This window comes from Anas platyrhynchos, chromosome 24, assembly GCF_047663525.1.
Source record: "Anas platyrhynchos isolate ZD024472 breed Pekin duck chromosome 24, IASCAAS_PekinDuck_T2T, whole genome shotgun sequence".
In the NCBI taxonomy this organism is placed as follows: Eukaryota; Metazoa; Chordata; class Aves; order Anseriformes; family Anatidae; genus Anas; species Anas platyrhynchos.
This window is the reverse complement of record NC_092610.1, coordinates 4,935,016-5,222,702: the sequence shown is the minus strand read 5'-3', so window position 1 is coordinate 5,222,702 and position 287,687 is coordinate 4,935,016. Positions and strand designations below refer to the sequence as shown.

At 46.1% G+C, this 287,687-nt stretch overlaps 5 long non-coding RNA genes across 7 annotated transcripts; 3 read left to right on the top strand and 2 right to left on the bottom strand.

The window, feature by feature from the left end:
* Nucleotides 1–87,705: 87,705 nt before the first annotated feature.
* LOC110351955 (uncharacterized) lies at nt 87,706–258,872 on the top strand. Of its 2 annotated transcripts, XR_011804792.1 has the most exons (9): nt 87,706–87,907; nt 100,020–100,759; nt 102,073–102,490; nt 241,509–241,600; nt 250,258–250,319; nt 250,623–251,155; nt 251,699–251,833; nt 257,119–257,230; nt 258,448–258,872. It is a non-coding gene; the product is annotated as an uncharacterized lncRNA (long non-coding RNA). The 2 variants fall into 2 exon arrangements; XR_001187912.5 differs by lacking the exons at nt 102,073–102,490; nt 241,509–241,600; nt 250,258–250,319; ... (2 more) ...; nt 257,119–257,230; nt 258,448–258,872 and adding an exon at nt 104,801–105,837.
* Nucleotides 175,417–180,550, bottom strand: LOC110351956 (uncharacterized). The gene is made up of 3 exons (XR_002400173.4): nt 180,360–180,550; nt 179,585–179,692; nt 175,417–179,439 (listed from the first exon to the last, which is right to left on the bottom strand). It is a non-coding gene; the product is annotated as an uncharacterized lncRNA (long non-coding RNA).
* Nucleotides 180,666–185,081, top strand: LOC119713680 (uncharacterized). Of its 2 annotated transcripts, XR_011804834.1 has the most exons (3): nt 180,672–181,144; nt 181,655–181,858; nt 182,257–185,081. It is a non-coding gene; the product is annotated as an uncharacterized lncRNA (long non-coding RNA). The 2 variants fall into 2 exon arrangements; XR_005260884.2 differs by having other exon boundaries at nt 180,666–181,858.
* Nucleotides 223,217–226,076, top strand: LOC139999400 (uncharacterized). Its single transcript, XR_011804843.1, has 2 exons — nt 223,217–223,557; nt 225,321–226,076. It is a non-coding gene; the product is annotated as an uncharacterized lncRNA (long non-coding RNA).
* Nucleotides 225,841–233,009, bottom strand: LOC119713643 (uncharacterized). The gene is made up of 3 exons (XR_005260858.2): nt 232,775–233,009; nt 228,755–228,899; nt 225,841–225,978 (listed from the first exon to the last, which is right to left on the bottom strand). It is a non-coding gene; the product is annotated as an uncharacterized lncRNA (long non-coding RNA).
* Nucleotides 258,873–287,687: the final 28,815 nt, after the last annotated feature.

Below are 287,687 nucleotides of genomic sequence, written 5' to 3'. Positions count from 1 at the left end.
CTCTGTAGTTAGAAGACAGAGAGAGATGCACACCTTAGGTGGAGGAGAGTTGCCCTTCTGGAGATGCTGAGCTCTGTGCTGGTTACAGAAGGAGCCCACACAGCTCACTTAAACTACACAGCCCAGCGTTCAGCCAGCTCATGTGTGGTGAGCTGGAGACCTGGCTGTGTACAAATGTTTACCTCTGGGGAAAAAGGGTGAAAGAGGAACATTTGCAGCAAGAGGATTAGTGGAAAGAGATGCCATTTGTTGGAACAAATGTAGATAAGATATTTCTGCTCTACAGCTACTATTATAGAAATAACTGTGCACTCTCGCTCCTGCCAGCTTGTCTTTGTGATCACATATGAAATGATCAAAGCAATGCTCCCACATTTCAGGTGGAAAATCGTGAAGGCAATCAGCACGTGCTCAGTGAATCAGATGTGTCCTGGATGCATCAAGAACCCAGTGTGCGCTTGGTCTGGGTACGAGCAGTGGTCAGGATTTGTGGGTGTCAGGCAGCCTGGTTGGGGCTTCTGTGCAGCTGGACACAGGAAGACTCAGACAAAGGTCACATTTCTTTCATTTCTTTTTCCACTCAAACAGTTTTATAAAAGGTTGGCCACTTGATGAATTTAAATGTAGGACAAGATGTTGTGAAATAATTTAATATCCTCATATCCTAAAAGACCTTTAATAATTTGGTCTTCAAGGGACCACTTTTACTGATTGCTGAGCCCATCATTAATCTGTCCTTTTTTTTATTTTTCATCACTCTTCTAGAAGAGAATATTCTTGCAGTGTTTAGTGGGTATATATTCTTATTTAAGCTGTCTTCCAGATTAAAGTTCTACAGGAGAAATTCTTCACGTTAGTTGTGATATATTACAAGATAAAGTAAAATAAAGCAAAAATTCCAACTTGGAGAGTGTAGATTTTCCAGTCAGGCTTGAAAATCTGCTCCACTTGTGTGCATTTCCAAAATATATCACTGCAGTGCCAATCATCTAAAGCAAGAGGGGGAAAAATGTCAGCAGAATTCACTAGATGCACAGAGTCATTGAATAGATTCATGGGCAGCCTACTGTAATGGCAAGTTTGCAGGAGCTATCAAAACTCTTTATACATCAAGCTAAAAAATGACAAAGAAGCTGAAAAGAATGATCTGTGCTCTGAACCAAAGGGTGGTTGAGACCACTCCACCAAAAGAAAGATGTAATCTTGTAAAAATATGTAGTTAACCCCACAGTCTTTGTCAGACAGGCATATCTATAGAAGAGCCACAAATCACCATGGAGAGGGATTGATTGATCTGTAGGGCTTTGATAATGTAAATCTGTTTCATTTAAATCCACATTGGACCGTTGAACCTGAGGACACTTAGAAGAGTAACAAAACTGCTGGGTAGACCTGAAATAAACCCAAATGGCCAAACTCAATTAGGAATTCTCAGTCAGAGACAGCCCCATCCGAGAGCATTCAAACACCTGACACGTCCAGGCTGCAAGCTCAGCGTGCAGAGCGGAGCGTGGGGCCCTGCGCAGTTGGGGCTGCACGGCGAGAGGTAGGGAGCTGCCCTGCGGCACCGGTGCTCTGTGGGCAGGAATCTGTGTGCTGCAGGCAACAGGCAGCACTTACTGCAGAATCACAGAATCATCTAGGCTGGAAGAGAGCTCCAAGATCACCTAGTCCAACCTCTGACCTAACACTAACAAGTCCTCCACTAAAACATATCGCTAAGCTCTACATCTAAACGTCTTTTAAAGACCTCCAGGGATGGTGACTTGACCACTTTCCCGGGCAGCCCATCACAATGACTAACAACCCTTTGGGTAAAGAAAGTTCTTCCTCATATCCAACCTAAACCTTCCCTGGTGCAACCTTAGTCCATTCCCCCTCATGCTGTCACCAGGCACGTGGGAGAACAGACCAACCCCCACCTCACTACAGCCTCCTTTAAGGTACGTGGAGAGAGCAATAAGGTCTCCTCTGAGCCTCCTCCAGGCTGAACAAGCCCAGCTCCCTCAGCCGCTCCTCGTAGGACTTGTTCTCCAGACCTCTCACCGGTTTTGTCACCCTTCTCTGGACACGCTCAAGCACCTCCATGTCCTTCTTGTAGCGAGGGGCCCATATATTAGTGATACACGCACGCATAAGAGGATGAGAGTAGATCTCTAGTCGTTCAGGTGCAGAGATGGCACACTCAGCAGATCACTCACTGTGCAGGATATTTGCTACAATAGTCCTTGTTCCTCATCCATCTTAAGCTGAGGACTGATCTTTGTTATGCATTCTCTGGGTTGCTGTGTTTGTTGGAAACCTGTGCTTTTCTTTCCTTTCTCACAGTGTCTTGGTCTGGCCCCTCAGCTTTAACAACGTGTTATTAAAATGATCTGAGTCAGCTGTAGCTGTAATTCCCCTCTCTGGGAGATTCTGTTTGCAAAATATTGTAGCTCAAGTAAAATTTTATCTAAAGCTTTTAAATAACAAAAAAAAATAAAAATGTAGGGGAATAATTCCCAGTGAAAGTTTTCGGGACTTTGCTCCTTAGTCCTGCCATAAGCTACAGACTCTGTACTGGGGCTGGCTGCTCTGTGATACCGTAAGGAAAACTGGGTTGAGTCAGTTCCTACTTACACCCTGAGCCCCTCTTTGTTTCCCACACGGATGCACTGTGCATCTCTGCTGGATGTGCTCTCCTCCCTGTCAAATTTGGATACCTCCTTCTGAGTTTCACCACAGCCTCCAGCAAATCATCATGGCTGTCAGGTTAGTCAGCTAAGAAGAACAACATTTTAAGCTGTCATTTTTGACCCACTGGTTGTAAATACAAGCACGGCTTCATAGAGAGGAGATATAAAGCCTGGATAAGTTATGACCTGCTTCACAGAAGTGCACTAAAGAGGTTAAAGTGAGTAACTTGATAAGAAAAGAAAAATGGTCCTAAGTTTTAAATGACTGAAGGGATTTTCAAAAAATGGAGTAGGAAATATTGCTGAAGAAAGCAGGAAATAACACACCGATACTAAGGACACCTTGTTCAACAAACCTCTGCCTTTTGGATTGACAGAGCTGGGTGTTTAGAGAGACCCGAAGAGCTCAGATTTACAGCAGACACAAACCATGTTAAAAAAATAGCTGAAACATCCTGGAAGGAGGGTTTATTAATGACAGCATTGCTGAAGGTAAGATGGAGATGAGACAAAGATCATGACAAAGATCATTCTTTTGGGCTACTCACTTAACACCGTCTATTGCTAGCTTCATGTCCTCATCTGATTGCTTTCATGGATGCCTGGACAGCAATAACCTCGTTTCTGTCCTCAAAGTCTTCATGTCTGGATCTGCAGGCTGGACTGTGGCAAGAGAAAGTGCAGAGCCATGTGCAGAGTCCAGATCTCAGTGCACTCACAGCTCTGCGTAACAGCAGCTTTCAGGATTTCCAAACTTTTTTTTTTTTTTTTTTTTTACAAGGTAGGACCAAAATCAAACTGGTTCAGAATGATCAGCAAAATAGCTATAAGAAGAATTAAATAATTAAATAAAGAAAACTGAGGATGGGAATTTGAGAAGTTAATTATTTCGAATGTAAGAATACACATTTTATTTTGGAAATGCTGTGTTGATACTTCAGGAGAGCTGCACATTTGGTTACCTTGTGTCCTCGTGGCTATTCTCACACACTCTGGAGCTATCAAAGCCTTGAAGGGAAGAGCCCCTATACCTTGCTAATACAAAGGTATCACAGCAGAGGTTCATCGTGACATATGATGGTGAGAAGAGGGAATGTGATAAGAGAGGACGTTGATAAAAGGGAATGTTTCTGACTGGCGCTGCTCACAGGACAAAGGGTAGGGTGGTACAAAAGACGAAAAAAGGGTAAGACCAGGTCCCAGCCCACCCCGATCTGCATTAACCCAGCTTTTATGGACCTCAGGCTCTGCATTGCTGATGCAGTAAAGAGCATCTTCAGCTTTCTCTCTCCCACACCTTGGTCCCTCCACTTGCTTCTGTCCTTGGTGACTCAGGGTAGTGAAATGGCCCAGCTTATGAAAAAAATAATGAGCAACAAATGCCTTTTGGCAGGGTTTTTTTTTTTTTTTTTGGTGTCAGATTGGTCCTTTGACTGTCAGACTCCTACTCAAAACTGCCACCCCTTGATCCAAATCACACGCTGCTTGTGATTTCACCCAGGAGGACACCTCTTCTTGCTGTAACTCTCCTGAAGCCATGAACTTGCCCTGGAAGGGCCTTCAGCTCAGTGTTCATCAATTCAGAAGTGGCAGGATTAATACGAAGCCACTGGGATGTATCTGCACTTGGATTCACCACTAGACTGAAGTAAATGGCTGCAGGTTTCTCTTGTCAGAATTTGTGCTTGCAAACCCCAGGGTGATCTAAACTAATAAGAAGGAATGAACTCAGAGGAGCCCGGCTCGCTTTGCCAATCAATGCCACTCAGAAGCAAAGGAGGGACAGGAGGCTGGAGTCAGGTTTGCGAGGTGTGCAGTGAGCCTGCTCCTGTGCCAGGAGCTGGATAGCTAACTCGAGTTCCTTTCTGCCACCCAGGGGCTCGTTACCAAGGTAGTGTCACTCCTGGAATCATCTCATAGATGAACAAAGCTTTTGCTGATTGATGCCTGATTTGCTCTGTGTTTATCAGAACTGAAACAGTAATAAAATTGCTTTCATTTGCACCAGGAGGGACTTGGGATGTAAACTGTTTCATGGTTTCAAGGAACCTTTTTACATTCTTCCCAGTAATTATGCCCAGGAGGGTAGAAAGCATTTGAATTGCATAAGACACATGCCATTGTACATGACAATTTATATTTTATAAAGCATTTCATAACCCCTACAGGAAAATAATGCTCAGTCTATATTTGTTTAAGTAGGGAAGCTAGCTAAAAGCCAGCTAAAAGAAACCGAAATATGAAATTCTGTAGTAAAACATAGCAATGGAGAGAGAAAAGAGCTAGACTTTATCTTCCTTTCCACTTCAGAACTGAAGAGTTTTGGTTGCAGAACTAGACCTGGAAAACTGGAGGAAATACATGCAGTGTGGAAGAGAAGTCGTTCCATGAGTCAACAGGGACGCTGAATCCAGCTCCAGTCTTTAACATTTGTGAACAGTTTCCAGGTGTCTGGATTCCCACAGGAGAGCTGCCTTTGCACTTAGAGGTTTGGTGCTGGAGACTGAAGCTCTGTAACTTCTTTTATTTTCAGCAAGACAATTTTCTTATGTGGTTTTGCTTTAGTATTTGTTTGGTGGGAGCTGTAATATCTCAGTTGGTCAGGTCCCAGGTTAGCCTGCCATTGAGGCTGGACAGCTCAAAGAAACGAGTTCAGGGGAGAAGTTGGGTTTGTGGCAACATCACCATCTGCCTTCAGGGCCGTGTCCCTTCGAGCTTGGTGTAGCGGTGGAGAAGGTGCCCTCAGCCTGTCCTCTGGCAGTCAGAGCCAGCGGCACAGCACATCTTTCAGGCCCAGTGCCTTTGTAAGCACTTTGTTGTAAGTAGCTCTCCCTCCCGGACAGAGACAACAGATAATGAACAGTGGAAAGTCACTTAAAGCAGGCACATTTGTGCCAGGCTGCGGAGCTGAATAGATTAGATCATTAGATGCTCTCCTGCGCTGCCCCTTGCTTCTGGGACACCCTTTCTGTCCTGCCTGCTGTTATCTGTTACATGAGATCACACAGACAGTGGGGAGCTCCAGCCGCAGTCCTGACCGGTGTGTCAGCAAGGAGCAAGCAACTCCACAAAATAAGTAGCTGCTCTGGGTCAGATGTTTTTAAAGGTGTTTCTTTAGGGCTTTATTCTTTCTGGTTCAGGCTTTTAGGCTTGTCCCACAGGAGAGCAGAGGAATAACCTTCAGATTCATAAGTCTTTCTCCCCGCTGCTCCCAGCATTGTGTGTTTTCATCTGCCTTTCTGGGCTGACTGGGAAGAGCTCCAGTTTTAAGTATGCACGGTGTTATAGGAAGAGAAAGTGTTTTATTATTAGTTAGGTTGATATTGTGCAATTGGAGACAGAACAACCATTGTGGCAGGACAGATGACATCATTCCTGCTGTCTGATCTGTGCCCTATAATGAATCAGATCCTGGCCTTCCAGAAATCTGCTATCTTTCAGAAATATTGAGGCAATGAAACTAATCAAAAGAAGATTGTCAAGGTTTAAAGAGTTTTCCCCTATTTCATAGTGCAAAAAGTCCTTGGAAATGCTACACAGGCTGTTAAAAAGGCAAAGAAAGTATTTCCTTAGTACTAAAGTACACATCAAAGAACAAATGCTCAATATAGTGTCAAAAATGGTGAAAGTTCACTGTAAATCATTCTCTATAATTCACTTTTTTAACAAGGTGCTGTGTGCTCTGGGGAAAAGGAGCTGTGTATTGTATAATTTCCGACTGAGGAAGGAATCTGTGCTGACATTGGTGATGGCACCCTGTGCAAAGCTGAGATTTGATGGCGATTTAAATTAGGGAAAGATAAAGAAGAAGCTGTGAAAATAACTTGGGCTGTGAACTTTTAGGAAAAAACATGCCATTTTATTATGTAGTTGTACATAATACCATTTCCAGAAGTATTAAGCTCCAAAAATGTATACGGTTGCTTTTACACTCTCCTAAGGCTGTAGCGTGATCACAGAGATTGAGTAAACACCATCTTAAAAGTTCCATAAGTTAGAAGTTACTGCTCTTTGCCTGACTTCCAGTAACTGGTAGCACATTCCTAGTTCCTTGCAAATGCAAAGCAAAATAGTCAGATAAATCATCGTTATGGCTTCACTTTGTGGTCATAAGTGGTTAGAGCCACATGCACAGCCAGTCAGTGTCCTGCTAGCAGTGGTAGAACCTGCACACAGAAAGTAATTAGTTCAGACGCCCTTACTTCTAAATTGGACCTTTGTCATGGTGCAGCTTTTTGGGATGTTACAGGAGCACCCAACAGGACTGTGGCTCTCAGAAGACAAATCAAATTAGACACAGAATCAGCATCATCTGGGTGCCCAGCCGCCTGGAGATCTAACTTCCAACCAAACCAAGGACAAATTATGTCTGGTTCAGAGGTGGACACCTTTGAAACACCAAAAATGCATAGTCAGGAGGTTGGCAGGGCTGGTAGGAGGTATTGGGAAGGTCTGGGTTTAGAAGCACAGGGAGCACTGAGTTAAAAAAAAAAAAAAAAAAAATGCTTTTCCCTATAAGTAGAGTGTGTTAGCAAGTTTGCTTTTTATTTACTTATTTTTTTTTCACTCTTCTGTTGAAAGATGAGGCAATGTAGGTGAAGAATGAAAACACATCTCATTAAAATAACCCTGTTTATAAAAGCAAATGCTGATGTTAAGCGTTACCCGCCCATTACAATTACCTTACTTAGAAAACCAAATGCTGATATTAAGCATTAAAACTAAAAGTGTCTGGTGCAAGAAGAGGTTATCTGTTGTGTCTGTTTAATCATCCCAGAAATTCTAGTGGCAAAAGGGACTGATGTAATCAGATTTAGAGTTTAACTTGCAATCTAATCCAAACGAACCAGGTTTCAGCAGATGGATGACAATATGTGCAGGAGACAGGGAAGAATAAAGCAACTTGATAAAACGAAGATCAAATGTTGCAAAACCTACTTGAGTGAAACCCAACATCTGCCAGCAGAGTGCCTGAGGAATCACAGCACAGGGATCAGAGACAGTTACAGGAACACAGGACAGAAATCAGGCACTGAGGTCACCAGGTAGGCTTGCAGAAACAAGCAGGCAGGTTTGCAGAAGCTGCAGAACACTTTCTGCGTAGGCACGTATGCTGAAATTGTAATACTTGGATCATTGCTGAGCCTGGGAGGGCAGGAGGATGGGGCACCAGAGGCTAGTTCTCACTAGGCTCTTGGCAATTACAGTACTGCCTCCATGGGCTAAGGCCCTCAGGGACACATTGCATGTTTGTTAGCTCCAGAGATCTGAACCAGCCCATCAGCTTTCCCTTTCTCTCACCTGTAGCATTTAGAGGACCTTACTTAACCTTCTCTACCTCTTCTGCGCCTGGCACCCTTCCCATAGCCAGGGTAGTCCCCCTCTTTCCATTCATTTTAGATCCCAATAAGAAGGTTGTGAAGAGAGGGCTAAAGCCTCCATGATCACTCACAGTATGAATAGGAAAGGTAACCCCAAGTTAATTAATGAAGCCTGCAATTGATTGACACCCACTTTCTAACATTTCTTTTGTTCTTGCTATTGCCCAGCAGAGCTGTCTCAGTCACGTTGTGTTCTTAAGATTATTACTTGGAATGCAATTGAAACCGCTGAAGCTTGGGAAATCCTGCTTGCCAAGTGCTTTTTTATTTAAAGGAAAGAGAAAAGAAAAAGAAGGACAAGAGAAAAAGAAGAAAACGTTATAAGCTTAAAAGGAAGCTTAAATAAAACAATGTAGAGAACAAAAGGAAGAGATAATTGGAATTGGGAGGTTTATGGAAATCTTTTTTACCGGCGTTATCAGTGCTCTGCTAAAGGTTTCACACATGCCTCTGAATTTTTCAGGAAGAGAGGGCTCCTCACAGTCGCAGACCCCAGTTTAGGCCTTTGGTACTATTACTGTCCTTGTGTAGGGTATTTTGGGAGCTGTGTGTTTGTTTCCTATCATTGTCTTCCTTCAGAGGTGTCCCTTCAGGGCCAAACTCAACTAGAACATCTGTTCCTAAATCAATTCTTGTGTGGATTTCAGTCATTTCTATTTGAAAAAGATCCAAAATCTTTGGCCTAATAACATCCTAATCTTGCTGAGGGCGTCATGCTGTCACTGCCCACTTCTGGAAGCTGCTGTGTGCTTTGTTCCCAGCGTGTAAGTGGGGACAGCAATCCTTCCTCGGCCTCTTTGGCCTGTTTAGATCGGAAACTCCTTGATGCAAGGATGTTTGTGAATGCACGGCACTTCTCGCAGCATGGACCTGAGCTGACACGGCTCTCGGATGCGCTGCTGTACAATAATTAACAGCATGTGACGGCCTGACTCTGCGTAGGACCTGCTTCTCCTCAGACGAGTGACATGTCAATGGCAGGGAGAGAATATCATCATTACCACAATTGACTTTAACTCAGCTGTCCTCTTAATTGCCACTATTATTAGGAAAATCGACCCTGTCCCAGCTCCTGCAATTCCCTGCCGAAGGAGAAGATCAGTTTGTGTTGTCTGCCGCTGTCCTGGTTGATTTGACAGGAGGTCTCAGAGGTGCAAAGTGTTTCTCAGGCCCACCTACTCTGCCCCAAGCAAACTTACAGCTAAGCAGCACTGTGGTATTTTACAAATTGTGTTTAGCTTTTAATGATTTGCTATAACATGCTTGATTAAAAGCCCGCCTAAATTCCAAACCTAATGAACCTTAAACTTTCACATTAGATACATTAATTATGGTGGTCCCAGTGGCATGCTGGCACAGGAAAGTTATCCTGCCACATTAATATGAAAATGAAGGGTTGCTCTAAGAACTAAATTAAAAAAATAGACAAATAATAAGACTCTTGCTAAAGCTGCCGTGCCTCTGAATTAAGTTACTGTCTTTTGTTTTTTCTTTTTAATTAATCAGATGGCTGCAGCAGTAGCAACATCCCCAAAGGCATTGCTTACAAAGCCAGGGACTGATGGGAAGCAACAGAAATAACCAATGACTTTGCCATTGGTGCTTAGGTGCCATAGCAATGATGAACGTGAGGTGCAAAGACAGATAGATCAATTTGCTATTCATTAATATTACAGTGCGGTGTTCTATTCTGATTTGTGTCTTTTCGATTTATAAGGAAACGCTAATCGGTACGTATAATCAACTTACTGCACAGAGGTAAACACATCGATAGGTGTCAGCGAAGGATGCCATACACTGACAGTTCCGTCAGCAGCAGAACACCTTGGAGGACTCGGATTCCTGGGTAGGGCTTGTCAGTCCCAGGCCTCAGCATCACTCCCTTGTGCCAGTGGGATTAGTTAGAGGATTGCCTATGAACCAGGTTGCTGGAATAGTCTATGCTAAAAAAAATAAAGAAGTGTTTGTCTTCTGTTAGAACTTTCAATGTGAATTTCAACCAGATTGCTGCAGTGATTGCTTGCACTGCTGTCCCCTAAACGTTGCTGTAAGTGAGGGAAACAATGAGCAGTGTGAGAGGTGGGGTAGAAAAAGCATATTCTAAAAATGTTAGCAAAGGAAAACCTTCAATGTCCTCTTTGCTGTATGTCACACCTACTACTGCAGTAAATCCTCCATCAAGGCAAATACGGCCCTCCTAAAATGAATCTCGAGTGAATGAAGAGCTACTTAATGTAGCTGGGAAGAGTCACATCCTCTCCGCCCTGCATTAACTAACTCTGTAGGCTCTTGGCTTTCCACTGCTGCCTGCAGGGTCCGAGCAGAGTTGACAGCTCAGGGCTAAATGGGATGTTACCCTTGCCTTGAACTCACCTGCAGAGAGGCTGGGCCAGCCCTTCCTCATCAAATGCGCCTGGGCTGCTGGAGTTTGCCAGTCTCAAGGGAGACGTTCTGCTGGCCTGGAGGCAGCACTGCTGCAAGTCACCTGAAGAGCCCCTCTCCTCTCTCCTTGCACCTCCAGTGAGTTACAGGTGGCTGGGTGGTGTAAATAGAGCCTTGCCAATTTATGCTGCCTGAAAATCTGATCCTCGCTGCTGAAAGCACATTGACTTTCACAGGCACACTCTTCTGTGGCAAACAAGTGATGGTGAGTGTTTAGAATCCCATTACGGGTTCATTTCGGCACATTCCATACGAAATTGATTACAAATTCCACTGGAGCCAAGCAAAAGACTGTTAATTAGCTAATTATTGCCCAACATACATTCAAAAGGCTCACTCACTTGCTTGAACTTTCACTTCATATTTCACGCATTTTCTGCATCGAAATTCGGCAGCATAATGGGACACACATTGATCCCAAGCTCTCCCTTTCATCGAGGCTGAACAGATGCCCAACTGCCAAGCTAATCTTCTGAAGACGAGGGGGCTGGTGCTTCACCCTTCACTCCTAAGCCTTCTTCAGTCCTTGCCAACCCCTTTTCTCTTCTTGCTTCACTACTGACAAGCGAGGAAATTAAATTTGCATTCGTTTTTCTCTCTCTGTCTCCAACGGCAGCACTCTTTATTAAGTGGTTGAAAACACACCAGTCAATGGAGCTCCTCTTGACTTTTGCCTTTGCTTCTCCAAGGCCCCATTTGTCAATGATGTTGAGTTCCTGTTCCTCCGAGATGAACACGTGTTGCTTATAGGCGGGATTGAGCTGAAGTAAATCTGCATTGCCCTGTGGGATGGAACAATTCTGATTTTACTGCATGTGAAAACCCAGCCTGACAAGGAGACAAAAGCATTCAGCAACTGTCTGAAGCACACTTCATCTTCCAGCATGTCAAAGTTCCACCAGTTCTTCCGTTTCAGATGTTCCTCCAGCCCTGGGCTAGATACCCCCGCTGGAGTCCATCTGCATTTCTTCACAGCTACATCCTCACCTTGGTGCCCATGGACTTTTTGGAGCTGTATGGATCAACACTGGCTGATATTTGGTCCCTGCAGGAGAGCTTTGCTTACCTGGAGATTGTTGGAGGCCACCTCTGCTCCTGGCCATAGAAGAATGTCTCACCACCCCTGATGTCCTCAGGGTTCGCAGCCATTGATTTCCCATTTCTGGGTTACTTTATTTTTGAGGTGTCCTTCAGTTCTGCCATTGATTCACTACCAGGGGCTTTTCACAAAACTTCAGTAGCGCTCAGGGTTGCATCCTCAAACAGTTCAGCTTGGAAGTTTGAACATGCTGGAGATCTTGCTTTGTCAAAAACCGGCCTTGTTCAAAATGCATGAAGGATCATGAAGTTGCAGTGATGCTATTGAATTTTCATTTGAGATATTCTCTATTTTGAAATTCCTGCGTTGGGGAACCTGTACATAAGGATTCACTGATTAAATTGCTATTCGGTGGCCCAGATGCTGTAAATATTCACACATTGCCATGGTGAAGACCTGCCTAGTCTGTTTATACACAAAGGGTGATTTATTCATTAGATAAATATGTAATTTTTTGGTTCCTTTGTTTAAAAATATTTCCACAGTACTGTCAGAACCCACAACAATGGAGGCTGTGATTTATCACTCACATTCTTCTAACCAAAGGGAAGTTTATTAAAAAGATTCAGCAAATGAACCCACGCTTCTATCATTCCCTCTCCAAATGAAATCGAAGCTGAAGCACAGAATGAACTCGATGAGCTCTTTAAAGCACAAAAAGAGAGAGAAAAAAGAAGAAAATAAAAATGAGAGACAGAGAAAAAAGAAACTGGAGAAAAATAACAAAGAAAACATCAGCCAAGTGCAGAGGGAGGTATAGCGAGGGCTATACTGAGGGATGGATACAGCTGAAAGGGGAGTTTTCATCTCAGGTTCCTGTAATAGCCAACATTTGTTGAAAGCAGAGGAGTGCTGACCCCCCCATCTCCTCCCTAACAATTCAGCACGCATTTTAGCGGGAGGTAGCTATAACGCAGAAATGGAGAACAGGCAGAAACCTGCCTGGAAATGATTTGGCTGAGTGAGTGGAAGTTTCCACATAATGCAGGGAGCAGAGAGCTCCTTGGGAGCAGGCACCTCATTCCTCCTGGGCTGCCGAGGGCCCATCCCTTACCCAACACAAGCTGCCCAGGCTGTTCCACCCAGAAAACCCGAGGCCGAAATTGAGCTGCTTTGTCATTTGCACTTGGCAAGCGGTTACAGTGCTTCAATCGCCAGAGGTAAGCACTCAGTAACTGGTGAGCTCAGTTCCCACCTCAGCCTGACGTGGTTCAAGCCCTCCCTCATGCAGTACCTGCACCGTGCAGGAGGCAGGAGGCTGTCCCAAAAACAAGGGCTCTTTGCCCCCCAGCTGAAACTTTGCCACTGATTTCCAGCAATGCCTGGAGGGGCTGAGAGAGGCCAGGGAAGCCATGAGGTGCTGAACCCCCAGGGGACCCAGAGGTGGGCAATCCTCCATCCACATCTCTGTCCTCCTTCGTACTGGGCATGAAATGGTCCTTGGATAAAATCCTGAAGTTGCTTGGGAGGGAGCAGTCCATGCTGTCCCTGCTGTCCACGTCTGCATCCTTGACTGGCATGGCAAGAGTGAAGTGACATGTCTGCCATCCCCCAGGGAAGACGTGGCATTCACGGGTGTCCTTCATTTTAAGCAAGGGGCTGGGGCAGGCCCCCTCTGCACACATCTGCCCAGGCCTCCCCTGCAGACACTTGCATTTCAGGGACAGCGGTGGTGTACAGAGCCAAGGGGGGTGTCAAAAAGGTCTGGGGGCTTGTAATGTTCATCCCTATCTAAAAGGGCTGAGCTGTTACTGTTTCCCACGTCTGAGCAGGAGAGGGGGGTCTTTCTAAGTGGAAACAATAATTCAGTGCTTCATTGACAAGAAAATGACTGCCACTTCCACCAATTCCCAGCTGTGTCCAAAATACATTATGTCAAATAGCTAACAGTGTTCTTATGACGAAATGTGTTTTTGTCTAATACATAGATCATATCTGCTGGCAAAATGAATTCTGTCAAAGTCCCTTGAAGCCCTCTGTCAAATTAAAATATTTTTTCCCCACCTGAAGACAGATCTCTTATTCTGATGGCAAAATTCATTTGATCTGATCCTTTAAGCTTTTCTCCTAGAACATCATCATGTTAAAATTCCAAAGCCACTTCACAGAGGAAAGTAATTTCATCCCCTCTCCCTCCTCACTGCTATTGTTAGAGATCTTTTCTTAAAAAAAGAAAAAAAAAAAAAGAAAAAAAGAAGAAAAAAATACACCAAGAAAATTCAGGCATAATAACGACGATTTTGCTTCTTAGAACAATTTATACAAAAAAAACATGGAAAATTACAAAGCCTTTTTTTTTTTTTTTATATTCCATGTTCAGGGCAGAAGGGTTGAAGAAGAAGAAAATCTCTCAAATAACAGCAGCAACAAGAATGAAATGTGCAATGTATACATATATAAGGCTGATGGACAGAATATGCATTATTTGATGGAGGCGACGTTCAGAAAGATAACAAAGAAACAGTAAATTGTTGCAAGGACAAAATGATCTTTCCCTACCAAATGCAAATGCGGTGATGGGCCTCCTACAGAGTCCGCCTCCAGTCATTCAGTGCTTACACCTGGTTGTCATATGGATGTCACGGTCACTTATATTTCAAATAATCACCTTCACATCCAGCTCTGGATAGGGTTGCTATTCAAATGCACCAGACTGTCAATATTTCAACCCAATGGGAGTTAGAATCCACAGTGAAGGGAGCAGTTCACGTGTTTGTTGGATAAATGTGGAAATGATGCCACATTGTGAAGCCACTCAAGAATAGATTTTAAAAGGTTTAGAACATATTTTAGTATGTTCTCCTTCTGTTTTCCCTTCCCCATGCTTTTTTGCTTGTGAAGATGCCGCTTTTACGTCAGACAGTTTGTACAGGCACATTCTTCTGCTTGGTGGAATATGATTGATAAATGACATCAATTCCTGAAGAGTAAAGTAAAACATGGCACAGCAAACACATTGCACATGTATGTCAATTGTTTTCTGAGCTCTATTCATTCTGAGAGGGTAACAACAGAGGGCTCCTCAGTGAGACACTAAAACATGCAAAGGCTTTGCTTTTGTCAGTACTGTAATGAAAGATAAACTTTGGACTGGGAAATTGTGAGCTGTGGCTGGAATTACCAGATGAGGATGGCAGCACCGAAACTGTTTTGTTGTGTGACACCAACAGAGGTGCTGGGAACCAAAGATTTTGGGAAGTGGCAGGGCTGGGCTGTCCCCAGCTTTTTGTATAATGTTGGGTGACAGGTGAGCAGGACGTACTGGTGGGAGGATTTGGGTGCCAACAGAAGTAGATTTTTTCCTCTGTATTTAAGCAGTTACAAGACAATGTCCTGGTGGTGTTTCACACAGCAGAGACCAAATTCTAGAGCAGTTCCCGTTGAATCAGTGCCCAGCTGCCAAGGTTGGGATTTAGCAAGTGAGTTGAGCCTATCTGAATTGCCCAGAAGTGATGGGTCTTGCTTGCTATTCCCTGTGGTTCCTGGCTTTCCCTCTGTGTAGAGCTAACCAAAGACCAGCACTCCAGGGCTGCCAAGCAGGGAACAGGCCAGCTAAGGAACAAGAAAAGAAAGAAAAAAGTTTTTGCTTTTGGTGCAGAATTAAATGAGCTTAACGTGATTGCCAGACTTCAATCTAATACCAAGACCCGGTTGAAGCTGGGACAGAGCTGCCTCCCCTCTGTGTACACCAGGGGAACAATAAACACAGACATGACAAATGGGGCTGGACAGGTAATGGAGTCCAGGAAGGTGAATGGATCCAAGGAAACCCAGAGCACTGGCAGGTGTGAGCATAAATTTACCCCTCCCATGCTTAAGCCAGGCTCCAGTACGCCAGACAGACACTTACGTTAGCACAATACAGCAGGTCAGCCTTCATCAACCCTGGAGATCATCTGTGTTACCACCAGCTGGAAATTCATCAGTGCCTCTTGTTAAGCTGATGTTACTGTCCCTTCAGCCTCCACATCCCTAGTAGCCGAAAGATAGCATCTAGGGCTGGATATTTGTTGTCTTCAGACTACATGTGGTAAGGAAAGCATCCTGCTTTCTGGGAACTCATCATCTAGGCAGAATGGGAAGGCAAACAGAGTGAAGTTAAACAGAAGGAATTTGAGAGTGGAAATTGATCTGTAGTAGATCTGACCAGGGGAAAAATACCAACCAGATATTTTTGTTATCCATAATTGATAGTCTGTGTAATTCTCTGGGTTACCCAGCAAGTTTGGCAACCTAACTGAAAATTAAACTGTATTGTATTTTGCAATCTATTTATGTGTTCATGTTTTGGTCTCTTACCTAAACATCCCGCCTCATACAGGCCCCAACAAGGGCTTTGTCCTTGACAGTCTGCAAATTTGGTTTTATTTTGTTCGTCTTCACGTTAACACAATGGCTTGAAAATGTTCCCCCTCTAGATTTAACGCATGCATGCATGATCCTTTTGCCGCTCACACGGTGCAGAAACATCCTTTCTGTTAAGGGTGGTGTGGAGAGCGCAGTTGTGAACCTCGCCTCACTGTAGCTGTGCCGTGAATAGGAAGCTCATGTTCTGCAGCGGGCAGGGGAACAATATACACTTATTTAAATAAGCATGCGATAATTGCAGATAATTATGTTCTATATTTGTAGATGGATCAAAATACATTATTAAAAAAATCCTCTCTGCAATTATACACCTACATGTATCAGAGTTTAATAACTGCATTGTAGGAGCTTTGCCAATATACACATGGAGCAAAGTGAGTAGTAAAGTCAGGATGCAAATTAAAAGCTAAACACAAATTCAGCTGAGGCTCTGATAGCGGGGAGGCTACATAAAATGGTTCTTTGGCAAATACTGCTGTTTCCTTCTCAGGATTTCTGTGCACCATGTTGCATGGCACTCTGGCCCTACAGGTACAGCTTGCCTTGTGGTGGAGGCCAGTTTGAGATGAGCTGAAGGTTCAGTTCTGAGGTTTGTCACCAGTTTCCTTAGGGGTACTGCAGCATGCCGATGTACAAGGACCACCTGCTTGTTTACTGCAACTCAGGGTGTATGTATGTATTTATATGTGTATAACTAGGCTGTAGGCCCAGTTAGGTCACTCTCAAGTGTCACGTCATGAGGCAGGGCAGCAAGGTAGAGGCCTGATCCCACCTTTTGCCTGAAGAAAACTAACCAACAGCAAAGCCCATGTGTTGAATGGGCGTGCTTCCACAGGACCAAGTGGCTTTGGCTGTGCTCTGCTGGCAGGACAATGCGCCCAGCAAGAGCTGTAACACAGGCAGGGGGGCGCTGAGACACCCACAGAGTACACACACACGTGGACGGGGACACACATTCCTTTTCGGAAGGAACCCAATTCAATTAATTTGCCATCTGCTGCAATGTTTGAACTCTGTACCTCTCAGACGTCTTTCATCTTTGTGCAAAATGTTTTTTGACTCTTGGGAGGATTATTGTTCTGGGAACTGTTTGTACTACCTCTTGCCTTTGCACAGACAGACAGACAAACACCACCCCTCTTAAAGCAGTCTCGTTTATTCTGCCTCCGCTTAGGAAAGCTTTAGCTTTGTACCTTCGGGCCTTTGCGATATTGCTGTGTACCTTGCGTGATTGGGTTACTGTATTCAAAGGAAAGGATAATTTCATGGCCTGTGAAACCGCATTTCATTGAGTCTCCCTTCCTTCCTTTCTCCGGGATAATGATGCTTTCGTGACTACTTTACACTTCTGTCACAACTCAGTCTGTTACGTATGTTGAGATAAGGCCTCGAGGGCCTACATGGGACCGTGGCCCTGCTGTGCCAGATGTGCTGGCAGGGCATCGCAGTGCCCCATGCTCACGCACTGGCCTCACTTGTGGACATCTGAGGTTCACCTTTCACCCTTTCCTTCCCGTGAGAACAGCTACAGCTTGCCTGGGACTAAATTCAGAAGGGATTTTGTTCCATGCCAGTATCAGTGGCTGGGACAAGTGGGGATACAGAGCCTGCAGTCTGCATCAGCACCCCCACTCGCTGTCCTTAGCACTTCACCCTGTCTGGGCAGAAACATCCCAGAGCAGCCCTGCAGCTTCATATTGCCTCTTTCAGTCCTAACAGCAGACAAGAAGACCCATAGATGTCTGGGTGGCCACGGCAGCAGTGCCTGTGCTGAATGGCTGCAAGCCAACCTGCCTCTCGCAGGAGGTTTTGTGTCCCCGGCTCCCGCAGGAGTGCATGGGGTCACCTCCCGGGGGGGCACACAGGGAACGCAGGGGCGTCTTCACAGGCAGCTCAGAGCAAGGATTTATCCCGGCTGGTTAATACTTTTGTTCCATTTTGTGGGACATCCTGTTAATAAAACATGTAAATCCAGAGAGCTAGGATTTTGTGGGACTTAGAACTGAAAGAAAGGGCTTGTCAGTTTAGACTTTTTTTCCCCTTTTTCTCTCTGCATCCCATTCTATTATGGCAATAATTAGGATGACAGGAGAAATGGCCTGAATCTATTTGAATGACTCTATCCTGAGCAGCAGCCACCACTGTCCCTATCTGATACTTCACAGCCATTGTCAAAGTGTTCTTAACACTGACAGTCACTTCAGGAAAGACGACAAATCTCAAATAACCCTGTCAGTTGCCTTTTTTTTTTTCTTGCACTGAGTTTTCCTTTTGTCTTTTTACTTCTAATCAGCTCGTGTGTAAGCAGCTGTGTGGCTGGGTGACGTGGGATTGGGTTCCTGTGTAAGAACCCAAGCCTGAGGGCCTGTGATGAAGGTACAAAGACAGATTTATTGCTGGCACCACCGGCGGTGGCCATGCACATCCTCAGCAGCCAGGCACAGCAAGCCATGGGAACATTGTGGAAGCAATGGGGAAAGCAAAGTATGGTCTCTCAGAAGCAAGAGTTGGCCTCTAAAAGAGTTTAGGGGCTCTCCATTGCCTCTAAAGGAAGACCAGAAAATTGGCGTTAATAATCCCTCTGTCTCCCACACTTAAGGTATTTGTAAACATTAATAAGATCCCCCCTCAGTCTTCTCTTCTCCAGGCTGAACAGACCCAGGTCTCTCAGCAATTCCTCACAGGGAGGATGCTCCAGGCCCTGTATCATCTTTGTTGCCCTCCACTGGACTCACTTCTCGGTGCCCGGTGTGGCTACCTGCCTGGGTTCTTAGGAGGCCAAATAGTTGTTTTGGGGTGCCATGTGGCGCCTCAACAGCTGGGTTTCACTACTTACTATTTAGGTAGAAAAAAAGGCTGTGGATCTCCCTGGGGGTGAAGGAGTCGAAGGAGGGGGTGACTTGTCAGTCTCTTCCGCCTCTTCGTATTCTGTCCTGCCTTTAGGATACAGCCGAAGCAATTTGTATGTTCTACCAATCCGTTAGCACATAAACAACATTTGCATCTCTCAGAAGGTGCTTTCTCAACTGCTTTAAAGCTGTTTGTTTTTTTTTTCTGTTGTTGTTGTTGTTTTTTGTTGTTGTTGTTGTTGTTTTTTCCATTGGTTTTGATAGGAATTTCAACTTAGAAGTTCCTGGTGGTAGGCCAGCAAAGTCACAGCGTGAACAAATCCTACTCCTCGCTATTCTGGAACCAGATTCCAAATGAGTGTAACAGATATAAACTAGTGCTGTTATCACAGCCATGGAGGGTGGTGGGAAGCTGTAAATTATAGTGGTTTTTAGCTTCTCAGATGGTCCAAAATCAAAATACTGGGTCAGATCAAAAGTCTTTCTCGTTGGTATTCCATCTCTGGCTGCAGGCCAGCGGCGGAGGCATGGGGGAGTGCATGCAGAACAGCACACATGGGGAATAAACCTTCCCTGCTACACTCTCTCAGAGATTCAGGGATTTTCGGCAATGAAGGCTACTTCCAGAGCCTGTGGTGTGGCAGCCAGAAATAATCCAGTTTCATGTAACTTCTCTCTGAAGCAGTCCAAGTGACAGAGGCAGCTTGCAGGCATTCCCTTCTCCCTCGTCCTGAACCCTTTTCTTCCAAAGATAGAGGCGAGAGTAAAAGGTGGCAGTGGGGTTAAGCTACCCCATATGAATCAGTCTGAAAGCTACCTTGGCAGGTTTCTTCTGCCCCTCAGTTTGTGTCAGTGACGCTGGTTTCCTGGGTTCTCTGCTGCTTTCAGCTCTGTGCAGAAGCCTGTGATGTGATTGTGGTCTCACAACCATGGACCAACGGGACTGAATGTCCCCAGGAACGGGGGGCCAAGCCTGGGCTCTGGGTTCTCTTGCAGGGACAGCAGTGTCCAGGGGAGGTTATGGGAATTGGACAGTAAAGAACTTACACTTCTTTCTTCCTCTTTGCCCCTTAGAGAAACTTTATCCCAACTGTGGCTGCTTGTTCATCAGCACTGCCGACAAATGTTCCTGCTTTCTCTTCCCAAGTCACCGCATTATGTGGCAATTACTTACCATGTATTTCTCCTCCCTTTATACATAATCTCATTTTAATGCGCATGTCACAGTTTTAATAAACTGGAGTTCAAAGGATGAGCAATTATACAAATCTTTCATTTCATACATGAAAAGCGTGATTTTAAACTTGTCAGCAAAAAGAAAAAAAAAAAAAGGCATCGCTTTGATTCACTTCTCAGTGCAATTACCTAACGTCTGTCGTGGGTTCCTGCAAAGCACGACTTCAGCTGGTGTAAATCAGCAGAGTGCCTTTGATTTTGGTGTCCGACACCAGTGGAAGATTTGGCTTCCAGGGTGGCTTACTGCAGCTTTTAAGATGAGAAATGAGGTCAGAGTTTATCGGCAGCCAAAATGAAATTGGTGATGGTTGGTGCCCTGCCTTGGTTCAGTCCTGTGGAATTTTTATGCTTTCTAAGCATTTTGTTTACAATTAAAAAGAAAAAAAAAAAGTCTTGCAGAGATGTGGGGAAGAGATTATACCCAGATACACAGAGGTCTGATTCTCTAGGACTCCATGTCCTCTGTTGCTACTCCCAAACTTGTAAAATGAGACAAAAAATACTCTTAATGCAGAACCATAAGGCAAGAACAGAGTCAGGCATTCAGCTCAAAGGGTGAGCTCTAGGCGTCCTCCCGCATGATGAGGAAAGAACCACTGAAGTCAAACCTCAGGCTGGCTGTATGGAAAATGGAAGGTAGTTGGGGTGCTGCAGTTCCTTGGGATGAGCACCCTTCCCTAGCTCCATGCTTCGCAATGCTGAGTCTTGACCCCGCAGTACAAACCATGCAGCTTTCACCTCCAGGGTTGTTCACATGAGCTCAGAGAAACCATCAGTTCTCTGGATGTGCTTCCTCCTGCTGCATGGAACGAGTCATCCAGGCTCTCAGAGTGGAGTGTGCAGCCCCAGCACACGCTGGGGCAACTTTTCTGAGCTCTTTGAAGCAGCACGTTGTATCTGGCCTGTCCTTGGTGGTGGATTTTACGTCGCCTGCAATCCCATTTGCATTAAAGGCAATGCAAAAAAGTGGTGAAAAGTTTCTTTGTGAGTGTTGGGAAGGTCCTTGAGCAATCTGCAGGAGCCTGTTTCACCCTTCCTCGACCTTCTTGGAGCAGAATGAAAGTGACATCCCAGGGGAACAGAATCACAGCAGTGTTAAACACTTCATGGAAAAAAAAAAAAAAAAAAAAAAAAAGACTGCAGTTGATATGTAGAAAACTTCCACAAGATACAAAGCTGTGGAGCTCACTTGGTTAGCATTTGGAAAGTGCTTTGAGATCCTTTGATGAAGAGTGGTGAAGAGTGGTAGTGGAAGTGCAAAGCATCACACATTTTTTGCTAACTTGAGTTCCCTGGGGGTGAAATCCACTATTCTTGCATCCTCTCAAAGGCAATTTTGTGAAATTTCCATCCATGTCCGGGGAAAAGCATCTCTAACGTTGGGACTGCAGCACAGAGCACGGCTCACTTCTCAGAGGCTGGAAAGCAATTGCAGTATTTTTAATTCTAGCACTCTGCTGTTTGTCAAATAGAGCCTTTCACTTGACATAACGAATGGCTGTTCTAAGATGGCTTTACTTTAGCTGGAATAAAAGACTGGAAAAAACCTCCGTGGCAGTATCTGCGAGAGAGCAGGTGGGGAGGTGTGTGGTTGGTACAGCGAGCATCTCCCAGGGCTCCGCGATGGAACTGTTCAGTGTAACCCTTAGTTAAAAAGTAAATTGGCTAAATGGCTCTGCTCACATTATCTCTCTGTAATAATCATTGAGACTGATCCCGTAATGCTCCCCCCTCCTTTTTTGGTTAAGTAAAGGATGTTACTGTAGAGAGATAATTTTCCTGAAATCATTCTAGGGAAGGCTAAAAAAAAAAAAAAATAGAAAAGCACAAACAAACACATAAAAAACAACCCTGTCGAACCTTTTGCATTCACCTGAAGAAACAATATTTGAAATTAATAAAAATTATTACAATCTCATTCTGCATTAAGGGAATTTACAGCCCGATACAGAAAATTAGAGGTGGTGGCACTGATACAGAGTTGTGAAATAAGAATGCTACCTGGAGCTCAGTGCTTTTAATTCTCTTTTGTGTCTTTCTTCCCACTTTGTCCTTGTGTAAATGTGGACAGCGTCAGTCTGGGTGGAAAGTTCTTTCAAACAGGATTTGCATCCAAAATGCATCCAAAGCTGCCTGTGAACAGACACCAAAGCTGGGCTCCCAGGCTGGAAAATGGACACAGTGTGTGTGGTGCTGCTCAAGGCTCTCCTGAAATCGGTAGCACAAGCATATGGCCAGCTCTGGGCTCTCCAGGAGCGACCTCACTGCTGTCTTTCAATATTTGAAGGGGGCTTGTAGAAAAGATGAAGAGCAACTTTTTGTTCAGGTAGATAATGATAGGACAAGGGGGAAAAGATTTAAATTAAAAGAGGGAGATTTGGTGTAGATGTTAGGAGGAAATTCTTCACTTAGAGGGTGGTGCAGGCTTAAATAAAGCACCAAACAGTGCCTGAGCTGCCAACACAGGGAACTACACCCTCCTTTTTGTCTTTATTCCTCCATTTGGCCAGGCAAAACCTCACAATCTGTTTCTTCAGAGCATTAACTCCAATTGTGTGGCCTCACTGCTGTTGGCACGCACAGGAGCGGGCTGCTGACCGGTGTGCTTTTGGGTTCGTGCATGTGGCACAGAGCAGCCCCTGCCTGGTGGCACCAGGAGCATGGCTGGGCTCGCTCTCGGTGTGCTGGTGTGCCACTCCATCTTCTGCTTGAGAAGATAAAGATGGAACGAACAAGTCTGTGAAAGAGGCATGGGTTTGGGCTGCTTCATAAATCAAGGCAGACTGGACTGCATGCTTATTTTCCTTTCCCCAGGCCAAAAGATAATGGATTTCAGTCTCTGACGTTGTCAACTGTTCTTTCTCCTCTCCTTCACACCATCTCCTTAATTCTTGTATTTATTGATGGCTGTGCTAACACAGATATACTCTGGTTTTTGAACTGTGTGGATGGTTGGATGACACTTAAATCAATATCATGTGGCAGTTTTATTTTCCCAGCCTTAGACACAATCTGTCCATTGTGCTAACGCTGTTTGTGACTTAAATGAATGCAAGAATTTATAGGTACATCTTGAAAGTGCTGCTTCCTTTAATCATGCCAGATAAAGGAGTTCTTGCCTTATGCAAAGCAGGAGTGTCATCTGGTTAATGGGAAGATACTTAGCAGATGCAAGCTGCATGAATCCTTCATTTAAACGATTGCATTTACAGCCCTAATCGGACAAAGGAAACTGTGGACCAGAAAGAAATAAAGGCTGCCAAAAAGAAAGAGGAAATGTCTTCCATTGGGTACATGCTGGCAGGATGAGGGCAATTTTCATGGGCTGTAATATGGCAGTGTAATGTTTTATTTGTTTCTTCTGCCACAGCCTGATGCCATGTGGTGGCCTGGCTCTGCAGGGCATCATCAGGTGCTGCAAAGCTCGTGGCGCCAGTTGATCTCTTGGTAAGAGGCAGCAAGGATGTTGAGATTATGGGGTGTGTGTGGCCACGAACTCCACGAATGAGAGCTCTGCAGAAGTGTCACAGCCTCTGGCCCACTGCAGAGTGGGTGCTTTAGCAGAAATTTGGATTAGGCTGCAAAATGAACAGTCTCTGGCTCTGCTGGTGGGGAAATGGCCTTAATGTAGGCTGCTGTCTCATAAACTGCACCATCTCCTGTGCTGAGATAATCATCGGTGTTCCTTCCTAAGAGATTCTGACAAATCCATCAGCAAGGAGACACGGAGGTGCTCAGCCGGTGACGGGGTAAATAGGCCACCCTCTCCTGGGGAAGAGAAATTGTTCTTTCAGCAGCCTTGCAGATTCACTTTTTTTTTTAAGAGCATAGAGAAGGGCTATTTACCAAATGCTAAGTGTCAAAAGGAACATCCGAATTCCCAGGCTGGTTCAATTTTGAAGGGTTTAAAATGAATTTGCAAAAGAACCAGCATGCTGAAATGTTCAGATGATCTTTTTGCGTAAGTGGAAGAAATGGAAGATACCTCGGGTATACCAAAAGCACATTTCTTAGAGCCATTTAAGTAATACTTCGGTATATCCAGTAGTAGACCCACAGGTACAAATAATTCATGAAATACCTAAGAAGAAAAAGTGTTCTATCAGTGTGAGAGTACAATGTAAATGATCATTAGGATATATTCACTATTGTGCTGTCTGATCTCCAAATGAGCCACTTTAAAAACACTGAACCTGTCATCTTCCAGGAAATCAAAAGCTCATTTAAATACCAGGATCCAGCAAAAGCAGTTCAAACAATATACATCTCTTGACAAAAAGAGGCTCGCTCACTCAACGCTAAGGAAACTACACAAAACTACATGAGAACAAAATCCACAATGCGGCATGTGCTCTGTTTGACAAGTGATAATTAACTGCTGACAATATAATTTTAGTTTTGATGCAGACTTGTTTTTCATTAAAAATAATCAGGGAACATTTGCTTGGGGTGGGCCAGCCTTGCTCGAGGCAGGAACGTTCAGAGTTCGGTGCCTGCTGACATATTTGCCTCGTGCCAAACACGCGTCCTGCTGGGGAAGTCAGCGGGTCACATCTTCCTCGTGGAGCTGGGGCTTTTGTATCAAACCTAGGGGCTTTGGATCTGAGGGATCAATGCCCCAGGCAGTGCTCTTGGTAAGGAGGTGCTTTACCTGCCACAGTATGTTTGGAAAATGAAATTTGAAGGATTCAGGACAACTCCCTGAAAAGCAGCCTTTGCATTTGGAGGGGGAAGTAGAGCTCTTTCCAAGAATGATTGTGAGTAACTTGTTTTAGAGTGGACCAGGGTTTTTGTGCTTATCTTAGAGAATTATATGCTGCAGTACAGTGGGGGCAAAATAAGAAAGAGGGAAATTGCTTGAGTTTCCTTTGAGAGTCTTGACACGGCAAGGTTAACAACCGCTGGGTAGGTCAGAGCTCCGGCTTCCAGAGAGGAAAAATCTCAAAGCCCACTCCATGCCTTCAGATGGCTGCAGGTGTCACTGTCCTTCACCTCAGCTTTCATACTGTTAATTCCTCATGGGATGGAGTCTTCCTTTATTCTGTGTGCTTCAAGGTGGGGAACACTAAAGGTAGATCTGTCCCCCCTTCCCAAACCTATTTTTGCTGTTCACAAGGTACCTTTGCTTTAAAAGATATTGTTCTGTTCTTCCAAAGCTTCAGAACAGAATTGTGACATATACAATCTATTCTGCTCATGGTCGATGATGATACTTATTAAAAAAGGAAAAAAAAAAAAGGAATAATGTGAGGTTAGATGCTGTAGGAAGTCAGATTGCCCAGATCACAGAGGCTGTGGCAGAGCCTTGAAGAGAGTTAAGGACTCCTTAACTTTTAGATTTCACCACTAGACACAACTCCTCTCTTCAGGGTTTCCAAATGTGCAATTGTTCTGATAGTAAATTATGATTCTTGGAGGTTAATTTTTAATAAGGCAGTTTATGTTATTTAAACAACGATTATTAAAAACATGCTTGAGGTTTACAATATAATAGGTAATTATCTTCTCCAGAACAGTTAATACAATACAGCACATTCTCCTCTTCAGTGATCAGCTGGTATTTGTTTAGCCTATAATAACACTCTTATTAAAACTAAATTAAATGGACGTAATTTGAGGTATCACAGCAAATCTTGAGAAAAGCAACTCTGACTGAACTGAGTTTCATTCCACACTAGTTATAGCTGCCTTTTATGTTAACATGACTTGACTCAAGACTCTGGGGAGCACCAGGCATCACCTGCAGAGAGCACTCGGAGCTCAGTGTCAGACTTCGAGCTCATGCCCAAGCCTTTGTAATCACCCACCGTCTGTCCAAACAAGCAGCTCTCTGCTTTGGCCATGGTGATGTTTTCCAGCAGTGCAGAAGGTTGTCACCAGCAGCAGGACCTCGATGGACCTCCAACAGAGTACAGTTTTCTCACCTAGCTGGGATGATGGAGCATGACTCTGTTCAGACACACGGAGGCTGCGATGCTGATGCAGTGAGGGTGAAGCGGTGGTAAAACCCTTCTCCCATCCCGTGGCACAGAGCACACACCACACAAGTGGTTGTTAACAAGGGAAAGGGCATGAATTTCCTGCCCCCCCGCTTGTTTGCCCTGTGGGGACCCCTATTAAAAGCTGTCGGTGGAACCGTGCCAGTTTAAACTGGCTGATACGGTATTGCTTTCTCAATCTGAAGTCTTTCTACAGCTTTTTTTTTTTTTTTTTTTCTGCAAGAATATCTCTGTCATGGATGATTTGTAATAGGAGTTTCATTATATGATCACAAAACACTGGGGAATATGTTAATATGGTTCAGCGTGTAATCCAGTATAATATCATTGAAAAGAATTGCATTTTATCTACAACTGAAGCAGCAAATAGGAGCTCCTTCTCTTTCTATATTAATATCCATAGCTGAATTAATACTTCCCTTCCCATAATGTTGTGCAAATTTACCAGAATGTGCATGCTGATTAGTGTAGATACAGCCCCATTTTCCATGAGCAGCACATGCAGGTAAGGGGTTTTGATGCTTAGTGTGTATTTTGAGGAACTGAGGCTCCTGTAAGAATCTCAATCATCTCTCGGGTCCCTCGCATTTGTATGAATCAAAGAGCAGTTGTAACTCACACTGTCATGTTTAGCCTGCTTTTCCCCCAGAATCAAGACATATGTGGTGCTGTTACTTTTCCTTTTGTCAGCTCCTGATGTCTACCCCCATCAGGAACTTTTCGGAGACTAACCACCGTGGAATTTGAGAGAGGTCCTGTAGATAATCAGTGTCTCAAAATGTAATTAGGTTCCCACAATTCTTACAAAAGTTGAGTATGAACAAAATATTCTCCTAGGACACTACACGCACCTCATTTTTTACGCAAGAAGGTGTCTCTGGAGAGGGACACTGATGGGGGGAGAGATGGATAGGAACAAAGGAGTACAGATCAGTAGAAGTCTTAATGTCAACTGCTTCTGGTGTCAACAAAAAAGATGCTGGAAATGTAATAATTCCTTTCTTAGTCCATTAACTGTCACAATAGGATTAGCTCATTTTTGTTCCCTGAGGTTGTGTTCAGATTAGTATAGAAATATACATAAAAAAAACAAACCAAGATGTGGATTACACTGGGATAAGAAAGCCAGGGTTGAGCAAAGATCCTAACCCAGCAGATATCTTGAGAAGTGGATGATATTTCCGAGCTTGTGCTGGAGGGCTGAGCTTTCCTTGAAGATGCTCCTTGATAGGATGAAGTCATGCGCTCTCCTTGCTTAGTCTGCTGTGTGTTAAATTTAAGGTATGCGCCCGCTCTGTGGCTGTTGTGAGCCTCAGGATGGTAAATGAGCCTGCACCGAGTTCCGTACTGAGACAGCTAGACTGCTATCGATCTGCTGGGTGCTAGGACTGGAGTGAAGACATATCCTTTGTCCATAAATGGTGAAACGCTTTGAGATTCTCAGCTGGAAAGCATCCAAGAAAGACTAAAAGGTTTCCTGGGCTTCTTTTTTTGGTACGAGAATTTCTACTCCTTCCTAAACTGCTTCTCGTCTCCCTAATGCAAATCCTATCAATCTGCGAACTGTCCAAAGCAACATTCGGATTGTTCTCTGGTATTGATTCCTCCTTGGTACTGTAACAACTGCAGCAATATATCAGGCGATTGGGGAAGTCTTTATTCTGTCCTTGCTCTAAAGCAGCGGCATGTTTTAAATTTCTCGAATGCTGTGGAAAAAACAGTTTGAATCATAAGCCAAAGATGCTCACTTGACAGATGGATTCCTGGCTGCGTTGCAGTGTTTGAAATGCATTCAAACTCACCAGATTGTATCCTGTTGACTAACAGGTTCCCATTTAGATGCCTTGGGACTAAGAGATATGGAACTTGATATTTAAGGATTGCTTAGCAGAAACAAACCTGCATACATCTGAGTAGCAACAGGCTGGTGATGCTGATTTAAGTTTCTAGCACTTGTAGCATCCTGTTACTGGAAGTTGTGCTGCAAGGTATGAAAGGCAAGACATTTACTGAGGCAGGTCCAGGAAGCAAGAGAACATGATAAAAGCCAGAAGCCAAGACCAGATGAGTGGCTTCTAATTTTTTTAATGCATTTTGAAGAAAAGCCTGGAACTTTGCAAATGTGGGCGACAGGTAAGGGAGGTCAGACCAAAGTCTTTCTGGTAGAACCTAAGGTGTAACATGAAGACAGTGTAATTTGGTTGGGCAGGTCAACTGTGTAGATAGATCTTCTGACACAAGGTGGATAATGTGAATACACAAGGAAGCAAGGAAGGTTTCTTCTGTGTCTCTTTTTATACATGTTGAAGAACATTCTGTTTTTCTTGTGCTTTTTTCTTGTTTAGTTTCTTACTTCTTACACAAAGTCTCTGGAAAGGTTAAAACGGAGCACTGCTCAATCTCAGCATCCTCTGGAAAGTTATAGTTGTGTAGGCTGAGGGCTGAGGATGCACAGAGCAGACAAGAATCAATAACAAAAAGTTAATGAGAACTGAGAATTTTTAGGATTGAAAATCCCAGCCCAGACTGGCATGTAAGCAGCAGTTAATTACGTGTCCCTGTCACCAGCTGCTATTGTAATGGGAATTCTTTCTGGTCAAAGCTACAACTTCCCTATCAAACTTCTAAAACTTTGCCGCTGGCTGAGCCTCCTTAGCTGCCCACAGCAGTCAGACCTCTCCTTCTGTAGGCTCTGCTGGCAGAGGGGATCACAATTCTTCATCTTTCCCATCCTCAAGTCAATAAATATGCCTTGCAGAGTCAGACAGATTACATTTGCTCCTATCCTACTTGGCAAGAAAGAATTTTCCTTCCTAGTAGTGTAGAGATTTATATCTCCAAAGACAACACCAAATGGGGTAGCTCAGCCACGTTCTATAAAAGTTGGTAGAAGATTTTTGAAATGGATGAGGACTCCATTAGAGACCTATGAGGTGGCACAAATATTTATGGGTAGGACATCCTTTTCTTTATAATGCTGTGCTGGATTGTGACATATTCATGCTAATAGCAACTGTCAGTGCTAAATTAATTTGAACAAAGATCAGTGGGAAAGGCACTCCTGAATTGTAGGAAAGAGTGTGTTATCAAAGCAGATAAATCACAAATTAAGTTCTATTTTTCATGCCAAGATCTCCACTGGACTTTGTTTTTGAGCAAAGGCAGATTTTCAAGTCAAGTTTCAGATACCATTCCCATCCATTATTCACGGTGATTCTGAGCCAGGAGTCAGACCGGCTTCACTAAAGGGACGGATCTGTGGCTGCCTCTGAAGTCTGTGAGCATCCCTAAATTCAGGAGCTTGGGGGTAAAACTCTGCTCTTCAGAGCCTTCATTTTCCAAGAACCACTGGAAAAAAAAAATAAAAATAGTCAAAATACTCAAATTGTAATTTGTGGATCTCAAAGCACTTCACAAAGGTCAGTGGTCTTACTCCTTTTCTTAGTCAGTGGGAGTACAGAGGAATTCAGTAGGATGCCCTGCCAGCTGATGGCACAGCTGCAGACAGGGCTTTTGTCCTGGAGCAAAAACAGAGCCAGGGGCTGAAAAGTGCAGGTACCCCCAGCACATGGGGAGGGATCTGGTTCCAGAGCCTCAGTGCCGCCATTCTCAGGTGATGGAGAAGTGGTTATTTCAGTAAGGAAATAACGATGGCAGATTAACAGCCATGTAATTGGCAAATTATATGGGAGTGGATTTAAGAAAAATAGTTTCTGCACCTTCGTCATACAGCTGTATTAATGTTGGTGGCATTCACCCTAAAGAAACCCTCGCATGCATGCTGCAGTTTAGTTTCACAGACTAAAAGCAACCTCGCTCTGCTTGTTTCTCTACAAATGACCTGACATTTTAAGGGAAGGAAATTCACACGCTTAACGATGCAATGAACTGGAAAGAAAAAAAAAATCATTATATCCTAAGGGACAGTTTTGTTGCACCTTATGTTATCCATAACCTCTTCTCAGTACTACCCACAATAATCCTCTTCATCTGTAGCCAGCCCTCTATGATCTCTTAGGGGGTTTTGGTCCCTTATTTAAAATTCTTGGCAGAAGTTATGCAAACATCTGGACTTCCTAAAAGAAACAGCAGGAGATGTACTAGTCAGACAGTTCAGTCTTATTTTATCTGTCTTAACTTCATCAATACGCTTGTTTCTTAGTTCCCTGTTTATATATTAAAGAAAACACCTTCAGGCTCAAGGAGTTAAAGTTATTATTTGGGCTACGATTTTACAGCAAATACCTGAAAAAATAATGATAGCATACTAGGAATGAGAAGGTATCAAGCAGATCAAACAGAAAGCCTTGCAAGTATTGCTATAAATTCCCTATTACTCCTGTGGTGAGGGTGAATTCCTAGAGGTCCATAGTTTTGTTTGGTCAAGAAGCGGAGGGCAATCGAATCGAATACATGAGCACGTCTCTCTCTAAGGCCGAGATACAAGTTAATGCAGAAAGCTTATGCAGGGCACTTCCCATCACTGCAGCATTATGGTAGGAAAAATGGGGCTTGGTTGTCAGTGATTCTAGCTCTGGCACTGAAATCAATCTGAAGGTCTACATACCAGTGAACTATTTTAGTGGAACACAAAAATCCGTGGATAAGATTCTTTTGTTTGATATGTCTCCTTGGTGGAGATTAATCCCATCTGGGGTCCAGCTTTAGCTTGCATGTAGATGGCATCTACATCTAAACTGGTGTTGCAGACTCCTTAATGGGAGATGAGAGTTGCTTTTAACAGGAGGTCTGTTTTAGCAGGCAGGAGCTGTACATTCTTGGTGAAGCTCAGAGCCTCTGTTTGTCCATCTCTGGGGGTCCTGGAGCACCACATAATTCCATACAAACCACTGAATTAAGCTTATATTATCAGTTGAAATTTAGACCACCTGCAGCATCTGCTCCACACTGAAAATGTGGTAAGAAAGTAATTCAGCTGGGAATTTTCGAGATACTTCTTTGGCCCAGAAAAGAGATTGCTGCAAATGGAGCTGGGATGGGACTCCTTAAATGTGATACATCAGAGTCTGCCCTAGCAATCCATTAGGTTTTGTAATCTAATCTCTATATAATTTTAAGATACAGACTTAAAATAGCACACTTTTTGTCTCATATATAATAATAATAATAAAAAAAAGAAAGCTGGCACAGAGTTTGACATCTGTGTTTTAGTGCCTGGATCAGGGTCAGTGGCTCTCTGTGGTGTGGCTGTGCACATCATCTGGCATTGCATCTGGCCAGGAAGGAAGGGGAGCACAGGGCTCCCGTGACAAGAAGACATTTAGGGGTTTGTCCCTGTCCATTAGTGATATCCTACTTGCTTTGTTTTTGGGGAAGAGTTGGGAAAAAAAATGTGTTGCTTGTACATAGGTCTGTATACATTCAGTAGCTTTTATCATTTGGATTCCTCTAACATTTTGTGAAGTTGGGAGGGAAGCATTAGGAGAAGATACCCACTGACAGAAATAAGTGAGATGTGCAGGCTAGGAGAATGTGGATTTTTTTCTTCATACTGTCAAAACCGATTGCCTTTAGTTGGATCAATCCAAGCACACTTCATAACCTGCGCAGAGTTTGTTAGATTCATTCTCTTAGCTTGCTTGTTCAAGCCTGTTATTAATCCCTTCGTCAGTTCAACTCACTGGAAGAAAACACGTTCTTGAAGAGTTTTAGGCTGAAAATAAATGCCTCATTAAGTTAAACATGTTAACCTGAAAACAGTATTTATGTCAAACAGACTAATGGATGCTGTTACTGGGAGCGCTCGACGGAAGTGGCAGGAGCTCGGGCGGCAGCAGGTCCCGCACACCTGCATGCTCACTGTGAGAGGGGTGAGGAAGAGGAGAGCAAGCCCCATCGTGGCTCCTTCTTCACATACGGTTATTTCCCATGGCACAGCAGATGCTGGGCAGCTCTTTGCTGAAGGAGTATTAAGAGAGCACAGGTACCTTGAGTGCTAGGATAGCTTCCCCCAGGGACTGGGGACTACACAAATTTACCCAGTCTCTTCTGGGTGGTCAGGGAAGGTCACCTTGTCATTTTGCAAAAGCAGTCTCACTGGTTTTGCCCTTCCTGAAGCATATGAGCACTCCTTAATGAGGATGCTTCTCACTGCCACATTTTCTTGCGTAATGCTTCCAAGTGGGTTGCTCCCTCCCAGATTTGCACCGAAAAATCCAACTGCAGTGCTGTCACCACCTGCTCTATCAGTACAGTCCTGTGATCTTGGCACTCATGCAGAGAATGCACAGAATACATTTAAGCTGCCTTTATGCAAGGAAATGCAGGAGAGAAATCCAGAGCTCAGCCAGAGTAACTCTGCAGTGCCCGTGTTATCTGGAGCGGAGCAGCGTGGCCTGCAGAGTGCCCTTCTCAGGCTGTTGGCAGTACTGATGAGAAGAGAGCAGCACAGTTCCTTCCCATGGCAGCAGCTTCTGAAGGAATCTCCCTGTGCCTCAGTTTCCCAAGTTGCTTAGTTACGGTGTTCAGAAAGGGACCAAGTGTGTACACCACCCAGTGGAGGGGCTGTGATCCTCCTGGGAACATCTCGGCTTTACCCCTTCAGCTTACAGGTGCCTGGTTGTCACACCACTCCTATACGGCTGGGGCAATCTCTCTCCACATGAATTTGCTCCCACTTATGGGAGGTGAGCACCTCCCAGGCACAGCTCATGGCATTTGTTATGAGTTTTAGGGGTGAAGACAAACCCACCTGTGTTTTCCAGAGGTCAGGAACACTGCGTGGTGTCCCTGGCTGTGCTCCTGAGCAGCTGGCTGAGTGATGCTGAGAAGCCCATTTCAGAGCAGGGAGAAGAGCCGGAACACAAGCCCGAGGTTAGTTGGCACACACGCTACCAGCCGTGCCTTCTCTGGAGCTGGTGAGCCACATCAGTATTCCAGGCTGCAGCTCCTCCCTAACACCAAGCACATTTTCTTAACTGAAGCTGAGATTTGAATGCAGCTCAGAGAAGTCTCGGGTAATTCACCCAAATCGAGATAGCACTAGGCAGGAGGGGATGAAGAGAATGACAGCAGCTATCTCATACTAATGAGCTATTGTCCTTAGAGGTATTTAATTGAAGGCTCGTAGAAAATATGCTTGAAACTTAGTGCATTAAGCTTCATATAGGAAAAATGCAGAGCTGTGAAGTGGTAAAAGGATACATAACATTTTAGTAGGGAGATAGACTGGCCCTGATCCTTCCCCCGAAAGGAATGAATGACTTCACTTTCCCTTCATATCAGAGGGGATGACCCCATAAATTAACAGAGAAGAGGGCTCTGGCACAATGTCATCAAGGTCTCTAAAAATAAGCAAGTAGCCACAAGGCACTTTGTGCTCCCTCCAAGTGATTCAGCCTCTGATCATTCCTCTGCCGCAGCACAGCTCTTCTTGTAAAGGGAAGGAGTCATTAATATGCTTTGCTCTTCCAAGTCCCCACAGAAGCAAATCGACAGAGCCACTTGTCTGAACAAGCTTCAAGCGTCTGGCGTGCATTTCATGAAAATCTGGGTAATTGGACAGCAGTGGTGCCATCCACGCGCGGCTCAGCCCGGCTTCACGCCTGCTGTCTCTCCTGCCCCTCTCAGCAGCTTGGCCTCCGTGTCAGTTCCATCAGCAGGAGCTGTAAGCAAACCACAGCGCTCTGAAAACCTGGCCTCAAGTCAAAGGACAAATTGCTGTTGATTTTATTAGATGGCTCTCTTGACCAATGTGCCAGCCCTCCTCCGTAGCGCTTCTCCCCCTGAACTGTCTTCAGGGCAGGCTGGCCACGGAGGCTGAGAGGCTTTGGAGCAGGCAGCGGGGTCGCACCGACCCGTCTCGAGAGGCAGTGGGGATGTGACTGGCATTGGCCAACTGACGTGCCAAATTTCAGCAAAGTGCAGATAGCACCCAGAGGTATCTCCATATGTCACGGCAGAGATGTCACTGTCTGTACTCATTCTCTGGGAGAAGCCAGGGGCCGTTCTCTGGCCTCGGTCCCATCTGAAATGCCCACGCAGTTCAGCTGTCCCAGTCCGCAAGCTGATGGCCACCCCTGAGCTGCTGGAAAGGGGCCACATTAGGTGGTCCTTACCTGGGCTGAGCTGCAGGAGGAACTGCACTGGGACTGAGTGGCGCAGGGCAGTTTCAGAGGTGCAGAGCCATGCCCCGATACTCCTTATGTGTCTTATGCCTTGAGGTGCCCTCTGATGCCAGGGTTTTGGTCTTTCCAGGAAGCAAAGCGAGAGAACTGGGTTCCTTTTGCTCCTTCTGCTGCCATCAGTGGGATGTCCACCCCACGGACAGGAGTCCTGTTGGTCCCAGTGCACCGGTGAGCGTACACAAATTACTCCTCTCTTGAGACATCTCCTGTGGCCAAAGAGCTGAGCCAGCAGCCAGAGGTGCTGGCAGTCTCCTGCAGGGTTTGTGGGGTAGCCATAAGGCATTTTCCTGAGCTGACAGAGGGACCCAGCAGAGCTGCCTGAAGTGGCTGAACAGGACTTTGTTACCCAGAGAGTTATGCGGCTCTCCGCAGTCAGGAAAAGCAACTCTTTCATCCCACCATGGCTTAATTCACCACTCGCTTTCTGTGTGATTAGTCGTTTAGTGTTTGCTAATATATCTAATTTCCACAGGCTGCAGGTGATGTTTTAACAAAAAAAAAAGAAAAAAAAAAAAAAGATCCTTCCATGCAAAATATCATTTTGAGAAATGAAGTAACTATCTCCAAGGCCTAACTGAATTACACTCTTATCAACTGAAGGGAAATAATCCACTTGAAACATGAAATACAAGCGGAATGAAAAGCCTTTGCAAGTTGCAGAAGAACACAGTGTGCGCCTGAAATAGCAGCCCTGCCTTATCCGTATGGAAAAATACATTTTTCTTGGAATCCCTCCCTTTTTCTCAAGTGCTTACCTTTCCACCTGCCTTTAATATAACAAAAGATAAATAATTCGTCTTCTTGCAAAAGTTCTCGGAACAGGGTTCAGGTAGTTGGGAAGTCAGCAGGACCATCTTCTGCAGACACTGATGAGATTCCTTCTTTGTTTTGGGGGAGAAGAGTTGTGCTCACTGAATTGTGCTTTAGGGTTTAAATTAATTCTCATTATTTGGACTTCCCAGCACAGCTATGTTGATATCCTCAGCCAAGATGCTCTCAAAATACTGCCTTTCTCCATGCCTTTGCTCCTTCTTGTAAATAAAAAGAAGCCTGAAGGAATTGAAATAGGTTTATAAATAAAAGCCACAGTCCACATGGATATCCTTCTGGGAAGGTTAATTCAGGTTTCTGATTAACGACTCCAGTTTCTGTCTCTTCCTCTCTCTTTTCTGCCCAAGACAATCTTTTATCCTTTGTAATGGAGCTATTGAGGACCGTCGGGTTGAATCAGTGGAACAACTCTCCTTAGAGCAAACAGACAGGGAAACTTAGTCCTGCTAATGACTCGAGGCTGGGCAACGATGTGCTGTGGCTAGCCTGCTGGGGCAGAACTGGCAGAGCCCAGCCCCAAAAATGAGGGCTTGTAGCCACTTCTGAGCCCAACATCTCGTGCTCCCAGAGGAAACTCCCCCGTATTTTGCCACACTTCTGCTTCTCACTGATAAGGGCATGCTGCTGTAGCCATTCGTGCTCTGCTCCGTCCCAGTTCAGCTCACAAAACTCCCGCTGTCCTTGTCCATACACATCCTGCTTTTCTTGCCACTTGTCAACATTTTTTTCCATTTCTCTTTGTTTTTAACTATTATGTGTTACCTATAGGAGAGCTGCAGAGGTCTGTGTGACCCAGAGCAGAAGGTATAACCCCTCTCTTTCCTGAGCCAGGGTGCCAGGATCACAGCAGAAGTTTCTCTATCCAGACAGAACACAAGAGCCGGCAGCAAGCCAGTCCAGGTATTATAGCGACCAGGCGGTCGATCTTGAATTAACTATAACTTACAGTGGTTATTATGCCTAGAACAAGCAAACTGAATTCACAGATAAATGAAACTAATTAAACATGCTGCCATAAAATTAAAGCTTTTTGTTTGTTTGTTTGTTTGTTTGGAGGAGGAGGTGGTTTTTGTTGTTGTTGTTCTTTTGTGGCTTTGTTTTTGTTTGGAGATTTTCTTTTGTTCTTTTTCAGTACTGCAGCAAATCTGCAAATAGGTTTGTAAACTGCTGCTGCGTTTTAAAACAATGCTGCGAGCTGCAGCACTGGCTTAGCTTTCAGCCCCAGATGTAACAAATGTCATGGCTGGATTTGTCAAGGGCTCCAGAGATGTGCCAAAGGCTGCACGCTCCAGGCACCCTTGTGCCCAAGTCTGCTCCGTGAGCAAGGCACAATTGGTGCAGCTGATAGGAGTCCTCTGGTATTACACTGATTTGCATGGAGAATCTTCCCCAGCCCAGGTGTAAATAAGGCCCAGTAAGTGCTAGAAAAGAAAAGGGAGAGAAATCATAAGGGTCTGGCCATTGCTTTGTATTTGTTTCTTGTATACCCTGGTGCAAAACCTTCTGACACCTATGTGATGGATGTCAACAGCACCTCTACAGAGAAATTAGTCTGAGCTGGAGGTGTTTGGAGCAAGTATTAGGCGTGGGAGAGAAAGCCCTTTAGTAAAAGATGTTAAAGCAACCTGTTAGAGAACCGAATTCCTGCTAAACATGATGGCAGCACTTCTGTGCAGCCAAGATCGCCGCTCTGTGTCTGAGGTGCGAGGAGGGGACAAATAATTGGGTTTGCACTTTGCAGCAGGGAACAAAGCATTAACCCGTACTAAAATGGAGTCAATATGGAATGCCTCATATTGACGCTGCACAGTTGGGTATAAATGGCATTTACCAGTTGGGTTTTGCTTTTTTTCTCCTCCCATAAACTGCTGCACACACTTTGGGCGTTTGGTACACAGCTTTCTTATTCTGTGTAAATTTATAGCACGTAACTAAGGAGCAGTTCTGAGATCAGTCAGAGTCAAGCCTTCTCCGAGGTAGCTTTAATGAACCGAGGAGCTCCAATGCGCTCAAATGGCAACTGCTGGTGCACCACAAGACATCTGCTAATGAAATTTTAACAGCTGCATCTGGAATCGGAATGACAGATTCCAGGATGCAGCAAATGGAACATGAATGCATCGCGTGCTCGGGACTCCACGGTCAGCTGCAGTTCCCGAGGGCTTTGGAGCTGTAATAAAAAGGGGTGTTTCAGGGTACCTGCCATTCCTGAGGAAACCTCTCAACACAGAACACAGAAGCAGAGGAGTTTGCAAATCAGTGCCGCCTGTTATCCTGGGGATGGAGGGATATGTGCACACACAAAGATCCTGTGTGCAATGCAAACCCGGTTTTCCTGCTCTGAGGAAAAGCCACAGGACAGAGAGATGCCACAGGGACGGCTGTCCAAGGAGATTGCACATCAGGGAAATCAGAACGGATCTCCCAGAAACGAGGAGAGGCTGCCTTGTCAGTACTCACATGCACAATAAATGAACAGAGGGCACGGGGGGAGATTTAAAAAGCTGTAAGCCCATTGACTGCTAATGTTATTAATAGCATCCCTGCCTGATGCCTTTAGGCAGCAAGGAAACACTGCTAAGGGCATTCAGCACTTCAGGAACTGGACATATTTAGGCCATTTAAAACAATCTATTTTGGCACATCTGCTGCAGATGGTCCAGTCGAGGAGGCATTAGTCTGGCGGACTTGAGGAGTGGCTTTGCTTTGTTATCTCTTCAGTTAGTGATAGGTGACCTTGCGTTGGTCCTCAGTGTGGTAGCTTCTTCAACTCTGAAGCAGAATAAAGGATGTTTATCAGCATTTATTAAACCTTCAAGATCTGAGCATCCTCAAGATTTTGTTAATGAATGTCACTGTGAGAAATTCAGCCCCTGCCTCATTCTGGTTTTGCAATTCTGCATTAAGCAACGGGAGCTGACAAGCAGTTAGATACCGAAGACACTGAGGCCAACACAGGGCTATTTGCACCATGCTCTGTTCTCTAACTTGGCTCATGCCTGAAGGCACAAATAAAATTCCCAAATGCTAACAAGCTCACCAGGCCACGTTGTGATGTAGAGATGTAGCCCAACACTGCTTTCAGAAGGCTGATGGTAGCCTTCTTTCAGGGGCTTCCAATAGCCACTCAGTGTCTGCCTTAGGCCAGGGGCACACAGTCCCTGCAGCAGTACAAAAGGTTTGTGTTCACAGCCCTGTGGTTTCTCTCTGCTCTCTGGTAGTTAACAGCTCCCACCCCTCTCCTCAAGATGATGGCAAGGAGCATGTGCAGGAACCTCAGCCTTTTCTGTGTGCTGTGGCTCACCTGCAGGGAGGGATAAGGCCAGCACACAGGCACGGGCATGGCCTGGGTGCTCACAAGCCTTCACTGCACCGACTGCTGTGAGAACCTAACAGAGCTGTGGACACGTCCGAAGCTGAAAGTGCATCCATCAACACCCTTTGGTGCTTCTGCAAGTAATACACTTGCCCTTTCAGAAGTGTGTAATGAGAACTTACGAGAATGGATGTGCTAGTCCTCAGGTTTGGACTAGAGTTCATGTTTTAATTAACAGTATAGGAAATGCAGCATGGTGAGATTTAATGCTCGTCTCCAGATAGGCATTTGTGGTCTGCTCTCCTATTTCATTTCTTTTTGTATTTCATGTAACAAACATGAAGCAGTTTTATCTCGTTTTCAGTTTTCAGCCCAAAGATCTGGAAAAACTGAGAATGACATCATTTCTGCAAGTGGAAAGTGTAATTCTGTAGCAAAAGGTGATCAGAATATTTCTCGGCGATGGTGTCAGACGTTGCCATTACAGTTTAAGCTGGAATTGATTGCTTGGCCATTATTTATATATGAAGTGCCCCACAGGTCTTTGTAGGTAATTCTGCTTGGCCATTATCCCTCACTGCAAACAACCCATGCACTTCCAGTAACCAGCATTTTCTCTCTCAGAGGGTCCCAAACATTGGGGCAGCAGCAGCAGATGCTGCAGGTTTTATTTGTAGGCAGAAATACGACCAGACCAGCCAAGGCTTCAGAGAGCCAGTAAAAGACCAAGACTGGAAGACCTGGAAGGAGAAAAGGTGCAGGTGGTAGAGCTGCGCTGTGCTGTGGTGCCAGTGTCTGCAGGGTTCACACACCGGAGTCCCCGTGCAGCTTTGTGCAGGTGGGGTCAGGTTAGGGGGGTGGCATCCCAGCAGGTCACCTGCTTTTCCCTCCAACTGGGGGGAAATGGGAGGCTGACTGGACTGTTGAGGCTAACCCCAAAATAGTCCGCTCTCCATTTATATTCTGCAGGCAGTAAATCGTACCCAGCTGCTCAACAACATAAACGTTGCCTTTCTGTTCTGCTGCATGTCACTTACTGCCTTGCATAATGCATTTCTCACTCATTTCCATATTCTTCTCCATTGTAGTGATAAGCTAATAAATCTGGGAAATTCGGAAGATGTTTTTTTAAAACCCATTTGCTGACTCCAGCATTATTCAGAAGTATTTTTTTTTTTCAAGAGAGAGACAGCAAATAATTGAACAAATAATTTTCTAGTTCTTCTTATTTAGCATCTTTTGAAGTGGGGGCATTTTTCTGTTCCTTCAAAGTGCTTGTGAACATTCTCATTGACAATTGCATGAGGACACTAAAATAATCACTGAAATCTTACATTTAATGAAAACTTAGTAATCAGTAAAATAAAAATGTCAATAGGATTCTCAATAATATCTCCAAGGAAAATAATAATAATAAATAAATAATAATAAAAAAGCAAAAACATAATAGCCATAAAAAATACATCATTTTCCCATGGTTTTGGAAATGGAAGCACTACTTATTAAAAAAAAAAAAAATCAATAAGCCCAACTAGTATTTCAGCTTCTGATTATCTCATTATGTAGCCATTTTTGTAAGTGCAGAGCAGCAAAGTGCCTTCAGTTAATCATGACCACACAAATATCACCAGATTAGTGTATTTAAAAAAAAATCCAAAAGACTTTTAAGAGCATGAGAGCTAAATGAAGTCATTTCCCTGCCCCACCCTCTGTCCAGCACTTTTGTCTTTCCTTCAGCTGTTTGCCAGGAGCTAGCTCTGCTCTGTGTTGGTTCTGTGGTCTCGATAGAGCTGTCTAACCAGGCAGTTTCTCCTGTTTCATGCACTCTGGACAATCCTGCTGGCCTCGAGCTATGAGTCCCAAAGGTCCCAGGTCTCCCGAAGGATGCCCTGAGGTCTGCCAGATGCTTGTAGGGTCCAGGGGAGCTCACATCATCACACCCAGAATTAGATTCCTACATGTAGGGAAATCAATCATTTTTCTCTATTTCCTGTTGCTTCTTGAAGCAGTAATGACTGCTGGGAATTGAGCACGTTCATCCTTCAAGCAACCTCTCTCATCGGTCTCCTAGAGCCCAGACTCAAAATGACCTTTGTGGAGCCCATCTGAAGGCTTTCCTCTGCGCTTGAATGAATTGGGAGCGTCTTTGGCAACTCCGCCTGAAGGAAATTCAGAGACAACCAAAACCTGAGGTGGAGGTTCTCAGGCACCCGCTGGAAATATGGCCCATGTTCGCATGCGATCTGAGGTGCCAGACAGGATGAATTACTGCTCACAATGCATTAAGGCTTTTTTGTTCCAAGCGATTGTACAGTGGGAGCCACTGGTGGTGCTGATTGAAATTCCTGTAACCATATCAGGGGAGGGAAGCGGGTGCCAGACACATGATCATCCATATGCCCCGCTGAATTTACTCAGAATTGATTAAGTTACGCTGAAGGAGACCTAGAAATCAATCTGTTCAGGCTTGCTTGTAGAAAAATGACACAATGGAGGTGACACAACTTAATTCTATTTTCATCACTCTCTCTCATGCAAGTAGGATGGGCATATTGCATCTCATATGTCTTCTCCCCAGGTAATTATATTTGCAAAGATAATAAGCTGTCATAGGAACAATAGTAAAGTGCTTTTCACCAATCACATGGCTTTCTGGGGCATTTGGGGCAATGTAAGACTTCTCAACTAAACCAAGAAGCGGCTCTTGCAAGGCAAGGAGCTCACATTCTCATTTTGTAGACCGATCGCTCTTCTTAGCAGTTTGGCAGTAGCACTGTTTAAAGTGTTTCAACAGCTGATGTTTCCTGTGATTTTTACAGTGCTGAGCTTTACAGAAGGAGGAGCTGAGAAATGAAGGGCTGCATTTCTGGGATTTGCTGAAATAATATAATTATTGCAAGGTAGATTGATGTAAAACTTTTCAGATAAACTGCATTATCCAGCATTATGTCCTAAAGTAATCATATTGAAGCCTAAATTGTATTCTATTTTATCTCAACCATGCTGAAAACATGCTAGTCATAACAAGGAGGCTGTTCTGTTTGAAAGGCAGGATTTTAAGTCCTATTCCAGGTGAAAACTGCTGGAATAGATAAGAAGCAGATTCTTGATGGAAGAGTCCCACTGCATGGGACCTAAATCATTTTGCGAGATACTATTCCGTGTGTAGACAAAAAGGGAGACTCAGTCCTCTGCAGCCTGGGTCCGAGGAAATCAGTGACAGTTCATCTGAGATAGGAACTCAGGACATGGCTGCAGCAGCACGAAATCAGCTCTCTGGTGTTAGTTCTGCTCAGCAGAACTATGGAAAACCTGGCAGGATTGGGTCTTGCCAGTGCCCTGCTCTGTCGCTGTCGCATCCCGCCCTCTGTTAACACCGCAGGCGCGACCAAAACAGCTCTGCAGAGAATTGATTTTTTGGCAGGACTGTGCAACTCAACTTTCTGTTTTTCCCCTTCTTTTGACCCTAAGCACACGGCTTTCTCTTTCAGGCAATAGCTGGGATTAACTCTGTCCCACTCTGCGGAGTGTTCTTTCTAATCTCTCAGTTTTTTGTATCCGGGCTTGAATTAATTAAACTGCGTTGTCATTTCCATCATGAATTCTCCAAATTTGCAGTCTTTGAAGATCTCTCACCTTTTCCTGCTCATTTTCATTTGCACTCCATTTAAAAACGAACAAGTCCATTGACATTTTTCTGCAGATTTTTTTTTTTTAATCGATTCAGTAAAGATTGGGATCTGAGGTTGAGTTTAGCATCCTGCTGTTTCAGGATTCCTGCTAACCAGTGACTTTGGCAGGTGCTTCCATCAGTGCACAGCGAATGGCTGGGAGTCAGCAAGTTTTGTCCAACTGACGTGCGAACGTCTCATACCTCTTGTTTGCTGCTGCGAACAAAATCTCGCAAGGTGGCAGAGCATTGTCCTCCCTGTGTTTTCTGCCTGTTCTGACTTCATTTGTGGAATTATCCAGTAATTCACTGCAAATAAATTTCATTGGGCTTTCTGCCAATATTTTTCATCAAAAATGACATGAAGACAAATACTGTCATTATTTGTCCAGCTGTGGAGCTACATTTATATTCTCTGCAGGACCAAACCCATTATCAGAGCTAAATAACGCTGATAATAAAAGGGATATCTCTCTGCTGCAGTGCATCCAGTGTCAACACATGCACCTCAGCTATATCAAAACTCTTCTGTGTTGATTTAATAACCCTCCACACCCACTTCGTTCAGATGTAGACTCACTCTATAATCTTCCAATTGAGCATTTTTTCAACACAAAGCAGCCTTTTTTTTTTTAACAAAACAAAAAAAAAAAAAGCAAAAATGTTTCACAACAGCATGTTGAATTTGATGAATTCATATTTCAGGAGGGGAAAATAAATACTCAGGCTGTTTCAATAATACATCAATATCCTGTTCCCAGATTGTCAAAACAAAACATTTTTATTTGTGTTTCAAGTGATTTTTCGTTTAGAAGTATCCTTGTTTTACAATATAAATATTGCTTTAAAACTTTGTAACCAGCTTGGAACATTTCTCTTCCATGAAACAAACTATCTTCATTATCCCAAATGCCTTTTCCTTAACACTCACAGGACCAGCATTTACATTTTCACTTCTGCGCTGTTTAGTAGCAGAAAACAGCCTGGCTGGGCGATGGACTGCAGGATTCCTGGCCGTTTCTTGCAGTTTTTGGGAAGGTCCTCACAAGAACATGTAGGAAATGCAAACTGAGTGCTGCACAGAGACTTGCCTGTGCTTTTCCTTCTTGTTCTGAAGAAGCAGAGAGGTGGCAGGGGATGCCTTGCAGCAGTGATGCTCTGGGAGGAGAGGGAGCTGAACATGAGCTTCTGCAGCGCGTTGTAGAAACTGCTTTGGCTGCTCTGAGGCGCAGATGGGAAAGGCACAAGGCCCTGCAGCCTCCTTGGCGATTCTCTGTACCACGGGACCACGTAAGAACCTCTCCAACTTCTATAATTTACCCCTCTGATTTACAGCTCTGCTCCTTCTCAGCGCTGGCAAGCAGGAAAGAGCAGTAAATCAGTCCGGGACAAGGCTGTCACTCTCCCAGGCCTAGCCAGGGCCTTGTCCTTGTGCCCTTACCCAGGTAACCATTACGTTCCCTGCGGACGTCTTTTCAGGTTAGGGAACTTTGAAAAGTTCATGACATAATGGAAAATTGATAATATATAATCCTCCAAAAATAATCACTTCCATCCAAAACGCCAGTGGACCTGCCTCCACCTTCCCCCCACACATCCACATCCCATTTTCCATAAGGGTAGGGAGGCCAGTCCTGCCTGGTTCTGTGAGGCCAAAGCTGCCTTCCCTGGCTCCGACAGTCAGTCTCTGAGATTAGACTGAGATTAAATATTTTGTGTGTGTTTTAAGGGGAAAGATTAATTGATGTTATTATAGGTTTAATGCTTCAGTCTTAATTTGCATTTTAAAAGGCGTGATCTCATCCACTCTCAGAATACAGCTTTTTGTGTTTACCACTTAGAATTGATTCTGTGTTTGATAGGTTATAATTAAAGTAGGCGCATTAAGGATTTAATAGTGCTTCTTATTGTTAAGGAGGATTAAAAGGGTGTTAGAATTCATACTTTAAATTAATGACTTTGATTAAACGAGAGCACGAGGGGGTCCTGCAGTGCTGACTCCTGCTTTGACCTTGGGGAAGTCACCTGGGCCCAGGACCTGTGCTTGGAGAGCTGCAGTTCCTGGCTAAATAAGCAGGTTTTGCAGATTTGGGTCTAAATCGGGCATCTTGCTCAGTTCTCTCTGTATCACCTGGTGGCAGGGAGATTCCCAGGCTTCTTTTCACAGCCCCAACCCCACTCGATCAGTGGCTTGGCAGGAGTGAGCCAGGTCTCACGTCTTGTAAGTCTGACTACCTTTGGATTGCTCGTGTTGTGCCCATTTGAATAAATCTGCACACATTTCATTTTGAAGGTCCTTGATTGTTATTTACCAGTGGGTTGCACATACATTACAACTGCTGAACGGGGACCTAGGTTTTAGGGTCAGTGTGCTGAAGGTTTCTTGGAGTTTTATGTTGTAAAGTCCAAAGCACACCATCTGACCTGAGTAGCACTGACAGGCAGAAGTTTGTGTTAAGCAGTACCTAAAAGCACTGTTCCATTAAAACAGGGAAAAATTCAACCTTGCTGAATTGAAAGGTAGCTCTGTTTAAAAGATACCATGAAATATTCCCTTGGTCTGTCATTTCTGGCTCATGTTGTATTTTCTGCAGGATTCATCCAGAAATGGTGGCAAATTATAAGCTGTGATGTAGCAGTACACCACTAAAGGGGAAAATTTATCCTAACATTGAGATCACAAAAAAAGGAAACGTTTTAGATCAGCACAACAGCAGTGAAATCTTTCAGTTTGGGAAATGTCAGCCTGTTTCTCTTCATTTAAAAAAGTCTCACTGAAATGCTTCTGGAGTTTCAGTTCAATAACAAACATTCGCTTTCCATCACAGTTTGGGATGGAAACAAAGTATTGAAACAGGAGGATTTGCACTGAATAGGAATCCCATATTTTGCTCAGCTTTAGCCATATGGCTTCTGCTTCATACTCAGAGAATTTGAAATGTGAGATGAGAGAATAATGAATTAGGAGCAGCTATTCTGTACATTGAACAGCAAATGCTCTTCTTTGCCCTGAAAATCCTTTTTTTCCTGGAAATCTAGAGATGAAGAGTGAATGACCTTCACACCATGAGGGTTCAATAGGACTACATGGTGTGGGGGCTGGCTTTCTGTTCATCAATCTCTGTGATGAAATGGAAATCAGTTTAGCAGACGCATTGACTCAGACAGCTTTCCAGAAATCAGCCAAATCCATGCAACACTGAGTCACCTCTTGGTTAGACTGGGGTAAGTCAGGAATCAGCTTCTGAAATCCACCGTGCATCTTTAGGATGGGCCAGAGATGTCCCCTGGGACCTCTGTTGATGCAAGCCAGGGCCTTGCTCAGGTGTGAGCTGGCTCGGGGAACTCGGCTGGGGGCAGAGCTGCCAGATGTGACACAGGGAGGCTTTTTCCCCTGTGCTCCAGCTGCCCCTCTCCATGGGCTGCCAACCTCACACCTTCCAGGAAAAACAATTCCTGAGAATGGGAAAGGGGAAATCTGCTGTTGTTAGTGGTGGCTACACATCCGAGCTGTGCTTTGGGTCAGAAAAACCCGTCTGCTGATAGCCAAGAAATTAATGGCTGGATCATCTCATCAGCAAAGAGCAAATCGCCAGTGCTCTCGCCCCTAGGTCAGCATCTTCGTGGTGCCCGCGCGCTGCTCTGCTGGCTGCTGCAGATTGGTGTGGGACCTGAGAGCTGCGGGAGCAATGCTGATTTACATCAGCTGAAGGCTGTCACGGTCTGACATCCTGCTTCTTTCCTTCGAGGGCCATGGGCTGGATGACCGTCTGTTACTGTCTGCCATTAAATTATTCATCTCCAATAAGGGTTGAATTAAAATTTCATAAGACAGTTGTATAATACTGGAATGCAAGCTAATAGCAGAGACTGCATTTGCTCGGATCTGAAAAGGATGTAGCATGATCCGTTATCTGTAACCACTCTTATTAACTCTGCTGATAATTTTACCATGATCGTTTGGTTTGTGGAGCTGATCTCTTCATTTCTACCTATGAAAAAACAGTTATTTAATTTAATCGGGGCTGTAAGATTTCTCCATGTTTTAGTCACAACCTGAGCTATTTGTCACTCAGCACAGCTGCTTAAGTGGACAAAGAGTCTTATTAAAGTATTTTATAAAAAACAGATATGTTAAAAGCAGAATGCTAAGTGTGGTTATTAATTAACTTATTAAGTGACGGTACAATTAATTTTAGAAATGTATTTGCCTAGTTTTCTGATGCTGAATGTAAATACGTCTCTTCTGCAGAGCTGCTTAACTTTAATTTTGCACCCAATATACCTTCAGCGTTTATTCAAAATGCAGTCATTATTAACTTTGAGATGAAGTATGTTCCTGGAATTGCAAAGAAAAGAAATTCATTTCACCTGCCTCCGCACGCCTTCCCAGCTGGCTTCGTGCAGGCACTGGGTAAGCAGGTCCGGAGCGGGGCAAGCTGCCACCTTGTGAGCAGCACAACTCGGTAGAGGTGAAGCAAACCTAGGAATGATACGTGGGCTGGTGCTGAGGCTGGGTTCAGGCGGTGCTGGTGGGAGCAACTGGCTGGCCAGGGGCAGAGATTTATCCCTACCAAGGGATAACTCAGCTGGGCTGTTTTGATGGTTGGAGTAAAAACCAGCAGCGCGTGCTGGAGCTGGGAGCTGCAAGGTGTCTCATGGAAACAAGCTGTCTGTGCTCCTTCCTAAGCCCTAGGGCACACCAGAACACAGCCACCCTTTAATGAATATTTCTTTCCAGACGCTCCACCTGTGAGGTGCCAGCACGAGAGCCCTCCAGCAGCACGAGCCCTTTGTGGGGCAGATTTATGGCCTTGCTGATGGGGTTGGCACCGAGGCAGCCAAAGCAAGGGCTGTCAACAGCATAAAACTGTTGACTCTGCAATTCTGTTCTACTGCTGTTTGTGAAGAGAGGGGAAAGAGTATCTCAGGCACTATTTCACAGTGCTGTAGACTCATGAGGTAGCAGGTAGGATCATGAGATGGAGTCCTGGTAGACTCCTATGAAAGACTGTGAGAATGGGGGAGCTGTAACGCTGTCTTCTGACAGAAGGACAGCACAGAAAGGGAAACCGAGCACTCAGACCCATGCCGTGAAGGTCTGCTCCATCACTGCATGAAGTGAGGTGGCCCCAGCCTCCATGAAGGAGGTGCAGTTCAAATTTGTCCCTTGCCGTGAGTTTTTACCAGCTTTGCTTTCAATCTAATCATTTTCCCCTGTCCTGTCTGTGTGACCGTGACTCTCAAATCCAACCAATTCTTATTCGGTGATGGGACCATTTCTCCAGCACAAAGCTGAAGCCGCCTTAATCCCGGGGAAGCTGGTGATGAGATGCTGAAAGGAGCCAATGGCACTTTGTTGGCAGCAAGGATAAAACACAGGCTTAGTCAGCCCCTTTAGTCATTTACCCTCCCCCTTGCCGGCTATTAGATGCACTTTGGACTCCGAGGATGAGATTTTTCTAATGAAATTTTAGATGACAAAGAGCTGGGAGTCTGGTTCCGAGGTGGGCATCTCTGCATTACTGCCAGGGAGGAGAAAGGGGGCACCTCCAAGGGGAATTAATCGGGTCAGAGGATGGGATGAGTGTCCTGCTGTGGATGGCTGCAACCCTCCGCTGACTGCAGGGGGGAGCTCAGGACACTGGCTGGGTTGGAGCATCTCCACTCTCAGCAGCTCTCTTAGTTCACACTGCTCACAGCTGAACTGTTCGGGGTATCTGTTGCTGGAAAGGGCTGGGGGCTTCTTCCAGACTAAATCCACTCCAGCTGCAGCAATAGCAGCTTGTGTCCATGGGAGGACAGCAGCCATATTCCTCCTTTCCCATTTCAGACATCCTTGGAGCTTGTGCCAGCTCGTACATGCCTGAGATATTGACATGTGTAGTCTGACCTTGAAAGCAAACCTGAACCCGCACCAAAAGCGATAGTGAGAACCCATAGAAGGGCAGGAAACCTGGAAGAGGTGCACCAGCCTCACGCGGGGCCCTGCGTTGGACTGCAGTGGTGCAAACGTGCACGTGAGCAAAGAAGAGCTGAGAGGTACGTGGGGCAGGGAAGTACACTCAGCATCAGGTTATTTTACAGTGATATTTTTGTTCATTAACTCTCTGATCTTTCCACATGCTGCCATCTGTAGAAAGCACACATTGTACATATGGGATTTTTATTCATGCTGTCGGGGGAGCTGGATTATTTCCAGTTATATCAGCTCCTTCCCGTCAATATTCAGGCAAAAAAATGGCTTTCTATACAACAGTCTTGCTGGAGTTTCAAAATAATATTCCTTTTCCTGTTGTTTTTCTGCATTTCTGTTTCATAAACATTGTTTTTCATCACCCTTATGTTCCCCATCGCTTCTATCATGATCCGCACCATTTACTTCCTTGCTGGAACAAGCGTTGTCAATAGGGCTGGTCAAATAAAGATAAAACCAATTAGGGAGCGAACACCAGGCCAGACTCTGCTGATGTAAATCAGAGCGGGGCCAGCCTGCGGGTGGGCACCAGGGGGGAGGTGGCGCAGCCAGCCCAGCTCTGCTGGACACGGGTTACCCACCACTCACAGCACTTCAAAAGGCCCCGGAGACCTTCTGTAAAGTCCAGATGTAAAAACGAAGTGACCATGTGTTTTGGAGAGAGCCATTACTCATCCAGGAATCAGTCGATTGGGAATTTTGTGGTTCCGTGGGGATGGCACTCCACACTTAAACCATTCTCGGTCTTTACAAAAGGCGCAGTGGAAATATCAGACAGTCTGAGGGTGAGCCTTGTGAGAAGGCGTGTAGCCTACAAGAACTTCCCTGTCTCAGAAATCAGAACAACAATACCCTTTCCTATGTTTAGGGTGTTTAATTCACTGACTTTGCTGCCTTCATTAATGCACTTTCCTAGGGAGAGCCTGGTGGCTTTCACTGCGTGACCTCACGGTCCTGCCACCTAGCATCGAGCAGGGGGTGTCCAGATGGCATCTCATAGCTCTGGGACCTCACAGGAGGGAGCTCATGGACAGGTCCAGGATGGGCTGCTTAAAAGCTCAAGTGTTTGCACCAGGCTCTTTTGCAGAAGGCTGGTCATACCAGACAGGTCTTGAGGGTCTTTACTCCCATCTGTTGATGCCTGTGTACTGATGCTCCTTTTCTCATCCCTCCTGGAGCTGTTACTTCAGTCTCAGCCCTTCTTCTCCTTTCATTTCTATTTCCTCCTTCTGTTTCCAGGTCAGGGAACTGATGTGCCTGGTGCCTGTCTCCTAGCTTGCAGTGCAGGTGTTTTTCTGGTGCATAGGGGGAACACCAGAGAGTGGCTGGGCAGGCTTGGGCTGGACCAGTGGCAGAAGTGTCTGCTGGGGGCTCCACATCTTCTTCCCATCGGTAACCCTCCTCTAAAGACACCAGCAAAGGACAAAATGGCCCTTGTAAACCATCCCACTGCATGGTCCACTCAACTGCCTTGTGTGCCTGCTCTGCTTACTTTGTTGTTTAGCTGGGGAAAACTGGTTGTTGCAGTGCTCCTTGTACGATAGTAAGTCTGCACAGGTCATGTTATCACCACCAGGACGGCAATGAAATGAGCACCAAGGGATGGGATGGCCCATAGGAAAGGTCCCCTGGGCATGTTCTGGTTCTGCTAATTAAGGAGAACTGAGGGGCTGAGGGATACAAATCCTTAGTGCTGGAGCTTTCTACCTGTCTTGTTCATATGGAGAGAACACGGGCTTCTTGTGCCAAGTATTGCAGTGCTAGTGGCTGTGCTTCTTAGCCCCTGGCACAAGCCAAAACTAGTTCTGGGGAGGTTTTTCTCTGGGGTTTGTGTGTTTGCATTTTGTCCCTGCAGCTCCTTCCTCAGCGAAGGAGCTGCAGGGACAAAATGTCCCTTAGCTATTCAACCACCTCGCTTGCTGTACGGAAGCTTGTTCGGTTTGGTAGATAAACAGCCTGTGCCCTCAGCTCCCACTCCTCCATACTGCTCTAGCCAAAAGTGGCCAAGAAAGGTCTCTGAAAAAAGCATGTGGGAACTGTGTGGCTCGTGCAGGTCACTGCTGGGAAGCAAAGAAGCTCCGAAATGATGGCCACAAGCAGCCGCCTCCCTCCGCTGCCTCCCGCTGCTCTGTCCAGGCAATCCCTGCAGAATCCGAACCAAAGAGTTGGATGCTCCTGAAACATCTTACAGCATCAGCACACATAGTGTGCTATCACAGGGAATGGGTTCTGCAGGGTGTCTTCGGGATGAGGCAGGCAGCGAGATGCTCTGGAAGCCTTTGTCTGCTTGGATTTCGTCCTCGTGTCATCAGCATTGCGCTGCTGGGAGAGCAGAGCACTTCTCCCACCTAGCATGGCGTAGAGGAGCAGTAATCTTGACAAAATCTAAATAGAGGTGTCTCTAGTAAACTGTGGGGGAAAACAATGGCCAGGACAGCCTTTGTGGAGTCCATAAATCTAAGTACTGATAAATTACTTCAGAAAGTGCCTTGCACAGACACAGAATCCTAATTCACAAGGGGCAGCTGCTGATAATGACTTCACAGGTTGCTGTTACCGGGGCAGAGCCAGTCTATTTTTCTCTTTTATGGCCATCCGTTTTCAGGAATGCATCCATCAGGAAAAAAAATCCTTTCTAAATGTTGAATTTATTTGATGGCCAGCCAAGTGCCAGTGCCACGTTGGCTGAAGCGTGTGGCTCAGTAGCTAATATATAGTTTAACAAAAGCTTCCTGCTCTGTTTCTTGCTCGGTGCTGGAGCTGACTTGCTGAGCTCCGGACAGCCTGCCATTCATTCATAACACGCTTCTTGGCTCGCAGGGTGATAAATTCCTTGCTGCTCTCTTTCATCCTGGCTCTTCCAAGAAATAGTGGAGAAACTTCTTCGTGCTCGACAGCGGTCCTCTCCAAGATAATTTTAGGTGATTAAACGGTGGATGAGTGGTTGTTTCTGCTGTTCAGACCTTCTGCCACTGCTCTAGATTGTATTCTTCAGACAATATCCCTGGGGACTAGTGAGCAAGTTGGCACCACTGGTGCATTCACTGGCTGCTGGTTTTGTTTAATTAATAGCTCTAGTTTTGGACTGATCTCCACAAAATGAACCTCCAACTTCAGCAAAATGGTGCTTAAAACTCAGGTTAGTTTATTCACCAGCAGAGCGTGGTGTCCAAAAGCACTGAGAAACTCACGGGCCGTTGACCAGCCCGCTCTGCTGGTGCTGTTAATTGGGCAGCGGGTTCAGACACCCCTGCAGCACGGAGCACTAGGGTCGCCCTTTCGGAAGTCAGCCCAGGTTAATGCAGCAATATGAGAGGAATAGCTTTGGCCCAGGGCTGCAGTGGGGTCTTCCCACCCTTTCCTGGTGAGAGAAATTATAAGCCGGACATGCAGCTGTGCCAGCTGAAAGCATCCAAAATTCATGACTCAAACCCTTAAAACTGGCTTTAACAAATAATGAGTTCAATTTTTCTTTTATTTGATTTTTCACTGGTAGTTTTACATTATTCTTTGCATTTTCCTTCCAGTGTCTGGTCATCTGAGCAAGTTCTTTTGCTGATTTGGGTGGACTGCGAGAAGCTTGTCTTCTGTGTGGGAAAGCTGAGGCTTCTATGTATGCAGAGAAATGAGAAACTGGGTCATTATAAGCTTGTAAGAATATAAAGCTTATAAAGCAGCTGACAGTGGTAGATGTTTATCAGGATGATGCTTACAAGATAAATAAAAGCAACAACTGTATTGGATCCACTGACTGACAAAGAACAGACACATTTTCCCTCCTGGGAGATGACACGCGGTGTGTCAGCTTCTGGTTTCATGTCGGCACGGCAGCTTGGCAGCACTGGGGGCAAGGCTGACCTCTGCCTTCCACCTCTCTGAGCAGGGCAGCTTCGTCCTTTGCTTTTGCAAGCCAAAAGATACGTTGGGGTTTGTCTCCTGCTCCCAGTGCTGATTCTCGAGGGAGAAAAGAGTGAGGTGGGCAGAAGAGAAGGGCACAGGCAGGATTGTTGAGCTACGTGCACAGATCCTACTGCTAGATTGGTGCCCAGCCTAGGTAAGGCAGAGCAGGGACCGTGGCTCTCTGCCGTACTGCTCAGCACTTCGTGCCTACACGCAAAACTCTGCTAATCGGCCAAGTAAGTCCTAGGTCTGTGCTCAAGCCAATGTTTTATTAAATCGCAGTTGTACAACAAATGAAATCTCAGCTCAGCGTCAGCCAGAACTGAACGCTGTGTTTCAGAAGGATCAGAACCTCAGGCTGTTTTTATTCTGGTTGTTGTTGCTGCTTCTAAAGTCTTTGAAGCGAAAGGCAGTGACCTGTCATTCTCCTTTTAAAATTCCTTTCCTTCCTGCTGTTCAGTGCGAACACAGGGCTGATTCCTCAAGGCCTCAACATTTCTGAATGATCCTTATTTTGCCTGCAACCACCTCTTCTCTGCCCAAAAAACAGTTACAGGTAAATTAAAGTATTTCTATTGAGTGGGTGGGCAAAGAGAACAAAGATTGTTCAAGAGTTGTAGAAATTGTTAGTTTATTTATTGCTACTGCATCTTGGTGAAGCCAGGTCTACGCTTGGAGCAGTAGGTATGCTTAAATATGTAGTTTTAACATAGTGAATGTATTAGAAGTGTGTTTGTATCTACCATATGGGGCATTGTTTGTTCAGGTCCCACACCACTGGAGCCCGAGGATCATTCTGTTCCATCCATTCTCTGCCTCAGTTCCTTTTCATTAACTCGACCACCACAGGATTAAAAACCCGAGATTTCACAATCATGCTGCTCAGCCTCACAGGGTTTGCCAGCGCAAGAAACTTCTCCTGGAAAGAGCAGAACCTCAGGCTATTTCTGCAAGTTTTGCTAAACACCTTGAAACCTACTGAAACCAGCCTGGCAGAGTCAGCAGGAAGAGCTGACGTTGGGCTTCAAAGAGAATTTCTCCGCGTGGACCTTGCAGGGTGTGCAGAGCTTGCAGGGTAGCAGGGCTTCCCGGCTGGGTGGTGATTTCAGAACATGCTGCAGGCCTGCGGTACAGAGCGCCTGCAATGAATCAAAGCACAGCCGTGATAAATAATTCCTGGCAGCTCCTGTCGGGTGCTCCAAGTTCATGGGATACCCTCAGAATTTTTCATCCCATTGAGATCTGCCATCTGCAATGAGGTTTGTGGTACGCTGCTCCGAGACCAGCCTCTGGAGTTGGATAGCAAAGAGATTAAAGTAAAATGCAAGTTGATCTTGTGCTCAGGTAGGCAGAGCATCTGACCCTATACAGTCTTCAGATACATTATAAATATTAATTTATTCTCGCGTCTTCACTACTACTGATCTCACTGTTCAGGTAAGGGAAATAATGGCAAAAAAAAAAAAAAAGTTTAATTCCATGTGGAAGTGCCCAGAAGGAGGTACACCAAGGATTTCGAGCTGGGCTTGGCAGCTAGCTTGACAGATGTCTGCCATTTCTGGCATGGCTCACTGTGCTGCCAAGCAAGGAGAGGGGGGGATTTTGAAGGACCTAACCAGGGAAACAGGTAACGTGCTCCCACTGCAATTCAGTGGGAGGGAAGAGACCACTGAACGGGACAAGCAAAGCAAACTGGAGCAATCACAGGCAATTTCTGTAAACTCCCAGCCTCTGTCACAGCAACCAGGTTGTGCTCTGAATACCCACTTGATGAAATTAATTTCTTGGTAATTTCTGAACAGGGGGCAGAGGCGTTTTAGCTCTCAGCCATCACTGCCTAAGAGCCCTACAAACATCCTTCACAAATATAGAGGCAGGGAAAAGGAAGAAAGGAAAACAAAGCGTTGGGAGCAAACTGGAGCAGCACTGCCTGGCAGACTGGGGCCTCAGTGCCATTCGTCTACCTGATTTTATAACCCTTCTTAATGACGAGCTGTGATGTTTGATGAAGCCGTGAATCGATCCGAGATGACAGGCTGATAGGGACGTATCAGCTGGAAGATAAACCTCCCTGGCTGGCAGTACTCTCAGCAGGAGGAGCTCTTCCTTTTTCTCCACTCTTTGTGCCCTTGCCAGCTGCAGCTTGGGCTCTGATTTTTTGGAAGTAAAAAGCCCTGATACACACCTGAAAGGAGGTTTCTTGGCAATCTCTGGGCCTTGGAAAGTAGCAGGGCTGCCTTGGAGAGTCAGTGGCTGACATTTTGTGCTTCAGCACAGAGGCTGCAACCTGCTAAGGTGTTGGCATCCGGTGACAGTGAAACGATTTATCACAGGACGAGAGGCATTTAGCATATGGAAGTTTTGGATGAAGAATTATCAAGGCAGTTTGTTTCCATCAGATCAGTGTGCTTTCGTTACAATAAATAATATTGCTGCGAGAGTGTAAGTATTCAGAGCAATCAAACCGCATCTTCAGGAGTTCTCTCCAACAGCATTTGGTATCAGAGACTTTATCTAGTTTTTGCTCTGTTAGTTTGACTCTTCAAAGCGAAATGTACCACCTCTAAATCTCAGAAATATACTTAAGATTACAGAATTTCCAAATTCCATTACTATGAGAAAGGTGATACTAAAGGCAAAGCAAACACAGCATGTTTAATTTATAAGGTACAGTGGAAACAGCAAATGGACTTTGTGGTTATAAATGTGTTAAAATCCTGAAGTTACAGCCTTTATTTTTAGCTGTGGGGGTTGGCCCGTCTCACTTCCACTTGTCTGTGAATTATTTGCCTTGTTGCAGAAAGCGCTAGTGAAAGTCTCAGTTGTATGAACTTGGAAAAGTGTCTGTGGCAGTCTTCTTTTTTTGTAATTCTTCCGAGCTAGAGCACAGCTGACAAATTCTAGGGTGACTCCATGTAAAATGTTGTGCTTAAGAAGTAAAAGCAAGAACCTGGGGAATCAGCCAAGGGGATGGTATCTCCTGAGAGTGCGTGCGGTATGCAGCCAGCCTGCCCGAGCCAAAGCAGAACTGCAGCATTATTCTGCTATAAAAATAAATGACCGAGTATTTTCTCCATGGCTCCAGAGTGTAGTGAGCCCAGCCTGAAATACCCCAGGGGCCCTTCTTGCCAGACACCGCTGAGTGACCCCTCTCTGAAAAGCCGTATTCCTCTGCCGTGGTTGGAGCTGGGCGCTTACGTTAGTTTAGGGCCCTTTTCCAGTTCCACATTTAACTGCTGGTCTGAAACGGTTCTGTCTTGCAGCCACTACAGATATATAGCTGATATTTGGAGAAATGGTAGTGTGTTGTACTGCTATATACTGTCCCGTTTCAACTGCTGATAAATAAACGCGAGGCTGTGCTACATCATTTAAACCCTCATGTTTATGGAGATTGCGAGAGAGAGATTGGTATGCAAAGTCGCAGGCAAATACCTCTCTCTAATTACGTTCCTCCAAATGTATCTCTAGCACACAGTTTTACAATCAGCAGGTTATTAGCTACTTCAGACAGAATTGCTGCCAGTGTTACACGGGCGTTTGTGCTGGGAGACCATCACCCAGGCAGTTCAGTGCTGGGCTGCCAGCGGGGACTGTTACCTGCAGCAGGAATTTGTGCCTTGGGAGGAAGGGAACAGGGAAGGGAAGAGAAGGGGAGAATGCAGATTAATATAGCAGCATGGCTGGAACAGGGAGAGTTGGTAGCAGAAGAAAAGGAAGGATCACGATAGCGTCTTTTTTAATGTCCCTTTCTACATCCGTAATGTGAAAGGTTTTCCTGAATTTGTCCTGTTGCTATTTTAATATTTAATTATAAGTGTCATTGCAATAATAACAACTGCAAGATGGGGGTGTTTGTAGTTGACTTGGTAATAACTCTGTTCTCAGCTAATAAACTGCAATGCTGAATATTCCACCACCGCCTTTTAGAATTTATTTTATCTATGATATGGTTATTGCATCCCATAAACAAGAAGTATCCTCAAGTTACCATTATAATAAAACTGTTACAATGCTCTGCTTTTTATATAGGAATTACAGAATGTGCTTTTGCTTTTGAAAATTTATATATTTAGTTCACAGATTTATATTCAGTTTTGTGTTTTTTTTTCTACATATCCAAGTGCAAAACTTCTGCACTTCGGGTAGAAAACAGCCTGACATCAGTGCGTTGGGCATGATTCATGCTGCCGTGCTGGTCCTGCAGTAGGCAGATAAACGAGGTACGCACAGTACAGGTAGGTAGGTACTTCAGAATCCTTCAGGGAGAAAGCCTTGTTTTAGAGATGATGTAAATTATTATTTTCTGAATAAACAGCAGATTTCCTCCGTCCCAGCATACGCCTTTCCAATGAGTGAAACTGGAGGAAAAGTCGAACATGTCTTATTAATGAGAGTTTGGGCACTGGATGCATTGAATGCTTCTCCTACTCTCACCCATGCTGTAGATGCCAAGAGCGCAGTGGCTTCATTGCCCCAGCTGCCTGTTATTTAAGCCAGCTGGGAGGGAAAGAAGGCAAAGGGGAAAAAATAACCCCAGCAAGAAGGCAGGAGTGTGCAACCTCGGCAGCATAATGGGAGAGCAGAGCCCTCTGCCCACCCCTGGAACTGCTGCAGCCATCCCATTGCAGAGCCCCTTGACTAGTCGCACTCCTTGGGGATGGAGAAATGGAGAGAATCCTCAAGTCACCCTGTGCATCAGCACCAGTGTGCACGACCTCCTTGCCTCTCACCAGCCTTTCAGGGTGCTGCTTTCTGCAAAAGCCTGAGTAATGGGAGGAGCTCTGGGTGCCAGTGATGAGATCTATAGGGCTCAGGAAAGGAACAAAAGAGCCACTCATGTTCAGTCACACCCCTGCCACGCGCTTTGTGCTGATGTGCTTCGTACTGGGAATGATGTGCCTCATACTGGGAATACCTGAATGCAAGCAAGTGAATTCTGGGGGTCCACTCCCAGTCCGGCAGTCTGTGCCAGTGCTGGGCCTCCAGGTGGATGGTGGGGCAGATGCCTGCCTTGCACGTGGACGGTGGAAGGGCTGTGAAGTGAAGAAACCACCGAGAGCTTTCTGTTCCTAAGCACTGCTCCTCGCTGCTCCGCGTGGCAAGGGGTTCAAGCCCTCCACACCAGATGCAAAACAGAGGGCAGGACCTGCCCAAACGAGAAGAAAACCTTTCTTTTACTGGAGTGATTGGCAAAATGCAAGGCTATAAAACCCCTGTCCTACAGGGATTACACCCCACACGCCACCAGCACACTTCCAGAGTACGTGACACGAGATGGGGAGTGTGCACACCACATCCAGCAGAGTCACCGGGGAGCAGCGGGGAGCTCCTGGCAGCACAGATCTTGGCATGAAACTCCCGAGCATCAGTGATTCCTCTGTCATCCTCTGATGAAACCGAGGAGTAACTCAGCCTCAGCGTGTTTCATCTGCATGAGGTAATTATTTTGCAGAGAAGTGCTCCAGAGGGAGAGGAAATCTCTGTCTGCTGGTGAAAGAGAGAGAGTATTGAAAACAGTGAGATCCTTATTTGCATTAACCTTTCCACCCAAGATTGCCTGAGTGACATTTTATGAGTAACCACAACTTAACTGCGAACTCAGAAGTGGTTTGAGAGTAAAATTGAACTGAGCAAAGAAGAAATCAAAGAGGGTCAAAGAGAGTTGCAAGTGGGGAAGTGTTGTCTGCAAGGGCACTCCAGGGAAGTAATTAGACCAAAATTTCTGGGTGGGATACAGCCGATGGCATTACTTCTTGTGGTGAACTGCCTCAATTATTTGAACCCAGCCCTCGTGTTGCCAATGTACTCGAAACTGAGTGAGCCCCCTGGTTTTCAAATTGTCTTCCAAAGTAACACGGTGTTATAAATTTGCTTTGAAGTTTGACAAAATGTTTTTTTGTAACATTTTTTTTTAAAGTACAAAATCAACTTTTCTAAAAAAATAAATCATGAAAACCAGAAACTGGGACAGAGGAGGAAACAAATTGAAGGTTCTGATTTTCTTTCCATTTTCACTCCTCTGCTGCCTCTGTCTACCACTGTCTGTCTATGTTGAATGAGAAAAAGGCGAAGAGGAAAACAATGAGCGTTTAAAAGGGAGAGACATGGAAAATATCTGTGAAATCGTGCAAGAGTTGGAGATTATTATTTTCATGATAGTGTCTGGATAGTGTACTCCCCTATCCCTCATCCTTTTCATTTTTCCATTAACCATACACGTGCAGGACACCCAGCCTCCAGCATGATGAAGTCAAACAATTAATTTGGGGCCAACACAATGTGCACCACCAGCCCATTTTCTACATCCAGGGAAGAGTCTGAAGTATCTTAGGCAGTAGCAGGCTCCTCCAGCTGTTGTACCCACCAAGTCTGTGACCAACAGCAAAACTCCCTGGAAAGCAGAGGTATTTGTTCTTGTCCTCCACTTGCCGTGTCAATTAATTGTCTATGGCTGGGCCATCTGGATGTGTATCTGAGAGGTAGGCAGTGTGCCTGGAGAGCGCACTTTTAACCTGGAAATCCTTGGGTATTCATCCTTGCAGTATTCCTAAAACAGACTCACCCAAGTGGCTACTGGCTGTCTAAAGAGGATTTATTTTTCTATTAAAAAAAGCTCCTTCTCTCCTGCAAACGCAGCATAAAACAGTGGCCTGCCACTTGCCATCTTGCTTTACAATAGTTTTCTGGTGTACTTTACACCAGACAATAAAGAGGCCAAACATGAGAAAAAAACAACAGGTGTGAATGGCGCTGCTGCAGAATACCGAACGGGCGGACGTGGAAGGACTCTCGAAGAGGTTAATAAAATCCGATACACTACACGATGTGTTTTTAAGCATGCTGTAGGAGAGTCGTGGTCCGGTGGGGAAAGTCTGGGATGGGAGTTGAAAGGCATGGCTTCTGTCAGCCTCGCGGAAGCGCCGTGCAACTTCAGCAGCTCATGTAGTGGGTTTGTGCTTTGGTTTCTTGTGTGTGTACACGGTTTAGTGCTGCCTCATCTCCTTTGAGAGCGAGCAGTGAAAACCAAAGCATGATTTAGGGCTTGGTGGAAATATTTCAATCAATATTTCAAAACAAAGTGCCGATTTTCGTTTAGTTAAGACTTAAAATGATGTTTTTGCATCCTTTTTTGTACCACAAAACAAGAGTGAAACTAACATGAGCAGAAACTTCATGAGAGCTAATTTCCTACCATTATTTTGATATGCCATGTCATTTGATTTTTTAAAGTTTTATTTAGTTAAAAAAGGAATAAACTTATCAAATCAATTCAAAACAGAAATACCCATTTTCATCTTCATAATTACACTGAAAACATATCTTGTGTCTGGCATTATCTCTCTGAGAGGACTGAAATGTTCATTAGGAATTGTATCTTCACATAACAGAAAAATTAAAAATATGCATTAATATATGTTTTCCACTGAAACCACGGTTTCCATGGGAGCTTTTGCAGTTAAAGCCACTAGACTGTACTTCCATAAGCATCGCTTCATTTCAGCAGCAAGAAATGTTTTCAGGCTGTGAGCACGCACACAAACACATCTCAGGAAAGACTTTTCTCCACCCACACAGTCTGAGCAGAACCAGGAGCTGGGTTGGTGTGCGCGCGGTTGCACACATAGGCTGGGGGCACCATCCCTGATTTTAGGGGCAGCAGAGCCTGTATTTCACTTCTGTTCCCTTCTCTGTGAAGGATTACAGACAGTAATTTGCTGGCTCCACTCCCTGCTGTGTCCTCGCAGGAGCTCCCTGGCATAAAGGTTGTTTCTCCAGTATGTGCGTGTGCCGTGCCAAGCACAACCACACATGAATACGCCACTGAAGCTCCTGGCTGTAGTGTAGTAACAGGGCTGCTAATAATAGCCTCGGTATAACTTCACGCTTGGTTTTGGCCTAGAGAAGCAGTACAACCCAGAGGATAAAACATCCATCAGAGCTCTCATCCATCAGTGGCCCAGACTATGTTCCCAGTTCTGAAATGATCGCTGAGGGATTCTTGTTCAAGTTAACTCATTTCTCCTCCTTATTGTCTTCTTAAAGTGTATGGGCAACACCCAGAAGGGTGTCTGAATGCAAATTTTCGAGAACTGGTGGAAAATTTGATTGGTAGGCCAGGGGGTTGTGCTGCCGTTCACAAGGGCAGGCTGGGGGGACACCTGGTGAAGGAGAAACGCAAAGTCCTGCCACTGGGGAGGAATAACCAACCCCTTGTGTGAGAACATCGGAGTCTGAGCATCTGGAGAGTAATGCAGCAGGAGAGGAGCTGGGGATCTTGGTGGATGCCAAGCTGAACATGAGCCAGCAAAGTCCCCTCATGGGCAAGAGCCTCCTGGGCTCTTCCATGAGCATAAAAAATCTTTTTTTTTTACTGTGAGGATGGTGAAACCCTGGAACAGGCTGCCTGGGGAGGTTGTGGGGTCTCCAGTCTTGGCAATACTAAAAACGTGATGGGACACAGTCCTGGGCAGCGTGCTCTGTGTGAATCTGCTCCAAGCAAGGAGGCTGGACTGGGTGATCCCAGCCTGGTGCCTTCCAATCACAACAATTCTGTAATGTTGTGAATAATTTAAAAGTCACTGCCAGTGTTTTCCAGGATGTATCCTGCTGTTACAATGGAGTAAGGAAATGGTGCTTTCATGTGGGGCATCTAAACATTGTCATAATTCAGCTAATACAATTTTCTGCTTCTTACACACTCAGCAGCCTCTGCGAAAATGCAGTGAGGTGGTGCCATGGATGTCTGCGGGCAGGCTGAACGCTGCTTCCAGGGGATACCCCATCCAGGGAGAGCAGTGCATCCACTGGCTGGAGATGCTGACAGAGGCATCGGTCAGAGGGAAAAGCCCTTGGGGCTCCTCTGCCCTGGTGAGGGGCTGGTGGCCCCCATTGGCACCCCTGACTCAGGAGGGCGCTTTGTGCCACCTGGGTAAGCCCGAAGATTTCTTTCACTCTCACGCCTCCTTGAAAGGCAAACAATAACCAATTTTGGGGTACTGGAAGAACTCTGAGGTGGCACAATACATGTCCCTATTAAGCCAAGTACTTCCAGATAATTTATGTTTTTTAGCCCATTTACTGTGGCTGTCCTAAAGAGCTCATCCTAGGAGAACAGGAGCTTAGAACAGAAGCATCTGGAGGATTTCCTCTCCTGGCTGCTGTGTCCACAGCTAATTCTTCTCACTCTAGTTACCACAGGTGCTTGTGGGGGTCATGGCCGAGAAGCAGAAAGTTCCTTAGTCCTTAGGGCAGCTGGCACAGTCCTGTGTGTGCAGCCTGAGGACTTTGCTGAGCAACACTGTTTAGCCTAATGCCTCTTTAGAGAGCAGAACTGAGAGCTGCTGTCTGACAATATCCATGGGAATCAGACAGTCATGTTTAGGGAGAACGTCCCTCTTGGCTCTGGATGCTCTTGCCACCCTCGGGGTCGGTGAGTACAAGTCTTCCATTGACTCAGGGGGTGCTACAGCAGTCCCTTAAAGAGGAGGAAAGTGAGAGAGAGCTGCATGAATACATAGGAGTAGAGAGTGGAAGAGTTAGTTTGGCCCCTCCTGATCCTTGCACTTGACAGTGAAGTGTTCACAGGAGAGGTGGAATAAGGCAGCAGAACCGTCCCTAGTAAAACAAAGCAAGGTGAGAGTCTCAGATGTCCTGGTGCCAGCAGTCAGACGCTGCCCACACTTTGCTCCAGTGTTTGGAGGGCAACAGAAGGGCCGGGCATTGCAGATGAATCACAGCAGGCTAATATTGCTGCAAATCACCAGAGCTCTGCTCTCACTGCTGATGGTATGATGAAAAGCTCCAAATTGATTTATCACACAGTGATCCGTCTCACCTCCCTGCTCTTCAGCACATAAATCACTGTAGCCATTCGACGGGACATGCTGCTTCGGTGTTCAAAGTCATCCGCGGCTGCTCGGGGCGTAGCCAGCACCAAGATCCCCAAGGATGTTCGCTGCCTGCTCCTCCCTGCAGGTCCCTGTGGGGCAATGCTGCCCTCCCTCCTGCACGCCTGGAGCCTGGGGCAGGCGCAGAGGTTGGCAGCAGCTCCCTTCCCAGGGGGACACTCACAGGTTTGTCATTCCTGTACCTCTTGTCTGCAGGAGGGAGGCAGTGACATGGGAAAGCCTCAGAGCAGCGGGCATGGGCACGGTGGGTTTGGGGATGAGGGCACTGTTGTGTCCTGTTCTCTTTGTGCCATGGCTCAAAGCAGGCTCAGTATGTGTTCCTGTGCTGGCTGTAAGAGGCAGAACTTAACCAGCCTATATATATATATATATATAAAAACATGGCCCTTTGAGGGGCAATTCCTCTACCCTAAGTTATATACTTACTTTTTGGATGTGTGAACAGGAGCTCATCATTGTAAACTCCTTGCAGAATCACTGGGAAGAAGTAGGCTCCTCCTGTACTGGGGAGGTGTTCCCACAGTCAGACAGCCACCTTGGCCAGGCCCAAATAATTCGCCTTTGGAGACACCACTGCCTTTAGAGCATGCCTGCAGTAACTAGCAGACACACCGGCATGTCCCCGTTAGATATCGAAAATGAGAGGATATTAATTCTGATTATTTCCTGAGTGCTTTGCTCGGACTTGACTTGTAATTTTCTACCAGCGTTTTTCAAGGGGAATGAGAACCCACCCGAGGAGTGCTGCACCTGCTAGAAGGGTGGGTGAATAATGATTTAATTACTGCCACTGCACGGGCTGTACTCACTTGAAGGCAGTGCTGGAAGGAGGCTGCCAGCTGCCTGCTTCTGCTTCCCAATTAATAAAGGGTAAATGATACTTAGATGGATGCTGCTGTGCCTTGGGTTAGTCCTCTGGAAGCTGATATTCCTTGTCTCTTTGTTAGGGGGTTCAGATATCTGGCCTCACCTCACAGCAGTGACTATCCCAGAAGATAGCTCCACTGTTGCTACAAAAACTCGTGAAGTTTTAAGGGTACATGGAAGTGTTGTACCTGCAACAAGCACATCTATCACTCTGGTTACAGCACAGGGTGATGTGATTCATGTCAGTTCTCATTAACTTGAAAAAAATTAAGCTTTGAAAACATTAGGGAAAAATATTAATCAAATAATCATTTGAAAATGTGCCATAAAATACATCTAAAGCATTTATCTGACCGAAGTTATTTGACTAGTTTGAGTGATCAGCTACAGATTTGCAGACCGTAATAATAATTAACAACTGGAGGAACAAGCAGCGAGCACAACCAGCAGGTGAGGCGGTGAGAGGTTGTGCTTCTCCTGTGTGTGTTCCCCGAGGCTCTCCCCAGCACAAGGAATGGGAACTGCCTGTGCCCAGGGTGCTCCCTGCAGGGCTGATGCCTTGCAGGCAGAGCCGGTCCTCGTGCGGCTGACAAGTGGAAGGGTGGCTCTTACTGGGGTCTGGGTCAACAAGGAAGCTGTGGAGCTTCTTGTGCATAAAGAGCTGTCCTGGATGAGCCTCGCTCTCACCTGAGGTAGAAGCCTCATCCTTGCCAAGCTCTCCCCACGGTTTGGAAGGAGAAGGAGGGATCACCAGAGAGAGCAGTGAGGGGGATTCATCCAAGCCACAGCACAAGGCAGTGCCTGCCCTCCAGATGGGCTTCAGACACCTCCAGGGGAGCGGAGAGAGCAGCACATGCTGTTTCTCATTTCCCAGAGGGGTACAGAAATGTGCAGTGAGTCGCTATAAATTAGAGAGAGGATCCAAACCTGCAGGACACTGACCCAACCCCAGCCAGTGTGCAGCCACCCTGCTACCTCAGCCTCACACCACATCCAGCAGCCATGCAGCAGTGCTGGCTCTGCCACCCCACTGGGGCCTGGAACGCCCCAAATTGTCTTGGGTTTGGGGTCTTGTTCAGTCTCACCATCATGGCAACATGGTGCTGACGCCAGCTGAGCATCAGCCAGCCCAGCTGGCTCAGGCCCATAAAGCAAACCTCTTCCACCCCAGCGATGGTGGAGAAATTTGGGATGGGGGGAATAATCTCCTGTCACTCAGCCTGTCCCACGGAGCTGCGTATTGTTCTGTCTAACCGACACGCGGCAACAATCGGGGTTGCAACGGCAGCTGGATGTATTGTGTCAGAGCAAGACACCTTCCTTTATTAACTCCAAGATAATCTCTGACTTTACCCTTCAGAGACATGTATTAATATTCTACTTGGAAAGACAGAAAGAAAATCAATAGACCGGAAAGCTCGGCGTGTTGTTTGTGGCAGCCAAGAAGGATTCATTTGCCTTATGACGCTTTGTTGTGACAGATGGTTACTTTGTGCTGCTCGGAGGAGACCCATCCAGCAAAATTAAGATCTTTATTGGGAGAAGTCATGACAGGTTTCATGAGGGCAGAAGTTTTAGGGGAGGCATCTAGCGATGCAGCATTTGCAGCACCTTCTTCTTGCCATTACAGGCAGTGGCAGCTTGTGGCTATTTGTTTGCTCGGTAGCTCTTTGCTCCAAACCCCTGTTAACAGTGGTCATGCTGGCAGTAGCCACAGTTGATCAAATCCAATTCAGCTGCTGTAGCACAATGAGTTACCACTTCCCAGCCAGACCACCGTCAGTGACTGCATTCATACTCCAGGCATCACAGCTCCAAAGTAAAATCCATTCGTTTAACCTAGCGCTCATTAAACCATGCTGACTTGATTGCCTGTTGCTGTCCATACCCTCGGAGTACAGAATATTGGTTTGGGTTTAGTGAACAACCTGAGGTGTCCTTTTTTAATGAACTAGAGGACCAGCATCCTTCTCGGGAGCCTCCATCAGTCGTGCTGCTCTGCATGCAGCGCTGCAGCTGAACCTTGTAAGAAGATGTGTGAGGTGCAGAGCATTTAATTTTCTCATATTAGTTTGAAAGCTGAGTACCACACTGGCCTCCACATTTCTAACATCGGTGCACAGCAACATTTTAAACCACTCCACTTTCTGCAGCCCCTCCTGTATCATTTCCCATTCATTGAGATAATTCCATACAAACCATGCCTGAGTTCTTACCAGCGTAATTGCGTTCTGCTTCCTTCTTGCAGCAAACAAAGCAGCCTCCAGTTCTTGATCTAAATTCTGAGGTGAGGTTTTGCTGGGTATTTATAAAACTTTGCTTTTCTTTACTAAGGCAGCCTTGCTTGAACATTAAAGAGATGATTCAATCTAATCTATCTACCTACATTTCTTCCATCAAACCTGCTTTTTGTCAGTTTGCCTGTTAAAATCAATGAACCTTCCCACCTGAAACAACGCAGAAAATGCATGCTAAGGATGTGCTTTCTATTTCGGGAAGCAAGCTATACAAAGAAAGCACTAGAAGTCATGCAGTCATTCAGCTTCATCTGTTGCCATCTGCTGGCAGGGCAAATAATTCTTGAAAGCAACCAAATTACATTTGAGAAATACACTTGCTTAATGACTGGAGTTGCCATTTCTTTCCCCCCACGAATATACGTGCTCAGTCATTGGCAAACTGCTGTAGGCTTCAGTGATATACTGCATAACACAGTGCATTTATTGACCAAAACAGAAGACCATGTCCAAGAATACGAAGTTTTATTGATTTGTTTTCTTGTAGACGGTATTTTCCCCTGAAAGCTGCAGCATGATCATGATTTGTTTTCATCTCTAACTTTTATATATCTATTGATTTAGGATGGGGGAAACAAAAAGGAGAATAGGAGTTTGGTCTTCAGATCTGTCCTTTGTTGTGTTTGCCAAGAAGTTGAGAGCATTGAGGAAGGATATAAATTCATATCCATGGTTATTTATGTATTTTTCCTAACGTACCGTGGAAAATGCTCCCAAGCAGTTCATTAAGGATGTTAGTTCTATGCCTAGGAGGGGAGTGTCCCTGTGCCAACCATTTAGTTAAGGCCACCCTACCCACTTAGGGTCTGCCCTAACCTGCTCCTTGAAAGTCCTCAGCTCTCTCAAAATGTATGGCAACTCAGCAGCACAAAAGAATATGGATTTATATATATATATGTATATATATAAGTATGAAAGTCTTATAATTAGATCCTAATCAAAGTTATGGTACTCCTGGGAAGGTAGGTGATTTATTCAGATTGATGCATGTAAGCCAAGGTATTGATCCCGTACAGAAAGTGGTACTTGGTGTAAGCTTTCTGCTGTAGATGGCTGGAAAAGGAAGGCTGGTCTAGGGCAAGAATGGAGTCAAACATCAGACTGCAAACTGCTTTCAGTGAACTCACATTGGCTGCTTCAGGTTCTAGTGTTCCTGTCCAGAAAAAAGAAATTAACCTTGATTTTGTTTCACAAAGATATTTGAGATTTCTTCTCTTTCCAGTGAAGAATGAATGTAGAATTATTTCTTGAAACACAGTTTTGCTTTTTTTCTCCCCCTGTTTCTGCCATCACTCTCTCTTTCTAGCACATTCTCCCTCTTCGGTCACAAAAGTCAAGCTTCAGAAAATTTCCCATCAGAAACCATCCTCCGAACCATTATAATTCTATAGGAGAAGCTGGCTACAGCAGCACAGTATATTTTAATGACAATACGTTGTGCTGGAAATGTTCTGACCAGCAGGCTTCCTAGTGCAACTTCAAAATGATGCAGACAGCCTCAGGAAAATCAAATGTAGGAGTTTTGCCAGCTAGTGACCATGTAAGTGAAACACTCAATTTTTGCCTTTGCCTCCCTGAGAGTAAATAGTGAACTAATGTTACCAGTTGTCAGCTGGAAAATAAACTCTTTAAAAAAGTGATGCATGCATGGACCAGAACACCTCAGCGTGTCATTCAGAGATGGGTGACTCAAAGCCCGGAGGAAATATTTAAAGTCGTCACAACCAGCCTGCTGGAAGACGAGAGGAGAACATCCTCTGTGCCTGCCTGCATCAGCCGTGCAGCTCCTTGTTCAGCCAGAGCAGGCTCCTCGGAGCAAGGTAAGCTCCAGTTTTGTCAGAAGTGTCAGCAGCATGGTCTGGGTGTGGAGAAAAGCTGCATCCCCCCATTGGATGTGTGGAGATGGGAAAAAGCAAGGCTGGTGTGCAGGGCTCCACAGGGCACCTCGGCAGCCTGGGCTGTTGTGTATCTTGTCATTTCAGCATCGAGAATGAAGCAGTTTCCCAAAGCTGGGTATCGCCAACGTGAGATCCTCATCCTGCTGGAACACACAGGGCCTGTGCCTCCACCAGCAGCACTCGCGCTCTGAACAGGGGGCTTTCGCCACCCTTGGATCAACTCGGTCTCACTCAAGTTGGGACCGAGTGAAAATCCAACGGGACAGCTCACATTTTCACTGCCTAGGGATGGACGTGCAGCCCTTGTTAAGCCAGGTAAGACAGCGATGTCCAGAGCTCCTAAGCAGCTTTGAAAATCTCATCCTACCCCTTCCCTTGGAAGGCTTTGCAAATGGAAATGTCAGCTATTATTTCCTGGGCTGGCACAGCCAAGGGAACTTCTGGGTCCGGTCACTCTGCCACTGACCCGCTTGCTTTGTTCGTTGCCGGTAGCTGTGGGCAGAGCCACCTCACTGCCCCCGTGTGTGACAAAGAGCTGGGGACTGGCACCGCGCTGGTGGCACCGCTGACCTTCCAGCATCGGCAGCCTCGTAATGAGATGCTGAGAACATCGCTGCAGCTGTGACCAGAGGGGAATGCCTGCGTGTTTTTAGTCAGAGGGCCCAGATTTGATTCTTCTTGCCAAAAAGCTGCCGAGGGACAGAATGTAACATTTTCAAAGAGCTCAGAGATCCTCTGATGGAAGGTGTTATTTGAGTATAAAGCCGCCTTATTATCCTCTGCACGGTTGAGAAGCAGGTGCACGAACCTCCATCCAAAAAATGTTTGCTTGTAATTGGCGTCACCTGTGGAGACAAAGCAATCATTTTCGAGGTGGAAACAAAGGAAACAGAAAGTATGGCTTTCTGCTCACAGCACAGCTAGGTACATCTTTGCAAGGAAAGATCATCCTACGCTATCCAAATGGTTACTTTTGATAACCCCTCTTTGCTAATATACCACACACCATCAGCAATCAGCCCACACTGTGGTTTTCGTCATTACGCTTGATGCAAAAAAAACACAAGAATTGAGACAGTATTATATTTCAATTAAAACTCCATGAAAATTTTGGCTGTGCTTTTTAATGTGATAATGTTAATTAAACTTTGCTCTCATGTTCTGAAGTCTTATAAAAAGTCTTAGAAAATGATAAAAAATAATAGTAGAAATAAAATTGGGCTATTTATCTACCAAGAGATTAAAGGGCTTCTTGTTTCCTTTGTGAATTTAGATTTCCAGAATTAAATGAGTGTGAAGTAATGATATTTTTCAGCAGAATCATTATCATTTTTATTGCAGTGGAAAGTATGCAGCATTTCATTGCTACTGTTATTGTACTTAACTCACCTAATTGTACCTCACCACTCACCAAGCACATCTACTGCAGAGCCCTGTCTCCGCACGCATACGGCGACGGATGACACGATCCAGCCCTTTCCTTCAAGTTATCACAAACATGTATTTTTCTGAAAGCTGTTCTCTCATGGGGTGTTGGTAGGTGCAGAACAATTAGCTCCTGATACATCCATCAAACTGGCCCATGGATACTTTCTTGCTAATTTCTATGAGACCTGTTTTTATAGTACGTGCCATACTTACGAGGTATAAAATATTGAATATATACTTCAGAAGCATAGTTCGTCATACAGATATATAACGAAATACAAATGCACTCACAAACGTACGTAGGCACAGGTGTTGCAGCAGAAATATGGATGCTGTAGTACAAAGCCTGTAGATGTCCTTTTGATAGAGTAATTACTACATTGCAGCTGCATTCAGAAAAGCATCAGCAGACAATACTGAGGGGATGGTGCACGCTCTATCCGTGTATGTGCTGGCCTGTCTGTATGAAGACACATTCACCTGTCACTCGGATGTGCCTGTAACAGCACGGCAGCTGTTTAACTGGGCATTGCGACACCGCACAGAAAGCATGGGAAGGAGAAAAAAACCTGTGATGCAGATCCATGGCTGGCCAAAGCTAATGGTTTGCTTACTAACGATGCAGGCTGACGTTGCCCACTGTCCAGCTGAGGCTGTTTTTTGGTCTGTTTCAGGAAGATGCCTCAGAGCCCGGTCACCAGCGTGGTCATGCCTTATTCCAGTGAGTCGAAGCCATGGCATTTGTAGAGTTTGTGAAGACGGGTCCTACACTGAAAGCTGAAAGCACCCTAATAAGGACAAGTGGTGAGCATTTCCCAGGCAGTTTATGTACATTTCAAGGCCACTTACCCATACAGTTGAGTAGAGCAGAGAATTACTTGAGGGCAGCCCTCTTCCAGCTAATGGGGCTGCTAAGGAGGACAGAGCTTGAATCTGACCCTCATCGCACATCAGCACATCCCTGTTCAAGTGCATGCTTTACAGAACACAGGGAGTGGAGGAAAAATCTAAGGGGGATCCTGGTCCCAGTGGCAGGAATGAGATCTGTTCTGTTACTTCATTGCGGCCTGATGTAACAGCAGCATTTGTCTCAGCCTAGGATTAGGGTACCAGGAAAGGGAAATCCAAGGCACACTGTCAAAGAGAGGAGCTTCTGTTTTCTTTCCACTTACCTTCAATTTTCTATTTAGTCATCAATTCTTTGAGACAGGTAGTGGAAGTCAGTGGATTGTCCTGGTTATCAGCTGGCATCCTTAGACAATTGAGAAGCAGTAAGAGGGATAATAATGTGAAGATAACATTAAGTTTATTGAGGATTATTCCGCAAAATTCCAGATTTCTAGAAGCATCTGAAATTTTGAGTGATAATAGCAAATATGTATGTCCTTTTGCTGATGCAGTTTGTCACTGTGCAGAATGGTGTTTGGAGCAGTCACAGCTCCGCACCTTGGGGTCAGTTCGTGGCAGAATGCAGAGCTGAATGGCCAAAAAGATGCATCCCTATTAGCCTGAGTCAATGTTGTCATCTGTATTTTCCTTCCCCTTAGCAATCTGCTTTGATTTTGTCAGCCATTGACCTTTTAAGACTTATCCATTAAAATTTTTAAGACCCTGGAGTGACAACTACTTTGGGCACAAACCTTATATGAAGCTGTTTGCTCATCTCTCAGAGTGGGAGCAGAAAAATAACAGCACATAGTCTGGGACCTCCAGAGAGGTGCAATAAAACTGTGGAATCATCTTGTAAACCGAAGAAGAAATCTCTTCTGATAACATATATTTGTCAGCCTGACATTCTTTATTGCTCTTCAAAGTCCAAACTATAATGGGGACTTTGGGGCCAGGAGACTTTATGATGACAAGTCAGGGCTGGGTCAAAAGTTCTCGGCCGTCAAGGCTTCGATGCTGCTGTTATTGCCACTCCATACACAAAAGAGAGGAAATGAAACAGAAAAGAGATCATATTATAAAGAATATGCTCGTTTGGTTTCTTCTGACATTTCTCTGATAAACATGATCATCCCTCCCCCCCCCCCCCCCAGTTCTGACTCTCCCTCCATACTTCTTAAATTGTACTGGAGGATGAAATATTTCTTCAGAGGGACGGGGACAGGCCTAGAAAATAGGATTCAGGATCCCAGTCTATCGGTGGGCATTAATTGGTTTGGCAAGGTGCATGCTATGAGTTTTAGTGACAGAGGCAGTGAACCAGAACGGCTTTTCCTGTAATACCAAGATTTTAAAATGGTTTTGCAATTCATGAAGCTGTAAGCACTGCTCAACATAAAACGTTTTTTATAAGACTAGATTTTTTTTCCTCCTCTCTGTTAAAGAAAGTGTCAAAGGCTTCTGAAACTGAGCATCCGCAGAGCAGGGGAGGTGTGGGGCTGATTTCTGTGGTCCCGATGTAGATGAGAAGTGACACAGAAAGGTCAGCGATGTGATGTTAGTGGGGGTTTAAGGACAGTGAAGGTGGTGCTGGGGATGCGGGTGCACAAGGAGGCGCACGAGGTTGTGATGTCCCAGGTAAGATGCTGGGCTCAGCATGGGGAGGCTGCGGGAGTGTTCTGGGAACCCAGCTGGAGAAGTCTGGAGGTGGATGCTGAAGTCCTGCCACAAAAGTGCCATTCCCACTGTGCTGTGAGAGCGGGTCGGGTGCTCTGCTGATGTTATGGGGCAATGCTGGCCTGGGATCTGCACCAAATTTGGATGCATTAGAAGTGAGACATCCTCTGAGCTCAGCGTTTGTGGTATGCACGGAGAGGGAAAGGTCCTGGGGAGAGTGCAGTTTCCAGGGGGCAGAACTGGGGGAGCTGGATGGAATACCAGAGAAGGAAGAGCTGCCAGGATGTTCTGGGGGAAACCTTTGGGTGAAGGTCACTGCATTAAGCCCCTCAGGAAATCACCACCACCCCCTAGCATTGTCCAGCAATCACTGGATTTCTTGCCCCTGCAGCCTTTCATCTTGAGAGGCAGCCCCAATCTCGGTCAGCCTGTTCCTGTGGGACACCTGGGTTCAAATCCCACCACAAATTATTCCCTCTCCTATTGGAACAGTTCTATATATGAAAGTCATGAAATAGAGCAAGAACCTCCAAGATGACTTATTTCCAGTGTCTCCAAGGAACTGAAGGAGTTGCCAGAGCTAAGGGAGGGTCAGCTCCAAGCCCCTGCTCAGGGAAAGGCAGCAGAAGGTGCTGAGCCCGCGTGCTGTGAGCTCGGAAAGGTTGTAGCCTCTCTCCCAATGGCTGTACTCTCAGCTGGTGATTTTGCATCTTTTGCTTGGTCTGAAGGTGTCTTGAAAGGCATCCAAGACATAGCCACAGAAGAACTTGGTGCCCATTCCACCATAACGTGTTCTTCATGTCCTGGAGAGCACGTCTCCACAGAGGCAGGACCTCTCAGTGTTCCTGTCCTTCCTGCCCAGGGATGAAGTTTTCCTTCCTCTCGCCACCAGCTGTGTTCATCTGGAGGACTGCAGGTTCCATTTGCTCAACACACCTTCAAGTGCTATCAGCATTTTTGGAAACCTCATTTCCAGCATTGTCTGTGGTGATATCCGTGCACCAAGCAACAAATAACTAAAGCCTTATATCCTCTTTTAATCACAATAAATCAATGCACCATAAGGGGGAGGTTTAAAGCCAATTTTTTATGCACCGCTGCTTACATTGAAAAGACTCATTACAACCCAAATTAATCAATATAGCCTGTAACTCTAAAGTAACTCCTGGATGGAATCAATGACACTGATGAAGATGGGGGAGTGGAAAGATAGAACAATGAAGGGAGTAGGAAGGTCTTAAGCAAAACAGAGCCTATTTGAAATGTTTTGCCTAAGACAGAAACAGCCTCCATCAGTATGTTTGGCTGCAATTTAGAAATAATTTTTCAGTCTGTGGAGGTCCCTTCTGATGAGATATTGCTTGAGGACCACAAGAGGGCAATGGAGATTGGAGACAGAGCCATGCCCAGGTTCTGTGGAGCACAGATGTTGCCTCCGGGCCCTACTCACCTTCCTCTGCAGCACCCAAAAATGCCATTTTCCACCATGCAAGGGGGAAAAATGAAGTGTGACAATAAGAGCGCTTGGGTTTCCAGAGCTGCCTTTTTGGAATCAATGAGACATTATTACAAGTAAAACATATGTCTGCTGTGTAGCTAATGCTGTCTAAATTGCATTAAGCTCCTAGCAGCCTGTATGGTCTGTATGTGTATTCTCAGAAAGGTGTGTGGAAGCGGTATTGATCTTCTGACTAAGTGTCCTAATGAAATACAAATCTGCTATCATTTAGAGAGCCATCTGTCATGATGAGACATAAAAAATGCTACAAGCAGAACAATAACTATAATTCAATTTGAGAATCCAACCTACTCTCAGCAGGCAGAAAGCGGCTGGTCCCAGCCCGTGGCCTCTGGGATCGATTCTGTTTACTGTGTTAAACTTCGTCAGAGGGTAATAAAGAAATCAATCAATAAAGTATTAAAGAAGTTTCCAATTATGGGTAAGGTACCTGTTGCAGAAGACCTCTTTTGTGCTGTGTGGCGATTTAAAAGCCATCTACATGGCTCAAGTTCTCTGGCAAGTGGCAGAGTAATTTAATGCTTGTGGTGTTATATTGTCCAACGCAACTGTAAACTACTAAAAAAGTAGTGCACGACTGCTGGGAAGGAAACTACTGACAGCAGGTTAATGAAGAGGGCATTTTCCTAATACTCTCCAGGCCACTGGTGATGCAGGACCCCCCGACATGACAGCTTTCGGGAAAATTTGTCCAAATTAACTTCTCAAGTGGGTCGGTTAAACCGTATTAGCCACCTATCTGGACATGCTCATTCAGAGTTGAAATGGGCTTTGCTCAATTTAGCTTTGTTCAGTTTCCAGTCCGGTTCATCGGAGCACTTCAGTGTTTGCTCAGGTCTCTGGAGGATGGCTAGAGGCATGGTGTGAATGAGGAGCTGCTCTGGCAGGGGCTGGAGCTGAGCAACCCCGTGGTGGTGAGGCAACAGGGAAATGGTCTGGCATCTCTGGGGCTCATTTTTTTTACTATTTTCTATTTCATTTGTCAGCATCAGAGGCAGGGGCTGGCTTTGGTCTGCAGCTGGCAGCACGCAGCACCAGGCTGCTGCTTGGGGACGTGATTGCAGCACGGCTTTGAAGGCGCATACCCAGCAGTGCTGCTTCCATACCCTTTGTGTCTGGGGGTTCCAGGTCTTCATGATCATTTCTTGCCCCTTTCTTCCTTTGGTCCAGGCCAACTGCAGCACAGGGAAGCAGGCAGAGAGGTTGGGCAAGGAGCACCAGGCAGCTGTAGGCTGCAGAGGGACCCCGGCCTTGGTGCCCCCATAACTGGGTGCTGGAGGTGGAGCAGCCGGCTGCCCACTACACCCTGCAGGAAGAAGGAGAATGTCCCCAGTGCCTCCAGTATCCTTAGTCTCTCCCTACGTTGTTGCTTTGGCCCTTCTGTCTACCTCTCCCTCTGTGCAGAAGGGCATCCAACAACTTGCTCGGAAGGTGAAATCTCGTTTTTAGAGACTGAGTGTTTATGTGGGAGGAATGCTGTGCTCACCAGGATGAGAAGGGTCTAGGGGTGAGCAGTGGCAGGCAGGCACCGAAACGTGCTGAGGAGCAAGGTCCAGTGGCTTGGCCATGTCCCTGGGGAGGGAGCAGTGCCCTGCTCCATAGCTGCACTATGTCAAGGGGTAGTGCGCTATGGTGCACGTGCACATCATGTGTAGCGCAGGGACTTGTCCCCTGGTCCATGCTTATATTCTGATAAAACCAACTTGATTCTTTCTGTAGAGGAGCCAGAGAACAGCTAATATGTATGCGGTGTAGATAAAGAGGGGAGCAGCAACACGGTGCAGAAAAGAAGAGGGAGAACCAGTCTGATTGTGTGACACACTTGAAGCAAACGTGCTCTAGCCACAGGCTGATTCTTCTCCATTCTCTACATCATTTTATTTCCTCCGTAGCCAGATATCTGTGGTTTGCAGAGTGGTGCTGCTCGGGCCGTGAACCCCCCTCTGAAAGCCCCAGCTGGGGTCTAGTGAAAAGCCACGGCTGTGTGCAGGGCTGTATTGTCTGAGATAATATATGTCCAAATTATTTTTTTTGGAACCTTCTCCTAAAGTCTTTATCTGCCAGGCTCCAGGCTGTGGGATCGATGTGCGACTGTGTACTCATTCACTTTCCGTCCCTGCAGCTTTTCTCCGAGAAAGGCTGTGATGGAGCTTGGCTTGTGACAGTGCCTGATAAGCCAGGTTACTGTTTTCTTTGACAATTGTTTCTCCAGAATGTCCTGTGTAATTTTTGTGGGTATCAAAGTTCATACTCCCTCGTTGAAAAAAAAAAAGAAAAAGGATATTTTCATATTAATGGAGAGTCTTTTTCATCCAGATGATGATCGGTATTAATGACCTGGCATCTGGCAGCAATCGTATGAATGAAGCCACTACTGAAGGTGGATTTGATGAATCTTCCCTGACAGAGGAGACTCGGGTGTCTGAGCACTGGACTGTCATGGATTTGTGCTATTTCTACTACTTGGGGCTTCAGTCTAGTGGAGCTTGCAGCAAAGTGTTCCCTCTACCTGGGAGACTGACAGGAGCAATAGAGCAAGTATAAAAAGGAACGGAGCAAAGTGGGGAAAAAATAACTAGAAAGACACTTTGTAGAGAGACTCCACTTTCCGCAGCCCTGGTGGGGGGGAGGTATTGCTAATGAGAGGCTCAGCCCAACTGCTCTAAAGCTGAGGGATGAAGCTCCTGGAGCCCTGGGACACTCCTGCAGAGGGGAAGAGAAGGAGCTGGGCTCCAGCTGAGAGGGAGATGCTGGGAAGGGAGATCTCACCCTGTGCCGGGACGTGCCAGGCTCACGTTGTGCCTCTCCTCCTGACCCCAGGCGATGTTTTTCCCCAGCAGCTACATCACAGGAATTACTGCTCTTGAGGTGGCAGCGGTGGCAGGTTCTTGCAGTGGGTGTATGCACCGCTGGTGCAGCACATCGCAGCCGAACACCATTGCCTCTCCCCATTAGAAGAAGCTCCAGCAGAGGCAGAGCTGGACGTGCAGCTGTGCTGTGGCTGGAAACTTCATTTAGCTCCCTGTGTTGTTTGTAAATATTTTACTGTCTGGTATTAAGTGAACGTAATTACTGCAGCTTCAAGACGAGGGAGGCTGTTTAATGGGGATACTGTCAAAGTATTTTCCCCTAAGTTTCAAAAGCTGTTATTTTTTCTCTCCTGTCGTTGGTAATAATCCCTTGAAAGCTTGAAAGTGAAATGTATTGCCTTCCTTTGCAATTGTTTTTCTTTGCTATGCTTCTCAGACAAAGAGTAAAACAGGAACTTTCAGTCTCAATTACTTTTATTTTAGATTAAGGGAAATAAACAAAGCATGAACAAGACTTAAACTCTCTGGGAGAAAGAGCAACCTCATGCACTCAAGGCATGCTCTCCTGATTTGGGAGCAGTGCTGCATGAGGCCAGCCAAGAGCTCCTTCTGAAACAGCTAGTGCTGACCATGCTGCCTTCAGATCCACCCTCACCAAATGCCCCTAGATGAGATGTACCTTAACCTAACTACTGGTGTATTCCCTGCTATGCCTGGTTCTCTGCCATGCTCCACCTCTGCTGGGCAGCCTTTGCTGCTGCTCCGCGATCTCCTGCACCAGTGCCCTGCAGCCCCTGGGTTCAGGGAGCAGGCCAGGCAGTGGCAGGACCGATTGCAGGCAGAGGTGGTGGTGTCTGGGACTGTCCTGGAGGTCTCATGTGAATGAGAAACTGGTTTGTCCTACAGCAGTTCATGCAGACATGGTATGGAAGAAGACACCTTACAGGGCTGTGTGAGCGCTGTCAGAGAGCAAGGCTGGCTTGGGATATGTTGGCTCCCCCAGTCCCCAGCATGCAGGAAAGGAAGATATTTTCATCTGTGTCGGAGTATAAAACAGTTGCATCTTCAGTGTGTCTGACTGCCTTCAGCCAACGGATGCTCGCTTGGTTAAAACCATGTCCTGGGCAGCTTCACAGCGGTGCTCCTGGCAGCGCTCTGGCAGCAGGCTCCCTCCTGCTTTGCAGTGACTCTTCCTTCTGCAGGCTCCGTCTGTGTAATGCCGTTCACACTGGGATTGGGCTCCTGGAGATGGCGTTTGAGGAGGAGTGACTGCCACTTTCACATCAGATCTCAGGGCAGTGTTCATGGGAGCAGCAATTACAGCACAAAATTCACTGGAGAAGAAGCTCTCCTGCACTGCAAACATTTCTTTATTCTTATCAAGGAGAATGACAGACCTAATTTTCCAGAGTCTGCTGAGTCCCGAACAAGACTCATTTTCTGTCAGTGCATCTCCTCCTATGAGCATCTCCTCATCCCCCTGGATGTCACAGAGTGGTCTGGACGTAGAGCCAACCAAACCAAGGGCTTCTACTATCAAGTCATACAGGTATGGCTTGACAAGATGCCTCAAAAAACTTATACCACATTTTTGCCATTTGCTTATGAGGCACATGCAGGCCTTCAGCCATCAGATTCCTGATGTGCCCTGGATTCATTGGAGGTTGATAATATGGCCACAAAACTGAGACTTCCTTTGAGCTAAATGGAGCTTGAGGTCATCTGCAAGTCAGCAGTTATGGGCTAGATGAGGTGCAGCCGAGACCAGCCACGAGCTGGCGGGCAGAGCCGAGTGGCGCTGCTGTAGGCCACAGCTCAAAGACTGAGCTTGCAGGCGGGCTGCTACTTGGGCCACTTCACAAGCACCGGTGACCTCTGATCCCAAATGTGGCAACATTCACAAGACCTGACACAAAAGGCCGTGTTCTCCTTGCTAAACTCAAGCACAGCTCCCTGGATTGAACGGGGAGGCAACCAGGCCAGCCAGCGCCCACCCTGCATCGCTCCGCCACAGCCTGCCCCCTGTGCTGCTCACCCCCAGGCCACCCTGAGGCTGTCACCACACCGGGCGAGCAGAATGCAAACTGGCTTTGGTCCGAGGCACTGGCTCCTTCCCTGAGCACATTCCCAGCTAGCAGACAGTCAGATTAACAGCTAACCCTGCAGCTGCCACCACAGGGAGGCCTGTAACTCACACGGGGCCCAGGTGCCTTCCTGATCCTGCCCTGAAAAGCATCTCGAGGACCAAGTTTGTCACGTTTGACTATGAGGAGAAAGCAGCTTCCTCTGCTGGCCCTGTTGCACGGCTGAATGGGGGCAGCGAGAAGACAGCTGGGTGCCTTCTGCTAACAGTAATTCAGCTCAGGCCAGAAATGCTAACAGCGGGGTTTCAGTTAGTAAGCATTAAGTGTGAGCTAACCATCCCTCATTAGAGGTTAACAAGTCTGTCTCTGCCTCCCAATCCCCTGACAGCTTATTTTGAAATCCCTACAGATAGTCCAAAGCTCTTATTTCTGATGCTCAGTTTTCTTTAAACAATATTTCCATTATTCTGCTAATAAGCAGCTGCCGTGTTTTCTGAATTCTACTGATGGGGACAGGCTCCCTCCACTTGTCAGAGAACTTTTTGTTTCCCCTGATTCCTTCCATCTTTTTGCCATAAAATCTAAGCCAGTGATTGACAGCCCAATTTAAACTTAGTTTTAATATTGCAATCAGGAGTGATATTTTGTGTTTGCTTTTTGAAGTGAGGAGAAAGGGTAGTAAAATTTGCCTTCTCTCAGTCATTTCACCCACAAAAGTGAAATTTTGCTAGCAAAGAAGAAAAAGAAAAAGGGGGGGGGGATAAGAAAGCTGAGATTAACATCCTTTAAAATGTGCCTGTTTACTCCTATCGTCTGAGAGCTAACTTTAAATAGGATAAAATGATCCTTTAATCCCCTTTATCTTCTTAAGAGCTGCTGTAAAAGATCTACTTGACATTTGAGAAATGAAAAAAAAATAGACAGGCTCGTAATATTCATCAGAAATAGTGGATGGAAAGATTTGATTTTAACAAAACTCAAAGAGCTGGATCCTCAAATGGGCACAAATTATCATGACTTCAGCTGAGCAGTTCCAGCTCACGGCAGAGCAGGATCAGCCCTCTGACTGCCTGGCTTGTTGCACCCAAGTAAGCATGTAATGCGAGGCCCATTTCAGTGGGTTTGGCTCCTAATGGAGAGGGCAATGCTGGAAATTCATCCGACAGTCGCTTCTGCAACGCTGGTGAGGGCAGACTGGGAGATTCTTTACAAGCTTCAGGAGCTCCCCATCCGGCTCTGAAGTCTCTCTCTGTGCTATTTGCTGTTTTGCCTTTAAAAACCTGGCGTCTCTTGCTGACTCGTTATCTGCAGCCTCTTTTCCAAAACATCTGTTTAGTCTTGAATAAATATGCATTCCAGTTACTTAATGGCCTTCTCTCAATTTTCAACCCAGAAAGAGTAATGAATCATGAATAAGTTATAAGGAGCTACAGCACAGAGACCTCTAAGTTAAGCAATGTATCCTGCAATGTATTGCCTTGGCTATCTTTGCCCATCTACTGAAACGCTGCAAGAAGAAAGCCTTTCATTTGTTGTTCTCCCATTTGCAGTGAGTAATGAAAGAATGACAACCACTAAAAGCCGAGGGATGTCTGCTCCAGAATGCTGAACTTCCAGTGATGGACTGTCCTCCTCTGCCATGCTGGGACTAATGCTTGGGATGATGTATCTGGACTTCCATGGGCTAATAACTCACAGCCGTATGAGAGCAGTGGTAGAGTTGTTTCAAGGAAAATAGACTTACTTGAACACGGTGCAAAGAGGCAATATCACTTTGCCTGGCTAAGCACAAACACCACGTGGAAGCTCATGGTAGGCATCCTTTAGTGGACTGAAACACCAGAGACAAGACAGTGGAGGTCTTCAGGCTGGGGGCAAGCTGGCAGCCAGGACACAGGAACAGCAGTTTAAGTACCAGGAAAAGGGGATTCAAAAAAAAAAAAAAGACATCTCTTTCAAGTAATATGCATTTATGTAGTAGACTGTCTCTCACTGGAAAACATTACAAACCACAATAGGAGTTTCCGATCCAGTTACTGCATCACTGATAATAACAGGAAAAGCCTAATGCCATCCCAATTACTGAATGTGTGCATATCATCTCCTTTTTGCTAACTTCTTTGCCAGTAATGAGGTGCCCAGAGTGTTGAACTTCCCTTTTTTACACACCCCGAAGAGGTGCACTTCCAGACTACTTTAGAGTTGATGCAGGCAGTGTCTGTGCTTACAAAAGGACAGGACTCTACCGGGAGATGTGAGCAGAGGGTGAACAGGAGCTGTTCTGGGGAGAGAGGGGAGCAAGCTGGCTGAATTCCAGGGAAGGTTGTTCAAGTCAGCTAAACCGAATACACCTACAGTTGTGGCATTGCTGTAGTAGTTGAAATGGACACATAAAAGCCTTTATATAAGAACTATAAAAATTCCCAGCACAGCAGCTGTCTCTCCTGCTGCCTATCTGAAGTGCTGGTGTACGTATGCATGCCCCACCTCGTCTCAGCCACCACCATTAGGTATTTCTTCATTTGTAGGTGCTTCAAGTGCAACTCTGAACGAACCTAATCCCTTACATCTGATTCTGTTCAGTTTCTGTAGTCATCCCACAGTACTCGAGTTCAGAATGTGTTTATACCATGGCCAGATAGATAATCCTAGCAATCCTCTACCTACATAAAAGCTATTCATTGCAATAAAAAACTGTAAAAATGGGGATGAAGTTACCCTTGTCTAATAGAGGAGAGCAAGACACAGATTAAAAACTGGGTAGAAGGCACAGCCCAGCAGCTCCAGTGTTTTAATGCCAAAGCTGTTCCTCTGGCTGCTTAGTTATGGCTACTTAATTAAATTTAAAGTTTGTGAAAGTGTTTGGAAGCCAGAATGAGTTAACCACAGGCTGTACAATAGCCTGTAGATGTGTAGCTCTTTTAAGGACATGTTAGACCTGAAGTCAAGGAAATGCAAAAGTTCCAGGTAGCTAAACAGTCAAATGCAGGAGGATGTCTAAAATTCGTTACCGATAACAGTTCAACAAGCATAGAGTTCAGCCTGGACTAATTTACCATTCCAACAGGCTGGAAACATTTCTGACGAGGTCAGATACTTCTCAGCTGCACAGCTACTGCTCCGTGACTGCGGTAGAGATGTAACCTTAGGTTATTTTGAAATTCCCAGCCTAAACTTCTCATTATTCTGGACTTCCTCATCTTTCACTTTGTCTAGCCCTAGACTTTCCCTAAAATAAACCAGAAATAAACAGAAACCCAACTAATTATAGCGGAATTACAGGTCTGCTTCCAGAGAAAGGGATTGATTCTACATGGGAAATGAGCACTTAGCTCCACAGACCCCTGTCCTTCATTGCAAGAGTCCTTGTGAGGATGCAGTCCAGGTACTTCAGGGGCTTTCTAATCCCCTAATTGCTGATGGGAATTCCCTGTCTTGATCAGCATTGCACACAAAAGGAAACAGGTCATAGCTGAGAACCCTGAAAAAGCTGAAGAAGTTACCTCCAAACAGCTTGCTTAAGGAAAAAGAAAGGTGGTTTCCAAAATGAAATGGGTTTCTTACTCTTTAAAGACAGTGCCACGGAGCTTTTTGGCCAGTGCCCCACCTCCTAACATGGTGGGGTCTGATGGAGTCACCTCTTTGGATCATGAACTCGCTGAGGCAGTGTTCATTGTTCAGTTCCTGGTGCTATTCTGAACTGGAGTGATTGCAGGTTGATGGGAGCAGGGACAACACAGGCCTTAACCCTAGACGAATCAGATAACTAGCAAATATTCTTGAAAATTATTGTGGAATCCCTTAAATGGGAAAGGTGATTTGGTACAATTGGTGATGGGAAATACAAAAAAGCATAAGGAATTTGGAATCCAAGCAGAAAGTCAAGTGGTTTTAGAATTCTATCACAGGCTCGTATGTTTGTTGTCATTCCCACCAGGAGAACTGTTTCAGATTAATTGTTCCAGCTACTTGGCTGGAGACCAGAAGCAAGGCCCAGTGACAAGGTTCTATCATTTGTATTAGATGAGGGCAATATGAAAATGGGAGGAACACCAACCAGATGTTGAGCTTTTGTAGATGCTGAGACATGAGAAGACTTCGCTGGAACCTCTCAGTGCTGATGTTCAGCCCTGCCAGTCCCCAGGAGAAGGAGTCCCATAGAGGAACCCAAAGCTATTTCTGAAGGGGTTGAAACTGGAGTGTCTTAAAACACTAAACTGTGCATCAGAAGTCCTCGACAACCACAGCTGCTTGCTCGACACCAAGAACCTCAGGTGAGAGCCACCTTCTAGCATCTTCCCGTCTCCTTCCCATTGTGGTGCATTTCATGTGATAGCTTCGTGCTCCGCTCCCCTCCCAAACACCATCTGCGTGGAGATGACCCCTTCCCAGGCCAGTCTTTTCTACCCAGCCTTTCGAACATCATGAAGCAGTTACCATGGTGACTGTATTTTTGGTAGCTCCACATTATTCATGCCAGGGGCCATAATGTGATACATACTGTATTTGTAATATGCAGCAGACAGACGTTTGAAAGCACCCTACTGATACGAGGTGGATGCCTTCTGCCTCTTCAAGGTCACAACTGGCTCTGATGACCTAGGTGCCATGTTGAGTGGGTTTAAATTCAAAATACTGCTGAGGTATAATGATTCCGAATGGGAGAAACGCAGTTAGTTGAGATGTATTTTCCTTTGCAGTACGTTGAAAAGTCTCACCAAGCATCAGTTTATATTCAAGAATAGCTTGTTCTGCCACTCAAATACATATATATTACTTTTTACAGGCAGCTGTGGAGGAGCTCTATTAACATTGCTTCCTGTCTGAAAAAAAAAATAACAATAATTGTAATAAAAATATCTGGATTCCATTATGCAGGGGAAAAAGAAAATAGGGAGTCCCTTTCAAAGCCAGCCCTTCTGCCTGTGGGTGCTGCTTCGGCTCTGCGCTCATGATGCTTGTGTAGCAGCGTGACTCTGCTGCCTTGCCTGGCTCCTGCTCCAGTACGAGGCCTTTTTCCTTTCTAACTAGGCGTCAGGAGATTTTGGTGAATTGAAGAAATCTCGTTATTGTGCTTTCACTGGGGTCTCAGGAAGTTAATGCCAATAATCTGCTTGAACCTTGTTGCAGAGTATGCTTAGCTACGTTTGGTGTCTCTTCCTCCACTCTGCTACCGTGTCTCCTGTTTCCCACATGTGGCAGAGCTTCCTATGTTTTCCAGCTCAGCTCATGCTCTGGGGGGAATGCTACCTGTCCAGGCAGCTTCTAAGCCACCTGTCTTTTCCCTGCTTTACTCACTGATGTTTTTGGTGCCTGCTCTCTTCTGTTCCCTGCTCATCCTGGGAATGAACAAACAGCGGTTTGACAGACGTGGGCAGCAAGCCCTGCCTGCCAGGGAACAGAGTTGCCATTCTGTAGGGATGGGATTTTGTTGGGGGCTCAGCTGGCCTGCTTTCCTGAGCCCCCCAGGGCACAAGGAAGCTCTGCTGAGCCCAGGGGGGCCAAGCCCACAGGTCTCATCCAGCCCTGCCTTGCCCCTGATTTCTCCAATGCCTTCCCACATCGCTCCTGCTGAATTAAGGATGCTGGCACTGATGTCAGACAAAGCCAAATGTTACAACACGATGAGCTAAATTATACCTGGTGCAAGAGCCAAGGAGGGAAGGGACTTTTCAGTGCTGAAAAGCCCCCACGCTGGAGGCAGGATGCTTAGAGTTGGAAGCTGCTGCCTGCCTTACATTCCCACTGTTCCAGTGCCTTCCTTGAGGCAGCAGGGGAGAGATGAAATAATCCTCTTATTCAGGAGACATCAAGCTAAAGAGAATGACCCATCAGGCTACTCGATTCAGCTCGGTGCTGCAGAATGTGAGATGCCTGTGACAGCCTTGTCTCATGTAAGCAGTGGGCTATGCAGCCCTCGGGGTGACAGCAAAAGCAGGCAAGCACAGGCACCTGCAGAAGCTGGGGATGCCAGTGGTGCTGGCAAGAAAAGAAGGCCCAGAATTGCAAATATTTAGGCGCAGGAGCAGTTTCTGTATTTATCTTGTCTTCCAGAGAGAAAGTTAGTCACGTGCCTGAGTGTCTGTAAGTCACAATCCGTAGGGCATTTCAGACTGCTATTGTTTCACATACATTTTTACACAGTTCGTGAAACAGAAAAAATACACAGCGAAGGTGGGGTTTTCATTTCTTCAGGACATTATAGCTCTGTGTATAGCCAGCTGCTCAACTCCTGCTTCCCCATGTAAGGATGAAAAGTGCCACAGGTCCCATAGTAGGGAAGGGCTGTGCTGAAGTGGGCTCTGTGAGGACTCCTGCAGCAGGGTATCCCCGTCTGCCTGAAAACACAGGGATGGCTCCATGCACAAAGTATCTACGCTTCCAGTCTCCTGACCTTGTTCTTTAAAATATTTTAGAACTTCAGGTCTCAGTAGTACTCTCCTTTAGTGAGTCAGATTTTCCATGTCATTCCGAGCTGGTCTGGATATTTTGTAAAGTAATGTTCCAAGCATGCTTATTTCAATGAAACTGTGATTGTAAAAATAGTCATGGTTCTATTTTCTCCGCTTTCCCTGTGCGACTCTGGAGTTAACACTACTTAATTTGTTGTCATAAATAGATCTTTCTGTCTGCCTTTTTTCTTTTCCTCTCTCTTTTTTTTTTTTTTTTTTCTTTTGGTAACTGAGAGAAATCTGGTCTTCCTTGCTCATTGTAAACAAAACAGCTAATTAAGTTCTGATTCCAGAGTCTTTAGCATGGCAATGACATCTTTAAGCACAACACTGACAGCTGGAATATTACTTCCCAGAACTGGGTCTTCGGTGCTGCTGGGTGACATTTAAGAGAAGTCTTTAGTCCTGTGAATGGAGAAGATTTGATATGTTAGCTATTGAGAGGTTAAATAAAGTAGAAACTTGAAATTTTTATGTTCAAGGACATAACCCCAATTTCGTGGTGTCTGGGTGAGCTTTTCAACTGCAGCAGTTTTGAACTCAGCACAGCTGGTAAACAAAGTGAATAAAATCCCCTTTAGCCATATTCTGCAATTTGACACAAAACAGGTAAAGAAAGGAAGAACCAAATACATGTATAATCCTCCTTGTGAGGCTGGTGTGAGAAGAATTACTCTGCTCTTCTACTTAATGATCTCTTTGACTGGAACACCTTCTCCAGGTGAATAAATTATCCCTTGCATGTCGGTAGAACTGACCTAGATGGGTTTGAAAATTTCACACAAATTTGCTCTGTGTTCCACATCATGCTTGGATCCAGCACATTACTCAGTGTGGTTTTAATTTGACTCCTGTTGATGGCCAGCATTAAATTTTCTATTGAATTACAGAGAGTTTTTGAAAGTGTCACCCCTGGGAGACAACTTGGTATCCTGAAAGCTAATGGCTAAAAGCCTATTGATTCAACAGTCAGGAATCTATGGCAATTTTCAGGAGGTCACCTCCCTCACACCTTTTAGTTCCCCTTTTCCTCCAAAAAAAACCTGAAATCAATCAACACAGAAAGCAGGATCACTGTAAATCAGGTACTGGTTTTTGATTGGAAGGTCTTTGAGGATAGGAAGTGAAGCAAAAGCAGAACACTTCATTCCCAACCTATAAGCTGGTGACATTCTCACTAAGTAAAAGGATGGCTCAAGCCCACGGGTACACACAATTACTCTACAGCAACTGAAGGATGAGCAAGAGGTGGTGCAAAGATGCAATTCAATTAAACCTTGGAATAGCTCCCTAAATTTGGGAGCTTTGGGCAAAACACACATTATGGCATGGAGGTGAACACCTAATGCAGAGGCAGAAACGCCACTGGGTTCTTCTGCATCCCATTCCTCCTCCCACCGCACAGGAGCACACGTTCCCTGCACACGTGCGAGGGACACCCAGTAAAGTTTTTACCAGCAAGTGGTTTGGGCTCAGCTCTTGTCTGAAAATGGAAGAAAGTTGTTTTAATTCTCTCAACCCTGTGCAGTGTTGTGGAAAAAGTATAGAGCGTGGAAGAAAGAAGGGGTACTTGTGTAAAGCAGACATCACCCCACCTCTGGCAGCTCCATCGCATACTCTCCGATGGCTGGTCGTAATTACAGTGGACAATTATTTCACCTCCATAGCTGCCTGTGTTTGAACACTTGGTGTGTTGCATTACAGAGGCAATTCAAATGCTTCCATTCATTTTAGGAGAAGCTTCTGTGATGCCCCTCAATTATTCATGATACAGCTTTCTTCCATCAGAAGTACCTCCGTGACTCCCCGACGCTTTACGAAGTGAGGGTTATCGCAGCGCACGGCTCACTGAGAGGGCATGGAGGGAGGTGCAAAGCTCCTCTGTCATGTGAAGGAGAACAAAGATCTCAAGTGACATTTACTGCAACACCTTTGGGAAGCATGAGGCAGGCTGGAGGTGTTGTGAAGATGCCTTTACATCCCATGAGAGGAAGAAGAAGCCAGGAAAGGACCTGACCCAGCTGTGCCATGTGGTTCTAATGTACCAGGAAGAGCTTGGATTATCTGGTGGCCTTAAGAATGGCACTGTGAAAATGCTAACAAGACAGGTAAAACTTTGGGAGAATGTATGAAGGGTGTTAATTTCAGACTGCAGGAGGTTGAAAATGTGAATACACAGAAAAACCAGAGATAGCACTCTCAGCATCCATGCTGGGGCATATCTGAGATGGAAAACATCTCTCATCAGAATATAAAAGTGCATGAGTACACCAAAATACAAGATACGCTATTGCATGCAAGAAGAAGTGAAGCACATTAAGATGTAGGAATCACGCTTCTTTGCACAGTTAGTAGAGCATGGTGATCCTGAAGAAAATGTCTTTGAAACAGAGGAACAGAGACCTCTGGACTTATGCCCAGTTGTTCCCTGGCAGTGTCCTGGGCCAGGCAGCAAAAGCAGAACAGGAAAGTTCGTGGAGTCCAGCAGAGGACAAATCTGGTGGAGTCTGAATCTCCCCTAAAGGCCACTCTGCATGCTCAGCCTGCAGAGCAGAACCTCACTGCCACCTCGGGAATGTCATTTGCCCACACTGCAGACATTCCCGTGCTTCTGAACCTGCATTTGAAGGGAGCGAGCAGCTGAGAGCACAGCGATTCCTCGGGGGCACTTACAAATTACAGCTGAATCCAACTCGGCGCCTCAGACTGAGCTACTTGGGACATCCGAAATATGAGTGAATGCTCCTACATTACAGTAAAAGGCTTCGATTTCAGCAAATTGACATTTTGGAAAGAAAAAATATTTTACCATAGGAGTTGGAAGACGCAAATAAGTGTCTAGGGGGATTTTTGGAAAGCACTGAAGCAAGTTGAAGAGTGACTTCTATTTTTTAAAATCTCATCTAGTTCCTAGCTACATCTTTCATTGCCTTTGAAAATTGGGTCCTTTATTAACGAGAGTTAAATTACATAATACCAAAGAAAGAATTTAAAATAATTACTTCCTAACCCCTTTTGCAAAGCCCTGAAGCGCAAGGCTTTATTACCCTTATCTTAACTTTCTTAACTACTAATGTTTTAGTAGTTAGAAAATTATCCTTTCCCTTTTGAAAATCCAGCTGCAGTTATTATTTCCACATTTTTATTAGCCCTCCTTATATTGATAATAATCGCACCATATTGAGGTGTTCGGGAGAAGACATTAAGGCCAATCAAGTGAATAATTCAACATTTTAAAAATTGTCTGAACACAAATTTACACAATAGCCTGTGACAAAAGAATCTTTAGGGGATGATCAAATAAATAACACCCATTTTTCAAGAACACTGCAACACTATCAAAAGAATAATACAACCTTTTTTTTAATGGTAAGCTATTATTATTCATGTATGTAGGCAATTTTAAGAGCTCTGAAGCTGTGCTCTGCCAGGTTCCTGTGTGCTGCTTTGGGAGGAGGCAGCGGTACCGTCGGAGATGCTGGTTTGCATCTCCCAGCGCCGCTTACCTGCTCTGCTCCGAAGGCAGCTTCAAGGCCTGCACCTTGCTTTTCCCATTTACATGACAAAAATACATTAACATTGTTTTATAACATGGCTAGAAGGCACATGTAAGAGTAACATCTATGTATATGCATCCTATACTTTGTTGAATTGGGTGGGTGCATGCACGTTTCAGGGAAAGTGCTTCCCTCATTTCCTTTTTACTATGACGTCTTTCCGGCAGTTGGTGTAGAAAACGAGAAATTCACACCAAAGTACATCTTGGCTGGTAGCATGATATCATAGGAAGAGTTTTTGACTCACTTTAAGCTCGGATTTTCTAGATGGTGCTTTTGGAATACCCTGGATTTGATGGGCTTTCAGCTGCACCTCAACAGCCTTTACTTATGGCTCAGTAAGGTAAAACTTCTCCATACAACAGCAAACGCTGCTCAGCTGTAAAAAATAGTTTCTAGCCTCTTACAGAATGAAGCTTGCCAGCTGAATCCTCTCATTTACCTGCAGAGGATTCACCTGCTGACAACCCCTTGTAATCTACTCTGCTCAGAGGCAGAGCCTCCTACAGTGAGGGGAAAGCTGCAGGAGCTTTCCCACCAGCAGCTTGAAACCTGCCCAGTACTGTCTGGATGAAAGAGCTTTCAGCAGCCAGAGGAAGGTGCTTGCTCAGAGCAATGTGGTTCTTCAGGTGCTTTTTCTTAAGCTTGTTTAATAGGATTTGATAATGGAAGTAGCTAGAGTCCAGCTTTACCTGTTCTTTCTGGTACGATTAAAGAAGGAGTGGAAATCTGGGTGGTGAGTGAGCTGTGTGGCTGGCAGTGTGGTCCTGTGGGGCTGTTCCTGGAGTTGTGTGGGTTCTTACTGCTGTTAGTGTCAAAGGAGCATGTGCTTGCAGGCTGTACCTCTAAATCCAGAGAGACCTTGCACCTGGATTCTGGAATTTAGAAACTTGGTGGTCTCAGCACTATTCCACCTTGATGGTTTCATCCCTCTACCTCCTCAAGATCCACCTGGTCCCATGAAACGTGTCCTGGAGCAACTGGGAGCTGCTGGGTGAGTGCAGCCTTCCCAGGTACACATGAGGCTTCTTTCACTATAACAGCCCCTTTGTGACTCTGTTTTCTGTGGCTCTTCCTTGGACAGATGTCTAGTCCTATGTTGTTTAGTTGAGGTGTTGTTTCTGTGTCAGGCTGCAGTTATCTGGCCGAGCCACAGGATGAAAAGCAGAGCTTTGGGAGCTGCCAAGCATCCTGATGTGATCTGTGCCTTGCTACGGACTCAAACCGCAAGAAAAACTGAGTGGGTGGGAAAGTTGTGGAACAAATGTTATTCCATGCAGAGGAGAACTGCCAAGGGGGGGTTGTTAGCCAGTGGCACCAAATTAAGAGTTTAAAGTCTTTTTTCATAAACAGTTTCTTCAAATGACTGGCTTGTTAGATCTGTGTGGAGCTTGCCCTGTTGGATAGCATTTGCACTTTTCATTTGAAGCTGGCTGCATTTGCAAAAGCTTTTCTTGCAGGGTGACTGCTAACCACTGCCAAGGTTGTATCAAATGCTAAACAATGCTTGGTTTATCAGACAGCACTGCCCACGTCTTAAAACTTCCAAGTCTGCTGTTCTGCAAGAAGAAAATAGTGGGGAATGCAGAATTAAGAAATGTAAGGGAGGTAAGACAGAGGCTGGGCAGGTCCTGTTCCTTGCTGTGCCAAGGGGTACAAGGGCCAGAGCCTAGAAACACCCTGCTGGAGGCCAGGAGCTCACTGTGCCAGGGTGATACCAGCATGGAGATGGGGACCAGAGGCACAGGAGGCTGGAAAATGCTGACCTCAGTGTGAGGCCAGAGCCTGGTGCTGGACAGCCTCACGTCCTCCCTGTTAGGCACTGATGTGCTGGGGCCCTGCTCCCCCAGCTCACCGCATCCTGTCCTGCTCATCTCCAGCCTCAAATCAAGGAAAACAGGAGGAGTCAAGGCTGGAGCAGCCCTTCACAGCGGCTCCTTTTTTCACTGCTCTCTATTTCTCCATGCTATTGATTTATTCCTTCAAGATTTAGCTTCCATTTGCTGGGATTTTTTATTAGTCGAGAGTTTGGGACAGTAAAGAGCCATCTGTATCATCCGTCTCTTCTTAGGCTGTCTCCTGTCCTCCCCTGCCTCATTTTTCAGGAGGCAGTGGGTGTCGTGAGCCTCTGGGTTTGGAACTTGTTACCTGGCTCCCCCTGCCCCTGGTTCTTTAAGATGCATACTCTTTGGTGATAAAAACCCATTACAGCCTGCATGAACGTTGGCTTTGTTATTTATTGCTCTCTCCTAAATAATATTCTGAGATTTGGCTGCCCTTCTTGCCACTACTTAGCCTTCTATCCCTCACTCTGAGCAGCTGGGATGCTGCTTTTTGCCTCTTTTTTCCCGAGCCAAACTTCTTTGCAGGCTATAAAATAATGATTTGACGGGAAGAGCACAGGTGACAGGAAAGCATGGTACCTCGGGCTTGATTTAAAGAAGGGGGAGGCAGCCACAGCTGAGAAGTGGATTGATGTTAATTGTTCCATCAGATGATGAGAGCTGGGCTGCTCCCTCAGTGAGACTGAGCGCCTGGGGTCTGCTGTGCTAGGCACTGTACAAATCACAGATGCAGATCCCATTTCTAAAGGGGCATTCTAATGAGATGACATAAATGAGCTAATTTGTATGTTCCCATGCTCGGAGGGATAAAAGCCAGCCAGACCCCACGGCTTCTGAGTTGAGGGTTGGGGCCAAAGGCTCGGACAGCAGGGCTTCCCTCCTCAGGCTCTTCATCCCACGAGCATCTCCTGATAGCAAGCAGCAAATTATTTCAGCTGTTCAGAACCACGCGTGTGAAGCTGCTTCAGGTCAGCTTTTGGCCTTGTGGGTCAATGCTGGCTTCAGAGACCAGTGCTGCAGGAGGGAGAGTCGTGCGCTGAACAAAGCGCCCACCCGTGCCTTGAAATCTGCTCAAGGCAGCACGGACTGGAGGAGAGGAGCACGTGGGGAGGCTGGCACATTGTTTTCTTGCATTATTACTAGGGCATTGCTGCTGTGGTGCTGGGTGAGCCCCCAGCCTCTCACCCCACAGCTTCACCATGCACTGAGAGCAGGACTGAGGCCAGGGGGGGAGGCTGCAAATAGGAGCTGCAGCCAGGGAGAAGTGGAAGAGGAGGGTTTTATGAAGCTGGCTGAATTAATCGAATCGATAGTTTTAAGTACTTAATACTTAAAGTGCTTCAAGTGTTGGTTATAAAAGCCTGTGTAAACATAATGTATAAATACTTGGTAATTGACAGCTCATTCTGGGAAAATACATCTCCTGTAAGTTTTGTGTGCGCATACTGCTTGTTTAGATACATAATCATAATTTATGTTGTTACAGAGTGTTCAGGTATTAATCAACTGTAACAATAATACACGGAGTTAATGCTGAGTGCATCCCTCCTAGCACCATCTGCTTGGGTAGAGGAAAAGGCTGGCAAATAGCTGGCAAGAGCAATTTTGTGATTTAGCAGAAAACACGGGAGGAAGCTGAGCTCTGTAATGGACAGAGATAACTCCAAATGAATTAAAATCTGCACATTTTGTGCGTACGCTTACCACCAAATCATAATGACATCATGGTCTCTGCTGAGCTGCTGGATCTGGTGTTTTCAAGTGAACTTGAGTCTTTAAACCTAAGCTGGGCGAAGTGTTAGAAAGTGCATTACAGGAGAAAATCCTCTGTTGCCTGAGGGCTGGTACAGCTCAAGAGCTTTTCCCTCTTTTGTGTCTTTGTGATTCCAAGATCTGCTGTTGTAGGATTTTATACAGAACTTCAGGATCAATATTGTTCTGGAAGCAAGTGTCACAGCACGCGTCTGTCAGTGTGTGTCCAAGCTGATTTTAGAGCAGATTTTTATTTGTGCATCTGTTTGGGCTAAACCAAGAGGCGTCAAGAGAAGAACCACAAACAGGCAGCAGAAGTGTGTGGCCAAAATGAAAGCTGCATCTGTCTGGGCACGAAGTGGAGTCAGGGCTTCCTTGCTTTCCTGGTTTCTGTCCCTGACTTGACTCACCAAAAGAGCATTTAAGCCTACATTTTAAGTTTTGCCGTCAATTTAGAGAGGTATTTTCAGTCGTGAGTGGAAGCTAAGCACCCCTTTAGCTCTGATGGATTTGAATAGAGCTTGGAAATCTCCTTGATCCCTGGGATTTAACCATGTGCTTGAAGTTTAAGTGCATGCTGAGGCTCTGCTTCCACTTAGCTCCTTATCCCAGGAGAACAGTGCTCTTAAATGCCATTTTACCAGTTGAGCCAGGTCTCCAGGTTTCTCCCCATCCCCAGGGTTTTGCTGCAAGAAGCTTTCAAGGCAAGGTGCTGTGATACCTGCCTCTTGTGTTCGGCATCTTTGATAGTCAAAAAGGTGTTAGCTTTTTTTATGAAGATTACCAGCATAAACCAAGAAGATGAAATGTTTTAAAACCCCACCTATGCCAGTGTTATGTGTGTTGGCTGATAAATCAGTCTCCTTATCAACTTTTCATGCATCGCAATGGACTTGGCAAAGATTAGCACAAGATGAAAGCCCTTTATTACCCTCATCTGCAGACTTGTGAACATTCGCACTCAAGGACAATTTCCCACACCTTATCTGGACGGAGGCAGCATTGATTTAGCTTACATTAACCTTTTAAGACCTATCAGATTACACTGGATACATTTCACTTGATAAGAATTTAACTCAAGTTTGGTCTCTGCCATTCTTCTGTGCAGCTGAGTCCTGTAGTATCATATTAATCACGATCAGGCAATCTGCTTCGGAACTTTTGGTGGTGAAGTGTTTTTAATCACAATTTTAGTTCTAAAATTACTGACCAATCCTCCCAGCCACCTCACTCATTTTAAATCAATTGTTCCCAGGAACATTTAGCTTTCTAACAGAAAGTCTGTGCAGCACTGTTTCAAGGCTAACTTAAGGACATAACTCTCGGACAATCCTCCTTATGTCCTGTACTACCTCGTTCTCTTTTGTCTCAACTAGTTTCATTTTATCAAGATTCATACCCTGGCTTTTGGTTTGGGGTCTGGGGAAGAAGTTTTGAAGATGGAACCTCATGCCAGGTAGCTAATTTCGTTGCACAAAACCTGATCTGGGTCTGCAGATGAACAAAAAGCCCATGCACCTGCATGTCTAGTGGTTTATAAAAACAAACCATTCTGCATCTTTCTAGTTCCGTGGAGGTCCTTGCACATATGCAGTTGGCAACTAGAGGCTGTCTGTGTGTGCACCACAAGGAGCATAAGTAAGTAATAGCCAGCAGCAAAATGATGCAAACGGCCAGTGTGCAAGCCCTCCTATGGAGGATGCTGCTTGCATAGCCTCAGGTTGCTTAGAAAAGCATCTTTACTAGTGTCTGAAGTGGGATCCCATCAGAGAGGAATTGCTTAGAAAGGGAAATAACTGTAGTTTAGTACCAAAACAGTGGCTTCCATGTGGCTTGCATACATCCTTCATTGTGCCTGTTTACCGTGGATGACCCTGCCTGGGGATCTGCCCTGTAGCAGACTCTGCAGCAGACAATTCTGTCCTTACATCAGTCGGGTAGGAGACATCTGGTACAAAATGTGCCGTCCTGTCCAGTGATTGTTAAATCAACATATTTAAAACACGGTTTGGTCAACCCTGTGCAGCATTATCTGCTCCTTCTGCTGTTTCTTTTCTTGACTTAATAAACCCTGTTAGGGGAGACCTGGACTCGGTGAGGTTGTCAAACCCCAGGGAGTAGCATTACGTGACATCTTGTGACATGTATATTACAAGGCTTCTGGAAGGAAGCTCACATCACTTGGGAGAGGAAATGCTTTTCATACCCCTGGGAACTAATTATGTCAGTTCAGTTGGAAGCAGAGTTCTTGCGCCACACTGTTTTGTCCTTTTCAGTATTTTGCAATTTGATTGATTGCCTATTCTGCTCCTTTCTCACAGATTAGTGAGGCTGTAAATGGAGAGAAAACAGAAGAGGCAGCCCCATAAAACCAACCAAATACTGAAGAGATCAAAGTAGCACAGCACAGGAACATAACTATAAGTCACTGACTACAGGTGGCATTAAAGATGTGGAGGGCTTGTTCTCATGGAGATTGTAATAAGAATAGTAAATGGCACAGTGCTAATCTTGGCTCAAGATAAAATATTTGCAGTGACTATTGGAAAAACAATGGGGGTATGTTGAGAGGCAGAATGGGCTGTAAATCTCCTGAGATATAGTATAAATAATTTTCCCTCAAATAATCTTAATAACTTCTTAAAGGTATCTCCTTTTAACAGAATTTATTGTGATTCCTAAGGGTCTTTGAGGAGAGCTGGTATGTAATGGTAGACAAAGCGCACCAGGATGGCTTCTCTGGCTCTGACATGAAATGGTACAGCACAGCTCACATCCACACCGCTAAAAGTCTCTCTCCCCAGAAGACAGGGAGCCTTGCATCCTCAGGAGGAGTGTTGTCCTGTCTGGCTTTTGGGAACTGTCCCTTGACATTGGCCTTGGTGTTCTGTGCCCCAGCATTGCCCCACAAGCTGTGAGCTCCTGGCTCAGACCAAAGGCAAAGCAGGGAGCATGCTATGGGTTAGCTGCCTTGGATGTTTGTATAAGTACATGAGTTGATGATTTCTTTAGTTCAGGCATCCACTTGCTTTGCAGGTATTTCTCACATAGGCACCTCTGCAGGAGCACATGGACATTGTCCTGCTGACAGCACTCCCATTGCAGGCAAGTGGGCTGGTGTATGCCTTGTGTTGTGAAATCCTGTGGCCGACAAAAGCCCTCCTGGGCTTCTCCACGTATTCAGGAAAGGGTGGAAGATCTAGGATTAAATGGTTTCTCAATTTACTAAAGTTGCAATTTCTAGCCATTGGGATCTCCCTGGGAGGACTGGATTGTTCTCACTGCCTATGGATGTGTGTGGAGGTACAGGGAGGCGATACACACCAAGTGCCTCCTGTAAGTGTGCTTTCTGTGTCCTTTGGGATAAGTCATAACTACAGGAACCAAGAGCCTTATTTGTTGAACATGAAACTATTCTTGGACATCCCTGTGGAAGACTGACCAGTAGGGGTTTTGAAACTTTGGTGTAAGCTATGTGTGCCCATGAGAGTAAGCGGAAAAGGCGGAGTGCTTGCCTCTGTTGGTGTGGAGTCAACCTGCTGAGCTCTGGGCACTGCAGGAGGCTGGCTCAGGGGAATCCAGCTGGGATTCTCTCTGGCCATGCAAGCACTCAGATAAATCCTTTCTGGTAGGTGAGGTGGTGGCTGCAGGCTGTAACCTCTCCACCAGCTTGGGCTAGCTTTAGAAGGGGACGTGTCACCGCAGCCTGCTGAGGACAAGTACTGGTCTGTGACACAGAAATGAGGAATTACTATAAAACTCCCCAATTATTGTTGAGATTGAGAAACTGTTTAACTACCTTGCCTGGCTCTTTCTGCTGCCTCAAACTTGGTGCAAGGGCAAATCTAAACCTTTGTATCCAAAACTTCAATAAAGTGAGAGAAGACGAACAAGAGTGTACTAATCCTTGACTACTAAATTTATGAACTTGCTAGTATTAACCTTTTGTTTTATTGCCTTTATGGCCATACTATAAAATACAGCCACAGTAAAATATCTGCATATCTGAACTGTGCTGCCCGGAATGGTTTGTCTCCCAAAGATGAAGAGCCTTTCCTCCTGCGGTGAGAATCCCCCGGGGACTTGGGGGGCACCTCTGTGTTCAGAGATGCCTGCAGCCAATACAGATGAGAAGGGTGATTGCAGGCTTCTGTGGATCAGAATCTAGTTTCTTCTTGTGGGCTGTAAGGGCTTGGCTGTGCTGCAGGCTGTTGGGGTTGGGGTGCGCTCTTGGCTATCATCGACACGTAATCAAGTAGCCTGTAATGGTCTGAAGGCTGCGGGGGATGACTGCTGAGACCTGATGGAGGTTGGAAGGGAAGAGGATTTGAATCGTGCCATTTGGCAGGCTCTCTGTGTGTTTTTTATGCTTGCATGTCTGAAGCCAAAGAGATGATGTAGGAAAAACCATCTGTGGTTGGACTTGTGGGCTATCTGCTCCCTGCAGAGGGCCCAGGTCTGCAAGAGCTCGGTGTGTTAGTTGGGTGGGGTGAAGGAGTGGGGTGTAAGTGCAGAAGGTAGTTCCTCAGCCTGGTGAAAGGTGGATTTTGGTTTCACGTCTCTGGTGTGTTGCTGTTGATGACCAGCACTGTGTTAGTGCAGAGAAGCCCCACTGCAGACAAGGTTGTCCTTGCTCCTGGAGCTGCGTCCCTTAACCTGTGCAGAGCACTCCTTGGACTCTGAGCATGCTGAGCTCCTGCAACAGAGGGCAAGCCTCAGCACATGCAAACCAAGTCCTGATGCCTTTTGCCCCAAGCAGCTGAGCAGTGCCCTCCAGAGCCCTCAATCCTGAGATGAAGTTGCTGGGCTTGTATCCAAACCCCCAGAGATGAAGGCAGCACATGTAGGGATTTGTCCACATCACCACTGATACCCAGTAGAGCTCTGGTGGTTACAGGGACACACTTGAACTGAATCAGAAACCCACTGGGGAAAAAAGAGTCCGTGTTCTCAGCCAAAGAGCCATGAGTTGTTTAATTAATCATTTTAGTCAAAGAGAACAGAAAGAGGCCCTAAGTTTGCCGTGCCATTTAAAGGAGTGTGCAGGTGGGCCCACAAACCATGTACCTGAGCAGTTCTGGCAATGCACGGTCTGCTCCAGGTGCTGCACCTGCCTTGCATCCTGCTCTGCCAGCAGCCTGTGCTTCACGTAGTCACAATGCTGCACAATCACACTCATCAGAAGTGCTTGCTGGGATGTTTCTGTGCCTCTTCAAACACGGGATGAGCTTCCACCCAAAGTGCTGTCCCATCTCTTCGGGCACAGTTGCTGCTAACGGGTCTGCTGGGCTAGCAGTGACCATGGAGCTGGCTGCTGGTGTGAGGTGGTGCTAACAAGGCTGAAACGTTGCAGAGCAGCTCAATTCCTGTGTTTTGCCGTATCTCTAATGCTATTTTACAGTGATGAGCTCGTTATAGAAAATGAGCTGTCGCAATACCCATCATCACAGCTTATGGTTAAGCAGAAAATAGGCCTTTTTTTTTGACAGCTTTTGGACATAATAGGGAATTCATACCTTCACCGGATGTGATAAATTTGCAAGGGAAATTATAAGGCAACATGGGTTTTGCGTTATTTCGTGGAGCTGACGGGAGCACTTTGCAAGTACATTCAACAACTCCAGTCGTGTTGATTAGCACTGATGGCAGCGTATCTAACGGCCTCATCAGAATTGCTTGTACACCGATTGTCCTACTGGAGTAGTTATCTAGGAGCTTAAACAGCAATGATAGCATCTATTCTGCAAGCACCTGGCCATGTGTGAGTAAATATAGCAGCACTGAGTGCTTGAGGTGCTGTAAGCGGCAGGCTGAGTCTGCTGGGATCCCTGGAATTGGGGTCTGGGCATCCTGAGGGCAGTGGCACTTGGAGCGTGGTTCAAAGCCCCATTGGGGCTGCCAAGGGGTGGGAGGAATCGTGTTGGTGTTAGCAGTTGTCCTCCTGGCCCTTGTTGGCATATGCAGGCTTAGGACATCATCATTCTGGTGATCAGCTAGCAAAGGAGACCCAATAATCCTCAGGTTTGTGCTTTCAGAGCACAAACACTCGCAACACAAAGCTCTGAGCTGTGTCTAGCAAAAGGAGCATTGCTGTCAGGTATGGAGATAGGCTCTGGTCTTTTTTTTTTTTTTTTTTTTTTTTGCCTTCCTGCTTGTATTGTGTGTATCCCTGAGCAGCAGCAGCAGAAGGACTGACAGATGAAGTTGGTTCGTGCGGTACCACACAGCATCAGCCAGTTCTCTGGATTTAAACAGGGCACCCAAACATGCAGTCTCCGTACCCCCTGCAAACCTGGGAGCTTTAGAATAAGGTTGGCAGCAGGCTTATTGTGGTAACAAAATCCTGGGGCTTTCATCTCAAATTCAGTGTGCTGGGTCATGCAATCACTGAATGGTTGAGTTTGGAGGGGACCTCTGGAGATCACCTAGTCCAGTCCCTGTGCCGAGCAGGGTCACCTACAGCAGGTTGCACAGCATCACGTCCAGGCAGGTTTTGAATATCTCCAGAGAAGGAGACTCCACAGGTCTATGCTGCAGAGACAGGACACAGGATGTAATAGGATGTGGTTTAGTGCCCTCTTCCTCCAGTCTTAGTGGCATCATTTTCCAAAGTAATTTGACTCTCTGGGAGCCTTTGAAGAATGTTTTCCATGTCTCTGATAAGATCCTCCACATTAAGCCATTCTCATTCATTGCCAATTCACCACTTGAAGCTGCTGCTCCACTTATTTCTTCTTGGATGCCTGCACAATGCTCACAAAACCCAGTCTGGCCGGCTCAGTTGTCACATGCTGGGGTTTGGTGAGCACAGTGAATTAGTGACTCCTGGCACACCCATCCCCTCCTTCTACATCTCCTTCCCGAGCCATCAACACCTGCCCGGGGGCTGGCAGAGCTTTGCACAGCCTCTGCTTGGGGACGGTGGGAAAGCAAGTCAATTGTTCCTCATCCATCACCAGCCAGTAAGTGTCCTGTGGCCAATTCCAGTAACTTCTCGGTGTTCTGGCTGACCTAAAGGACGCATTGATGTAGGGGCCCTAGGTTCTCTTGCTGCCTTTGCTCTCTGCTGAGGGACTGCAGGCAGATTCCTCCTCTCCCTCTGCCTCAGTTTCTCTGAGCTCTAGAAGCAGAGAACATGCACCAGCGTGCCTTTGGGGACCAAGCGATGAGCAGCACAAACAAGAGCCAGGCTCCTCTGCTGAGGCTCTGTATTGACGTATCTGAATTCACAGCGATTCCTCTGCATTGACTTGGGGCCCTTTTCTTACTCTATATTTCTATTTGGCCTTTTTTAACTTTGGAAAGAGCATATCTAACTTCAAAAGCTGCATGGCCCTTCTTTTTAACCCGTGATGAAGCATGCTGATTTCCTGATTTGTATCAACAGTTGGGCAATTTGGGGGGTAGAAGAAGGAAACTATATATAATATATAACAATATAATAACTAAATGTATATAATATATATATAACTACATGTATATATGGTGTTGTACATGATGTGATCCCTCCCTTCTCTTCATGTAACTTTCCAGCAGTGCTGGCTATTGGTGTCAGCTCTATAGACAATATCATGCTATATGCAGTTATTTTAAAACCAGCTATAATAAACCCTTCACCATGAATCCTGAAGGCTTCTAGACTTGGACCTGAAAACCACAGGGGTAAAAGGGTTGCTGCAAGGGTCTGAATCTCTGAGGGTATCAGACCACCTGAAGATGACTGCTCTTGCTCAGCTGCAGGGTTGGACAGGTGAGCCTTAATGCAGTGGCAGGTTCAGATATGGATCGGTACATACAGATGACAAGATGGGGAAGGCAACAGATGGCTGGGAGGTGGAGGCAGAGCATCACACTGCACAGCCTGCAGCAATAGCGTCCTTTAGCTCTAAAGCTCAATGGTGTTTGATTAGCCCACACCTGCCTGCTCCTCCAAGGCTGGGAGCAGGAAAAATGATCTCCCCTGATATGCAAATTTGGATGCAGTTGAGGAGAGAAGGAAATAAATCTGGAAATCAGGCACCAATTTCAACCCATTTCTTGACAGAGGTTTGACTGATTTCCCTTCTCTCCAGCTGGCTCAGAAAAGGCTGTATGAGAAGATTGAAGATTTCTTTCTCTTTGCACCATTTTAATGAGAGGGGAGGGAAGCGTGTGGCTTCTGTGGACCATGCTGTACTTGAGTAGTCAGGCATTTTCCAACACATCTGCCAAACTGTAACACCAAATCTTTTGAAATGAATTCTTCAAGTATTGTACCATTTTCATCAGGAAGACTCCCCAGATGCAAAGCTGTGTGATTTGGAGTAGGAGCACTTCCCAAAATAGCTAATAACGGGTCACTTTGCCTTGGATTGAGTTAAAATCCCAGTGAACTTGAGTTGCTCTGGTGTAAGTGCTAATCACTGGACTCTTTTATTCTGTGCTAGAAATGAGACTCAAAAGATCTTATCTGGTGGGGCCGGAGGGGGAATGTGGCATGAAGCTGCAGCAGTGTTGAAAAGCAAGAACTGTCTTGTACTAATGCAGTTCCCTTTGCTGAAGGGTGTCTTTCCTGGTTTAAAATTCTCAGTCTTCAATTAAAATCAAAGTTAGACAAGTAGGTAATTGCTCTGTAGAATAGATATTTTCACTCAGTTTAGGAAATCAGCTGATACTGCTCTCAATGGAAATACCCAAGTTGTCTGCGAAGAGCTGAATCTTTGGTGTTCCTGTCCCTGGACTAAAAGCCTGAGCAACCAGACTGGGACTGTGCTTTTGTTAAACAATGCTGTGGCTGAGCTTAACAGACCTAAAAGGTTTTGGGAGGTGGTGATGGAACACTTGCTGTCCTTAAAAATCAATAATAAGGATCTTGTCATCACCTGCTGTGGAAGTGGAGTTATTTTAACCTATTGAACCTCCAAACACCTTTGTAGCTTTTCTTCTAAATAGGTATTGGTCTTTCTAAAGCTTTTTGTTGTTGAAGTTAGAACACAATCTTAGCTTCTCTCATATCAAAAAGGGGGAAAAAGGCCTAAAATAAGTTAGATTGGATGGTAATAAGAAATAGCTATAAATTTGTTTTGTGATACCATCCAAAGCACTCCTCAGGCTTTCTCATTTTTGATCCAGTGCACCGAGCTGATACTGGTGTTTTGTATTCCAGGTGGATTGATGAGTTCCCACACCAGCCAAAGACATCCTGCAATTCAGGGGAGCAAGACAGGTGCATCTTCCCTAATAAGCCAGGCCAGATGGAATGGCTGTTGGGCCAACGCTCCCCACGAAGTGCAAATGTACCTCTTATGCCAAGGAGCCTTGGTGCCAAATGGAAGGGGAGGGAAGAGAAGAGCACATGACTGCAAGTTGAAAGAGGAGCTTTTAGCCACCGTGCTGCACTTGTTGTTGACTTTAAACTCCTCCACCTAAGGCTGGCTGATGAGCTCAGGGCTTCCCTGAGGATGTGGAGAGGTGCTTGGTCTGCCGCGATCTGTTCCAGGCCCAGAAGGACACTTGGATGACTGGAGCATGCCAGAGCCAGGTGAATGATGCCCAGGACTTCCCAGGCTAAGAGGCTGCTGGCAGACATTGAGCTGCTGCTCTTGGCTTCCTGCAGCCTGCACCTGCCTGGCTAATTGCTCCTGGGTGGAAGATATGCCTTGTTTAGAGTGCAAGTGGTGGAGTCAGGAGCTCAAGGCAAAGTGCAACACAACAAAACCAATGTAAAAATGAACAGTAAGGATGTGCTCGCATGGGCAGATGTCTTAACGCTACAGTTAATGAGAGGCTGAGACCTGCGCTGTGTAGGCACGATGCAGGAAAAGGCCACCGTCTGCAGGAACAACGGGATGTTTGTCAGCGCAGGGAGGCAGCAGAACAGAATCTTCCCACAAAACCCAGCAAACAGTAAGTTGACATCAAACATAAATTTTGGAGGAAACAAGTGTATTGGTGATATTGGGCTAAGTCCTACCATCTTGCCTTTATTTTTTTAAATAAGGGAAAAGTTTCTGGAAATATCTACATCTCATTTTTTCATTGTAACATCTTGATTATTTTTCTAATCAAACTCAATTTAAGGCAGTGAAGGCTTTGGGGTGGGGAGATCCGTGTCTTAGTGGGTCTGCAGTTTTTGCTTGCTTTCTGGTTGTTTGGTTGATTTTCATTCAGTCTTAGTTTAAATGAATAAATCTCTGCAGAATTGGCTCCGAGTGATAGGCTTCAACACAGCTGTGCTGCAAGGAAAGAAATGGAGAGAGAGGGAAATAGTCTTGCAGCCCTGGCACTAACTTTGCTAAACTGAAGTGTTGCAGGGGTGGGAATGCATCCTGGGGTTTGGCAGCGATGTTGGCTCATGCTGGCCCAGAGCGTGCATGATTACAGCCTCAGTCTGCTCGTGCTCCGTCTGTAAAACACAGTAGAATAATGGCACTTGCAGGCATCACTTGGGACAGGCACATGCTTCCGAGCACTGGAGCTGTGGAAGAGTGTGCTGTGCATGTACTGTGTGAGCCAGCACTCCCTCACCTCCTGCCCAGTTCCACATCCCTATGGGGCTGTCCCAGCTCCCACCAAGACCCCGGGGAAATCAGAGTGTTTCCTTTGCGTGCAGTATTGAAAATGTGGGTACTTGAATATTTCTTATTTGAATACAATTTGCTTTTAGAAATAATCTTTTATGTTAACAAATATTAAAATGATATACCTAGGGAATGCTCAGAAGTTCTGCGAGCCAATATAAACATTGTGATTTTTGGAGGATCGAGTCATAAAAATTTATAGATTTTTCACTTTTTTTTCCCTCTTCAAAGTAAGAGTCTTGGAAATCTTTAAAGCTGTTGTGGGATGGGAAATCCGCTTTTCCAGTTATCAATTTCCTTCAATTCCAGTGGAAGCAGTGCTCCTTAATAGTAAGCTGGGAGGGCTAGTATTCATTAACAAGGCTTCAAAACCTCATCTCTGTGGTAGATAAACGATGTATGTATTTTGAAAAGTGTTAATACACTGGCTTGACTTAGCGTTTTTCCTGCTTTTCAACCTCTGTAAAAGATAACATCCAGCTGAGGATCTGATAATTAGACCCAAATGGCCACAGGTACAATTTTATTTCAAAGGGGGACTTCCATGTGGGAAAAAGATATTGATAGAAACAGGGAAAAAGGTTGCTGCTTCAAAAAGAAGCCTCTAAGTGCTGTGTGTGTGTTTCCTGTTGCATGCAGACTTCGCTTCTGCAGTTCTGCCCTTTTGGGGACCATTCAGCAAAACAGAAAAAATTGATGCAGGCCGGAATGCCCTGAATAATTTATTGTCTACAGAAAGGCAAAGAAAAAAAAACTAGTTGTTTGAACACCAAGTCTGGATCGGGTAATCAAAGGCCTCTCTACCTGTTCCCAAGCTGATGATGTTCACTGCTGCATTTATGAAGAAGCTCGGTGGTTGAACTCTTTCACAAATTACGCAGATCAAAAGAGCAGAGCTAACGTGGAAGTAGGGAGCGGCAGGAGATGCAAAGAGCTCAGCCGCAAGGGGTAGCGGAGGGGGACAGGCTCTGCTCAGAGGTAGATCCGCTGTCAGAGCCGGCAAGTGAGAGACCAGCTAATTGAAAACGCGTGTCGTCTTCTGAAAGGATGTTAATTGGTATGTAACGTGTGATAGCCAGTGCTGTGCAGCTGTGTGGGTGTGGGGAGGAAATATCCGAATGATCCTTGCAAGGTTATTGTATTAATAAGCTTTCACATTTATTGCCTCTGTTATTTAGAGTTAATTACATGGACGCCTAAATGTATCTGTTTTAAATCTCAATTAATGTCCTTTACAATCAAGTCATATTTAATTAACATACCAGGCTGATTAAATGTAAAGAGAATGCTCATTTTGCTCGAAGTGATCCCAGTCCCCCCCCTGCTATGTAAGGGGGAGAAGGAAAATGCCTCTGACAGGGCTGCGCCCGCCGGCATCACAGCTCTTCCAGCTATGTCAGGTGGGCCGGGGAGGCCGCAGTATGGTGGCAAAGGCACTGATGCATGTGTCAGTGTGTAGGGGTGCAGCCTGGGGAAGAGGTGATTGCAGAAGGCCCCTGCTCACTTCTGCAGAGTCCTTTTCCAGTGCTGAAACACCAACAGGTCTAATTCGGAGCGCTGCGGCCAGCAGATGCAGCACCCACCGCCATGAGGCCTGAGGGGTCTCTGCTGCATGCAGCTCTGGGGGATGGAGCGTCCTGCTCAGGGGTGTCCCTCATGGCTTCTCCCCCCAATGGGAAGGGCATAACTGCCCCTTCCACTGAAGGGAGCAACTGGTTTAGGGCATGGTTTTATGTTTTGGAAGCTGAGGCTGCTTGATGCAGGCTGGGTGGTGGCGCAGGGATGAGCTGCCGGGGGCCTCTGGTGTCTGAGGGGAACTTCTGAGGTGGGGGGTCCTGCTGGAAGCTGTGTGGTGTGAAGGTGAGAACCAGGTTAGGGAAGGGCAAAGCTTTGAGGAACACATGTGGTGGGCTTCGAGGGAACTGCAGGGTTGCTACTTGAGACGCAGACACCCGACTACCACAGAAATGCCCTGTAAAATCTTTGCCTTCGCTTCAAGCTCTGATGCTGGAGGTCACATCTTCCACTCGACTCCTGAGGAAGGCTTTTCTTCTACTGGTGCTTTGCTTTCCCAGGAGGAAGCCCCCTGTCATCCTCCCAGGCTCTCCCCACCCCTCTGTGCTTATGAGGCCTTGGTTATCTCTTGCAATTAATACAAGAATAATCCAGGTTTTGAAATTCCTCGCCTGGATTAGCCACTGGCTGAAGTACTTACAGGATCTCTCCAAGGACTTGTCTACTAGTATTTATTCTGATAACTGTAACATACAGATAAGAGGAGCTCACGACTTTGGAAATACAGAATAAATTTACATTTTCAAAACTGCAGAAAGCCACATTCAGATAGCATCTGTGTTCTGAGGAAAAGTAATCCATAAACGGAAGGAAATCCATGATAAAGGGTGGTGCCTGAAGCAGTAGCCCAGTAAATTTGCCTGCATTTTTGTTGATCTTGGGAACTGGGGCATTGAATTTGCAAGTGAAGGCTACAAGCTCCATTCAGCCCCCAGACATCCCCACAAGGAGCCTTGACTCAACTGGTGGCAGGTAAGGTACAGAACAGAGAGCAAATCACAATGATCACAATGGAAGGAATTACTTTTTTTTTTTTTTTTGCCCTTGCTTAATTCAGCAGTCTTCTGTTTGCTGACAATGGGTAACAGATCATGAAATGCAGACAGGCATTGCGCTCCCTGACTCTCTTCTCAAGAACAACTGGTCTGCCTCATGCTGACTGCAAATTTCAGAGCTGAGCGTGTGATTTGAGATCACAAGTACTGGTGCCTCTCTTAAATTAAGTCCAGGTAATGGCCACTGCAGCTTTTTCAAAAGTCAACAAAAGGTGGTTTTGGTAGAGCTCTCACTACCTTGAATTCAGCTTGCTCTGAGGTATTTGCTTTCTTCCACTTGGATTGGGTGGATATTTGTGGTGAAAAAGCAGGAAGGAGCCAAAAAGCCACCTGCTTTCAGAAGCAAGCAAATGCTTGTGAAATCTCTCCCCCTGCATATATTTAGTTCTAATCAGATACAGCACTGCCTAGATAAGCAAGGAGTGAATTATTCTGTCTCAGATCATTTTAGTTATTTTTATGTTGTGAAATATTGGATTTTGTAATTAAGCTTGTTTTTTTCACTGACTTTTTATTCCTGTTGCAACACTTCCAGACATAGAAAGTACTGCAGCACTACAGTTGTGCTAGTCTCTGCACGCTCTCTGCTATGTATGCTTTTTTGGGAAGCTTTTTTCTTTTTGGAAGATGAAAGAGTAAATTGTCACATAACTATTACACTAGGAGCTGAAGCTTTCAGACCTCTGCAACAACACGGGAGCACTTCAAACACTAAGCCATTTGTGTTGAAATTGCAGAAGTCGGCAGGAAGGAGGCCGGTCCAGCGGCACTTGACTTGGTGACCCAAGCAGTCATCGTGCAGCCTGGCCCTGGTGGAGCCCATAGCAGGAGCCCAGAAGACTAAAAGAAGTCTTTGCTCATCAGGAATCAGGAGCAGACAAACAATGCAGGCAAGAAGTCTTATCAGGCAGCCTTGTTGTTGAAGGAAAATTAGATTGAGTCGAAGAGACAATGACTGAAGAATTAATTTTTTTTCTGTCCTGTGAATTTAGATGAAGGAGAAGTGCTGCTTTTATATTCCTTCAAGGGAAGTCTTTTAAATAACAGGCGTAAAAGGAGCCTTAAAATAAAATAAAAATGCTTAGAGATACAACCAAAGGCAAGAATTCTTCATTAAGAACTTCATTTAAAATCAGATGCATCTAAGTAGTTTTGCCACCCTCCCAAAAGTTCATTTTTTCTTTGTACAGTGCTTTTCTGAATGCATAAATCTTTAATAATCTCATTTTCCAGTGGCCAAACGTGTATGCAATTGGTTCTTGGTCTAAAGAGCACATTCAAGTTAAAGCAGTTATACTTGAAGACCTCTTGTTCTGAGGCCTGGAGTAAAGAAGTTTTCAGCAAAGCTGTAATGAAACCTTTTTCAATTGGTGCCCTTGGCTGTGGGTGGCTTTTTTTGTGATTGTTTTCTGAAGAAAACAGGTTTTTCTGAACCAAGGGCTTTTCTGAAGCAATCGAGGAGATGCTGTCACTGAGGTGTGCTGCTTCCTGCTGGATCTGGAGGCACTGACATTCGTACAAAGCAATAACTTTCTACCCAAGCCACTTTTCAGTGGAAAGTGTGTTCTTTCTGTGAGGGGAAAAAAAAAAAAGAAGAAAACCACATTTCCTTTGTTTTTCTGAAAAAGGAGGGGAAAAAAAAAAACTCCCCTAAAAAGAGTTTCTTCTAATTTTTAAAGAAAAAAAGTGCCTTTAATTTGGGGATCTCACCCTAAATTATAGAACTCAAAAAAAAAAAAAAAAAAAAATTAGTAATGATAATAAATCAGCCTAAGAGTGACTTTCCACTAAAAACCAAAGCAAACAAGCGACTACTACCAGCGACCATTCTGGGTTATAGTCAGATAAAATTCATCTTCTCCAGACACGTGCACGTTTATGTGAAACCTAACCAAGACCACCTCTGGCATACGAAGTGTGGCTCAGTGCAGGAGCTGGCAGCTCCTGCTCCCAGGCAGGGGCTCTGTCCCCTTTGTGCCACCAGTTCTGCTTGGCTGGGGGCGAAGCCCACTCTCTGGATGACAAACTGCTGTTTTCACCACAGGACGGTGAAATGGTGGGATGTCATGGCCTCTCGTACCCTGGCCAACATGCCTGGCACTTCACTGCTCCCTGAGGAAGGTGGGGAAGGGGCTGGGCTGTTGGCGTGGTTGAAAAAGCTCAGGTTTGTCTGCTCTCCCTGTTGCAATGCTTCCTTGTTGTGGTGCCTTTCTGCATCATCTGCTCTCTGTGAAGCTTTTCTTGACACCCTGCTGCATGGAGAGTTAGCTAAGGAAGGGAGCGGGAAAAAAAAAGAAAAACAACTTCCATCTCATTGGAGGGGGGGAGGGGAGGGGGACAAAAAAACCCTGCCCACTAACTCTGAGATAAATACGGCACAGTTCAATAACTGAAAGTACTTTCATAGACCACAGCTGGATAGCATTGCTTGCTTTGATTTTCTTTTTCTTCTTTTTTTAACTCTGTCTTTGTTATGTGTGCAAAGCTCATGAAAAGAGTCATTCGGATTGCAGCATTCCTGATCTTTATGCCTACAGCCTGACAAATCAGCGAGGCATAATGGAAGCACTGGTTGTTGTGGCTGCTCATAAAATGAAAGCTCTCACTGACAACTCGAGAGGATTTTTTTTTTTTAATTTAGTTCTGTGCAGTTTTCTAGCTTTCCTTTCTTGCTTGCTGCTTAATGTGCCTCCCAGCAACAAGACCCATAGAGAACTGAGAAACCATTGGCAAGGTGGCCTATAATTAGCTAGCTGAGTTTGTGTATCTGGAACAAAAGAGCTAATTATGTAGCAATCAGTTATTTGAAGAAAAACACTGCTTTCAATTGCTCCTCAATGCTCCTACTCTGTATGGGTGGGAAGGGCTACGACATGGCCCCGCAAACTCCTGTCCACTGGGGATATGCCAAGGAAAATATTTGGGGCAGGAAAGCTGCCTGTTGAGGAAGCCAGCAGCTGGATAAAGGAACTGGACCCTGGGCTGCGTCTGGAGGAATTGAGTCTCTAGAATTTGGGAATAAAGCATCTGGGCTTCATTTGGCTCTGCTGCCTCCCTTCTCCTGGCATGGCACATAGACATACTGCCTGGGTGAGGCTGGCTCACAATGGTATCTGCTGTGGATGGACAAAATTGGCCACAGTGACCTCCAGCTACCTCCTGGACATCATCACCAGGTGCTGGGAGGTGCCCTGGCTGTGAGTTTTTGCGTGTGGGGTAAAAGTCAGCTGTGCCTTGGTGGAGGCAGAAGCTGTGCTGTGATGCCCGAAGGACTGCAAATCCCAGCCTGCAGTGCCCGGCTTGGCCTGCTCCACTCCCCGGTGCCCCTAAGCATTCTGCCTCATTTCCAGCAAATGTCTCAAAAAGTGTCTGTCTTAGCTATTTAAAGCGATGTCACTCCTTGCAGGAGCAGGAAAAACACATTGCTGTCTGGAAATAACATTAGACATGCTCCAGGAGAACCTGCTGTAACATTCTCCAGCTTGCAAATTGGCAAATGTGCATTCAATAAAATGTGCTTCTGCCCATATTCAGGGCTTGGCCATGCGTGGGATGTGTGACATGTGGAGGTGAATGGTTGGTAAGTGCTCGTGTGCTAACGATGGAACCATTCAGCATTGTGGCAAGGAGCATGGAAGAGTACTTGGAGACATGGCCCATTGCCTTCGAGCAGCAGAGCAGCTCAGCATGTTGCAATTTCTTGAACTCCTGCAATTCAATCGCTTGGTGCTGTTCAAGCCCGGACACTTCTTGTGGCCACTTTCCTCTGACTTTCCATCTGTACCGACTCAGATCCCCTTGAAATGGAAGTGCCTTCAGCGGGGCAGGGAGAAGTGAATTTGCATCGCCTTGAGGAAGGACAGGTGATAGACTGCTGGCACAAATCCAAAGGAGAAAAGTCTATCAGCTGCTGTTGGATCCTCAACAGATAAAAACATCTTGAAAGGAGTGTAAAGATTGAGGTCCTGCTTGCTCCTGGCTTCAGTGCCCACCAAATCAGCCTGAGAAAACCCAGCAAAGTGCCACCAGGAGCTGCTGTTAATTTATGCAGATTTCCGCTTAATGAGCCTGGTGTGAAACCGGCCCATTTGGAGGATGATAGGTAGCTTTTGTGAAATGAACACTCTCTCTGAGGGCTTTTGAATGCTTTCCAGCAGGCTGATGATAGCACTGTGCTTCTGGTGAGCTGAAGGCTTCTGCTGTCCCTGCACCTCCATGAGCTGCTCTGATGGGCACCACTCAGCCCCGTCCCTGCCCCACGCAGGGACACGCTCCCAGGGCAGCCTCCCTTACACCTGCCTAGAAATGATGCTGTTCAAAGCAAAGCAGTGCTGGGGAATGATTTAAAAAAAAAAAAAAAAAAAGAGAGAGAGAGAATACCCTTTTTTGAAGCCCAAAAGCAACACACAATATTTGTCTCAGTCCAAAAGGAATTACGTTTTTTCAACTGTGAAGATATTTAACCCTTTGGGGATGTTTTAAATGGTGTTAGTCTTGCTAGAAGTGTATGTTTTCCTTTGTTAAGGAAAACAACAACAAAAAAGGAAAAAAAAAAAACAAAAACATTTAAAGTGATGAGAAATTCATCTGCCACCTAAGGTTTTCTTCTCTGAATTTTTCCTGATGTTTGATCCACAGGTGTGAATAATCATGATTCCTCTGAAACATCTGCTTTCAGGTAATTTTGTATTTGTCAAAAATAACATACCTGGCTTGTTACTGTTTAACATCCTTTCAATAAGAGACAAATTTTCCAGTGTTTGCATTCACCAGCACCTCACACAGACATGGATGCTGATGTTTCACCTCTAGACGATCCCTTATAGACTGGAAAGCATCCCCCAAAATCCCCTCTGTATGCAAGACAGTCATCCTGGCACTGGTATGAAGTTGCAAAAAAAAAACAAAAAAACAAAAACACAATTTGTCCATATAACAACCATAATATTTGGCCTAGTTCTGCTATTACAGTGGTGAGTGAAGGATGAGGACATGCAGCCATGCAGCAACCATGAGATGGTTGAGTTTGAGATGGAACTTGGTGGAAGAAGTAAGGCTAAAAGCAAGACTGTACCACTGGACTTTTGGAGAGCCAACTTCGACCTCTTCTGGGACTTGCTTGGGAGTATCTCATAGGCTAGGCTGCTAGAAGGCAAGGGTGCATGTGAGAGTTGGGCTACGTTTAAGCAGCACTTCTTCCAACCTCAGGATCTGTGCATCCCTAAGAGTAGGAAATCAGGGAATGGGTGCAGGAAACCTGTGTGGATGATCAAGGAGCTCATTGATAAGATCAAAAGGAAGAGGAAGGTTTATGAAATGTGGGAAAAGGGCCTGTCCTCTTGGGAGGAGTATAGAACTGTTGTCAGGGCCTGCAGGGATGTGACAAGGAAGGCTAAAGCCCACCTAGAGATGAGGCTTGCAAAAGAGATAAAAGATAAGTTTTGGCAGAGATGGTTGCCAAACCACTCTCTGTCATCTTTGAAAGGTCCTGGAGAACAGGAGAGGTGCCTGAAGATTGAAGGATAGCCAATGTAACTCCATTCTTCAAGAAGGGCAAGAAGGATCTGGGAAACTACAGGCCAGTCAATCCCACCTCTGTCCCTGGAAAGGTGCTGGAGCAGCTTGTTCTGGATGGCATCTCCAAGCAATTGGAAGAGAAGAAGGTTATGAGGAGTAGTCAGCATGGATTTACCAAGGCGAAGTTGTGCATGACCAACCTCCTTGCCTTCTATGATGGCATAACCAGCTGGGTAGATGGGGAGAGAGCAGTGGATGTCATCTACCTTGACTCTAGCAAGGCTTTTGATACTGTCTCCCATGACATCCTGCTAGCAAAGCTGAGAAAGTGTGGGATAGAGGAGTGGACAGTAAGGTGGGTTGAGAACTGGCTGACTGGCCGAGCTCAGGGAGTGGTGACCAGCATCACAGAGTCTGGCTGGAGGCCTGTGACTAGCGGTGTTCCCCAGGGGTCAGTGCTGGGTCCAGTCTTGTTCAACATCTTCATCAACAACCTTGATGAGGGAATCGTGTCTGCCCTCAGCAAGTACGCCGATGACACAAAGCTGGGAGGAGTGGCTGACATGCCAGAAGGCTGTGCTGCCATTCAGCGAGACCTGGACAGGCTGCAGAGATGGGCAGGAAGAAACCAAATGAGGTTTAACAAGAGCAAGTGTAGAGTCCTGCACCTGGGAAGGAACAACTGCATGTTTCAGTACAGGCTGGGCAACGACCTGCTGGAGAGGAGCTCTGAGGAGAAGGACCTGGGGGTCCTGGTGGATGACAGGTTGACCATGAGCCAGCACTGTGCCCTCGTGGCCAAGAGGGCCAATGGGATCCTGGGGTGCATTAAAAGGAGCGTGGCCAGCAGGTCAAGGGAGGTGATCCTCCCCATCTACTCTGCCCTGATCAGGCTTCACCTGTAGTACTGGGTCCAGTTCTGGGCTCCCCAGTACAAAAAAGACAGGGATCTCCTGGAAAGAGTCCAGTGGAGGGCCACAAAGATGATATGGGGCCTGGAGCATCTTTCTTATTAGGAAAGGCTGAGAGACCAGGGTCTGTTCAGCCTGGAGAAGAAAAGACTGAGAGGGGATCTTATCAGTGTGTATAATTACCTGAGGCGTGGGAGACAGAGGGATTTGGCCAACCTCTTTTCAGTGGTTTGCAGGGACAGGACAAGGAGTAATGGTCACAAGATGGAGCACAGGCAGTTCCGCACCAAGATGCAAAAGAACTTCTTCACGGTGAGGGTGACGGAGCACTGGGACAGGCTGCCCAGGGAGGTTGCAGAGTCTCCTTCTCTAGAGATACTCAGGGCCTGTCTGGATGCCTACCTGGGCAGCCTGCTCTAAGGAACCTGCTTTGGCAGGGGGGTTGTACCCGATGATCTTTCGAGGTCCCTTCCAACCCCTTCAATTCTGTGATTCCTGACACGCTACAAGCAAGGATGCCTTAGCCAGAAAGTCCCGCTGCCGGCTCTCTTGGTAAGAACCAGCCAGTACATTGAAAACTCAGACTTGGAGCTTTTTCAGCAGCTGAACTTCTGAAAAACCCACTCAGCTGTTCAGAACTAAACAACTGCACACATTTATCAACTGAGAACCATACGCTGCTGGATTAACATTTATACCCTGCTGATGGATAATTCCCAGGGGGAAGGGGCAGGAAACTGCTCCGTCCCCACTTGTGGTCCTGCCAGCTTTCCAAACTGGCCTTCGTGATTTACCTCAAATCATCTCCAAAACGAGGCAGCTTTTGAAAAAAATACAGCGGTGCAGAGCTGTGCTGGCTGCATTAGTCTGTGAGCGTTTCAGTGCCTCCCGTTTTGGTATGCAAAGAAGCTGGTTGTGTTGGAAGTAAACATATGCTTCAGTTAAGGAAGTAACCAAGTGCTTTTAGGTTTAATTCCTGACCAAGTTTATGTAAAATTAATTGCATCACATGTTCTGTGTATCTTTTAATTGCAAAACCAATTAACTTTAAAATGTTCTGCTTTGTAGTTCTGCTAATGGATGGCATAGTTTTAGTTGGCTTTACAAAATCCATCTTTTGTTGAAACTGGGCAGGCAGCCACACTTGGTTATCTCTGGAAGCGGGTTCCCTTCAGCTGCGCCAGCTTCAAGCAGTCGGAGCTCTGAAGTTATTTTACAGGCACGGTTTTCTGGGTGGGCGTCTGCAAAGAGCCTGCGCAGCCCTGAAAGAGGGAGAAGCATGGCTGGCTCCTGCTGGAAAGGCTGACTCCTATGGGCCACGCTTGTTACTGCTGCTGGGTTTGCAGTGATGGCAACGGCCAGTGCAGTCCCAGGTCTTCAGAGGGGTGCAGAGGCCAAGGACAGTGCCTGGGGATGGGAGCAGGGGTGAGATGCTGGAGGACCCTAGGGAGAAGCTCCGCAGGCAGCTTCTGCTGGAGGATCCTTCCTTTAGCACCGGCATACATGTGGTTTTGGGGGGCTCAAGCGGAGTGGAAGGGAAGCCGTGATTGCTTTCCCTGCCTGGGTTTGCTGCTGCCTTGACACCCTATGCCTGGAGCCAACCCGGCCCTATAAAAACCATTCTGCCTCTTGAGACCTGGAGAAGCGAAGAGGAGAGCTGTCCAGTCACGTCCTTCCTTAGGCTGGAAGGCCAGTTGGACAAGGGGCTATGTATATAGCAAAGGCTTATTGCCACTCTTTTTTTCTTCTGTCTAGTAGAAATCAGGAGGAGAAAGGGTGTGCTTGGAGGAGCCTTCAGGGAGAGCCCTCAGACCTGGGACATGGCATCATGGTATCATCTGTGAGCAGAGCTTGGAAAAGGTGTCACTGCTGCAGAAATCCATCTTGTTTCCTCGCTTTCTTTGCCAAAGTTTAGGGATATCTTGATGTTCCAGGGTTTTAAAGAATATATTAAAAGTTTATTTGGAAAGATCCCAAATAATTAAATCTTACCATAATTGTCCGTCTATACATACAAACTCCTCTTTACCCTGTGAGTGTGATCCGGTTGGATCTCCCCCCCTTCCTTCCCACCTCTGGTCCAGGTGTTTGCAGGGCCCACCCAGGCTGTCTCTGAGACCTGCATCCCTCTCTGCATCGGATGGGCAGCACATGCTGCATTCACCCTTGTTTTCTCTTCATCCTTCTCCCTTATTTTCTCTTTACTTCTGCCTATTTTTGGATATGTTTAGTCCAGGAGAACATTTGTGCTCAGCTCCACTTCATTCATGTCTCCTGCCAGCAGATTACTCAGCCTCAGCTGGGTGGTTGGTTTGTTTTTATCAATTGAAATATTTTTTTGAATGTGGCACAAGCCCTTTTTAATCAGTGCCCAGCCTCTGAGCCGAAGTGAAGTGCTTTGTGGAAGAACAGATCACTTGGTAGTGGGGGCCAAGCCACGGGCTATTAGTTTGGGCTGAATAAATAGATATTAAAGCAGGAGCCAAATCTTACACCTGTGCATACTGACCTGCTCTGGTGGCAGTGCTCTGCTCTCCCATCCCAAGCCTGCTTTTTGCTGCTCAGGTGTCTGCACGTGCCGCCTGCCTCTTGTGTTTGCTCCAGGAGCTGCTGGGATCACAGGTGGGCAAAGGCAGGAGGCAGCGGCTGGGGCTGGTTGTGCCACTTGTTTAATAAAGCAAACGGAAGGGAATGGGGAAAGACGGGCAGAAATGGTTGGCTTGGATATCCGGGGTCCCCAGCCAGCAAATGGACTTTGCTGTTCAATCTGGTTTATGTGGCTCGTTAGGGCTCCTGGTGTTAGCTCCATCTGTCACCCTGTGGCTTCTGCAGGTTTATTGCCCATCCTGGCTGGAGAGGGGTGGTGGATAAGAGTCAGGAGGAGAAGAACCCAGCAGAAATGCCAGTAGTCTCAATCTGCAAGTTTTAAAACTGGGTAGAGAAATCTCGTTTACAGCAGCTGCTCAAAACCAAGGTTAAGCTGGGGGACAGAGTCAGATGCAGCGTTTGAGGAAGCGAAGTGCTTGGCAGGTCTGTGATCGCGTGGTCACAGCACCCTGTGCATGGTGTCGGTCGTGTGGGACCCTTGGGGGCGAGAAGTGCCTCTCCCAGGGCTGGTGGGCTTCCAGCAAGATGGGCTTTCTTGGAAGATTATGAACAAAGATGGCATAAGAAGGCACTCGGTTGGGTAGTGCGTGCATCTGCAGAGCTGGAGGTCACATATAAATGGTGTAGACTTACAGGTGCCGGGGTAGGTTCTCCAGGGGCTCTGGACCTCAGCCCTGCTGCTGCTTGCAGCACCTGTGGGACTCATCTCTGCCTCTGTTGGACTGGGCTGGCAGCGTACAGGCACGGCCACTCCAGGGCTGTGCTGCAGGAGGGGTGGCTGTCTGCTGCCTGTGCTTTTCAACTTCAGCAAAAAAAAAAAAAAAAAAAAAAAAGAGGATAAAAATATGGTGGTGAGTTGGAAAAGGACAGATATTCCCTTTCTGATGTTTGGCAGTTCAAAAGAAACTTTATATATTTAATGTGGAAAGCAGAAAGATTTGGTGAAAGATTCCATTTCACAGAGAGAAAATTCAATTTAAAAAGAGAGTTTTGGCTGAACATTTCCAACTTCAATGAAAGGCAGGATTTCTCAGTCTCACCCTTTATGGGACAAGACTCAGAGATGGAGCATGAGAGGAGTAAGCGAAGGAGATAGGAGAGGTACATAGCACTTGTTAGGTTTGTGGCTGTGAAGAGCGTGACAAAAACTGAAACCTCCCAGTGTTTTACACCATCCCGTTGTCTTGTGAAATTAATGACCAGTAAATTTAAAACTCATAAAAAGGTTGTTTGTCTTCCCTCTGTGCAGATCTAGCCCGTGTAATGTGTGACCACTGGAGTCCAGCCCTGCAGTTAGGCTGCAAAAAGGGCTGGGTGGCTTTATGGCCAATGCTGCCCTAACGTACAGCCTGCCTAACCTCTGCCCCAAGCATCGCCCACTGGATGCTGGACCAGTGTCTCACCAGAGTGGTGAGGCTCTGTCTGTCCTGTGCCTGTCACCTGAGTGGGGACAGGCAGAGAGTAAATGTGGGGTCCCTGACGGACCCTCCTGCAGCAGGAGGTCACCACCAAGTTGCTCCCGTGCCTTCAGCAGGTGTGCACCAGAAGTGTCCGGTAACTTCCAGGGGGGCTATGTCACCACGCAGAGTGGCAGAGATGTCACACAGCTGGGAGTCATGTGCAGTTTCTTCAGTCTCTCTCTCTCTTTTTTCTTTTTTTTTTTTTTTTTTTCTCTAATAGGAATTGATTTTGATTCCCAGGTAACTCAAGCGATTACAGGAGAGCTGAGGGTAGAGCTGGCTGAGGAGTCTCCATCAAAGCATTTAACATTTAAGGAGGTGTTTATTAGCGGAAAGAAAATATCTGATTTTATTTTTGTTCAGGCTGCTCAACATTTACTGAAAGGTTGAGATTTACTTTTTTTCTAACTTTCAGCCAAAAAAAAACCCAACCTAGAAAACAAACAGTGAAGTGTCCTTAAAACAAACAGTCAATGCTCCTGTTTCATGACAAAGAAAACAGAGGATTGGTTTCTTTTTTTCAATTGATGCTATCGGAAAAAAATAATACTGTCTTCTCTTGCAGTTCCAACACTCTTTATGAAAGCCAGGCTTTAATCTCTGTACGATTCTCCTTTCATGTAAGCCACCATCTAGATGATTTTGAGCTTTGCTTTGAAGCCCGGGGAGCTGCCAGCCCTGCCATGCTGGAGCAGGGAGCCCAGGACAGCTGTAGGGTCCCCGAAGGCCAAGGGACTGGAGCTGGGTAAAAAATTCCTTAAATTCTTCAACAGTTTTAATAAATGAGAAAGGAGTTGTTTCAAGTTGAAGAGATTTTTTTTTTCCCTTTACTTAGAGGTTTTGGCATTGTTTTCATTTTTTTGTAGGTAAAATGCAAGGACATTTGTAAACAGAACAAAACACTCCTTTGAACTAAAAAAGGAAACACTTTTGCTTATAAAAAGTCACACGAACCTGTTTATGCTCTGCCACTTTTTCTTTCTTGCTGCAACTTAGCAGGAGGTCTCCACTGCTGTTTCACTGTCCCCAGCTTTGCATTTCCTCCTGAGAACAGTGCAGGAGTGCCAGGGAGGGCAGGGATGCATGCACTGCCCCACACCTCCTGGCTGCCTGGTGCTGACCCCAGAGCAAGGAGCGGGCAGGAGGACTCTGGTCCTGCTGTGTTGTCGAGGCAAGGGAGCAGGGCCTGGGCTCAGATTTTGGCTCTGGTGCCTGCACATCCCTCCTTGGATGAGGGCACCCAAGTGTGACAGTCCCAAAGTGCCAGCTCCCAACAGAGCCAAACCCTTGCTGACCGACCAGCCAGCGTTGGGTCATTGAGTTGGTTCTGCAGCTGTTGGCAGCGAAAACCCAAACATGGGGCTGTGATAGAGAAACTTTTAATCATGCACATGGAGCTCTTTACAGTGAGAGTTGGGGATGGGGACAACACAGATTTGAGATGCTGCAAATGCTGATTTATTTTCCAGACTGTTGCTGGTGTTCCAGGAAGCTGGTGGCATCCTGGCCTGGGTGCTGCAAATTACATAGAGGAGTTGGGAATTTGCAGAGCAGGTTTTTCAAGGACAGTCTAATCACACTATAATCACCGCTGATGTGCGACTAATTGATAATAATCTTGAATTAGCCAACAGATCTAGATAGGCACATTTGCCTATGTTTGTCCCAAGTTTCATGTTTTGGAGCAAACCTCTGTGGGATAGTTTAGCATAAATCTGTGTGCCCATGTCATTCAAACACAGCCTGCCTTGGCAAATACAGTTCGTCTCCATCTTCTTGATTGTCACCTGGCTTGTCTGAATTATCTTTATGGGCTTTTGTTTGATTGTTTTTTATAGGCTACATGTCTCAGTTTTTATATTCAGAGCTGTGTTGGCAACATTTTTCTTACACCCCGGTGGTTAAAAGAGTTTCCTTTCTTCAAACAGCTATGGGAAGAAAACGTGATAGCCCAGCTATTTTATTGGAAATGTCACTAATTAATTAATTTCTCTCTAGTGTTTTACTCTTTCTGGTTATTTAAAAAATCAAATATTTGTGGCTCTGATGTTGGTTTCACTTAAGCTGATGCAAAATCAGGAGTTGCCTCTATTAATGCCAGCACTGAAGTAAAGTTTGGGATTGAAAAAAAGAACCTGCATGGCATTTATAATACTATCAGTGGGGTGCTCTCCAGCTTTGTTTCTCATCTGTAGTGAACTGAAAACCATGAAGACAACTTGCCTTAAATAATTTGTAAAGGCATTTTTAAGAGAATGCAGAAGAGAAAGCAGGCAGCCTTACGGAGTCTCTTTATTTGAAATTCAAGGATGTCAGGAAAGAGCAGCCAACGATCCTCGCTTTGTATCTTAGAGAAGTGCTAAGAAGAGAATTACTTTGAATATTTTAAGTACAGCTGACCAGCTTATTTATATATAAGCTATTTTTTTATCACTCTGTGAATATGAGGATATTTTACAGGAAAAGTAGAATTTTTTGATGTTTACTATGGAGCTTTCTTGAGCCATGAGGATGGCACACAGCAGTGATTTCAGTTTTAAGCAATGAAAATTCATCGGCCGGGCCTTGCTCAAAAAATAAAGAAGGACTAAAAGTCATGGGATTCTTTAAAAAATATTTATATTTCTTCATTTACCTCCGCAGTCACAAGGATGTTTCTAAGTCAGTCTTTTGGCTTCTTTTCTCTGCTACCTGAAGACCAGAAAACCTAGTCACTATTTATATGTGAAAACAGAAATTTTCAGACTATGTGACTTCCAGAAATATTTACTGTTAGCTGCTGGTTTCATGATAAGAGACATTTTAGCTGGACATAGCTGTGGAAGTGCCCAAGGCCAGGCTGGATGGGGCTTTGGGCATCTGGGCTGCTGGGAGGTGTCCTGCCCATGGCAGGGGGCTGGAACCAGAAGCACTGTGAGGTCCCTTCCAACCCAAACCATCCTGTGATTCTCTGACACTATAGATACCTAAATGGAAGTGATTTTCACACTTCTTACCTTTTAAATCACATTGTCTCTCAAGGCAGGATGTCTCCATAAGAAGACTTCACAAGCACCCATGTTCTCCCAGAGGAGCAGAAGTATTCCCGGGCTCCAGCCTGCTCCCTGTTACTGTACCTGGCAGGGTACTGATAGAGCACATGAGGAGTCGGTGAAGAGACAGGACAAGACACTCAACTGGTGTCTCATCTGCTCAAACAAGGTTTTGGGATCCAGAACGGTTTGGCTGGTGTAGCAAGGACTAAGCAGATGCCCTGCAGGTCTGTGAGGAGGGCACCTAGCTGGCCAGCATCCTCAGGGTACCGAGGAACAGGAGCTCAGGAAACAGCTGCAAAAGGGATGTGGCTTTTCATTCACAGAGAGATTTTTTTTAAGGGGATTCTGCCTCCGGAATGGACCTGGTGTTGAAATGCTCCAGCTGGACCACGTCTGTCAGGTGAAGGAAGCTGCGTCTGCTGCCTCACTTCCCTTCTCTGAGCAGTGAAAACCCTGACAGGACTGCAGCGAGGCTGTGTTGAACAAGGAGGATTCACACTTCACTGTTTCTCTCATGGATCCTCCCCAGCTTTTGTGTCCCTTACAGCAGACGTCATCCAAATCCAAAAGGCTCTTCCTGACATGTTATTCTAACCTGGGGACAGGGGCCAGTGGCGCAGAGCCCAGCTCAGAGCTTCAAAGCCCCCACTCATCAAATGGTTCGTGTCCAGAGCAGTCCCTCACCCCTGGAGAAGGACCTTGGGGCCACGGCTGTTGAAAATGTTAACTATGAGAGCTGAAGGGTGTTTCCTGGGTGGCCCCCAAGCAGCATGGCTGTAGATGGCTGTTCAGATTGGGAAGGGGAAGGCAGATGGATGAGCTGCTTATTGGATTGCTCCTTTACTCGTAGGTGTAAAAACTGCAGCGTCTGAGACATCCTAGTCCGATGGGTAAGCTCTGGTGTTTTTTCTTGCTCAGTGTTTGGTGATTGATGAAATTAAACTTAATTTAAAGAAAACCCAAACCTTTGTCTGGTATCAGTGTAAAAATATATATCAAACTCATGTATTAACAGTACCGACTGGAGGCAGATGCAGTAAAAGGAACAGACATCAGAGGCTGGAGGCAGAGGAGATGAAAGTTCTGCAAAAGCGGCATGTATAAAGTGGATTGATTTTTTCCCCCCTGATGCCCAAAGAGATTAAAAAGAGAACAGGATGTGAATCAAGGTATGAGGCTGGCTGTATGGAAAACATTGCAATGGGGGGGACAGGTGGAGAGCAAATGAAAGAGCAGCAAACACAATGAACGCGAGTACAACCACAACTGTCGTGGATCAGATGGGTGGGACATTGTCCCTGGGGACACGACCAACCTGAGCTCCTCGGTCATGCGAGAGATGGCATTGCACTGCTCTCTGGGCTTGTAAAGGCAGAATGAACTGTGAGGAAGGAGAAGAAAAGGAGCGAGAACAAGGAATATATGTGCATTTGTTCAGGGGTGATTTTTTTCAATATCTATTTCTCGTGATTGCAGAGAAGAGCTTGATAATGTGACCCACAGTGCTTGAGACGGTGCATATTCTTATCTCATAGTTTGGCATTTCGGAGCTTTGAAAGGCTCATTTTAAACAATTACTAGAGGACTGGAAGAACTTTTTTCCCACAGAAGAGGGCACTTGAAACTATGTTATGAGCTGAACTCTGTGCTTTGGGGGATAGTTTGCTGTTACGCTACTGTTGAGTATTATATTCTTTTCCAGGTAATTTTGGATTTCTGGAGATTACAGTCCTGTTAACACAATAGGAAATGAACGGTTTATTCATTATACAGATCTGTGTAATTCGAGACCCGGGGACACAGTCTCCCTAGAATACATTATAGCTCTTCCCAGCACAGGGAGGGAGCTGTGGGCCTGCTGCTATCCCTCTTTCATCCGCTCTGAGACCCAAGTCCTTCTGGCAGCTGATTTAAGTGTAATGAATCTCAGGAGACTGAGATCTAACTTTGGCAATAGTAATATGTAGGATTACTCTAAAGGCTTTTTGGAAATGCATTCTTTAAAAGAAAATGAGGATCAACGTGAGATCTGGAAAGTGTCTTCTTCCCACTGTAGGTGGAACGTTTGAGTTTGGTGATGCATGATACTGCAATAAAAGTGCCTCATGTTCATTTGCTTTTAAGTTGAGGCTTTCTAGTTGGATTTCCTGGGGTGCACGGGTGCACATGATGATATTCTCTGGCCAGGACACCCAGTCTCTAGCAAGACATGGTTGTATAAAACATTGCGGTTCCGAACAAAAGATGTAACGTGACAAAGCTTCTAGGACTTGTGATGTCTGAATCCATGTACCGTGTCTCAGGGCACAATTACCTGAGTTTTCTCTGGGTTGCAGATATGCCCTGAAGTTCTTCCAAGAGCTGACGATATCTCAGGGTACTTCTTATGATAATGCAGCACATTGTTATATGGGAACCAGAGGGGGGAGGAAAAAATGCTCATAATATCAAGTTCTATCCAAGCCAACAGCTAATAGAAGGTGACTTTACACAATGTAAGCGTATTGTAAGTATATAACAGGCAAATATTCCCTGGCTGTACAGACCCCAGCTGCTCTCAACATATTTATCCAGTGATTATCCAAGATTTTCATTTTTGTATCTTTGAGATAAGATAGTTTCCATGCTTTAAATTCTCAGTTTCAAGTATCATCACTCCTGCTTGACAGAATTATTGACCTAGGTTAATATTATAGCTTCTGAGACAAAGAGCAAAACAATGAGATTATAGCAAATTACAGATGTTGGGTGAATCATGAAAATTCATCCCTGCCCTAATAAAACAGGGGGGGAAACGCAATTAAGTTTAATAACTCTAGCATGTGAAAATCAAAGTTATGAAGGACTATTTATCATGGAGATCCTGACAGTAAATAGAAAATGAAATAATATCCATGCTCCATAAGAACTGGGTACTTTATCTGTTTGTTTGTTATTAAATCACCCATCCTCAACCTTGTTCACTGCTTACCCATGATTTTGATGGATGATGACCCATAACCTGCCATTCAAGATACTGCGAAATCATTTCAACCCTTGCAAACACAGGGACTTACATTCAAAATCACTGGGTTAAATCCCTCACTGAAGATTGTGTCCCTGAAACCTGTTCTGTGTTGACTTTATCATTATACACTCAAATTGCTTCATACTTAACAGGTAATTTGAATGCTGGATTTAATTTGTACATCCACACTGCGAGCTTAACCAAGAGTGTTTGTAATAGTGATGATTTGGGGTTAGGATCTCAGTTGTCCTCGGCATCCAAACCTCAGGAGGATGCCCCACTGCAGGGTGTGTCCACAGATGATGTCCACAGGGATTCCTCAGGTTAGCTGTCGGTGTCCCTTGCTCCCCAGCCTCCCACTGGAATATGGACATCCCATAACGCCCATCAACCAGGTGAGTGGCTGGTGCCTTCCACAGAGCTGGGTTGGTCTGCTGCCTAATGGAACAGAAAATGCAGCTCACTGGGGTGTAGACGTTGACCTTGTAGGTGCCTGGAGTTAAATGGTGCTCTGCCCATCCTTTGTGCATTTTCCTGCAGGCCCCTTTGGGCAACGGCTGTACAAATATAGGATTAGAGCAACCTTCCCTGCAGCATTCAGTGGGTTTGTTGGCGCTGTCGACAAATGGTGTGAGTACCTTCAGGCAGATTTGAATTATGCAAGAAATTGTATCCATGTGTTGTTAATAAAGCGTTCAGAAAGCTGCAGATGTGACTTAAAGCTATTTCAGAATCCCTTGGTACTGAGCTCCCTTCTGCTGAAGCCGGGACTCCAGCAGTGGTCAGGTAGCAAAGGTTTGCTGGATGAGGCCCTTCAGCATGGTTGGCTTTGTCTTTGCCATAGCTCCAGTAAATACCAGTAGGAGTTGTCAAACCCGTTATCCTTCTTGCAGATCAGGAATTCTTACAGCTGCAGAATAGCTGTGGGACTACATATATAATCAAGGAGTTTCCAGCATCGTGAACTGGGGCTGGGGCCAGGGAAAAAATCTCATTGTGGGGCGAATGAGAAGGGCCCAGATGTGGAAGCAAACCACTTCTGTACCATGCTGAGCTGCTGCCCTCTGTGAGAGCAGGGGGCAGCTTGCCACATTGTGAGGTTCAGCCAGATTAACTCAACACTGAGCCTAGGAGAGAAGCCTGTGTAGCACAATATGTGGTTTCTTCCCCACACAGCCATTTGCAAGGATTTTAAACTTCTGATCAAACTGAGAGACTCGTTGTCAGTAGTCCTCTGAATGCTCCTGTCCATTTGGTGCTTGCAGTTCCCATTAGTAAAGAAAAGGCAGTCAAAAACATCCAGAGCTGTGACTTGAACAGTTACATTTCCTCAACAGGCATTGCTATTATGTGATCAGAGCAGCCAGCAACAACTGCTTTGGAGCAAAGCTGCTGGCTGAAGCAGTCAGTGCTGCAGCTAAACCTGTAGCTGTGCACGAATGGAGGGGGACCTGTCCCCCTGGACTCGTACTCCTTCTTTGCTGTAGCCACTTCCAGTACTGCACAAGTACACGGGGGCCACAGCCGCGCTGCCTTGAAGTCAGGGACATGGCAGAAATCAGGGTTTCAGCAGCAGCACTGAGTTCTGCTAAACTCATGGACAGTCCCTGGAATAACGCAGGCCCTCTAGAAAAATTGTGCATTTACATGCTCCCAGTATACTTGGCATGCAGCTATTAACTAATGAAATAATTCTCTCTGTCTCCCCAGTGCTACCAATGTGTTTTCTATGAATTGCCATGGGGCTTTGGCTCTCCACGTGCACCTTTGTGCAGCTGCTGGGGACTGGGTGCTGCAGCTCTGCCAGCTTAGGCACAGCTGTGCAGGCACCAGGATGCCCCAGGCCTTGCTGTCCCATCCCAAGCAGTCACTTCTGCTCGGCCTGAGTTTTAGGCAGCCAAATATTTTGGGCATCAATACCACGCAGACAGATGTAAACAGGTCCTGCCCTGAGGCAGGGGAAGTGACATGCCCGAGGAAGACAGAGACTCTTTGAAACGGGGATGTTCTGTATTCATTTTATTCCATCTGCTTTCAGATCACCGCAGATGCCTTTGTATCAGGGTAGCAATTTAAAACAGCCCTGAGTGGTATCATAGCTTGCCAGGTCCCAGCAACCTCTGAATATGGAGGAGCACATGTTCCTTCATCCTTGAGCAGAGGAGGAAATCTACCCCCGAATAAAGTTTGCCTTGCACTCTCTTTCCCCTGTTTTATACTTCATCTGGGGTTTTGCTTGTTGGTTTGTTTGCTTTTTCTTTTCCCCTTCACGCACTAAATGTTTAATGAGTTCTCTAAGCATTCAGGCATCGTGAAGTTTCAGAAGTTTCTGTGTTCAATGCATTTAAAACCCAAATCAAATGAAAAAAATTATTGCCAGAAGGCAAATCCATTTTACTCCGTCATAAATGGCCAGCGTGACATGCAAAACAAAGGGATTTGATGAACGGAGCAGTTGAGAAAAAAGCAGCAGGGAGATCTTATTTGTGGGAGTCACAGATGGAAGAAATAATTTACTTGGGTTCTGATTAACAGCAGCAGTAACAAAAGCTGCACACGCAGCTCTTGTTGTGCCTTCCCTCCCATCCCTTCCTACGGCAATCTCTCAGTATTTCGATGCGTAGTCAGCAGCTCCTAGAAGCTCGGCCTTGACCCACCTCGGCACTGAGGCCGTCAGGCCTGCCTACAGCCCTGAGAGTGGAGAAAGCTGCAAAACTTCTGCACCTCCCAGCTTCTGGGCAGTGGCAGATTTATTTGAATGAAGTTACCTGCTGTGTAGATGAGTAAATTGTACAGATAGGTAAATGGCTCTGCAGGTCCAGGAAGCCACGGCCTTCATTTGGCTTGCAGAAGCCTGTTGGTGCCCCAGTAGAAAAAGCCGCCTTGCAACAATCACGGATTCAATAAAACACAGTGTGTTGGGAGCAGCCTGAGCACTCATTCTTGTACTTATTTTTTCTGCATCTAATCCTCTTACCAGTGTTGGCGGCGATAAAGCTGGGTGGGCAGATCTTTGTTTTATTTAATTTTTCTCTCCCGGTCTCTCCCATGGAGAGCAGTAGCTCTGCTCCACTGTGTTCTGCGGCCAGGCCTGAAGGGGCCTCTAAGGTCCTTCAGGATTGCCAATTGGCCTTCATTTATCCCTGTGCCATCACCCATAGCACTTCATCAGTGCAATCTGAGGACTGCTTTTCTGCACAGGCCCTAATGCCTGTGGTTTACAAGGCTTTGAGTAGTTGCTTTGCAGAATCACTTGATTGATGAAGCCATCTGGGGAGAGAGAAAACCCTCTGGAGAAACAGCAGGGCAAGGTGAGCGCCTAACCACTGTTGTGAATATGATCCCTTGCTCAAATGGATTGCCAAACATGCAGCTGTCCTTGTTGGGGTGAACAGCCTACAGCACTCAGCAAACGGAGCCGTGTCCTCAGGCTGGAGATCTCTATTGTTCGAGATACTTTTGTCGGGTTCTGCGTCCCTCATTTGATGGATATCTCTAGATACCACTTCTGCTTCCCTCCATAGCAATTTCTTTCATGCTTCTTTGCAAAAGAAGATTGTATATTTATATCCTAATAGCCTTGCTTGGCTTTCAAGACTATTAAGAAATGACATCGTCTTTCATTTTTGATCTTTTGCTCCTGTCAAAGAAGAAACAAGTGAGTTGGGAGGAAGTCCTTGAGTTTCATGGTGCTAGTAATCAGTAATGATTTCTGCGGGTTATCTCTGATAGCTGTGCATCTCTTCAGAGGACAGGTTAAGAGTGAGCCTGACATGACAGTGGAATGAGTTGTGCACTGCCGCAGAGACTTTTGTTTCCCCTAAATCTTGATTAGCTTTTTCTCTCCCTGTTCCTCACGATTAATCAGTGCACCTTTGTCTCCTTTTTTTCCTATGCTCATGCATTTTGGAAGTTGTTGAGCAATGAAACAGACGTTCAGGGAGGAGTGCACAGAATCCCTCTGCTGACAGCGATGGGGGCCAAAATCCAGCAGACGCCATTTCCTAGGGGACCCTTCCCTGCCATGGCTAGTACTGCTGCAAGCTAATTCCCGTGCTGCCAGTCCGCTGGCTGTCAAAAGGCTTGAAATCTTGGGGTCACGAATTTGCCAGACCTGTCAGAAGTTCTGTGGTAGGTACAGAAAGCCGAGTCATTTGTGTGGCTGGGCGAGCAGACTCGCGGACCTCCCGGTACTGGGGGTCTGCTGGGAGAGGCATGATCTGACCTCCACACGTTCCCTCTTTCAGCTGCTGTGTTTGACATCCAGAAAAACAGCAGGGCTGCTTGCTTCATAGATTTCTTTCAAGCTGTATTGTACAGAGTCCAGCAAGTTCAGACCTCTTTCCACTAAGCCCTTCCTTTTGTCTGTGGTTGATCAGAAAAGCTTGCTCTCTCCTTTTCTGCTTTCATACAGTTTGGAAGTTGTTAAACAGTGAACCACAGGCATATAGGAAAGGAATTAGGGGTAAGTATTCTAAAAGAAATATTTCAGAAATTCCAGATATCCCGAATACATGTACTTGATAAAAAATTACCCAGAACATCAAAACCAGCTGTCCATTTTGACACAGATTCTTCTGTTGTGTGTTGGATTTCCAGTATCAATCTTTTTAATACATATTAAAATGAGTGTAGTACAAAGGTGAATGAACAAAATAAGAAGTATAACAGCCATGAAATAAATACAAATGATCAAACAGAAAAGTATGAAATAGCTTAAAAATGTGCGTTGTATATAAGCAATTCCAGTTATTACACCACATCCTGTGGAATCACCACTGTTCAATCATAGTCAAGAGACGAGTAATTTGTTGTTTCTAGTGCAAAGTGTGCTCAGTACAATTTTTATTCAATATCCACTTACCTGGGTTGCGAGGGGACTGTCAGCATGTTGGTGCTTTGAGAAAGTTCTTTTCAGATTTAGGACAAAGAAATAAAGACTCACACGGAAGCAGCAGAGCTCTGGAGGCAGAGAAGCGTGAGCAGGATTGTCTTCCAGATAACACGGCCTCATTCTGAGACGAATCTATAAAACGGCACCTACAGCTTTGGAGTCGTCAGGGCTTTGCTGAGAGAAAATGCTCCTCTCCCAGCCCTGGTGCTTCTCCAAGGGAAGCATAAAGCCAGGAGCAATTGTGGAGAGGTAGGCAACCTTTGCAAACATATTGCTACCTGCGAGGTACTGAGTGAAGAACACATCCCTGCGGTCAAACTCAATCAAGGACAGATTCAAGAAAAAGCAGCCTACTGGCTCTCTTCCTTCAAACACCACACTGGTGTTTTTTTTGTTTTGTTTTGTTTTTTTCTTTTGTTTTTGTCCCCCAGGGCTTCAGCCAAGCTTAGAACGATCCATCCTTTTCCAACCTTCTTGTGGTTTTGGCTCTTTCTCCAGGCTTCAGGATGCTCATACCATGCCCAGCACCAGTGCTTGTGGGCTGCCACGTGCTGTGAATCAGGACCACGACCACAGCCGAGGTTCGTCAGCCTGCATGCAGGCAGTGGGCAAGGCAACACGAAGCTCGGCATGTCCAAATCACCCACTGATCCCTCAGGTTCTTGGGGTGACTCAGGAGTTTGGCTGAATTTTGCGATGCTGCAGCCCTGCAGTGCATCTTCACCAAAACAAGCAGGTTCAAGGCATGCGTGAGTACATCTGTATTAGCTGTAGTCAGGATGGAGAGACCGTAGCGCTGGTTTACTACAGGCAGCACTTTCCTCAAGGCACAGATGAAGTGACTGAGTGTGCAGTAGCAAAGGAGAAGGTGGGGAACCTAAGACACTATTCAAAAAGGTAATTTTAAACATTTTTTAACAAGGGGTTGGGTAGAAAGATCCTCAGGCACTTCTTTGCTTTGTGTAATATGAGGAGATAAGGTACAGCCCTCTTCTGAGTATATTGCATTAAACCATGGACCAGTGCTTACAAAGCCATGTTGTGATTTCCTTTATGTCTTTTTTCCTCCCTTTCTCAAGTTAGAATTATCTAGAGAAGCTCTAACCTTAAGCAAAACTTGAGCATTTAAGTGCTTCATCAGACAGAAGGATGATGTCCCAGAGGATGCCACAAGGAGAGAATCTTATTAAAGTAAATACCCTGTCCCTACAAGAGTGCTTGCTCTGTAGTAAATTCCCCTCCTAAGCACACTATAGCAAGCTTGTGGTTGTTTACCAACTACACAGCAAAAACTCTCCTTAACAAACCTTCCAAAATACATTCTTAGCTTTCATTTGCGAAACACCCCCTGCTTTGTAATCAAGTGCTTGTCGTTGTCTTCATTCTTTTTTCTTTTCTTTAAGATGTATTTAGATTCCCTCCAACTTCTTTTATAGCCAGAGGAACTAGAAATTGGATTTCTTAGATGAGCTAAGACTTGCACACAATCACAGAGCTCTCCTAGCTGATGCTTTAAAGGCCATTGCCAGCTATTACAAAGCAGGCAGAAGCTGGTTGTGGTTGTTGTTTATCCACAGCTTCCCTGCTTGTTACTCCTGCCACCTTTTCCTGGGTAAGTCCCTGAAATGGTCCGTTTTGGAGGGACAGCACTGATGGGGCCATGGCCCATCTGACACCAGCATGTGAGGGTTGCAGACCCTAGGGGGAAGCTGTGATTCAGGCATCAGAATTGGCTCCCATTCCCTGGATTTTGGCTACAGGGAAGTCATGGGAAATAATTATTTTGGGCTTTATTTTTACCCTTGTTTGGATCACGCTGAGCAAAATTATAGATGCAATGCTAAAATCAGGCAGTATGTATTCTACTCCATCCACTGAGTGCAACAGCAACTTCTTTTAACTCTTAAAACATCTAAGTTTCCAGAGCAGCTTCTATATTTTTCAATTATTTTTCCAATATTTCATTATTGTTTTGTCCCTTCTATAAAGAAAGATGAAAATTAAAACACATAAAAACTTCAATTTCTGCCGTATGGATCTACTAGTAGATAAAAACCTGCCACAAATCATTAATGCAAGATGCAGTCTGAGAGTGACTGAGGCTGCCAGGTGACATTGAAGCAGATGCGTTGTGAGATGTTTCTGCCTAGCACAGATAACTGGATACCGGCTAACCAGCATCTGGCCAGCTCTGAAGTACCGCAGGATGCAGCTGAACATTCCGACTTTCCAGAAGAGCTCCCATTTCTCAGGTGTAGATGAGAAAACTCCTGCTCAGAGGAATCTCCAAGGGCACTTTGTCCCTCCAGCTGAATTCCTCCTGAGCTTCTTCCCCATCTGCAACCTGAACAGAAAGCTTCTGTTGCTGCCTGCTTGCCCTTTCTGATTTTTTCTTGCCCTTTTCTGATTTTTTGAGAATGCTTTGAAATCTCCGGCAGGTCTGTTCTGAGGACTAGCTTGTATAGAAATTTGTCCTCTGGATGGTAAGGCTTAAGAAAGACCAGAAAACTTTCCTTTAACTTTATTTTTCCCCTTATACATCACAGCTGTCCTGAAATTCCTCAGTCTCTGCCTTCAGCTCCCTGAACCTCTTCCCTGTAACACTTCTGTGCCTTCTCTGATGTGTGTTTGGAGATGCTACAGGGGGAGGCAGCGGCACTTTGGAGGCACAGAGGAGGCATTTTGTAACGACGGCGCATCCATCGCTGTGACTGGCAGTGTGTGTCAGTGTTTGCAATACCGACTATAATCTCATATTTGATTTCATCCTCCTCCTTCAGATAACAGAAAATTATAGAAACCACTTAGCTTTAACTGCAGAAGAACAGCCAGACAGCTCTCCAATCAAGAAACACACAGGACCTGCACTGGATGGCTTTCTTAACAGAACACTACACAAGATTTTAAAACGTGGGCTTTGTTCTGTTAATTATGCCTGTTTATCTGAAATGGTGCATAAAAATGTACTCTTACAAGTGTGTGTGTATATATATATATCACCACAGTAGTCATACTTAGAGAAAATGAATTAAGGGGAAAACGCTCCAAAGACCTGTGCTGCTATATAAACAGTGTAATCAGGGGTAGCTGGAGATGGATCACACTTTGCAGATCACAGATTTGCAAAGGGCCAAAGCATACCTTCTGGACGGGGTGGTTGCACACCTGGCCCCCTCTGTGAGCACAGCCCAGGAGGAGCTGCAGCCTGCAGGGGATTGGGATTTGGGCAGAGGGGAGGGATGCTGCTGCTCCTGGCCATGCAGCGCTGTGCTGGCAGTGCTGGCCCTCCAGCCAGCTTTCCTTTCCCACCCTGCCAGCTTCTCGGGGGCACCGCCACTCTCGTGTGGCAGATGAATCCCCCAGGGAAGGGCTCTGGGCTGAGCAGCAACGTGGTCAAGGGACGGGAGCTGTGCTGTTCTGAATTTCTCTAACCAAAACTCCTCAACTGCAGTCTCTGCCCTTTGAAGGCCGGTTCTGAATCCCACCAGCATTAGAAGAGCGTTCCGTTCATGATACAGGCACTGACATAGTTGAACAGAGTTAATTTTAGAACAGTTCAGTTCAATATCACACAATTACAACAACTGTTACTAAATTCAGTTCTAATACAAGCGGGATTCCAATGGCTGCATCTTGTGTGACTTATGGGATAGAAGTCACGCAGTGAGAACGAGTGGGAGAACTTAAATAACATCACTGCTGCTAAAATAAGGAACTAGTCTGCATTTTCTCTTTCCATTCTCTGAAAAAAAAAAAAAATGCTCAAATTCAACCGATGCAGTCTCCTGAATCCTGCAGAAACATAGGAAATAGGCAAATATGAGAAATTTAATAGCATGGCTCTGTTCCCTGCTATGAGAACTGTTCACGCTACCTGTGCTAGAGGACTAGGCTTTTCTGTCTGCTGTTGAAGAGAAAAATACTTTCTTCACCAGCTGACTTAGAGTATTTAAGTAAATCATACTTGCATCTGATATTTGTAGCCGAGATTTGTAGACTTCTGTGGTTTTGGGCAATTGCATAGAAATCAGAAAAAAATGGGATTTTTTGGTGATTCTCTTATTCAATTGAACCACCAAAGCGTTTGAGGTTCATCCATCACAGCAGCATGCTCCAGTCAGATAATCACGCAATGCAAAAAGACACCGTTTGAGCTATAAATCTGGAAGTGTGGGCCCTGTACCACGATCTGCAGGTAAATTAAACTCGCCTTGAGAAGTGGAGCTGTACATAATAACAAATGCTGGCTAAGACCATGTGAACAGCAAGAAATCAGCAGCCAGAGCTCTTTCTGGAAAGTTGAGGGAAAGAGGCATTGCCCTTGGCTTTGGAAATCGGCAGCAAATGGCAGTGGGGTGGGTTCAGGCGCTGGCAGTCCCCAGGGGGGTGCATTTACTGGGGGGCAAGACCTGCACTGCAGGAGGGGAGGTGGCTCTAACCCAGGGCTCTGCTCCACAGGTGGGCTGCTGACACCCCTGCGTGGCAGCCCCCTCTCTAGGGAAGCTGGGGGGTTAAATCTGGCTGCATGACCTGCTTGTGCTGCAGCACAGCGAGGAGCTGAAGCCTGCTGCTAGAGCCCAAGGTAAGGACAGAGCTGATGGCCCATCCTTGGGGCTCTGCCATCTCCTCCTTTGGCTTCAGGCTCTCAGTTCCTGGGTGAGTCAGGGCATCAGCAGCAAGTCCTGGAGCTGAGCTTACGCTCTCTTAGGAGGGTTGGTGTGTAACAGCAGAGGAACCTTGATTGGAGATGTCAGGAGGGGGCAATAGCTATAGAGCCGCCTTAAGTTATGATTGCCTGGAGATGAAAATAGCTGCAGCAGGTGGTGAGGGTGCAGATATAAATACCGAGTCTGGCAGGCACCGTCGTATCTGAAACACTTTCTGGTCTCCTGGCTAAAAATGGTCCTGTGGGAATAAGGTGTGGGAAGCACCAGCTCCTGGTGGCATAGCGAAAGGCGTTCCTCGGCCACGTGCTCCCTTTTACCCCCTCTGGTGCCACCTTCACCACGCTGTGGTGGGACACGAGGTGTGCAAGGGGGTTTGCAAGGGCAGAGCCACCCCACAGCTCGGGGGGCTGCAGAGCTGTTTGACCTGCCCTGGGGCTACCCTGGCGTTCTCACAGCCACTCTGCAGCTCTTGGGGGTTCTGCGGGTTGGTGTCAGCTCTGTTTTTTTCCAGTGGTGTGATTCGCAAAGCCACCCCCCTAAAATAACCACGCATACCCCAAGCTCCTGGGGAGCCTTGTGCTGGAGGAGCCCTGGTGCCAGCAGGGACTCAGCCAGCAGCAAACGTAGGCAAAATGCACTTACCCAAAGCACCCCTCACCTCGGGGTTTGCCTTGGTTTTGTTCAGGGCTGCCAGCACGTGGGAAACCAGTTTTGTTACAGACCAGCTGATGCGTGGCAACTTGTTAAGCTGCAGTCGCTGTTTCGTATCTTTGTTTTTGAGTTACTTGAGTGTTTTCTGAGACCTACAGCAGGTCGCAGGAAGTGGTAACAGCGTTCATACAGTTCAGCGCACGCTTTGCAAGTGTGAAGTTCACATTCAGCAGCTGTAACCCTAATTTTGTAATAAAAGGCACTTGGAGATCCAGCAGTCCTTCGGCTTCAAATTGCAGTGCTGCAATAACCATGCCAATTTAGCCCAGGTGAAACAGTTTTGCTTATCACAATACTTGTAGTGTTCCCTGCAGCTACTAGAGAAAACAGCGAGTCAGTGGGTAATGTTATTCTGGGAAGATAACTGGCAATTTGACAAAAGAGGTCCCTTCTATGGAGAACATGAATGCTTTTGTGGGATTTGGAGTCTTTATCCTATGGAGCTGGCCCTCAGAAGGCCATATATCATCTGTCAGTGTCCTGCATGCAGGAGGAGGGATAAAATAGCCTGAACCACACAGTTTGGTTGTTTTCTCTCTTTTTCATCTCTTTCATCTTTTCATTTCTTATTAAACAGTTGTTCTTCCTACCCAGAGCTTTCTGGCTTCCTACTCTTCCTTTTCTCTTCCCTGTCCCCACTCAGGATGTGGGGGAAAGCAAGTGAGCAGCTGCATGATGCTTGGCTGTCCATGTGGGTTAACCCTCATTAAGGTTCTCTGCCTGCTGGTTTCCTAGCTAGAGGTCAGAGTATCGGGTGTAGCGAGAGTTTCAGGTGCAGTGTAGGTGATAGATTTTAATTTTTCTTGTGTAGCATTAGATTTTTACTCCATTTGCTTGGAGTTACACTGATGTGTAAGTCTAAAGTCCGTCAGCAAACCAGGAAGGTTCCCTGGAAAAGGATTTTGCTCTTAAGGGAACTGCTTTCAAGATTTCTGGGTTAGGACAGAACAGAAGTGTCTCCATCGCTGCATAAATGCCAGGGGCTGTGGGCACAAACTGCTGTGATCATTAACTAATGGTCTGCCTGAAGGGGTTCCCAGCTCTGAAGCTGAAAAAGAAGAGGAAGAAACTCTTGTACCAGCAGCAAAAAGGGCAGCAAGTGAAGGATGTTGCCGAAGGGGGCCTTAAGGCGGCTTTGGGATTGAGCTCTGGGTGCTGCCCCAATGTTCCCAGCCCAGCTGGCCCACGGTGCACCCAGCAAGGCGCTGCTGAGCTGCCCTGTGCTGAGCATCCTTCCTTCAGCCTCCCAGCTCCATCCATCAGTGTGAGTCTTCCAGACACCCACTGTGATACTTCTTCATGGGTCAGAGTGGGACGAAGCAGCGTGATTAAAATTGCTTTTGGCATTAATGACTTTGGCTCCTAAAGGTTAACGAACAGGGATTGATGTCACTGTCCTCCTGTGGTCAGGCTGGAAAGTCACTGGACAGCAGCCAGTTTCCATGCTGGAACAGGACTGACCCATACAGGACCTTTGAAAAGAAGACACCACTGTATCTCATCCCGATTCCTGCCCCCATGTGCTGCTGTATTCTCTATTTTTGCTGTTTTATCAGTAACTTGCCTGGGGCAATTTCTACAAATAGCCAGCTGAGGAGCCCGGGGCTGTTTGGCTCACACTTGTGCCAGTGCTCCCTTTAATACCAGGTAGCAGGACGGTTTCAAAGCCATGATTTCCCAGGCTACTTCTCATATGGTCGTTGCAGGTGATAAAAAACAACCGAGTGTGTTCTCAAAGAGCAGAGCAATCTGTTCTTGCTCGGTTTCACACGGAGGCTCTGGCAGTGCTTGTCCTGCCCCAGACGGGGCTGGGCAGGGTCTGTGGTGCTGCTGTTCTGGGGGCCCTCTGACACCACGTTACGCCTCAGCTTGCCAGCGTGTCACACCTAAAAGGGCCTGGATTTAAACGTAGGGCTTGGAGCCAAGCGTGTGTGGCAAAGGAAGCCTGGAGTTCAATCTGTCGAGAACAAACCAGCTGTTGGGAAAGCATCAGAAAAAGAAGATGGTATGTAAAGGGGAGGGGAAGGAAGGCAGACCTCCTGCAGCTCAGGCTGTCACTAGCCCTTGCTAGTGGTTGGACTTGGTGATCTTAGAAGATTTTTCCATCCTAAATGATTCTATGAGGTTGCAGGGATTCCCACAGCACAGACCTTTTTCCACGTGGAGCTCTGAGGTGTCTCAGGGCAGACTGCCCATATCAGCAGGTTTCTTTCTCTTGCCCAAGCAAAGAGGGGGTCTCATGGTGTCTGGGATCTGGTTGCTGCTGAACCTGCCTGGAGGGCAGAAGGAGGGCTGCTGATCCCCCTGGGACACCCCCTTTCTGTGCAAAAACCAAGGCATTGCCCTAGTTTCCCATTACATTACGCACCTGTGACACTGGATAGGATATAATTTGGTGCAGGTACCACCTGGGAGGTTCTGGGGTGCTCTCCCAAGTGGTGTGGGGATGTGTGGAAGTGGCAGCACCAGCTCAGGGCACTCTGACCTGGGCAAGGAGTCTGGCACGGGCTGGGAGCGCCCTCAGGGCTCTGCTTTCCTGCAGAATCAAAGCTGCAAAAGCCTGGCTGGGTGGGGAGAAGCAGCTCTTAGAGCAGCCCAAGCCTTTTTCATTAAAGTGAAGGTAATAAAGGAAATTAGCAGCTTCGAGTGGCTTTTTTGTTGTTGGGTGGGTTTTTTTATTAATTGAAGATTTCTTAAGAATTCAAGTGTCAGGAAAGCCTTTAAGGAGAATGCATCAAAGCTGGTTTCAAGTGCCACTTCAGCGGGTGAAGTGATGGGTAAGCAGTCGGTGTGGCTCTTTTCTGAACACACAGGGAGCCTTATTCGTGGTCCCAGGAGCTGTGGAGAGAAATTGCTGGAGTGTGGTGATCCAGCTGCATGGGGCCTCAGGTAGCACTTCCCTGGGGAATTTGTGGTGAAGCCTGCGGCTGGCCAGAGTTGTGGAGGACACCAAATGTGGCGAGGCAAAACCTGAAAGGTGGGCACAGGTTCCCCATTCCCCTGATGTTGTTCCTCTGTCACCAACTGAGAAGTGGCAAACTGTTTGCAGTAGGGCTTTCTGCTCTCCAGGCAGCTGCTCACTGCTGCCCATAGCAGGGATCAGGACCTGGAGCCCCCCACGTGTCCATCGAGCTATCCACCGGTCCCATTTGCATGTTCCTGTGCACAGGCTGCACAGAGAAATATTTTCTGATGCCCAGGATCCTGCTCTGAAGCACAAGACTGATTGTGCTCAAGGCCGTTTACTTAAAATACTAATTCCAGTAACTTCATCATCCTAAAATTCAGCTGAAGGATGTCTCGCTGACAGCTGGGTTGATCTTCAAATGGCTGGGGAGTGAATATGGCTTAAATACCATGACCTATGTAGAGGCAGACAGGTGAATTACAATTTTCTGTGGAAGGAAGAGTTTTCCTGTGTTGTGTCTTGGCGTGTGTTTTTTAAACGGGACTAAAACTCAAGGAATGTGGTGACCAGGTCCGGGTTCCTCTCTGGTGCTGGCAGCGTGCTTCCAGTCCACAAACAAGCACCCAGCTGGCTGGTAGCCCACTGATGGGAGCTTCCTTGGGGGAAGAAAAGCCTCCATGAGCAACCCTCCCTTCCTGGAGGAGAGCTGCAACAGCAGCCTGACTGCAGAGCTGCTGCAGGGCCAGCTGTCCCCCGCGGTTCGTGCTTCTCCTCCCTGGATGCCACTTAAACCGTGGTGATATGGGGAGGGTGTTATGACTGCAGGTATTTTCCTGCGCTGAACCATAAATCCCTTCCGTGGCCATCATGCTGCATGACTGCTCCATTTAAGCTGTGCTCACTGGTCTAACATTTGTCCCTCCGGACTTAGCATTTTACAGTTGCCTGCATTAAATTGCATTTACTGCCTGAGTCACCTAAAAGATGCAAATCCTCCAGAATCCGGGCGTATTGTGCTCACTCCTGGTGGGAGGAGCGGGAGAAGGGGGTATAATAGAAACATGTTCTTTCTTTGCCAGCTCTTATGAATTTGTTCTGACTTAAGCTATGAAAAAACATCCAAAGGTGTCATGCCTTCTTTTTGCTTTCCCTTGAATGTGAACAAATCCACAATATTTTCTGGGGTTTAGATCCCACTCAGGCCCTGGCTATAAACCCTGCTTGGGCTCCGGTCTTTGCTGGGGATTTTCTTTTGTTTCTATCACAGTACCTGAAGGGGGAACCTGTTGTACTAGTCCCTCTGTATATTCAGTGTAAGCAATTCCTCAGCCTCAGGAGGCTGTAATCTGGGCAAATCTGGAAGGATTAGCCTTGATTTGTGCATAGAAATCTGGGACAAAGCAAGCTGGGTTTGTGCAGCAGCTTTGTGGAATTGTTAACACAATATCAGTGTAGGTCTGTGTTGTTGGCACAGGTTGCAGAGTAGCTTGAAGAACAGGTAGCTCACTTCTGGTTGTGTTTTACAGCATTCAGCAATTCCAAGGTATCTACACCATGTCCACACAAAGGTTGGTCCCAGCTGCAGAGGCAGAAGTGAAGTTGGGAACAGGAGGTTCAGAGTCTGCTTCCACTCCTACTTCCAAATGATTGTGAGCCTTGAACTTCACAGGTTCAGGATTACTGATGTCAGGTTACATGGTTGCTACACATTTTCATGCCTGAAACCTAGCCTGAGGGCAAGGGAGAAGTCTGAAGAGGCAGCTCCAAGTGCATCACTATAGCATCTCTCCTTCCAGTAGGGTGTGTAGAAGTATAGGGCTCCTCCAGTGAAAACAAATCCAAGAAGACTTAGTTTTGCCAGAGGTGTTGTCTGTTTATTTCAGAAGGATGCCCTCAGCCCTCTGCTAGCGTGGCATAAGGATACCCAAGGACTGCTGGGGTCTGCTTTGTGACCTGTGCTGCTGAGCACAGTGGGAAAGATCTGAAAGGTGGGGGAGCAGAAAGGGGATGAAATTTGTTCACCATACAGTGTTCTGTGCACCCAAACTGAGGGCAAGCCATACAGAATCGCAGAAGGGTGTTATGAGAATGAATGGCAGCTGAAACTCAGTGCTAATAAATGGAGTCCACGTGTTGGGGAAAACAACCCCAAGTTTGCATAAAGTGGGTTCTGAGCTGACTGCCACCATTCTTACATGAGATTTTGGGATTATGATGCATGCAAGGTGAGCTCAGTTTCCAAGAGTAGTCAAAAAAAGGCAATCAACAAAAGTTAGGCATTAGGAAATGAATAAAAGAGTAGAGTGCATCCATATGTTCCTGTGTAAATCTGGGGTTTGCTCACACCTGTGCAGTTCCTCTCCTAACACCACTTAAACATGGTTATTGGAAATAAGGATGATTGTGGTCTGCAGTATTTTTTTTTTCTACAAAAAAAAAAATATCTAGGTTTGGGTTCAGTTTAATGGAGATGACTTTGGGGGGACGGGTGTTTTGCAGTAGAGGTTGGCAGAGCCAAGGATGGCATGCAGGTGCTGCAGCAATAGCTGTTCTCTAGAGCATGCCCTGGGAGCCAACAAATGATCCTGAAGATGCTCAAAAGAGACAAGTAGCAAGGCTGTGGAGCTGCTGGCCAAATGGGTGTTGTGTGTGACAGCTACATACAGACTAAATGGCAACTGAGCAAATATTAGGAGGGAGATCAGTTTAGGATCTGCTTAGCCCAGTGCTTATGCCTCAGTCCTTCCGAAGGAGCATGATGTGGGTTTGGTGGAGCTGGGGTCTGCTGGGGTCTGCTCACCGACCTGACCCCCCCTTGCCTCAGCAAGGCTGCTGGCTGGCATTTTCCCAAACCAGCTCCCCCTGCAACTGTGGAGATGTTCCTTCTGTCTCTGCACTCTGTGACAATAACTGGCAATTCTTAATCACTTTCAGTAATTACAACTTTGCCTGGTTTATGCCTCCTCAACTCTAGCTGAGGACAGGAGCTGTTCCGTATCTAAATAATATTACAGCTGGATTGCTCTCCTGGGGAGCTGTTGGTCTTGAAGGCTGAGGTTTAATTCTCCGCACTGCTAATTAGATCAGGAAAACAACTAGGAGGATGCGAGCAGGAGGTTTGCAGGGGTTGTTAACAAACACGTCTTCTGCTTTGTTTTAAGAGCGGCACAATGGGCCTGCTGTGATTCACAAACATTCATTTCTTACAGGGGTGGAGGGAAGGGAGAAAGAATTGGTGTTTTCTCCCTAGATATTGTTTTTCAGTAGCACAGCAAGGGAAGGAAGTGGAAGGTAGGAGTCCAAAACTTGAATTTGCTTTAATAGGAGAGAAGTTCCTTGGCTGGGAGAGACCCGACAGAGCTGCCAGGGGAGGAGGTCATGACTGCAGTTAGATCAAGCTTTTATGCCGAAATCACTCTGTGATAACAGGAGACTTCGGTTTGCCCCACACCGACTGATTAAATATCGTGGCAGAGTTTGTTCAAATGTATTTAGGCACCAGGACTGACAGCTCCTTGGAGCAGTCGAGCAGAAAACCCCCAAGGGACACATAGCTCAGTGAGGCTGTAAGCTGCGTACGGGACCCAGCTCAAGAGGTAACCATAAAGTTCAGTTGCAGAGGCCAAATGTACTAAAATTCAACGCTTTATGGCTGCGGAAGAGCCCAAAAGTGCATTAAAACAACACTCTGACGTGGTTTTCCTTTCTTGCAGACAGAAGGAGGAGGAGGGAGGAAGGGTAAAAGGTTTGTGGGAGTCTTGGAGACTGCTTACAGACGTGCTGTGAGCATTTCAGAGTAAATGCTTCCCCACCTATCCAAGCCACAGCTAAAATACTAAAAATGATAATAATAATAAAAGATACAACACCACAGCAGTTCAGTCAAACAGTAGAGTAATGGGTGCTTTCAGAAGCTGGGTGGAAAGCAGCATTCCCTAAAGCAACTGAAGACTGTTTTTTTTAAACACCAGTGTTGGGTAATATCAAAGGGTTAAAAGCTAGAAATAGGCAGAAGGAATGAGAGTTACTCACAAGGCAGTTAAAATGCAAACTGAGAGGGTTACAGAAGATCTCCCAAGACTGAATAATGACCGGAGAGAAAATAATTAAATGTTTATGGAACTGTTCTTGTCCTTCCCTATTTATGTTACTTCTTTTATTTGTCAGGATACATTAAGCAGACAAAAACCCATCTGTATAGGGGAAAAAGGGGTGATTTTAATGGAGGATACGTAATGATACAAAACTTCTTTTTTAACCTGGGCAGAGTGAAAACTTGGTGAGGAGCAGACTGGTGAGTGTTTATTTCTTGGCTGGGGCTTTGTGCAGCACTGGAAGTGGTTTGATCTAGGTGATTTAATTTACTTGTTGTACTCCTCGTGCCCAAATCCTCCAATTGTATGGTCATTAGCCTCTTCATTGCGGGAAGTTCCTTAAGCTGTCAGAAAGCTGTTGCTCACTGAGGTGTGACTGCTGCCCTACTGGTGGCTGCTTCCTTTGCATGAAGATAATTAGAAATAATGCATCATTTGGGGGTACTGGATTTTTTCCTTTCTGCCTACCCATACCTAAAATCAAAACTGTTTTAAGCTGTTACGAGGGAAGCTAAAATAGATCATTTCTGGTTCTAGAGATGAGAGATTGAAGCCAGAAGGGATAGAGCCTGCGAGCAGTCTGCTCACCTCCAGCTTCTGCAGCTGGTGCACGCCCTCACTTTCTGCTTTGAGCTGTGCCTGGTGGGAGCTGCTTTTTTGGTACATCCGAGGCACAACTTGAGAACATGAACTAGAAACTGGTTCTTTTCTGCACCATTGCTCCTGAGGTGCTGGTGCCCAGCTCTCCCTGGCTCCCCAGGAGGGAGCATCCCCAGCCCCAAAGGACAGCACCATCGGCTGCCGCACTCGTCTCCAGGCTGTTTCTGTTCTAAACCACTGGATATGGACAATCACCTGCTTCTTCCCTGGCAGTCAGGGAAAATGAACTCCCTGCTTTGAGGTTGTCTTAACTGCTTTCCCTAACTGCTTTGACTTCATCTCTGGTCCCACAGCACTCTCTGCGTACCTGCCCTTTCTGATCTCCAGGCGCTCTCCGCTCCCTTGAATGCTACAATTGTGACCAGCCTGCTTCCTCACAGCCTACTTTTTTTTCTCTGAAATCTCCTATTTCTCCTGTTATCTTAAAACCAGTGCTGCAGATGGTGTGTTTCCTTTTGCACCCTGCCAGCTACCTGCCCAGCCTTCGTGGCAGCGGGTGCAGGCAGTTCATGGGGCTGGCCTCCCTCCGAGCTGCAGCATTCCTTGGAGCCGTGTGCTTCTCACCATCACCACCTCAAATGGGAAGCACAGACTTGCACAAAGGGCTGCATTCATCTGCCCTGGCTGGGACATCTGAAGGTTGTTTAAGTCAGCTCTCAGGCAATGTAAACCAACCCCAATTCATGCAGATTTAATCAGAAGCAGTCCATTTTACAGCAGATTTACCAAGTTCTTTTGAAAGAAAAGAAGAAAAACTTCAGGCTTAACTTCGGTTATTAAACTACTGCAAGTTCCTGTAGAGCAGCCTGATTGCAGCTGTAGCTTTGCATGAGTCAGTAATAGTTTGTATTTTTCTGAAAAATATTTTGTTCCTTTTCTGACCTTTAGTCTCAATAAAAGGCAAAATATAGATCACCTCCTTAATGTGGTGCAATTTGAAACATTTGTCTTTTCAAACTGGGTCGAATGGTAAATTGGCGTTTGAGACGCTTAGGGATCCATTTGCTATGCGTCGCAACAGGGAGATATCTGCTGGAGGCTCTGAAATGCCCACCTGAATTGGAAAGTTGAATGTCAAGATTAATTTTTGGCCATTCTGCAGCACAGAAGGCACTTTCAACCCCCTGTACTTCCAAGTTGCAAGGCAAGCAAATTGGATACCTCTTTATTTGGTGATTTGTAAAGATTATTTCTGCCCTCTCCATATTCTTTTTTTGCTCTCGAGGATGTAAAGTTTCATTCTGAGTACTGCAAGTGGATTTCAGACCGAGATAAAAAGACAATTTTGCTAAATACAAAATCCAGAAAACAAAGGAGAAATTTAAAAGGTATTAAGCAGTAAAAGCAAAGAGGGAAACATTTATGTAGTAGCCCATGAATGACTTACGTAAAAACTCTGAAAATGCTGTTAATTATGGGTGAAAGGCCATAGTTCTTGTCTTAAAATGTTTACTACAGAGGACACCTTTATAGCAAGCATTCTTTTCCTGCAGGCTTTTACTCCAACAAAACAGTTTTCCCCACCAGGGTAGTTTGTGGTAGGTGCAATTATTCCTCTCCAGCAAAGGTGACTGCTTTTTCTGTTGCATTTTACTGCCCCATTCCCACAGCAGGGGAAAATGTGCCTGTAAAGAAAATGGCCAAGCCTGCTGGTGGTCAGCTAGAACTTTGGGTCACTGTTCTCGCACCAGTCCCCTGTGGGTTTTTTGGCCAAGGTACTGGTGTGCCCTGTGGTCCCGAGCTGCCTATGGGGCTTGGGAGCCTGAATCCCAAGGAGGAATTGGTGCCTTCGGAGGATTCAGCTGTCTTGGGAAGTTGTGGCTGTGTTCCTGGTCCCCCTTGTGTTATTTCATACAGAGATGAAATGAACTTGTTTTTTCCGCCTCAAGCTGAGTTGTCCTTGCCTGTCCTTGATCACCTTGAGCCTGTTTGGTCCTTTGAAGCAAGGATTCATAATCCTCAGGTGAAGCATATTACAGTGTTTCACATCTTCTGTGCGTTTTTTACAAGCGACAGCCTGGAGTTTTGAACCTTATTATTAACTATAAAACCTAATGATTAAATGCAGCAAGGTTTATTATTATTTAATCAGGACACTTGCTCCATGCTCTGTGAGATGAGACATTGCAGGAAGCAACAGAGAGCTAAGCTCAACGGTAACAATTCTCCTTTTTTCTGCAGATAACTTTACTTTTCCACTAAGCTGCAGGTCTTGCCTCTTCTCTGAAGGAGGCGGGGGGTGTGAGAAGGGTACAAACAATTTAGCAAAACTTGTTTCTGTTATCTCTTTGAGGAAGTTTCTTCTCCTTAGTAAGATGGGTAATGATACCTGGACTTTCTTGATCCTCTCCGCAAAGGGATTAATTTCATTCTCAAGTCCTCTTTGTTAGGGATGAACAAGGTGGAATTAGATACTCTGATGGGTGGTAAATAAGCTCCTAAGCCCCAGTATCCTTACCAAGCAGGGATCCAGTTATCTGAGAACAAAAACAATCCGATGCTGCCTTTTGTTTGCTCTGTGCTTGGGCCCTTTTCCTGTCATCCACATCTGCACTGCAGAAGAGAATAACTTGCCTCCAGTCCCCTTCCTCTTTGCGACTTTGCAGAGCAGCTAAGATAAAAGTTGGGCCAAAATACCATCCTTTTAGTTGTTTTTATTCTGGAGTGGTGACAAGCCCTTAGTGAGAGCTTATACAGTCCCTGTTGGGGCTGCACCAGCCTGTGGGGGCCGCAGCTCCCAGTTCAGAGCCCCAGTGATGGCCAGGGGCTGCCTTGAACCCAGGGCCTAATCAAATGTATTTGTCTGTCCAGAAGGACCGGGGAACACCAAGCCCCTAACTCAGCACAGTATCAGTTCTGGATAGTACACCAACGACGTTGCCTCTGAAGAAGTATGAATATTTCTACTAAATAGTGGTTTTCCTTCCCTTTTCTTCTCTTCCCTTCCCTTCTGGCCCTTACCAGCCCAAGGAGCAGCCTTCCTCTGAGTAATGGGGTTGGTTGCTCTGATGTGATTCACAGCCAGGAGGAGCACCTCTACCTTTTGACCCTGCTGAACCAATCACGGGCAGAAAATGAACGGTTCCCCAGGAAACATGGAACCCACCTGTCCCCTGTTAACTCGCAGGACCTGCACTCCATGAATCTTTTTGTTAAAAGGCATCTAAAGGTACAGGGAATGGGCTCTGATGCCAAAGATTGCTCTGCAGAAACAACGGTGATGTGTGGAGGTCATGTCCAAAGCTAACAACAGAGAAGTGGAGGCTGCAGGGTCAGGGGGGTTGCCTGGTGAGCAGGGGACCAATTTATTTCTAATGCTGGTGGTGTTTTCTCTGGAAGAGCTCAGTACCTTCAGCCCCATTGACCTGAGTGGTGTTTCTCAATCTGCCCCAGTCTGAAAGGACCAAATTTCCCAACTTTTCTCTCAGCAGTTGGAGGAAGCAGTTGGAGCACCAGTCAGTGCTGGTGCTGGGTTTTTGCCCTGTGCAGCCTGGTGTCTTGGCATTAACAGTCACACGTTGTGACCCTGTCTGTCCTCCCCCCCAGCTCTCCAGCTGTCCACCTACAGCAATGAGGTTCCAAGGAGCTCTGAAGAAAAAGACAACTGAGAAGAGGGACCTTGCTTGTTTGCCAGCTGAGAAAGGGGAGTCCTTCAGCTCACTGCCATGCCTAATGCTCAGCATGAGTTCAGTCTGTGACCCCTGCTACAGCGAAAACCAAAATCAATGTTCAAACACCAGAAAGACCCTTCTGTTCCTTCACTGCTCTGTAACAGTGTCACGGGCTTGAATGTTTATGGTGTGACTTTGTACTGTTGTGGCAGAAGTGTTTAAAATGTTCAAGGTGCTTTTGGGTGCCAGAGGAGTTGGTTAGTTAACAAAACAATAAATCCTGACTAATGCTTTTAATGAACGTAAAAGATCTGACTGAAATTCTCAACCTCGCTATTCACCCCTGTGATGTCTATCTTTCCCTACTGCTTTGTTCCATATTAAGTCTGTAACTTAGAAGATCTGAATCTCTATAATGAATAAACAAGGAGAGGTGATGTTTGGACCATTCTACATGTAGGACTTGTCCTTTTAAGGAACTGTGGAACCAAGATCAAATAAAATCTTACATCTTTTAATTTATAGTGAAGCTGCTGTGCAGCATTGGGGAACGTAAAGCAGCCTTGACATGGTCATCAGTTACTGCATAGTTCCTGTAGAACAGTCTCATCCTAAAAAGAGCAAGTCAGTCCTTTAATTTATGGGGGTGGGGGCCTGCGTAGGTCAGCTTTAAATTGGAATACACTTCTTCCAACCCAGTCTGCAATCTCCCCATCATAGCTTTAACATCTGGAGTCCTGTACTTACATGTTTCCCACTAGAGAATATGCGGTATGATGCAGAGCAGTCACATCTGAGCTGTAACAAAAGAAACCCTTGTAAAGCCTTCAAGTGTCATTATGAACTTAGAAACCGCAGCTCCAAAGGCATTTCATTGACTTCCATTAAAGGGCTCAGAATTACGTCTTCAGGATTCAGAAGAACATGTAGCTTTTTTTTATTTTTATTTTATGGCATGATTAATGACTCTAGGAACAAGTTCTTAAGCTTAATCTCCAGATGGAAGAACATTAAAAATATTGATTTATTGTGGTTTCTTGCGTGAAGTCTGCTCAAATCAAGCTACTTGAGCCAATTTTGCTGTCAGTGTGGTCACTCAGCCCATGAGGCTTTGCATTTCTGCTCTCATTTGGTTCCCTAGAGCACTCTGGGGAAAATTTCGGTTCCTTGCAACGTTTGGGGATTTTAAAAACAATATAATGAAATTCCCATTCACATGTGTATGGGAACTGTCCATCACAGCATGCTTTTGGAAATCCAGCTGTGGGCACAACAGCACCAGCTCTGACTTCCTAATAAATAAATCAATTTTCCCATTCTTGGAAAAAAAGAGGGAAAGATATCAAGAGCCTAAATCACTGTCAGTTGTTAAACCTGCTCAGGGCTGTGTCCTCAGCTAGTACAAGTTAGTCCTGTGCACCTGGATTAAGTTGCAGTAATTCAAGAGGAGAATCTTTAATGAAGCAGAAAATCATGATCATAAAACTCAGTTCCTACATGTACCTGTTCTGTCCTAGGCTCCTCTGCATGTGCAATTGTGTCCCAGAAAGTCTGAGCTCCTAGATTAAAAAGAAAGAAAAAAAAAGAAAAAAAAAAAAAAAAAGCCTTCTGTTAGACAATTTGATGAGCTTTAAACAGTTGTAAAAATTCTTCCTTAATCAGCCTCTTTCCTTCTCAGGACTATACTAGGCTGGGGACCTCAGGAGGACCTCCAGGTCCCTTACAGCCCCAGCTGTGCAGCAGCTCTCGTCACAAAAAAACCAGCTGCTTTCTCCCCCAATCAGATTTGGCATTCAGAAAGTTGTTCCTGATGTCTAAGCTGATTTTCTTCTTGCCGTCTCAGCACATTCTTATTATTTCTACCATGGGTGAGGGAAAGAGTTATTACCTTGTTCGGATTTGCAGCTTCTGGGATGGCGCAGCTGTAGTGTTGGACTTGCAGCACTCTTCAGACTGGACCAGTAGTTGGTTCTGGCCAAGCCCAGCTCAGGGTCTGGGTCCAGAAGAACTTCATGAGTTCCTGGTGAGAGGTGAAAGCCATCAGCCTCTGCCCGGTGCGAGCCTTTGCAGCTCCTCCTTCACTCCTCTCAGGAGCATGGTGGTGGTAATTAATCAAATACATTGTTCTCCCCTGCCTGGAGGTAGACTCTTTTCTCTCTGGGTTTTTAATTTTCCTTCAGTGCTTCATCAGATTCAGCCTGAACACCTCAAAGCTGTTATCAGCCAAGCCCCCAGAGTGCCAGCTGAGGTCCTTGGCCCTAACCGAGCGCAGCCCTGGGTGCCTGCTGCAGGCATCCTGGGGAGGGCCGGAGCCCCTCAACCCGCTCGTCACCTGCCTTCGCTGGACCAGTATTACGGCTCCCAGTGCTTATTTTGTCCCCTTTTCTTCTTGATTTGCTTTCCACTTCATTCTTCACTTCCCTGTATCAGATCACAGCCCAGTCACCTGCAGGCCGGGATTGCTGCGCTGCACCCAGCTCACGGCGGCCTCGCGGCCTTCCCTGCACATTGCTGTTCATCCGGACGTAGGCGGGGACTGCAAAAATATGAAAGAATATTAAAAACTAAAGCTAGCAGTGTGCAATAATGAATGAGATACTGCTGACCCGTGGGCTTTCTCTCTCTTCTGGATAATTACAGAGGAATAACTGTATAAATCTTAGCTGGATTTCCTGCCCCCTTTTTCTCTTGGAAATGGATGGCTCTGTTGTGTTTCTGTTCCCCAGGCTGGAGGATTGTTTTAATTTAAATGCAACTTTACGATGCTTTTCTGCTGTAGCAAGTAGAGTTTAAAAAAATAAAAACAAAGGAAAAAGAGCGAAGCTTTTAGTTAACTCGGTTGTTTATCATGCTGCTTGTTCTTGGGCCTGAGCTGCAATTTGTTACGCTGCCTAAATGCAGCCCCAAGCAAGCTCTTGCCAAAAGCCTTGGATTCTCTCTTTTCCACAGATTTCCTCTTTTCCCTGGCTTAGAAGAGGAGGGCAGCACTCCTGTGGTTTTCTGTTTTGGCTGATCAAGCCTTGGGGTAGCCCCTGTCATGTTACGGTGTGGGTGTCCGAACCACAATGACTTCTGCGATGGGGCTGGCACCAAGGCTTCTGTGTGGCGGTAGCACCACAACTCCTAAATGTCTTTTTTTGCTTCCAGAATTCCCAGTTCCCTTTGATCCTTTACTATCAATACTAGGGCAGGTAGGATCTAGCACCTGGCTTACAATGCTGTTTCTCACCCAGCGTTTTATCACTATATTAAACACGTGTGTAAATACATTAAATTTTTGTTCTGTTTTATCCCAGCTTTGAAAGTGCTTGCAGCCACCCTGACCTCAAAGTATCATCCATAAACCCATTAAAGAAAAACCTTTGGGTTTCTTGCAATGTTCCTTATTAAGACCAGAAATCCCTGCTTGCTCTGCAGCCCTTCCCCTTGTGGCACCCTGTCCTCCCCAGCGACTTGGCCCTGACCCTAGGGGAGGCCGGCACTGACGAGGTGCAGCACGAACCCAAGGCATAAAACAGTGAGAATCAGATGGGTAAGAATCAAACAGAATGTGATCGTGGGCTGGATGCAGGCTAGAGTCTCCTCCAAGTGCAGGGCTGACCAAGGGTGATGTCTTCAGCTGCATCTACAGGAGAAATGTAGGTTCACAGGAGTTTGTGTGACACTGTTCAGTTGAAGCTGCCTTCAGGCTTTGGCATCCATGGCTTTAGGCAAACCCATTATGTATGGCCTGGATTGTCTGCGCTGGGATCACGTTAGATTGCATTAAATCCCAGCCTAGGAGCTCTGCTCTTCAGAGTGGTCTAATTCAATGTATCTTACTTTGCATTCAGCATCAATTAAGCTAAATCAAATTAGTGCCGTTCTAATTCTGAATAGGAAAGTGCCTACAAGGCGCCTTAATGCAGTTTGAGTAACCACTACAAATTCACACCTTTAATTCAATTAAATATTTAAGGTGCTTAAAAGCTTGCCTGCACATTGTTAGTGAATACTTTCCTTATCTAGGATAGCGTATCTGAGGAAAAAAATTGGATGCAGGTTGGACGTATGGTGGTTTTCAATCAGTGGTGTTGTGAGCTTAATTTTAAATCTCTCTAGGGCATGTTGTTGATTTTGGTGTTTGAGTGTCTTACTAAAGGAAACAGGTGTTAGCATTTCTGGCCTAAGCAGCTGGGGAAAAAAACTTTTTATATATGGATACATATATGGGTGTGCTCTAAAGTCTCTCAAAGCTGATCACAATTTCTAAAGTGTTTGATTCTAAGCTTATCCCTTGAATGTGAGGAGAATAACCATGTTCCCCGAACATTCAGAGGTCACTAAACTGTGCTTCTTACCTCTCGTAAAGGTTAAGCTTGTGATATTTCCATGCACCGAAAGGTCTAGGGAGGGCATTTTTTGGAACTCAGCGTAATCTTTTCACAGATCGCAGACCTTCCCGTCTAATCAGTGATACGGCTGGATGCTGCTTGATTCACCACACCAACCAAAAGCCCGGATTGTCCCAGACTGGGTGGCAGCTCCTTGGGGGTGACTGAGGGAAACTTGTGCAGATGGGAGGCATTACAGCTCCCGCTTCCACTCCCAAGCAAACACTATAAAGGTGTAATTTCTCGTTTCTTAACAATATTCTGCCTGCATCTGTAGCTGACGTTGTGGCTATGGAATGTCCAAAGCCTGTTCATTGCATTTAGAAGATAACTATTTGCCAGCATGTAGAATGGCTGTGTGTTTGAATAAGGAAAAGCTACTTATAATCCATTAGCAAGCTGCTGGACTGCAGTTTTTTAGGTAATAGGATAAAGAGTGAGCAAGGAACACCTTTCGCACTGTAACTGCAATGCTGTAATGCTCCCATGTGTTCTTCCCTCTTAAATCATGGTCTGAACTTTTGGATAGACCTGTGCGGTGTCAAGAGTTGGACTTGATGATCCTTAAGGGTCCCTTCCAACTCAGGATATTCTATGATTCTATGATTATATTTGCTTGTTGCTGATGGAGAATAGCATCCTGTTAGTAAGGACGTCCTGAAGAAACCTCAGAGGGCAGCAATATCCTGGGCTGGGGACCTCAGAGGAGTTGCACCTGGGAGTATAAGCTGCAGAGCCCAAGCATAGGAACATCTTTCTGTCCTCCTGATAAAGCTCTCCAGGCACAAAGGACTCTGTTTTCTCTGTCTTCTGACACAGCAACCTGATAAGATCCAAAGCCTCTTCCAGAGCTGAAAGCCTTCCCTCTTCTTCCCATTTTTATAGGCAAATCTGTCAGATCCAGATGATGATTTTTTTCCCCAGTGTTATTTTTCTGGAGCAATTGTTCTATTTAGAAGTTGTGTGCTTATTCGCTACAGAAACTTCTAGGAGACTTCCTCTAAAGCCAAAAAGGGAAAGGAGGGAAAGAAGGCTGAAATATGTGTAGTGGACAAAACTCTCTTTTACCTCTCCTTAAAGCCCTCTATTTCTTTTTAGCCTGTTGCCTACTAGCTGTCTCCTCTGCCCAAACAGGGAGCTGACTCTACAGGGAGTGTCTTGGCTAGGGCCATGATCTTTCTTTCAAACAGCAAGCCACAGAATTGAGCAAAAGATCACTTCTAAAAAATGATTCTCCATTTTCCTTGACCTAGACTCAAATGACATGTAGCAAAGTTGAATGCAATCCTTCCAAGTGCAGCAGAACGTTCCTTTTCCAGCCTTTTCTCACCTATCCCCCCTCCCTAATCTGGGTCCTTGTCATTCTGCTGTGTTTGGATCTACTTCTGCTTTTGTTCAGCCCGCCCTGTGACTGATGTATCGCTCCACAGAAGTCGGAGTGATGCATGGATTTGCTTAGAGCAGGATGCCAGGACAAGGCCATCAGCTTGTCCCAGTCCTGGCTGCACATCTGAGGTACCGTGAAGCTGCCAGGGAAGCTATTTATATTGTGCTCACCAGCAACAAATGGAGACGCCAAAAGCTCTTGAAGTTTGAATATGGAAAGGAGCATTGGAGATGTCCAAGCACCTGGTGCCTGTCTCCTCTTTGTTAGAGGATGAACAAGAAGCGCAGAGCCTGAGCCATCAGCTGTGACCACAGATGTGATCGGGATTCTGCTTTTCTAACATAATTCAGGAAGGTGCAGGGAGAAATCCAGCCAGTGCCAAGTTCTCTGTGGAAATTCTGTCATTTGCCACCAGATTCACCATTGTCAATTTGGGTGATGAGGAAGGCTGCTGCGACATAAAATAAAGCACTATTCCTCCCGCAAAACATGGGAAACACTTTTCTTCAACAATCTGCTGTACAGTTGAGAGCTCTGCCATGCGCCAGAACAAGGTCTTCACGTCTCTGCTTCCTTGATGGACGCATTAAGACTGGGGCAGGTTTTGTCCCTGGTGGGTGGAGGGAAGAAGTCTTCTCTGTTTCATCTCACAGCCATCCCCGAGCCCCCTCAAGTTAGATACAACCCAATCCCCACTTTAAAGGCAGCTTTGGAAAACTTTCCCACAGATGCTTGCAGCCAAGACTGCTTCAAATCCACTATGTCCCACTTCATTTCAAGGCGCTGTGACTTCCCTGACCTGACTCTTTGTGTCTTGAAATGAGATTTTCAAAGCAGCAATCCACCAAGGAGAAATTGAAAGCAAACTGATTATCCATGTGGGATGGCTCTGACCTCCTGGTATTAAAGGATTGACCAACTTCTTGCTAAATTCACTTAATCTTCTTTTTCCCCCTCTCGCTTTTTTAAAAATAAAAGACCTTATGCTTAAGGAGAAATACAAATCCACTTATGTATTCAGTGCCCACCTTCCCTTTGCTTCTTGTGATTGCTTTTGCATCCTGTGATCCTGAATTGGGTCTGAACTGAGAGGAGGGGGCAGAGCTGGGTGTCAGCTCCAGGTGCAAAAATGTCAGGTTTGAATCAGACCAAAGAGTTTCCCACACACTGCATCAAAACCAGCAGCAAACTTATGGCAAGGTGAAAATTGAACCAAGTTTCCAGTTGAGGGATCTTATCTATGTGCAAAGCCATCCTTTCTGGGAACTAAAGAGAGCAGCAGAGGACCTGAGCTTCCTGGGGGCAACGAAGCAAAGCCGGGTGGCTGAGGCACAGACCCCAGATGTAAGAAACAGGCGATTTCTTCTGGGGTGACTTTAGGCAAGTTGATTTTGCCGCTCTGACTTCATTCCGTGCGTATGAGCCTTGGATGTTTGATGTTTTTCTCATGCTCCTGTGATGCTTCACCACCTGCATCTGCAGCATCGGCAAGGCAGTGACCCAGGCATGCACCCCAGTGAGCACATCGTGGCTGAAGACGCCTCGTAGGGAGCACTGTGCCAAAAGAGCCTTACGAAGAAGTGGGGAGCACCTGAGGTGACGTGTGGCTCACACTGGTCACATAGAGGGCCCTGGTCACCTATTTCACCCCATCCCTCCAAGCCTTCAAACTGGGGACCAGCACAAACACGGATTCAGACACCCAAGCTGAATCCTGCCTTTATTTCATGCAAGCACAAGAAAGAAATTTATCAAGCACATTACCTAAAATTAGCAGCAGCAGCAGTTTAAGTTGCATGTAAAATTAATCTGATTGGATTTTAAAGAGAGGGTTATAATAAAGAAGGCTGGGGCTGTTTACAAACCTCACCGCAATATAATTATATTTTTCAGCATGAGTTGAGAGCTACAGGAGTGGCTGGTCTGGTAGCAGCTTTATTAGATTCAGTGAGTCCTAATGAATAGGAAGCAGATTGCAAAATATTGTATATTTTTATTGTTATTCATGGAGGTGAGTTTTGCAGCAAGGAGGTCACTGACTTTATTGCTCTGGGTTTCCACGGAAGAGCAGAGCGCTTTGCCGAGGATCAGAAATGAGCTGCTGTCAAGGGGAAGGAGGAGAGATGGGTCTGCTCCAGCCTAAGAGTCACGGCTTCATGGTAGGGGAGGTGCCGGGGGCATTAATGTGACCTTCAGGACTCCTTGGACCAGACCCATGCCCTGTGAGGAGTTCCCAGCTGAGCTGTGCTGCTGGTGACCACCGTTGCCCCGTCCCACAGTGGTGCAGCATCCCAGTAGGGATCCCATACACCTCCAGGCTGCGCATGCACCCTGAGCTGACCGTGCAAACACCATGGTGTCACAGGTATCTGTCTGTTGGAGCGAGATGAACTGGCTTTTCTCATGGCCCTGGGAAGGGCTCCTATGAAAACCACACCAGTTTGGCCCTTCAGATCCCAACCCCAAGCATAAGTGGGAAGATCTGGCCACAAGCCTGTTGGTGACTGTGTGCCCCGATGGGCATGACAAAATCTGCGGGAAATTCTGTGCTGTGGTATTGCCCGCATGTGAACACAGGGGCAGGTGTCATGCAGACCTTAGAGCAACTCTCTGCAGGTAAATTTCCAGTTTAAAATGTAGATTTTTGTGCCAGGAGAGAGAAACTTCAGAGGACAGCATTGGCTGTTGCTTACTGGCTTGCATGCAGCCTGGAGAGAGACGTTTATTCCAGTTTGACCCGTAATGAGAGAGCCCGGAGAGGGCAGAGCCCCAAGCAAGCAAATGTCCGTGTGTTTCTTACAATTTTCTAACAGTTGCTGAAAGAGTGGCAAAGATATATGTTACAAGATTTACAGGTAAAATGTAAGCTGCAAGTACACACACATACACACACACACACAATTGTGCTTGCCTGCATTTTATTTTTGTTTTAATGAGCATTGATAATAATAACGTGGTAGAAGATCACAAAGGTTTTCTTCCTCAGGTGTTAAAATAAGAAGCAATTAAGGCTGTTAAAAGTTGCCATGGTGGCAGAATGAAGATGGTTTGGGGAGGTGAGTTGTTTATTCAGGTTGTGTCTGGGATTGCTTCTTCATTACTCCCATTTGCCAGTGCTGGGACAGTTCTGTATCTATTGGGGAAAAAAAAAAAAAAGACTTCAGATTCAACTGGGTCAAGTTTATACCAATAAATAAATAAATAAAAAATCGTAATGATTATTCAGCAAGGAGCTTTTGAAGGACACCTGGGCTTTGATCTCAGGGTGCCAGGGCAAAATTTGGGCAAGCCTTAGACCTGTGACAGCCTGGCTAGCTGAGGATGGGCCTGTTTCCTAGCCCAGAGCTCCTGAGGTCACATCTCCATGCACACCTGAGCTGCTCAGACTCTGGGCACCGCCGTCCTGCCCTGCTGGGGCCTCTCCTTCCCTCCAGCCCCCTGTGTCCGCAGGGAACCCGTGGGGCCCAGCCTTGCTGGCTTCTGCCAGCCCCACGGAGCCTCATGGGCAGGAGGGGGTCCAGCACGTCAGGTGGGATCTGCCGAAAGTGAGACTTCAGGGCTTGAAGCACTCATCCTCATCTCTCTTTATAGGCAGTGCAGAGAGACAGGCCTCTCCAGAGGGCTATTTCTCTCATGCTGAGACAAGTGTTAACGACGGGTCAGAGGAATTGCCCTCTAGCAGTTCTTATTTCTCTCCATTAACTACGGAGAGAAGCACGTTAACTAGCTCAGGCTGAAAAATTAGACTTTAAACCACCCAAATTCAGGCAAGGTGAATACCTGGCCAGGAGGAGCCAGTGTTTGTGGCCTGATGCTGGGAAAAAATTAAAAAAAAAATAAAAATCTGCCACCGCAGAGATCCCTTTTTAGCCTTTTTATGCATTTTGTAGCGTGCAGGTTCGTCGAGAGGCTCTGCCAGATGGGTGCCTTGCAGGATGCCATGGGGAAAGGTCTGGGCATCCCAGTGAAATCCTGAGGTCCCTTTGCTTTTCCTTTCCTACAGCTTTGTAGTGCAGGCCAGGCTGCTGTCTCCTAGGCTCAAGAGGTTTGCATCAGCAGCAATGTCTGCAAGCAGGCCAAAATTACTGAAATTACAAAAAATTGGCCCAAATAACCAGTGTTACGAGAAAAAGACTTTGTAAAGGACCTGGTTTTTCAGAGTCAATGTCTGAAACTGTTTTAATCCCCAAACCCCACCTGATTAATGCTCTTAAAAGCTATGCACAACATTTACCTGTGGGGTCAGTCTGCTGCTGCTGCTGGTGGTTACTAACAGGCTGCTCAATTAAAAGGAAGGGGTGCAGACCTGAGCCCCTGTTTGGTACCCCAAATCTCTAAACACCTTTCATTCTCTATATCGTCAGTTATTTTCCCTGGAAAATAGTGAAGCCCGGGCCAGAGGCTGTTCCTGTGGGTGGAGTGGCCGATGGGGTCGGGGCAGACTACAGCTGCATGGGCAAAAGCCGTGTGGTGCTGTGTCACCTTGGGGCAGAGAGGGGGAGGAATCTCCAGCCTCTTTTATTTGTGACTACATGTCGTGGTTTAACCCGGCCGGGTTAAATAAGGAATAAGGGAATAAGGCATTAGGATAAAATAATGCTATGCAGCTTGCTGGAGAAGAAGAAAGTGTTAAAATGTGCATTACGACATTGCACCTGAGCGTGCTGAATCATAGCAAGGAGAGAGATTCTGCTTTCCCTTCTCATAGGCCCTCTGAGCTGCTTGATGCAGCTGGATCCAAAATCCCCAAGCTTTAGCACAGGGTGAAGAGTTTCAGCCTTCCCAGAGGTCCCTCCGTTGTTCTTTGAGATCAGTAGATGACAGGAGCCTTGTGACAAGCTGTGCTGCTTCATTTCTGCGATTCCAGCTGCAAATGTTTCCCTAGCCTCAGGATGCGTGTTCCCTCTGCAAAGACCTGGATTTGGGTAGGTTTTCACTGTTTGTTTTTCCCCTCTTATTTGTACTGCAAGATATCCTAAGACTGTGGTTGCTGCCCTCCTGTCTGAAGATGGCACTGCAGCATCTCACAAGCCCAAGCACCTCGCAGCAGCTCCTTCCAGCCCTAAATGACTGTGGGGAGGCTGAACCAACAGCAGAGAGAGAAATGCCTGAGCTCGGGAGCAATCGGGGAGCGAGGGTGGGGTGCTCGGACGTGAGTTGTGCAAAATCTGCCAATGGTTTGGCGAGGAGGGGATAAGCAGGAGAAGATCGTGGGTAAGGCTGGAGAACTGTGAATTCAGCCGAGGTGCTGCTTCATCCTCCTCCTTTCCCCTTGGTGCTTTGCCACGGGTGGGATGCTGAAACGCCTGATTCACACACGAGGCCAAATCCAGCACGGGTGCAAACTGGCTCCCTTCCGCTGCCTTCATTGCGTCTGCTGGCTGAGGCTCCGGCACTACAAACTCACTTAAAATAAGAAAACGGGGGTGTTAGTGAGAAAGGAAGGAAAATCCCATTGACTGAGATGATTCAAATGTTGAAATAAAGCCCCACGCTGCAGACAGGCACCTCGTGGCTCACTGCTGCCGGTTAGTTCTGTGGCTTCAGCACTGCACGGGCAGAGGGGCATCACCTTTTAGTGGGAAGAGTCTGATAGGTATTGAAAAACTGGAAGGAAATTAAGAAAATGGATGTATATATATGGTGTTTAGCTGAGGTTCCTGTTATAGCAGGCTTCCCGGAGTTTGGCATGATGAGCCAGAGATAGGTTGAACATTCGTAATTGTGGTCACAGCTCCAGGGAGATGCCGAGGTGTGCAGTGCAGGTGAAGAATTCCCTGGAAGGACGTGGAACAAGAGGAGAAATTTGAGGGCACATCCAAACCGAGTCCACAAGGCAAGGTCCTGCTTTCGTTTAGCCCAAGAGCTATGGGAGATTCAACCCCAGCCTTTGAGGCTTGTATCACTGACCGCACCTTGAAATGCTTCCAACAACCTGGTGAAGGCGTTGAGCTCAGGGAGCCGGGCAAGTCCCTGCCCTGGCACTGCCTGCATCGCACCAGCCCCTGCAGGGAGCCCTGGTCGAGGCCCAGAGTTTGTCCTAACACATCGAAACCTCTCTGCAGCGCTCAGCACAGGCCTTTTGAATGACAGCTGTGTCAGACCCAGCTCCTGTGTCTGCTCTCTGACCTGCTGCGAGCTGCTGTAACTGGTAATCCTCCTTTGCCATCTCCTTTCATCACTGCCTGAGACCTCTCCCATCAGTTACCCTGCGCGGCACTGAAACAGCAGGTAATCTATATGTACAGTAAATTGACTTTAGCTTTTGCCTTGAGCAGCTAAAAATGAAACAAGAAAAGAAAAGAGGGCAAACACTGATTAAAAACAAGTTATAACCTCTGTTGCAAAAGGGACAGCCTGTCATCAGAGCATCTTCTGCCGTGCTCTGCTTCTCCAGTGCAGAGTAAACAATTTTGTCCTCACTTTTGAATCGAAACACCTGAACTGTGTGGCCTCAGCTTTGAAAAAATTGCAGGTTCATTCTGGGGAGGAACGGGCAATTTTCCTCCAAGAGAGAATTGTTAAATGTCAGTCAGCCCCGCGTGGCCTCCGCAGGAGCAGCACGCTGTCTGAAGGGCTGGGGACATCTCAGCTGCGTGGTGCCCTGTGGTGGCAGCGGCCAGTTTGGAAACCCAGGGGTGAGGCGAACAGAGAGGTTTTGCACCCCCAGCTCAGTGGGTTCTGGGGGTGCAGGGGGAGCTGGCACAAGGCTCAGCACTGGGCTCATCGTCAGGGCTGACCAGCTCTGCTCAGGGTTTTCCAGCCTCCTGCCTCCCTCCACCCACAGAGATGCTGCGAATTCATCTCTGCTTCTGCTTCGGGGCAAGGCATTTATTTAGGAAGTAGTGGAGTTGTGGAGGGGGGGGAGCATGGTCTTGGTTGAGGCAATGCTGCTTTCTTGCTGTTCTAAATCCATGGGACAGAGCATGTCCTTCTCCCGCATCCATCCACGCGAGGGCTGCCCGGCCCCAGTGGTTCGGAGCCTTCTTGCCCTGGCAGAGATGCCCTTGGGATCAGAGCCACTCGCTCTGAAGTGCTTAGGAGGAATTATCCTCGATTTGTTTTTCGTTCGCTGCAGACCTCTGTGCTTCTCTCCTCTTTCCAGCCATTGATTTGAAGTCCAGACGTTACGTCGTGGGGAAATCGAAATTCTTATCCAGGCTCCATCACTCTTACGTTTAGCCAACTCATAGACATCCTTCTTGTCTCTTACTAGAAATCTAGCCTTGAAGCCTTCCAGAGGGATGGCAGCCCTGGAGGAAGCGTGGCCTCGGGAGGCTGTTAGAGCCGCAGAGAGGTTTTGCACCAACAGGAGGCTGTGGGCTCCAGTCTGGCTTTTCCATCCTTCCCAGCACACGTCGGCACGAAGCAAGCCCTGCTTAGCAGGCACCTCCAGCCCCTCGCAGCTCTTTGTCTTCAGGAGAGAGTGGGTTGGTATTTCGCGTTAGACAGAGAAGGTTAGAAATTCACCTTCAAGAAATCATTGAAAGCTTTAAATCTGAAGCACAGAAACCAGCTCCTGCTTGTGCTAAATCCTCGAGGCAGGATTTGGCCAGAACCTCAGCCAGGCCAGGTCTGGGAGCCTGAGTTTGTGCTCTTATAACACAGGGAAATCTTGGTATTTCAGTTCCTGGGGCTGTAGCATTCACAATTTATTTGGCCCGGAAGAAAGAGGATTTGAACCAGGGTCCCAAAACAGGCTTAAAGCCAGAAAACTGTCTTTTACTTCAGGATCTGATTCGTTTGATGCACAGGTACCTCTGGGGGCATTGCCGGCTGTCACTGTAAACTCAGATAAATCAAAGAGTGTGGATAAAGGAGGGAGGGAAGGAGATTTCTGCTTGTTTTGCACAGACAGGGAAACCAGGAGCTCTGAAGCTTTTTCAATATTTTTCAACGGGAAATTGTTCTTCTTGGTTGTTTGTGTTTTGTGTGGTTTTTTTGTTTGTTTGTTTGTTTGTTTGTTTGTTTTCTTTTCTTTTAATACAAAATAACACATCTCTGATCGGTCAGATTTAGATACCTTGTTCCAGGGTATCTAAATACTCTTGCCATGGGGACTTTTAATGGGAAAAAAAACAGGTTTTCAACATGTTTTCAAGCTATTTTTTCCCCTAGTGCTAGGGAAAACACCAAGACAGGGCTCTGAGGAGCCTGGATCCATTGCTGGTTCTGTCCAGTCCTTCCTGAACCTCAGGAAATGCTCAGCCAGGAGCTTTCTCTGCAGTGGGTCATGTTCCCGCAACAGGGACTGGTTTTGACAAATCATCTTTTTTTCCAGCAATGATCTATATTATTTTCAAAAAATTAATTAAGAAAGTCTCTAATAAATGATGTCTCAATCTCACGAGCCATCTCGGAGCGGTTCTGCTTTGATTTCTCCCAGACTGGAGGAGCCCTCCCTCACCTCCTGCATAGCAGCCGAGTCTTTCCCTGCTCGTGCCCATTTATCTTTGCTGCAGACAGGGAAGAATCATCAGTCAGTGCGCCCAGCTCAGCAGTGATTGATACCAGCAGGCATCGATTGTGTTTAACAGACAGGAATTTCTGTCGCCGGCTTCCCTCCCCTTAGGTTTTCAAGTCATTTCTGCATTTTGCTCAGCTCTTGCCCCTGTCTCCTTACTGTGAATGCCACATCCACTCTGGCCCATCATCTCCTTCACCATGAGCAGACACATCACTGGTGAGTTGGAAAACAGAGCACTGGCTCAAGGGGGGTAATTAATAAATAGGAAGGGTGGACTGAGACAGTGCCCTGGCCTCCGTGGAGCAGGGAGACCTCTGGTCCTTACCTGCTCCGTCCACAGACCCCATGTATAATTTATGTTCTGCTTGTACTCTGCCTTTTTCCACTTGTTCTGCTTGTACCTCAATCTTGTGTACCTCTCTTTCTCCTGATATCGTTGTGTTTGTTCATAATAGCCAAGGCATGGGCTTATAGGCATCATATTTTCCCACTTGTCTGATAGGATCTGCTGGAGCAGCAGTGTTCTAGCTGAGAAAGTTCCCGAGAAGTTCAGCACTAATATCGGAGGCAGCAGCTTGATATGGCAGCCGCACTAAAATTGCTTTTTTCTGGAAAGAAACATTCTTCTGCAAAAAAAGAGAGGCTGCTCGATTCGATGCGTCTGGAAATAAGATTAGATTGTTGTCAGGGGACTTGACATATTTTGTTGATCACAAGTAAAGCCGAGGCAACCAGCGAGCCTGAGAGGAGCAGCTTTCACCTGAGGAGCTTGGCGTGCCGTGCGTGCAGCTGCTTCCAGGACGGATCTGTTCCTCCAGGCTTTCTTCGGGTGGAGAAGAGGTGGTTGGAGAAGAGCAGATGGACTCTAGGAAAAGCTTATGCCACTTCGCAGGGCTCTCGGATCCAGCTGGAGTTTCAAGTTGAAGTCCTAGAAGGAGTTGAAGTTCTGCGTTTCTGCTCTGAATGTAGTGCTGGAAACCAGAAAGGCAAAAATCACAGGGGAGATAAAGGACTCACTTCAACAGGCTCAAATGAGATGGTATTTCAGCCAGACTTGAGAGAGCTGGCTTGAAAAGAGTCCTCCTTTAGCCAAAGAAAATCTGAGAAACCTCACAGTACTTTTGTACAAAATCCAATAAGAGATGCAAAAGCTGCTTCTTGCAGGGTTTGCTGCTTTTGCTGTGAAAATTTCACAGAGCTGTGAGAGGGTAAAACTCGCCTCTTAAATCTAATTTATAAGCTTGAAAGCATCTTCTCTACAACTGTTTACGAATATGAGGGTTAAATGAGCAGTGATCTGTCTTTAATTTGGCTTTGGCCAGTTTGGAACAGGCCAGTGATTTTCTGTTTTCAAGGTAAGGATGTATATTTTTCTACGAATTTAACATACAGTGGAGATTTTAGAGAAAAGGGGGGTTCCTTAACTTTGCAGTATTATGTTGTAGGGGTGGTAAGACTTCTTCCTTCATCCCAACTCAAGATCATCTGAGGCTCTAGGACTGGTCAATATTTATTCCAGCTGGTGAACCTCAAAAAAAAAGTTCTCTGTAAAAGGCTGGAAAGCGTTCCTTGGCAAATAAGGTTTATGTGTAAAACCTCCTCTATAAAAACACAACAAAAATCATTTTTATTTATAAAACTCTAGACTTTCCTAACTTTCCTGGTTGCAAAGGGAAGGTTTAGCAAGTGATCCCCACGTCACCAGCAGAGCTCTGGCTGGGTGGACAGCTTGAAAAATAGCTCTGAGAGGTGTGAACATCCCCATTCATCCTGAGGACAAATTAACGCTGAAACCCAATCACCTGGAGAGTGAGGGCATTTCCACTCCAGCAGGAGCGCGAGGACAGGGCTCCAGTGCTATAGGACAAGAGATTTTTCTTCAAGAACCAGGAATAATCCATCCTGTCAGAGCACTGTGCAGTTTACTAGCTGCATTAGGCTTAAATAGTCGGAATAAAAAACCTAAATGTGAACTTTTTTACAGATGAGACCAACGTGATCTGGCAACTAGGAAGCAACCAGCTCTGTCTGAGACATCTCCATCTGAAATGTAAAAAAGCTATTAAATGTCCTCTTTAAACACGGCGCAAGAGGCCAGTGAGAAGGATGTGTCTCCTGACAGCTCGGAGAGGGAATGGTTCCTGAGGTCAGTGAGCTGTGAAAGACTCATGTTTCCTCCCATTTAATTGCTCTGTAAAAATATGAAGTGAAAAGTGCACTTCCAAAGGTCACCCAAAAAGTAGTAAAATCAACAAAATCTTCCCACTCAGGGTTCCTCCCCCTCCCTCTCAGGAAAGATGTCCACGGACGTGTCAAGGGCAGAGTCCTGAACCCTTTCCATGGTCCCAGGAGCTGCCCCATTGCTCTGTGCCCCGCTTACCCTGCAGAATTGCATGGCTCCAGCCTCTGGATGTGACCCAAAGAGAGGCTCAGGAGTTGCCCATGGGGCATCTGGCCAGGCAGAAAGCCCCAAGAGACCACGAAATGAGAGCTTTTGTTGTGAAAGGGCCAGTGGCAGCCTTGCAGAGAGATTTTGTCTTTTTGTGGGAGAATGGCCCATGCACACAGCCACATGTACACACACCGGTAAATATGCACAGATCCATCGCACACCAGTGAACAAGGAGTAAAAGGGGAGGTGCTCCTGCAGGTTTGCTCCTGATGGCATATCAGGGCAGTAAGAAGCCAAGGAGCAGAGATCAGGTGCCTGAAGTCTTAGCTCAGCGAAACCTCTGTTGTACCCTGTTTCCTATTCCTTTTCATCTGTTATTTCACTGCACATTGTGCCATGAAGTCAGAAACATCTGAAGCTTCCTCTGTTGTGTGTATGTGCTTGGTCTTGCAGCAGGAATGCAGGGAAAATCCACAAGCTGTTACTGGAGAGGTATGGAGGGAAAGGAAATCACTGCTAACCTGGAGTTGCACCAGAATGAATACTGCAGAGTCCATGTAAAAAAAAATCCAGGCAGGTTTTCAGGAAATTCAGGAGATATTTGCAAAATCAGTAAGCTTAATGTTTCTTAGTATGGGTTGCTAAATAAAATTATACAGAACTTAATGGATGCAGCCATGTAGAAGATATCCCCAGTGGAAGCATTGAGCATCATTTTCTCTGTTACAAGACTAATTTCATTCATCTTTCTCTTAGTCAATTAACACAAAACTCCACTATTAATATTAACCAATACAAGCCTGGAAGGTCCTGTACTTAGTAAAGAGATGATCAGGAGAAAACAGTGCCATTAATCATCTTTCAAAGGGCACCAGATGCTCACAGATTCAGCAACTGAGAGCGTATATTTGTGTTTTGGTTTTAAATTATTATGTGCAATTTTAGAACGATTTGTAGCATAATTAGAAGTGGTTAATTAAAGCATGACTTGCTTCCAGCATCAAACAGCATTTGTGCTTTGGATTTGGACGCAGGGTGCAGTCTGGATGGGCTCATACCCAGTTGCTGACTTGCCGGAGCAGTCGGCAGCCTTAGGTATCAGGATGAAGTCCAGTGCTCCAGAAAGTCCCCATTCAAGTGTGCCATGAAAAGAGCTAGCTGCATATTTTGATGGCTTCTAATTATTCCACTTCATTTCTGGGGAAAACATGCTCAGGTACTGCGAGTCTTTCCCCTTATCAGGAACGTACTCGCAGAAGAGATTTCCTTGCCTTATTGGCAATGGCAGCGCTGATTTTTGTGCTAGCTCAAAGGTTCAGGCATTCACTGGTCACTCAGGGATCTGCTGTACTGTTGCTTTTCACTTGATTTTAATGCAAGTGAGGTTTCCTCCTCTGTGCTTGTTCACTTAATGCAAGAATAGGCGTCTGTCCTGCGTCTCCCTGTGAACACCAGCACTCTGCTCTGGCTAAAGTCCCAGTCCAAGCCCTGTGCCTAACTGGGTAAAGACACAGTGGTTTCAGAGAGCCACTCAGGCTAAGTCTTTGATTCACAGCCTGATGGCTGTTTCCCTCAACATATGCTTAAATGGGATAAACAGAGTCAAGGACAAAAATCTGAGGCTCTAACAACTTATTGTAATGCCTCTAATTGAGAAGCTTGTCAGGTGTCTGATTAAGCATGCGAGCATTGAGATTAGTAGCAATGCAATTATATTAATCCACATCTTAATACAGGCTGCAAAATGTGGGAACTTTTGGTATTTGCAAAAGAAGTGATTTCACTCTGGGAAGCCTTTTTTATGTTTTCGCAGAAAACTGACGTGCCTACTCCAAACCTAGCTCAGGCTTGACTGTCAGCTTCAGTGATGGATGTTCAGCATTGACAACAGACTGTGACAGTGTTCCAACCTCAATGTTTCCTGAAATTTGGGTCTTCACCCCTCTCCGTCCCTCCTTCCCCCAGCAAATTAAATCTTCTGCAACCTTAGTAACCAGTCGCTCACAGGAGGGAACGAATGTTTTTCCACTCGTCATTTGCTTAGCAATTAGGAGCGATGAATAAAGTCAGTGAAGTCGCATCTCGTCTCCATACATCTCCCTTGACTCTGTAAACGGCGTGAATCAATTGCCTGTTAGCAAATTGCCGGGACATTTACCCAGGCAGCAGATGTAGCTGGAAGAGTCATCAGCAGGTGCATCCCATCTTCTCTTGCCTAAATGTTCAACTTTATAATGTGCTGCGATGCTCACGCTCCAGCCCAGGTGTGTGCTCCCTGCATGCCCAGGGAACACATCGCAGGGTGGCTGGAGGGATTCTGAGTGCTGGTCCTAGCCTAAGTAACCCTCACTAACCTCTGTGGGCTGCACCAAACCTATGGGCTGCACCTAACCTGTGAAGAACTATATGGTTGCACGCCCAAAAGAGAATTAATGGTGAGTGCCATCGTGTACTGGGTAGTAGCTGTGCACCTGAGCTCACTATGCTGTGTGTTAGCAAAAACCAAGTGCTTGGAGAACCCCACAGGCAGAATTGATGCTGGCTTTTGTCACCTTGGTGAAGGTCTGAGGAGGTTTGGATGCTGATTTTGTGGTTGTGTGCACACCCAACACCACCAGTGTGACATCTGGAGGGCCGTACTAATGGGGGATACAGTGCTGTGGGAATTTAGGCAAGAGTTGAGAGAACTTAATTTGGGATTTAGCACCTGGAGTATCAAGGACTCTCCTCACCTGACTTGAGATAGCAGCAGTGCAAATAGCTGCAGTTGAGGTAGCCACCGTGGGCTCCTAGGGGAACGAAATGAGCATTTAGGAGGTTGATCTCACTTCTTTTAGAGCTTTGAAGGAGGTGGTGGGTGGCCTTAGTTCCATTGATGGCGTCTCCACTGGGATGTCCCTGCGCAGAGAGGTACTGCACTGGTTACATCAGATATACCAAAACTCCCCTGAAGTCTGCCTGGCTCCACAAAGGAGCTCAGTGTGAGGATGTTCATCTGATGAAGGTTGAGGTATTTCAGTGAGGGCACATGCAGAGATCAGGCCAGCCTGCCAGTCCCCTGATCCCAGTCACCCTCTGGAAGTGGCTGTGTCCTCTGACTACAGAGTGAACATTGGGCAACTGTGCTCCAGACTCAATCTGAAGTAAATTAAGTGGAATAAAGCCAGACACCTGTATTTTTGGCATCCCATCTAGCTAGAAATGTGTTCCTTCTCCATCATTTTGTCCACTTCGTTGCTTGAATATGTGGTTTTGCATATCAAAAGTACATATTAGATGCTCTGATGTTGAGAGTGACATTCTTTAGGCTGGAAATTTACCAAACTTGAGTTGATTAACTGTTAGTCACCTACTGTAACCTCTTCGTTCGAGCTTTGATGTCGTGCAAGTCAGCAAACATGGGTATGGGGAAGCCACCCTCTGCCTCCTGGATCACAGGCAATCTTTCTGTACATTGGTATCATGTTGGGCACAGCAGGATTTCAGTACACGAAGAGAACTCCTGTATCTTAACGTAGTACAAGTGATAGCAGGAATGCAATAACTGTGCTAAACTCCAGAAATGGTATGTAACACAGCAGGTGTGTGGATCCTGGCTGTATCCCTAGTGTTCATTAGTCACGCAATTAAACCTTTTTTTTTCCTTCTTCATTGAAATCGCACAAGGTTAATTTTAAAATAGCCAAGAAGGTGATGGGAAATGAGCACCCAAGTTAGTCCTGAAGTGAAACGTCCAGCTGTTGCCTCCAGCCCGTGCTGTAAATGAGCCTGCTTGCTCCTAGGGAAATGCCACCAATACCACTTCAACTTAGCAAGTTGCAAATGTCAGTGCTGTAACAACTGGATTTAACATGGGGAGATGTTAAACAGCAGGTTACTGCAAGTTCAGCTCAAAAAGAAACCCTTCACTGCTATTAACAATTTTACTGTTCCGTGAAAAAAAGAAAAAGAACGGGATCAAATAGTCATTATCTGAATTGGACAGCAAATGCAAGACTAGAGACCAGGCAGTTTTTAGTAGGTCAGCTATCTATTTAAAGTAATTTGAATTATCTAAGGATAATTGAAATCCAGTGTTCATCCATTACTTTCACTTTCAGGTCTTAAATGATTATATCCATAGCTCTGCCTCACATTTATTTCGTGACCTATGAGACCTCCAGCTTTCCTGTCTGTAATAGGTCACAGTATTATTTTCCATCAAATTATAACATACGTAGTAACAGGTTCTTCAAATGCAATTGGCTTGGCTGGGTGACAGCTGGAAGGAAAGCTATCGCCTCAATCTTATCTGGGGCTATTTATATTCAGCTCTGCACCCTAACGCTCCTTCTTTTGTTGGTGTTGCTCTGCTTACCAAGGAAAAACAGCGGTCCTGTTTTACATGGGAGCGTCGTTTTCCAGCAGGAGACACCGACAATGATGGCTCTGAAAAAAATGTTTAATGCTGCAATGTGTGTGTGGTTATTCACCTTGAATCAAGGTAACCAAGATCTTACCCTGTCCACAGTTTTTACCAGACTTCTTTATAATATGAGATCTGAAAGCAGTTAGCATTTGATTTAACCCCCAGCGCTTTATACAATAAACTGCATTCAACTTTTATTGCCACCTCTTGTAAGTGAGCAATTAAGGAAACGAAAGGAAAGCAGGTCGTATTACAAACCACTGCAGCTGCACAAGTGACACGTTTCCCTGTAAAGAGAGCTGTGATGTAAATTGCAGAGCATTTCACTTTGGTCCCATGAACAGCATTCACAACCACCTGCAGCAGTGGCAGAGAGCAGAAGTTTCTCTACGCATTTCTCAGTCCATCTGGCTTCGTGTGGTAGGCTGCACGCTCGAGGTACAGCTTTGGGACTGGTGCATCTTTATAGAGCCTTGAGTAACAGCGGTGGAAAATCTGAAGATGAAGGTGGAAGATCCCCGATGCCCCTCCAGCTGGGCTTCTGGGACTGCAGCGAGGAGCCTTTGGGATGTGCTTGTGCATGGCAAGAGGACGGAGGTGCCTGACCCAGGATGCTCTGTGCCAGCCCCCCACAGCTCCTCTCAGCTATGGGTACAGCAGAGATGTGGATGTGCCATGCCACAAGCTGGACTGAGGAGCACTGGGGACATTGCTTGGTCTGCTGGCCTTGGGAACAGCCACCTGCACACCACTGCCAGGAGCAGCACCCTGTCCTTTTGTGGATGAGCATCACAACCTGGATGATTTCAGCAAGAGCCCCTCACGGAGGTGGGTGAGCAGCAGGCAGCTGCTACTACTTGGGGCTGAACTTGAGCCCCAGTCTTAGCATAGAAGAACCTTACAGGCTCGCAGCAGGGCTAAAAGATGCTTAAGTCCATCAAAAGGGCATCACTGCTGATGTGAAGAGCCATTTGTATTACCAGCTGAGGACTCCTGTCTCAGTACAGACGAGGCACGGTGGTGAGCAGCGTTGGTGGCCTAGGACGCGTGGTGGCTTTGGAGACCGAACAAGGGAACACCAGCCTCGGCTTCAATTTGTCTCACACAGCTCATGAAGAGGGAGGGGAAACAGTTTTAAAAATGAATAGAGAGATTTATTTCTCTTTCCTTCATTTTATTAGAAGAGCTCGTGCTCTCACAGGAATCTGTCATGTTTGCCATCCCTCTCCTTGGCAGTCCCCGAGCGGCACAGCCGGGGAGAGGACAAAGCGAGTGCACGTGTGCTGTGCTGCCAGCTGAGCTGCTGCTCTCTGGGGGCTGTCCTATGGGTCACAACTCTCCCCTCTGCTTTTCTGCTTTTTTTTTTTTTTTTTTTTTGGAAGGGGAAATAGATAAAATACTTCATTTGAATTTTTTTGCTGATGGCAATATTATTTGGGCAAGATCTATCACTGACTCCTGTAATTCAGGAGGCACAGCAGCATCTCACTAAACAAGCAAGACAATAAAATATTTTCCCTATTAGCTTCCAAACTTCAGGAGCCTGTGGTTTTCAGAAAGCTGAGAATGGTTGATTTACCGCAAGTATCTCTCTAGAAGATCAGTAGACTCCGAGTAGTTTTTCTACAGGACTGGAGCTATTTCCTGAGCAGCCTTAGAAACTGAAAACTATTCTTAATTTTTCTTCCATTTTGGAATGAAAGACAGATTACTGCCAGAGCAAAGGAGGTACCCAGGGATGCTCAGACATCCCTGCTTGGGGTGAGCAGGACAAGGCCCTAGTGGGAAACACTGGGGTTACCCGTGTTCCTCGCTGGGGTTTCCAAAGCCTTCTCACCCTTGCTTTCCCAGCTGACTTTAATGTAATCCATGTCAAGAGGTTTGGCCGAGATTGTCTGAGCTTCATCATTTCTGAACACTTACCAGGTCCTTCAGGAGCACTTTGTGCAGGAGTAAAATTCTGGGGTCGTTAAGTTTCCCATTAGATCTCAAGGAGACAGGCTATCACTGGGGCAAATGAGACGTAGCTCATGATTCCTGTTTTTTTTTTTTTTGTTTGCTTTTTTTTTTTTTTAACATAAGATTTATTAAGCACCCCAGACAAAAAGAGTTTCTTTTCCTACAATTCACAAGAAATGAAAAGGTTAATCCCTGTGGGGTTTCAGGCTGTGGTGTTGATTGCTCAAGCTTTTGAGATATTTTTTTTTGTTTATGGAAGATTTACTAAGTCATATGGAAGTGTGAAGTTTTGTCCAGCAGAATGTCCATGTCCCCTTCTGCTCTCTCACACACTTTATCCTTCATCCATAATCTTTTTCCCCAAGTCTCTCCACATCTATTTTTGCTTAAAATAGCATAGAGATAAAGGGTTTGATGTCAAGTGTCAGCTCCCAAGCAATTCTCTGTATGGGATTTAATCACCTTCCCTGCCTGCTGCCTTGCAGGCTGTGTGACACTGCGGTGCCTCGGTACCATGGCATCGCCACGCTGGGCTGCAGAGTTGGTGATCCACAAGTCCTGTGAGCAGGGCAGGCAACGCTGAAGTCAAACTTCTCACCTCACTTGGAGAAACCAAACTAAAGCCCATCAAAAACACTTTTATTCCAAAATAAGGGGAAGAGCTAGTTTAATTGGGGGGGAGGGGATTTTTTTTAGCATTAATCTGGGGTGAGAAAAAGAAAAAGATATCAGGGGAGTTGTGTCACTATATTCTTGACATCCATATTTTACTATCAGTTATTTTGGAGATGTTTCTTCAGGACGGGTTTTGGTGAAGTATTTCTGTGTTTGTAACAGAGTTCCCTTGCCCAGACTCCTCCAGGAGTCTGACCAGCTTTGAAAGGAAAACTACCTCCAGGACTCCAGCAATCTGTTGAATTGAGAAGGCAATTATTTTGATATGTAAATGAAACGGTGGGAGGAAAAAGGTATCAGTTTTGAAATGCAGTCAAGGCCAAAGATAAAAAGGATTTCTCATCTGCTCTCCAATAATTGTTTTTTAAATGATGCCCTTGGCGTGGGCTCCATGGCTGTTTCCTGAGCTAACTGCAAGAAAAGCCACTTGTACCATTACCCCGAAGGCTGGGAGGAAGGTCATGTAATTCTCTTCTGCGATGGCAAAAAAATGGTGGTAAAACCTCTATTGAGTGCACTTAATGGCTCGGTAGATTATTAATGAGATACGGAGCTTTTCAAATCTAATTCCCTAGGTTTAAATCCAAGCTCTGTCAGCAGCTGGAGGAAGACCTGAGGGAAATGAGTTTGTGTTCCCGGCCCAGCTCCTGCAGAATGAAACACCGCCCAACACTTGGCAGTAATTACAGCCGGGTCGGCCCCCTGCTCCAAAATGCCAGGGCCACCTGGGGATCCCCTGGGTCAGCCCCAGTGGCTGCCCCAGCACAAAAAGGGGAGAGCGAAGCCCGGATGGTTCAGGTGGGCTGAGGAGGGCTGGGAGAGGAAACTCAGGCACAGGAGGGCCATTGGCCACCAGCTGCACGTCCCCAGCATCTCACCTTCTCCTCCTGCCCTACCTCATGCTGCTCTCTGCTTCTGCTCCCACCTCCCACTGGCTCTAAAACTGCCTAAAAGCCATTGCAAGGTGTGTTTTGTCCTGCTTGTGAATCCTGAGAGGATTCGAGACGTATTTCCCAGCAATGACTCCATCTCAGCATAAAAACCCAATTAGGATAATAAAGTTCAATAATGTACATGGAGTTTCTCGCTTGGGGCTCAGGCCACCCTCCAGATCCCATCTGGAGAGCTGGAGGCAGAGCAGGACGATGTCTGCAGCCCTGCCTTCCCTCGGGTGGCCCACCCCATCTTGGCCATGCCTGCAGGCCCCACCATGTCCCTCTGCAGCACATGTCCTCAGAGCTCTGTGGCACCAGCTCTGCCTTTGCTGTAAGGGAAACAAAGACGGACCCTGGAGCACACCCTGAGCCCTGTTTTCTGCTCTCTGAAATGCCTTAACAAAGGGCAAAGCGATCACCAAACCGATTTTGGCTACCCCAGGACAGGCAGGAGGGTGGTAGAATTTCATCCAACTGCTCCTTTTCATCCTGGGCTAAAAAAAAAAACTTCTCTCTGGAGCATTTTATCTTTAAATAGCTATCATTATCTATAAAATAAATAAAACAAATGAATAGAAGTCTCTTCTAAAGGCTACCGCACCTTGTCTATGAGTGGGAGCCCATGTAGAAACCTCAGTCACTGTATTAATGTCAGTGGATGCTCAATCTCTTCTTTCTCTATTAATCTTCTTTAATCTGCTGGGGGTTTGTAGTACTCCCAATTAGTGGCCATTCAATAATATCTTCATTTTCCAAAAAGGTGGACGTCTCAGTCCGACTGGCACTGCAAGCTGTGGCACTGGCTCACTGAGCAGAGTTCAGTTTGTGGGACAAGCGGGAGCAGTTGTTAGATCAAGGGAAATACCTGGCTGGCCAAGGCACACGAATGTCACTTGGATTGCAGAAGTTAAGCCGAGGTTCTAGGAAGTCCCGGGATTTGTTTCAAAATGATGATGCTCAACAACATTTGCAGGTTCTTTTTACTTGACCTTTATTTTCTGAAGCTGAATGCAGCAAGCACTTCATCCTACTTAACTGCAGCCTTCCAGAAGTTAAGTATCTTGCCTGAGCCCTTTATAGACTGTAGAAAGAATCAAGCACAGCCTGATCCAGCTCCCTTAGAAATGTCTCCTGTTAAGAGGGAAATGAAAGAGGACAGGCTGGGAGTCCTGCTGACCGCGTTAGACTTGATGCTTGAATTTAAAATGCAACCTACGCTGACATTTTTTTTATTATTATTATAAGTTCAGTCCAACTACATTGGATGCTGGAGAGAAATTTCCCTGGGAGCTGTTTTCAAGCCAAGCAGCAATATTAGGCATGTTCTTTCAGAATAGGTAGTCTATTTATACATGGGCTGCAGCAATCCGAGAGAATACGATTCAACAGCCAAAGGTCTGCTCTGGTATTTCTCACTTCCAGCTTCATTCTGCTCAAATTCATCCCAGATTTCTGTACTTTTTAGGACTGTGTTATTAAAAGGATTGTGTTATTAAAAAATAGTAAGAAAAGCCAAAAAGGATCTTGGAGTGGTTAGGATGTTAGAATAAGGGTCTTACAGGGGGATACTTTTCCCCTTTGCCTCAATGCAGAGCTGCTGGACTCATCTAAAGATAGAAGTGTTGCTCTTCTGCCAGTGCATCTGTTCCTTGGGGGGTTTGCCACAGGTCTGCAGACCATTAAAACAAAACACAGAGCTATAATATTGGTATTTTGTAAAAGACCCTTGGGAAGTCTGAGGGAATCAGCCCTGGCTGTGAACCAAGGGCGGCTGGAGCATGGGGCCAGCTCTGAGGATGGAGACATGAAAAGGGGCTGCAAACCCTGGTGATGTGCCAAGGAGGTTGAGCTGTGAGTTGAATTTCTGATTTAGCAGGTTTAAAAGCTAATGGGATTCAAGAGTTAGATCCAAGACAGCATACAGCTATCCAGCCATGAAGAGCGGAGCGAGGCTCAGTTAGTACCATAATAGCATCTTGAAGAAAAGGAAAGAAAAATGAAAAAAAAAAAAATCCCTGGAAGGAATTCTGGGGATTCTAGAATTTATTTTCTTTGCATCAGAATGGAAGGGGAATAAATTTTCTTGCCATTGTCATGTGCACCCTGGAATGGCCCCAGCTGTCTGTGCCCCTCTTTGTCTTGACTCTCCAGACTGAGATTCTGCAGGGCGGAGATGCTCTCGTAGAGGGGTGTAGAAACAGACAGGGGTGTCCCGGTCTTGCTGGGGGCACGCAGATGCCACAGCAATTGAATCCATGAGTTATTTGTATTTGCAAAGAAGAAGAGAGATGGTATCTGTCAGCCCAGGTTGTTCCTCCCAGCTTTCCTCAGATTATCTGTAAAACTGAGGCTTTCCCACTCATGCCATGCAGTTCGGGGAGGGGTTCCCCCAACCATGACCTCATAAGAGCATGTGGCAGCTGCTTTGCTGCTTGTAAACACACATCTGGGACCAGAGTGTGCTGCGGGGGGAAGAAGCGTGGCTTTGGTTACCTTCTGTTCCCCTCGAGCCCTGCTCCTGGCAGCTGCTGCAGGCAGAGGTGTTGCTGGGGCTCCCCCCTGGGAGAAGAACCCTGCGGCGCCACGTCCCTTATGTTGGGAGTGATGAATGCTGCAAATGGCAAGTAATACCCAGGGGAAGTTTACAGGAAACCTCTCCTGTAATTAAAAATAATGCCTGCGAGACCACCTACGGGTTGTGTCACAAAGAATTGCCATTTCTCCTCACTGCATGTCCAAATCAGGACGATGAAGGGAAAATATTAACAGCCGATCGCTTCCGTGGCCAGGGAGGTGGTTTCATTCCACAGGGTAATTATCTGCACCTGCTTTCACCAGCCACACGTCCAGGTACATTTTGGCAAAGGGGTTGCTTGGGGAAATTCCTGGGAAATTGGAAAAAATGAAGGTGTCTGGGCAAACAAGGAGATGAAGCTGGTTCTGGAGCATCAAGCGGGCTTCTTGGCACCTGCAGCATGCTTCTGCGTGCTGCAGAATTTCAGGTCTGATCCTTACCATCTGGACAAATAATCAAGTCTTCATTAGAAACACAGATTTGTTGTAAATTAGAACATGTAATTAGAAAATGTGTCTGCTAATTGAGTCCCTTTGATGTACGCTTCAAGATGTGACGCTGATCCCACACAGAAAGGGTTTTTGATGCCTTTTATTTATATACATTTCCCCCATTTATTGTTATTTGCAGCTAGAACTCTTTGCTGATCAGAAATATGCAGAAATTCATCTTGCAAAGAGCAGTGTCACTTCGGCTATTTATAAACACGATGCTGGCACAAAATGCCATTCAGCAATTTCCTTTTTTTAGGTTGCTTCTTTCCCCCCTCCTCCCCCCTTTTTTCCCCCTTTTCTTTATATTTCCAACTACAAACCGAGAAGTTTCTATTTTAGTGTGCGCGGGGATGTTCAAAGCGAGCCGAGTGTTGCTGATTCAGTAGGTGGCACTCCTCCCTCTCCGTCAGCTCCCTGCCGGTGGCAGCCCTGGCACACTGGGGAGAATTTTGCCTTTTGCATCCCCCAGGAGATGCGAATCGGGCTCCTCCATCTCCCGTGCTCACCGAGCATCCCAGAGCACCCACGGCAAAAATCAAGGGGTGAAACTCAGTGCCGTGGCTTGTTTCCAGCTCAGATAGTCTCGAGTTTGCTCTCTGCAGTCCTCCCTGCAGTTTCAATCGGAGACGGAGGCCTCCGCTTCCCTTTACGTCTTAGGGAAGTGGCACCCACTCCTGCTCGGTGCTCGGTGGCTGCCACTTTGCTCGGGGTTTGTGCGGGGGCAGCTGCGAGGCCTATTTCTGTCCCCGCAAAATGTTTTGAGTTCCTCGAGGAAGGGAGCGCTGCAGACGTGCAAAAATCTTATTACCCTTATATAAGCCAAAGGAATTAATTAAATAAATGCATAAAAATAACCTCTCAGGAAAAACAGAACAGCTCGCATATAACTTAATTTCCTGCCACTCTCTAAAATCTGCTGCAGCACAAAGCCTGGTCTTTCCAATGCTTTTCACCTTGCGAGAAAATATCTTCAGGCAGAGGAGAAAAAGAAAGCTTAACCCCTAGGATTCTGGCCTCTTCCTGTGTTAGGATAACAGCTTCATCCTCCGAACCTTTGAATACCCACAAAACATGAAGGAAATTGGCAAAAGCACAGCATGGGGAGCTGCAGCCCGGGACCGTGCCATGCCCGCTGCCCTACAAATCCCCAGGTGGGGACCTCTCCTGCTGAGCTCTGCTTCAGCAGCACTGGCTCTTCAAGACGGAGCCAGGGCCTTTATGGGACTCTGGCTTCTTCAGAGCCGCTCCTGATGCAGACCACGAGAGGCTCAGAAGCAGCCCTGGATGGTGAAGGCACTGGCAGAATTTCTCTTGGGATGGTGCTGCAGCCCCGCGTCACTCGTGCTGCTCCAGGGTGGTGGCTGCTCTGTTACCCTCATTTAAAAGGGGGAAGCAGACACAAAGGATTTTGGCCAGGGGAAGCTGGATGGATTCGCCTCCAGATTCTGTCTCCTTGCAGGCTTAGCTCACTAGCTAAGGTTTTCCTGGGGCTGTTGCATGGCACCGAGCAGAAGCCCTTAGAGCAGACTGGCACCATCAGCCCAGCTTGCTGCTGTCCTCGCTGCAGTAAGGTATTAAGATTGCTCCCTCCTCTCTATGCAAAAGGCAATTGATTTCCTGGATTTTGGACAATCCTTGGAGGTGCTGAGCAGCTCCAGCACTGGAGCAGGTATCCTCCTGTTGGTCCCAGTTTGAAGGGAGCGTGGCTGAAACAATTCTGCTCTGCAGATGTCCTGGGAACAGAAGCCACCTCTCTGCTCCTAACCCAGCTCAGCTACCTGGGCTGCATGGATGGCCGAGGGTTTGGGTCGTAATGAAGCAAACGCTCGTGGCTGCAAACCCCGCTGTGACAACATGCTGCATGCTGTAATCAGGAGAAATGCATATTGCTAAAGACACAAGAGCATGGTAGATGAGTTTAGTGTTCCTAATAAAAAAATCTAATTCGCCTAATCTGTATCAAACACTAAAAGCTACATGCTACCAATTATTTTCGTCTAGTTTTAATTTACAACAATCAGTTATAATGGATGAAATTAATTCTTAGTTTAATTTCATTGGCTGTGTGCTTAGAATCCCATTTTTTTCCATCTCCCCTTTTCCTGTTGCTGGAAATTAGCTGCATCTAGCTTCAGTGGCGCTAGTTAGGATGGAACATTGGTCCTAATTGTTTACTAATCATCGCAGCCATTGGTGTAATTCACTATTTGCTGCAGCTTCAGTGTGGGTTTTTTAGTCTCATTAGCTTTGTTTACCCTTTCAAATCCAAGGTTTTAAAATTTCAAACCATAAACATCCCCATCTGCATCTCCCATCAATACATCTCTGCTTTCAGTGCTTCCTGTGGTCTGCACTTTCCTTTAGAGAAGCCTTTGGGGTTATCCTAGCTTACGCTATTTAGCAGGACCTTAAGACTCTAAAAGCAGTCAGAAATCCTACATTTGAGGCCTTGTGTGAGTCCAATGCTGTGACCAAGCGGGGCAGGGAATGCTCCACATGTGGGTATGGGGTTTGGGCACAAACCCAGCCAGGCCAGTGCCAGCACCATGCCATGGGGCCGATGTGCAGCGAAGCACCCGGGGAAGCAGCAGAGCACACGGCAGAGCGGTGAGAGAGCTCGGGAGCTGTTTTAGAACGGCAAAATTATGCTCACGGTTATAAGCTCGTGTGCTATGCAAATCATTGCCAGCCTCTCTCTCCTTCTTAACTACACTCTGCAATTTCCTGCGGCAGCGGTGGATGTGAGCAGCTGTTGCATCGCAGAAAGTCAGCAGAAGCCTTCCAGCAGCAAGGGGGGGCTTTTCCCTGCTGAAGGGAGCTGTGAAGGAGTTTTCCATCACGCTACATGCCTTACCCAGCTTAATTATCCCCAAGGATCAACGGTTGCATTCCCCTTTTCCTGTCATGAATACGAACCTTTGTGATAGGAACCTTTCCTGGTTCATATTCAAGCCGCACCAACCTTTAAGATAAACACACAGAGCTGGCCTGGAGGAGCTCTGACAGCCTGCGTTTGCTGAGCACTTGTTGACATGAAAATGTTTTCCAGATTTATCCTGATTTCCCTAGAATTTTGTCATCACGCAGAACTGGAGCAAAGTTCAGAGGAGTCGAAGCGCTGGTATTTTTAAATACGACGTCTCACTTTCTCCGTTGTACCTCGCTTTTTGTTTCGAGTGATTATTTTTGCCTGGCAAGTGATAACGTATTGCATCATCAGTCAGCCAGACTCAGAGCTCGACGCGCTGAGATCCCCAACCCGCAGACACGATTTCCGCGTCTTGGGTTCGGTTTTCTCTCTGACACCAAATGAAGCCAGTGTGAAAATTGAGACCCCTGGGCAAACAAAACACCATTCCTCTCTCAGCTCTAACAACAAAGAAACTTAGGAAGGGCTTTTAGCATGCCCGCCTGCTATCAGCGCTCTGTCTGATCTACATGATGTGCTCAGGGCAGCGGGGACCAGAAATAGTTGTACTCGTGAATGCTCGCTGAGTTAAACCGATCAAATACACGCTGCTTTTATTTGCTTGAAGTGACTGAGCTTATTTTGCTGTGGTAAAGACGCAGAGATCGTTATCGAGCTGGAATCGCTCCCACAGCCTGGGCCGGGCTCCCTGCGCCGCGCTGCTCTGCGGCATCACGTCGGGTGCATCGGTCCTGCCTGTCGGACACATTGGTCCTGTCCTGTCTGTTGGACACATTGGTCCTGTCCTGCCTGTAGGTCACATCAGTCCTGTCCTGTTTGTTGGACACATCAGTCCTGTCCCCACATCATGGGTCCCCTGGGCTGCCTCTTGCCTCAAATCCGGTGCCAGACACTGGGCACTTTTAAGCGTAGCATCAGGCTCAGGATTGCTTCTGGAATATCCACTCTATACCTGAGAGATCACCAATTTCTTACCTTCCTTCATATCCCTCTCCCTTTTTTCCCCTCCCTTTCAAGCCCAGATTTTAGCTGATGGTACAGAAAAGCCTTTGCAAGCACCCTGTCGCCGTGCAGAGCCCTCTGTGCCGCTGAACGGTTAATAGGCGCAATGCAGGCGTAATTACAGAGTTATAAGAGCTTTATTTATGCTCCTCGCATTAAAGTGATATCACACTATTAAATCTTCTTACCATTAGCTACTTGGTGTGGAGAGAGAGCGCGCAAGTGAGGCAATCATGGGGAAATTTTCTCATTAGGTCTTAAGAGCAGCGGAAGGCACAAAGCAGGTGGGTTCCTCGGGCTGGGCTGCGGCCGAGACAGGCAGAGCGCATGCAGGGCTCGAGCATCGGTCCTGCAGAGAGGGTTGCACGCTTCTGTGCAAAGCACGGAGGTCACAGCTGAAACCAGGAAAAATGCAGGGACATTTAGGAACATTTCAGCTCTCAGAGTGTTGCCTTTCCCTGTGTTTTGCACGAAGCAAGTGGAAGCAGGTGAGCCGCTCTGTGGTTCCAAACAACGGGGTCACTGCTAACACTCGAACAGCCTCTGGCTCTGAAACTCCTTTCGTTACATTAAGCCATATCGCGGCTGTGTATGGGTGAGAAAACCTGTTTGTTTATTTACTGTTGCACATCAGTAAAACATGAGGCCTTTTGATTTTTCTCTTTGCCAAAAAGTTCGTAAAGCCCCTGTTTAGTTTATTTTTTTCACTGTTTTTTCAGAGCCACCAGCAAAGCACGAGGCGGCAGTCCTGAGACTCCAGATTCACCAAAGGTCCTGTGCAGGGTTTACTTGCTGTTAAAGGGCTGTTACAATGTTTATCTGAAATTAATAGTAGAAAACATTTTTATTATATGATGTGGAACAGTAAACCCAGATGTTCACCGAGTCCAACAGAGAGCTTGCGGCAGTGGCATAGATCTTGTATTCATATAGTAATCTGTGTATTCACAGAGCTTTTGTCCTCTGTCAGATGTGCAAGGACAGGTTCTGGTGTGTCTTTTACCCCACTCAGTTCTCACGCAGATAACCAAAATGAAGCTGTTTTGGTGTCCAATGCAAATGCTTTGCCTGAGTGGAAGCGCCCACCAACACACGTCCAAAATATGATCCGGGTCAGACCTCAGAGGTACTCTGACCTGGGATCTGTTAGTTGTTGTTTGTTTTTTTAGGTTTAGGTTTTAGGTTCTGGTTCGCTTCCTTCTGGATCAGTATGGCAATGATGCGTTATCACAGCTTCACCCAACCCCCCAAAAAGTAACCCCAAAAGGAGCTGCCGCTGCGGCTGCTTGCCAGCTTTTGTGGTTGTGCTGTTTGCTTGCAGTGATTTCATGGTGTGTTTCAGATCTTCCCTTAATTAGCCAGCAGCTGCAAAGTTCAGCTGCTGACTGCTCTGGTGTCTCTCTCCTGGTCAGGTTGGAAACCCCTGCACTAGGAGAAGCTGTTGCCAGATGGAGCTGGGGTGAGGTGGAATGAGGTGGCCCTGCTGTCCCTCGCACTGCGCAGCTGAGCCGTAGATCGCAGGTGCTGCACAGCAGCATCACTTGGGCTTTGCAGGTGGGGAAACTGAGGCACAGCCATCGCAGTCAGGAGGATGCCCCAAACCTGAACGTTGGCACTTTTCTGCTAGACCTAGCTTCCCCTGCAGAGCCACGCAAGAGCCAAGTTTTGAAAGAGTCTGCTGAGGAGTTAGTGTCACCCCTTGGCTGTCAGCCCTCTGCAGCACTGAGCCACAGCCACCGACTGTCCCCTCCTTCCTTCCATCTCCGTACAAGGGGACAAGGGGAGGAAGAGCATGGCTGGGATAAACTGCATGAAAATGGTGGCTCTAGAACTGTTTGAGGGGGGGAAAGGAAATAGAAAAGGCTTGTCGTGTGCTTCCAGTAAACACAGTATCTGACACAGAATTAATGGGGGGATTATGCGGAATCAGCACGCGCATTTCTCAAAGTGACTTTCTTCGACAGAAGGACACTAATCGCACTTTTGGAGATCAAAGCCTTTAATCAACGTTTAAGCATCTTAAGTTTGTTCCACTTTATTAAATGAAAATAATGACACTGTGTTCTACATTGCATTAAGGAGGAGGAAGGTGCCCCAGAAAAGCTGCCTGTCCCTGCTCTCTGCCCAACCTCTGCCCTTCACAGCTCATCACAAAACGCCCTCCCATCCCACAGGGACCCAGGGTCGGTGGCAGCTTACAGGGTGGAGCTGGAGGAGGCAAGCTTCGTCTCCATCACCCATAAGGAGTTCAGACACAGCTCTTGACATGTGGTAGAGTCCCTGTACCATGGGCACGTCCACAGCAGCTGTGCGTGCTCGGGGAGATGACAGATAGTTCTGTGATGATTTGATGGTGTAAGACCCTTTTTTCACTGAAAAACAAAGTGCCTGATTGAAATCTCAAGGAAACTTATCCCTCCTCTGCTAAGCAGCTTGCGCTTGCTGATTGTGCTTGGAAAGGGTTAGATGTGTCCCCTCGGAAAGTTCTAAAATTAAACTTTTACATTTTCCAATTTGAAGCTTTCCTACTTAGAAATTACCGTTATTTTTATGATCACTTCTGAAAATGCTCAAGCTGGAAGGAAAACTTTCCCCAGGGTCTGTAATTACTTTTTTTCCTCAAATTTTCTAAAGAAAAGGTTAAAAAAAAAAAAAGGGTTAAACTGAATCTTTTCTTTCCTGTTGTAAATTATGCACCATTATGAAAGAGCCTTGAAACCAATTATTCAAACAAGTTGTTGCTTTTTCCTGTGCTGAAGGACAAATCCTGCCCTTGCAGTGAGAGAATGGGTCCAAGAAAGGGAGGGAAGCTTTGCAAACCTTGTCTCTGCCCAGCACCCCCAAGGACAAGGGAGGAACTGGTCCCTCCTGCATCACAGTCAATACAATCTTACCCAGTGTCAGAGCAGGAAGGTCACATACAGCTTTCAATCACCCTCCTCGTTAACCCCCCCTCTCCTCCCAGTCAATAAATACCCAGTGACCGAGATGAGCAAACAGGATTGCAGGAGTCAGCATCAGCTCAGGCTTCCAAAGCGGCTTTCCAGCGCTGCAAGCAGCTGCTGCCCTCGGACACTGCCGCGATGCTCAGCTCAGTGCGGAGCCACTTATCCCACGAGGCAAGCAGCAAGGAGCACAAGCATCAAGCTCTGGTTCTGCCTGCAGTTGTCTGTATGGTTTCTGGGTACGTAGTCTGTATGCTAGCAGAAAGATTCTTCCATCCCTGGCTGGTGCATCTCAACCTCTCGCCTGTGTTTGCAAAGACCCCGCTGGTTTCTTGCTGTTCTAGGTGCAAGAACCTGGCAGATGGAGTCCATTCGGCCAAGTGTTGGCCAGACTCACCCCTTCTGTGTCTGTCCTTGCAGAGGCTTCTGGCTGCACTTCCAGTTCTTGGCCTGAACACTTCCACCTTGCCATCCACACGGGTCTAAAGGATGGGGTTGGGCAGTCATTGTCAAAGATCAGGGTTTCTTAGTAAGTCAAGCTCATGCTCTTTTATTAAGAAAATTGCTTTCCATAGCCTGCGGAAGTTAGCAGCTCAGCTGAATTTCAGATGCTCACATTCATACACATAGAGGAAAATGATAGGCCAGATACAAATGTGTAGCTGAATCTTGAAATAAGGAATTTTTCAATGCGTGTCTTTTGTTTTCTCCAGTCAGGACAGCCTCTGCCCCTGCACTCCAGGACTATTACCTCCTCCTAAACATCCTGTCCGGCTTTTACGTGTTGGCAAGATGCAAATTCACTCTGCTCTTCCATTCCTTCCCATCCAAAGTCACATTTGTGCTGGGTGGCATTGATCCTCCGGAGGTTTATTTTGTATAAGCGATCATTATTGCTATTTTTCTTGCGATACTGAGCAGCCTGATCTTTGCATGTTACATGTCATTAGGTTTAAAGTCATTTAGCAGAGCCATTAATCTGCAACTGGATGGAATTGTCTGGTATGTGCCACTCGAGCTCTGCCTTCATCATCTGATGCTCGCTCCAGGCTTTAAGATCTTAATGCGATGAACCCATGCCTTGGTTTACCTTTCTTACCCACTAATTTGATTTAAAGATGGAAGAAACGTGGTCTTCTTCTGATCTGCACTGTTTCAAATAGTGATTCACTAACTCTTGGCAGCTCTTTGAGCCACATGCACAAGTGCACAAACACATGAGTGTGCAAGCACATACTGACACACACCCACACACACCAGCCCGCAAGCAGAGGGAGGTGTGTGGCTCTTCAGCCTGCATCCTGCTCTGCTGGAGACATCTCCTGTGAGCTATCATAAGGGTTAGTTCATTAACACTTGTAGAAGGCACTTGAAGTGAAAAATCTGTTATGAGCGTGCTGTTTGGGCAGTGGAGAAGGGCTGTCGTACCAGTTCACTGCTCCCCATGAAACTGTCACCTCCATTTGGAGTTTGCTTGTTGCAGTGGCTGAGCACAGACATGGACGCATCTCCCACCCAGCATCATCTGGGCTGGCTCTGAACTTGCAGACAGGTTTTTATCTGCCTAAACCATCAGAGTGAGAGCTCAACAGGAGATTTGTCCATGGGGGGAATGAGATAAATAGCAGACAAGACTTACTGTACCCAACAGGCCAGCCTGGTGGGTGCAGCCCACTGCTTGCATGTGACCAGTGCGGGCTGCCATCCACGGGCAGAGGACATACATGTAAGCCCCCCTCTCTTCCTCTGTACCCATTTTAACCACCTGGGCTGGTGGAAAAAGAAGAGAGAGATGGTTTTCTCTCACAACTCTGACAATCCTGCTTTTTTCCCTCTGTGGCATTCATTGCACAGGGCTTAGAGAAAAACAAATCAAGCTTTCCATTTTTTCCAACACGTGTGCTTGTCCAGGTTTTGTCTCCCCATCGGTGAAACTAGTGATGGGATCATGCTGGGTCCCAAACAGAGACAGCAGCTATTGCTCTGGCAGCATCCCTGCAAACCCCATTCCTCTCAGCACAAAGCGTTCTGCAGCTTCTGCCACTCTTTGGGCAGCATCTGCTGGGATGTGACACCACCATGCACGGAGCAGGGAGTGAGGGGCAGAGGCAGCAGCCCGCACGGCAGCCGCTGTCGTTCCTCGCTGTTCACGTCTCGCCTTGGCAAGTGGCAGCACGCACGTTCAAGCCGATTGCTGGGAAGTGGTGGGGTTGTTACATGCTGCCACGCCGGCTCATCATCGCTTTTGTCAGCAAGTGACCTTGGCAGGTATCGAGTGTCTGGCAGCACTAAAAATATCAGCTGTTGCCGGCTGCTAGGTTGCAAAACCACAGGCACCCATGCAGGCACAGGACGTGTGAGCGAGGTGAGGTTCTCCAAAATCCATCCTTCCATCTTGGCAAGGCAGTATCACTGTTTTCTTGTGTGGCAAGGTGTTTGTCTTTGAGTGCAGACCTTTATCAAAATGAAAATCCCCTTTTTGGGGAGGATGGCAGAAACCCACCGTGACGTGATTTTGGAAAGTGAGATATAGAAAAAAAGTGGGGATGGATGGATGAATGGATGGACAGGCACCAGGCTGGGATGGCAGGAAATCTGAGGGGTAAGGGCAGCCTTGAAGAGACAAGATGGGCCAGACAACTGCAGACAACTCAGCAGTGGTGTTGGCAGAAGGCTCAGCAGGCTCCTGTGGCGCTGATGCTTTCTCACACTGACTTCTTCCATTCTGTTCATGTTTCCTTCTATTTCTACACCTGGATCATGGCCAGAATAAGAAACAAGAAGGGGAGATAGAAAACTTAGTGCTTTTCAATTAAACAAGGAGCACTTTGCCATTGTAAGTGAGCTTATTTAGACATTAAATCAAAATCAAATGCTTGCGCTATCAGTGCTACTTACAGTCTGATAATTAATGATGGCTTTCCCCAGCGAAAACTCTTCTGTGTTCTGTCAGCACCACTGTACATCTTTGATCGAAAGCTTTTTAAGTAGTTTCAGAAGCTGGATCTGTAAAATAAAAATAACACGAAGTGGTAATTCTCTGCCCAGGAAATAAATAATAAAGGCTTGTAACATTTAAGTGTTGGATGTCAGCTAATCAACAATTTCAGCATCATTGCGTGATGGTGAGCTGAGAAATGTGAGAACGAAGGGTTTTCTTTGCAGTTATGTGGAAAGCCTGACAGCGTGAAGGAGTCTTAAAGCAGATGTAAATTATTTTCAAAACCTTTTCCATAACCTAAATGGTGGAGAGGGATCTTAGTGCTAATGAAAATCAAGCCCAGCTCCTCTCAAGGAAATACAAACCATCCCCATCATGTCCCCCCTTCCCCCTGCTCGATGTTGCAAGAGGATAGAAGAAGAAAGGAAGGCAAAGCTCTACGTGTTAAACTGCATACATTGAACCGTGTGCGTTAGTCTTTGCTAAGCAGATGTCCACAAGGTCGTATCCCATCAGGGGCTGCAGCAGCCAGAAGGCTACATGGGCACCTCTGGAGCTGGAAGCACGATCTGCTCCTGCTGGAGAAGACGCTGCCTGCAGGTGGAAGGGCTGCAGGAAGGTCAGGAGCCTCACACAGGGATGGGGCTGGCAGGTCTCACTTCCCCACCCACAACTCACTTTTCTTGCAGAGCTTGAGCTGGCCTCTATCACAGCTAGGCTTTCTTTTCTTACCTTTTCCCTCCCGGTCCCTTTAGAGGCACCCAGGAGAGCTGTCCCCATCCCCACCTCCATTTGGAGGCAGAAGGACGTCCCTCCTGCTGCTCTTGAGCCGCGTGTGCTCAGCCACCACGGCAGCATCGCTCACCCATCCCTCCCCAACTTGTCTGCTGGAAGGAGTCTTCATTTCTCCCATCAACATGCTCAGCGGAGGAGACAGCTGCCAAGTGCAATAATTAGGCCTCACCTCACTCCGCCTAGCACTGCCAGCTGCTGGTGCAATTAAGCTGCATTATTACTTTCTAAATTGAGAAACGTTTCCTCCCTTTGCTCCCCTCCTTCCCTGTCCCCTTGTGCTGGTGCAGCTCCGGCACGTACCAGCCCAGAGGGAAGCTCCTGGCAGGATGAGAAGAAGAAGGGGCTTCTGCCCTGCTTGTGGGGAGGGACAGCAGGAGGAGGTGGAGAAGTGAGAAAGTGGCGAGCCATTCGTGCAACTTGTCTTCTATTATTGCCTTCAAGAGGCCAGGCATTCACCGATGGGTTCCCACCAGGCTGAATTTCTTCTCGTGCATCCTCCTTGGCCTCCTGTGGTATCCGACCTGTTCCCCGCTGTGTGCCCACCTGTGCCCCTGGAGGAGGGCAGGGGCTGGTGGGTCTGATGGCACAGCTGCTTGTGTGACCTTCTGCTCACCCCAGTCAGCTGAAATGGGCCAGATTAGAGGGAAATGGCAGATCTTTGAGGTTTTGGTGTGCGTGGAGTGAGAGATTAAGGAGAGCACCTGGAGCAGGTCGGCGTGCAGGTAATGAGAGTGGCGACATCTTTGGAGAGCAGGAGGAAGCTGGATGGAGCTGGGCCTCATGCCCCTTGAACAAGCAAATGGCCAGCACTAGAAGCATGAAGAAAAAATACATCCTCCTCCTTCTTTGGCTACTGCCAAATGGCAGAAGGAGGGCATACGTGGTGACAACTGCCTGCTCCAGTGAGTGGCCAGAGGCAGGGCCATCAGGCTGTGAGGGTAGCTTCGTTTTGTTCACGAGGAGAACACGTCTGCTGTGGAGGACAGGCCACAGCAGGTGGCTCCAGCACCTTCACAAGAACCCATGGGGCCTGCCTGGTGCAGACCCATGGGCCTCCAAGAGCAGGCTCGCTGGAAATAGTTATTAAGAGCAATTTCTCTTTTGGCAGTAGTTACTGCTAGAAAAACACAATATGACATAAAGCTGTGGTAAGCAGCCCATAAAGGACCTATGAATTTTTCTTACTATGGTTAGATTTATTACTTTGTTTACTTTTTCTGATTCAAATCTAGTTGAAATCATTGAAAGTCCTTAAGGAAGCAGGTTGGAGCAATCTGAGCAGAACCATGCCATGGACGTCACATTTCCTCAAACCATGTGAGAGGCCTCCTGGGGGTCCTGAACACTGACGGGGCTTTTTGGAGGTGACAGCTTGGATGCCACTGGCTTCTTGTCCTCTGCCTGTGGTGTAGCACTCACTGAATCTGGAGCCTGGGGTATGTGTTCTTGTCAGGGCTTGTGTGGAGCAAGGGAGGGACAACAGTGTCAGGTCTGCATTTGTCATCTGAAAGGACTGTAACCACGGTAATTAACTGTATTTGCAGATTTTAGTCTGGCTGGCAATAAGATTTTACACAGTGTATCTTCCACAGAATGATTTCTATTACTTCGAGCAGATAAAAACTGACATAGGTTCAGAATGACTTGGAAAATCAATAAGCAATAAAACTTAGCATGAAAACAAATAAATTACCCCAATCAGAAAAAACACTGAGAGACCGTCAAGCTAGTTAGACAGATGAAGTCAAACGTCACTCTAAGAGAGGAGCAGTTGTTAACGCAGAGATGCCAGGCTCCATTTCAAAATATTTTCTCAACTTCTATCTCTCTTTAGGTTTGGGCTCGTTTCCATCTGCCAAACTCAGTCTGAATCAAGCACAAAAAGATAGACAGACCATAAAATACTTCATCTTCCCAGAAGGTATTTTCCTTTGTTTTACTCATCTGTAATGAATTTAACGTTCAGAGGAGCTCAGCAAAAAAGCTGGGGGTCAGAGAACATCGGGCTTGCTTGGAGACCGTGCACTGATGGTGAAGCTGAAGACCACCATGGACAGAGCAGGAGCTGGGCTCTTGCCTGCGGTGGTGCTGGGATGTGGGGTCTGCTTGCATCATGGACCTCCCGCCTGCCCTTGCTGCCTCCCAGCCCTTGCTCCCTCCTGTAGCATCGCCCTGCATAAGCAGGGAATGAGGAACTGACTTCTGCAAGTGATTAACTAATTAAAATGCACTAGGACAATTGCAATTGAGTGTCTGACTATAACCTTCAGCTCTAGCTTAATTAGTACATAAACCTTGCTTTACGCCCTGTGCAAAGGAATGAATTTAATACACTTGGAATTATCTGTTCAGCCTACCAAGGAGGGGACCAACAGCTCACTCTGCCACCGATACCGCTCCTCACCTCACTGGGCTGTGATCAGTCATTGATACCTTACGGGGCACTGAAGGAGTTTAATGATTTTAAGTCAATAAGGACTGGGCTAGACGAATGCTAGCCTGGATGATGGCATTGTACAGAGGAACAGTCTCAACCAGTTTCCAGCAGCATGAGAAATACATTTGTATTGCTTGTAATTATATGTTTTTAGCCAAATTAATCACGGCACTAAAGCTAATTTTGGTTCAACGGAATTGTACCATGCTATGCTTACTCTGAGTTTGACCCTCTGACTTTGTGCAAGCTAGGTCTCTGGATGTTGGTTATGGGAAGAGGGAAAAATTATCTACTTGTTAGCACTGGAGGTGTTGCAGCAAAACTGGCCGAGCAGGGACATTTGGTAGCTTTTGTGAAATATTTGGGGGTTAACTTGATAAGAATTGCGTTTTCTCCAACTTATTAACAAAAGAAAACTGGATAAGAAATCATTCCAGTTGGAACAAAACATTTGCTTCATTTGTAGTCTTTATTGTTCAGTTTTCTAGAAAGAAATTGGGTGATACAATACCATTTCAAAATAAAACATCATAATGTTTCAGTATGGAAATTTGAAGTGGGGGAAGGAGACCAGCAAGCTGAAGTGAATGAACTCAGTGCTAGCTTGTGCCGTATTTCTGGTTGACCAGGATCTGGATTTTTGAACATAAACACCTGAGCCCAGCTGTACCTGGGAGAAATAACCCCAAGTCCTTGCTTGGCACAAGCTCCTTGATGGACCTCAGGTGAGCCACTCAGGCCTTTAGACCTCAGTGAAGGGCAATTTCAGGAGCTCAGGAAAAAAGTCACAATCTGTGTTTTCCCCAAATGAGTAATCCACATAATGTTTATAACTAATCTAAAGCTTTTGTTTACATCAGTTCTTTTTGGTTTTGACCTTTTCATCCTTAATTGTTTTTCTCTTTTTAAATGAAGTTAAATTTTGAATCAGCTTAAACAGAAAACTAAAGCTTTTAATTAGTAAACTGTTGAAACAAGATGTTTCAGAGTTCAGAACTTTTTGAGCACCTCACATTATCATTGGGTCAAAATGGACCTTCTCCTTTGAAAAGTTCTGGTTCCAGGATTTCTCAATGGGGAAAAGGAGTTTAAATGGACAAGCTTTAAATATTTCTGGTACCTGTAGTAGCTTTTTCGAACCCCTTCACATGCTTCACTTTTACCCTCCCACACACACTGCTGAGAAACAAATCCTTTGGAAATGGAAATCAGGCTTGAAGTAAACAGATTAGTAATGGTTATTTGGTAGCACTTTATTAATTAAATGTCCTAAATACACTTAAACCTAAGCATTTAATTTAGATTTATAAGGATAATTTAGATTTATAAGAATAGCTATTATACATTACGTACAGTAAATGCCAATTGATTTTTATAGACAATATTTACTGAGGTGTAACCACACTGCAAAATTTAATTATCTTCGTACTTTGTTAAGAGGACAGCACTGAGGTTTCAGAAGCAGAACATTGTGGAAGGGCTGGCAATGAAGGGAGATGCTCCTGCTAATCCTACCTTAGAAAGCCAACCTTGTCTTGCCCCATATCATCTGGTGTCATTTCATAAACGCAAAGTAAAAAGCTCAATGTGCAACTTTCAATGGGGCAAGTGATGGGAAGTCTTTTGTGTCTTTGTCCTCAAGCTGTTTGCTGCAGCAGTGGCCCAAGGACTGAGAAAATGAGTGCTGAAGCTGAAGCTTAGTCAGTCTCAGCTTCCTTTTGGTAGAAAGAAGAGCAATGGGTCCCACTGAGTATTTCCTGCCAAAATAATGCATCTCTAGGCTCCATACCTGGAGAAGAGGAGAACCTGGTCTTTGGTAGCATCACTTATCATCAAAAGAGGCAAGGTGTATGGAAAATAATGTCAGGGAAGCCAGTACAGTCAGTGGTTATGAGCAGAAGAAAACATCTCTGATTTCTGCCATGAACACTGACTTGTCATTTTGGGACTATTTGTGGGTAAGGAGCTACATCAACCCATCCCCATACTGGGAGAAAAATGTTAACTTTTTCAAGTTGTCAGAGGGGTGGTCTGAAATGGAAGGTGTTGATCCTTTTGTTCAAATGACTTTCTATTTTGCCATTGTGTTCATTTCCTTAATGGGGTGGAGGAAGAGAAGGGTATGATCATAGTCATTTAAAAAACAAAAATCACCATTAAAAACAAAACAAAACAAAAAACATGTTTGTCAATAACAGAATAAAACAAAATCTGAGAAATTCCATCAGGGCACAAAACCTCTTTCCTCCCTATCTCTAGTACTTTTGCCACTTGAAAAGCTTCCATTTTCTTGTTAGGCTGTGTGGGAACTCATTCACAAGTTAGGTCAGGTCTGCCCTCACCGTTTCGGTCAGAAATGACCCAGGACTGTGACTGCTGCCAGACCTGGTCAGAGGGACCACAGCAGCCAGCGTGCCCAGAGCATCATTCCCCAAGGGCTGCTGATGAAATCGCATGCAGAACCGATGTCTACAGCAAGGTAGCCTGGCTGTGTGTACAGACTGGGGGAGGCTGGAGAGCAGCCCTGCATGGAGTATCTGGGGGTTCTGCTTGACAGCGGGTTGAGTACAAGGCCGCAGCATGCCCTGGACACCAAAAGGGCCATCCACAACCTGGGGTGTCTCAGCCTGGAAAGGTTCTGCACCCAGAGGTGGTCGGGCACTGGGACAGGCTCCCCAGGGACATGGTCACAGCCCCGAGCCTGCTGGAGCTCAAGAAGTGTTTGGACACCACTGTCAGACATCGGGTCTGGTTTTGGGGTGGTGCTATGTGGAGCCAGGAGTTAGACCCAGTGGTCCTTGTGGGTCCGTTCCAACACAGGCTGTTCTGTGATTCTGTAAGCCTGGTTCCCAGTCCTTCAGGGGTGAGGACCTGCAGCAGGTCAGTGGAACATGCCCGGTGCAGGGGCAGTCTGCTCGGGACCTCTCACTGCTTCATTTTGCAAAAGTTTCCACAAACATTTGATTCATTTTCAGTTCAGGATGTTTCATGCTCCATAAGTTTCACTTTGAGATTTAAGCAAGAACAAGCCTGGAATCTCAAGCAGAGGCCAATGAGTCTCACCTGTGTTCACATCAGCCCCATAAATCAGCCCAGGCACTTAAACAAGTTCGTGAACCTTCGGGAAACTTTAAATGAACCTGAGCTGAATCTCCAGGCTAGGTGCACTGTTTTCCTAGCAAATAATTCACAACATGCAGCTCAGCTGGCAAGATAATGATTTCTAAAGCGAAAATAATGTAAAGCACTGATATTATATGGGATAAACACATTTTTAATGCAGTTATGCTGAAGAATTTGCTGGTGTAATCTTGGAATGCAAATTTGCCTGCTCTGACCACTATGACTTTCCCCACATTTTCATTTCTCTCAAACATCACAAGTACCGAAAGCATACAATTCTTGCTGAAATTAACAGTAACCCCAAAATGCTTAAAAACCTCTACAAAACCCATCCTATCCTGTATATTCTGCATTCCGTCTCTGTAAGATGCAATATTGCACATTCTCCAGATGAAAAGTGATCCAGTGCTGGATGAGGTGATTTCATAACTAAATTGCTCAGTGCTCCTGAGCTCAGCCTGACACCGGCACCGGGCAGGGCTGAGAGCATGGCATGGGGGCACTTTGGGGGGAAATCTCTGATCTCTGCGCATGGGGCATCTAGTTAGCAAATGAGATCATCCTGTTGAATCTGTAACTGAGATAATCGCTTGGAAAATGGGTGGTTGAGTTTGTGGAGAAGCTTGTGTCCACATGTTCATGTTTCAGTGTGGATCCATGAGCTGACTCCATGGCTACAGTTTGGGATCGGCCAAGCTCAGTGATGATGTTTTTAAGGAGGCGAGGTTTCCATTCCCAGAAGCATCAGTCTTTGTATGTAGTATTGGAGGGAAGGCAACAGTTCAGGTGGACTTTAGGAAGGAACAAGAACAGGTGCCCCCTTGTTGGAGCCCCCTTGCAAATTCCTGGCCTAATGGGGAAGCCAGAGAGCAACGTGGTTTGAAATGCTTCCTCTAAGGTGTGCCCTGGCAACAGCATTGGTTGTTTTGTGTGTGTGTGTGTGTGTTGTTTTTTGTTTGTTTGTTTGTGTTTTTTTTTTTTTTTTTGGTTGTTTTTTTTTTTTTTTGGTGCTGTGCTGCCCTTTGGCACGTGGCTCAGTGCCCTAGCAGTGTGAGACTCCATGAACACAAAGGAAACTTGGTAGGTGCGTGGTGGTTCGTGCACGGGACCCTGACCAAGATCTTGGTGGAACTTTGCAGGGGGAAGGAGGACGGAGGCTGATTGGGCACGAACACCTCTCTGCTGTCTGTGTCTGCTGTTCTGGTGCAATTCTGAACTAAAGCATCACTTCCCAGGGCAATGTGCTGTCCCAGGAACCCAAACCTCTGCCCAGGATCGCTTTGCTCAAGAGCAGCAAGCACTGCTGCTATGTCTGGACCAGCTCTATGCTGAGTGTCCTCTGGGTATAAACAATCAGAAATGATGCTTGGACAGGGGAGCAGACCTGGAAGCGAGGCTTTTCTCTTTTGTTGGCATTAGAGAGAGTGACCAGGCAGAGAAATAAAAGGAGAGATAAATCTACTCGCGCACACGCACACAAATATTGTGATGAAAATGAAGACAGTTCTGTTGTGTGAATGTTTCGAGGAGCACAGAGCACTGGGAACATGTTCCAAATGTCAAATGGATTATACTCCAGTGCCCTTATTGTTTCATATAATTCTCATCTAATGTCACCCCTGGCAACAATAATACAAGTCTCAATATTCGCTTTGATGGAGCCTCACTGAATATTTTTAAGCAATGAGGAAATTGCCGGGGGGAGTGAGAGAAGGAGGGGCATATGGGGCGGGGGCTGCTGCTGCACCCAGCATGAGGGTGACAAAACAGATCCCCGAATTAAATCCATCAGAAAGATTGAGTTTGCAATTTCAGGGTCTCTGACGCCTGTGCTGCTGCAGCTTGGATAGGCTCGCGTTTGAGTTTTAATCATGAGGTTTGTCTCCATTGGAATACAATTAGGGAGCCCTGAGCTTGAAGCAAACAGATTGGAGGAGCAGAGTGAGAGCAAACGCAGGAACATGAAGAGGGACAAATCATCTTAATTCTGCCAGCCTGAACGGAGCTGTCACATCACAAGGTCAGGCCCGAGCGAGCTGATTTTGCGGGAAGGAAGGATAAAATGGCTAGAAAGGTGGAAAGCACAAAGAGGCAGCTTGGCTCATCCTCCGTTATTTGATTGCTCTTTTGACCCCACAGGTTTTCATAAAGTTGATTAACAGATACAGGAGCCAAGCCCTGCGGCCCTAACACAGCAGTTAGCCGCCTTCCTTCCAGGCATGCTCAGGCTGCTGCTGTGGGGACGTTGCAGCGTTGCTCTGTGGCACCAGCACCAGCACCAAGGGACAGTGGGTGCTCGGGGAAGGGACAGCAGAGCCCCACCTCTGCTGGGCCACCTCTGCTTGTCTGTGTTAGGGCAGCAGCAGCTCTGCTTCCAGCCCAGGCTGGATCCACAGGAAGGTTTCTAACCTCATCCCAATGCCTCCTCCCCTGTGCTCACACTGCTGAGCTGAAAGGAGAAGAGCCCGTCTTATGCCCGCTAGAAGCTGTGCTTCTGGACAGGGCTGCTCCTTGCACAGCAGCACTGGTGCAGGAGAGGGGACAATATTGCTGGAGAATGACTTTTGGCTCGGTCAGATAATGACAGGACAAGGGAGGATGGTTTGAAACTCAAAGAGGGGAGATTTAGATTAGAGGTTAGGAGGAAATTCTTCACTCAGAGGGTGGTAAGGCACTAGCACAGGTTCCCCAGAGAGATTGTGGATGTGCCACCCCTACAGATGATCAAGGCCAGGTTGGATGAGGCCCTGGGCAACCTGATCTGGTGGGTGGCATCCTTGCCTATGGCAGAGGGGGGAATTAGATGGTCTTTAAGGTCCTTTCCAACCCATGCCATTCTATGATTCTATGAATATTCCACTTAAATGTTATGGAAAACTGCTGACGAACACAGCAAAACTGGGGTTTGTCTTCTAGGAGTTACAAATCATGCATTCCTCCTCTTGCAGCACCTCATCTCAGAGGCACGTGGGACCACAAATGGGACCAGGACAGTTGCAGACTTTTCTGTCTGAAATTCACTGGCCATGGAGCCATCCTGTGCTGGGTTGGCAAGTCCTCCCCAGGGGCTGGACCTGCAAGAGTAAACGGGAATTAGGAGCATTCAAACTTCATTCAGTGCAGGCTCTAATCTTCAGAGCATGAACAAAATCTCATTAAAGTCAGTCACAAAGTTTATGTCCATTTGACCTGAAAGGAGGCTCAGACAAAATGTTTGTACAGGAAGAATGGAAAACACTTTCAAAGCAATTAAATCAGAGAAAGATGGTTAGCCTTTCACTGAATTCTCTAAGGAGTCTCCCAGAGTAGATGCCACAGTCTGTTTCAAATTGGTGCTGTCATGCCAGATGCACAGACCTGGGACTGGACAATTTGGGGTCCATAATATTTGTAATCTCAGTGTGAGGCCTCTCTTCTGTGTCCTGCTGTCTAAACTGATTGCATAGTGTTTGCCTTATTCCAAGAGCCATCATATGTGACATGGGCATAATGTTTTGCTTCTTATTTCACCCTTAAATTATAGGAGTTTCACTGAGCTCTATGATTTGTGCGGTCAGTATTACAGGCATCACTCACAGCTTGCCTTTTTCCCTCCCATCTCTAATGCCACAAGGTTTCTTTCCTTCAGTGCCCTTCATCCTACACAGACCTAGTGTGAATTAAAAAGGCTGCTTGGGGATGAACTGGAAGGACAGAATAACATAAAATGGTTAGAGGTCTGGCGTCAAATGGGTGTGCAGAAGAGCAAAATACTGTCAGCTTGTGCAGTTATAATCTGAATATCGTCTTATGGTTATCTCCTTCGGTTTCACTAGAGCAGCCACAAGACAGGATTCAGGAGATGGGGTCAGCACCCAGCCAGCTTCTGCCCATGTGTGAATTCCAGCTCGTCAGATCCTGCTCATCTCGGGGCTCGCCCCATCGCTTTCGTGCCCCACTTTGGTTACAGTGCTTGGACCAAGCTTGTCCCTGATCATTTCCAGTCCGAAGCACATGTGTTGTGTAGGATCTCTCTGCGGTGAGAGGAGGTGTAGACAGGACCTGCACAACTATTTCAGGCTTCGATGCCACATTGCTAACAGGTAGTGAGATAAATCCCACATTACATTCTCTCTCCAGCCAGTGAAAACAGAAGGATGCCTTACAGAAGTGAACTTCAGTCTTCAAATAGCCTAACGCTTCCTGAAACTGCCCATCTCTTGGTATCAACTGAGAGGACAACTGGACTGGCTTGCATCATCTTAATTTAGCTGCTTCAGTGAGGTGCCTCCATTGCATTTCTGCAAGCAGGTGTACCCTGCAAAACAACCTTTGGTTCAAGTTGGGTCCCCAAACAATATCACAACAGCAATTTCCATCATTAAAAACACATACACAATCGAAGTAATGGAGAATTACAATATATGAAACTTACTGTCTTTAGAGTATTCCTCCCTTGTTCTCCATGCTGAAATTCAGTGGCTGGGTTTGGCCCCAAGTCTTCAGCCTGCGATAGCTGAGCAGACAGATAACCGCTGGAATCCCTCTTGGAAAATTTTCCCATTTCTGATGAACAACACGAGCTGATTTAGCTTGGAGTAATCCACTGCCAATACCCAAGGTGATGTCCTTCCTGTGCCCTTGCTTCTGTCATCCTGCTGAAATGCAATAATGGCCAGCCACCTGCAACTTGTTTTGATGCCGCTGATATTTCTTATTCTCTTTGCTGCTGCCTGAGGGTATGCACCAATCTGTTAATACATATATAAATATTATCCTTGTTAATCCCTCAGAGAAAAATAACATCAACAAAACTTATTACCATTTCCTGTGTGGCTGACTGAATAATGTGAACCAGATGATGTTTATATTTAAAAAATGAAAATACCAATAAAAGTAATTTTAAAAAGTCACCTCTTGGTATTTTCCTATAGAAAATGGGGAAATAACAGAGACACGCTACATCTGCATGTTAAAATTCAGCAGAAACAAATGGTCTTTATTACAGCAGTCACAGTGCTTACAGACATGATGGCCCCATTTCAGTCACACTCCTAATTTTAAGTGCGTTCCTAAATTTTAAGCATTTCTGTAGGATGTGCCTAATATATCAAGAGCTTGTGAACGCTTCTGGCAGGAGCACAGGTCAGAGCTACCAGGTCTCAGTTGTGCCCTTCACAGCACAGAGCTGGATAGAGAGGGCTGTTTCTGGAAAAAGCTGGTGTAACTCTTCTCTGTTCAGTAAGGCCACGCTTATTTATATAGGTTTACGTAGTTCTGGAACTCACTCATCCATACCAACAGCACAAAATTGAAATAAGGGAAACAAACAAACAAACAGTAAAATCACACTTAAGCCTCTCCAAACAGGACAGAAGCATCACCATAGCTGTAGGAATGGCCCTCTGCATGTTACATGTTGGGCAGCGAGGGAACCCATAGCAAATACTACCATCAGCAGATGATTTTGGTCCCCTGCAAAGAGACAAATTTATCTGATGCTCTTTAGAGAGTATGTATCTGACCAGATGTTAAGTGCAGAAAACTCTTTCCAATTTCCTGCTTTTATCCACCCATTGCTTCCCAAAGTTTTCATCTTTAGGCTATAATTATTGCTGATTGATCCCTTTCATTAGATGATTTATTGTTTTGCTGTTTGTTTTGAGTCTTTGAATTCTGTAAGCAAAATCCTTTTTGCCATTCCTGGTCACAATCATAAAAGAAAGAACCATCAAGAGCTAAAAACTGAATGGCCAAATTATAAATCAAGGGTGCCCATCATCTTCCAGAAATGAGAATAATCAGGCTACTTTTCTAACGTGATGAAAATAGAGCTCTCCATTGCAAGTGCCTTGTGTTGCATCTATGAGACCCCAGCCTGATCTGTAATTGTGAACTGGCTACCGTCCACTTACAATTCTGCTGCAATTCTCTCAGTCGCCGAGGTTTCACTTCAAGCTCCCGTCTAGCCATTTGTGTGATCAGACGGGACTCTCAGCTTGTGTTAAAAAACAATCAGTTGTCTAGTCCTTATGGCTGTGAAAGGAATAATGTTTAAAACACTGCTTCTTAAAGAGAGAGAGTGAGACAGCACGATGCTGGGATGAATTTCTCTTCTGTGGAATATCTGTTCACGTCTCTCCACCTAGCTAGCTGATTGTCTTTGTGTCTTTCTAAAAATTAGATGTGCTAAAAAGTAATGAAAAAGCGGATGATGGTCATTCAGCAGAAGGCCTTGCAGTGCATACATCTCATTCAAGGCTTTAGTTTAGGGCCAGAAGGAGTTTAATTTTAATGTTGAGGGGGTGATTTCGTCCTTGTAAAAGCCCACTAGCAACTGGAGGGCTCAGCTGGGTAAATTTAGGGCAGAGAAATGCTGGTAGCACCCTGCTGGGGCTGAACGCCTCCAGATCAGGCTCCATCTCCTGCACAAGGCTGGGCTGTGTGCTGTGTTCCCCGACCCCAATCCAGCTCGGCAAGAAAGACAGCGATGAGGAAAGGGCTGCAGAGGGTGATGGGCACCCATGCTCTTCCTCCCCGTGCAGCTCCACAGCCCAGGGCGATAGCAGCAGGGTTCGAAAAGTTTCCTTCCACTGCTGGAATGGCACAAACTTCTCTGGCAGGCACACAGATCTGGCGTGCTGTGAATGAAACAATTAAAAATGATAAAAGGGCTATCTTGGTACTGAACACTTCGGTTGAGTGAAGAGATAAGCCCCCCTTTCATTCAAAGTCATTAACGGCTCAGCGATTTCAGTGTTGTTTCCCCTCGAAATGTATGAATTTTTAATCCCTTAATTGCATGTTATCCTAAACACCACGTGTGCTTTCTTCTTATTTATCCGCTTGCTTTTGTTGTAACAGGTAAATGCGTTTCTGAACTCGCTTTTATTGGGAACAAGCCCATTGTTATCTCGCTCTGCAGCAAGCCAGGGCGGGCTGCCGGCCCCGGCCGCTGCGTGGCAGAGGAGCGGAGTCTCCGGTGGCTTCTCCATTCAGGATCTGCTCCGGAGGAGAGGGGCTGAGATCCTGGGGTGGGCATGGAGGCCTGGGAGAAAAGCAGGGTTTTTCTTCCCAGCCTCTGAAATGGCTTTCGCGATAACAGAAAAATTAATTACTGGGGAGATTACCGAAAGAAATATTCTGCCGATATGATAACTGTGTTCATTTGAGACATCTGTTGGGTTTTATTTCCGAAGAAACTCCTGTGTTTTGCTCTTGGAGCTCTGAATAGCTGGTAATACAGCTATTGTTGCAATAAATATGCATTCATTTCCGACCTCAGGAACATTTATGGAGCTTTGTCTACCCTGAGTTGAATTTTTAGGAGTCTGAACACAATGGCTCATGCCAAGATTGAGATCAAATTTTTTCAAAGACCGGGGAGATTGGAGCCAGGGATTAACTCTAGATCACAGGCTTCATAATTATAATAGGGCTCATTTAACGGAAATAATCAACAGAACAAACCATTCCTAAAACATCTGACATTTGCTGGGAGGAAAAACGAGGTAATTTTTCTTGTCGTGAAGGATCTATCAGTGGTCCATGGTGACACACATCATATTTATTTTTGAACTGTCTTCGGTAACTTTCCTGTTGTGGATGTATTTGTTTCTTGCCTGTGGACTAAGAGTAAATAGCCTGTGAAATTCCAGCCGAGTCGCAGATTTTGCCTGAGACCCCACTGCTCTGCCTTTTGCATTTTTACCTGCACTTGTACAAATTCAGAGTATAAAGCTATTAAATGAGGACCCTGATGCTCTGCACTCACCTTGCACTTTGCTGCAAATTGATGACATAAATTTCAGGCCAATGAATAATGTGGGCAATGGAGTTGAAGGCCAGAAGATATAACAGGAATTACTTAGATGATTTCCTCCATAGCTCAGGTCACACATGGAGTGATTCCTAAGCTGGAGGACATTACTCTTCCCATTATGCAAGGCATACTGGTTCAAAAGTTCAACTGTTTGGCAAAATTCACATGCCACTCTTGTGCTCTGTGTGAGGAAGGAGAATATATTTGGATCTTGCAGTAAGATGTCTGCGTGCTGAAAGTGTGCGTCATAAATCTGAGAATTTGCCCCAATACTTGAGCCTATTCCTTCCTCTCAGTCAGATGTCTGAGGTTTTTTGGAAGAATCTGAAATGTCCATAGAAGATAGAGGGGTGGGGTGGTGGGGGGGTTGTTGGTTTTCATGCAGAGGGGAGTGCATACTGCTGCTGTCCCTCTTCTCAATTTTTTGTTAGAGTGTGAGTACAAGTGCCATGGTAACATCAGGGATGTCACCTTTTTCTTGTCTTTGACCTGACTGGAACTAAAAAGTACCAAAAAGCTCTGAAATCTGCATTGTGGTCAAATTCTGCAGATTCGGCTAATCTATTGAGAATTGAGATAAGGCTTTGAGTGCAGTCCAGCACTGATCTGAAAGCAAACATGACTGAGGACAGTTACGCTTCTGGCTAAGCACTTTAATTGCTGAAATCAGCATGAAGCCACCTGTTACTGTGTTCTGGGTCAGGATTTTCCCCTAAATAAGGTCTGATTCTACTAACATTTAGAAGGCTTTTGGTACTTTTTTTGGCCAAGAACAAGGATTAATAGCTGAAGCTAAAGGCTGTGGTGTTTCTCCCAGCCTTTATTATGTTAATATAGAGAGCATGCATTTAAAAAAAAAAAAACTCAGTGGATAAAACTTCTGCATGTCTGTGCCCAACCTTTGGAGGACAATACAATTTTGACCTGAATTCTTCAGTGCTTTAGGGGGTCAGCAGTGCTTTTAGAAGCCCTCCAGGACAGGGTGGGGCTTGGATCTGCGAGATCCAGGAAAACAGAAAAAGAAATATCTTGCAATGTTCCAAATTCCAAAATCAAATGTCTCCAACACAACAGCAAAAGGGAAGCAGAAGCATACGAATGGTTACAGCCAGTTCCAGACTTACTGGATGCATCCTGCAGCCCTGCCTTCATTTCAGCCTGCCACACACAGACCCAGCGATACAGAGCCAAGCCAAGTCCTGAGATCTCCTTGCTAACAGAAATGATTTGTAAACCTCTTACTGAATCAAAATGTTAAATGTAATAAAGAAAATGTTTTCTTAAGCAAGCTGTTCACAAGTCAAGACCAGATGTATGCTTCACACTGGTTAATATCCAGCATGACATGGCTAAGCAGGTGTACGGATATTAATGTCTTCATATTAGGATGCACAGTAAATATGATTCTAGCAATATCACAGGGACCAATTGGCTATTAAGCTAGAGGCTAATTTTTTTTCTTTTTTTTATGTTGCAATAAATCTTAGTTTTCTACAAAGCCTCGGCAAATATTAAATCAAATCCCTTTCTTCTCTTCCCCCCTCCTTAGTTATTGATTGGGGATATTATATATCAACTAACCACAAGGAGAGCATGCCATAACTCTGATTGATCGCCTGTATATTTCTGGCACTAATTCTGTGACAAGCGCATGCTTTGCTGCCCACCCTTGTCTGTGCTTTTTGACAGTGGCCTTCTCCCCTGGCCGATTCATAGATTAAAAGATGAGAAGAGCATGATGTATGAGGTCTTTCTAGGTGACCTTCTGCCTGGGGAGTTGGGTAACCTACTGCACAGGGCAGACAAATATTTCCCTCTCTCCCAAAATAATGTTCCTCTGTGCAAAAATATGGCTCTTGAAAACAGAAAGAAGGAAAAGAGGAAAAGGGGAGAGCAAGACAGAGAGAGGGAAAGGAAACAAGAAATGCTGCTAGGCTTAGGGTAGGAATGGTGGAGGTCTTCAAACAGGGTATGACGCATCCACCACTAGGGTCATAGAAGTCTCTGTGTAAATACGAGTTGCAGCAAAGCACTGTGTCTGTTACCAGAATGCCCTGGTTTGGGATCAGTATCACCTGCTAATTTACATGACCCTTTCCCTGCTGCCCATCCCTGCAGCCCATACAAGGATCTCATTGCTCTTTGGCTCTGAACCTTTGCTTCCCTATTTCTCTTACAGGGAGGACCCCAACTCTCCCGGCAAGTGTGTTTCAGATCTTTGTTGAGAACGGGGAGACTGATAGAGAAAACCATTTCTTGCCCATGGTTATTTTTGCCATATTAAATAACAGAAGGAAATGCTGTTAGGAATATAACATAATTCAGAATCATCCCTTAGCAGATTTCGCTTTGGTGGGATAAATTTATCCCTGTCATATTTCAAGAGCTGTCCACTGCCGATTCCTAATGAATCAAACCAGCTCTGGATAACAATAATTTCTACAAATCTGCTTATCTGGGCTAAATGTTTATCCCTTTAGCTGTAAACCTCTTGATCCAAAATCATTGTTATAAAACATATGCAGGGAGTGTCTGCAACAAGCATGTAATTGAAAGGCACTTACTAGCTCAGTTGTTACAATGCTCAGTAGAAAACCAGGAACGGGAATTAAAGTGCCTGTTACCTAAAGATTCTCCTCTCCAAGATAGCACATGGGAGGCTTTAAAATCACTCCTTTAAAAAAAAAAACACAGTGTAGGGTACTGGAGGAGAGCCATTTGGTGAGTGTGGGACACAAGCAATTTGTGCGGTGTGATAATACACCTTCTGGTGGGATGAGCGTATACTTGAAATTCAGAACCAAGAATAAGTCATCAGAGACAGGAAGAACATGGGAGGAAACAGTCTAAAAGAGAAGTTGGAGGAACATTACTCTGAAATGAAAATTCTTGGGCTAGGTGGCTGATCGAAAAGCAAGGAGGAAAAATGCTGACTGTGGTCTGTAATTAATCTGTTGGGGATGGCTAAAAAGCCTCTTGCTTAAATTGTAATGTATAGAGTAAAAGGATTGATCAGACTGATATATCTCAGATCATAGTTTTTGGCCCAGAAAATCATAAAAAAAAAAATCTATTTCCAAGCAAATGCAGTGAAGGAAAATAAAAGGGGATGTGCAAAGTGCAACCTCTTAGCTGGCGATATGTGAAAACCATTGTGGCAGTCCTAGTAGAGACAGCCAGGGATTATTTTTCTAAAATGTCTCCTTTGTCTTTTAATTTAAAGCTCATGCACTACGTGAGCTCCCAGGGCCCCTTTCAGGATCTCGGTGTGATACTTCTTGTAGCAATCCGAGAGAAAAATATTGCAGTTTTCATTGTGGCCCAGCGGAGAGGGATGGCATGGGAGGAACCAGCTGAGTGCATCACCACAGAGAGCTTTAAAGGGTGATCCCCATGTGGGATGGGGATTGCAGTATCACCCATCAGGCTGGGGATGTAACAGCTAAAGAAGAGCATTGCACTGAGACTGGGGGCTCCTAGAGTGCTAAAAAAATGCCACAGCAAGTGCTGCTGTACTTGCATGGCTGTAGCCACTCGGTGACATTGATCACCAAGAACACAATGGGATGTGAGGTGGCCAATGGCCCGTTTCTCCCATTATTTCAGGTAGAGTGGACCTATGTTATTTACAGCTCCAGAAACCAACAGTCAAGCCTTGGCTCTCATTCATGTGTGTCACTTGGTAATTTGTCTACAGTGGATATTGCTTCAGTAGCATTCATATAAACAAATTAAGGGAGGAGAAAGCAACAAATGCAGCTTAAGACTAATTCCCCTCCACCCACTGAATCACTGAGGGCCTTTACGAGTGTTCACAGCCAAATTACACTCCGGCGCACAGGATTTAATTTGCATCTGCCAACTTCAGAAGGGGGATTTAGTCGGATAGGGCATTTGCATTCCATAAAAGGAGCTGATCTCTAATTAAAGTAATATCATGTTGGAGTTTCCACAGTGATAACTGGGAAGACAAAACTCACAGGACCAGGCAGGAGGAAGGAGCAGGATCAGTGCAAGGGAGGAGAACGTCTCCCTTTAAAAAGCCAAATGCATATGAGCATATTTCACAGTGTTGGGAGGGGTTACCTGTTCTGCAGAGGGTAACATTTACCTTGTACTTGCACACCTGTGCAAGGTCTCGGCACCATTTCTGCGGCTTTTGCACTCAGAAATGCACACTGCTTGCTCTGCTGGGAGTTGGGCAAGGTGGTGTGGGCACACTTAGTGCCACAGCAGTGACCTGCTGCAGGATCAGGGCTGTCGTAGAAAACTTAAAAAAAAAAATACTCTCAGTAGTTCTATACGCTCCAGCATTTCTTTGTATGTGAAGTGAAGATGCCTTTGATTTTCATTCTTCAGCCTTGATTAGGACACAGCTTGGTATACATCCACAACTTTGGTCACACCAGTTTAGTGATATGAGGGTTTACAGTTAATGAAGTAGGTCAGAAAGCGCCCATGTGTCTCTTCATACCAGCATCCCCAGGCCCACCACAGGACGATGCTGAGTAGTCCTGACAGCCAGATTCCATTGAGCAAGTACAGAAAAACATCCATCAACAAGCTAAGCAATGATCCGTTTAAAATTTTTCTTTGGTTATGCTGAATCAATACATATTTTTTTTCTAATTCCTACTGAATGCCATGTGGAAATTCTTTCAGGGCAGCTCAGGCCACGGGAGATAGAAGTATTTCTTACCTGCCATCAAACATTCAGGAAAATCAGTAAACTGTGGCAATTATTTTCACAGATCGATAGATTTTAAGGCCAGATAGGAGCACAATAGCAATGACCAGCTCTGATATCCTGCTGTAGAAATAGCAGAGTGATTCCCTTCCTGAGCCCAGCTCCATGTGCTTAAACCATAATGTCTTCTAGTAAGACATCCCAGCTAGATTTAAAGACACCAGATGATGGGGAATGAACACCATCCATCGGTGAGCCCTCTGATAATAACTCACCCTCCTTGTTAACACTGTGCTCTTTATTTCCTCTTTAAATTCTTCTAAACTTCATCTTCAAAATATTGAAAGTGGTCTGCTGGGTTGGTGAGCTCCTAGGACCAGATGTGAACCTGCCAGAGGCCATCCTTGCTCCACAGCTGATTTTGGGCTCTGGTCAAGTCCCAGTTTACTCTCTGCAGCAACTTGCAAGTCCCTTCTCAGGACATGTTCCACTTAAGTTGATGTCTTGCCTCTGACAGCACGTCTGGGGAAGACATAACTCTCTTTTAAGGCAGAATCAGAACAGTTAGGTTCTGAAATGGTCGTGCCTCAGAGGGAAACATAGGCCCCATGCTCCGGTTCCTCTCAGAGGAGCGATGGTCGCATGGCCAACACTTGCCATGCCCCTTATCGACCAGGCATGTGGTCAATATGTGGTCAACTCCCTCTGGGTCACAGCCCCGTAGGGTCTGCTCACAATCACAGGACCCATTCAGCCCCAGAATACTGTGATGGGGTCCCCCTGAGCCTGCCCTTTCCTAGGGCAAGAAGAGCTTACACCTTCAGTCTGTCTTGGTAGGGCAGGTTCTCCAGCCCTTTGGTCAATTCATGGCCCTCCTTTGGACCCTCTGTCCATGTGTTTTTAGATCACAGGGACCAGAGCTGAGGACAGCCTCTCACACACCCAGTCTGCTGTGTCTGCCACACCAAACAGAGGTGCTAGGGCATGAACTGAAGTCCTTGGTCAGACAGCAAGTGTCTGTTTGTCCAGGCAGCCAGGACAGCAGGAGGTACACCGGGATGTTTCTGCTCCAGCCCGTCTCCTGCTCGTGGCTGGTTTTCCCCCAAACCACAGCCGACAGCGAGATCAGCAGAGCAGCCCCGTCAGGCACAGAGGGAAATCCCAGCCTCATTAAAAGCAAGGAGTTTTGTTTTTATCTCTGATGAGACCAACATTTCATTTGGAAACTTTAGAGATGAGAATATTCATAGCCTTGTTATGCATTCTGCACACAAAAACTCCGGTTTCTAATGAAAAGCCCAGCTCCAGATCACTTTTACATAGCTAATTTTAATATCATTTTTTATTTATTTCACAGTGAAGTGCATCTGGCTTACAGTACTTACCCAAGTAAATATCCCATTTCACCTCTCTCCCAGGAAACAGATGTACATAGATCAAACCAAGAAAGACGACTGTTTATTTTTTCCCCTGTGACTCAATCCTTTGCATATGCCACAGTGTGTGGCATTTTCCAATCCTCAAAGAAGGCAAAAACACACATGACATTAAAGCTTGCTTTCCCAGAAGTTAGTGTTTTTAAGATGAAAGCACCCAAGCAAAATATCCTTTGGACAGAAATAAAACAGGTAACTTTTCAAGCTAATAAGAAATTTGCGGTCAAGTTCTGATCTCCATTACAGCGATACACATCTGGGCTAATTTCCTACACAAGATAAAAGCCCCTGCCGTATCTGGTGGGTGAAACGAATTCTCTTGTGAGATAAGCCAGTTTTTAATAAACTCCCTTAGCAATCAAAGCCCCCAAACCCCTTGGGATTTGCGTTTCCCAAGCTTCTGAAAACAGGTGGAGTGTTTGTGGGGCTTGGGGCTTGCTGCTGGGGCAAGGAGTTGGTGGGTCCCAGCTCATGGACTGCGTGTCCCCGTGGGGTGAAAGAATCTGCACCCATGAAAACCTTTGAGAGATGGGTTCCCCTTCAAATCAGCTCTAGCAGGACAAGCAGAGCCCATTCAGTTTTGTGAATAAGACAGGCAGACCCAGTTTCCCCAGGAGATAAAGGCAAAGCTCGCATTCTCTCCTATGTCTTGGCATCACCCAGCAGAGAGGCACAAAGAAACGCCTTCCTCTGCTTCATCCCCCCCGAAACAGCATATGGAAGACAGCAGAAGGGGAGGGAAGACCGTGTTGTTACGGTGCCGCAGGGCAGCCAGCCTCGGAAATGGCGGGGTTTAAATAAATAAATAAAGGGGAATTGTAATCATGGCTCAGCGAGCCTTCAAAACTATCCAAATGTACAAACTTCCTCGTGAGGAGGGGGAAAAAAAAAAAGGCAACTCGTCAACATGCTCTGCATGCTAAGGCTCCCGTTGTTCCAGCAGGCTGCAGGCTGCTGTAGGAGATTATAAAGCCAGCTTGATTTCACAGCAGGATGCAGGGGGACGTGGAGGGGAAAAAAAAATACCTGTGCAATTCCAATTAACATAAATTAGCAGGGCCTGCTCTGCGGAAACAAACAAACAAACAGCATTGGTGGGAACAAAGGGCAGTGCAGGGCCAGATTGCTTCTTGTTTGCCATTGAAGCTGGTAAAGAGCAAATGCCAGCGGTGTCCTGGGGGAGGAGAGGGAAGGTGAATCCAGCCAGCGAAATGCCTCCAAAGCTCTCCGGGTTTGTAGGGTGTGTGGGTGGCTTAGGGTGTGTTCAAGCTCCCTGGTTCAGCCCCAGAGCATGAGGAATGTCACCAGATTCATCCCACCTGGGTTCAGCTGTCCGAAATTGGATGCCTAAAGCTGAGCTGGCCACTCCTGGCTTCTTCATCCATCGTAAGGAAGAACGCAGTGTCCCCAGGAGGTGACATCTCACCAGTCCCCTGCCAGGTGCCAGGAGAAATTCAGCCTCAGGGTCTGCTTTTGAGGGCTCTTTGAGCACCTGTGGCTCCAGCTGTCAGCAAGAGGAGGATCCAGGCACATCAGACATTGTGGATCTAACACCAGGCATCTGTTTGCATCTCCAGGTGCCTCAGCACCTTCACACACCTTGCCGTTCCTCACTGGAAAGGTGAGACGATAGCAGTGCCCTTCTTCAGATCAGGGCTGGGCACGTGAATTCATGATAGGTTGCAAAGTGTTGGCAGCGCTCCTGGGGCTGGAGGGCTGGAGTGTGAGTGCTGCTGAGTGCTGGCACCCAGACAGAGCTGAGCACGACCCGAGGCTGGGGCTGAAGCAGGCAGATGCAAACGCCTTGCCCAGATATTTGAAGGGAAAGGAGCAGTGACAGGAGGTGGCAGCCCGGACAGGCTCATTTTATGCCCTGTGCCTTTCCCAGGGCCGGAGCTTCAGTTAGGAGCTAAGCTGCAAAGCCTGGAGGGTTTGTGAAAATAGATTGTCTGGCAGTCTGGAGATGAGTGAAATCGGTTCATATGCAGTTCCTGAAAAGCCCTAAAACATGCAGTCAGATGGCCTCACACCAACCTTCACTCCAAAGAAACAAAACCCCGTGTATCTCATTTTCTGCAGTATCAGATTCCAGTGCCATTCTGACCCTCAGCTTTACCCCACTAAAATCGGTGGTTTTCAGTAGCTTTATAGACGGAGCCCACGAAATCAGGCCCAAGTGTTCCAGTGCCTAGGTTCATATCCTCCGATGGAGACCTCAGCAGTACTTTATTGATTTACAACCAGCAGGATCAGGTCTTCTTTTCATGCGTAAAATATAAAAATTACTGCTTTCGCTACCACTTGTGTTATCTCCAGTTAGCTGCACTGACATGATTTGTTCTCCCATAGTCTCTGTTGCATAACTAATTGTAGCCAATAAATATAAACACAAAAAATAATTAGCTTAAATCAGCTAGCAGCGCGCGCCAAGCACATCCATTCAATAATGGAGAGGACACGCAGATTTCCTGAGATTAAAACATTTTGTTTTTATTTCAGTTTGGTGGGTTTTTTTACTAAGTCCGAGGAGCTCTGGGTACAGGTAGAGGATGGAGGTGCATGTGGAAGGGCTGTAGCTATAGTGACGTGCACCCAGATAAACCCTGTTGGCTCTGTGGGTATTTCAGAGTTTAATTCCGTGTCAGCTCTGTTTATCACTTCTTTCCAGGAGATCCTAACATTTTGACATTCCCAGAGCATATGTCTGAGAATTAATGAAATATCGAAACAAGTCCCCAGTAAGGGTTTCCACTTGCGAGGGGGGAAGATGAGCAGAGCCCCTGATGCTGCTGCTTATTCTTAATAGCACTGAAGCTGCCACCCCAAGGACTAGATTGCTGGCGCTAACCTAATAGTGGTAATTAATGGGGACATAATATCATTTCCGTGAGTCGCTTGAAAACAAAAACGGAGGCAGGCAGGCTCAGGAAGAGAGGAGAGGGAAGGAACAGTGCCAGGAGGAGTGCAAGATGTGGACAGGGGCTGGGTGCTGGGTGGCAGCAGAGGTGCCCAAGTCCTCAGGGCAGCTCTCAGTGCCCATCTGTGTACCTGCTCCTTCGCCTTTATCAGACGGGTTAGCAGGATCAGTGCCCAAGTTCTGGGCTGTCACCGTCAGTGTGAATCTGGAGACACGGGCTTTTATTTTTTACCTTTACTGTTTAGCTTCTAGGCAACACCTGCCATCACCCACTGATGGAAAAGTGTAGTTATTACCTGAAGGGTTCCTGGCTGCCCTGCTGCCCTACTGGAGCACGAGGCTATCCAGCCACAAAGCCTATGTGGAGCGCTGCCAGCACTTGGAGTTTTTATTTGGAAATGAACTGGGCTGTTCCAGCCTTTGCACAGAAAAGCTAGAAAATGTGACCGAGGGTACGGCGGGCTGGGTGTCTGAGGCAGGACCCAGGGAACCCGCTGCTTATTACCTCTGCAGCCCTCCTGGTATTTCAGCAGCTCTGGTGACTTGGAAGGTAGACACAAACTTTCTGAAGGTGTGGGATCGGTAATGCTGCCTGTGAGGTATTGTCTCCATGAGAGCTATCCTTTTACGTTTAATTTTTAAATTTGCTGGGTTTGTGGTTATTGCGTCTTACATCACCGTCTTTATTTCATTGGTTTTATTTCCCTGGGGCTGAGCTTTGCTAGCAAAGTGTCTACCTGTGTGAAAAACACAGCTGAAGCCAGGTGTAGGGTTAAGTGTGCTGAGCTTCTTTCTGCAAGCTAGGTGAGGATGATTGGACCTCTAGATAATCCCCAAATGTTTCTAAATTTGTAGTTAATTCATACTGGTGTCCATAAATCTGGCTGCTTCTCTGAAGTGTCCGGACTCTGACTTCAAAAAGAGAAAAATCAGAGGAAGGCGCCTTTCTCCTGAGAACTTCATTTACTCCTCATGATCCAAACCGAGAGGTGAAAGAAAGTGTAATGAAGCTTGGCCATGAGCTCTGAGGATTGATCCAAGCCTCTTTCAGACTGACCTTGGCCGCTGACATGTTCAGGGCCAAAGTAGCAGTGGGTTATAGGGAAGGGGAACACGAGGATGGGGATGCTGGGGGTCAACAGAGCCATCATGTGCTCTATCCTGCAAGATATTCAGACTTAGGAGGAGTTTCAGCAACATCCAGCAACTAGTGGGAGGTTTCCAGTGGATCTCAGGCATGTGCTTTGTGCTGGTCTTGTCACAGGAAAGGGTTTTGCAACACGGAGGAGCAGTTGAGCTCTCCCCAGATCCGCAGCATGTTGCTGTATCCAGGCAAATTCATTCCGGAGGCAAAGCTGTAGGTTTGCAGAAAGCTCTGGGCCCTGATTATTTATGTCACGCTTAAAAGTTGGAGTTTTCTCAAGCAGAATTGAAACATTGCACAAATATGCCAATTTACACATCATTTTCTATGGGAAGCCGAATTGTTTCATTTCAGCAGTCTCGTTTCATTTCAGTGGTGTCCTAAATCTGTTGTTTCAAGACAGTAAATCTGTGGTTTTTCTATATTATTGTTATGCTTCATTTCATTTGATCAGTTTTATTATATCATAATTCACATTGTCTCATACTTTGGATTTCATATCGCAATGTTTAGGATCATCTAAACAACATTTTTACCTCATCGGAATGATAAGTTTTGAAATTAGTGAGCTGGGATGATGTACCCACATTGAAACAAGCCACCGTGTGATGTCCAATGCAGAAAAATTCAGAATTCCCACTACACTGTTTTTTTTTATTATTATTATTATCATTTAGACTTTTTTTCTGAACCAGAATGAAGTCTTAATGGGACATGGTAACATTTCCCAAACCATTGGAAATCCCATTGTCAAGCCAGTGACAATCCTACCCTGCAGTTGGTCTCACAGCGTCCCTGGGACGTGCAGGGAAGATTTCCCTGTTAGTATCGGGTTTGTGAATGACTCCTTGGGATCTCACCACATATCCCCCTTTCCCCAGCTATCAACCTGTTCACACGTGGGTGTATGATCATGCCATCTCTAAGGTGAAGCACTTTGCAGGTTTTGACAGCACTCTTTTTCTTTTTGCTGTAGCAACTTCATTCTCCATAATTTTACCATCTGCCACTAAGAACATGGGTAAGCCATCCTTCAGCACGGGGAGAACTGGGAGGGGGATTTTTGGTTGCAAGACTGGGATTATGAAAGATCCACTCATGGTTCTTTCCAAAACCAAACCCTTTGGGCAGTGTACAGTGCAGATAAGGAGCCCTGCCCTCGTGGTCTGGATCTCTTACTCTGCGGGAGCCCTGGGGCAGCGCTTGCATACATAAGCAAAATTGTGCTGTCAATTTCCAAGCTCTTCAGATTATGGGCAGATTTAAAAATGCGAAGTCGTCAGAGCTTTTTAGATTTTATATTAGCAACTTGCATGCAAATACATGCAAATAGATGTAAATAGACAGACACTTCTTGCAACCTAGGTTATTAAAGGAGCTGCCGCTCATAAGAGGATTTTCATAATAAGGCTAAGGATCCCACAACATCCATTAAAACACAGTTTACTGTAAATTACGCTAAATACGGGGTTGTTATCCCTGACAGAGCTTTGCAAAAGGAAGGAACAGGGAGGGAAGCTGTTCCTCCCCACATCATCTCCTGTCTCTCTCCATGTCTTGCAGTCTCTTGGCAGTGCTAGCAGGGCAGCCCGGTGCAGAAGAGAAGACAGTTCCTGTGGCTGCAGCAACCCCTGGGGCAGGACCCACCAAAAAAAGCCACCGCCGGCTTTTCACAGCAACATGCCAGGAGCTCAGCTGTGCCTGGACAGGTCTGGTGGCCTCATGGCAGGAGCCCCAGGAGAGCAAGTGACAGGGGATGCTCTGCTCTGCTGACACAGCCACCACCTTGCAGCACTGCTGCAGTCTGCGTGCTCTTTCTGCAGCCCATTCCCTCCTTCTTTTGGCCTTGAAGCACCCACCAGCAGCCCCAACCCATGCTCCATCACCAACACCTTCTCTTTTCTTTCCATCTCCCCACGTCCTCTGCCTCGCCACACACCACTGGGTAAACGTTTGGGGGATTCACCTCATGCTAGCACTCAGGCAAAGCCCCAAAGCCCCCAAAACCTTCCCTTGCTTAGGCTGCGACCTCTCCTTGCCCTGCACTGGGACAGGGAGGGGGGTGGGTTTACTGGCTCCAGCTGAAGTCCTCCCAGTATCAATGGGAGTGAACAAGTGGGGAATCAGGATCATCTTTTCTACATTTAGTCTAATAATCCATGCAGAATAGGGTTATATTGACCTTCCTAGCTGACCTTTCCCTCTTCTGGGAGCAATGGATCCTTTTCTGCTCTGACCACAGCTGCGCCCAGAAAGGGGCTGAGCACGCTGCAGCTTGTAAGCACCATTACCCAAAGCACAGCCTGAGAAACAGCTCCTTAAAAGCAAAGCCTGACTTATTCATCAGGAGGAAGCAGGGCAAAGTAGAGACCCTGCACGAGCCTTCCTCAGCTCGGTTTCATCCCTCCATCCCAAGCCCAGATGGGTCCAGTTCGTTCCACCTCCCCGAGCTGAGAGCTCAGCTCGTGTTTCACGCAGCATTTGCTCTTTCCCTCTTGAATACCATGTTCCCAGTCGCTCAGGTTTCTCTCTAACACACCGTGGGCAGTTTCTGTCTCCAGCCAGCCAGCCTCCTACCACCCATCGTCTTTTTTACCGTGGGCTATAGACTGCATGGGGAAGAAACACCCTTTGATGTGAGGAAAGGGTAGGACACTGTGGGCCAGGTGGAGCTTGCCCCAAATCCCCTCCCTCCTCGGCAGTCCAGCCGTTGTTCCTGGTGCTGCTTTGAAGCTCAGTACCGGAGGCTTTTTTATCTGCCTCTGCTTTACCTTTCTTTGCTAATTCTTCAGGAAATGTTTTGCAGCTTTTTTCGATTTAACTCTGAGCAGTCTGGCAGGAAGTGATATGAAAGACAAATAGGAAGCCAGGTCACTGGGGATAAAAATGAAGCTTGTCCCCAGTTTGCTGTAGCTGCAGGTAGCTGGGGGAGTTCACTGCCCTAGACTGCCACAAAGGTCACGGGGAAGAAGGTGATGACTCCAGGGGGTTATTCAGGACACTTGCAGTGACATCTCCCTCTGAAATGCCTGCAGAAGAGACTGAGCTGGTGTGGGACGTGCCTGCAGTGGGCTGAAGGCCTGTGCAGATGCTGTGCTGCCCAGCAGGATGCAAAGAGAAGCTGCTGTAAAGTGTCTTGTGCTTGTGCTCATAGCTCTCGTGTCAAAGCAAAAGCTCCCAAACCCTCCGTCTTCCCCCAGAGACCCAGGGACACCACCCTTGCTGCCTCTCAGCTGTCCCCTGCAGTGGCAAAGATCTCAGGCTCAAACAAAATGCCTTTGGAGAGCTCTTTTATTAACTGGCATGCCTATTAAATTACCTTTTCTTGAAGAAGAACCCAAATCTGGGAATTCAGGTAAGACTTATAAGACGAGAGGTGCCAGAAGAGGTGAGGAGGAGGGATGTGCCACCTCTGAGACAGCCCTCACCAGAGCCAGAAGGACCTGGCAGTGTCGAGTGCTGCACCCCACTTCTTATTGCCCAATTTGGTGGCAGGTGGGGTCTCGTCTGGCCTTCATTTATGCTCTGCCTTCCTCACACCTTTACAGGCCACACTGGATCCTGATGGGATGAAGACATTAGCCTTCCCTGCTGCTCTCCACAGGAGGCAGAGCAGAAGCGTATGTTACGGTACCAAAGCAGCGCTGCGTGCGCGTTGGGGAGCTCGCACGTTTCTTCCTGGACGAGGCATCTGACAGCAGGGCAGGATGTTACGGCGGTGTGAAGCTGTCAGAAGAACTTATTGCAACATTGTGCACGCACAGCCGGGGTGGCGGGAGCCACGCTGACCCGTTTAGTTTGCAGCGGTGCTGTGGCTCGGAGACAAGGGGCATCTTGCTGTTCCCAGGCTTTTCCAGCACAACGGTCCTGAGAACCAGGCCAGCACATTGTTCAGAGGGACAGTTAATGCAGCTCTGCATGGCACTTCCCTGGCCCTGCACGCTGCTGTCACTGTCTGTAGCCACATTAGACTTTGTCACCTGAAGGGGATGAAGGGGGGTCCCTGCTCTGCTGCTTCTAGGTCTGGGAGCAGGGGCATCAACAGCAAGCCCTGAGGACCTAGCAGGGAGGAAGGAAAAAGCAAGGAGAAAAGGGGAGCTGAGAAGACAGTAGGAGAGGGAGGAGTAGCAGGGAAGCCAAGCAGCAGCTACCAAGTCCACCGACCAAAATGTCAGGAGCTGCGGGCCGCAGGCACCCAGCAAAGCCACACTAATCCTGTCCCAGTGCAGCAGCAGCGTGCAAGCGCTGTGCAGTACCCGCTGTTCTGCAACAGATGTTTTCTCCTTCAAAACTATCAGATCACTTATGCAAACACGGTTTAATCCCTTCAATGACCCACTGAGGCACTGTGAGACGATTTTGAGACAGTAGTCCAGTTGCCCCAGAATCGGGAATCCCACCCGTGCTGCACATCTGCTGTCGCACAGGGCTTGCTTGGCAGCTCCTGTCCACTATCAACATCAGCAGGCTGCTGTACTGCCCCATGGCTCATGATTTATTCATGCCCACAAGCTCCATTGGCAAGAAGGGCTTTGCTGTCCTTTAGAGCAACAGCACAATGGATTAGAGTGACAGGGAGGTTTCCGGGACCCCACACGCTCAAGGAGCAGTCAGAAGTATTTGCATGTTGGCTCTGTGCTTGCGAGGGAAGTCATCTCCTCTAGAGCAACTTGACAGGTCACGTTCCAGCACGCTTGGCACTAAGGTGACCTCCCACCTTGGCTTGCTCCTGAAGCACAATAGGAAGAGCCACTTGTCTCACACCTTTCCCCTGTAGTTTAAAAATGAGCTGTTAGTGAAAGGGAGCTTTAACGGACTGTTGAAAGAGATCTGTAAATTGAAGGAGCATCTGCTTAGGAAATTGTTGGATCAGAGTCAGGCTCAGAAGCAGCCCTTCAGCACGGAGGCTGGGTTCACTGGATGAACCAGAACCTGTGATTATAGGACAGCTGCCAAGAATTACTTTCCTGAACAAACAGTCAAGGGACAGAAGAGTTCCCCATACACACACCCCAAAGATATGTTTTTTTTTTTTTTCATAGAGAAAATCAAGCATTGCGAAGTGATCAGTCACAATTTAGAAGTATTTCCATTTTGAAAAAAATGCTCAGCCACCTTCACAGAATTCAGGCTGCTTGCCATAGTCCATCTTGGGTGTCCTGTCATGTTCTTGAAGGCTGAGTAGAGTACATGTCATTTACCTTTAGCTATCTAAAAGTTAGGTGTTTGCACTGCTCAATTCAAGCTGCCCCAGAGCTGAAGGAAAGAAAGAAACCAGAAGCAGCCACAGATGTTTTAATGCCTCTGCCTAGGTCAGCACAACAGCTGGGCCCCACACCCTTATGTAAAAGTCCCTTCAGCCATCTCATAGATTGCCTATTCATCAGGAAAGATGTAGCAGTAAATTCAGGAGTGTGTCAATTCATATATTTGGTGTATATAAGCAGTAGGTGAATGTGATATAGTTGATTTTAGAAGTGGCTAGATTCTGGTTAGAAATGTTTGCCCTTGAGTCTTCTGTTACTAACAAAGTCATAAGCCTCTGTACCTTTTTAAACGCTATAGGACTCAAAGACACATGCTGGCTTAACACGATTACCCCAACTTCCAGTCCTCTTCTTTAATCACTAGACTTCACTCCCAGGGGCTATTTGTAATTCGCAGTTGGAGTTTATGCACTTCCTTTTGAACAAAGAGATTTGATTTTTTTTTTAGTTTTAGTTTCCTTTTAAATTCTGACAGGTTGAAAAAAAGTGTTTTGCACGAGAAGCTGAAATTTCTCATGGACAAGGAGATACTCCTGCCAAGCTGAACAGAATGCCTATATGAAAACTGAAGGGAAAAACTGTTTGCTGTTCCTGTAATTATTAGTAATTCACTGTTGTTATTATCATCACTGTCCAAGACAGTGCTTCATTGCAGCAGACACTGCACAAATACAGAACATCAGTAAAAGTAAAATAATTTAGTGCAGTGTACTGCATTCAGTAGTAAAATTAGAAAAATATTTTTTTAACTCAAGCTCTTGAGCATGTAGCCACATTTCTATTTCAAGTCAAAAAGCATTCAAAACTCAAAAAAAAAAAAAATGTGTAAGACGTCAGAAAAAAAGTCCTTTCTGCTTCTCCAAATCTGCCAATTAAGTGTACTGAGTTGAAGTTAACTGTTTCTGAAGGCATTTAGTGAAAAAATCCTACCTCAGAATTAAAACTGTGACACAACCCAAATCATGAGGCTGCTTTTGCCAAAAAGTGCTCACCACACTTTCCAAAGTATCGGTTCTGCTCTGGCCAAGGTTCAGGCTCAGCTGGGTGACATTTCTGAAAAGTTAAAATGCTGTTGTCAAACAAGGCACATTTTTCAAGCTTCATTCCTTGTTTATTCCAGATTTGGATTTAATTCCCCTTTGATTGCACTGCTGATTTAAGGTGCTGGGAGGAAATTTCAGCTTTATTTCACCCAGAAGCACCGAGTAAAGCATCTGGCCTACCTAAAGTACCTGTCCTAGGAGGAGATGGATTGCCCTCTGAGCCTCCTGATTCTCTCCATTGCCTGTATAGGTAGCCTAACTCCAACTTGGATTTAGATGACCAAATTAGAGCCAATAAATCTTACCTTTAGTGATGCCAAGCCTACCCTCTGGCTGACGACCCTTCTGCTCCACTTAGCCTTGCCACTGGGCTGGAGGGTGCCCTCGGGAAACTCATTGCTTTTCCCTTCTGCTCCTCATCTGCTCTTTCCCAGCCTTCTGCACCTCTGGGGGCTTGTGTTGGTCTCCTCATACTGCAGCCAGTTACAGCAAAAACTGCAAAAAAGGCCCAGCTTGTTAGTTGTCAGCTGAAGTGTCATCCGTGCCACTCACCTGTGGTGAGCTCAGGGCTGCAAGGACATGGGCCATAGTAGGACAGTGCTGGATAATCCATGCACATGTTCCTCTTTACCTCCAGCTGGACTCCCAGGGGCACCTGGTGGTCTTGCTGTTGGCACCTACAATGAAATATTTAGGCTGGCTTCTGTTCATGTCAGGGATGCAATATATTGTATATTCCCACTCTCCTCTGCACTGGTGCAGCCTCACCTCAAGTACTGTGTGTGGTTTTGGGTGCTACAGCATAAAGAGGACATAAAACTGTTAGGGATTGTCCAAAGGAAGGCAACAAAGATGGTAAAGGGTCTGGAGGAGAAGACCTATGAGGAGCGGTTGAGGCCCTTTGATGTGTTCAGCCCAGAGCAGAGCAGGCTGAGGGGAGGCCTCATGGCGGCCTGCAGCTCCCTCACGAGGGGAGCAGAGGGGCAGGCGCTGAGCTCTGCTCCCTGGGGACAGTGACAGGACCCGCGGGAACGGCATGGAGCTGGGACAGGGGAGGGTCAGCCTGGGTGTTAGGGAAAGGTCCTGCACCCAGAGGTGGTTGGGCACTGGGACAGGATCCCAGGGACATGGGCACAGCCCTGAGCCTGCCAGAGCTCAAGGAGCCTTTGGACACCACCATCAGACATCAGGTTTGGTTTTGGGGTAGTGCTGTATGAAGCCAGGAGTTGGACTCAGGGATCCTTTTGGGTCCCTTCCAACCTGGGCTATTCTGTGATTCTATAAAGGCTATTGCAGAGCAGAGGTTCACACGTATGATGTGTTACTGCCAAGGGTGTTTGCAATCCAGAAAGGAGGCTGGTGTCATTTCTTGGTAAGATGAGGCCCCGCACAGCACAGTACCACAGCCTCTGAACAAAATTTGAGTCAGGTGCAGTTTCACAGCAGTTTCAAAGCTGGTCTTGGAGTCTTGTTGGAGCATTGAGGTTAAGTTTGGTGCTCCTACAGGGAAAAATACTTTTAATTGCCATGTGGGATGAGGCTGCTTGGCCTTTGATGGCTTCTCTGAAAGATAAATTTCAGTGGCTCCAGTTACAGCAAAGAAAAACATATCTAAATACAAATGATACATTTCAGTTTGTAATCGTGCATTAATTAAGGTAGCCAAGCAATGGCCACATTTTGTCAGTGACTAGAACATGTAACAAGCCTCTCAGGTAATGAGTTTCACTCGCATATACAGCAGTTCTCTGAAATAATGAGCTTTGGAAACAATCTGTAGGTGCTGACTAGATATTGATGTTATGAACTCGATGACCCTGTTCCAGCAGGTCGTGTTTTTCACACAGCATCTTCTCTTCAGGTACATGCTTCCTCTCATCAGGGTAGTAATTCAAACACTGCAGTACACTGACACGATCGGAGACATCCTGCTTTGCTGCCATGCCGTACAGCCAGAAGCAGAACCTCTCCCCAAGTCTTTAGCCTTTTGGGTGTTTTGCAGGATAAATTACAACCTGGTTCCTAACCTGTGGGTTTTCACTGCTGAGATTAAACTCAGTCACTTGTGCAGAGTCAGAATTTAGGGAGACCCCAGTCACATTGCAAGGTGGGGTCATACTTCAACACTTCTTTTGGTCAGTCGGATGTTGGTGGTTTAAATAAACGGGAATCCAGCTCTCTGTAGCTCCTCTTCTCTCAAACTCATCCAATGTAGAGTGTGCCTGTTATGGAGGGACTTGTGCTTCGTGTGTTGGTTCCTCAGTATCGTCAGATCCTAAGGCTATATTGCACTGAAGGCTTTTTCCTGCCCAGTGTGCTTAACAGCATGCTGTCCAGGGGAAAGGCTGGAAAAGTCTCTTTTGCCCATATCCCACCACATTTCAACAAGAGCAACTCTTCAGAGACACCGCCGGAAACCTTTAGGAGGTGAAAATGTCCACTGGAATCACCAAGACTGGTTTGATATTTTCCCCCGTGAGGAAATTCAGATCAAGATGCTTTAGAGTCAGACACATCACCTGCCTCACAGCTAAAATAGAATCAGCTGAAGAGCTTAGTAACCTGTGGGATCTGCGCCTGATTTGCTTTGATTTACTGCAAGTAGCTCCTGGCAGAAACGCAGGCTTTGCTACCATCCTCCCTGGAGTGAACTGATGCATCTGTACACGTGCTAGAGAAAAAAAGCATTTAAGCACTGGCTTGCTTGACCTTGGGAGGATGGATGGCTCTTTGATCATTTCTGAGCCCAGTTTCACCCAGTGTCCTCCCTTCTCCCAGCAGACAGAGGGAGCATTTGAATGTGCTCAGTGTGGCTCAGTAAGCATAGAGCAAAGGAAAAGGCTGGAACGGGTGAGCAGAAGCTCCCCGGCATGGCGCTCAGCCTTGGCAAGCAAGAGGGGGCAATGAAAAATGTCAGAACAGCCAGCAGCAGGGCTCAAACCCAGGAATTCCTGTAAAGGGATTACACAAGGCAGGAGCAGATGGACTCTCCTGAAAAACAAAACCAAGCGACCAATACTGCGTGTATGCATGCTCCTGCAGAGAGGAGATGTGAGCAGAGGAAAGAGTAAGGGCTCTAATCTGATATATAGAGGCGGTTGGAAAAAATTCAGGGCTCCTGACCCAGAGCCCAGCAGTGCGCAAGCAATATTTTTAGAGGGGCCTCTCTAACTTGTTCCCACTCTGTGTGCACCAGAGATAAGAGGGAGAGAGACTGGGATCCGTTTATTTAGCTATGTAAACAACTCAGCTGACAGCTAAAATTACAAGCTGCTAGTGAAAGCACTGGCTTATGTGTTGATCCACCATATACCCATCCCTATCTTGTTTCCTACTGTGCACATAGCAAAATTAAATAAAGCAAGAGCTAGAGTCCAGCCATCCTGAGTTACAAAGGCTTGTCTACACTACAGAGACAGGGCTTGATTATGAATACTCTGAAAAGATAACATATACTTTAATTAAAATGTTGTTTTTTTTTTTCTTTTCTGCACCACTCCTTAATCCACAGAGGTATCCTTTGCTTGAATAAGCTGCCTGTTGCTGTGTCTCTGTAGCACTCTCTTTCTTTTTTGCTCTCTCAGTAAGAAAAATCTGCCTTTTCCAGCCACATCGCAGAGGATAACGTTAATATAGAGACGTGGGGACTGTATTCCCCTCCGGTGTAAACAGAAATAACGTTGATGCCATCAGTATGGCAGAGGCAATGTTGACCAGTTTAAGTCCCAGTTTGCAGGGCTGTGCAAGGGCAGCCTGCCAGGAACCCCCAGCACCTTGTACGTCCAACAGCTGGTGCTGCCCTGTCCACTGGGGTTCACAGGAGTCTTTCCTGCCCCACAGGGCTCCCGTCGGTGCACAGGAATAGATGAAGGTCTCTCATGGTGAGAATCGGTTGTTCTGGTGTCTTTGTGGGTGTATTTTTTTTTTTTTTTAGTGTGTTCTTCTTGCACAGAGAAAAAAACAAGCCCTTAAAAAGGCACTGAGGGAATCACTCAGGTTAGACAATATTACAGTTGAAAATGCAACACTTTCTTTGATTCCCATCAGTTTCCAGGTATTTACTTAAATTTTTTCAGCTTCTGTTGGTCTTTCCCAACCTTGCTATTCCGTGAAAATCTGTTTAAGACTTAGTCCACACCTTATCCTGGAGTAGTAACAGGTATATATGTTGCCACTTGCAACACAGAATTTCTTAACGTTTCTGAAAAGCCCATCAGTGATGGAAATTTCACCTTCCCCAGACTGCCTGCTCTGGCACCTTCCTGTCCCTGCCGTTAACAAGTTGTTCATTCCTATCATGAATTTCAATCCACTTTTGTTTGTTTTGTCAAAGACGGACAAAGGGATTGTTTCCTTCTTCTGCAGAAGCCTATTTAGATGAAACAAATCAAATTCAACTAATTTTGAATTTACATTTTTTGCAGGGGAGGGGTAGTCCCTTCTGTATTTGGTTTCTTTAGAAAAAAGAGATAATGCTTTTTGCCTAAACAATGAACTTTTTTTGTCATAGTTAGCGAGCATTTCCAAAAGGAAAACAAGGCATTTTCTGACAATGGCCCTGTCTTCATTCATCAGAGTTGCCAATCCGAAAGCTCTCAAAGAGCAGAACGCTTACTGGAGAACAAAAGGAGAGGCCTGTTTTACACAACACCGAACACAAGTTCGGATTCTCAAGCAGCAGGACTTCTGTTTGCATAAAGGTGGAAAATGAATGCAAGGCTTGTGGCACTGCCTGTGGTCTGGGCTGGGAGGCAGCCCTGACAGAAGCCCATTCTCCTCTTCCTGTGAACGGAGCTAACTAGGTCATGCCTCCAGCAGCCAGAAGTTCATCACCCAACAATGAAAGTAGCAAGCTGAAAGAGGGAACATAATGAGGAAAGAAGAGGGGTGGAAGGAGTTCAGATGAGCGAAGACAGACAGGAGCAGCTGGTGGGTTACAGATGTTTGAGAAAATGCGTTTGCTATCTCTAAAAAAACTCAAAAGACGTAGATAGCGTTTGGACTGCAATTTTATTTTTTGCAAAACTTGAAGTAAGCCAAAAAAAGAATTAAAAAAAAAAAAAGCCTTATTTTTCCGATTGGGCTCAAGCCAAGCAAGAGGGAGGAAAAAATGAGAAGGATATGCAAAGAACCAAAATGTTCAGTGATCAAAATTGGAGATATTTTAACCCAAACAACATCTTTCTGCTAAAATTCTCACTTCAGTTAAAAAGCTGTTCCAAGCTTAAATATACACAGAGTAGGAGAGAGAGAGGGATTTTAACTAAAACTATTTTAACTGGTTTGGTATGTTTTCTTTTACTGGTGTCTTCCACTCTTCAAGAATATGGAGAAAGATAAAAAAAAAAAAAAAGTGTAAATGTGAAAGTCACACGAATTGGATATATCTGTCATGATATGCTTTTCTTGTGAAACATCAAGAAAAAATCCAGACTGAAAACCACCTGCAACATATAACGATGCAAGGAGCTGACAGAGTATGGAAAGTCCTATTTATCTGTCTGTAATCCTAGTTAAAATCATTAGTGAGGTTTTAACTTGCCCTGCCACAGCTTTAAGTCTCCTAATCACATCAACCCCTGAGCTTTGCTAGCCATTTTGGAAAGATGATTTATCTTAGGATTAAACTGTAGTCGTCCTCCTTCTACTCTAATTTTTAAAAAGCACCTCCTATGAACTAATAACAAGAAGCCATTCTTACGGTTCAATTTCCCAGCCATTATTATATTAAGAAATATCATCTCAGTTCAAATGGCTTCAATTTTCTAATCCTGAATAACCTAAAGGATGAGGAGTGACCTTGCTTTATATCAAATAAAATGTAATGCAGTGGCAGAGTTTAAATCCCAGACAGTTCATCAGCAAACTCCAACATCACCACGTTTCTTAGTGAAATGAATGTCTGAAGTTGTCCAGAATTCAGCAGAGGGGTGATGAAGGGAGTATTACACCTCTGTCAGCGGGGGCCTGGTGGCAGTACGGATGTGTCTGTTAGACATCGGTGTGCACTGGTTGGAGTCCCCATGGAGCATCTGTCTGTCTGGTGCAGAGGGCACGGGGCAGGGTCCTTCGGCTGCTGTCAGTCCTGGCACTGGGACAGGAAGGCATGCAGAGCATTGTCTCAGCTGCTTTTGCAAAGAGATTGTCTCTTCATCATGGCACCCACGTCCACAGGGACAAGGACATGCTGTCTCTCTCAACCTTCTCAGGCCTCTCGTTACCCATGGTGGATATTTGACGTGCTGGAGAGCAGAGATATTCACTGTAGGATTGAGCTCGGTAACCAAAAATCAATCCCATAGGACTCCGTCCATGCACAGGATTCAGCTCCAGGCCCTTAATTTAACAGTCACATCCCCAGCTTCTCCCACCCACTTTCTCCCAATGTGGCCATCTTAGACTCCTGCCCCAAAGCCAGCCTTACCTGTTCCCTTTGTCCAAAACACCTTGTGGTACAAAAAGCACTTTTCTAAGAGTAAATTTATCAAAACAAACATTTCCACTTTAAAAACTTCTCTTCCTATCATAGGAAAAAAAAATCCCCAACAATTCCCTGCAAGCTCCACCTCGTTTCTTCCTAGATGCTCTTCCTGCCCTATCCCATGACGCCCAAGAAAGCTACGCATAGCCACTCTCTTAAATTTTCCTTTCCAATTCTGATGAGAACTATTTCAACTAAAAAAGAAAAAAGAAAACCCAAATGTTTTTTCATCAAAAATATTGTATTTTTTTCAGGGCATTGCATTAGCCAGAAAAGCAGTAGAAATGGCAAAACGCTATTATCAGCCTACAAAGAGTGATGAACTACCTATATTTGCTAGATGCTTGTTCAGAGTATGCCTGAGGTCTCAGACATTTGCTAGGTGTTTGTTCTCTCCGTATGCATTTCAGGCATCATACAATGTTGTGCACACGTGAAGTGAGAGGCAAGGGCAAGACCTGAATGGTTTACCGTAAAAATCATTTGGCTGGGAATTTGATTTCCTTCAATTTTCAGAATTCTTTTCCACTAGGGAGCAACAACCATATTGTAACTGAACTGACAATCATAGTGTCTTACTTAAAATGAAATTGTCAAAATATTGTGTCAGGAATCCTGTATAAAGTGATTTCTTAGGCTGTCACTCATAAGTGCCATCCTAAAGAGTCTGGTTACTATTAACAAAGATACTCAACACATAAATAATCTCAAAAAATAAATAAAGCTAAAGTTAGAAACAGCCAGAAATGCTAATAGCAGCAGTAATCTAACCTTTGGGAAGATGTTTAAGTAAAAAAAAAAAAAAAAAAAAAAAAGGCAAGAAAATCTAAATTTAAATACAAATCTTTTGAAACATACAAAATCTAATATTAACGGAGCTAGCAAATGCCATTAGCTCTGTCTTCCCATACCATCTAATTATATGTTTGCACTGTGCAAATAATGATACTGATTCAATGTGCTCCACTTTATGCCCACTTTTATAGTGCTTAATATCCTCACAGGAATGGTGGTGTTCTAGCAAACTGAGATCTTCCATACCTGCATTAGGAAATGAAGAGCTGGAGCAATACCCAGAACACAAAACTGCAGTGAAGGAGACTTTGGTTTCGCATGGACCCAACCTCGAGTTCTCCAGAACCCCTCTCTCAAAGCCTTAATCCAAGAAACAATGAAGTTGTGAGAAGGGATTTTGTGCATAAAGGTCCAAGCCCAGGATTCCAGAGCTTTGGGCCAGGGTTTTGTTTTTGTAAGATACAACCTTGTGTACCAAAGGCTTTGTTAAAAACCATCATCAGCAGACATAGCTTCGTGCTGGGTGATACTACACTGATTTGTGCCACTGCTAGTCTGGGTGGTGTAGGGATGAAAACCCTGATCAGGGTGAAATTAGCCCATGCTTGGACATGTATAATTCCCTGGGACTGCTCTGAGCTGTGTGCTTGATGTTTGAAGGAGAAGCTTGGTTTTCTAGATGCAGCTATTGCAGCTAATGCTTCCAGTGCTTCCAGTCCCAGGATAGTGCCCACTGTAGCTGCCAGGGTGAGCCTTCACCCCATGTAGAGCAACAAAAAAAGATGTCAAAAAGGCAGGGAGAAGGAAACCTACACCCTCCCTGCGTGCCAAGCCTTCCAAATGACTATAACTACAACATTGTCCTACAGACTGACGAGGTTTCCCCGTCAGCTGCCAAGCTGACCTTTTCTCAGTCACCTTTCACCTTGGTGGCCAGTGCGATTTTGCTGCCTTCCAGCCAAAGTGGTGTAATAATCGGGCAATGTGATTTAAGTAATAAAGAAATTGCTGTACATGCTGTTTGGTTTCTGGAGAGCTGGGAATAGCAAAGGCTCAAGTTGCAGACAAGTGCATTAATCTTTTCAGCTTTCCTGGAATGAAACATCAGAGGCTTTAACCTATTCTTTATTGCTATTCCAATGCCCAGGATGGTACTTTTAAAAATAAACTCCCGAAGAAGGCAGGAGGGGAAAGGAGGAAGGATCTTGAAAGCTGTTCATTAACATACTGTACAGCAAATCCTCAACCTCTGAAAAAATGGAGCTAATAAAAAATCAGTAATGTTATTTCTGATTATTTGATTAAGAGGCTGGCAATATTCAATATTCTTCTGGAAGCTCTGGCTCCCAGGGGTAAAAGAGATTTCAGCTTCTTATTTTAAAGAAAAGATAATGTTTTGGACTTGTGATATTCAAGTCTGAAACCACGAAAGCAGTTCATGAAGACCAAGGAACCCACTGGAAAGGTAAAACTGAACCTCACTATTGATTTGTATTTACGTAATCTCACTATTTTTAAAGCGCATCGCCCTTGTGAGCTGGGGGCCTGCCCGAAGGTTTTTGGAGACTGGTGGTTCTGTCAGTCCTTCCTGGACAGGAACCTAATATCGAATTTTCTCATTATTTTAGCTGTGTTTACCACTATTGCTCACCCTGTTAGTACCAATGCAGATCATATAAAATATATTTCTAGCTGCATGAAGGGTAAAAGGATTTATGTATACAACTTAATGAACTTTGTGAGCTTCTGTCGATGGTATGGTCACTAGTGGGATTAGAATTTAAGACTTTCTGCTATAAAATCCTTGGCCTGAGCCACTGGTGTTAAAGGAGGGCTCTCAGCAGCCATGTGAATATTAGTCCCTGAGATCTGTGGATTCAGCATGAGCCAGGGAAAGCAACAGTTCCGTTCTTTGGGGTGGGACACGAAGTCCATTCAGGTTATTTCTGGAGATTATAGGCACAATTTTGCCATCTGAAAAGAAGGGATTGCTCTTCTTTGGAGGTGGAGCCAAGCAGAAGGTGAGTTAGGAAGCTCGATTTGTTCTGCTCGTGTTCACATGCTGCTGCCGCGAGACCAGCAAAGCCTTGGGAAACGTGCTCAGGCAGGAGGGTTTTTGGAGACGGCAGACCTATCGCAGAAGTTGCAGCATCTCATCTTTTAGCAGAAAAGATGAAATTATGTGTGTTGGAGGGTAGCGAGAATGAATATTCCCGAGCTTGTTAAAATTCCAGCCCTCGTCTTTCAAAGGCCTCCGTTACTGTTTCAGACATCCATCAGCCGCTCAGAATCGGGAGCTGTCGTAGCTGGCTGTAATTGCAGAGACGAGCTGCCGCAATTACAGCACCTGCTGCACCCTCATCCAAGCAGGTGGAAGAATTGATGATGAGAGTTTTTGGTTTTCCAGCCTCCCGCAGGGGTTTCGTAGAGGTATGTTTCCAACAGGTCTATGGAACTATGTTCTGTTATGCCACACTGATATCTGAGAAGATCCTCAGTGGGATTATCTGCTTAGATCTGAATAACATACTGCCTGGAGCTAAGTCTTTGTCTCAGGGGAGCACGGCAAGCATGGAAAGGGAGTTTGCAACAGAACTGGAGAGCAAAGCCCAGGTTTTCATCTGCTGTCCTCAGCAAAGGAAGCCAAGAGCAGAGAAACAAAGGGATGGGTTGCACCATGAAATTCGTATTCCTAAAGAAGTCTCCAACTCTCTGCTGGAAGTTATTTCTCCATGGCGGAGATGGGGTGGCTGCCACAGTGTTTGCTCCAAACACATGGAAAAGCAAGGCAATCTCAGCATCCCATCCTCCGTGTACCCTCAGTCACTTGAAGCCTGCGGGCTGTACCCTTCTGGAGGCTCGGGAGGACAAGCGAGTGTTCGGGAACCCCACTCTTCTTGGCTCATCTCGGCAATAGGAGCCCTAGGAGCCCTGAGAGCAGCCTGTGATCAGATCTGAACAAGCGCAGGACACACAGTGTAGGAGGGCTGTGATAGTGTCAGAGACCTCCACTGGCTCCTTCCCACACCACTGAAGTGGCAGATGGCTTGGTTTAAAGGACACAGCTTGCCTGGTAAAGAGTGGGAGTCTGTCCTGAACAAGCCAAAGCCCTTGTTAGTATAGATGGTTCCTACAGAGCTGCAGAGAGCATCTTACCCTGTCCTAAATGCAGCTTTTGAGTTAAGTAGGATAAACTAACAACCTTCTGGAGCTTCCTCTTTCTCTGCTGGACACTATAAAAGTTTAGACAACAAAATCAGAGAGATTTAATTTTTAGGAGAGATGACTTGTAGATCCTTGTAAATCTGCTACCACCTCTTGCCCATGAGTGCAGCTCTTGCTGACTTCTTACCACAAAGCAAGAACTTCAAGTCTTTCTACATTGGGCTGAAAAGAGTTAAATGAGTTAAATCCTTGCTTTCACCATCTCCTATGCAAAGCCAAAGGTACCTTCGATGCCCGTTGTAATGGAGAGTGATTATGGGAAGTAAATTTTGCAATGGAATTACCGTAATTGTATCTTCTGTTCCAACAGGTATTTTGAGGAAGCCAGCATTTTAGATAATTAGTGTTATTTTGTGTAAATAGCGGAAAGAATACAGGAGTAAGCAAGGTGTTTCTCTGACAGGCATGTGGTAGCTAACAGTATGGGTTTGACTGAACCTGCTGAAAAGTTCCCTGCGAGAAGAAAGCGAACAAGCACATGAGAGCCTCTGCCAGGCAGGCAAGTAGAGGGTGTCTCCAGCACTTCAGGTGTTTGATTTAACCAACAGTTACTGCAGTGCACTTTTTTCTCCCCAAATTCAAAGCTTCTTGGTCTGACATTTTAGCAGCCTCAGGCCTTCTCCATCCCAGGCTCTTGTTCATGTGTCAACTGGAACAATTAAATACAATAGGAATGGCGTTTTTACTGGTGTTTCTGCCCTGCCTGTGTCGAGAATAAATGAGGCAGACTGAAAATAAAGGCAAAATAAAAGTAAAGTATGATTTTCATCCTGAATCTCTAGTGAGGTTTGAATTGTGTTTTCAATAAGATTCCAGTCTGAACAATTCCTGCTCTTTCTACTTGATGCCGACTGTCTCTGTAATATCATTTCACACTTCAGTTCTGTAACCTTGATGTTGCAGAGGGTAAAAGTACCCATGTGAGCCGCGTGGGTCAGGTAAGCCAATGGAAGCAAAGATGCAGCTTATCCAGGACAATTCATATGCAAAAAAAAAAAAAAAAAAAAAGACAAAATTCAGCTTCATACAGAGAATAAATGAACTTTAGATAGACTCGAGCTGACACATCCTTGAAAACTGTTGAGCCGTGACAGGTCAAGGCATTACCTCTCATCAGCCGAGCTGCACAGGAGCTCTCCCCCACCCTGAAAACTCTGGCTTAGCAACATTTCATGGAGCTAGCACCTTTCGTTTGCAATGGGATGGGCAAAGAACAGCCAAACAGCTGCTCACCACATCAGCCAATACCTTCCCATACAGAGCGGGGAAAAAAACAGTCCAGAAGCCATCCTTTGATGGCTGCTGGAACTTCCCGTTTGGCAATATCAAGGTTTCTACAAACAGGAAAATGACACAGTCACTACCTTCAGTGCAGGTAGAAGATAAATAAATGAGCAGGATGCACATGTGAGACCCCGAACCGTGCAACGTTTGGCATCAGAAAAAAGCTTTCCAGGTATAAGTATTGTCATGTCTTTTTCACATACACATAGGAAAACAAAAAATCTCTCCCTCTGGCCTTCCAGATTTTGGAGGAGTCCTGTTTCCAAGCATTGCTTTAATCTGGTACAGAGAACCTGACCCTCCTGTGTAAGCATAGGGGGATCCAGGGGAGTTCTGGATTTACAGACCTGTCCTGCAACTGCAAACCTTCTCCTCTGTGCTCAGGCATAGCGGTGTGGCCCAGGAGCCCTCCTAGGGACAGTGGTTGTAAAATTTTCCCTTTTAACAGAATGTTTCCTAACTTGTGAGCAGCTTGGTCATTGAAGTCCTCCAGGGTGTCCATCTCCAGGGGCTCCATCATGCCCAGATGCAGGCATTTGAGTTTTCCTAAATCTGGGCTCTTTCTTTAGAAAAAAGAGCCTCCAGCCTCTGGTGGTAATCTCTCCTCGTGCTCCTGGCAAGAAAGCCATTTGCACACCTTGTTTCGATCGTGCAGCTAAATGTATGAGGTTACATGGCGTAAATCTGGGCTGAAGTGCAGAACCCCAGCCCCTGAGAAGGAAGTCCTATCAATTTCAGAGAATTTCTTCATATTGTCTTGGAAAGAAGCCAGTTGAAAATGCCTGAAAATCCTGAGGACACGTGGTGTCCTTGCACTCTCTTCTACGTGTAGACAAAAGCAATAGGGGGTGAGCAGAGAGAAACCACATGTATCTTAAAAATAAAGTGAAGACCTGAATTTCCCATGACAGCTTTTCATTCCCTGGCATGTACCGCTGCAGGTAACAGCACACAATGGGCTGGAGCTCGTCAGAAGAGAAGTACATCTTTTAAGTCAAATATTTGTCATGCCTGTGAGAAATTAATTGCTAGTTTTGCATAATTAACTTCCTAGCAGGCTGCTTCTCTAAAAACAAAATGACCTGAGGTACAGTAGAAAATTCTGAAATTTTAAGTAAATAAGTGTTTTCAGTTAAAGAGATCAATGAGATTAAATGATTCATTACGGGCCTCTTGCAGATTTTGAGGAACACTTGCTGGAAAAACCTGAGCAATTAGTTGTGGGTTTGTGTGTGGGTTTGTGCATGTTTGGGGGTTTGTTTTTTTGTTTGTTTGTTTTGGTTCATTTTGTTCAGATTTGGGAATCTCTCCCCATCTCTCCCCAGCAGACATGAGGAAGAGGTTGGGGAGCAGGAGACACAGCCGGGGTCTTTCTTACTCCCTGCAGGTGGCCAGGGGCATGCTACAAAGGGAAGGCTGAACTACCAGGGGAAAAAGGCTCGGTCATGACAACAGCAGAGCTCTCCAACTGGCATGTGAACTTCTCTCTCACAGTGTGAGTGTTGTAATCTTGTATGCCAGGGCGTCAGCAGAGGCTGGGGATTTATTATTTTAGACGATGGGAGTTCGAGGAGTAACTCCATTACCTGGCAGCAGCAGCGATGTCCTTGTGAGCCAGACACGGCACAAGGCAGGGCACGGGGCTGTGTTCTGCAGCATCAAGATAAGCATAAATAATACAAATCATTTGATGTGCTAAAATGTATTTGTAGACTTATAAGTAGAGTTTGTATGAAGCCACTTTTACAATCATAAAACCAGTTTCAGTAGACAGGAAAGCTTCAGGTATGCACATACAGTTTTCATGCTGATAAGTGGGATTAATACTTTTATAATTATCAATCCATAATTTTCTGTGTATGCACTTAGTAGCAACACACTGCCACTAATCCACATGCAGGCACACACCCATATATACATATTTACTCCTATTTACACACAACATACTGGCAGAGATCCTGACAGTGCATATACACTGCATGTGAACGTTGTATTGTTACCGCCCTCCCGCTGCACATGTTCCAGATGCAGCCGTAGCTCTGCAAAGAAGAGCCGTGGCTGTGATGTGTCCATTCCCAGCAGGTCTTCTCCGTCTCCAGCTTTAAATCCCATCGCCTGACTTTAAAGGCAGTGTGGAGCCGAACCTAGCAGATAGCTACTGCGCGGATGTCCCACGGTGCCGCTGCCTAAATTTTGTGTGTCAAAGGAATTGTCAGAGCCAGCTAAGTGACTTAGGAACTAGAAATGTGAAATATTTTGGAAGTCTTACTTACAGGACACTGTCTACTGACAATGAAATCTAGGGCTTAAAAACAGAGCTTGAATCTTTTAGATCTCATGAGATAGAATTTGTGGTCCTAGAAATTAGGGGAAAAAATGTTCTGACCTTAAAAAGGAGTGCACAGCTCTGAAAACATGGAGAGTAAATTAATAGAGAACCCTAGGATGCCAAGTTTATGGTCACTTTTTGGCTGCGTGCCTAAATGTGAAAAAGATATGTTCCGTGAATATCTTCTAATTAATTGCCTAAGGAGCTCAAAGCTACCAAACAAAGGGAAAATCATTTTTTGAAGCTTCGTAGCCATTCCTTTTATGGGTCCTGTTAAACAGTAACATCTGTTTGCAGAGCTGCAAGGCTTCCTCCTCTTCCCAGCCATGGTCCCTTCTCTGCTTTTTCTCCCTCCATTCTCGGGCAGTCCCTATTTCCAGCTAAGCTCCACCTGAACTCTGTCTCTTGTTCCCTGTGATCAGCTGGTAAAAGTGTGCTCCCAGGTGTAGTCTGGCCACAGAGCAAGTGGATTAATAACTGGGATGGAGATGTATCTCTTCTGCTTATGTAGTAAAGAATGAAACAAAAACTAATGGTTATTTTCAGATAGCCTGACAGTGATTAATTGCTGTTCCAGCAGATGCTCCAAATAAAAAATGTTGTAGCTCCCTGATTTATGCTGGGTGCAGAGCAACTAAGAGGAAACACATTGCAAAGATGGGGAGGGGGGCAGCTCCTACCCCAGCCGACATGCCACGGGGGTAACCCCCAGTATTGACATTAAAAACAAAGAGCCCAAGGTGCCCCCCTGCTCTGTCAGCCCTCCTGAGAGGGGGCAGAGGGGAAGGCAAGAGGCTGCAGAAGAGGTAGAAAGTCTCAGTCCGATTGATGGGAACGTAAAAATGAAAGGGAGAGGTGAGGAAGGCGTGGGGAGAATTTTATGATGGCATCAGTTGTGTAATAACACTGTGGGATTTTTATGTTTGCAGATGGGAAGAGATAATGCCCTGCTTTATGAACGGGGAGAATCAGTCAGACATTGCCACGGCCGTACCAAGAATGCGGACTGTTTGTTTGATATAGTGTATGATTAAGGGACACGACAGGGATATCTAGAAACCATCATGTAGGCAGCTAACCATCCATCTTTCTGACTTGTGTGCACAGCAAATTACAGAGCCCAACTTGAGTGTGTTTGTGTGCAAGCAGAAGCTACAGAGCTGGGCGCATTCAGTTCTTAGGGCTGGTTTGAAAAGGTGCAGAAGGGGAGAACAAACCCTTTGGGCAAGCTCTGCCAGAGCAGAATGTTCCTGGGGAAGTGATGCATCAGGGCCTTACACAGGGACATGCCCACGGGGCCCTGGATGTCCCCAGAGGAGCTGGTCTCTGCTGGCCAAGAGTGACATCTGGAAGTGGGAGAGCTCCTGCAGCAGCTCGTTGGTGATGGCAGCTCCTGCCTTGGCTGAGCACAGAAAGGCTTTGGGTACCAGTCCATCCACCCTCTTGTTCCCTGCATCCATCTTCTCCTTACTGGAGCTGAAACACCTGCGTGTGCACTAGGGCACAGAGTGGTTCCTACTGTGTATGGACCTGGTCCCACACCAGTGAGAGGTTTTCCAGGGGCCGTAGTCACCTCTGCGTGCATTCCTGCTGGACCGGAGAGACATGGATCAAATTTCCTGCTTTCCCCAAGGCATGTTTGCTTTTCTAACACTCTGCTTTAAAATAAAGTCATCCAGATTCTCCTTTGCCTCCACTGCAGGTTTCTCATCATGGTAGGAGATAAACTATGGAGAACAAAATCCCTATTTGATCATAAGAGCATTCCTAGGCTCTTTCATGCACAAGTCTTTTTAAAAAACCTTTCTAGTTTCAGAGCTATTTTCTGAGACTTGAAGAGAAAAAACCCAAACCTTATAAATGTCTCACAAGCACGTTGAAGGTCCCTATTAACTTTTCTGCTTTTCCTACAATAATTATTTCTGTCTATTTTAATTTTGCCTTGGTGGAGACGAACTCAGAGGCTGCTTCAGACGGAGGCAGGCATTGCTCCAGGCGCTCACGCAGACCGAAACGCGGAGCCCTTGCTGCTCACACTGCACCAGCCCATGGGGATGCCAGGATGGAACAGTGCAACTCCCCCCGCATCATCCTAAGTTTATTTTAAAGGCTGAAGAGGCACAGGCAGAGCCTGGCTCCGAATCCAGCTGCCAAGGGTTCAGATTTTGGCTCCGTCATGACTTAACTGTATTCATGGCAATTAATTTTAGCAGTCAGTCTGTATGCACAGAGATTCTTGGGGAATCCAAAAACCCAACCCCATTTATCCATCTGCACTCTTGAGCCTCATCCTTGTGCAGTGGGACGCTGACCCAGCTGGGGCACGCGCCCCCCACAGCCCCAGTAACCAGGCAATGATTATTCTTCTGGAGGTGCCCCAGCAAAACCTGCCAAATGCTGATGTTGTGCAAAACTGAAAATTGCACCGGTGCTGAGGGGGCTGCCTAATTACAGCACTATAATTAGATAGGCGGATGGGCAGATTTCCTCTGGCCGCTACCTGGCGGGATGGGACCTTGCAGCCTTACACATTCTCCCCTCCAGAGCCAGCTCGAGGCTGGCTGTGCTGCATGTGCTGGAGCTGCCACGAAGGAGCATGGTCACTGTTTCTGTGCCTTCCCACACTCTTCAGTCTACGAGCAGGGCACACAGCTCCCCTGCTGCCCTGGGGCTTGGCTCCGAGCTCCCTACTAACAATGCTATGGTTTTTCCATCTCCCCATCTGTCCTGTAGGTAGGATCAGAAATCAACTGGAGGAAACACTAAGTTAACAGGGTAATAAGCAGGGTTGTTCAGGGGATGGATGCCACCATGGAAAGGGGCAGGGAGGCTGGCAGCTTGGAAATGTAGGAGCATGAGGCTGTCTCTGCACTCCCTTGGCCTCGCTGCCCCTACTCCATGCTGCAGCACGCCAACAGGACAGAGGAGACTGGGGCTCAGCTGGAAGAAGCCACAGCCCATCTCTGGAACTTGGTGACACTCTCAAAATCCCAGGGACAGTGAGCCCTAGTACAGAGATGTGTCTAGAGTCCCGACCTCAGCCTCCATGCCTGCCCTGAAATAATTTCTTCATTTACTGAAAACACAGAAGGGAGGAAAAAGTGCAGCCTCTCGGAGTTCTCTGCTGGAAGAGCCACAAACTATTCCTGTTCCATCTGCTTTAATGTCAGGTGCTCGCACAGCAGCGGGTATTTCGCCGGCTCCTCTCTGATCACTCTCAGACAGGGCAGGTTTCCATCAGAAGCTATTTGACAATTTGTCTTTAATGAAAGACCTGGCACATTACATCGCTATTTTGCTGTGAGCCTGTTATGTGGCAGCCTCAAATTCTAATTGCTCTGGCTCCTTTTAATGTAGACTCACAATGTAAGGCTTGTTCGTAGTACTAAAAAGGGAAGGGACTTCCCTTTCCTGTAACTTGTGCTCTAGTTCTGTTTCAGGTTTATCTTGTCAGGATCTGGCATTTCTACCTTTTTAAGGTCTACCTTTTTTAACTCTGATCTCCTCGCTCCCCCCTCCAATGTACTTGCTGTTTTGAAAACAAAATGAAACAAAAAAGAAAAAAGAAATAAAGAAAAAATACAGAGACAGAAGTGATAAATTTTGCTCAGGCGAATATATCCTTAAGTAGTTCACTCCTCTTCCCAAAATAGACCCTGTCCCACACAGGCTGTCTCCAGCTCCCTGCCCAAGTGGTGGTGCTTTGCTGCACCTGCAGTCCCTTCCTTGCACCTCCAGCAAATTCACTTAGGTGGTAACTCCTTGGTTCCTTCTTTTCTCCATCTACTTGGTATCAAATGGAGATGGTGGCATTAGAGAGCCAGAGTGCCTCTGACTGAAGGAAGGATTTCTGCTCCTCTGTGCTCAGTGCTGTACAAACAAACCCAGGGCAGGAAGATGCACCCTGCCAGGCTCTGATTCAGCTCCCAGGGAAGCCCATTGCTGGCTCCAGTGCGGGCAAGAAAAACTTTGGGATAGGAAATTTCTTGAGGATTTCAGTGTGATCTGACCTCCTAGTCTAGAAGTTTTCTAAACTGCATTTTTTTAGTAGTGGGCATGAAAGGAAGGATGCAAGCAGGAAAGGTTAGATGAAAAATAGCAGTGCCCAGCTCTGTTATTTTATGATTGCAAGAGGCTCTTCTGTCTTCAGAAGAAATGGAAGGAAAAAAAGAAGGAAATAATAGCATGCGTCTTCAGTGGCAGCCCAGCACAAAGGATGATGTTAGCCACAGTTCAGGTACAGTGGACATCAGTCACGTTGGCCACCACATGGCTGTGGGTGCCAGGACACATGTGGGGAAGGTGCTAGACCTGGGCTTGCGGCTCCTGTGCCAAAGGAGCAACGTTTGCAAGAACTATTCACCTGTGCCTTGCCAGGAGGCAAAGGAGAGAAGTTCCTCTTGCCTATGGTAGCACCGGCTGGGGTGACTTGTATTCATGGGACATGTAATGGGATTGCATGTCTTCGAACCCTCGGCTGAGGTCCTGGAATTTTTCTGCTATGGTACCTAAGGAAAGAGAGGCAGAAGGGCATTAAATAAGATCCACTGACCAACATGGGTTTTCCTGACAGTAGCATCATGAAGGATCTTTTGTAACACTGAATTTCTGATGTCATGGAAGACATTTTTACTCCATGGTGAAAAATTACATCAATCTTTTCCTCGCATCCTACCAGCTCTGTAGGGGCATAGCAACCCCAACCAGAATTAGAGGTGTGAGCACTGTCTAGTCTTGGATTCCATCCACATACCAACAAAGCCAACTGCTGATTGTCTGGTGCTAAAAAAAAAAAAAGCAAAACACATTCAGGCTTTTATTTTCCAGCAACACTTTTGTTTTTCCTCTGAAAAAGACAAAACAGAAAGGGTCCGTTTTATTAGGATACCATTTGCTGTTGAGAAAAGATATTAGGAAAATAAGCAAGCGGTGCCCAGCTTATGACCTTGTTGTCCACACGAAGATGAATGACCCAAACCTGCTCAATCCCTGATTATGCACCAGCTTCCACTGGAGAAATGTGTTTGTTCACTTTCACTGGGTGGACGCAGAAAGGCAGATCACGAGACAGGCCAGCAGAGAGAGAGAGATGAAAAAGCGAGAGCAGCCCGCTTCCAGTAAATGCTCTCAGACTCACATTTTCATTAGTCCTAAATTCAATCACAGTTTAAAGGAAGCAAAAGATAAAGAGCTAGGGAACATTTAAAGGATTCTTCAGAGGGAGAGAGGCTTGCTTCACCATTAAAAACCTGACTAGAAGTTATTGTTATTATTCTCAGTGCCGCTGTGCCCAGAGGCCTCAGTCAAGATGAGTTTCCCATTGTGCATGTGTTCGAGGGGGGCTGCACGCATCGGCTGCTGTGTGGCACCGCTGGAAGTGGGCACTATGAGAGCTGCTGCAGTCCTGCCAGGAGCTCAGCACCCAGCAAGGGGCTCTGCTCCCCATTTTCTGCAACTTAAGTAGGTATAAGTGACAGAGGGGTTAAGCCAGTACAGTAATGGCATCAACAATAGCAATGGCAATAAAGCAAGAATTATTATTATCATCACTGTCTTTGCAAGGGAAAGATGCTGAGGGGATGCTGAGGAGTCTGGAGCACCCGGCTTCTCACCACTGCTCTGCCCAGGTGCCCCTGTGGGGCTGGGGCTGGGGCAGATCGCTGCCTCTCTGCTTGCCCTCACTTTCTCTGCATTCAGGCTAAAAGCCTCTCTTTCTGACGTCCTGAGCACATTGGGTCACTTCAAAGCACAGTCACCTCTGTACTCCTGGGCGGCAGTGCAAAGGAGCTGGGCTCAGACTGTCCAAGTTGCTGATGGGTTGGAAAATTTGCCAAAGAGCCCTGCGGAAGTCACTATAGGAGCTTTCAAGTTTAGCCCCCAGGATTAAAACTGCAGCCCCTGAAACCTTTACCAGCATCAGACAGGAAATCAGTGGCAGAAAGCAAACCCTAAGATTCTTGTGTCAGGCTGGTTTGTCAGCCTTGGGCTCCAGAAGACCTTTGATGATCCCTCCCAGTCCTTGGTCCCACCCCAACATCAGATGCACGTCACCAGCATCGCAGCAGCTCAGCCACGAGCCACACTCCGAGGTGCTCTTCACCAGCCCATGCCTTACACATCCTCCACCATTCAGATTGTTAGAGAGTTGGCATTGGGGTCCCAGCAACAGAGGGACATCCTAAGGCTCTCGGCATGTCCTGACACCCCTACAAACCAACGTGACCCTTGAGGTTGCAATGTGGCTGTCTGTTAGATCCAACTGACCACCGAAAGCTCTGGGATGGTCAAACACGTGCCTGATAGACCAGTCCCACTGCCTGTTGGCATTTCTGTAGTTTCCAAGGAAACCTGGTGCTTGTGAGAGAGGACAGACAGATGGGTAGTGTTTGACAAAGGAATTCTGTGATGCTTCACTTTTAAACGACTGTTGCTGCTACCTCCTCGGCCTTTGCCCCTTTGAATGTGAGCTGTTGCTGCTTTGCACAGATGGGGCTTTCATGGGAAGGAGTGGGAAAATCCCAAAGCTCTCACGTGCCTGTTGCCCTTCCTTCCCTGCTCTCCACAGATGAAACAAACAAAACAAAACAAAGAAGCTGTGGCAGCTGGGGCTGCTTCTAATTTTAACGAGGTTTCACCTTCAAAGGAGCATCCGTCGCTGAGCGGCAAAGAGCAGCGTGCACCGTTCAGAAGCAGTTTTGCGGGGACGCACAAAGAATCCTGCCTCTGAACCTCTGACAGCTTTCACTGCACACAGCAGAGATCAGCTGGAAAGATTTATTAGCCAACTTCAAAGCCTGAATTGCTCAGGAAGCTTTTGCTCTTGCCTTATTACTGGAGAACTCTCCAGGTCAGAAACCTTTACTGGGGAAGAAGGGGTTTTTCTTTGGCTGTTTTGTTCTACTGCTTCTGGATGTGCGAATCTAATGACATGACTAATGTCTTCCAGCTTGATAGACATCAGTAAAAACAGATGGGAGAGGACTCAGGGATGTCTAGACTGAGATTTGTCTTGAAAATGAAGGCTGGACCCAGTCCCTAGATAGCAGAGTGCAGACCACACTGCGCTGGGCACAGAGTGCATTCCCCTCTCATTTCCTGCACAGAGAAGCGCAGGTCAGCCCCAGCAGCCCTCTTGCTGAATGCCAGCAAGGTGCTGATGATTCATTGCAGAGCAACAAGTTGCCAAGACAGAGGAGGTATCTGCAGTGACACCAGGAAAAAAGATAAATGGAATAGCATGGAATGACAAAGGTCCTTCAAACACATCCCAGTGGTGGTTGCAGAGCACAGGTCTGTCTGAGATGGCCTGAGGTCCGAGCAGGCTGGTGGTCAGTGCAATACCCTGCCAGCTTGTCCGTGTTTTCCTCAGGAAGGAAATAACATGAATATAAATCAGACCTCGGTTTGTAATTTTCTGATTTTCCTTTGTTCCTATTTTCGTTAAAATCATGTTTTTCTGAAGTGACTTAGAAGCCCCTCTTCTGCCCATTTTCAGGGGAGTTGGGAAGATCAATGACAAGGAAAAGCTGCACGTGCCACCAGTTGCCTGCTTCTGTGGTCACTGAGGTAATTGTGATGTCAAGACCTTGGGAATTCAGCCTTTGGACTCCCTTTGAAATGGGGACTTTGTCTCTTCAGTCATTTTGGACTTTCAACACCCTAAGACTGTAAAGAGAAATAATCCATTGGAGTGTAAACTGGAATCTTTAGAGTTTTATCTTTGTGCTTAGCATTTGTGACTGGACCCTGGCAGTATTTATTAGTCCCTCTTCACAGCCTCACTCTTTCTCATTGAGTCACGTGGACAATATTAAATGGAAATTCATTCTGTAAACTCTGCCCTATTAGGCCTGAAGCCTTGGGGATCAGAGCAGGCTGTAATTATGGCCTTTAGGTGTGAATTACCACATGCTGAATTAGCAGATAACTGTAACAAGGTAGGTGAGCAGGTCTCTAATGTCAGGGATCTGAGGAAGGCTGGGTCCTCTTATCACAACAGCCCATTCAAGAGAGTGGCACTGCCCACCTCTTGCTTATCTGTTGCCTTTGGAGCTAGGGAGGATTACAGAATGCCTCTCTGGAGATAGGGCTTTGTCAGATGGCTCTTGTTAATCAGCCAGGACTGATGGGCTTGCAATAAAAGCGTGATCATGGGCATCACCACAGGAATCACCACTCCACCTAAGCCACTGCGCTATCAGATGCAGCCAGGGCCATGGGTCTCATTAGAGAGTGCAGAATCCCCTGAGCAGGCTCCATTTGTGGGGCTCTCTGTTCAGTCCTGCTAGGTTTAGGGCTCTCTTTGCTCTGATAAGGAACTATCAATAGCTCCTTAATCCTTAAGGTGCCTTAATCCTTTCCGGGGCAGTGTGGATTTCCTTACCTAGACAATGGGGAGGCCGCTCTCCAAGGCCTCTCTCAGTGAAGGACCGTGGCAGTGAGTTCCACCCCTCACGTTGCAGCTGCTTAAAATCCTTTCCCTATAAAATGGGGTAAAAGGAAAAGACAGAAGTGTGATCTGAACTCCAAAAGCCAGAAAAGACCAAATTAATCTCCAGCATCAAAAGAAGCCACAGAGTGCAGCTGATCAAAACCCACCACCAAACCACCATTGGTTTCCAAATTCAGCTTTTAGGAACTTCACAGGTTTTTCTCCTGTCAAAACAACAAGCCCAGCTCCGAGTCCCTTGATCCTCAGACTAACTCTTAGGCCCCTGAACCTTCATGGTTGTTGTGGCCATCCATGCTTCACTATAACAGACTGGTCAATGCTTTATTTTCCAAGGAGTTCCGTGGTGCTGCCTTGTTCTCCACAAGGTGCAGAGGTAAACTCCTTCCCCTCAGGAGAGGGACTTCTTTCCAGCCTGCTTTTCATCCTCCAGCACAGGAGAACTGACACTCTTATTTCACTGTATTTGTGCTTCAACTACTGTGGGACTTCTGGCAGTTCCTCCACCTTCTCGCCAGTGTTGCTTTAGGGCCTGGAGAATACATCTCACCGAGCATGAGATGTGGCACCTCAGGATGTGAAAGCCAAGCCCTGTGACAGACAACATCGAGATGAGGCCTTTTGACTCCAGCAGCCTCCTGGTGAGGTGTGATCCACCCCTGCCATCTCCACCAGCAGCTGCTCTGAGTTTTGCCAGGCAACATTAACGAAATTTTGCCTATTTACCTCCATCCACATGGGATATTGTAGCTCTGGAGGTCCCCTGTCAGCCCCCACGGGGCCAGCCAACCCTGCCTCCGTAGCAGCCTTTCCCTAGGACTGAAAATGTTGATTCAGTACCACGGAGTGTGTGCATCTCTAGGGGGAGAGAGGCAGACACACACACCATGTCCTGACTTTAAATGCATGAGTAACTTATCAGAGGTGATAAATGGGGATTTGAATTCCGAGATGTAACTTATCTCTAAATACATATCTTCCTATTTAGCTGCGTTTACATCCGCCCGTATCTCACTGACTGCAATGTGCCTTATTATATAGCAGTGCTTCCTTTGATGTTCTGAAAGGCTGTTTGTGCTAGTGATGAGAAAAGCAAGGTAGAAGCAGGCTTTCCAGTGCTGGAGTTTTCTGTTGCATTCTCCTTTTGACTGTCTTTCATTTAATGCGTCTAATAAATGGTAGTTTACCGGAATCAAAGAATTCAAAGCTTCTGTTCTTGGTGATGAATACAAGGAATAAGAGGCTTTTATACCCTGTGAAATCTACAGAAAGACTGAGATATGGGGACAGCTTTCCTATACATGTCTCGTAAGTGAGTGCTTATCCTGAGATAGATGCAGTGATCTCTGCAAGAAAATCAACATTTCCAAGCAAGCACGGTGCTGGCACTAATGCTGAGAGGAAGTGGAATCTCAGCATCTCAGAGCCCATTGTGTGCTGACCTGAAAAGCTTTTCAGCGCAGTCACGATGGGATTTTTCAGGTATAATACAGATCCGGCTGCTGTTTTTCATTGGTTACAGATGAGTGTTTAATTTAAAGGGGGTTTGAAAGTCCACAGACATTCCCCCTTCACCCCCAACCCTTGGCATGAACCCTGTTGAAGTGAGATATCTGAAGCTGAGCAGGAAAGGATCATCAGAGCTGCCTTGGGGAGAGCAGAGATCTGGAGTCAGTGCTCGTGGTGGGAGCTGGTCAGGGTCACCAGCAACTCCGGAGACCTTCGTTTGCTTGGTACAGCTTGGGCCTGAGCTCGGTCACATCGCCCACAGCCAGCAGGGACATACCCAAGGGAGAAATGCTCACTCCTTCCTCTCATTTAAGCTCAAAGCTTATCGTGCAACTAATCAACAGAGAGAGCTGAGAAAGCAGGAACATTACCCCTCTCATTGCACAAGAAGAGGCTCAGGTTCAGGGCTGTTGTCCTGATGGGAGCAGGGTGTTGTTCCCTGCTCAGGTCTCAGTCCCTTGTGCCTTTGGACACTTAGTCCCGCTGGCAGAGCTGACCCCAAACTGCTCCTGCCTCCTGGGTTCTCACCCAAGCAATGTCCCACAACACTGGTCACAGTCACCCCCTTGAGCACCTACCTGGCCTTCACACTGCTGTGCCGGATCGAGCGCTAGCTGGGCTGCTGAGCCACCCTGGCATGGTGCAAGCTGTCCCAAGAAACAGCCACAAATCCCAGTGCAGCGCTTCAGGGATTCAGCATCTATCTCCCCTGAGGTGGGGGAGAGAAGTGGATTCGGTCACCTCGTGTGGTTGATTTGGTGCGAGGAGCTGGGCACAGCTGATTTTGTCCTGATCGGTCTCAGGGGCAGGAACAGAGACTGCCTGACCACACTTGGGTAAAACTCGCAGGAACCTTCCCAAGGCGGAGGGAAGTTTGTGGCATCCCTGTATTTCTCATTCCTTACATAATTAACTTGGTTCATTTATCCTAAGTTTAATTTTACAACAGGAAAATAGTTGGGTTTCTCTATAGATAAATGAACGGCTGGGTGGTGTTTTTTATGAACCTTCTCGGTGAAACATGCCTTATAAATTATTTCCTAGAGCAAGAGAATTTGCACATTTAAAACAAAAAGAAGGAGCTGAAGAATTAGTATTGGCTCCTTTGCAGCTCTTGTTTGTGTTCATGCGCTGAGGGCTTTGTCTCTCTGCCGTACTTTCCACTGACTCCAGATTACCGCCTCAAAGCACAAAAGCATTAACACGGCAAGACTCCTTCTTAATAACTCTGCAGAATTGTTCTGCAAATGAACAAAGATAATGTTGGCCTGACAGGTTGAGATTGGGCGGCTGATGAAGGCTGGGGCTGGGAAGAGAGATTTCTCCGATAAACTCCAGCATCAATCGGAGAGAGCAGCTGGAAAAAGAGTAATAAATATATTTTCTCCTTTTACATGTCGTAAGTTATGAATATGAAGCTTCAGCCTCTTTCCATTACAGCATGAAGCGAGTCACTTATCCTGAAGCTATCTTGTTTCAAGCTTCCGCCTGCTGTAGTTATTCAGCAGAGGAGCATCACGCAGCATTGCAAATGTCAGCCAGAGCTGATTCTTACAGCTCTCCGCCTTTCCCTGGGAAAGTTGCTACCCAGAGACTGCAAACACTCGGCTGAACCGCTTGTTTCATTCGGTGGTGTTTTTTGTGGCCAGGATTCAAGGCGAGTTTTGACTTGGACAAACAGACTGTGCCACAAACTGAATGATCAAAACGGAAGGAAAGGGAAAAGAAAACGCATGCTTTTGAAGTACCTGGTGCAGCGGTCTGTTTTCTCAAGCCTAATGCTTTTCTTTACACTGGCAAAAAATCAGGGAAAAGGTTTGCTTGGCCTTACAGCAAAAACAGTGGCCAAACTCTCCATCCCCCAGCAGTGCAGACACAAGAGCTGCCTGAAACTCCAGGACATGCATAAAAAAAATACATACATACATACATACATATATATATATATATATATATATATATATATATATATATATATATATATAAGGTGCACATCAAGAGCAAGTGTTCACCAAGAGATAGCTGTAACAGAGGACAGCTGGTCTACTAAATCCCTCTATTTATTGAGAACTTCTCTCTTTTCCCAGCTCACCTGTGCCTGTAGGCATTTGCTGACCTGAAGAAATGAAAAGCATCTTCTGCTGGGGCTGTGTGGGTTGGGGCTTTTTTTTTTTTTCTTTAAAAATAGAAAAGACAAGCTCAAGATAAATTTTCTGACAGGAAACAGGAAATCTACCAAAATAGTGACTGATGTATTTTCTGTTTTATCAGATATTTGGTCTGAAGTCAGAGGTGATCTGTAAGTACCTCCACATCTGCGGGACACTGGGTGAAATGCTCCTCAGAGTATTCTGCATTACCCCATGGGCACAGCAAGTGCCTCAGTTTCCCCAGCTGGTCTGTGGCTGCCTTGTGGTGGAGGAACGCCATAATATCTTGTATTGGTTGAAGGTCATCAAAGAAGTCAGAAAGAAAGAAAAACAAAACAAAACAAAACAAAAAAAAAAAAAAACAAAAAAAAAACAAAAAAAAAACCTCTCTTGGAAGAGTGTAGGGGAGGTAGTAGAGAAACCAAGGAGCGGTTCAGCCAAGTTCTGAAGGAAGCAATGATCATGCCTGAAAGATCCTCTTTGCTCTGGAATTGGTATTTTATCCCAGAGAAAAGGAAATTAAAATATCAACTGGTTCTGGTGACGGTCTCTGCCAGGCCCACACCTCTTCAGGAGAGAGATGTGAAAGCATAAGCTGTAGGGCGTGGAGAACCCAGCTGCTGGCTGTGGCTTTCTGCTAAATATCACAATTGGTTTTTAAGTCTCATAGCATAAAGCTCTCGTTCCTGAAAGCGTCTGATTACAAGAGAATTTCTTCTCTCATTACACGGAAAAAAAGCAGCAAACTCAAAGCTTTCATGTATGGGTGTAGAAAAAAAGCTTGGCTACTTCATTCAAGTAGACTTATAAGGGTTTAGAAACCAAAGAAAACGCAGAGAGCAGACAATATATATTGTTTCAAAAACTTCATGATTTTCTGAAGTTTGATTCTTTCTTTTGTGCAATTCTCTGTTCTGCAAAACCGAGCCCATTTTGCTTGATTTCAGCCAATTAACCCCAACATACCTCTTGCATTTGGCCTGACTGCCCAGCACAAGTCCATCCCTGGAGACTCAAGGCAAAGCAAAAGTGGTTTTGTTGCTTTACCTTTTCTGTATAAAACAGAAGCTTTGAGCAACAGTTAAGACCAAGTAATTACAGACAGATATATAGCATTACAATTCAAACCTGCACTGTAATGGCTCCATAAAGTCACCTAGGTTTAGATATACATCAAACCATTTTTCACATTGCAAATGAATGCTTTTTAAGAGCTATAACTTTCTGGGAGTTCATGAATTTCCGGGATTCATAGCGCTCTACTAGATGGAGGAAGGCACAAGAGAAACTGCAGTGCAGAAAGAAAAAGGAAGGAGAGCGGCAAAGGGAGCTGAAGCAGAGAAAAAAATAAATCCTCAGAGATGAGATTTCGAAAAGCTGCTTGAAAAAAAGCTGGATAATGTATGACATACCCTATAAATACCACTTTGCTTTATCACCCCTCCTCTTTCCTAGCCATACCCAAAGATTTTGGGAGCCTAATCTGAAATATGAAGCCTTTAATGGCCAAGAGCATGCAACTGTGTCCTCTACCAGTGCTGGAGTCCTTGTTGGGGATGTGGGTAGCTGGGTTTGCAGTTCCCAGGCTGTGCCCACACCTACGTGTGTTGGCCACACTCTGTCTTGACCCTGAAATAAGGCAGATGCTGAGCACCTGCACACTGACCATGTCCAGTCCATGAAGCATTTCATGGACTCTCCACCCCACAGAGGCTACCGATGAGCTGAGACAAGCACCACAGTCCTTACATTATTTTTAAGAGTTTGGGGGACTGTAGAAGTGATAGCTAAATTAAAGCATAGGTAATTTTCTGCTTCCCTCCTTCTAGACCCGCTCTCAGTCTGTGCTACCTACCATGTCCTCCTGTCCCCATGACCTGGTGGCAGCAGAGCACGGTGCTGCTGAGCAGAGGGCCAAGACTTCTTCCTTTCAGACCAGATGGATGATGAAAGCCGGCTATTATTTCTGCATTTTTAAAGTGAAAGGGCACCGATATGTATTGTTCATGCTGTAATTTCCTATCCCAAAAAGCATTTTCAACCAGGACAATTTTGGCAATTAGGGGAAACCTCAGAGAAGGACAAAACAGACATCTCCATGCCCGAGGAAGCGCAGGGTGTGTGACTCATGTCGTACCATCCCGCTGGAGTTGAGTCATTGTGTTGGCAATACTGCACAAGAGCAGCAAACTGTCTTAAAACTGAGCATACTGTGTGCTACATATCAATGGAAGTGCTTTTACTCCTTTCTAACATTCCCTTAAATTCTCCTCCACCCTGTTGGCTAAACCAGCAAATCCATCTTTCTCATGGAGCTAAATCAAGATTAAGGGGGCTTGATAGGTAATTATTTTTAATTATAATGTGCTTTTTTTTTTTTTCTTTCTGAGTTACAGACATTGGCTTGCTATTCTCACACAGGGTTGGGAACTGATTTCCTGCTGATCTCAGTGAGGAGCACAAGCCTTCGTGTCTGAAGGGAACAGAACCGTCTTCTCTTTACAGATACAGCTTGAACCATACCTGCTTTATGAAGCCAGGACCTGGGGAAAACACATGCCTGGGAACCCTCGTGGGTGCTGCAGGGAGCCAGCAAGGGCTTTCATCTGCTGCTGCGAATTTTGATTTTTCTAAATTCTAATTTGCTTAACTAAGAAGAAAGTCTTTCACCTTCTTCTAGGGCCATAATTCGCTCCCTGGGGCTGGTAGTACTTTTTCGAACATAATGTGGGCTATTTTCTATTGTCAATCGACAAACTAAGGAGACAGGCAGAGAAAAAGAATCCCGCAGAGGCATAAAACTAAGATAAACAGGTGTGAACAGGTAATGTATGCTGATATGGTGAATGCACTCAAATCTGTACATTTAACAGACCATGGCAATAGGCATCTATCTTTCCCCCTACAGCTTTTTCTAAATGTGCCCCAGTGTCCCAGGAAGAACATTGCTTTTCATGGGAGGGCGTGTAATGAAATGCCCTCATCCTGTTTTAATCAGTTTTGAATGTGGAAAAGACAATCATGATCTGAGAACGGCAGTGTTTCCCTTGCATGTGAATTATGTGATACTGTAGCTTCATTAACATGCTTTACAGTCTTATCTTTATTCATACTGGCAAATTAAATTAGCACTGTCTTTCAAATCTCTGTCTATTTTTCCCCCTAGGCAACCACCAGCAGCACAAAATAAATGACAGTAACGGGAGTGGATTGCTGTGCTCTTGACGCTAGTCCCTGGATTTTAAGCAAGCATCCCTCCAAGAAATCATATTTGTTCTTGTTCCAAGAGATGAGCTGCGTTACGGCACGCTTGTTGCAACTACAGAGCTCCACATACTGGCACGGGACCTAGGCCGGCACATGGGGCACCAGGCTGGCCACGTGGAGCCCCAGTGGTCCTTCCCTCTTTAGTCTCCCCGAATTCAGGCTGTATTTTGAGATTTGGGCAGGTGCTCCCTTTGTCCCTTCATGTGCCTGTCCCTCTGTTGGATCCTTTGAGGTTTTGATAGCAAAGCACAAAGCACAGTTATGGTGAGGATGGAAAGTCAGAAGCAGCGAAATTCTGGCAGCACAGGCTGGTTTTGCTGGGTGGGAGGTTTTTCTTCAGCTGATGCTGAAACATGGATAGGAAGGTGTAGAAAGTCTGTTGCTAACCTAACCCCAGCTGTTCGGGGGGCTGTTTAGAGGAAGCATCTTATTGGGAATGTGTAAAAGGTGGGAGGAGGTGGATAAGACTTTCTCCACCTCTGTCTTCAGCGTGCAGCTACCTGAGCTGAGGCCTGGAGTGGATTTGTCAGCTCTGCAGTCAGGCATAAATGGAGCTTCATAACTTTGCAAGTGCAAAGCATTAGGAGTAAGTGATTTTACATTAAACACTAAATATTGCAGCTATTAAAGAACATTCATCATCCACACAAGGTGCCTGAACAGAAATGAGCTGTAGCATCTCCTGCAACATTGACTGTAAACACATTAAAAACCATCCCGGTGCTGTCAGTCACTTGAATTTCAGAGGGGAGGCCTGGCTCTCCGGGGAACAACAGCTCACCAGCGGTGTGAGGTGACCTCAGAGCCACAGTACCACCAAACCCTCCGCTCTTTAGCTCTGTCCCTGGCTGTGGTGCCCCAGAAGGGAGCATCCTTTGATGCTGCCATCCCCATGGGAGCAGGCAGCAGTGAAAGAGTAGGCTACGAGATGCCACCCGGTGTTATGATCAGCAGCAAATGGCCACCTCGCTGTTGCTCCTAGCTGGCTTGTACCACAAAGATATAAACCCCAGGCAATGCTGTGCAATTACTAGTGATGGAGATTATGGGGACACTGCAGCCTTCTTCTCCGATCTCATGTGAATAAATCCCGGAGACTTTGTTCCCTTTTCCTGAGCAATACCTCTGGGCTGTATGTTGTTAGCACCCATCCCGAGAGATGGCCCAAGCCTCCGAATTAACAAAGTTTTCATTTCCTTCTGCTTTCTGACCCCAGGTCAGCCAAGACCAGCCATGCATTGTGCTGGGAAGATTGCTCAGTCCAAGATGGTGCTTCAGATAAGAGTTTGGATGATTATGATTAATATGAGTGCTTTATTTGTCTGACAGGTGGACTGATAAATAGATATTGTTGCTAGGACTGCATTCCTTCCTGGTATGATAAACAGTACAGACAGCCTGAAACGCTGGTGCTTCTTGGAGATCCGTGAAACCAGAGGTCAGGGCAGCGTGTACCTTGCCCTTTGATTGTACTTGGATAAAGGACTTCAGTCCTTTAAGTGAACAGTGATGATTTCATCACGACCTGACATGTCCCCAGTTTCCAGTAAGGAAAACAAACAAAACCTCACAGTTTGAGAATACAGCCCAGACATGCTGAATGCTCATAAAAGGGCAGAATCCACAGATCCAATAGAAAATGTATCTTAAAATGTCACCAGAAACTGTTATGATCTTTGGTGAGATTCTTTTCCCCTTTTATCTGATCTGCATTTATTGTTCTTTCTGTCTTCACCTTACAGGAACAGAAGAAATTTTGGAATTTGTCCTCAAGCAGATACCGTGCCTGAAGCTGCCTGAACTCCCCATGGCTGCTGCGTTTCCCATGAACCAGGTGGGCACATTTCCTTGCTCTTCTGATCCTTCCACAGCTCTCTTGGCCATCCCACAGCCAAGAGGACACCCACGGGCTCAGAGCAGGGAGCACACCACCAAGCTTTCAGCTTCAGCCCTGAAAACCTTGTTGCTGCTCTCCACATCCCTGCTCCATGCCATGCACCCCTGCATTACCAGGACTCACCAACCTCCTCCCTGAAGCCCTGGCCGATGTTTTAACCACCCTCTCCCTTGAAAGGTTTATAAACCCTTTGCCAGCCCTGCTGCCTATTTGCTGCTGGGCTGGCTGCTGCTGGGCTGGCTGTGCATGGGGACCAGAGGTTGGGAAGGTCTTTTTGCAGATTGCGTCAGGAATATGCATAAGGGAATCTCACAGTGATTTCTAGAGCCTGCTAATCTGTATAACTCAGACTTCAGAGAAGATTTGTGATGCTCATTATAGCTTGCCTATCTTATTGGAGCAGCTCATTCACTATAGGCTCTTGCAAACGTGTCTGGGAGCCTCCCATTTCTTAATGAATTTTTCCGCCTGGTAGTGGAGGGAATGCTGATATTTCATTGCACTGAGCAGGGGTGTCTGGAGATGGAGATGGATGGAGCTCTGTCTAAGGAGACAGCTAAGTGAGGGAAACCTGGAAGTCTGCAGCAGAGCTTGGGAATCTAGCAAGACTAATGTGCAAACACAGGCACTGTTCTCCACTCAGGCCATGCATCATTGCCCGTTGTCAAAATGTGAGCTGATTTAGGTACTCTGTATGATGAGGAATAGGTCTTCTCAGCCATAATTAAGTTGGTGTGTGTTTTTTTTTTTTTTCCTGAGGTTGATGGCATCAAGATGAGATCAGCTTTCACCTGTTGTGTGTTCCTCTCTATTGACCTCTAAAGCTATCTAGATGGCTGGGTCAGATGTACAAACTGAGACTGGGATAAATTGGTGCCAGATGAAAACCCCCAAAGCACAGGTGGGATTTTTTGCTCTGATGTGCATCTCACTCCATGCCTTGGGGCCAGCAGGAGTCTGAACAAGCTGAAGGCTTTTAGCTAAGTAGCTTTAGCCAAGTTCAGGCTCTTTAGTGCTGTCTGGCCACTAGAGACAAGAGACATGTCCTCTCCTTTCTCTGATTAGTTAAGGGTGTTAGTAGCTTAGCTCTGAGGTTAAATAGCTTTTCAGCAAATGTTGGAAGAATGAAAGGTTCCTGTTTTTCTAGGAGCTCTGTTGAATACCGAGCACTCTCCAAAGGTGATGCTGCTGCTTTTAAGAAAAGGAAAAATAAAAAATAAAAATAAAAAATCTAAGGCACTGGTGATTGCCCAAGGAGTAAATTAGTGTACTTTTGGAGTTAGACAAAGCTTACCAGGGTCTGGCCTTTCTGGCCTGCCCATACCACCAGTTAGGCTCTCTGGAAGGGGTTGGGTGATGGGGAGAGGTGGGCAGGTTAATACCCTGTTACTGGCTTGTTACCACCAGGTTTAGGATAAGCTTAGTTGCTTTTTGCTCTTTGAACAGCTGAGTCTCCCCCTGTGATTTGGCTTTAAGGGGAGATTTAAGTGTTCAAAAGCACTATTTACATTTCAAAAACTGATCAGGACCTGGTGTGAGATCAAAGTGGAAAGTGGGGTTTAGGTGTATTGATCAGATGCCCAGGATGCTGGGGCTTTCTGCCTTCCTGTACCTTGTAAAGGATCAAACAAGAGTTTGGAAATATAAGAACTGTCAGCATGAGTTTTCTTTTGTAGGTAGGAAAAGCTTGTAATCCCAGGTGTTTCAGTGCTTACCTCAAAGAGAAATAATTGAGCTACTTCCCAGGTTAATTAGCAACTACACCTGACAGGGTCCTCATCCCTTCCTGCCCAAGCCTCCTTGTTGAAATGCTGATCATTTACCAGTCCTGGCAACCAAATCTGGTTCATTGGTGGAATTCTTTTGTTCTGAGCTCACGTTTTATACCAGCACTGCTCTTAGGCATAGCTGGAGCTCAAGCCAGTATCCTTCCCTAGCCACAAGAGGCCAGCCACCAAAATTTGGATGGGTATGAGACTGGTGGCCCAGTGGGATTGCACTAAAATGAAGCCTCTCCAAGTGACCTGCAAGGGAGGAAGCTGTCCAGCAGTATGTGAGCAGCCAGTTTTGAAAGTGTGCTTTCATCCTGTGCTTCATCCACTGTGCTGATACAGAGGAGAAGGGTTGGGGCTCCTCTGGTACATATCAGACTGCTGATTTTCTGGCCTGAAAGCTTGGCAGGGTGATACTGATGGATGTCAGGTTACAACACCTGCATGGCCGTCAACAGCAGGCAGCTTTCTGCCTTAGCCAGCAGTGCTGGAAGAGGCCAGCAAACAACCTTGCATTCCCTTCTGTTGTGGTAAGCAATAATGCACGTTTAATGGAGTGCTGCTATTTCGCACGGGTAAGCCGATGGCACCCAGGCTTCAGCCCCTGGGCTTAAAACAGCCACCAGTGCATGCTCAAGCCTTGCTTTGCAGCGTGCTACTTTCTCTTTGCTGCATGCTCAAACAGCAACCACGGGCGTCTGGCAGCGGGAGGACTGCAGGAAAAGTCAGACAAAGCATTCAAGTCCTGCTCAGGTGGATTTTAGCCAAGCAAGAAACTGTTTGACTGAACCGGTGTGATTATTTTCCTCCCGTAGTGAAATGACAAAGTCTTTTTCCTTTGTGCCAAGCTCCTCACGGCTGTAATAAATTCCTGTGCAGAAGCAGAGCATGGCAGGGCAGCACCGGGGGGCTCTGCACCTCTCCCCGGAGCAGGAGATCTGTCGTGAGCTGTGTTATCAGAGTCGCTTGGAGCACACGCATGGAGAGAATAGCAGAGGTAATTGTTTAAAATCCTGCAAAATAACATGAATCTGAAAGCTGCTTTCTCTCCTGCTTGGCAATGAGTCAAAAGGCCATGCCTGTGTTATGGTGTACGAGAAGAAGTTTTCTGGGTATAAAGCAGAAAATACAACTGCAGGGACGCTGCTGTGATGCTGGGTGAGTGGCAAATGGTGCCAGCAATGCAGAGTGAAAGAGGGAAAGGAGAATTTGTCATGACTCCTAATCAACAGCTACCAGAGGATGTTCTGGGAGAGAGGTTCACCTGAGAAGCTCTCGATGCCATGCAGAAACAATGCTGGTCAAAACTGGGATGGCTGCTACTCGTTAATGTGCTTTTTCAGGAAGGTGTGAGAAAGGCGAGTACAAGGACTGACAAGCTTCAACCCTCCTAAAAGCAGGAAGATGTGTCTGGTGCAGGGCTGGCTTGATTTGTTTTGGAGATGCTGGGCGGATGGCTCCTATTAGCTGTGCCCTGGGGGTTGATGCTCCCCGGGTCAGAGTCTCAGCTTGCGAGCCACAGTGGTCTGGTCTGCCTCTAAGAAAATGCTGCCAATGTCACAGATAAATACAGCACTGTGGGCTTGGAAAAAAATATATATTTACTTGTGAAAGGCAGCAGCAGAGAGTTTACCTCCTTCTGCAGACTTTTCATTGTGGGACTCCCCCCAGGGGATATGAAATTAAACTGCTGCCTCCGTCTCTTGCTGGATGAGCGTTGGCAGCAAGGCACAGAGGAGGACATCAGCTGTGCAGCGAAGGGCTCTCTCGCCACTGCCATCGTCTCCTGGGCTGCTTTCCTGCTGTGCAGCCACTTCCACCAGCCATGGACAAGTGCTCTCACAAACCACAAGCTCCGAGCTGCAGCACTGTGGCCGTGATGGGCACGGGGACAAAGCAGTATGGGGACATGGGGTGGATGGCTGGGTCACAGCCAGCTCATCCCAGGATGCTGGCAGCATCATTTCTGCTGCTGGAGCCAGTGATTAGAGACCCATCAGTTCACACCGGGGGAGATCCCACCCCCCCAGTGGTGGCTTATAAATGTCTTCTGATAAATAAGGAGCTTCATCACCTTCTGCAAAACCCTGGTGTGACTTGGAGGGTCAGGTACTTGGAGGACAGTCCCCAGTGCTCCTGTGCTATGGGGCTAAGCAAGCACCAAGCCATTGGCCTCCCCTGCAACCACCCTGCCTGAGCCTCTGGTTTTGGGGTGGCCAGCCTGAGCTGTCCTCCGGGCTTGTGCTGCTTCCTGGAGGTGGTGAAGAGTTCCCAGCTCTCAGCTGTCTCCTGCGGAGCTGCTGAGTAATGCTCAGGCTTGTGGAATGAGCTCCCTGTGTGACTGGTCACCTAATCGCATGGCATGGTTCATTCCCTGGCTGGGTGATTGCCCAATAGCTACTCAGAACGACAGGCACTCACACTGCATAATCCCAAACCCTTGAGATGCGGGGATTTACAAAAATAAATCTTTAGCTCTTGGAATGGTTTCTGTAACAATCACAGCATCGCAAAGCCTAAAGCCAGCCCAGCCCTTCAGCCTCTAATTGCGCGGATTTTGTCCCTGCTGTAACAGCCAGTAGGCAAGGACTTGCTGGTCACAGAAACAGGTAGGTGCCGTCTCACAACCACAATTAAATCAATCAAGCCATGCTGCAGGCAGCAAGCAAAGGTCTCAGTGTCTGAGCCCTGCAGCCTGAGCAGACACTTACCTGCCCGGTGCCGAGCCTGCTCCCCTCGTGCTGCACTCACCCTGCAGTGCTGCTCCCCGAGCCCCCTGCCTTCCCCCGCATGTGGCTTGTTTTCATGTAGATTAACGGGGACTTTGGGCTGCGGTTGAATAATTGATCAAACCCATCCAGGCTTTGCAGACTTGAACACAACATTTTACGAAGTTTCGTTCCCACACAGCACTTCAAAGTCGAGAGCTGTGCTGCACGCAGGCGTTTGCTGTCTGATCTTCTGGAGTCCTTTAGCTGTGCATCATTTTGTCAAATCTTGTTACGCTGGGCATGTTGTAATGATATGAATGCATTCAACAAGTGGTTTTCCCTTATAAAAGAAAGGACTGCGTGCTTTAGTCCCTTTTCAAATGGGTTCTTTTGGGTTATTTGGAGGATGTTGACTTCTCTTCATTTCAAGAAAACAAAACTTGAATCTCTAGCTGCAGTGGAGGACAAAGGTCTCTGGCTCCAGCACCAGCTGCAGAGGACACAATTTCAAGTCTGTTTTGCATGGCAGGCTTTATAAGGAGCTCACGAAGGATTTCAGGAATTTATCCTCATTCACCCAGCTGTGCTGCGTGGGGTGCATGCAGTCGTGTACAGGTGTGTTCACACACATGGCCATGTCCCTGGCAGGGGCCGTGGGGAGGGGGACAGGGTGGCAGCGGGTGCCCAAAGTGGCTCCTTGTGCAGTCTGAGCCATGAGGTATAGATGGGTCACGTATGTAGATGCATGTAATTGTTGAGGTCAGATATCTATAAATAGGGTCTAATGTAAACCAAAGAAACACTAGGAAACCTAGGCGTGAGCAACCAGTGCATTTTGTGTGTATCATTGCATATGTCTATGTATTTAAGAGCCACAGATTTGCACACTTGGAGGCTTTTATACCTTCTGTGTAATTCAGGCAGGGTCAGGAGTTTCATCCGGGTTCTGCAATGGAGGAGCCTGCAATGGGAAATTGAAAGTTGCCTGTATTCCCCGCTTAATCCCTGCGCTACCCTGCAGCAGACCAGAGCTGCTTGTCCTCTGTGCCTTGATACAGGCAGGCATAAAGTGACCAGGTATCGTTCCCCTGGCTGCTGCCTGGGAGGCACACTGTAAAGGAGAAGAAACATCCTGGTTTTCTTTCTTACCTCATGCCGATCTTGCTTTTCCCCACCTACAGCCTCTGGTTAAGCATTAGGCTTAGATCAGTGGTGACTTGTTGTTGCTCTTTAATTCATGCAAATGTTCTTTTTAACTAGCTTGGAGTCTTAAACAGCCCTCTGGGGAACCTTTTGTGTTTATGATTATTGAAACAAAAGTTTATTTCCTTTAAGCACAGAACAACTAGGGAATAAAGGGAAAGAACCTGTTTTCTTTTCCTGCATATACTGTAAGTGTAAAGTTCAGGACCAAGCTGACATAGCAGTGGGCATCGCAGCACTCTGAATTCCCTAGAACAAAATAAAGAAATAAAGCTATAAATGATTTAAAATATATATTATATAATTATTATTAATATAATAATATATGTATAAATATATATAATATATCTAAATATATATATCTAAATATATGATAATGTATAGTGATATAATATTAATATAATATTAATATAATGTATACTAATTGTTATTATTATATGACTTGGCTTCCCAGTCATGCAGCAGCACAAGGTTTTACCTGTCTGTATCTGGGGCTGTAAAGGGCTCATGGTCCCAGTTCTGATTTCTTGTGCAGTCCCAGTCCTGCTATGTCCCTGCCTTCAAAGCATCCCCTGCTCCCTGCATGAAGCAGCACTGCAGCACAGCAGTGTGCTGGGTCCCGAACAAGGATAACGGTTGTACCTGGCTACGTGGTGGTGCGACGGCTGGAAATGCTTGATCTGGTGCTGGACGGCCACACAAATACACCGTGAGAGGGTTGTTCACCTTGAGAAATGGGTCTGAATCCTTTACACCCAAGGTCTTGGTAGTTACAAAGCCAACTTTCTTCCTCTTGCACAGTGGAGATGATGTGTTTGTGGGCCGACTGCCTGATCTCTGCTCCCATGGGGAGGGTTTCAGCATCACTCATGTGGTGGCAGCATGGGCATTTGTGCTCGATGAACTACCTCCGATGGCCAGGTTAAATGTGCTTTCGGCCTCTGATTGGATTTTTTGCTTTAACTCAGCTAAGGTCAGTTTGGGCTGGCTCCGGCTCTCCTCCACCTGCCAATGGCCACCAGCAGCTGCCAAGAGCCAAGTGTGAGATGGAAAGCATGCAGTGCTGCCTGCCCTGAACATTCCCATGGCTACTTGTGGGGTTTCCTAAACCACCATGACCTCTTGCTAAGGCCCTCTCCAGGGGCTGGCCTCTCCCATTAGTTTCTCTAGGCCTGCAGCTGTACAAATCTCCAGATCCTACAGGAACCCATGGCAGAGCTCCATGTCGTAGTTTCATGAGAACAGCTTCCACTTGCTTTCAAGCCTGCAGCCTGTTAATTTCAATTAATGTCCTGTAATTCTCTTCTTACAGGCAGCAAATAACTTCTTGTCTTTACAGTCCGTGACTGTTGGGTTTTCACAGATGACTTCTGTTTCCACCTCCCCACTTGTCTCCTCTCTATAAACTTCTGCCAGCACCAGAAGAAACTGCATGGAGCCAACGTCCGAAACTTCCCAAGACAGCCACTGATAGGGTTGACAGTCTTATTTTGCACTGAATTAACTGGGCTCAGCATCTTTCCCTGTCTTCTCAGTATGCCAAAGTCAAAGACAGAGGCCCTTTGCTCACAGACCATCTGTGTAATAGATCACTCTGACACCAATTCACTTGTTCTTTGTGTAATACGTTATAATCTAGCCATTCAGACAGACATGTAAAAAAGAAAACTAACATGGCCTCTAAAATCAATGAGCCAGTAAATAGAGGGCTATAAATAATCAGGAGAGAGGATTTAATTAGCAGCAAAACTCACTTGCAGTACACTGGATGCGGATGGCAGCCTCCAGTCTGAAACCGCCTCACGTGCTCTGACTTCTGCTGGCAGTCGCTGGCGTGGGCTCAGCCGATGTCCATAAAGACATGCCCTAAATTGTGATTTGGGAGCGTTTTGCTCCCCAGCACTGCGCTGCGTGACAGCTGTCCTGCAGCTCTCCGTGCTGATGCTGCTGAGAGCAGTGCCAGGCTGTGGGCAGGCAGGGACTGAGTGAGCTCTGCAGAGCATCAGAGCCCTGGTGAGCAGAACCTCTGGCTTCCACGCTATGGGCGAGGAGGGACCAAAAGAGCTCTGCAGAGCATCTCAAAGCCCTGCAGAGCAGAACTGCTGGCTTCCGTGCCTGGGCTTCCCAACAAGCGACAGGGACAGGAGGAAAGGGGCTGCATTCCTGAACGTGCTCAGTTAAGGAGCAGTTTCCTCACTCTGCTGGTCCCTGTCACAGATTACTGGTGGCACCGTAGATGAGGATATTTCAGTAGAGAACCCAAAAGGAGGTTAAGTTGTAACCAGTCTAGGGTTTGAAGCATCTCTGGCTTGAAATGAAGGCAAGGTTTGATAGATCCCAAGTGCATTCTGGTAGGATCATGGTGTCTGCATTTCAGGCAGAGCCACCAGCTGAACACAAATTGTTTCAGGAAAGAAGCTTTCCACAAAGCCCTCTCTTTTGGTTATTTTGTGCCTGCTTCTTTTCTTACTCATAAGTCAGTTTTTCCTCACTGGTTTCTACTTGTAAATTCACATAAGATTTTTCAAATGAAAGAAAATGTACTATTGAACAGCACCACCCCTAAACTTCCAAATCCTGAATTCACTGATCTGAGGTGTACTGTATCATGTAAAGAGTAATTTTATTATTGAAAGAATTATTCCATTAGGTCAAAGCAGATTGTAAAGATCCCTCTCCTGTGTTTTACTGCCTTTATTGAGTATCCAGCCATATGCCTTTTTAGTATCCACGTGCTATTTGGTTTCATTAATGCTTGCATCTGCTGGTGATTTGAGCAAGGGCCAAAGGTTGAAAATTGCAACTCAAGGATCCCATACTACTAAAAGATTTTATTAGCCATAAATCTATTATAAAGTGCCTGTGTTGACAATAGGGAATAATATAATCAAACCTCTCTCCCCACCAGTGACAGCCCTGCATTGCTGCAAGGATCCACATGAATTAATCTGCCTTGTTAACCGTCCCAGAGTAAGTGCCTTTCAGGAGAAGAAAATACTTGAGAAAAATACAAAGAAACATCTGTGCTCTTACAAATACACCCCGCTTTCTGGAGGGGAACATGTATAAATAGATGATGCTCCATTCCTGCATGATTCTCCTGGGCCGTGCACTTTGTGTCATTGCTCTCTCTAGTGCAAAGTGAGTTGCAAAATGCTTCAGTGCAAGAACAGAGGCTGTGCACTCGCTGCGTGGTGATTAAAGAGCTTGCAAGGCAGGTGAGCTCCCATACTTCAGGCCTTACCAAAGTTTTTGGTTTTGGTTTTTCCTTAGGAAAACTTGGATTGACTTCAGTCACAGCTTGCTTGAGCAAAGTGAGATAAAAAACATAAACTTCCAGAACTTCCATACAGGTGACCACACATGGAGAGAGAAGGGACTGTCCTGCGTACTACTGCTCCCAGAGGTACATCATTTGCAAAGGGTTAGGGCTGGGAGGAGATGAGTTTTGTGCTGATTTCCAAGACTCACCTGTCCTGTTTCCACCTCTGCCACAAGCTCTTTGGGTGACTTTTGCTCCAGTTCAGACTTGCGTGTCAGGACACACAAGGACACTGATCCCTACTGCAAAAGGAGTGCGTGAAACTAAACTGTCCGAAGTTTGTGGTGCTTTGAGATCTCCACGAGACATAAGCTAACCAAGTAATTGCACCTGGAGGCCGGTAATTCTCTTTTTTAAAAGATGTGGCATTGTTCCTACAATGAAAGCGACGCCAGCATGGACGCTTCCTCCTCTTCCCCGTAAATGTCATAGGAAAATGTTACATTGCAGCCTACCTGACAGCCCTTCGCAGTCACCCTTCAGTGTGAGCAAACCTCTTTTGTGTCCCATGTCCCTTCCATTTGCAGTCTCTATAATCATAATCCCAAACTGGAGCACAAAGCTGCATGGTATTTCAGGTGCATGCCGAAATAAAAGTCTAATTGCCATCAAAATGAGGGGAAGGCAGCTCTTCCTGAGTAACAAAAGGAGCAATGACGAGAGGACTAAACGCTGCTCTCCTTTACTCCTCTGAATGCAGAGAATCTGGAAACTTGAACAGCACTGTTTGAGACGTATACCAGCACAGCATTTTAAAAGCTTGCTTTAAGAAATAACATTAATGTGATTCTGAGACAGAAAGCTACAAAAAAAAAAAAAAATAGTTACTAATTGGTCCTGCAGTGCTATGTGGCCAGGCTGTAATTGCTTAAGAGCAGAGGCTGAGCAGCCCCGTAGGTGCAACGAGCTGCCACTCGTGCTCTGCATGGGACTGTCTGTCCCAGGACCACCGTGAGATCAGTTTGCATTGAACAAGAACTGTGTTCTCAACCTTTCCCAGTCCTAAAATTCAGGTTTTTATTTTCAGAATAGCTCTGGAAACTCCATGCAGCACGAAAGCAAATGATGGAAGCTTGCATTGCTTTTATATCTCAGAAACACTGGCTTGTGCGACCTCCTGCTGGCAGTGCAGCTGGTCACTCTGATGGAGCATATGGAAGCAGTAAGTTCATATCCTTTCTTCTTCTACCTGTCACGCTGTGATTGCGCTCAAGAGAAAAATATTTCATTGTCCAGTAGCAAAGGCTGCCATTATTGCCCAGCCTCCATCTGTCCATTAGCTCCCCCAAAATTATGTGAGATGGAAAACAACACCGTGAGTCCATGGCAAATGATGGGTAGAAAGTACACAGGTACCTCCCAGGAAATTTTCTGCAAATTTTCAGAAGTGCTGGCACTCTGCCCCTATCTGTTTGTGAGCACACAAAATTAAATGTAAAAGTTTGTCATGTGGCTGACCACTCCTGCTCTTACAGAACCCGAGAGCTCTGTATTTCTGGCATGAAACTGAGACTCTGGTCTCGAAATGTCATGAGCAATGTACCAAGACCTGTTTCTTCCTGCCTGCTAGCACTGCCAGCATCTCACTGGCTGATCTGTTCTTTATCTTAACTCTTGAAGACAAAGCAGCAGTAAAAAAAAAAAAAAAAATATTAAAAAAATTGTAGCTTGGGTTTTGTTTTCTCTCTGCATCATTTGTATTTCTCCTATATCAAATTTTGTTGGGGCCATTTCATGCATAAACTTTATTTTTCTTTTGTGCCAGAGAGAATCTGAGGAATGATTTAATGCAACTCCCTTTATGAATCTCATTGTGACAGCAGCCTGTCATCGCTGCTTCTGCAGGGACAATGCGAGGGAGAGAGGGGAGTGCGAAATACGTCAATCAAAAGGGAAAGATAGGCTTGGGCTTTCATAACATTTGACTGGGCTTCAGAAGATTCACAGACTTGGCGATCTGGAGGCAGACGGCCTGCTTGCTTTTGCTCCTGGTACTTGCTCCCCGTTGATGGAGGCGGACATGCAAAATTCAAAGCAAGGCTGCCCGGTGGTGGATGTTTGGGATCTGTGAAGCCATGCCAGGGCCAGGGGAAGAAGTCCTAGGGCTTTGGGGGAAAAGGGGAGAAGTAGATGGGGCTGGATGGGATTAGGATATTGGCAACACATTCTGTACTGGATGCAGAGGCCGTGGAAGTTAAGCTGTGCCTTACGTTTCAATTATTCTATAAGCTTTCAGCCACCCACAAGCTCATGCTTTAAGTACCCTTTTGAGAAGGCCTGAGTGAAACAAGTCCATTGTATTTTAGAGTCACTTACTGCTGGGTTTCTCATGCTGGTGTTATGGTTGGAAAATAAATGGTTTCTCTCTTCCTTTTGCAGAAAGTTGCAAGCACTTTCAGCAGTCTTAAATGGAAGAATAATTTTCAGACTCACAGTAACTTCTCTTTCTAAACCCTTCTTCCCCAGAATTACTCTGGACGTGCATCTGAAAGGATAACTAAAAATAAAATATTGTCAGTTGTGTCGGGATTATCTTAAAGGTGTTCAGAAGCCAATGAACTGAGCTTAAAAGTGAGATTGTTGCTGCTATTGTCGGTGGACAGCAATTCAGTGCACTTCTCAGCAAGACCTAAAAGCTAATGCCTCTTGTCTGCGACTCCCACATACTGCTGTGTGCTGTAGCTGGGGGTTAAGCACTTAAACTTTATTTAACAAAGGCTCACTTCAACCATAGATTCAGACTAGGGGAGGAGAGGAGGAATACCTAACTTTCTGCTCTGGAAACTCTTGAAGCTTGTCTTGTTTCTGTACCAAAGAGAAGGCTACATGGAGGAGATGGAGCATTTAGAGCTGGAAAGGTGGGAACAGCAGACAAACAAGTACGAACTAAATAGGCAGATTTATTAGGCATGTTCGTGCTATCCAAAGTGTCTTAATCTCGCTACTTCTATCATCAGCAATTCCCCAGGCACTCTGGAGCAGTCTCTGCTTCTTAGGGAAATTTCACATTTTAAAAACTGCTTATGCAGAGAAAGAAAAAGACCCTTATTTTTAACTTCCCCTAAAACAAAGTAGAAGTTGCAAAGAATCCAGCAAGTTCTGCTTTTTTTAGAAGTACTTCAGTTTTAACTCTTAATATCAATTGTGTTAAATTCTGTATAAGTGAGATTTTTTTAGAGATGATGTGTAAACAGTTTTGATAGCACTAATTTGAACATTTTAGGGTTTTTCCCCTCAAAACCACAAGTTTCCCTGCAGAAACTTTACCCTCATTGTTTTTCTTGGGGAAAACCTTCCAACTAATTACGTATATATTTATTCAGGAAAGCGTTCTTAATTCTAAGGTGTGGAAGAAGGAGGGAGTCCATTCTTTTGGTTGGGGAGCTATAAATAGCCATTCACTTCCACATCAAGCCGTCATCTTGCTACAATTCATTTTTGGAAGCTTTCAAATCCAAGTCCTTGCTAAGTTAGGGTTATGTTCCACATCTCCAGAGATTGCATCCCAGACTGCATAAGCACAACCAAAGCTGGCTGCACTTTGCATCCAGCCCCCGGGGAAGATGGTTCAGTGCACGGGGCCATGCCATTTCCTTTTCTAATGTTTTTTGAATCCAGAGCTTTTCAGGCAGATCTATTCAATTTGGGTTCTTGAGACGATTTCGCTTTTACTTTTCCTGCTTCTTTGCTCTGCTGGTATCATCCGCTCGGTCAGAGGTACGTGAGAACACAACGGTTTGCTGTGCTTGGAAGCAGCTCTTGGTTTTAGCACCGTGCTGAACCTCGGTCTCATGTCACTTGAAGATCTCTTGTCAGCAGGAATTCTGTGCTCCAGCTCCTCCGCTGATCCATCGTGTGACCTCCAAGGTCTCTCCACGCCACCCCTGCTCCTGAGCACACGCCTTCCGTGTAACGCAGGCCAGCATCTCCGGCCCCTCTCTTTTCTGCAAAAGTGCCCTGAGATCTCTGGATGAAAAATGCTTTATAAAATTGTTGTTCTCTGGAGAGCAATAGAATTGAGTGAGAGCCTTTCTGTTGAATTTGTAAAGCCAACTACAGCTTTTAATGGCAAATTAAGTCTTTACTGCAGGACTCCATAGGCTGGTGTATTACCATTCCCAAAATACCTGGAATAATCCATTTCTCTAAAAGCCTTAGGACACTAAGTGGACTGAATGAAGCGCCTACAAATGTAAAAATAGTCTAGACTGTGCTCCTTTCATTTCTTTTCCAGCAACACAAGGCTTATTTTCTCCCTGGTTTTGCTCCTCATACGGGTCCACAATAGCAGGAATCTGCTCTGGCTGTGAGACAGTTGCCAGATTCATTCCTCCTCCGCAGTGCTCAGAGCCCCACGTCCCTGCGGCCACTATCTTGAATCCTGGCAGCTGGCTCGGGGTGTTGGGCTGAGCTCCAAGAATAAACACTTTCTAAGGCATTAATCTTTATAGTGATTATCTACGGCAACTACTTCATCTGGCTTTTGGAAATCAATCTGGGGGGGGATTTTTTTGTGTGTGAATTTAATTTGACATAAAACTCATGGCTGCCCTTTAGAAGGACCGGTCCTACTCCATGTGCGAGTGGGACGAGTGGGGAGGTGGCAGTCACTCGAGCAGATATTCAGAGGCCGTTTGGGATTGGTTTGATTGCAAGCTGGGCTTGTGGAGATGAGGACACAAGGATAAATCCTCTCCTCTTTGGGAGGTGCAGAGCAGGACACAGGGACATCACTGAAGAGGAAGGTGTTCGCTCTCATGATCCTCTTGTTGCAGTGGGTTGAGCCAAGAACACTGTCCCACGCAGCCACAAGAGCTCTTTTGGCTCTGTCACCCCCAGCAGTAGCTGAACCCACAATCCTGAATTCACACTGAGTTCACAGCCCACCCATGTCTCTTCTGTGCAGAAAGAGCTTCTAGCAACTGGTCCCACCTGAGATATCCAACTGCAGTTGGTCTGAATCAGTTTCTTGGCAGAAAACATAGTTTGTGCAGGATGACAACTCAGAGGGCCGTGCTTGGCAAACCTCATCGCCCTTGTTTTCAGGGCACCTTCACGTCTCCTGCCCGGTGGCTTCAGCCTGGGCTATGGGGGCTCCCCAGTGTGATTCCTCACCATCTATCCCTCCTGGTCCTGCGTCTGGACTGGAGCTTGAAGGTAAAGGGTGGATTTTTGGCACCTGCAGCACTGAACCAGGCCTTTCAGCAATTTTTCTTTCCTCCCTCCGGCCCAGGAAAGGGAAGGGATCAGAGAAGTGGGAGGAGGATCAGAATTTAAGTGCAAACGTTCAAGCTGCATTTAGCACCTGTCTAATTTTTAATATGTGCTTAGCTGCGACATGATATTAGGCACTGAGGTAAGTGACAATTTATGCAGCATTTCTAGATTAGCTGTAGCACAGAGAGTAGCTGGCTTTTTTGGCTTGGTGACTGCAATGGAAACTAAAATCACTGCAGTCCCAGTCAAGAAAACTGTATACTTGGGGAAGGACGATGTCACAGGGCTTTCTGCCTTTTTGTTAAAATGAAGGGAATTTCAAAGCTCAGTGTTTTGAAAGGAGAAATATTTTGATCTCTGAAACATGTATGGCACTCGGTTTTGGGAAGGCTGAGAGTACAAGGAGGTGAACCAGAGCTGCATTTTCCAATTAACAGATGCTGTCTGAGAAGAGTCCCAGCTTTCACCCATGCCCAGGGCAGCTGCCCCTTAGCATGGCCAGCCCCCGGGGTGATGCTGAGTACATCTTGGTGCTGTTTTCCAAAGATGTAGTTAGATCTGTTCCCAGCACAAGGCACTGACTTAGAGAGAAAGCCAATGTGCAGAAGTGAAAGACCACCATTCCGGTCAGAAAGGACCGAAGACCAGCACAGCCTCATCCCAGTGCTGGGATGTACAGCTGCAAGGGGCAACAGGAGCTGCACACAGCTGCTTCTGGCATCCTATGATCTGGCTTCTTCCCTGGGACTCAGGGTTTCTCCCTTCATTATTCCAACAGCCTCTCTCTTGCTGTCATCCATCGACTGTGTGGGTCCCTGGGTCCTTGTAGGAGGTGCAGGGAGTGGGGTCTGGCTGGCCCCTGGAGCCTGAGGGACCGATTCTGTTATCTTCACCTCTGCACACGGAGGGGTTTCACTGCTCACGCTGAACAGGAGCAGCGTGCAGAACATTGCCAGGACCCAGCAGCCGTTTCCAGAAGAACATCATTTCTCTGAGTCCTGCCTAGATCACAGAGAGGGGAAAATCATTGATCTCCTGTACATGGCAGCTTATCTCAGGGCACTGTGGGTGAAATTTCTTTCTTATCTGAAAGGCCATTGAAAGACCCATGCACTGCTTGTTTCATATAAAACTTCAGGCAGATTTTGGTCAGTGCACACAGTGATTTTTTAAAAAATTTGTGCTTTTTGTTTGTTTTGTTGGTTTTTTTTGTTTTGTTTTGTTTTCTAGCCAACATAGAGAAAACAAACCCCAGCCCCTGAGCAGAAGATAAGCAGCAGAATGCCCTTGCACCTTCTGATTCATACAGCTTAGGTTACATCTCAAGCGACCCAAGGCCAGGGTGAGTATAGATCCGAGCTGAAAGCAATGCTGCCCTGTTAATAACATTGATACACAATTTCCAGCTGCCTGTTAAGAGGAGAAAGGTGTTTTTCAGCTAATAGGATGTTTTTTTCATGTAAGATGCCAAGCGACAGTTCCTTCGCAATGATGCACAGTGTTTGGTCTGGCACAGAAGGCTGTCTGATGATAAAATGCCTTTTCCTCCTCTTCTCCCTGCCCCACTGAAATCTGTGTTTGATTAGCACCTACATCTTGTCAGAGCTGGCACCACAGACTTAAGAGCAGGGCAAAGTGCCACCTCAGCAGATGGACGTCAGTGCCAGCACTGCTGCCCACACCAGGGAGGGCTCCGGAAGTCTGCAGCCCCCCGAGCCATCAGGCTGACAGTACCAATGCTCATTCCCGCTGTGGTGAAGGAAGTGACAACTGTTCCCTCTGAAAATTAAGTTTCAGGTCGGAATTGGAACAAGCTTCTGGCCCAGGTCTGCTTTTGGACTGGGCTGGGTTCTTGCAGCACATGGTACCTTGTCCTGCAGCATCGTTCCATGGTGCCTCCTGGTGCTACGTGTAATAATTCCTGCTTCCTGAAGGTCTGGCTTGATTACATTCCTGGTAAAGAAAGATGTTAGGACCTCCTAACAGCCCCTCCTTTGTAGCTAAGCTACAAGGGGACACACTCTGCCCCAAGCCATCCAAGTGAAGGTGGTTGCTTGCCTCAGATTCCATCTGAATCACCCCAGGCCTTATGCACCGTGCAGACAGATGCCCAGACACCTTTCACATGCTGTCCTGCCAAAAAGCCACCTGAGAGATTTTTGATGCTCCTGGGTGCAGAGCTGGAGCTGCTGTTGTCCTGAACTGTGAAATCACATGCGTAGCATGACTGCATCATGCTGCCTGCACATGTGGTCTGTGCATGTGGGATTCATGTCATCGGGTCCCATAGACTTGTACCTGTTTACATTCATCAGGTGGTCTCAAACCTGCTCTTCACTTACAGGGGGTGGGACTTTGATCCCCCAGCCTCCATCTACGGGTTCATGGAAACAAATGACTTGGGAAGTCCGTCTACCAGTGCAGACGGAGGCAAAGATGTTGAGTACCTCAGCCTTCTCCGTATCTGTCATTGCCAATTACTCAGATATAGAAACTTCCTCCTAATATAAGAAAATAGCCGTCTTTCATTGCTTACACACTACTATTTTCACCCCTCAGTCTATTTTCACAAGTGTTAAAGGAGCATGGTGGCCCTCGGGGACACCTCCTGTCACCCCAGTGCAGCAGCTCGAAGGAAGCTGGGTCCTCTCTTGTGCTCTTCCTTGAGGCTCTGCACAGAAGGGATGCCACCTTGGGAAAGAAGCACTCACAGGTAAGCCTGCGAGATGTCCATGATGTTTGGTGGCTCCGAGCTAATGACTGGGATGGAGCCTGAGCAACAAGTAGGGAGCTTGCCGGGCACCCCTCCGACGCTGTTGGTGAGCTCGGATGGCACAGAGAGAAGGCACGCTGGGGTAGTCACAGGTCTGTTCTGGCCGAGGTGGATCCACTTCCATTGGTTCCTCCACATCTGGTGGATCCACCTCCATGGGCCCCACGGTGTTTGGCAGGAGGCTAAGCCAGTCCTTTCCCAGGACTGCCCAAACAGGATGCCTTCCATCCTGAATGTTTTCTGGCCAGGGTGCCGAACCAGGAGGTCGTCCAGTTCTACCCCTAGGCCCCGTGCCATTGTCCAGTTCGTTTCCATGAGTGGGTCCCACGCTACCATCTGGTTTATGGCCATGGTTAGGTCCCACACTGTGTTCTGGACTATGGGCACGCCTTTGCTCCCTGCGGCTGCCCCACTGATGTTCCTGCCTTCTCCTCATGCCGCCAGTGTGCCACTGGTAAGGCCCAGGCCCCCTGTCGCTGTACAGCTGAGGGGCCGGCCTGTTCCCCACATCGTTGCGGTGCCAACGCTTATACATGTCCATGGGCTTGGCACCAGAGGTCCCCTGAGCACTGGTGTCTCTTGTGCCACAGGTGCTATCCCTCTGCCCATGACACTTCTCAGTAACTGCCTTCCTTCTTGGTGCTTCCCTGGACGGCATTGCCATCCTCGCACACCAAGGAGGGCCGCTTCTCGCCTTGCTCCTTCTAGCCTTCTTCCTGCCACGTACGCTGGCTATCAGAGGCGCTAATCGCTGAGCAAGTGGTGGGCCAGCTGCAGGGGTCCCCTTTTACAGGGCCCGGAGCAAAGGCGGGGCAGTGGTGGCCACTGTGACCTCAGCAAGCCTCTGTGATGGAGTGGCCCATGCGTGGCCAAAGGCAGCTGTGGCTCCACACAGGTCTAGCCAAAAATTCATACCATATGACTAAGTGCACAGTCCAAACGCTTCCTGAATTCTGACAGGCTTGGTGTCATGACTATGTCCCTGGGGAGCCTGTTGCGGTGCACGACAACCCTCTCAGTGAAGAACCTCTTCCTGATATCCATCCTGAACCTCCCCTGCCGCAGCTTGACACCATTCCCTTGGGTCCCATCGCTGGTCACTAAAGAAAATAGGTCAGCGCCTGCCCCTCCACTCCCCCTCCTGAGGAAGCTGTAGGCCACAGTGAGGCCTCCCCTCAGCCTCCTCTTTTCCAGGCTGAACAGTCCAAGATGATCTCAAAGGGCTTTTCCAACCTTAATGTTTCTATGATTCTGTGATTATTTAGGTCCTGGTCCTTCTGGTTGCAGTTGTGGCTGGCAGAGTACTTTTTGTACCTGTCCTACTCTAGATCAATATCGAGGTTGGGAGTGGGGCTGGGCAGGAACTCTGCTGTTATTTTGGGTCGTTTTGCCCTGTAATCACAGCAGCACAGCATGGCAGCAGCACAGAGAACGACTCCCCCTTCTCTCCCTGCCACCTCACTTATATAGGCTCAATCATGTTCTCACTAGAGGCAGTCGAGCCACATTCATTGCACAGTTTGTTTGTGAGCTTGGCATTTTTCATCATTTAATAATATGCAGCAAACGGTTTTTCACACTCTTAGAGCAGCCCCATAAAGCACTGCAACGAGCTTTGGCAGTGATTTTACTCAGCACATTTATTGCATCAGTTGTTAAATAGAGCTGTTTGTGCATCTTAATCAGAAACCTGCCCCTTGTTTTGTTTCCACTAATAGGGGAGAGGGGAGTTGGGTACAAAAAGGGTTTTGGGGAGGGACCCCAGTTGCTTCAAATTGCCATATCATAGCTTTGTTGAATCTCTGCTGGAGGTTCAGCCCCTGTGTTTTAAGGTATAGGGAGCTCCGTTGTTAATTAGGAGCAATTTTAGTCCTGTTTTAAGCAAATGACCTCATTTTGTATAATAACAGTGTATTCACACTGGTGCTATTAGCAGTGTGTTCACAGGGTGTCCAGGCAGGCTGTGGCTGGATGTTACTGGGTCTGGAATGGTTTTTGGCTCTCAGTATCACAAACTTCTCAGCATTGCTGGTGTCCCAGGTGACTAAAGACTGGCAAGGAACAAGCACAGATCTTCATGGCAGGCAATGCATGTTTCTCTAGCTCCCCAACATTTCCAGCTGTCTCTGGACTGAGTGTTGGTGGGGCTTGGCTCTTGTGTCTGGTTGGCCAACAGTGGGATCAGCAGCTGGGACCTGGGCAAGTGGTGGGAGCTGCTGTCTCCAGAGAGCAGGACATCTTTTGCTGGGTGTTGTAGCCAGCTCTTACCCTCTTTATATAGCTCTAACCACTAGATGGAGGCACAGATTGATACTCAGGGAGTGCAAGTTCCACCATGGAAATAACTATAATCTCCCATTTTCAGAAATATTTCCTCCTGGGATCTCTCAGTTTACCTATAGGGTCTACAGAGTTCACTAGACAGGCAGTCTGATTAGTCTCATTATAGAGATTAATTCACCCATTGTGAAAGTAAAAGGAAAGAAACAACAAACACCAAAACGGCAATGCTGGTATGGGATGCCAACATGGGACCCACTGCTCCAGCATGGTGCCAGCAGTAGTTCTGGACGGACATCTCCTAAGACTGCAGTGACATGGCCCCTACTCCTGTTCTTGCCCTCTCAGCTGCCTCTGCAAAGCCTCCCTGCCTGTTGCTGGTGGCTGTTTTGGCTATGGTCGCTTCTGCTCTCCTGCACGCTCCAGTTGGGTGGCAGTAGGAGCATCTCCATCACCTATGCCATGGTTAGTGGTGCTCTAACTCGTGGCTAGCACAGCCCAAACCAACCCTTCGGAGGCTTCTCTAATGGGCTTGCACAGGGACATCCACACAGCAGACCATGGCTTGTTGCCTCTCTTCTTTCCCCCTTTCTGGACAAAAAACGTGGTCTGAGCATTCGCCGCATGAGTAGGGCTCTTCTTTTTTGAACAATGTAACTTCATGCAACACCCACGTAACCCTTCCAGTGTGAGCAGCTGAGGGACAGCTCCAGCTTTCTGGAGCAGAGTTGTTCAGAGCCCAAGGTGAGCTGCTGGCCAAGCTGGTCCTCTCCTGTCCTCTGTGAGCTACAACAGTTTGATGCATATCATGAGCCTAGAGCAGCATATATTGGTAGGGGAGCCACAAAAATGATGAAAAGGTTTTGAGAATTGTGCTTGTGAGAGACAGGCAGGCTCAGGCTGGAGGAAAGATGACTGTTTGGAGGCAGGAGTGCTGTTTGCAACCAGAGAAGAAGCTGTTGTGGGGCAAGTGGGGAGAAATTATCATCATTAGTCACTGACAACAGCATGAGAACTAATGGGCTGGGCTGCAATAGGAAAACTGCCGGTTAAGTGCTAGGAGAAACATTATAGCTCTGAGCAAAACCGGTGCATTTCAAGTGGGTGGAGAGAGTCCACAGCATCCCTGCTCCCAGAGATTGCCAGCACTGGGCAGACCTCTCTCGGAGAGAAGAAAATGCCAAGCAAAGCTCCTCTCTCAGGTGCAGAAGACACTGATGAAGCAGGAGCAATGTCCCCCTTCCCTGCCCACAGTGGCCAGCAATGAGGTACCAGCACCTGTCCTGAGCTGCTGCCACCAGCACAGCTCATGTGAGGAAGGGGGAACACCACAGCTGGTCCTGCTCCGAGGCAAAGGGTCTCCTCACTCAGGCTTTGCAGCTGACATCCTTCTGCCATATTTCATCTGCGTTGCTTCGCTGCTTGTGGCATGGTGCCTGCTATTTTTGCTACAGAGCAAACCTCATTTAGAAGAAAATCCTGCTGCTGGAGTGCTGACACAAGATGCTAGAAGGAGAAAGCACCACGGGTAGTCAGCATAACCCCTTCCCCGGTCGAGAGCACTTTCCTTTCCATGCATAAGCCTTTTGGCATCAGTGGAATAACTGGGACTGAGATCCAGCTGTTCGACATGTCTGCCCTAACCGAGCTGCATGTGCAGCATCAGCCATGAGTCTTTTTTGGAGGATTTTCTGGCCAGCAGCTGAAAAAGCTGCAATGCAAATGCCAGCCAGCCAGCCAGCAGTTCCCACAATCCAACCGAACAAAGCTGACAAACTTCATTTTTAGCTCTCATCTCAGGACCACACGCTGCAAAGCACGGGGAAATTAGCATCATTAGTGAAGAAACACAGCAGGAGGACTCGGGCCAGTTGAGACATAAACTCCTGGCTCTGAGGTTCAGCTCTCTGGCAGTGTCCAGGGGCAGAGCTTCATTCAACCCGTGGCCTAAAGGGACATTTTATGCTTGTCTCCAAATCAAAGCTACACCTATACTAGCAGAGACGAAGCAGCAGAGTCTTGCAGAGCATCTCTGTTTCCCCTGGAATAAAGAATTATGCCAGTATAAAGTATTTCTGTAAGGGAATGTGCTACTTGCATAGTTATTAATTCATTATTGGTCATGGCCAAACTCACTCCTCTACTAAGTCATCTATTAAATGAGCCAAATGAAATTTATTAACACAGCGTTGATCATTTAAGTCTTTTAGCATAAAGAAACAGGCATAATGGAATGGAAGCAGAAGTAATAATTTCTTCCCCGGCTTCTGGTCCATGTCCTGTGCTCACAGAGCCCTGTGTTATGGCTTTAATTGTTCCTGGAGCTTCTTCCCTAACAGGCATGGCAGAGTGGCTGGGGGGGGATTTTCTGGATTTTTGTTTAAAGACAAAGCGAGTTTCCCTATGAACCCGGCCCGAAGTGATGAAACTGAATTGGAAAAATAGAAGCAAGCCTTGAAATAGCTCTGAGGCCTGGCTAGCCGGGAGGAGGAAGTTCTTATCTGGGCAATACCTCGGGTGCTGCCACGTTGGCACTCAGAGGACAGTTGGGCAGCACCCGAGGAGGATCTGAGCCCTTGGGGTGCTCCCTAAATCCAGGGGAGCGGAGGCCTTGGGGCCTGCTGGGGTAGGCCACGGGGCAAAAACCCCCTCACTCCTCAGGGCCAGAGTCAGCAGCAGGCACAAGGCAGCTCCTTGCCTCCACTAGAGGTTGCCCCAGTGTCACTTTTTCGGATGGAAGCTGCACGTCCCCAGAGGGAAGTGTCTAATCACCGTTTTGTACAATTAGACTCAGCCTTTATGGAGCTCTGATCATTTATGTACGCAGAGCCGAGTTTGTTTCTACTGGAGATAATTTAGCCTCTAGGTAGATGGGGATTTTTTTGCGTGTGAGGTTTTTTATCCTGAATTTGTCTGATGGGGAAGTGCTGCTCTGTTTCCTTCCCGCTGGCCCCCAAATTAAGAAGAAATCATAAATATAGCTCCAGGTGAGGCAGGTCTGAGGCAGCAGCACTGCAGACCAAAGGCCCTCACCTCTGAGAGCCCCGCAGACGGGGAGATGGCAGCTGAGTGATGTTTCAAGGATCTCAGTAGCATCTAAATCTTGCATTTTACCACGTAAAATGGCAGACAGGTCCCTGAGTGTTAGGCCATGTCAAAGATGCCCAAAGCTCTCAGCTCCTAATGAAGTTAAATAAGATTTAAGCTTCATGGGTCTAAATTACTTTAAATGGGACTTACAAGATTAAGCCGCAGAGACGCGGGGGAGCACAGCCCTTCCTTTCTTCCCATCTTTAATTCAGCGTGGGGACAGACAGCGGTGACAGGAGCCTGCTCGGCGGGGGCTCCGCCGTGTCTCCAGGAAATGTTCCTCAGTGCCATCCGTCACCCGGTGACTCAGCCGGCGGTGTGACGAAAAGAGCAGCAGCAGCGCCTGGCCAGGTGGGGAGCGAGGCAGCGGCTTGGTGCAATAGAGCTATCACGGCCAGAAATCTCCGTCGGGTCCCTGCGGTGCAATGTGGTGTCCAGTCTAAGCTGGGGGGAGAGGGGAGGTACCAAGCACGGAGCACCTCAAGAATGAAAACATCAATTAATCCCCTGGTTTCGCTCCTGCGTCAGCGCAGTGCCCCGGGGAGCCTCCTCCGCCCCTCACCAGCAATCAGCCTATATCAAAGCATCATTAACCATTGTCAAGTCAAAGACATTTTGATTATAAACGAGTCCTAGTGCAGACTTGGAAGTGTTTTGCCATTCGCACTGCGCAGTCCTGACATGAAGCGAAGCAGCACATGAATTTCTGTCCCAAAGGCTCTGTGGGATTTGCCCCATAACTCCACCTCCTTTGCTGCTACCTGCAATCCAATATTTATTTATTGATATTCAAGAGCTCATAAAATGCTAGGAGAATAACTCTGGAAACACCATTAAGAAGTCGTGTAGTCCACCTCTCTACCCACAGAAGGATCAATTTTAATATCCACAACAGATATTTTTCCTAAACTGCGCCTACAGACCTTCAGTGATGGAGGTGGTATGTTCTCCACAGGCATCTTTTGTGCTTCACCATCCTTACCGATATTACTGCTACATGGTATTACTATCTGAATCTGTCTCCATGCAATTCAAATAAGCTCCCTCTTGTCCAGCTGATGAAAGATTTTGCATTTACTGGACAAGAGGGGTTGTCACAATTCACCATTGGCAGGTTTACATTTCACTTCAGTGGAGCTCATGAAAGTCTGCAGCCTGAAACGAACATTGATTTTTCAGAGTGTGTCTGGGTTTGCTTTTTGTTATCGGGATACATCTTGCAAAAGTTGAACTAGAAGTTGAAACATCTCTCATATTTATAAATCCAAACCTCTGGGCACTTTGCTGTTGTTATTGCTAGTGGGCATAGTGATGATTTTGGTTTTTAAAATAAGATATTTAAACAGAAATTGACTTTTTCCATGGAAAGTTTAATCACGACACAGTTTTTCTATTTTTTCAATCCAAATTTTAAGATGAAAATGTCTGACCAGCAGTAATCAAAAAGGGCTTAATGGAGTGGATCTGTCTGGAGTGTCACAAGTTTTCACTAAAACTTTCCAAAGTTAGTAGGGAAAGGAGGTCTTTGCCCCTACATTCATCCACCAAGATAAACAACCTGATCTCTGAAGTGCCAGCCATGCAGGGGCTCTCTTCAGATGCCTTCTGTGAGTAAGCTCTCAAGAAGATAAATGGAGGTTTCCCAGCCAGCAGCTTCTCGCTTCAGAGAAGCAGTGCATAGGAAAGCTCCGTGCTGCACTGGGCTTTTCATTTCTTTTGAGTGGCACTTCTAAAAACACAGCTGTAAACATAAATTCCCCTCACCCCCATTCCCATGCTTTTGGAGGTAAGGGCAGAGGTATAGAGCAGAGGCCTTCTCCCCATCCTTGGTCCAGTGGTTGGGACAGAAGGATGGTTTCTGCACAGGACATTATGGTGGCTTCTGGAGGAAATATGTCCTGTGTTGTGAGATATTGCCCGAGAGAAACTAGGCATGGGTGAGGCTAAGCTATTGAGCTATGTCCCATCTTCATCACAGCTGCTTGTGTCCCAGAAGACCATTCTGGACTCTCCCAAACCTTAAACCAAAGACTGAACCTCTCAAACACTCATTTTCTGCCCCTGGCTTTCTGTTGCTACCAACAATCCTCTTCCTTTGTATCCATGCCTGTGACAGGAGAACTGCAGGGAAACATTTTCTTGAAAATGTTATGAAAAAAAGAAGAAGAAGAAGAAAAAGAAAATCAGTTATTTGAAGTGGCTGGATTCTGGAGTGTAGGAGCTTGTTTGTTATTTATTTGGATGAAAAAAAAGCACAATTCATATTGTTCACAGCAATGAGGTGACAGTAATGGTCCAACATATGCAAAACATATGCTTTCCCATCCGGCTGCAGAAAACAGCCCTTATATTTTTATTCCAAGGTCAAGAATTTACCAGTGTGTGCAGATAAGCTTGTGTTCATCTTCAGTGAGGAAAGACTGGATGTGAACAATTTCAGAAGCATCCCCTGAGTCTTATGCAGGCAGATTTCCCCAAAGAACAGCTTCTCTGAGCTGCCATGCACCAGGCATCTTCTGACAGTGAACCACGATGCATGTGATTGTGTGCCCTCCTGGATGCATTCACATAACTCATGTTCCAAAACCAGGTGCTGTGCAAAACAGGCAGAGCTGCGATAACATAGGAGGGACAGCATTTTATACCCAGACAACTGCAGTTGAGATCATTTGGGGGCCATAATTACCAGGGCTGGATGAAGGGCTGTGAAGCATCTGGCCACTCTCTTCTGCTGATCTTCAAGGGGTTCAAGCCATGCCCAGGCTGTGCACAGACCAGGATGAAGTCAATTTTGGCTAGCCACTGGGGTGGCTGGAGCAAGTGTCTGGGCTAACAGATACAGATGGTCTAGCAAGGTCTTCATGGCTCAGGGCAGACCCTTGAGCCTTGCTGCTCAGCAATGGGGGAATTCTTGTCTCTTCACCACTGATGCTGACCATGAAGAGGGTTTAATATGTATCAACGGTGTTTACTTAGAGGAGGTTATTCCCCTTTTCTGCAAGGATGAAGGAAAGTCTGTCTCTTCCCCACCAGGTGCTGGAATCATGACTCCAGCAGCTTTCACCAGAGGAGACCCACGACTGCCACTGTCAATGGCCCTGCGTCAGGAGCACAGTAGTTTGTAGTTCTGCAAGCTTGGACATCTTCAGACATCAGAGATTTCCTTGTGACCAGGAAGAGCTCAGAGTGAAGCTCACCGGGCAGCTCCAAAATCCAGAAAGCCAGCAGGAGGCCCAGACCCCACTCCAAAATTGGAATGAAATTTGCCTGGGATGCTGCAGTACTCAGGGAAGTTCTGGACTGCCAGACACTGCAAACTACAACACAGAGATGTAGGACAGGATCCTTGCTTCTGACAGTGCCTGTCTCCAAGTTAAATTATCCCGTTAAGCTATTGCAGTTTGCTTTTCTCTTCACTTAGATGCTGAGTGGAGCAGTTTCTATCACATGGCTGTGTAAGTGCATGTATCTTTTCTCCCATTTATGAATGTCTGCTGCCTGATCCTTTTTTTTCCATTTCAAGAATGGATTAAAAGAGTCCTTTTAAGAAGCTGGAGCATGTTTCCTAGGCTAATGCAGCCCCAACCAAGCTGTGCTTTCATCAAGGTAGTTCAGTCTTCACCGCAACATCTCTTAGGCTTATTAAATCAACCTGGTCTCCTGAGGGATACTTTAAATGAGGGTAAAATACCACATTAAGCAGTCCAGGAACTCATTTGATTTAATTTCATTTTTATTTAGTTTCTTTCTCTGTCTCTTCTAAGACATAAAAAAGAAAGGTTTGGAGATGTTCTAAAGATGCTCTTTTAAAGCATCATTGAATATAATAATTCAATGAAGCTTTAAGAATCTGCCTTTCTTAACAGTCACAAAAACAGTGATCTAGCCTTTCTTTCTACCTTTTCTCTTTCCTTCTTTTACCGCATAGATGTGATGGCACAGAACTGTGACAATGTCTCTTGTTACTAAACTTCCATTAACTTTTGCAAAGTGCACAGTGGAGCACATTTGCAAGAATGCTGTAAAACATTAGACTAAATAGTAAAAATAAATTATACTTGTCAAGTAAATGAGCAAAAGACACTGCTTGATATATTGCCCAGCTTTTTGCTGAGGGAATTCCATATATGTGCAGTACAGATTAACTTGCCAAACTGTTGGATTTAAGTTTTTGTTTTTCCCCAGCAAGCTTCTTGATCGTTAGTGCAAATTGATTGAATTGTGGAGAAGGAGACTGGCATCATGCTGCGTGTGTGTGCCTGTGCTTGTGCTTGTGCCTGTGCTGCTGTGGTGTGCACATCTATCTCCAAATAAGTTTGATAAAGGCAAAGAATCCAGTCCAGGAATGGATCTACGGGAAATCATGTTTTAGCTCTGCTCTTTCCAGAGTGACCTGCGCACACTGCTCGACACCTGAAGTGGCGATGCTGCGGTTGGATGTGTCTCTGCCTCCCCTACACCTTCTTCCCACCTCATGATGAGGTTCTCAACTGCTGCACACTTTCCCCCACCAGGCTCAGTGGGTCTGTCTGCAGGGAAATGTGCTGGTTGTGATCAGTACCCTCTTGATGGGCTGGAAATGACAAGACAGGGAGAGACCCGTGGCTTTTCCATGGGTCAGCTGGCCTGGAACAGCCTGAAAGGTAGAAGAATAGGAAGGATGGGGTCACTGACATCAGCCCATGGGGACATTTTGCTTTTTCTTTTCTCTTTGGCCCCTGAATTGCCATTCAGTAGCTCAAGTGCCTCATCTGAATTCAGCAGCTGATGGTCCTTATCTACATTTCATGCAAATCAGCCCAAGGACTAGATTCTGGCTGCTTTCCAGTTGAGGTTAAAAGTCTCTCTGTCTCTTGCATGCCCACACCACCCCTCTGGTGGACTTCAGAATCGGTTAAACACACGCATGCCTTAGCACAAATGACTTCTGAACCTTGGCTCGGGAGGCAAGGTTCAAAACAAGACTGTGCAGAACTACGCTGCTGTGTCCTGGGCTTAAGCTGCCCCCCCCCCCCCCCCCTCCGAAGGATGAGAAAGTGTTTTTGGGGGGGGCTATTTGGGCCTGGATGAGCCGTTTGTCCTCAATTCCATGTCTCAATAGCTCTCTGCTCCCAGCCCTGACCTGTGTTGCTGCAAGACCCCATGGATGCACCTCGTCCTGCGGGGGTCCCGTGTCCTCCCCAAGCCTTGGCGTGTTCACAAGGAGACGGTACATGTTTCAGCTGCTCCAAAGCACAGCACAAACGAATGCATAAAGCATTGGCAGGAAAAAAGTTGTGCTGCTCCTAATTCATTCAGCAAATCACCTGCTGCTCCGTGCCTCAGTTTTCCCAGTTTTTGCCTGTTTAAGCTCTTTGTTTAGTCTCTCTCTTTGCATGTTTGTACAGTGCCAAGTACAGAAGGTGCCTGATTTTGCTTTGAGTTCTGAAATGCTTCCATAAGGCAGACAGTAACTCTTCAGTGGCAGTGTTTTAATTGCCAGGATCCCTGAGGTTTCTCTGCATACCCCTAGCAGAAGCCAGTGCACAGGGCTGACCTCTCCTGGCTCGCTCGTTGTGCCTGGCAGACTCTTTTCAATTATTTTCTCCCCATGTTGCTGTTTACATTTTGTGCTTGCATCCTTTGCAGCATTTCCAGTCACCTTCCAGCAGCCTGAATGCCTTCTAATCTGAAGTATATTTCAGCCTTATCTCTATCAAAGCAGAAGGGTAGGGGAGGCATCCTCATTCCAGCTGCTCTTCAGCGACCTGATCCATAAGGAGGCTGAAGCCATCAGCTGCTCATCTCGGCTTTCACCGGAGTTTGAGTAAGTTGCAGACGATTCTTCTGTCAAGAGCACTGAGGACAAAATGAAACTTTCTTTTTTTCAGGGCTGCACGTTAATCTCTTCTCAACGTGCTTGGAAATGATTGCGTGTCATGTTTCATTTCAGGCTGTCAGAGAATTTACTCAGTCCCCTTGCAAAGAGTCCTCCTGCGGCAATCCGATAGCTGCGGTGTGTGATCACAGGGCCAGGTGCTTTGCCAAGGCAATTGGGTTGGTCCCCATGTACACCAGTGTTAACTGGGACTGGAACTGGGATTCACTCTCTCTGTAAAACATTATCTCAGTTGCCTCCTGTGGTTCCCCTTGTTCTTCTCTTACTTTCTCCACTTGTAAGTGGGGATTAGGACTTCACTCTGCTCCTCTCTTCCCCTTCCATCCATACAAATCCATCCATTTCTCTCCTTGGCTAAATGGATCCTGAGCAACAAATCCCTGAAGGTCTCGGTGGCTTTATCCTTGGGCATGGCCTGGTTGGGGTCTGCTGGTAGAAGAGGTGCCTGGCACTGATGGGTTACAGAAGAGCCATTACTTTTGAAAGCAGAGGGAGGCTTTGTGTCCTTATTTTCCATCTTCACATTTTCCAGTTTTTACCCAAATCCACCAGGTTCTGTTTATTGTCACCTGGAACATTTGCTGAATTTTTTTTTTTATATTAATCAAGCCTCTGAGTTACAGCAAGCCACTGCAAACAAAGCCCCACTGTCACACTGACAGTGAGAACTCACTGCTCTTAGGCAGCAATAAAGAAGAGGTGACAGAGAGCTGAGTGCATGGAACAGGCACCCCTATATATACACATAACTGTGTAATTACTAGTATCGTTGAAATGATAGGTATAAAGACCTAGTTAGCAATGGAGCCGGCTCATTAGCATAAAAACTACAAGCACAAAAATGCACTGAAATGACAAATACAAGGAAGCCATATGAGATTTGCATTAAATTAGTGACTGCGTGCGAGATGCTATTTAAATGGCAGGTGACTAGAAAATTTCTTTCCCTTTTAGTGTAAGAGGCTGAAATGTTCATTTTCATGGTAAACAGTAACTACACATTGATTTCTAGCTTTAAAGCATCTCTGCAAAAAGCACTCACAGTAAGTGGGGTTGGAGTTACTGAAATCAGAGGACTAGCTTGCCCTACATGTCTCTGGAACTAAGCGGCACAGCTTGAATTTCTTTCTTAGACTTGTTAAAAAAACTGCAATGACAACAACAACAAAAAAAAACTTGTGTCTGGAGGTGGTAAATCAATTCACATACAATTATTTGCGAAAGTGATCTGATGAATTATTTCGAGCCAGAAAGAAGCATGTGTGAGGATGATCGTCAGGAGCTTGCAGCGAGCTGAACGTGCCCACCGGCTGCTCCTCCTCGCCTGGGAGCACCCTGCCTTTCTGCAGCACAGAAGATTGGGGTCACATTGGACAAGTGGTGGATCAAGATTGCTCCTGCAGCTTGCAGGTCTCGTTTGTGCCAGGCAGCCAAGTAAGATCCTAAATTTGGGTTAGAGAATAAGGCCCCCCACTGTGCATCTGTCCCCTGACTGCAGGAGTCCTGCAGCCTGCTGGGGCTCTTTGTGCCCCAAAAATTCAGCACAGAGTCAGGGCATCCCCAGGGTCTGGCACAATAGGGCTTCCCAGGACTTCCAAGCTCTCACCTCTGCAGCTGATATGATGGAAAGACAGTGGCCTCTGTGTTGCTGCACCCCTGGGAACCCTAGGGCCAGCGCCACCAACCACCATCACACCAGGAGCAGGTTTCTGACAGGAGAAAGCCTCAATGCTGAAAATGCAACTGAAAAATCCTTTTTCTCCTGGTATCAGGGCAATGGCTGAGGTCCTAGAATGGGGTTGGGGATGCTGGGGGGCTGCAGAATGGTATGGCTGCTGAGCATGGTCACCTTCTGTCCATTGCAGAGGCAAGCTCCAACCTGAGGACTTACCCCTTGTACCTGAGAACACACAAACTGCAGGTTAGTGCATCAGTTGGAAGTTAATTTGCAGTTAATGGCACAGGCACAAGCTCAGTGTAAAGGCAGGTAAATCAGTGTAACCGTGTAAATCCCAGCTAGGTTTCTCCCAGGCATAGACTGACAGAGCAGCACGTGCACACCCGGACTCGTAACCATTGAGCTGTGCTGCTAGAATTAACTACCACAACTTCCTGACACAGGAGGGCTTTAAGTAAGAGCTTTTGAAAAGGTTATCCTTTGATTGAATGAAGTCGTACCCTAGCGCATCACTAAATGGTAGCTATGCTTGGAATGAAAAATGTCACTTCTTCCTCAAAACGGACCCGTCTGGAACTGGTCACCAGACAGTGACATGTTAGAAGACTTTTTTTCTCCCCAGGTTTAGCTGGTGGTCTCTGTTTGGTGAGTCGCTCAGGTTGAGTTCAACCATGTAATTTGCAGAGAATTGTTTGAGTGGCTTAATATGTTGTGAATCAAAAGAAGGAATTCTGCTCTCGGTAATTAAGATGGAATGGGTAATTATTTTTCTCTGTCTGGAAGTTCACTTTCTAAAGAAGGAAGGAGGAGACAGAGCTTTCAAATGCTTTTATTCATTTCACTGCAGAAGTAGTCCTTATTTGTACCCACAAATGTTTGCACACACTCATTTGTGTCTTCGCTAGCAGGCGCAGAGTGCCTTTGAAAACTGAGCCTACCTAATGAGAGGAGGCAAACATGGGCTGGTGCCGAGCAGCAAACATGCAGCTGCTCTGCTCTATCTTTCTTCTACAGGTTCTCCAAGCGCTTGACAAATTTTAAGATCAACCACAAGAAATGCTAGCGGGCAGGGAAGCGTTGTAAACCATTTTTAAATGAGGAACTTAAAATTTGCGCTGCAAGGCACAATTACTCAAGTCGCTTGGCTGATGAGCAGAGGGTACAAATGGGGAGCCTCAAATTCCCAGCCCATACAAAGCAGCTCTTCCAGCTAGTTATTCTAGACATGTCAGCAACACGTTTGACCGCTCTGGTGTCTCTATTTATTTGCTCATTCTCTGTAACCTCAGCCTGCCAAGCCGTGTATCTGTTTGGGCTGCTGTCAATCACATGTCAATTTTTATTTGCCTTGGCTCAAATCAGAGCTGGTGTTTTGACAAAAGGCGGAGGGAAGAGTGGCTGTCAAAGCTCCGAAGGCGAGAGAGAAAGGCAGAGATCTAAGACGTGGAGGGGAGGAACGGGGTATTTATTATCACAAAATGATGCATCCTTGTGCAGGAGATGCAATGAGCAGGGAGTTGCAGTGAGATCGGAGCTGTGAGTTTTGCGGGTGGCTTGTTCGTGCCGTTTGAGGAGGTGCAGCCGAGGTGGTGGGCTTCAGTCTACAGCAAAGCAAGGAGATCTAAGCAGGACTCCAAGGAAAATCCCCCATTGCATTCCCCTTGAAGCCATTGCTTTGCCAGCTCAGTCTGGGGACCTGCAGAGGGTTGCGCCCTTGCAGCTGGAGCTGCTGCACACCGGTCACCTCCAGCTGCGGTTTTCTCCCTCGTTCTTGGGGGACCCCTAAGCCCAGCCCGATTTGGGGGCTGAAAGAGGAGTGGTTGGGTGCTGGCATATGAAGTGATGTGGTGCCGTGGCACAGGGATGGGAGTCCCATGGTGGCAGGGAGGGTTGCTGGAAGCATCACATCTTGCAAGGGTGGCTCCGAGCTCCCACTCCCTGCTGGCTGCAAGCAGCTTCCCCGGTGCTTTCTGGAAGCTGAAAAACCCAACCTCGTGTTGACTTCAGACTCAGGTGGCTTTTCTCCTAGTGGGGGTTTTTAAACCTGTATAATAATTACTTTGAGAGTCTTCACAATTTCTCCTTTTTTATTTTTTCATTCTGAAAGGGACTGTTTTCCCCAAAAATTTCACATAAAATACTAAGGAAATGCAATAGCTTTGGGGACCACTCATATATTTTGGTTTTAATGACTGAAATGTCTCCTTCCTCTTTCACTTTTTAAAACTGAATGTCGTTATAATATCAATAGGTAAAAAAAAAAAAAAAATCTAAAATGAAAAATCACTTCAAAATGGAAAATCAAAACAATTCCACTCTGTTTTGTTTTTTTTTTTTTTTCAAATAAAGTGTGATTGAAGTTGACATGTTCCTGAGCAACATCTCACTCATCATAAAGTGGCATTTTCTGTCAGAACAACATTTTTTCACAAAATGAGCACTCAGCTTGGGATTCCTGTATAATGACATTAAATGTGAGTACGTGGATCCAAACGTAGAGAGGAGACACAAATTATAGCTAACATGGACCAATGATTATTCTTTTTTTTCCTACAGTAAAACAAAATAACCTATAATCAGACAGAATAGCCAGAGACTTCTGCTCAATATCTTCACGAGCACAGCAGATACAATTAGAAAGCTGTAGCTCTCTCTTGAAAATAGGGGCAATGAACCAAAACAATTGAACAAAAATGGGTGCCAATAAGAGCTAAAAGACTACGTATTTTTGGTTCAATGGCCAAATGGAAAAAAAAAAATACATTTTGAGTTAACCTGAATTGAAAAAAATTTCAATTTTTCCAGTGAAGCAAAAAGTTGAAAAAATTAATAGCAGAGCACTTTTTTTTAAAGCTTTTTTATTTTCTGTTCAATTTCTTTTTCATCCAATTTTCAGGGACATTTCAATGTCTATTTGATCAATCCCAATCTACAGTTCTGAAGTAGAGCAGCACAAGCTTTGACTGAAAGTTTTTTGTCTGCTGCTGAGAGGGGTGAGGAATACCATGTTGTAGAGATGGGAGTTGTATGAGTCACACTCCAAAATAAAGGGTTGATTCATCTCACCTGAGGATCAGTTCTCCTGTCCTTGGTGGGACCACATTATTTTGTGCTGGCAATTGTCCATCAGCAGCACTGGGGACATGGCATGGCCTCGCAGAGCAGGAGGTTGAGGACAGCCCTCTTCCTTCTGGTTACTGGAGGCTCAGGGAGGTGCTTCTGTTTGGGAACATCTCACAGTGGAAATAACCGGACCAGATGCCAGACTAGTCATCAGGGAATTCTTTAACACTGATTTTTATTTTTATTTTTTCTGCAAAACAAGCGGATTTAGTCACAGCAAATTTTTTTGCTGAATCCATATGGATGTTGCCGAATCTCCCATTTTAGAATATTCTGAAACATTTAGAAAGCTCGGATTCAACATTTAGCAGAACTTTGCTTTTTCAAGTTTCCTTTTAGAAATTGGTTTACATTTACCTAATCTGTCATCAAAAGACTGGGAAGCAAAACAGAATATCTCTTTCCTAGCTCACCATAAAATGTATTTAATTCAGAATTTGGTGTGATAAAAAAGTAGAGAAAATGCTTAGTTGTTATGAGTCTGCTTTCTGTATATGTATGCAATACCTGGCCAGCCAAAAGCAAAACCCCTTTGCCACCCAGAGCTGGCCAGGGGAGCTGACAGGCTGGACTGGGTTTTCTTGCTCCCTGTAATGCCGGTGCCTCGACCCACCTGCAGCCCAAGCACAAGGAGCACAAGGGATTAAATCCCAAGGAGCCCTGGGGAGTGAGCTGATCTCCTCCAAGACCAGCTTAAGCCTTGTGGTTTTCCAGCACTGGCACATTTTTAGCATTTTAGGCAGCAGTTATAAGAATAGATTTTCTTGCTCTCCGAAGAAATGCTCAAGCTTTCTGCAAATCCTGCCCAGCCTAGGTCTCAAGGGGCTCTGTCTCCTTGTGGGGCCTCTGAGGCCATGGTGTATGTCCCTCACCCTGCAGCAATGTTCTGCAGTGAGCCCAGAGCAGCTGGGCTGGCTTGGCTGCAGCCCTCGCTCCTGTCGCTCATTTGTGCCGCTGGAAGGATGAACAATGCTGATTTTCACATGACAATGTCTTTCTCCAACATACTCACTGAAAGGCGTTTGCCCAAATCCTCCCTCTCACCCTGCTCTCCTTTCCACCCTACCTGCGGCACTCCCCCATAGCAGTACTTGGTTTCCCAGCAGATGCCTCTGTAGCTGGGTAATTCACCTAATACCCGACTTATGGCAGAGTTTTATATCAGATGCTCTGTGCGGCAGGGAGCATAATAGCAGCTGACTCTGTTGTAATAATAAGAAAAAAAAACGAACCCCCTTGAATTGGATGTGATGTGAGTGTTTTCTTTTCAGTAAATCAAGCTGTTATCTTTCCAAACTTCTTCTTAGCACCCTCCCTCCCTAAATCCTCCAAGCCTTCGTGTTTTTGAATATGATATTCCTTAGGGTACATAATTATCAAGAAGTTGCATACATAATTTAAAGAGACCTTCTGGTTCTGTGCCTGGATGGGCTACTGACATTTCCAAAGAAAATTTAGCTAAGCACTGGGGTAAAGCTCCCACTGTTCTTTGACAAATTCAAGATCTTCATTGTTTGCAAAATAGTCTGACCTTAGCTTTACCCTTACCACCTAAGGGAAGGGGAAGAGATAGCTGGATTATATAAACTCCATGAAGTAAAACTAAAAAGAAATAAATGAAGGCCTGGGTTTCCTTTGGAATGAGGGATAAGCCTGCACCAGAATCAGGGTCTGGATGAGGGCTGGAGTCCAATGTCGGTGCTGTAAGTCTCAGTGGTCAGGAGCAAGGTCTAGATTTGCTTGACAGTTGCACCTAATAAAGCTTAAGTCACTCAGCTGGTAAGTAATCAGGGACTGGGACCCAGCATGTCTGGAAAGTTCTTCCAGAGTCCCAGTTTGAGCTCTGAAACCTGAAGTGCTGGGGACTCCAAAGGATGTAGGAGTTTTTTATGTTTTTGTATAGTTCACCCGATTTCAGGCTTTATAACCCAATTTTGCACTTAATCCTGTCCTACAGTGGCTTCTTCAGCCACAGCTGACATTTGGAAGGATTTTAACTTGCTGCTTTGCAGGCTGTTTCTTGCTTGCTTGTTTTCAGAGAGTCTTTCCCTTTATAGTAGTTAGCATTTAAATGGAAAGTGGACGGGGGAGAAAAAGCAGCATTTTGGTATCTCACAAACCAGATGCCTGAAACAAATCATTGCTTCGTGGCCAGCTATTAGCGAGCAGGGATGGATAAAGAGATGGTGCAAAACTTCTAAGTCCCTTTGCTGCTCAGAACATGTTTCTGAGGAGCTTTACAGCCTTTGCTGGACCCACAGAGATGGGATAAAGTAACAAAAATCAACTCATTGCCCAGCAGGAGTCCTGAGAGCAGCAGGAGGCATAGAAACGAGGAGGGATCGAAGATTTAGGCTCACAGCTCCACAAAAATAGGCAATTTTGACCAAGGTGATGTACTTGCAGAGAAGCAGAGGGGTGCCAGTCACTGGCATTTGCCTTCTTGGCTAAAGAGAGAGATGTCAAAACCGAAAGGGTGAGTGAGTCACAACTGCCTTGGGACCCCTTTCGTATCTGATGCCATCTGATGTGTTCATTAGTGGCATGGATAGCAGCACGGAGATCAGGGTTATGGAGCTTGTGAGCTATATAATGAGGGGAAGAGATCCAAATCTGCTGGAGGACATGGTCTGTGTGCAAGGCAAAGATGACAAATTGGAGAATCAAGCTGAAAAAATGAAGATGTGATTGAATAAGGACGAGTGTCAAACCTGCACCTAGGCAGCGTGATCCATAACTGTGGGATGGAGAACAGCTGGCGTGGCAGATGTTGCACAGGAAAGGATGGGGAACTTGTAGTTGTTTTCAAACCATGCACAATTCAGCAATGCCAGGCATAGGAATTTAAAAAAAAAAAAAAAAAAAAAAAAAAGAAGAAGAAAAAAAAAAAAACAGGCAAATGCATGAGGAAGTTTAAATAACAACATCAATTGCAAGGCGCATGGGTGATCCTTCCACCAAGAAGGTCCGTTGTGTTTCTGTTTTTTAATTCCATATTTTAAGAAGACTGTAGACCAGCAGGAGGAGATTCAGAGGATGGCAATAGGGCCAATCAGCAACCCTCAAAACACGGCCCAGAATACAGTGAAAATGTTCAGTTTAAAGAAGAGATGGCAAGATAAGTCTTCAAACATGAAAAAGACAAAGAACAAGATAAGAATTTCACTCTTCATGTCCCTGGTGAGGAAATGAAGAGGAAACAGGCTTAAACTCCCCCTGTAATGAAGAGGAAACAGGCTTAAATTCCCCCTGTACTCGGCTCTGGTGAGGCCGCACCTCGAGTACTGTGTTCAGTTTTGGGCCCCTCGCTACAAGAAGGACATCGAGGTGCTTGAGCGGGTCCAAAGAAGGGCGACGAAGCTGGTGAGGGGCCTGGAGAACAAGTCTTACGAGGAGCGGCTGAGGGAGCTGGGCTTGTTCAGCCTGAAGAAGAGGAGGCTCAGGGGCGACCTTATTGCTCTCTACAGATACCTTAAAGGAGGCTGTAGTGAGGTGGGGGTTGGCCTCTCCCACGTGCCTGGTGACAGGACGAGGGGGAATGGGCTAAAGTTACGCCAGGGGAGCTTTAGGTTAGATGTTAGGAAGAATTTCTTTACTGAAAGGGTTGTGAGGCACTGGAACAGGCTGCCCAGGGAGGTGGTGGAGTCACCATCCCTGGAAGTCTTCAAAAGACGTTTAGATGTAGAGCTTAGGGATATGGTTTAGTGGGGACTGTTAGTGTTAGGTTAGAGGTTGGACTCGATGATCTTGAGGTCTCTTCCAACCTAGAAATTCTGTGATTCTGTGATTCTGTGAAACTGCAGCAGGAGAGGTTCAGGTCAGGCACTAGAAGGTCTGTCTTGGAATCTGGTGGTGATACATGCTGGAGTCAATTGACTGGGGAAGGTGCAGAGCAGCCACCGCTGCGAGGCTGCAGGAGGCTGCACAGACGTCTGCCAGGAGTGCCATGGCTGCACTGCTTGCCTTGGGCAGGGAAAGGACCCAGCACCCTCCCGAGACCCTTTCTGCCCCTGTTTTTGCCCATGGCTTCAAGTTGCTGATGTTTCCCAGCTCAGTAGGACTTCTGGACAAACCCTGCTATTGGAAAATAAGCTCTTCCCTGCTGTTTATCGGAGTGAGCAAGAAACCATTGCATCAGAATTTCAAATGTAATTTTACTGAACGGTCAGCACCTGAAATACCCGAGGCTTAAATATGGATTCAAACATAATCATTTTGGTTCTCAAAATTGCCATAAATGCAGATGTCTGCGTGTTGTAAAATGCCCAGCAGAGAGTAACAGGCTTTGTTTAATTCGTGTGCTGTGGGGCACGGTTCGCACTACAAAATGCAGTGCAGGTTAAACACACAGAAATAGAGGTTACCCACCCTTGCTCTGGGCACGGAGTGTAGCTGTACCTTGCTACTGAGCTTCTCAGCATTTTGCAGACATGAGAAGGATTTTTGTTTGGGTTTTGAGGTTATTTTGCATCACTATTCAACATACAACTTCTTTCTCTGTTTCCCATTCCTAACTCAGGTACAAACTGTTGAAAAAATAAATAAAATGTGACCAAAGATAGGAGCTTTCTCAGCTAAAAAAAATGTATTCCCAGTTTGACCTGGAAGGCTTATGAAACTGCATGTGAGATAAGGCTCTCTCCCAGAAGTCCAACCCCCTATAGAAATGCAAAGAACAGAGAGCTGAGAGCTGTTCAGATGACCTGGAGAAGATGTGAATCAGCTCTAGATCTTGGTTATTAATCTTGGTTATTAGACCCTCAACTTCTACAGTAAATTATATGTATGCCTACTTTTAACCTAGGTCATGCAGCTGCCAGTTTTATGTTAAAAAATGTCAATAAAATTCATCCCAAGAGGACTGGGTAAGCTCTGTAGAAATACTTGGGATTTAAGATTTGAGATCCATGGGAAACTCTGACATTCTGTATTAATTTATTTCCTGGCCATCCAAATAACCTAAAAATAATACAAATACTATAGAAATATGATTACAAAAATAATAAAAAGCTCAAACTAGAAGATTTCAAAAGTAATGAAAATTCTGACCCTATTCTTCCAAAGTTATTGAAGCTGCTCTCTACTCCTGTCGAGTCATTTTGTTTTGATGAAGTCAGACCTCTTCGTGTTGAGACTATAACAGAAGACTTCACATCTGAAATTCTAAGTTTCCAACAATAAAGGGATTCTAGAGAATAAAAGTTATAAAGGAAACTGAAACAAAACCAGAAGTTGCGATGAGCCATTCTTCTCTTATTGAAGCCCTTTGACATCTTTGAAACTAAATGAGAAAATGGAAACAAACGGTTTCAAAATTTTGAAACCAGAAACGTAACCGTGAGTGATGTGTCCCCATGAAATGTTTAGATTGTGGCAAAACTGTGTTTTCTGGTTAAAACTCTTCACCTCAAGTGTCTCAACCAACAGAAACGCTGAGCTGCATTGACAAACTGGCACTTGAGGGCTTCCAGAGTAACTGGGGGAATGAGGCACCCTGTTTTCATTTTATGCCACAGGGACCCAAGTACAGGAGACAACGTGGGCCAGCAGAAACCAGTGGCAGAGCTGGAGGACAAGAAAGGAAAGGTGAGTGTTGCCAAACATCACGAAGGGACAAAGATCCCTGATCTCCATTATCTTGCAGGAGAGGTTCTTGGAGTGATGCACAGTGGTTGTCACCACCACATCTGCATCCCGCACCAGGCAGTAAGGAGCCCATTATTGTTCAAAAATCTCCTAGGAAGGCATTTTTGTCTGCACATTGGAAGACTGAGCTAAATGCTTGGAGCTATTAGCAGACAATTAAAGCTAATGTTGCAGCCAGCAGAAAGATCCGGGTTAGTCACTTTTCTCAATTTAAATCTTTGAAAAAATTTTCACAGTTCTAATCAAGAAATAAAAGAGAAAAAACATATAGATGCATATACATATATATATCAGAGCATTAACTTTGATTGTCAAATCAAGTCAAAAATTGCTGAATGAAGTAAATATGAGGAGAAATATAATAGGCTATTACCACAATATGGCTTGTGGCTTTCATTTTCAAAAGATATTCACGCAGCCCTCGCCCCCACACAACACGCTTTGGGATGTTTAAGGGAAGAAAACAGTGATATTTGAGATTGGTAAAATAATCAAGTAAAAGGCATAAAAAATCTGCAAAGAAGCAGTTTGTAGGGAGCTGTGTTTTAGACTGGGCGTTTGTTGGGGATTGATTTGTTGAAGGTCCTTTTTCTGGAGACAAAATAGAAGAGTATGGCATTCATCTTAAGGAAGAGAGAGACTAGATTAATAAAAATGGGTGGATATATGGATCATAGGTAAGGAGAACATGCACATTGCATGTAAGGAAGATAAAAGGTGGCAAAGAAAGCGAAATGCAGAGCAGTGCACAAAAATACACTGAGCTGTTTCATTAGATGAGTGGTTAGGCAAAGTAATGACAGTGTGAGAAAAAACAGAGATGTTCCACAAGGAGCTCATAGGTAGGCAGACACAAAATAGCATACTGCACAGTTTAAAGTTTTCTTTGTCATGTGAGCTGTCAAAGAAACAACCTCACCGCCTGTTTCCAATGGGAAGGTTTGGATTGTGGAGGGCATTGTATTTTTTCACTGGATGCTGACCACAGCCCTGTTTTTTGGTGCTTTGGCTCTCTGTACTTTGTTGTGATGTTGCCAACAGGAGGAGAGATGTCCATGTAGAGGTCTGGCTAGGATAAGAAGGGCTACAGTAAGACAATGAGGCAAACAAACCCTATCTTTGGAGACTCATTGTCTGAGCAAGGATGAGAAGGATTTGTTGCCTGGGGTCTCTTGGGAGCTTTCTTCAAGTCAAAGCTCCAGAATTATCTGACGTTGTCTAGGAGACAACGTATTGTCAAACTTGGCTCCTTTTCCTGAACAAAACAATTCTGTTCTGGATAGCCTTGAGCAAGAGGCTTTGCCAGCTTGTTCATATCAATAGTTCTTAACCATGCATCTGTACAGCACAAGCACACTGGAGTCCAGGAGTTATCTGGAGACTCAAAATGGAAAATTCACTTGTCACTGATTGTGGTTTCTTGCATGGCAAGTTGTTTCTGCCAGAAGGGAAGGCAGACCAGCCTAGTAAGGACACCTGTATGCTAGGACATCTCTGGCAAGCCCCAGATCTCAGGGCACAGACAGCAAGGGAGCAGGCACAGGGCAGCACCCCTAGGTGCAGCCTGGGCTGCCTCTCTCCAGCAGCTCATGCTGCACGGTGAGCTCATGAGTCCATAATGGGTTCCTGGAGGAGTGAACCAACCCTATCCATGCGAACCCTCCTTCCCTGTCACTGAAATTCGTGATGATGGCTTTGTTTTTGCACCTGGCTTTGCCAGAATCTGTTTGACAATGCGGTGCACCTGGCTCCCAGGATCTCTGCCTGCCAGGCGTTACGGCGTGAAATCACAGCTCAAGGCAGTAGAGGTTTCAGTGCTGAATGTCATTCCCACAGCTGGCTGCTCCAAGAACCTGAATGTGGGCAGCAAGAAGCCCTTCCTGTTGAGCACGTTGCCCAGACTCTGTAGGCTGTGGCTTAGGCCAGGTTTTCCATTAGTACATCATGCCTGGATTAAACTTTAGAAGCTTCTGCAGAAGCTGAAAGTCAGGATCGGAGCTACAGCAAGCAGCAGCGTCAGGGTCAGTGATTTTGTGAGACGCAGGGGAGCAGGGTAGAAACCACAAGAATGAACAATTTGATCAGTTCTTCAGAAAACACCATCCATGCCTGGAATAAACAGGCGTGAGCACCAGAGGCCGCCCCGCAGTCCGAGCGGGGGCACGAGAAGCTTCTTGGCAAGTCTCCAGGCTTCGTGGGAGAGATGCAGTCCTTAGCAGCTCTCCTATGGAGCTGTGGGAGATGCGGTTTCATTGTATCAGCACATTTCAAAATGTCAGCAGCAATTGGAATCAAATGCTACAGTGCTGTAACAGGCACAGTAGTAGTGTAATAATAACAGTAATATTATTATGGAGTTAAGTGGCTACATTAAGACACTGCACTCACAGAGCACACGTGCTTGAGAAGCTTGCCCTGCTGCTTGTTGAATGCCTTCCCTTGGGACATTAATGGTGATGTACTGTGCATGGCCCTCAGGGTGGCGTGGACAGTGCTCAGGAAGTGCTAACTATCATTGTGTTTGTTGCCTATCACCATCCAGCCCAATTAACCTGACTTCTCTAGCTTCAGCTCTGCTTCCCTGCCACCACCAGCTTCTCAGGGAGTTTATTTCTCTATTTCTGCGAACGTTCTCCCTGCCCTATGGAGATGGTTCCCCCTAGCTCTGGGTAAAGTAGCCCACCCCTTCTGCACCCTACACAACTCTCTTAAATTCACTGAAATAGGATGTCTGTGACTGTGCATCACTCCTCCTCCTCCTTTGCCCCCACCAAACATCCCACAGCTGGTGCTTTCTCACCATAGCCCGCCTCAGTCCATGCCTGGTGTAGGGTAGAAGACAAAAGCCATACAGCAGGCTGGGGCCATTTCAGCTGTGAAAAATGCATGGGGAGTGGGCCACAAAAGGTGGCTGGTTTGACATTCCCAGCAGTTCCCAGGTATTCTGGAAAAGCACAGAGGTAGAGCTAAAGAAACAAAAGCAACAAAATGCAAATAGAAATGTGACTTGCAGAAGGTGCAGAAACTGTAGCAGTTCTTCCATGTCCTGGTCTGGGAGAAATGGCATAAACATGGCCTGTCCTGTGGTCCCTGCCTGTCAGACCACACAGGCAGGAGATCTGACTCTGGAGGAGGTACACCAAAGGAAGGGTTGAATCTTGCATGAGCAGCTGCAGAGGCGTCTTTGCACTGCTGGTGCTGGGAGCTGGAGCGGAAGCATGGGCTGGGTTTGGGGAGCTGGCCTGTGTTCAGTGCACAACACTTCCCCACCCAGCAAACTCACAATTCACTTGAGAGGATGCCAAGGAAGAAAGTGATATTCCTTGGTTTGGATATCACACTAAAAGGGCTGACGTCTTTGAAGGGAACATAGAGGAGTAATGCGTATGAATATGTCTCACAGAGGTAAGCTGCAAAACCACACAACTCCACCAGACAGAAAAAGCACATGGTGAAAAGGGAGTTGGAGCATCCTGCTGACCTGTGGAAAGACCATACTCAAATGTTAACAAGAAGGCTGACTTCTCTGCTGCCAGACAGGCATTTGAAGGGCAGGCTGCATCCATCCTGCATCTATTCTGCAGGTCGGCGACCTGCTGTTACATGCAAATGTGGCAGGGAAAAGGTCAGCAAAGGAGTAAGTACCAAAGGGCTGCAAGAGAAGGGAGAAGGGATCCAGCTTAATGTCAAGGGCTGAAATGAACCTCGTGTCTTCCGGGCAGAAAGGCTGGCAGCCTGAGAAATGACTCTTATTTACACCTACAAGAACTGGTGCCAGACACACAGATGATGGGATGGCTGGGCACAAAGGAGTGAAGTATCGACCGGTGGATTCTTCAAAGATGGGAATAGCAGAGGGCTATCAATCCAAGTCACCAAGGGAAGGAGAGTTAACTGTCTTGCACGCACTCTCACACACACACACAGAGACCTGCAATTGCTTCGCCAGTTTGGCTCCAATCTTCCACTGACTCATAATCCGGCTACTCGATCATTTCTAAGTAAAGGGCTGTCAGTGCATCCCACCAGCTAGATCAAACAAGTGCTTCAGCCCCAGAAAATCCCACCAAACCTTTCTGTTCATGCAATGCCAAGATCAAGTTTTCATGTTCCCTTTGTGGTCAGTGCAGCAAGAGATGAGATTACCAGGAGGTGACCGATCCTTTCCTAACAAAGGTGTTGAAGATGCTGTGGCTGAACTGCCCCCGATACATCTGGGTTCCTCTAGAGAGCCTAGCTGGCCAGCTTTGACATGGGTTGGCATTACAGCAGTTGATCTTGTTTTCCAAATCCTATCAGTAGTCTTCATTCAAGAAAATCTCTATTGCCAGTTCTTTGCATTTCAGTGTGGCTGCAGGAAATTGAAATGTTTTGGGGCTACTGCATTGGCTGTCCCAGAAACCACAGCTTCCCTTGCTATGTCTTCCATCGCCTTCCATCTGCATCTCCAGACCCTGCCATAACACAGCATGATGGACTCTCCCTTTCTCCCATCCTTTCTTAGTTTCCTCCGTTTAGATGACATGAATGTAAGGATTACTCAAGTAACTGCAAAGTTATAGGCTCTTTTCCACCATTCTGAATGTTGCAGCTTTGCTAGGATCCATGATTTTTAAAGAAGGCAGCTGTGCCCTGTCCAAGCACAGCAGCGCCCAGGTACCTGCACCACCATCACTGTTCCCGGCCTGGGGCCATTCTGGGCAAGAAGTCCCACTTATGCAGCATTTTCACCCTGCTATAATCACGTGTTATTCCCATGAGATCAGCATACAAATATCCTGAAGGCATGTTATCCTCAGGAAATATCTCTGAAATAAAGTCATGGGAGCAGGAGTAGAGAGAGATGTAGCAGACTGCCCCAATGAGGTTTCGTTTGGATATTAGGAAAAATTTCTTCTCTGGAAGGGCTGTGAACCACACTGACAGCAGTCAAACCCACAAGCCACCAAATTTCGTTGAGCTACGGCAACGCTTTCCATACCAGAGACCTGCAAGCTCTACCAGCATGACCATGAGCTAAGAGAGTCCCAGAGTGCTTCCACCCATGCGATGCCTCCATCAGCTTCCAGTCAGCAAATGTCTTCTATACTTGTTCAGTCCTCTAGAAGCAAGAGCAATGCCTAACCCCTGTGGGATCCTGCCCCTGGACAAATCCTCCCTTGGCCTGGCAGTTCAGCTAGGTAGCCTCACTCCACTGCCTGGGGAACACGCTGCTGTTTAAGACTTGCTGAGCAAGCCCTATGAAAATTAACACGTTGTGCCAGAGAGACAGTAAGGGATGATTAATGAACACAACCAGTGGAAGGGGGGAGGAAGGAATCGGGGGAATAGATTTGCTAAATTGACGGTATATAAAATGTTTGTTCCTGCCTGAAACAGCAAGGTTGGCAAACCCCACCATGGGCCAATAGCTTGGGTTAAGTGAGAAGGCCACAGACCCGTAAATTGTACATCATCTATATTCAGATGTACAGGCTTGTAGCCTCTCTGGTCCAGTGAGCCCAGTAATGAAAGACTTTAGAGCTGCCCACGACGTAAGATCAAGTGCCCTGGTTGTTCTAGCTCTGATAAGATTTTAGATTAGAATTAATTTTGTTAATGACATTTTCAGCACATACGTCTCCTTCTCATTCAAGGGTTATTGTGTGTGCTTTCTGCAGAAGTCAGAACCTTGAGGGATGTGCAGGAGAGACTTTTATCCCATGAGTAAAAACAGAATAACTAAACAAAGCAAGGAAGTATTTGGTATCAAAAGATTTGTCCCAAAGAAAAACACAGGGTTGTGCAAAACTTACCCAAAACATTTCTAGTGCTATTTTTATCACATGATTTTTTTTTCTCAGGAAAGTTGAAATGGAGTCTACCAAGACATCTGTTTTTCCCCTCTACTGTGTATAACTCAAGAGGTTGAAAACTTTGTATCAAAGCTTTTTTTTCTCCTGAGTTTAGGAACAGGTATCTTCTTGGCAGTGGGTGTGAGCAGATCTGTATTGCTGATGAGCAGGGGGGCTCAGCTGCTAATTTGTTACTGCAGAGGGGTTCACGAGCATGAGCACAATGTTGTCAGAACTCAGAGGTCTCAATGGTGCTGCTTGCTCACTCCTAAAAGGAGTACTCTTCCCCCAGGGATGAAAAGTTCAACAAGTAAAACTCCCCAGATGTTACCGTGTCCTGCACAATGCAGAGCCTTTCCCTGCTCCTGCAGGATGGGCACTTCTGTCCCTTCCCCTGCTGCCTTCCTCCAAGCCACCAGCCTTCCCCAGGTGATGAAGGTTGGGCAGAGATTCACATCCACAGAAAAATGCCTCCGGGAAGTCAAAACTCAGGGGCTGGAGGACTCCTCCTTTGCATGTCTTATTGGCAATGACTTTCCTCATTCATTAAGGCTGACATCTGCTATTGATATCAATTATGATAATTAATGAAACATTTCACTGGCTGGGGCTGGCATTCTGTCAGCAGTTTCATGCTGAAGGCTGGCTGATGGTATTAGCAGTAGCACAGAGGAGTTATTCAGGTAGCTGTATTGGATTTGGAGAGCAGTGAGATCAAAAGATCTCATCACCATTGGTGCTAGGACCCCCTGTGGAAAGGCAGATGGGAAGGAGAAGGAACCTGTAGAGACATGATGGATGGGCCACCTGCACTAAGGCAGCAATGGGAGGAGCTCCAAGAAAATTGTTTAAAGTCTTCCCCTTACCTGTTCTGCCTGTTGATGAATGGTCTTACAAAAATTACACAGCCTCAAGGCCTGGGATTTTCAAACAAGGCCGAGTGCAGGACTCTGCTTTCTCTCTGTGTTGGACACCTGGATTGCTTAGATACCTTTGAAGTTCCCTCAAGGTGCCTGCCTGCATCTTGCCCAGAAGCACCCTGACAATGTAGCTTTGCAAAATCGAGATGCCCAGGTCTGTTTGCAGAGCAATAAACGCTGGATGCACACAGGAGCCATTCAAGGCTGTCCTACATCAATCATTAGGTAGACTAAGGACAGAGCATTGCATTTCTGCAGTGGAGCTTATCTCAAAGACCCTGGGGTGCTTTTGAAAACACTCCCTGCCATTCCCTTCAGCTCTTTCAGCTCTCCCAACACAGAGAGCTTCTCCACAGAGAAGCTTCCAGAGGAGGCGTCCCTCGCCAGCACAACAATTAGTTGTTCCAGGAGCTCAGTGGGCAGCCAGGCCCCAAGCTGTCCCAGAGCTCTTTGTGTGGCAAACACAATGGATGGGCTTTATATTCCTTGCAGAGGCATAACACATCCCTTGCATCTCAGTAGAGCTCCCTTGTGAAAATAAATAAATAAATACAACAAAACAAAACAAAAGAGGTTC